Source organism: Cygnus atratus, chromosome Z, assembly GCF_013377495.2.
Source record: "Cygnus atratus isolate AKBS03 ecotype Queensland, Australia chromosome Z, CAtr_DNAZoo_HiC_assembly, whole genome shotgun sequence".
NCBI lineage: Eukaryota > Metazoa > Chordata > Aves > Anseriformes > Anatidae > Cygnus > Cygnus atratus.
In genome coordinates this window covers 17,949,572-18,237,929 of record NC_066396.1, presented here as the reverse complement: position 1 = coordinate 18,237,929, position 288,358 = coordinate 17,949,572, and the positions used below count along the sequence as shown (strand labels likewise).

At 38.0% G+C, this 288,358-nt stretch overlaps 3 protein-coding genes across 8 annotated transcripts in view; 1 reads left to right on the top strand and 2 right to left on the bottom strand.

The window, feature by feature from the left end:
* Positions 1-18,461, bottom strand: part of SNX18 (sorting nexin 18) — a 21,070-nt gene extending 2,609 nt beyond the window's left edge. The window contains exons 1-2 of one of the 2 annotated variants that reach the window (XM_035553714.2): positions 16,623-18,340; positions 10,933-14,923 (exon numbers count right to left, since the gene is read on the bottom strand). In XM_035553714.2, the coding sequence (XP_035409607.1) occupies positions 14,862-14,923; positions 16,623-18,237 (1,677 nt within the window). In that variant the 5' untranslated portion in view covers positions 18,238-18,340 and the 3' untranslated portion in view covers positions 10,933-14,861. Of the gene's footprint in view, positions 1-10,932; positions 14,924-16,622 lie in introns of those variants that run through there. The other variant, XM_035553713.2, reaches the window with a different exon arrangement.
* A 14,520-nt stretch (positions 18,462-32,981) lies between these two features.
* Positions 32,982-33,431, bottom strand: HSPB3 (heat shock protein family B (small) member 3). Its single transcript, XM_035553715.1, has one exon. It carries the CDS (start codon positions 33,429-33,431, stop codon positions 32,982-32,984), a length of 450 nt encoding a protein of 149 aa, XP_035409608.1.
* Positions 33,432-58,603: 25,172 nt separating this feature from the next.
* ARL15 (ADP ribosylation factor like GTPase 15) lies at positions 58,604-275,169 on the top strand. 5 transcript variants are annotated; one of them, XM_035553717.2, is made up of 7 exons: positions 58,785-58,897; positions 70,222-70,309; positions 70,947-71,003; positions 137,321-137,465; positions 140,175-140,234; positions 146,965-147,173; positions 271,136-275,150. In XM_035553717.2, the coding sequence occupies exons 3-7, from the start codon at positions 70,950-70,952 to the stop codon at positions 271,286-271,288; spliced, it is 621 nt and encodes a 206-aa protein (XP_035409610.1). In that variant the 5' UTR covers positions 58,785-58,897; positions 70,222-70,309; positions 70,947-70,949; the 3' UTR covers positions 271,289-275,150. The 5 variants fall into 5 exon arrangements, with proteins under 5 accessions (XP_035409615.1, XP_035409610.1, XP_035409612.1 ...); XM_035553719.2 differs by lacking the exons at positions 58,785-58,897; positions 70,222-70,309; positions 70,947-71,003 and adding exons at positions 122,720-122,795; positions 126,567-126,652; XM_035553718.2 differs by lacking the exons at positions 58,785-58,897; positions 70,222-70,309; positions 70,947-71,003 and adding exons at positions 124,829-125,068; positions 126,567-126,652.
* Positions 275,170-288,358: the final 13,189 nt, after the last annotated feature.

Below are 288,358 nucleotides of genomic sequence, written 5' to 3'. Positions count from 1 at the left end.
GCTAAAAAAAAGCAATTTTTAAGGCTGTAGCTTGCAACAGTCAGTAAGAGAAAAACATGCCTATTTCATAATCTTAAGAAATCAGACGGTGTCCTTCAGAGAATAACTGATAAATATACCGGCAGTGGAGAAAAGCACTACAAAACGAGTCAGATTTAAGCCTACATAAACACCAGAAGAGTAACATCATTCAGAAACCTTTGTGAAACACCATACACTTTCACAATCTTTGTGAAACATCAAAAGGAGATCCGAATACACAAAATAACAGTATACCATTCTGCTTCTACACTACAGAAACCCCAAAATACACTGAGTACTAGAGAATCTAAGAGTTTATTTCAAAGTGGTAGACTCCAGATAGAGATAACACAATTTTGGAAGAGCCTGAAGAAAAACAAAGCAAAAAGGTTGATAGCCTTCCTCCTCCAAACAGCTGATTAAAGCGCACACGCTACAAAAACACAACATCACCAAAACAGGCTCATATAGTGATGCAGAACACCGAGAAGCATCTTGAACATTCATTTTCATGAGCTCAGTTTCCCATAGAAGCAACTTCTTTGCCTTAGATATCACACATATATCTTCATAGAATATCCAAGCTGGAAGGGTCTCATTGAGTCCAACTCCTGGGTCCCCAAAGGACCACCCAATAAATAAATAAATAAATAAATAAACAAAATCAGACCAATCAGATCATGTGTCTGAGAGCACTGACCAAATACTTCTTCAACTCTGGCAGGCTTGGTGCCGTGACCACTGCTGCCCTGGGAATGTATCTTATTCATATACATAAGAACAGTCAGATCAATACATCTTTATCTTCTCAAAAAAATTATAGTGATACATTTGTCAAAACTCTTATGATCACACAAGTTTCTTGTTCCTTCAGCTACTTGTAATGTCTCAAATGACTCTCTTCTTTCATATTACGCTTTACATCATACAAGTGCCTACAGTTCATGAACAGGACTCCCTTTACGTTGCCTTGAAGAAATGCATTTCTGTACTCCCTACAGCAAGCTTACAGAGGAACCAAGCTAACAGAGGAGACTCTCTACCTCTGTCTTTAAGGCGGAGGACCTCCAATTTGTCCGTTGGAGGACTAATTTCATCTTGTCAGCCTGAATCTCTGTTTGTAGTGAACATTATTCACCAGCAAAAAGAGTTCAGCAACAGTCACATCACCTTCCATCTTTTCCTTGCCTGTTTAGTTGAACACCCGTCACCCTGGCATTTCTCACAGCCTGGTGTAGTTGTCCCTTGTCTCAACTCTAAGGTCACAGAATCATTAAGGTTGGAAAAGACCTTCAGGATGACCATGTCCAACTGTGCACCTGAGCTGCTGAGCCCCTCTACTAAACCATATGTCACTTAAATACCTGCAGGGGTGGGGACTCCGCCACTTCTCCGTGCAGCCTGTTCCAATGCCTAACCACTGTGTCAGAGTGTGCTCTTACTAGAGGCAAGTGAGAATACCAGAGGATTTAGAGAGGACCTGGGGAAAAAGAGTTTGTTTCAGACCCAGTATGTGCTCTCCATCAGGAGCTTCAGAAAATCCTCTCTGGTCTGCAGGAACCATATGGACTGTTCCTGCTAGGGCAGCAGGAAAGTCATGAGCACGACAAGTTTAGACCAAAGACTGCTTCACAGAAAGCGCAGGTATTTGAGCGATGGTCCCCAGGACAGTGTGGGGTGGTTAGTGCAGCCTGGCCCCTCCACACCTTTCCCGATGCTACAGCCCTCAGGCGTGAGGGCCAAAAGCTTGGCACCAGATGCTACAGCTGACTGACATCATCCCCAGCCTGTCCCAAAAAAACAGAACTGAAAATCACAGGCAGTGCTGCAAGCGGCAGGCCGCGCCAGAAGATCTGTGCTTTCCCCTTCAAAGACTAAGGAATCTGGGAGGCAGGATACGATGTAAAAAAATAGTCAATCTATTCTACAGAAAGGACATTGCTTTCAGGAAACAAAACCTAACTCGGCTTTTTTTTTCTTCTCTGCATTCTGTTTGCATTGCAGGAATCTGTACAGGGCTGTGAAAAAATATGAAATTTGTGACTTAACTGGGAGCCAGATGGAGCTGGTTAAATAAACATGACAACTCTTTGGTTGTGATGTGTGGAAATAGCTTTAGATGTTATTTCTAGAATGACCAAACTGGAAGAAAAAATACCGAAATTTTACAGCATCAGCAGCTGAATGTATAACTAGATTCTGGAGCGTGCATAATCTTCGAATTATTTTACATCAGTACAACCATACATTACCAAACACTAAACCCCTTGAGACTACAAATATTATACATTGTGACTTTTTTTTTCTGGAAAAAAAAAAGGTAAAAAAAGATTTCTAATTAGAGAAAGGAATCCAAGGGGAAAACTTCCAACCGTTAACACTGTTCTCATAATGCATGTGTTTTCATGCTGGTACTATAGTGGAATTTCCTTTAAAGTCTAGGCAGACTACAACTGGAAGTCAGCGATGTATAACAAGAGCTTATACATATACTTATACACAAAATTCTTATTATTTCTTTTCAAGTACCTTAAATGAAGTACTGAATTAACAGTGAAAGAATAAACCTTGAAATAACTTCATACAGGGAAACACTTAGGTTATTTTCGGACAATCAACAAACCTTCCCCAAACACAGAGAAAAAAAAACAACAACCCACATGCTTTATATTAAAAAGTAAGCAATCATTTGTTCTAAAACACCATTTTTAATTTGTTCATCATCTACTGAAGCTCGCAAGCCTTAGTTTAGTAAACCTTCAGGAAAAAAAAGCACTCTTAGCTTGCACTGCTTTGCAAGCACCTTCACTAACAGCAACACACCATGTTTCATCTCCCATTTTCTCAAAACATTCTCCTAGCTGCTGCTGCACCCCTCTCCTCTGCCTGCCTGGCACCTCTGCACCTTCCCTTCCGCCCCACACCCTGCGGAGGCTGAGCGAGCCCCCTCTGGCCGGGCACACCTGCAGCTGGATGCAGCTCCCTCCACCTGGACTGCTCTGCTCCGTTCCCCCAGCTCCTGGATTCAAAGGTCCAAACGTCAAGCATTGGTTTGGACAATCCAAAAAAGCAAGGCGTATTTAAAAGCAAACAAACAGAACAACAGTAGCAATCACAGAATTCTGGCAGCCCTAGAAAAGAATACCACATGTTTTAGGGAGGAGGAAAAGGCACAGAAAGAGGCACCTCCCAATGCATGTTAGCTCAAAGAAATCTCCTGCTGAATATGTCTGGGATAAGTATCTGCAAAGGCACGGCTCCAAGAGGGATGGAACACATTCAAAAATATATATATATATATATGTATATATATATTTTCTGTTTAGCTCCATTTCTAAAGATTCCCTTACAACTTGTCAGTGAATTTAAAGCTTCTGGTCTGATGAAAAGCCCTTCTGTTAGGAGAGCAGGTTCCAGTGGTCAGGGATAGCTTTCAATCAACAACAAAGGCCTGGGTCACAGACACTGCAAAAAGCTGTGCTACATCTATTTCTGTTCTTAAAGGTGGGGAAAAGCAGATGTGAATGCTATTTTTCATCACCCAAAGACTGAAGTTAAACAGACAGGGGTGCTCAATGAATGCTGTTTAAGGGCTTTTAGAAACTCACAGTTTTCAGTACTTGTTTTGAAGTCTGTGATTAGACAACCCTAGGTTACATGAACACATTTAATAAGGGACATTTATAGTAATACTAGCAGCCAAGAATATATGGACAACATAAAATTCCTGCTAGAAACAAATACTTGCAAGCTGTGAAACATGCTGTATAAACAGCAACTTAAATTGGAGCTGAGGAGTTACCAGGAAAAAATGAAGTGTATTTAGTCAGGAAGCTCCCATGCAAGCATGAGGTTGCAATGAGGTAGAAAGAATCAAATACATTCAGGAAAGTAAAACCAAAAAAAAAAAGTCCTGAACCTGAGAGCACTCAAGTTTGGGTCAAGCAATATATTTTCCTATCACCTGCAGTTTTATTATGTTCAGAAATGCTTTGAGCATGTGTGAACAATGAACCAAGGGTGGGTTTGCGCCTATACGTGAGCTTGTACTCACTTCCCCTCACCCTGTAAGTATGTGTACAGAGACGTGTAAGTGGATCACATCATGTGGATGCATATGTGTCTACAAGCTCCTGTTCATGCATGGGGAATGGATCACAACCGACTGCATGTGATCGGCCTGCCAGCAGCCAGCTCTGCCCGGGTTCTTGGCGCTGAGGGTGCACGACAGCAGCCCAGACTGCAGCCTGCAACGTGACCAGAAAGCAGAAGTCTTGGGGCTCAGCTCATGAAGACCAACTTCCCACTGCCCACCTCCTCTTCTAGAAGTAGCACCTGGACGTCAGCTTTGGAGTTCTGCATGCAGTAGTCAGGAGTGAAATTTCAGCTGCATACGAAGTTATGAGTCCACATGAAGACAAAGCGAGAGAAAGGGAAACCTCTGGGGCAGCAGCCCTTCTTTGCTCTGCTTTTGTACAGTGCTTAGTACAGCAGACATCTGCCCCATGGCTGGGCTTGCTCGATTCTTAAAAAATATGAGCAGTCCTTACTGATGCTGTTCAGAAAGGTATTCCTCTTTTCTGAAAAAGAGCTAAAAAATTGCTGTAACAGCAATGACTTAACTTCATACAGCAGTACTGCACAGGGGCTTGCAATATGGGATTAAACACGAAGGCCTGTCAGCTCGGTGTCACTAACACGTGGCACTTGCAGCAGCAGCGAGGATCGGTGGAGGTCAGGGGGTCTGCAATTCACTGTCGCTCTCAGGAATGTGTATCATCCACTAAGTCACCTATATATCACTGTCTGCAGTATCTGAGCACAAAATACCGAACTGGAAAACTCACCTAGCACGTAGAAGTTTTAGATAGCTTTTTAGATCCTGTATTTGTAATGCCTTTATGACTACAGATACTCAAATATGTACTTCATTTTAGTGATGAATTATGCTAAACCAGAGCAAATAGCTTTCTCCCACTAGTAGTGAGATAACTGACACATACGTAAACTGTTATGATAGTGTAAGACTTCCTTTCAAATACACCCATTCCTGTTATTCTTTACACCTCGAGTTAAGGAATTATTGCAAAATAACTGCAGAAGATACGTGAGACAAAGAAAGAAAAGTTATTCCTCTGGTTGTCCTTGATACATTAAACAGAAAGCTACTTTCTGGAATAGGTCCTTAATGTGGGAGGGAGGCGTTAGCCTTGCGCCTGCCCTGCTCTGCTCTGCTCTGCCCCTGGCGTGAGGGCTGCTGGTGCCGCAGGTGGGAAGCAGCGGTGGCTCCACGGGACAGGAACACGGCACGTGGCCACCAGCCGCCCCGGACGTAAATCCGTACCCACTCTGCTCAAAAACGATACCCGAAAAGACAATAGATGGCAGAGCAGAAGAGGTCTGGGGAGGGCGATTGTTCTGGCCTTTGTATCAGTGGTAAGCGTGGCAAAAACAAAGAGCACCAGATTCCTGAATGCCTCCTTTGAGAAGTCCCCTGGCCAATAAGCTTCGGTACACCAGCCTCCCTGAAGAATTTGTGTCAAAGTACAAAGGTTCCTCTGAAAAACGGCTCCCTCGTGAGGGAAGAAAGCTAGTCAGAAAACATTGTGTTCTTTACAGAAACTCGGAAGATTAACAAAGAAAACTGTTCAGCAGTTTCATCTGATAGATCTTGTGAAAATGATAAGACCTGTGTGATACATACATACATACAATTTATTTTGTCTTCCTACTGTCTGCAAACTACAAAATCAGATTTGGTGCATCACTTACTGGAAAGAAAAATAACTTGTGTTTCCGTGCCATCCAGCTGCCCTTCATACTAAATTGCCTAACAGTAGGCATCAATGATGTCTCCTTTCAAGTGTGCTACTCGATACTGAAGGGAGAACTTTGAATGCAAACAATTCCCTTTGCTTTACTTCTATTACGAGACACCACCTCTAAAAACAAGTGAGAAAACAATACTCATCACATTGCTTTTAGCAGCTTTCATAAAAGGATGCAAAAGCATAAAAAGTAACTAGAAATGATAATTACACTTTTCTTACCACTGACCTGATGATGTTTATTCATGTTATTTATTTGTTATTTAATTACAGCTCTTTGCCTAAAGATTTGAAAAGGCAAACGCCGGGCAGCCCACGTGCACGTAGCCACAGTTTTGATTTACCCCGTGGAAGACAGAGCCGTCTCCGTAACCCATCTGACTGCTGCCAAGCGAAGCCATCTACGTGGCCGTCCCGCTTACAACGCAGCTAGCAGAGATGTTACAGGATGACTCAGATGACTAACCCAATTAAACACTGCTCTGGGCCTGGAGGGCTTGGCTTTACCGATGGCTTAGCAATTCCATCCAGCTCAGCCCACGGCTATGCAATTGCTCGCTCCAACACAAGGGAAGGATCAGAAGCACCGCGCAAGATTACACCTAACGTGAAATCCTGCTCTGAAGCAAACCCCTACACTTCCCCTCTCTCGATTCGAAGAGAAACGACGAAACTGTGTGTAGTAGAATAGAGATTGTACTACGTTGATGGATTATTTGCTTAAGAATACTGTGAGCACAGATTAACAAAAGAAGCCTACATTAAGTTAAGATTCTGCAAATTCTTTACATTTTCTGGCTGAGATTTAGAAGGGAGAGCAGCATAATGGGAATTTGCCTGAAATTAAAAACAGAAGGCTTCTCCAGTAGAGACTTAACTGCATAAAAGAATGTCACAGGGAAAATGTAGCATTACTGAAACTAATGAAGGAACGGCTCACTACTTTGAAATCTGATTTTAGTGTTTCAAACATAACAAAGCAAGCAATCTTCAACATCAAAGGCAAAAGGATGAAGTCACTTGTATTTTCTAAAAGTGTCAACACAGTTTTCAAAACCAAGCTTTCTAATTTAATGATGATATTTTTCTTGATGGTGCAAAACTATTTTAAGAAAGTTCTGCTTTTCATAATGAAAGTGATTTAAAAATGCAAAAATAAAATTACAATTACTTTAGTATTGCAGGTTTTTGTATACATATGGGAACACGGCTGTAATGCTTTTAGAATATGCATCCTAACAACAACTATAAAAACCTCAGATTTTTCATTATTTTTTGCTCATTGCTCAAAAAATATCAGAGTAAGATAGTACTATCCTATAAATCTAGGCTCACAAATTATAGGTCTCTGCTAACATCCAGGTTAACGTTGACTGACTGTGGCATTATTAGACAGAATTATTTGTTCTTCCAGCTACCCTGTTACAAAGCTCATCAAAAGCTGTCACTCAGAGATTCATTCTTCAGTTCAAAATAAAGTCACCCTCTAATCTGCACAATGCAGATATCATGCAAAAATAGAAGTCTTTGCCAGAGATTTCAGAAACATGACAAATTCTGATCTTATCTGGTGGTTTTAAATATAGACATTGATTTAATTCCTATATAACTGATTAATGATGGAGATAGAATGCACAGCGTCAAATGCCACTCAATTTTCAAGAATTAGTGCTGTTAATGGATACTATACATGTCTAACTGCTATCTTTTTTTTTATTTTTAAATAATGCTATAGTTAAGGTCTGATTAAATCGTTGTAGATCACTGTGTATACAAAGGCAAGTTGGTGTACACACACATAAGAAGAGTATACACGACTCATTTTTTTATCCAGAGAAACAAGGTCTGTAATCATACCTAGGCATGTTCAGAATCTCCAAAATGTTTATGCTACTGAAAAATACTTCCATTATCACATTGGCAATGCACACTTCAGCTCTAGAGTCCTCCAGATAAATCCAGCAGCTCCAGCAAGAACGTTTCACTGAGCCAAGCTACAGCGCGCTGCTATACAAGCTACAAGCCACACTTTGCCCTTAAAACAGCTGACAACAGGAGGTGTGAGTAAGGTGGCAAAATAAATGAAAGAAACACTACGGAACAACAGGTCTGCCACACCTACCACTCTGCATAACCCCATTAAAAAAAGGAAACCCATACTGCTACGTTACCAAAGGCAAAAATTATGCAAAATCAGTTGAAAGGTGCTTGTTTTTTTTTCCTCCTGAATGCTGAATGTAGCAATTTTAAAAGAAATATATTTTAGATGTATTGTATGCAGACAATGTTTTCTGCAAATGAACAAGCTTATTGTAGCCACTGCAGCATGTGTTTACAAGTATTTCTACTGACTGTTTATGTACCTATAGTGATGTCTGAAAGAAAGCCCGTAAGATCAATGATTTAATTTTAAAATCCAGCTGAACTGTGTACACGGCTTTCCATTATTACAAACATAGCATTGTGCATCACAGCCCGAGAGGCAAACATTCAGTAACACAGATTTTGCCCAATTCTAAGACAGCCTGCACTTTTCAGCACTCCTATCTACAAGTTAAGGAGGTTTGACAGCACTTCAGCTGATGCTACAGACTGGGCTATAGAAAGGAGTGACCCCACAGATCAGGCTGGTTGTTAGAAATGCATAACATCCGCCCCTCGAAAAGCAGCTCACGCTGAACAATTTCAGGGTGGACACTTGAAAATGTAAGCGATCACAACTGGCAGGAGTGCCAAGACGAAAACTTACAGTGATTTTAAGTACATCTTACGAGCCTGCATTTAAGAGTGGCACCAAGCAGGCTTTTAATATAAATGTTTGTTCTTCCAAAAATTTAAGTTGCCTTTTACAATTTAATCATCACAGTTTCTGAACATGGGTTTCTCCCATTCAGCGCGTTCAGAACAGGTACTTTTCTGCCAGAAGAATGCCACTAAATCTTAACAGCTTTTATAAATGCCATGTTCATAATGCCTAAGTCAAGAAAACAACCTCAATCAGAAATGATGTTGTGCATGCATGAGAAATTAATTTTCAGTACAACTGGTACAATTAATTTTCAGTACAATTGGCAGCATATGAGCAGAAATGTCTCCTCTAAATGTATAGAAGACAAATACAAGTTATTATCAAAATGGATGTAGGCGTCATAATACTAAATGGCAACCTCAAAAATTTCTTGAGATTTATGGGATGTGGGTGGACAGGAGAATACAGGCTACACAGCATAGCAATATCCATATGACATTGTCAAGAAAAGCCAGCATAAATGCAGGTTTCACCTACTCTCATAACCCTGCTTTACTGGGGTCCTATGCAAGTCCTGCTTTTGGATGCTGGTCTCCATAAAGGCTGAAGAGATGCAAAAGGTGAGCACAGTTTATGGTATTTGACTGTTCACCATCATCTGCATAGTTCCACGACTGTCCTAGGATCAGCAAATACAACACGCAGAGCCACTTTACATTAAGTGCAAATTAAGTGCAGATCCTTCTCCACTTTTTCCCTAGTGCACCTTAAATGCTCTCTCTTAGAAACATGAATGCTGCAGCATCTCTGTGAGGACAGAAAGGACATTCCTTGTTGCAGTATAAACAGCCAAAGTAAACCAACACTAATGCAACTGATCGAAATATAACATAAAAGCAGAACTTTACAATTGCATAGTATAATGCTATATACACATCATATACAAAAATGCTGTAACAGATACTATTGTATTATATGTTAACTAAAATTGTAAGTAAATATATTTATATATTCTAATGTACAGACAGTATTATAGAATTACTGAGGCAGAAGAGAATTGTCTGCCTTTTTGGAGGATGTGATCTACTCCTCTGAGTACCTTGACTTACCTAAACTCCAAGCAATTTGAAAATGTGGTAAAATGGATTTTTCTTCAGTATATTGTCACTTGGCTGGAACAGCTATTCATGCCTATGATTTGAAATGGTAGCTCTGAAAAAAACTAGACTAGTAAGTTGGTTTTTATCACAGGGCGAAAATGCAGTGTAAACTCCCAATGACAGCATTAACCTGCTTTCACATTGCTCTGAAAGAATCGCATGCAGGCATAAAAAGGGTGGTTCAGTCCATCACTATTACAGAAGTTATTTATATGTGATGCGTGCCTACCCAAAGCATAGGCTGAACAGCCCAAGACAAGGCCTAAGCATAGTCAAGACCTGAGCAGACTTTTAACACACATATATATATATAGTTACTAATTTCATGAAATACCAACTCAAAAGTTTTAAATGCATTTTTAACTTTTTTAATTTTTTTTTGTTTTATTCAAATCCTTGTGGCCTTCATGAAAGATATAAACAAGACTATAGAAAGCATTTGCTATTTGCTCAAATCTGTTGATAAAGCTAATATCTTGGGGGCTCAGCCAAATGTGATTTCATTTCTTTAATTAAAATTTCAGTTTCCGTGCTATTTGAATCAGGCAATTCAAAATAAGTAAGGTACCAGCTGGATGAGTTTATACAGTCTGCACACATTAACTTGGCATTTTAACTGTTCAAACAAAGTCTAACAATGAAGTCATGGAAAAGATGTTGGAAAGGCTGAAACGTGTCCTTGTTTCAAAGGTGACTTGCAAAAATAGAAAATTCGGCCAGCTTGTTTGTTTTTGATAATGTGCTTACAAAGACTTGGAAGAGCTCTAGCAGTAGCTTTCTGTTTTCAGTCTACCAATTCTGGCCATCCCTGTTTTGACAGAAGTCCTTCTAGCATGACCTGCATTTCCCTAGCCGTAAGAGGACAAGGAACCCTTTCTCAGCATATAGATTCTTCAGAAACTTCAACCCGAAAAGCTATTGCATAGTCTTTGAAATAAAACTGCTTCCTCCTTCTACAAAATAATTTCTACTTCTTTAATATCTGCACTCTTATCTTGTAGTCTTGTGGCTTTTTTTCCCTTTTTGAAATTAGTTGGAAACGGAAGTGCTGAGATACTAAAAAGCCAGCTCCAGTTCTTACCTCTGCCATCAGAGTGGTTCCCAAGAGTGCGTATCAATATGGTGACAGGCGTTTTATATATATATATACATATATATATATATATCCTGCTACCCTCTTCTCTCTGCCGTTCATGAGGTCTTCCCAGTACACAGAGCCTTAATTCTTGTGGTAAGCAAGAACACAAGAGCTGGGAGTCTACTACCTGTGGTCAAAAATGCAAGTGTGAGCTCTGGTCAAAACTTCTCCAGCCTGCTGGTAGTAAATGCCTGCTGGATACAGGCTTGCTGGTGTGCAGCAGTGCATGCAGTCCTTCCCACAGGTGGAACAGCGATCTTCTTCCTCCGCTACCAGCTGTTTGCTGAAAAACTATCATTGGGATTTTACCACCTACGAAATGTCTTGCCATCGTCAGATTTGTGTGATATCACGCTAAGAGAGGTTCCAAAAGGTACCAGGAAAGAGAAACATCATACCTGCATGAATCTTGCTCACTTAGAAAGATAAGGTACGAAGAGACTGGGGAGTGGGAGGAAAAAGAAAAGAACAATCCATGCAAGATCCATGCATCTTTTTGGCAGACAAGACACACAAGTTATTTTTTTCTTTCTTTCTTTCTGTTTAATCCCCTTCAAGTAAGGGCATTGCTCAATTTTAGTCTTGCTTATTGTTGTCCTCTGTGTGATTTACACAGACCAAGGAAGCTGTAATTTTATACTGTTGCTAAAAGTGAGGATTCCTTCACGGTTTAGCCATCTAGAAGTCTGTTTCCCTCAGGCTTCTTTCAAACACTACCAGGTTCAAACTGGGTGATTCATGAGCAAGTAGACAAATACTACATCACTGCTGTAACAGCAGTGCAAAAGCTGAGAGGGGTGACAACAGTCATCCTAAGGAAATCCACCCTTTTTCATCAAAGTCCTTAAATAGATGGAAGATGGGTACCCACCTCTTTTTACTATTATAGAAGGCATCTGGCAAGGATTACAAGAGAATACAAGTCTGTGCAATGAACTTAAGAGGCTAGAAAGCAAGCAAGGGAGAAGGGCACTGATTTTACACTGTTATAAAATATTAGGTGTGAATTCTGACCAGTTTCATTCGTTCAAGGACACACAGAGACTCCTTCCTTCTCCCATCCCTGCAAAAACTGCTGAAAATGTTACACAGACCTCCAGATTTCTGTCTGTTTTTTTTCCATGCTTGAAATTCCAATGCATTACTATCTGGAATGTTTTTTCACCTATAATTTTGTTATTCTAAAAGCACACCCAGTACATTTTTATAGCCAATGTCTAGGATGACGTTTGCTCCAGATAAATAAGGACAATTTATTTTTCACAAACTTATCGAGAAGTAAATGGGTAGGGTCACTCAGATCTTTTTAAATAATTCTTTTAGATCTTGGTGTGCTGAGGAAATGAATTGCTGCCTACATCTCAGAAAACATTTAGAAAACACTTTCCTAAGTCTGTTTTGCAAAAATCATACCAGAAGTTAACAACATCATGGTAAGATAAAGAAACAATTTTGGAAAGCAGAGATGAAACATCAAGTTAGCCAGTGTTTCTTCCTCTTTCAGAAAACAAGAGGCCAATTATAGTAATTCCTCAAGGAAGACTTCAAAAAAAGAAAGAAACAAAGAAAAAAAAAAAACTAAATTCTGTACTCTCACTAAGCAAGTATCAAGATGAGATAGCCAGACAAGCATGAACTACAGCACTAGCATACACTCACACACTATCTCAAATTCTCACATGTGCACAAAGTTCCCAAACCTGAACTTGCATGGGCCTGCAGCAAACATTTAGGTTGAAGATTATGGAAGTCAGAAGATTTCATCACTTGAGTGAAGCTCTAGCAATTAATATGTAGGAATTATTTTGCCAAGAATGCCTAGGGAATTTCCATGACTAGACCTTAAAAAGCACAGAAACGAAGATGTGAGTGTGCTTTTCTTCTCAAGCTTAAAGCAACTGAATCTAGCATTTCTTGAAAGGTACATCAGTTCTGCAAAAAGAAAATGACAAGGTGCAGTTTTGGTTTTAAGCCTCGTGAACTAAACACTCCTCTTCTACCTATGTTTTGCCAGAGGCTAAAGAAAACTAAGTACAAGTATAGCTGTCTAACACACTTGGATCCTCTATTCCGAAACACACTGGTATGCACAGGAAAACTTTAACGTAAGCATGTTAGATGCACTTCCCTGTGGATGAGGGCTAGATTTGTAAAAGTATTTGGGTGCTGAGAGTCTCAGAGACACTTCTCTGCCATCATCTACCCCTCCAAATGTCAGTTTTCCCCTAAGTGCTCAGCGTTATTTTGAAAACATCTAAAAGAGCAACCATTTGTAAGGAAACCATGTCTTGGGACTGAAATGGTCTGTTGCCAGTCCCAGTGGGACTCTCACGCCAAGCACTTCCAAATGGAAACGTGGGATTTCCACCTCGGTGTGCTCTTCACTGTAGGGCTTGTTTCAGTGAACCTTCAGACCTGGACGGGTGCACACACAAAACCAAGTAAGGTTTCTCACAAAGCACTGCCAAGCTGGTCCTCAACCGGACTGTGAGAGAAAAGCACTTCGAACCCCTCCTCTGTCTCTTTTGGAGCATGAACCTGAACTCCTCCTTCCCTCACAGAAAATTCCTTAAACACTGAGTGCTCAACATCAAGGAGGCAGAGAGACAGGAATCTTTAAATCTCCTATTGAAGTTATTGCCATTCCATCACGTGCTTACCCTATTAAACACGTTGAACATATTCCCATGGCTTTCCACCTTTACCTAAGTGACCGAAATGACAATCACTCTCTGCACACCACAGATCACGTATGATGCCCTCAACATGGGAGGCAGAAAGACCGGGATCCCTGAGCAGTAACAAGCACAATGTTTAACCCATTCCCCTGCTGATACACAGAAAAAGCAACAGTGTGCTTTTGTGTCTTTGGTTCATAACTTTAGACAAACAGATAAAGGCCAAATGGAAGAAAATTCTTGCCTCTAGTTCAGATTCTTTGGCTTTCTTTTGGCAGAAAAAACTTTGCAGAAATTATTCAAAAACCTCAGACACGCAGACTTCTCAGTCCACTGCACAAAACACGCTTCCAATCACATTAAGCAGCTGTTCAACTATCTGCAGTAGATCAAACCCTTAATAAGACAAGGCAGTCTAAGGTTCTACCAGCACATATATGTTTGGGGCACAGCTGCCTTTATTTTTTTGGTCCTTCTCAGGTCTAGAGGGATACAGAGATGGAGTCTAGAAAAGGCTTCGCTTTTTACCCCAAGTGGACAATCCATCTGCACTATGTAGAGAAAAATGGAGGAAGCACTCGTAAGAGTAGAGTTCATCTTTTTAAAGCCAAGCCCATGTTGGCAATGTATCAAAAGGCTGCTGTTTCTGCCACCTCTAAAGGCACTTTTGGGTTATTTTACTGCACAAAGTTGTACACTAGAAAATAAAACACTGAAAGAAAGACACGTCGACTCTGTTTTCAGATGATCTATTATCACCAACAGATTTTTGTTTGGTCTGTACAGACAATAATAATCCTTACATACTGGCAACTATCCCAGACTGTAAATTTAAAAGAAAGGTCTTATGTTGTAAGAACACCAAACAGTTCATGTTTTCATCTGAAGTTTACAATTTGGAATTGAAGAGTTATACCCTGTTAGAAATAACTGTTAAGAGCAATAAAACAGCCATAAAATGGAGAGAAAAAAAAAAAAAAAAAAAGCTTTCTTCTAGTTTGTCTCTTTTCTACAGGGAACAAAAGCAACAAATGCATAACCCAGCCCTAACCCTGTTCCTGTGATGAATATGGACACTCAGGAGACCAAACTCTCAAACCCATGCCATTTTCTGATTGCAAATATGCACCAGGGATAATAATTGTGTTAGCTCAGAGGTGCTGGAGCATTAGCATGTGAAGGCAGGCTGGCTGTACGTTTCTCCATCCGGCTCCAGCACAGTCTTCTGGCACCAAATCAGCTCTATGCATGTCATCATACTTCTGCACTGCTATGGTGGAAGCTCGTTTAGATGAATTTTCCCCAGTTCAAGAAGGTAAACCTTCTTGTAAGTGCAAATTCAAACACAACTGAAAGAGAAACAGAGATGTGCAAGCTAAAGGAAATATGGGTTGAATCAAGCACATATCCTACTATTCCCAATCCTCTCCTCAAAGTAAACTCTATAATATATCTTAAAGTTTTAAGACTATATTTAAATAGTGTATATCATCTGCTGTTTTATTGCACCTGATAAAAAAATCTTTCCCCTTCCCAAGTGTGAGACATTGCCAAGGTCACGCTTTTCTCCAAATTTAAAATACTTGAGAGTTGTTATCAGAACACAATGCCACACCAGCTAGCGGAGCAAATTCTCAAAGGTCAGACTGCACTTTTCAGTTTTCTCTTCAAAATAATATCAGGATTATTTAAGTTTCCACCCACAATTTTCAAGATTCAGCAGGAGAATGAAAATCTGAACTTGATGCATCTACTTGAAACGAAACTCTTGCTTTCTTAAACAAGTTGTGGACTTTATATCAACTCTGCCTCCTCAGAATTTCCTAGCAATAGTGTGCACCTCCAGAAAGCCTGCCTTTTTTGATCTGTTGTAAAAACTCTTCCAACCATTTCATCAAAAATCTCAAGATTTCAAGGCCTTGAAAAAGGCAGATAATGGCATGAAAGACTGAATCACTGTGGGTCACAGTTAAGGCTCTGCCTCTCTGGATACAGACCACCACTTATAAATCTCGAAAATAATTTCCAGTGAAGAAGCTCTCGTATTTTGTTGTACAACTCTTACACACACAAATTTCTGTACAGCCTAGGTGGTGTTTTCCTAGGTCTCTTTACTTCTAATCTTTGAGTTGAAAGCCATAGGTCAGCAATATAACAGGAAAAAGGATGAATGATGGGCTATTCTTCTCACAACAGTGATGAACGCATGAATAGCATTAACTTCAGAGCAGGAAAATCATCTACACTTATTCAATGCTACAAACCTGTATTTATCTGAATGCGTATCCCTAGTTATATAGCAGATGATTCTTTCATTTTCTGAGTTTCCTTCCCCCTAATGGATCACAAAGTGCCAAACAAGCAGCAATGTGAACCTCAGAAGCATGTTTCAGGTAGAAAGATGCTGAAAGGGTACCACATGAGCAACATCTCTTCAGGGTAATAAGGGCAAGGGATGATAAACCCCAACTAGGAACACTGTGGCAGACCACTGTCCTCACAAAGGTGCAAAGGGAATTTAATGTACGGCCAAACTGACAAACACCAACGCTTTTAAACTTCTCATCTGAATGTCCACCACTGCAAAACGCATGTAACGCTTCCAACAATAAGGTCAGTTGGTGTATCTGCATCTTCAGATTACTTATCTATTACCTGCTAGATCAGAGATTTAAGATACCTGACATACGTCAAAGAGTAATAGATGTTTTCATACCAGTTGATCTCTGGGGGTTGTAAACAAGCTCATTAATCTTTAATGTATCAGCCGCACAGGTAGATGTGGTTTCTTTCAGAGGCACACAGTCACGCTCAGTAACCTCTGACAAACAGAAATCCCAACAAAGTCTAGACCTTTGGCACAGAATGAAAGCTGTCACTGATGTGTTTTGGGTATTTTTAGCAACAGACTACCTGAGTAAACACTGAAAAGTTTAACCCAAGGCCAAGAAGCCATACATGGAGAAAGTTTAGCTCCTGGTTCCTACCTCTGTCTGCATGGCACCAATACATTAAACTATAATTTCAGCAAATAAGTAAGGGTGTTACCTTTCTGGACGTGGATGATGTCCGGAAAGTTGGCCAAATGCCCCTGATACAGCGCTAACAAATCCATCACGGGATCTAGGTCCTGTCGGGGCTGATCTGCAAAGAGGTCCCCGATGGCATCGTAGGCTTCCGCAGTGAAGGCTATGGCTTGGTTGAGGCCAGCTGAAAAGGCCTGCTGGTCCAGCTCAAACGCCTGGCTGAGGCACTTGAAGGAGTGCCCCACCTTCTGGTATTCCTTCTTGAAGCCAGTGACTTGTTTGCGGGCGAACTCGTTGGCGGTGTGATTGAGCTGCAGGGCGCTCTCGTCCATCTTCTTCGTGAAGGCTTTGAAGCCGTCCACCTGGCTTTCCACCTCCTGCAAGTCCAGGCCGGCCCCAGGGCCAGTGGGGACACTGATGGTCAGGAAGAAGTTGGCACCCACCATCTCGTCTTTCTCAGCCTTGCGCTTGCCCTGCTTCCAGGCCTTCTCATCCGTGCTGGGACAGGTGAGGAAGTGCTGGAAGGCATCGCACTGCGCCAGCACGGGGTGGCTGCACATGTGGTCCATCCACCAGGCCAGACCTTTGCGACGTTTGGAGATGAAGTCCTCCTCGAAGCGGCCGGTGGCCTGCTTCTCGGGCAAGTGGGGCACAGAGATGACGGGGAACTTCTCGGCCAGGCGCCCGTAGAGCCAGTCGAAGTGCTTGTAGCGGCGGTGCACCTGCTGCCCGGTGTGGCTGGGCACCAGCTTGTAGGCAATGTAGCTCTTCATGCCCTTGAACTTGGTCTGCTTGGTGGGGTCCTCGATGGAGCACTGGAAGGGGTAGGGGTTCTCCTGCCACTCGGGGCCGCGCGGGCCCAGCACCACGCACAGCTTGTCCCCATCCTTCACGAAGCCCGACGCCTCGCCCAGCACGAAGGCCTCCCCGCCAGACTTGACGAAGGTGGAGAACCGGTTGAGGTTGCGGCTCACCGTGGCCGAGCTCTTGGCTCCTCCACCGGCCGGGTGCGGGTGTCCGGCTACGTGCCCACCACCGCCTCCACCACCTCCGCCACCACCGCGGGATCCCAGGGACAGCTCGGACCGCGTGGACAGCCGGTAGCGCCCCGCTGCCCCGCCGCCCCCCGCCGCCTCGTAGTCGGGGTAGGAGCTTCCCAGCGCTCCCGGCTCGTCCGCCACCGTCGAGCTGTCGTCCCAGTCGTCGTCCCAGTCGTCGTCGCTGCCCTGGCTGGGCTGGTAGGGGCCGCCGTAGGGCGCCATAGGGAAGGGGTACCCGGCGGCGGGCGGCACCGGGAAGGGCTCGGGGGGCTGCTGCGCCGCCGGGGGCTGCTGCTGCTGCTGCTGCTGCTGCTGCTGCGCCGCCGGCTTGAAGGCGGCGGGCGGCGGCAGCGGCTCGAAGCCGGCGGCGGGGACGTTGGCGTAGCGGGCGGGCGGCGGCGGCTCGGCGGCGGGGGCGCGGATCACCTGCACGTAGGAGGCCGGGAAGAGGCCGCGGTCGCCGCGGCTGTTGACGCCCTCCAGCCAGCCCTCGATGTCCTGCTCGCTGCACAGGCTCAGCACCTCGTGCTCCCGCAGCGAGATCTCGCCGGGGTTCTCCGACCTGAAGTCGTACAGCGCCCGGGCCCGCAGCGCCATGGCCACGGCGCGCTGCCGGCGGTGCGGTGCTGCGGTGCGGAGCGGAGCCGCGGAGCCCCGGCGCGGCGCGGTGCCGGCGGGCGGCGAGTCCCGGCTTCACCCCGCGGGGCGCGGCGGGGCCGGCCCGGTCCCACGTCGCCAGTTTCGCTAATCCAGAGCCGAGAGGCAGGGCGGAGGAGCCGAGCGCAGAGCGGCCGCCCCCATCGATGGGCCCGGCCCGCACCGACCCTCGCCTCCCGCCCCCTGGCGGCCTCCGGGTCTGGCCGGACCGGCCCAGCCGCGGGGCGTCCGCGGGGCGTCCGCGGGGCTGGGGCTGGGGCTGCCCCCGGCGGAGGTGGAGGGGTCTGGGTGCTGCGCCAGGCTTGGCAGGCCTGCCTCGCCTCCCGGAGGCTCCGTTTCATGGCCAGAGGGAGGAATTTGAACCCCGGGTCCTGCGCGGTGTAGTGCAGAGGTGCTGGGTGAGGTGGCACGGTGTGGGTGAGGGGGCCGTGCCTGCCCGTCACACACATTCCTCTGGGTCACCCCTGACCTGGCTGCCCTCGCTTACAGTCAGGAAAGCCCGTGTTTTAGTCGGGGATAATGTGTATTCTGTCCCTCTTCAAAAATTCGATCATCCTGCCCGCATTCGCTTTCTGCAGAGCAGCCTCAGTCCCATCCCTACGCTTCTTTTCCTACCCTGGCCATTTCCCCTCATAACTCCTGTGGCACCTGGCCCTGTGTTGTCCACTCACACACACCCCATCCATGGCCTTTTAGCTGTCCTGTATCCCAGGACATGCATTTCCCTCACGACTTCTACCTGGTGGAAGAAAGGCAGGGCAGCAAATGCTGACTGCACTCCCCTTTCTGCCTGCTGTCTTCCTCCCAGGTGTGCCACTGCCTTTGCCGTGCCTTGCTGACCGTTCTTGACTCTGCTGGGAAAGCAGTGTGTGCCTGGTTGGTTTCCAGTTCTTCGTGTTTTCCCTTCAACACCCTGCTAGGTACTAAGCTCTAGCTCATTTCTCTGACTTAGTTCAAAGTCTATGTCACCTCTCAAAGGTCTTTGTGTCAAATAATTTCTGTGAATTTGGGAGCAATTTATTGGAATGCTACAAGACCCGCTCCTTGCTTTCATTAGATGTAAATGTAGAACTGAGCAGCATGGTTTAGTGGTGGACTTGTCAGTGCTAGGTTAAAGGTTGGACGAGATGATCTTAGAGATCTTTTGCAACGTAAATGATTCTGCGAGTCTATGATCGCTGTTCTTAATGTTGTTTGATACCTGAGTTTTGCTTTTGCTCACTTTTTTTTTCTGACATCCATTTTTCCCATTTGACGTATTATCACAGCACTTTTATGTAGTGTTGCTTAATGTTTTTTGAATGCATCAGTTCACCCCAGACTAATATGTCACTCCCAGTACTCCACATCTGCCTAGCTCTGGAGGAAGTCTGTTTTAATTAGGCAATACCAATAGTGCCCAAAGAGCCTCAGAGTTCACAGCATAAGCAGTTCCTGCATGGCCAGCCCAGGGGCATATGTTCACATTATATCGCTTGTGCCTTCGTCTCCAAACCTGAGCACAGAATGTGGAGCAGCCATTTACTCAGAGCAGTATTGAGTATCCGCATCAGTGATAAAGCAAGAATCATCAGTCTCCTTCCAAGGGACAGCTGGCAGTTGCTCAGGGCTGTGCAGCTGAAGACCTTGACTTCAGACAGCTCCCTGTCAAGGCTGCTGGATTTTCCCCATCAGCATGCTGACCTAGCCTCGTTATCATTGACCCACCCAGCAGGACCAGAGGTGTTCCTCAGGCTCTGCGTCAGCATTTGTCAGCGCCCTTGGAACCACCACAGCTCTTTTTCCACTAGGGCTAGTGGTCGTTATCTTTTGGCCACTGCAGTCAGTGCCTGCCATCCATGCAGACAGGATTTTCTTCTCCTGAACACAGGAACTTCTGTGGTATGTAGTCCAGGCTCCAGCACGCTGCCCTCAGCCCGTGTGGCCAGCTTAGAGTGAGGACTAAAACCCCAATGGGAGGTACTTAAGGATCAGTTTAACCTCTGTCACAGATTTTATCCCTAATTCTCACTACTGCAAGAAACAAAGATAAGCGATCTAGGTTTTATATTCCTTCAAAGTTACTCCTAATACTGATCACAGTTTAATCTGAGCAGGCTTTGCATTCACATGAATCCTCACAGGTTAAACTACAGGAAAATTACTTCCCATTCAGCCTTTTCTGTACTACTTATTGTTTTATATGTGTTTTATTGCATCTTATTCTGCTCGTTTCCCAAACTTTTCGGTCCCTATTCATCTTAATTTTCAATTCCTTTAATCATTACTGCTGTTTTCTCTGAAACAGTTTTTTTTTTTTTTTTTTCATGAGTTGATCAGTACTGTAAATAATGCTGACCTGCTAGAGTTGTATAGGCAGATGATTTAAATTTTTTCTTCATTGAACACCCAGGAGTGACCAAGAGATGTCATTCTCAGCTACAAAAGCAGCTCAGGAACTGGATTTTGCTGCCCCAAGTGGTGAGAAGTTGTGTTTTTAGTGCCTGGCAGGCTGCCTCTGTCCCAGGAAGGGAAGGAAGGAGCGACAGAGCTGAGCTGGGGGCCTGCTGTACTTCACAGGGTCTAGTGCTGGAGAGGACAGCTGCCCTACTTTCTGCCTTTACCCCCCTTAGTGTTTTCTTAATAATTTCTAGCTCATTATTTGTATCTAAAACAGACACAAGCAAAGGTGTCAACTTCAAAAGGTGCAAAAACTGCTACAATGAGGATTTTGAGTCATAAAATCTGTAAAACTAATAAAAACATTTTTTTTTTTTACGTAAGTGTAAACTAGTTAAGTGGTTACTCTCTAAAATGTTCCATCTTTGAGACCTTAACAAAAATTAAATAACATGAAATTAAATTATGGCTTTTCAGGCACTATATTAGGCAAACATATGAAGGGAAAAAGTATGTTATATTATTTCCCTAGTGGACAAAACTGCAAAGAGAACTTGGAACAATAACTAGCTTGAAATTACATTTTCCATTTGTCTCCCATCAGTGAGCCAGCTCTGATGACCCTTGTGTGCAAAGACTGTTGTGGGTTTTAAAATGAACTTTTTTTTTTTTTTTTTTTAATCAAGAAAACTGACCTGCAAAATTAGAAACCACCCTAAAAAAAAAGATTTTTGAAAGTTTTGAAAACACCAACTTCTTAGGCCCTCAGTAACCATCTATAGTGCGAAGTGGAAAGGCTGGATTGATTAAGCCTTACTTTTTTGTTCAGACTACCAGAGGCAAGGGTTTTAAAATCAGAATAGCACATATTGATTTCTGTCATTTTATCTGCATGAAACATGTATCTGAGTGCTTTCTTTGGTAGCGAATCTCTACCATCTTCATTGGGAATCAAATTTTCAGAGTCAAAGTGAATGTTATTCTGATTCTGTTGAGCTCAGAACCTGTAACTCAGTGAAAAGGATTAATGTTTAATGTGTTCCTAGATATTTGTAATTTAGGGGTGGAAAAGAAAGCCAAACTAAAGCAAAAAGGGTGCAGATGCCTAAGTACAGGATGCCTCATTGTTTTCATTTGGAGTTTGCTATCTCAAGACTCCTGAGAATCTATGCTGAAAGAGTTGTTTGAAAGCATTGTGATTTATTTTTCTGCTCAGGTGCAGAAGCTTATAGTAAAAAATTTGGGAACATGAAGGAAAAGGTAAGGATTTTGAGCTATCTTTCCTAAGAAAGCGAGTTAGTAGAGGCCCAGCAAACAAAGATAATAAAATTGTGTATCAACCCAGATTTAATTTTCCTTGAAGTCCTCAAATATTTCCTTCTTTCTTTTGTGGATTTTCCTCTGTGCTATAACTTTGTTGCTTTAGTAAGGAAAAGAAAGCGATTTTTCCAGGAGGGAAGATGAAGCTCAGGTGGGATTTAGCCTTTTCACTGTCACCATTATGAAGGTATCAACTTCGAAAAACTGTAATCCAGGATGTTGGACAGTGTCCTAGTAGGAAACAACCAGAATGGTGCTTTGTGCAAGGAAATGTTCATCAATACCATTTCTGAGAGCAAACTCAGTCAAACACTGAGTATGTGCTTTTTATTGTTGCTATTTATGTTGTAACCCAAGATTGTTTAGCTTTGTTGTCAGTAATATCTCATCATAACTAGAAACCGATGTAATTTATTTTTTTTTAAACTGTAAAGATGGATAGAAATTTCACTTTAAAGGTAAATGAAGCGGCTTTATTCCATTTCAACATTATCTGTAACTGTAATGTCTAATTCTGAACGGTATGAGGACTTGCCAGAGCAGCAGTTACCATGCCTAACAAATCTGCCACTAGAGGGCACGAAATGATTTTAAAAATAAATTATCATTCTGAAAGATTAAAGATTTCAAACTAGCAAAGCAGTGAAGTAAATACAATGAATGTGACAAATAATTATAGTTTCTTTTTCATTTTCAGCTTTAAAAAGATCAAATAGTATTAGCTTTTAAATGTTCTGTAAAATCATACTTGAAAATATATATCTATTTTCAGGTATCAGAAATGGAGATACTTTATATTGTGCTATTGAATTTAGGGAAAGATGCAGTGGAGTTTAGGAGAAAACAAAATCTTTTTTTTTTTTTTTTTTCCAACCAGGAACATAAATTCATCAGAAGTTGCATAACGTTTTTGAAACTAGGTTGTGTAAAATAAGAGATAACTGAGCAGAAAGACAGAGGTTCTTTTTGACCTTTGCAATACGTTAGTTACCTCAGCCCCTGTCCGCTTAATAGGTGGCTGGTACTCAGAAATTCTCAACCCTGCATTTAATATTACTGGGAATGCATGTCTGTCTCTGTTCCCTGTCTGAAGAGATATCATTTCACAGCTATGCAAGGATGGCCATTAAGATAAATCCGCTGTGGATGCTGTCCTTCTATGCTGTGTAATGGAGGCATGCACTAGACAGATATTCAGGTGGTGCTGAGAGTCTTTCAAGGTCACAGAGAAACAGGCACAGGTCAACTGCCAGTCCTTGTCATACACACAGTCTGAATTTACCTCCAGAATTTAAAGACTGAGATACATTAGCAAAAGCAAACATATGAGCCAGATGTGCTTTAGCCCAAGCTGCACAAGTCTTTGAGGAGTAATATCAGTCCTAATAGATTGCAATCTAATACCTGTCATGGCAATCCCAAGCACAAACAGGCTGGGCGGAGAATGGATTGAAAACACTTGACCAATTTATGGAGGGTTGTGATGGGTTTTCCATGAAATGAAGTCTTTAAGTACATGTTCTTTCTCAAACATACTACAGGTTTCACAAGGAAATTAGCAGGTGGGATGACATGTAGTCTTTTGTCGAGGGGATCACAGTGGAGATCATCATTGATCTTCTAACCTTTAGACCTATGAATCTGGAAACCTTGACTGTCTCCATGCTGTAACCAGTTCAGGCTGAAGTTTCTAGGTGGTCTCAGCTAATGCCTTTTGAAAACAAGATTAGGTAAAAAATCCTTTTTTTTTTTTTTCCTCCACAGATTCATGTGTGTGTGTATAAAATCTCTCTTTGTGTTCACATACACAGGAGGAAGCTGGTGTAAATGGTAGAAGGACCAGTGATCAGTATCAGAAAGTACTATTAGACTGAAATCAAGACACTTCTTAGGTTAAATCTTAAGTTGCTGAGATGGTTTCACTTTGACATTTTCAAAATGAAAATTTCAGTTTTACAGAAAGTAGATTTTTGAGATAGCTAATAAAAGTTTAAGACAACTATTCATCTCTGATCCTGAATATTTGAAATTACTGAAATCGTGTGTCTTATCAACAAAATAGACTTCCTCCATCTTTGGGTTTTTGTCTGCATGTTTCACTTATTCAGGACAGATATCTCAGGTTTCTGTCAATTGGGAGAAATTGTTCTCCTCCTACCTTTCCCATTTACTAGGTTACAGCAAGCACTGATAAATTACAAGCATCTACCAAATTTGCCTCAGTTCCCTTCATGCATCTAGAAATCACAAGCCCTATGCTGTCTGTATACACAGTTCTTGAACTGCATGCTGTACATGTCATTTTGTGACACTTCATTTTTTATTATTTCCCATATGTCAAAGGAAGTGACTGGGATTTTTGCTTCAAGCTGAGCTCTGTCTGACTTTTGACAAGCAAGGGCGGCAAAGGATGTCTTTAGATGCATTCAGCTAACAGCTAAGAGTTAAAAAATTTTAGCTCTTCTGGCCATGCTTAGTGCTCGGAAGATGTTTCATGATGGTCAGATACAGTTAATGAAAGATAAATAAATAAATAAATACAACTGTATTTATAGAAACCTCAGTCAGAGATTTCAACATTATTCTAACCAGAAGTGGCCCTATCAACAGCAGGTTGTTTGATAAGCTGTGAGATTCTGCAAGTTCAGCGTACAGCGAAATGGCACACACACGAATATAAGTTTTTGATTCTCCCTGTACAGTTTTTCTCTCTCTTTCCTGCTTGTTTCCCCTTTTCCCCCTTTGTTAAGCTGTACAGCTTGTGCATCTCCTTTCTTGAACATTTGAATTATAAATTGTTTCATGACTGGTGTCTGTGTCGAGGATGCCAAGAGCAATTCTTCTACCTGATTATTTGAGAGGTGTTGGTGGAAGTTTCATTTCTTCTTACAACGTCTTCCATTGAAGCATAACCCCCTTTTTTTTTTTCATTAGCTTTAATCTCCAAAATTTGAAAATATGGTTTCTTGTAAAAGTTGTTTTCTAGCACTGAGTTGTACTCAGTTGAATTGTACTCAGTTGAATTGTACTGAGTAACTTATTTCTGAAATGCAGATCTCTCCAGTCTCTTTGACTTGATGACCCCCATGATCAAGTACAAATTTTTCTTGATCAGACTCTCTTGATCTGGATTAAATCAATATTTTAAAATCTAATTTAGGGGTTAGAATGCATAAGAATTCCCTCGTGGTAAGAAAGTTACGGAGAAGAACAAAGTGACCACCTAAAATATCTCCTTTTAAGTAAAATCTTTACCGCAAGATGTGACATTTTGATTTACAAAGATAGCCTCAGTGATCAATAAACTCACTTGAAAGAGTAAGGAATTGAACAGTTCATGCGCTGTGTTCCTTGGATCCTGTACTGGATTTAGCTCACCAAAATGTGTTTTTCTTGGCCTTTATTGTAAATATTTAGGCAGCAGTTCCCCAACAAACTCTTACAGAGGCTGTGGTTTGCAAACATGGGCTGGATTAACAATCTTCATGTAGATATCTTTGCTTTAGAATTCCAGACTTGAGTCTCTACTTTCTCTGCTAGTAACAAAAATCTTCATTTAGCCACAATTGTCAAAATTCTTCTGCTTCCCCAGTAGTTAAAAATGTTCTATAACAAACAAACAAAAAAAAAAACAGACTGTAAAGGTGCATGTGAAACTGTTGGCATTGCATACTGCTGGTTACTGGACCTATTCCACCTATATATAATTTAGCGAAGTAAAATATATCATTTACATACTCTAATCTGCTTCTTTTCCTTGTCCTATCCAACGTGAACATTGCTCATGGCAGATCTTTTTGTGCCTACAGGGACGCAAATCTGGAGTCATGGCACTGTGTCCCAGTCCCAGCCCCTTCACCCTACTGGAAAAGCACAAAGGGGTTCCTGTATGGTAATTAAGTGGTAATGAAATGGTGTGAATTGAGATGCCCGGGAATCAGAGGTGGCCTGTTGAAGGAAGGATGGTGTGCGACTGAGTAGTCTGAACACAGCTGTAAAGTCTCTTGAAATCACAGTGTAGGTCAATGTAATCTGATTTTCCTTTTATTTTAATTAACATAAATCATAATCACTGCCATGGCAACAAAGTGTGGAAACTAGTAAAAAGAAGAAGGACGCTCTCTTTAGGCTAATTTCTCATTTCTCTCTGTCTGTTTCCCCCCACCTTGCATCACAGAAAAGTGATTTTGCAGGGGCAGGATTAAATCACAGCAAAATAAGCTTGCCTTAACCTTTGAGTTTGGATCCTCTGCTGTTTTTGAGGGTGGAGACCCCTCCAAGTGAGCATTTCAGGCACAGAATGATGCTGGAATGGGGCATACAGGTTACAGCCCTTTTGATCACTTCTTCCCACTACTTTTTTGAAAGTCTGACTTTGTCCCCCTGCGCTAAGTTATTTACTGCTAATATATTTTATTGAGAGATCCTTAAGATCTTAAGAGATTCACCAAAACCACCACGGATTTGTGGATAAAGTATAAAATCAGAATGCTTTCTGTTTATATAGGAGCCATCTAATCAACTTCCTGCAAAATATTGCTAATTTGCTAAACTTTTTTGTTGATTTTGGTATTTCAGTTCCACATTACACTGAAAAATAAGAAAAATAAACACACCTTTTAAGTTTGTGCTGACTGCCTTGCAGAAATGTCCAAGATAAATATTGATATATATGGCACAATAAAATGAGACTCAGAATTCGTATTACTGCTTATGTTTGCTTCAAAAGCCTCCTAATCCGCATTGAGTCCTTACCAGTTTCTTTCTGGTATCAAGCCTTCAGGCTTCACATATGCATCAAGGCAAGGACTGCCTTTATGGTGCATCTTTTACAGTGTATTTTGATCATGACATCAGGACTTGGAAAATTATGACAGTTACACAAAATATATATTTAAAGTACTATTAAAATACGTATGGCTTTCACCACTGCAGGTAGATCATGGGTTTCTGGCAATCTTGTAATATAGAGCATTGTCAAACCATGCACTGCAAATCATTACACTTGATTAATTTTTCAGTGTAGTTCTGATGTAATGCTATCACTTTTATTTAAGACTTGGATTTATTTAAACCCAGCATCCGAATTCAAAATCAGTTCATCCACACCAAAATGCTTCACCTACTTTTACTGCTTGCACCGCTGCACTGCTGCAGCATTTTTGGAGCACTGCACTCTAGCTTCCAGGCTAAGAGGAGAGCAAGATCTCCCAGAAAATGAGGACTGGAACAAATATTAAAGGAATTGTTGGCAGTGGACCCTGTGAACGTCTTCTGATCCCATCTTGCTGCTCAGGCAGCATCACGTAAGTGCAGAGAACCCCTTACACTGAACCGTCACGCTGTGCCACCCGGCAACATGTGGCACCAGCTGGCTGCTTCCACACTGTGTTTCCCAAGCTCCTCCGTCAGCAGGAGCCCCGTTTGGACATCTCAATTATCTGCACAAACTGCCAGCTGAGCTCCGTGCCGCATCGATACTGTGGTATGAGACAGCTGGGTGCCAGATGGCCCTGGAGGCTGCAGAGTGGCACCTGCATCAGTAAGTCTTGATGGATCAAAGCAATTCCAAGCAGAGCTGAGAGGGGCGGCTTCACCTGTTGATTAGTTTACTGTGAATCAGTACACCAGCTTGAGGAAAGGAGGATTTGGACTGTGGAGTGGCTAGTTTAGATAGGGCTCACACTCTAACCCTTACGCCATCCGGCTGTGCTAGGAGTTTGTGAACTTTGGAGACTGTGTGGTGGTATCCATCCTTACCTGATGGGAGTGTAGAACTAGTGGGTGGGAAAATTAACGGGATGTGCAATTGGAAAGAAATTGTCCTGGTTTCAGGTAGGACAGAGTTAATTTTCCTCCTAGTAGCTGGCAGGGTGCTATGTTTTGGATTAGGATGAGAAGAGCGCTGATAACATGCTGATGTTTTAATTGTTGTAGAGCAATGCTTACACCAAGCCAAGGACTTTTCAGCTTCTCGCTCTGTCCTGCTAGCGAGCAGGCTGGGGGTGCAGCAGGAGCTGGGAGGGGACAGACCCAGGACAGCTGACCCAAACTGGTCAAAGGGGTATTCCATACCATCTGACGTCATGCTGAACAATATATAGGGGTGGCTAGCCGGGGTGGGGGGGCCGGCTGCTCGGGGATAGGCTGGGCATCGGTCAACGGGTGGTGAGCAATTGCATTGTGCATCACTTTGTACACATTATTACTATTATTATTATTATTATTATTATTATTATTGTTATTATTTTCCCTGTCTTAATAAACTGTCCTTATCTCAACTCACAGGCTTCACTTTCCCGTTTCTCTCCCCCATCCCGGAGAGGGAGGGGGGAGGGTGAGCGAACGGCTGTGTGGTGTTTGGCTGCCAGCCGGGCTAAACCACAACAGAAATGTAGCTGAAGATTATATGTGACTTATTCTCTCATTCCTTTTCTATTAACAACCTAAATTTGTCAGTTAAGGTTATTTTGAAATGTCTTTCTTAGCCCTTTAAAGATGACCATCTTATACAAAAGTAAATTCTTTCTAATAAGAGATTGAGTATTATACCTCAAAATATTGAAATATGTAAGTATATATTCCAAATCAGTTGGAGAGTTTTTCCTGTTCCCCATCCTTGCTGGAGCCCACCTCTGGTGGACATCCTCATGTGCCCAGGCCCACCATGGTGCTACAATTTTCTGTCTCCTCTTTGTGCACAGAGCTCTGCATGCTGCTGCTTCTGTATTAGCTTGCAGGGCTGGGGAGTGACATGGTTCATCAGCAGAACAGTGCTACTCACTGGCATCAGGGTCAGCCAAAAGCACTGAAACAAGCTGAAGAACACGGGGGAAAATGAAAATGATTCTGTCCTTGCATCAGTCCTGCTTGTGCAAGCAGCTACTGGAAATACTTCCCCCTGAAAATATGGTCATCAGAGTTATTAACATGTGGTTAAAGAGTGTGTGAGAAATACTTGACTTCTTTATAAAAAGTGCATTTTTAAGGGCTGAGAAAGACATTCCAAAGATTGATGGGGCTTGTGAGGCTATAACCCACAGTGGAACAGAGAGCCGAGGCCCCCAGTCTAGCACCAAACTGAATGGGGGTCCTGAGCTGCAGTGCCTCGTTTCTCCTGTCTCTCCATCCATAAAAGTATTTTTAATAAGGGATGATTTTTTATCTTGCACACAGCAATGGACGCTCCAGGCTTTCTGGACCTGAAGTGGCAAAGGGGGATGATACTTCTGGCTCGAGCATGAGCAGGTCCACCTCAGGTATCTCTGATGCAATGCGCAGGTGGATCTAATCCCTTAGGCTTAACCCCTGCCTTCAGTGTAGGGCCATGGAGATGCTGTCCTCTGGATGATCGGGGCCAGCTGTTGTCTCTGGCAGTCAGCAAGTCTAAGGCCAGCATCTCTCTCAAATGAGAAAGCACACCCAGTATTTTCAGAAATATTCCTACTCCCATTAGAAGCCAAATCTCATAGTGTTAGTCAGATAAAAATGCATATTTTGATTTCCAGCTATGAACTGTATAAGGAATGAAAGACGTGCCCTTCTTAATGGGAATTTTGCTGTCATGATTACCTCAGCGGTTTCTTTTCCTCTCTTCCAATATCCATAGCTGTAGCTGAGTGGTTACGCAGTGAGTGATGAGTGCTGTGTCAGCCTCAGTTCCCTTTACTGCAAGTATCAGATTGTGTTGAGACATCTCAAATGCCCTGGATACAGCAGATACTATAAAAAGACAAGGCAATGTCTCAAAGTTCAAGGCATTTGTAGGCTTTCTGCCCACAGGGGTCACACAGATACATGTTTGTGACCTTGCTTTTGGCAACCTGTTCTGATACTGAGACATTTTCTTCTATGAAAGCATTTTTTACAGTGCTTAGATCCATGCATGAAATCATCTTTACCCAATTTGGAGGAGCAGCCTGATCAATTACAAAGGTAATCCTTCACGGACAGATACTGAGAAAGTTCAATAACTTGCTCTGCAGTGCTTGCAGCAGCATATATTGTTTATTCTGGGACAGGATTTTGTGGCCAGCCAATATCAGGGTTCTTAATTTAATCAAATCAGTGTGTATTAAACCTGCCTTAAGCTGTAACTGTTCAAAAATTCTTTGCTGTTTACAGATGTCTCATTGTGCTGTTCGTGAGCAATATTAACAGCTCTCTCCTTGATGTTCAAATTCGGTTCTAATTGAATTACGAAGTCAAACATCACATACAAATGAAAACAGCTCCTTACAGAAAATTCAGAAGTGCTCTGCCACATACTTCGAGGCTGTTCTGGTTAACATATAAAAAGCATTCATCCCAAAACTTTCAATAAGCTGCCACTAAACAGATGACAGAAACACTTCCCTGTGCAGTACCTGGAGCTAAAAGAGGGGGAGCGAGTGGCACATCCATATTCCAGCACGGTCTCACTTATCCACCACACTGGTGTGGGGCTGGGGCACGTGGCCATTCATGAAGGAGCATGGGCTTAGGCCTCTGTACTGGGTTCCTCTGGGTGCTAGGGAAGAAGAAACCTGGCCGCGTGCATCCCTGACGTACTTTCTGCTGGTTTATGACAGACAGTGTCATCAGCAAGTACACAATCGGGCGCAGAGATGCCAAACCCCTTATCCAGTTTTGTGAGGCAGGCCTGTACACGTAGGAAGGGCTCTGTGTAAACGTGGTATTTACATATATAGAACAGACGATGTGATTTTGGCTGTCTGATCTAATTCCTTGCCAAGTTTCCAGTAATTTAATCATCATCTAATTTAGAATAATTAAGTCAGGTGTTTTTTTGTTTTGTTTTTTTGTTTTGTTTTTTTTAACTGCTTTTTCATCTCTAGAGCTATAAATACCATCACCACATACAGAGGTAAAATCATTTTTATAACAACTTGTAATTTTAAATGGTCAGATGTACAAAATTCTCTGTAAAGAGAAAGTCAGCAGAGGTCAGCAAAGCAGGTTACTCACTGGTGACTCTGAGCTATATCCCAGCAGTTGTGCCATAAAATGATATGGAAACCAAGGGTATAAACGTGAGTTTTTATAAAGTTGGCATGCAAAGTTTAAATCTAGACCTGTATCTAGACTTCACAGTTTTTAATCCATGTTACATGTTCCATCAGATTCCTGGCTGAGAAAGCTCCTTGACCTAGAAGTGTATAAAATCTAGACCTAATTTTCTAGTGTGATTGATCTCTCATTACCTTAAACCAATATACAAATTAGACACAGGCAATATAAGGTGGAAGTGTGAGTTAAATGGAAATGTAGGGACATATGTTTTTTATTTAGCTTGGTTTGTTAAAAAATAGCAGTTTCTTGACTTATGCTCTATTCCAAAAAAAAAATAAGAATAATAATTAGTACATTATGGAAATTTACAATCCAGGTCTTATTCTGCACTTCTTGTACAAATTTCTTGTTAGTACAAATAATAAATAAAATGCAAGAATGCAACTCTCCAGTTTTCTAAAGTGAACTGCTTTCAAATGCCTTCAAGTCTAAACAATCACAACAAAAGTCTTTCTGATGAATGGACATGTGCAGAAGTGCAAGCTTCAGGCTTTCATTTCAGAGTTAAAGAACTCTCTGGCTTCAGCTGGTGAGTGCCAGGGTTTTGTTCATCAGATTTTTTCATAGTCTTAAAATTGTATTTGTATTCAATTTCATTTGAATATGTTTTTAATTTGGGCAACCGGCAGATGGCTATTGTAAAGAGTCTGTATTTAACTTGGCACTTTCCATCCCACATTCCTCTACTATTCATAGCAGAGCAGTCAAACTTATCTCCAGTGTGCATGAAAGGAGGCATTTTCATTTGCAGCTGCAGATCTCAAATTTTTGAGCACTTGCAAACTCGTGTAGAGCATTTTTTTGTTAAAATGTTGAGAAGACCAATTACAAGGTATAGTGGGCAGATGTTATTTTCATCTCTACTACGCTTTTTTAAATCAGAGAAACTGAGAGAGAAATTAGACTTGTGTCTGTAGTAAGGAACCCCCACACTAAAATTGGATCCATATTGGTACAGAAAGAGTGGGAGAAAAAAACAGCAGAAAAATTTGATCTTGAAAGTACAGTTGGAGGATGTCAGCCTAAACTGTCAAGCAACGTGGAGAATTAAGTATTCAGCTTATTGATCTACAAGACAGTGAATAATAATAAAGGCATCCATACTAGAGTAATGCCTTTTTATTAGCAGGGGTTCACAAAGAAGAACTTGATGCTTTTGAGTATTTGTAAGCAATATATTTCTTCTTTAGTTGCAAATAGATAGCAGAATGTGTTAAGCAACAACAAATTTCTAAATCTCTTGCAGTATTTTATTTCTGTCATTGATAGAAAGTTTCATTTCTATGTATTGTATTTTCAAACATATATAGTCAGTGAATATTCTGGTTTTCTATATTTTCAAACATGTAACACACTTCTAAAAAGTGCTTTTTCAAGGCTATTTTATATATAAACATTAACTGTGGATTTTTTTTCTTGATAGTATCCTTCAGTTTGTGTGCTTCTCCAGAGCCTAGGAAGAAGAACTGAATCTAAAAAACTAGAAAACAACATTTTTGTTATGTAAATTAAATTTCAAAAAAAACTCACAACCTGTCTATTGCTTCTTTAATGATTACGAATATATATTACAAGTGCTTATTGCAAGAAATACAATTCCTTCTTCACTGAACTCTTAAATGTGTTTTATTTTCAATAATATCAAATAGATTTTTTTCTCTTGCTGTGATAAGCGTAAATTTTCTACTGTTCAAAAAGCCTAGCTTTCCAGGATACACGTAGCCTGAGACAAGTAGTCTAACATTTCACATCAAACAATAAATTCAGCATACTGAAAAATATATACAGAGATTTTCCTTTCCTGTAATATAAATATAGCCACATGCTTTCTACACTCTACAGCATTACTTGAATGATATTGTCTTGTTATATTAAGAATAATTTTATCTCACCAATAAACTATGGACAAGGTTCTAATTCATTTCCACCGAGTTCTTCATTTCAACAACCAAAATGCCATCATGGCAGAAGAGCGCAGACAAATCTTTGTTCTCCACTCCGTCAGGCAATTTGTACTGTCTGGTAAAGCTTCTCGATATGAAACCATGTTCATCCATCCTGGGTCCATGCTGAGCTTTGATCAGGAGCCAGCCTTCAAAAGTCTGAATGATGATATCTTCAGGGCGGAACTGCACAACATCCAGCAAGACCTGAAAGCCTTTGTTTCCCTGCTCCTGGCCACTGGTCTCGGCCCCAGCTGTACTTTCCACCATTCGCCTTCTGTTGCTCAGTGCTGCTGTAGAAGGGCCCGGCAAAGCATACAGAGAATGATCCAGTTTGTGTGCTTCCAGCTCCTGGGCAGCAAACTCCTCTTGATAGCGTACAGGAGTTTCCACCCAGTGTCTTATAACAGCTTCTGCCATTGCTGAGGCAGAAAGATATGTTGCTGCGTTTGTGTTGCCTGAGGGAAGCTATGGAGTCAGACCGAACTCTTCCCAGGCATGTGCCTTACCCTCAGGCTCGTTGATCACTTGATGTAGCCTCTCACTTTTAGCAGGGAGAGCTTAACGCTTAATCGGACATGCCATGCTCAGTGAGGCTCGTTTCATCTCCTATCTGCTAACAATAGAGCACTATTTATAGTGCTAGGGTCTTCAGTGGCTGTAACAGTTTTCACATGTGCAGCTTCCATGCGTAAGTAGTAAAAGCAAAAGTGTAAGGCACTGCTGTTTATTGCAATACTGTGCTGTTTGTTCTTGTGAATAATGAGCAGACATATAATGTGAAAGACTCATTTATTTAAATGGACATTTAATGATTCAATTTTTCCAAGGTATACATTGCAATAGATACAAACTGTATTTCTTCTAATTGAAATACAAAGTTATTGTACTGTACAAAGGGAAAAAGTTTAAGTAGCTTGACAGTAGGAATAGAGTAAATTTTAGGTTAGGTGAATTATAAAATCAAATGCATTAGATGTTGTTGCTTAGGTTGTTCATAGGTGAAATATGGGCTTTGTGAACAGCCTTACTGGAGGGAGGAAGGAAACACAATCATCCCTGCCTAGAAAGGGGGTGGCTAATGGCTGACCCTGCAGTCTTAGTGACCTACAAACGCAGCAGAGTCTTCTGCAGTGTGTCAGGGAGTCGGACTCAAGAGCACAGGGGAAATTAAAGGGAAAGTTCATGTTTCACAGCTTCCAGCAGAGCACAGAGTTATTTTTCCCTAGGAGAATAGTAAAGAAAACTCCAAATCCTTAATGGTATCCCGCTGTCCCAGCAGCCTTCATCTTCTGGGGTTTAACAGCGTGAACCTATGATCCCATCTACCACATGTTTGGGGAGCAGGAATGAGGACCTCAAAGACTTTCTATGGTGTAATCTTGCAACTGTGTGATCTCAGGGCAAATAATGCCTAGAAGTATTAATAGTTTGATTAACAAGACTAAAGATGGAAGTGCAGTGAAAAGGGAAAAGCATTTCCTGTTTGCTGGAAAATGGTTTGTTTTCCCATGTTGCACTGATGCTTGAAATAATCAGACAAGATACCTTAATTCCTTTTTATTTGGCTTTTGTTCTTCTGAGCTCTCTCTCTTGCCCTTACATCTTTCATTATCCTGAAAATGGCAAGCCAGTTCATATGGCATTTTTGGTTGCTAATGGACTGTAGACTCATACAGAATGAGGTAGCTGAATTTCAACAGTAATCAGAAATGAACTTCTGTATTGAATCGATAACAGAGAAGGATTGCTGGACATATCTATAATTAAGGTTCTAAGGTTGCAATTTTATTTTAGACTCATGAAGGCTACATTGCAAGGTAAGGAGATTTTCAAAGATAGATCAAAGGTTCAAGATAACTTAGATTAATGGCCTCTTGTTTAATCGAGTATTGAGGGGCAGGAGAATTATGCTACTTTATTTAACTATTGGCTCTTCTCTTGTCAAACTGTCCTCCAGAAATCATTTTAAAATGCAATTCCAAACGTATGGTTTGCTAAAATAGGGATAAAAATAACCTGGGACGTTGCCCGTTATCTGCTCAGCAGCTGTTTTCTGTTTCACAAGCCACTGATTCACTTGATGAGGAAAACTTAACCCTGAAGTGCAGCAGTATGCATGGCTGTTTGTTATATGCTTTTAGAAACTGCTGAAAGTTATTGCTCTCCCTACTGAATTCTCTGATGATAGACTCAATTCATTTTACTTCAGTTTCACACTTCATTAATAAATGCGTTATGCAGGAATACCACATTTTCTCTCTTTCTCTCCCTGTCTAATTATTCCCATCTTCTCCAGGGGAGGGAAAAAAAAAAAAAAAAAAAAGTAAACTTGCATATACTTACCCTTTACATGCAAACAGAAACAACCCCAGTATAGCTCACTGTTCCAGAAACAGTTGTGTTAGTATTTCAAATGTCTGTGTTAAGCACACTTGGAACTAAGTGTGGTCTAATTAGCATGAAAGATGCTCTGAATGCCCTTTAAATTCATATATATTATGCAGAGCTCTTCAAATGTTTATAGGATCCCTTTCTACTCCGCAGGACTGGGGAAGATTTTGGTAATGCAGCCATGTAGTCTCACCTCTTTCTGCTCTCTCATCCTGGTCTCTCCTAGGTCCCAGTCCCCTTTTCTCTCTCTTTTCCACCCAGAGACTCAGGAATTAGCTCCATCTCTTTGTTGCTAAAAAGGAGGATACATCAACCACAAAAGAAAAACCCTCTCCAAACACAAACATCACATCAATTTGGAATGTACTTCCAGGCTTTCAAATTTAAATATGCACACAGTGCTGCAACACTGAGGGACTTCAGCATGTTTAGGCCATGGTCTTCAAATACACATCACACACCAGCGATGCATTTTTATAACAGGTGACTCCTGAGGTGATTTTGGAGAGGGACTTTTTATAAGGGCATGTAGCAATAGGACAAAGGGAAATGGCTTTAAACTAATAGAGGGTAGATTTACATTAGATATAAGGAGGAAATTCTTTACTGTGAGGATGGTGAGGCCCTGGCACAGATTGCCCAGAGAAGCTGTGGATGCCCCATCCCTGGAGGTGCTCAAGGCCAGGCTGGATGGGGCTTTGGGCAACCTGGTCTGGTGGGAGGTGTCCCTGCCCTTGGATGGGGCTTGGAACTGGGTGGTCTTTAAGGTCCCTTCCAACCCAAACCATTCTGTGATTCTAGGATTTTATGATTTTAAATCTTCAGCCTAAAAAGGGTGTTCCTACCCTCTGGTGTGTGAGGCTGGTACTGCATGCTCGGCCTGTCGATGCCTTCAGCTCCCCAGCGAGGGATCCCATCTCGTTCACGTCCCCGCCAGGGCACTGAGAGGCCTCCCTGGGCTGGGGGTGCTCCCCCAGGCACCAGGCACCACGCTGGGGACGGGGACAGGCCACAACATGGGCCCGTGGATGGGCCTGGGCCTGCAGGGCCCATGGCAGGGCAAGGACATGCTGTGGGGGCTGGACGTGTCACTGGTGCCAGGGAGATGGCCGTGAAATGGGGCTGCAGGGAGGATAAAGCACACTTCTCTTGGAAACAGCAGGTGCACAAAAGCAAGGGGAAAAATAAATAAATAAAATCACCGAGCTGTTGCATGGATTGAGTGGTTATGATGGGAATAGGATGGATGTCCTTAATTGCCAGCTCAGCAACTCGAATCTTTCTGGTTTTCTTTTCCAGGTGTTGCAGGCAGCACAGAATTGCATCCGAACAACTTGCCCCGTGTCACACACCGTGTTGAGCACAGAGGCTGCATCATGCGTGATTTACAGCACACACAGGAAACCACCAATTAATTTGGGAAGTATTGCAGAGCTGCTCTGTGCAAAATTGGTTTGAAGTGAGGCAACTAGTTATAGTTGCCTTGTACTTGTCAACCCTTGCTTTCTTTTGCCGTTATGGTTTCAATATATATATATATATATTTGCATTGTTTCGTTTTGTTTTTAAAGAAAAAAAAATAGATCCATTGGCAACAGCTATGTATGAGAGTGCTAGTATAAACGTGTTACACTGACATCTTGTGGTGAGGCAGGAAAATAGCAGCTAAAAGAAAATTAATTTTACAAGCCCCTACTGTGTGTACAGTGCATACAGATATCATTACCAGTCTGTGAAATACTTGTATGGAGAGACAAAGGGGAAAAAACACACACACACACACACAATTTTTTAACTTACAACAGGCTTTTTATGAGCTAATATAATCTTCTTTCTCAGTAATTTGGAGGGGAGTATAAATACTCAATTCATGTTGAACACCTGGAAAATACATAAAGCAGCCATTCTGTTAAAGCTGTATTGTAAACTGCAAAAATGTAATGTGCTTGAACTCACTAGAACAACAAATTTTTGATGCATATCTAAAAGAAATACAGGCATTGTGCCTGACACAACTTTAAAATAATAGATTGCTTTGTTGCAATTCTCTGAACGCCTGATTTCCCAAAGAGATATATTTCAACTACCATTGAAATTCAATAACTGCTGGAAGGGGAAAAAGGTGAAAATCCTTGCAGGATGAAGTGAACAAAAATGCTTCCAGCAAAAGCCGACAGGCTAAATTCAAATGAAAACCATGTAATTACCCAAATGAATTTAGGCAGAGTATTGCAATTTATTTTTCCAAATGTATCTAAGGATGCCACTCATGATCTACTTCACATGTCATGCAGAAGGGATGCTGTCAATTCAAACTTGGCATTGCATAAGAAATGTAAGGAAGAGTAGGACTGTACAGGTTTTAATATTGTTGGCTCTGTTATACTCAATAAAGGAGATTAAGCTTTGTGGTGATACTGACAAGGTACATAGCAAAATAAAATGTATGTGAGAAAGGCACTTGGAGTGACACATATGGAAACTGGAGGATAAACACCAGTTTTCTACAAGGTAATTAATATATTTTTTTTTAGATTGAGAAAATTACTGTCTGCTATTTGTGTTACTTTGGGTCCATTACTTCTCAGACCTGTGAGTTGTCCTTTTCACCAGATTGTTGGATCTGGATGTGTGTTTGAAACATTCAGAAGCTTAACTACAACTATTGCAATTGTCTAGTCATCAGGCATCAGGTGGTTTGTTTTCAATAAATACTGAGGGATTCTTTTCAATAATGTTTCATTCCAACCATGTAATATTTGCATTGAGCAGTGACTTACAAACAAATTCTTCCCACAGCATACTCTGTTATAAAACTACTTGCAGGTTATAAGGACTATGTTTTTACACAGCCAACTTAACTGAAAGAAGTCTGTGGGTCATGTCCTTCAAAACCTGGAAAAGGCCGGGTCTGCCCAACCTCTTGGAAAATCTCTTCAGGGCACTGATGTCACTTTTAACTGTAAATTTCATCTCCTGATTTTAGAGGCCTCTTAAGAAATGGAAAGCTAATATCAGTTTTTGCACTAAGAATTGAGGTTTGCTTGTTTGTTAGGAAACTATGTAAGAAATATAACTAATACGGAAAGGGCTATCATTTTGACACATTGCATCCACTATCATAAGACTTCTGTTTGATGTGTTGAGATAAAAGAGAGCCAGATGAAGAATGAGGATGAGGAACAATAGGAACACAGCAGCTTCTGTTGGAGCAGATTCTGTATAGAAAGATGAAGGAATGAAAATGCAACTTGTATAATAAAGGTTTTTGAATTTCAAGTTACTATAAAATTTATATATTTTTTTTTTAAAGATTCATGGAACTCTTTACAAAAGTATTTGTTTTGCTATTCACATGGCTTGTTTTCTATAAATTTTTATGCTTGTTAGGGGAAATGCATCTGCATGTCACAAATTCTTGAGGAAGTGTGATAAAAAACAAACTATTTTATTTAGAATGATACTAATCTGTTAACTTCTTGCACACAGAAAAACAGCAGAGAAGAAAAGAACAATTAAAAGAGAATAATGTGCCAAAGGACTTGAATGTTCTGTTTTGCCACTGATAGGTGGGATCTAATGCACGCTTGCTGTAGAAACAATCTTGTTTTTCATCAGTTAAAAATTAACTAGTGTTCCAAGAAGAATGTTACTTTTCAGATTTCCTGCTCCTCTCCCTCACTGAAGTCTTGCCTTGAGACTTGGTAGGAATAACTCAAAGCAGTTGAGTGCAATAATGCTGGTTTATTTATTTTGGATCTGTTTAAATTTCACAGCAAGTGCTCACTTGCTTCATTAGAATGTGAAATTCCTATTCCAGGGATCAGATCTTCAGCTTTTTATGTTTTGAAGTTGACCACTTAATTAAAAGCAATACGAGTACTGAAAATCTTACCTATTAAATCCTGGCAGTAGGAACATTTCTGCTGTTTATAGTTAGGTACTAACTATAGTACCTATACTATGTATAATATAATATATTATATATATATATATATATTAATTATAATTAATTATATATAATATTATATAATATATATAATATAATATATAATATAGACCTGTACTAGGTCTAAGAATTCCGCAGATAAGGGCTGGAAAATCTACAACCTCTATTACACACAGAACATGTTAACCAATAATTAGCACAGAGAAAATCTGATCTCACTTTTTACAATTTTCCTTAGAACAAAGTTACTGCTAAAGTTAAATAGCTACAGTAAATTGAACATCTATGGTACACTGAAGCTCTGGACTTGTTTGTCAAAACATTTATTTGAAAGAATATAACTCAACTTGCTAACTGAATTTTGAGATTGAAAATTTTCACTATGTTGAGGTGTATGAGGGAACCAAAGGTATAACTGAACACACTTCATTCAACACCTACCATGAAAATATTGTATTAAGACATGACTTTAGGAGTGAAAACTGAAGAGCTATGATATAGAATACAAATTCCCATGTATGCAGGAAATTTTAGAGTTAAAAGCAATACTTTCTGAGTATTTGCTAGCAATGAGATACCAGCTGAATAGCCCTTGATCTTGTGGCTATAACTAATGTCTGCAACTTTGGCACTGGATGCTAAGTGAAGCCACTGATTTAAGGCATTGTGCATTGCTGCATCCGGCATCCTTTGTGACTGTGTCTTATAGGTGTAACTCAAATCAGTTCATTGTTTTTCTTCTTTAACATCAAGATTCCATTAAAATTTCTCCAAATGCTATGAGTCTTCCACCACCATGTGTCACCAAGATGGGTGATGGTTCTGTGGCCAAGCTAGAATCCCAAAGCCCAAAACTCATTGAGTCTGAGAGCTGAAATGTTGGTCTGGAAAGTGGCCAGCTATGGATTCCAAGGTAGAGGTGCCTTAAAGAGTAACTGCTGTGATTTGTGAGGGATTTACAGGACGAGTTTGCTGTGGTTAGTGAACAATTCCTTTCTGAAGTGACATAAATAAGTTGTTTGCTGTCAATTTACCTTGGGAATTAACTTGTATTATAAGCATCTATAACTGACAAGGACGAGCAGGAGACTGAGAATGGGGGAAGTGTGAGTGGAAGGCTTACCCCAAACACACAAAATCACAGGAGTGACTGATATTGAATTGATGGTGAACCAACACTGTTGTCTTCATATGCTGACTCAGTGGATGATGTGAAATACGTTGGTAGTCAAGTCTCAATTCTATGGACCACCTATTTTTATCACAGTCAGCCCCCCACAAGTTTCCAGTCTTAGAAGGAGAGCCAGTAATTCATTGGCAAAAATACTACTTCCCTTTGCCCATCCACATGGAAAAAAGACAAATAGAATTTGGCTTCTATGTCAATTGTTACTTCTTTCGGTGTTGGAATTATAACAATATTCTCAGACTTTCTTAATTTTCTGACTTCAGTGATGTCTGGAAGGCTGCAGAGGTTGCAAAATCTCAGATGCTACAAATACTTTTTTTACAGATAGAATTTCAGTTAAGTCTGAGGACCAAATTCTGGTATATGAACCTCCTTTTGTCTTTACTGGACTTGTACATAGTGGATATAAATGCAGAATTTACATTGTTAATTGTAAATTTATCATCCATACTAGTTCTGAAATTGCATGTTCTTTAATAGTACAGGTTCAGCTCAGAAGACAGCATTTGGCCACGCTTCTCTTCAATACCACAGAAAAAATTACACAGACAAGAGTAGCAAACACTTTAATAAATTGTTTATTAAAAACTGATGGGAGACTTGCTTTTCTCAGAAAAATCTTCATATCATGTAACAACAATACTGGCAGAATCTCACTCAGTGTTTGCCACACCCTCTAAGCAATGATCTGTATACATGTAAACATTTATAAAGTATAACCACATACCTCATAAACACGTATGGTAACACACTTTCTCTCCATTACTAAAATATTTTCCTTCCAAAAAATATTTATAAATACAGCTATTTTTATAATATTCTTGAGCAAAAAAAAAAATGTTTTGCAAGATCTACTGCTTGTATGTTATTTTTACTGAAAGTCAGAAGACCCTTAATTAAACTTTATTGTGCCAAGGTTTATGTTTAGATAGTATGTTGTGCAAGAAATAAAATATTTGTAGTGAGATCATGAGAGCACTCTACTGTTTATAAAGGCAGATTTAACTCCCGTGTTATAGAAACTCTTCTATTTTCACAGTAGAAGCTCTTTTTTTCATATTAGTCTTTGCTGTACTGAAGGTAAATAAGGTCTGTGCAGACTAATAGCCAGTTCAGTAGTCAGATTTGTAATACCGGATTTTTAAATGATTACCTATTCTTGGAGACAAGTTTTCAAAATAATTCTGATCTTTGCTGGGCTTTTTAAAGTATGTTAGATATTTCATATACACTGTAGTGTTTTTTTGTGGCTTGTCAAAACTGCTTACAGATGGCCAAAAAGTACAGAGTCTGTTGTTTATGAAGTGAGGTGGGGCTTCTCTGTGCGAGGCATGAACAAAGCCACAGGAAGACCATTCAGAGAGCTAACCATAAGCAGAATCCCAAGCCATAGAGAGGGCTCTAATACAGGGTCAAATTAGTTAGTGTTGTTGGCATTTTGTTTCAATTCAAAACATATTAAAAAGTTAGAAGTTAGAGGTAGAGGATGAGAGTGAAATATGTGATGGATAGAGAGAAATGTTCTAAAACAGAGGAAATGTGATTTGTAGTGCGCAAGCAAGCTTTCACTCAGCAAAATATACTGGGTGATAGCAGCCGAAGGCAGCTGGATGTTGAATAATGAGTGACTGACTGTCCAGTTTGCCAACTCGCTACTCACATCGCTGTTCCCATAGTATTCAGTGGAGATACCAGAGAAGTGAAGGTTGAAGGAATAAACATTATTCTAGCAACAAACTAGGACAGAAAGAACCACCAGGCAGTTTTGGATGGGCTCCACCGTCTCTCATTGCTATTCCTATTCTATCACTGCTGGAATTTTGCTGTGGAAACAAATAGCAAAGAAAACAATAACAGGATTAAGAACAATGAGAGACTATTAAGTCACATGCTAGTGGTTTACAGCCTATGACATTTTTTTCCACTGGTGCAATGTTAGATTTCTTTTTGGCAATGTTTTTTGTGCTTTTTATGTATAACACTTCAGGGTTAAGCACATGACCTAAATGAGGAGGCGATGATTCTTAGTTCTTCCCTGGGAGGTAAAGTAGCAGGGTCCACTTTGTTACTGTCCATCTGCTTATTATTTTTGATTTAGTTCTCCTGCCTGAATCTGCGTAATTTGGAGAGAGGCCCCTTTTCTGCTCAGGAACAAGAATTAGTGCCTCAGTTGCCAAACCATGCTTCATACTTCCTGGGTATACAAACCCATAGAGAGCAGTTAGTAATCAGTGAGCAAACAACAGTAATGAGCTGATCTCTTTCATGAGCTGCAACTCTGTGAAGGCTAATGTGCAAAGACTACATAGCAATAGACGTTTGGGACCAACTTGCAAATGACTGGTAATCCTGTAACCCAGAGACTGTTCTAGCAGTTTAGAAAAGCAGCGGTCTCTAAGGTTAGCTACTTAAATTGTGCTGGAGGACACTGCTATTGCCAGAGATCAGATTCAGTTTCCTGTTCTTAATTTACTTTTTCCCAGAGCCACTGATATATCCTGACTGTACTATAGTAAGACACTGAATTACTCTGTAAACTGGAAAGGTGTTTTATTCTACTACTGCAGTTCTACACTCTGATTACACAAAAACTAGAAGTTAGTATTTCTTCTCAGCAGAAGTCCAACTTATTTTAGTCTTTGATGTCATCTTGATACTCTGATTTTAATTTCCTGATCTAAAAAGTCCCGTTTTATTTTCACGTATTTTAAACTTGTTTTTATCCGTGTCTAAGTGTGAAGTAACCATTTAGATACCCAGGTACTGTGGTTACAAAAGATGCTTGTGACACACCAGTTACATGTCATGTGCCTGACCACTTGCAAAACTCAGCTTCATTTGAGCATGTTAAAGGCATTAGTGGTTTCCAAAATGTAGCCGCTGCAGTTGCTTGTCTTCCAGAACTTGTTACTTATAATGTCCAAATCTCACACCTGGGTCAGTTTATTAAGGGGTGGCTTTCTGCCTCTGAAGTGACTGCTATAGCCAATTGCATGGCACGCTACATGTCAACTATGCCTTTTGCACAAATTAATGGGGAGTTAATTGCCTGCATTTGTAGAACGACTGGACTGATGCCTTATGTTACCAGATGCAACTCCCCTCCAGATGTGGGGAGAAAGGCTAGCAGAAATACCTGGCTCCATTAGCCCAGTCTTTGACTACAACGAGTCTGACCTAGAAGGCCTGGTCTGCAGCAGCAGTGGGCACTCAGACAGTACTTGAAGATAATATTAAAAGCAGTCTGGCTGGACATGATACTCGATGCTAAATATTGCAGAATCCTGTCTGTCTTGTATTAGGTACCCAAAATCAATACACTTTGACATTTAACTTTCTGTGTCTTGTTCCTACTTCTGAAAGGAAGTGATGATAATATTCTCTCATCTTAAAGGATTGTTACGAAAATGAACTAATTAATAACTGTGAACATTTTGATAGTATCGTACTGCATGCCAAAACAATAAATAATTCTGTCCTCAAACAGGATTTGACAAGTAGTGAGTAAATGATACATGGGGCCACACACATCAATAATAGTAGTAAAGAAAAAGGAAAACTGAATACTGAATAAGATAATAGACAAATGGAAAATACACAGTGGTTATGTAATTAGACATTAAGTCTAATTATAGATAGGCGCATGCAGACCGAATTACAGCTGCACAGTAAATCTTAAATCCAGCATTGTCTTTTTAAGTGTCTGATTTCAACAGCATTTTTAATGTTGTGTTTTGAGCATTTACTGTACTATAGCCACAACTGTTATGTATCTATTACTTTTGTGGTTTTTCGGCATGATACCTAATTAGCTATGAGGATGTGGGATGTGTAAACAGATAACATCTCATTTGGAAAATAATTCAGATAGTAATGTAAAGTTATCTGAAATGAAATTAGAACTGACCACACTGCAGCTCCCATCTACCCCTGCTCCAAGAGAATTATGAGTCAGTTGGTGTAGTATATTGAAACCTCTTGACAGTTCCCTGTCTAGAGCCTGAATCCACTGTCCATTTTCTGCCCATTGTCACAGCTGAGATAAACCAGAACTTCCTGATCTGTAGCAGGAATGATATCAGGAATGATAGATGGGACCTGGTAGGATCTAAGTTAAAGTATCACTACCAGAATTTTCCATTTGCATCCCACTGACATTATTGTGAATTTTACCAATATCTGTTTGTATGTAGAAAATATGTCTTGGATCTCTGAAAGATAAATATTGAAAAAGGAACACGTGAAAAGCTTTAATTTTGCCCAAGTCTTACTCAGTTCTGAGACAGTAAATTAATACGTGTGTCAAACAGATGAACAGGGTAGAAATGAAGAATTAGTGATCAACACTAATAAGGATCATTTGCTCTAAACACAAAAATACTGTGCTTTTTGCTCACAATATACGTAGCTTTACTTGAAATGATTCCCCCAGTCTCTGGTTATTTTAGTATCATTACTTATGATTTTTCATGTGTTCAGAGTAATGTTAATCCTTAACCTTAATTTCTTCAGAAAGTATTAACAGTTTCATGTCGAGGAATTAAAATACTCACCTTCCTTTTCTTAAACCCTACATATAGAAGCAAGTGACCAAATTCATGTTACTTATATAGAAAGCCTTAATTTATTACTTAATCAAGACTGCAAAAATAGATATGAACCAAATCTGTCCTTCATATTGAGTAAAACAGAAAGAAAATAAAGCTGGTATTCCTTCCACGTATTCTTCATATAGGTTAAAAACATGAAGCCTATACTCGTCCTACCCCCCTAAGGAAAAAACAAAAGCACTTTAGTGAGAGTCAAAGGACTCTGTAAAGCATGCTTTGGATGTGTGCACATAGCCAGAATCTATGGAGCTACCACGTAAAGTACCTAGCTCTTACGGAGAGCTTTTTAAAAAAACCTGACCTGTTTATCTGATCTGAGATTCACTTTGACTGCGAGGTCTCTCAAAGACTTTTAAATTATGACTCTCTTATGATTCTCTTCGTAATTCTCTTCTTTATTGGCCAGCTAATTGCTGGTGGTTGTTGTTGTTTTTACCATCCTCAAAAATAAATGGAGGATGATCAAAGGAGAAATGTAGTTTATTCCTAACCAAGAATTCTTCGAGATGGACTCAGTATATTCACACCCTTGCCCTGCTTTTCCTTTAGAGCTGTAGTTACCTGTACAATAGAAAAAGGAATGTACTAAAGAGGCTGAATTCACATGCTCTCTTTAGATCCTCATCCTTAAAACACTTTGGAACAGTGTGAAAGGGTGAACAGTGTTAGTTTAAAATTTCCACCCATACAGTAAATTGCTTGAGTGGAAACACATTTTGAAGCATTCATGACTCTCTGTCATGTTTACTCCTATATTCTTGACTGTCATGCAGCTGAGAATCTCGTAAGTCTACTGCCTAGCATGTCTGCAGTGTCACCGCGTTTGTGCTGTTTAGCCAATGGTCATTAACTGGTTTTGTTACTCACAAACTAGGTTTATAACCGAGCTGCCAAGACATAAGCAAGAAAGGATGGCTGGACATGTTGTTAGGGCACTGACTTGGTAGTTAAGAAATACAGCCCTGGTTCTCCTGCAGGCTTTTCTCTATGACATCTGGCAAACCACAGTCTTTCTGTTCCACTTTCAAAGAGTGGGAAAGAGGTATCAGGATCCTAGTACTATTTATATTATCAAGCTTTTCAAGAGAGTCACTATTTTCTAACGCATATATGCAGAAACTCTTACACGCAGACATGATAACATATCAGGTCTTCAGAGGAAAGAGGCAAACCGGAATCATAATTCTAAGTATGAAGGTGCCTCCCTAATAACAAAGATTAAATTAACTTTAGCAAGAATACACCTTTAATATTCTTAGTGAAACCAAAGAACAGATTGTTGACTTAGGTATCAGAGGCAGACTTCCTGGAAGGGATAAGCACTCCCCTCTCCTCTAATATGTCACTAAGTATGTCGCTTGCTTCATGAGACGTGACAGTGTAGTATCAGTTTATGCGTCCAGTGCTAGTCCTGGTCATCATCATAACGCACCTGAAAATACAGGGTATAGCAAGTATTCAGAGTATACAGACAATAAGAAAGCATGTAGTAACTAACCCAGGTTTGTCAAATGGATACATATTCAGTAGAAGCAAAGATGGTTTCAGCAGATTTAGCTTTTGCTGCTAATAATAAAGTAAATTTAATTGTGTTGTTGTCCTGTCTGTATGGCTGATAATTTTGCTTTTGTTTTATTCACCATATATTGGTTTGCAAACAAAAAATAAACGAATGCCCATTCTGGACTTAGCACAGTATAATACTGGTATCTACTAAAAAGCTTTGTGGGATGAAATTGCTTGAGTTCAATTTAAAGTTAACAATTATAGGCTCACCTTTCAGGCCTCTCTTGAGCAAAGTTCATTGAAACACTTTTTCATGCATGAGGACTGAAAAGGAGCAAAAGGACAAAAGGATTAAATATTTATATACTCTATACTCTAGAAAGGATAAAAAACATAAGCCTCAGAGACCTGTTAGACATCACTATGAAAAAGTGTTGCTGTGGTATTAAGTGAGATATGTGGCTGTAATTTTGAATGTGCTAAATTTCATATGTGAAAATTTTTGAGAATATTTGTGGATAATTGCCAACACACAAGCACAACAGCAAATTTACTGATGGAGTTTATTTTTGTTTAAACTATCTCAGAATGTCACATGTTAGGTTTAACCCTAAACGACTTGTGCAGTTGAGGTACAATAAATACTGTCAGAAGCAATCACATCTCTTTTAGTGCATATTATACACAGTGATTACTCTATAGATATTACAACTCACACTTCTGTAGTACCTGCTAATAAGATAGACAATGAAGATTTACATAAATTGCAAAAATGAGACTGAGTAGAGACTGAAAGAAAATTCAGATCTATTTGTATGAAATGTGCCCAGGTGTATGTGTATGATTATTAGCACTCAAGTATTAAAAAAGGAGCTTTGCTGTAGTTTCACTCAAAACCTCTCAAAAGATGTTTCACTCAAAACCTCTCAAAAGATGTATTTCAGGTAAGCAATCCTGGCCAAGCAAAACCCATGTTGGTAAGTAAGTACTGGCCAGATCTTGCATCCCTTTTCCTTATACCCATATATTTATCTTTTTCTTAAGTCTGTTCTTTGTTGGCCGGCTTTCTGTCACAGGAGATAGAAAGTTATTCATGTACTACTCTAGTTGTTTCCATTGCACTTGAAAGTGGGAGATGCTTGGAAGCCCTGATTGTCTCCCAAAACATTCTTGGTGTTTCTAAGAATTCCTTCATTGCTTTTTTTTTTTCTTTAATATATTTTTTTCAAGTTTTATCTGGAAAGATAAGGATTTTTAAAACATCGTTTATTTATGAGTTGCTGAAAATTATAGTTCAAAGCATAGGTTCTCTCTCTTGGTTTAAAGATGTTCTTACACTTAAAACAGACTGTAGGTACTGGAAAATCCCTAACTCCACCTCATTAGCTACAGTAGTTCAGGACTTAACCCGACGTTAATTAACGTCAATAGGAGTCTATTTATGTCTGTCCTGGTTTCAGGTAGGACAGAGTTAATTTTCCTCCTAGTAGCTGGCAGGGTGCTATGTTTTGGATTAGGATGAGAAGAGCGCTGATAACATGCTGATGTTTTAATTGTTGTAGAGCAATGCTTAAACCAAGCCAAGGACTTTTCAGCTTCTCGCTCTGTCCTGCTAGCGAGCAGGCTGGGGGTGCAGCAGGAGCTGGGAGGGGACAGACCCAGGACAGCTGACCCAAACTGGCCAAAGGGGTATTCCATACCATCTGACGTCATGCTGAACAATATATAGGGGTGGCTAGCCGGGGTGGGGGGCCGGCTGCTCAGGGATAGGCTGGGCATCGGTCAACGGGTGGTGAGCAATTGCATTGTGCATCACTTTGTACACATTATTACTATTATTATTATTATTATTATTATTATTGTTATTATTTTCCCTGTCTTAATAAACTGTCCTTATCTCAACTCACAGGCTTCACTTTCCCGTTTCTCTCCCCCATCCCGGAGAGGGAGGGGGGAGGGTGAGCGAACGGCTGTGTGGTGTTTGGCTGCCAGCTGGGCTAAACCACAACAATGTCTTTGGATCAAATGGTCAAAAATTTACTACCTTGTCAGATTGCAATCTCTCTGAGGAGTATGCATAAAAAAAAAAAGGTTCCTTCATACCTTCTTGTAACTTTTCAGGTTACCTTGATGTTTTTCTGGGTAACATGCAAGGGAGTGAAAACAGCTGACTGGTACTACAAAATTTCCACACTCATTGAAGTCAAAACTCATATAATGTTTCCTTTGGCAGGCAATGGTGGCTCTGTAGCATTAGCTCCTAGACAGATGTTTTTGTACTCATCATCACCTAAAGAGATTTGTGTTATATGATATCAGACCAGGTAAAGATAACAAAAGTGTATGAAACATTGAGATCTATAATTTTAATTATTTTTTCTTAAAAAATCAAAACGTAGGTATTTGTATTTAAGAGCAACTGGATACAGAAAAATAGCCCTGAAACCAACTGTTAGCAAAATGCTTTCTTTGGTCAGTTTCTAACCAACAAACAAGCAAACAAACAAAAAGCAGAAGCACAACCATGGTAATTAAGTACAATTTAATTTATATCTGGTTTATAAGGAACTTTCAAACTAAGAGAGACAGTGACCACAATATGAAAAGTGTACAATAAAGTTTTATCCAGGATTACAGCAGGTATAGCTGACGTAGAATCATAGAATCATAGAAGTGTTTGGTTTGGAAGAGACTTTAAACATCATCTAATTCCAACCCCCCTGCCATGGGCAGGGACACCTCCCACCAGACCAGGTTGCCCAAAGCCCCATCCAGCCTGGCCTTGAGCACCTCCAGGGATGGGGCATCCACAGCTTCTCTGGGCAGCCTGTGCCAGTGCCTCACCAGCTTCAGAGTAAAGAATTTTCTCCTAACATCTCATCTAAATCTCCCCTCTATTAGTTTAAAGCCATTCCCCCTTGTCCTGTCATTATCTGCCTGAGCAAAAGTTGCTCTCCATCTTTTTTATAAGCCCTCTTTAAGTACTGAGAAGTTGCAATAAGGTCTCCCTGGAGCCTTCTCTTTTCCAGGCTGAACATCCCCAGCTCTCTCAGCCCTTCTTTGTAGGAGAGGTGCTCCAGCCCTCTGATCATGTCTGGGGCCCTTCTCTGGACCCCCTCTAACAGCCCCACATCCTTCTTGTGCTGGGGGCCCCAGACCAGGACGCAGCAGAGGGGCACAATCCCCTCCCTCCACCTGCTGCCCACCCCTCTGTTGGTGCAGCCCAGGACGCAGTTGGCCTTCTGGGCTGCAAGCACACGCTGCTGGCTCATGTTGAGCTTTTGTCCACCGGAGCCCCCAAGTCCTTCTCTGCAGGGCTGCTCTCAATGGGTTCTCCCAGTCTGTGCTCATGTCTGGGATTGCCCCAACCCAGGTGCAGCACCTTGCACTTGGACTTGTTGAACTTCACTAGTTCCACATGGGCCCACTTCTCCAGCTTGTCCAGGTCCCTCTGGGTGGCATCCCTGGCATCCCTTCCTTCTGGTGTATCGACTGCACCACTCAGCTTGGTGTCATCTGCAAACTTGCTGAGGGTGCACTCGATCCCACTGTCTGTGTCATTGATGAAGATATTAAACAGCACTGGTCCCAGGACAGACCCCTGAGGGACGCCACTCGTCACGAGCCTCCACCTGGACACAGAACCATTGACCACCACTCTCTGGGTGCAACCTTCAAGCCAACTCCTTATCCACTGAATGGCCCACCCATCAAATCCGTATCTGTCCAATTTGGAGACCAGGATGTTGTGTGGGACCATGTCAAAGGTCTTGCAGAAGTCCATGTAGATGACATTGATCAGTCTTCCCTTGTCAACTGATACAGTCACTCCATCACAGAAGGCCACCAGACTGGTCAGGCACAATTTGCCCTTGGTGAAGCCTTGCTGGCTGTCTCAGATCACCTTTTTGTCTTGCATATGCCTTGACATTGCTTCCAGGAGGATCTTTTCCATGATCTTCCTAGGCACAGAGGTGATTTTATCTGCTAACTATATACTTGCAATTTCCTCTAAATAATAATATAGAATAGTAGATAATCATTTATGGTTTATATAAAATAAACAGATTATAAATGAGATGATCATTCTCTCTATTCTTTGTTTGTAATTACATTTTACTATAAAGTCTATAAAATTGGTTTCATGCCTGAGTGTCTGCAAGTGTAAATGCATACTTAATGGTACAGACATATTGCAGAAAGTCTGTCAGAAGGGAGCATTATCCTGACACAAAAAAAAATCCCTAGTGAAAAAACTAGTTACATGTTTCTACATCTTAATTCCCAAAGCAGGTTAACAGAGCCTGAAAAGTAAAAGGCAGTGATGAGGAATGCTAAGAGATGCCTTGATTCGAGACAACTTGCTTGTGCCCTCCAACAGAACGGCTTTTTTAGGATCCCCTGCTGATATTTAAAATCAGCTATTTGGCATTCCCTTTGCCCGTTTGAATCCCTCTGGTTGGAAAACATTAAATTAACTGACCCTTTAAGGTAGTAAGACACCATGATTTTAAATATGGTGCCTAATTGTAATAATATCAGATAAAAGCAGTTAACACAGATCTGCCCTTGCCCACAGTAAGGACAAATTCACCATTTAGTATAATAGTCTATTAACTTCTGTATTGGTTTGGCATGTCTTCCCAATACAAACAAGCCATTGACAGCAGAGCACACACTGTTCTTCCCAGACCGAATGCTTCCCTGCCAGTGAACTGTTCTTTGGGGCAAAGAAATTGTTGTCCCTTTGAAAAATGGCAATAAGCCTTAGTTCATGATTTCATATGAGGAATTAATTATATATGTTTTACACCCTTAAAAAATCTAGATGTCATAGTTAATAAGCTACAGGGTTACAACTGGCTTTGCCTCTAGCTGTTTTCTACACCTAATTTTGGGCAGCACGCATATGCAGGATGAAATTGTTTGAATAGCATAATGCTGCCCAGCTGGTTCAGTCAATAATGTCCTTAACTCTTGTTACACCAGATTTTTTCCCAAAGGTTTATGTGCGGTTTACCCTAATTATAATTATGTCTCGCTTGAGAGGGGAAGAAAAATTTCTCAAAGATGTTGTTCTGCAGGGAGCAATAAAGAAGAACATAAACAATGTACATTGCTGTATGTTCTAGCTGCTGATGGAGGCATCTTAAAACTGCTGTATAAATACCACCAACATCTAAACAGTTTTGCAAAAAAAATGTGGTAATGAATGCTTCCTTGACCTTCCTTTAAACACCCAAGGAAAAGGGAAATTATTCAAGTTTTACTCATTGAAATAAGATTAAATCAGTGGAAGCTTTCTCACTAATACCAGTGGCAACAGGCAAGTTTAACTCCTAGGCACAGCCAAAGTAAACAACAGTATGTGACCTTGCTACCTGTTTTGCAAGATCTCAGGGAACTGAATTTGCTAGGGGAGGCAGATGGAGTGTGTGAAGTGTGGGCTGTTTGTGTGAGAACAGGCAACAAGCTGCATGTTTATTTCTGGCCATCCCTTCCCTACCTGGTCTGTACAGAACCAGGTAAATGCTTCTTGCAAGGATGAAAGCAGACAAGCATTGAATTGGAGAAAGCAGAAGGAAGTTGCAAAGAAGCCTCTAGATCTTTAGACAGTGGATTGAGTGGATTATGGAAGGACAAGAGGCCACTGGGAAGTGGGAGAAGGCTTCCAGTTCCTCTTTCCCTGCTTTCAATCGGTTCTAAATAACAAGACCCTCAAGTACACTTGCCAAGCACTTCTTTTCTTCATCACTGCAGAACTGGACATTGATTTTTTCATTTATTACTGATCAATCCTAAGCTTCTGAGACTTCAGAAAATTCTTTTCCTGACTCCCTCTGGGTGCCTACTCTGACCTGAGAACTAAAATATTATTTATATTACTCTTGAAGAATTCTGTCAGTCAATGGATTAAACCAAGCATGTTTTCCCCAATACCTACTTGTTGCCATATTCCTATGTATAAAAGATACGGGGTACCCCACTTGGTACTGTTATAATCTTGTCTCACTCTTGGATATTGGCCTCCAGTCATTCTGGAATAATATTAGTGGAAGGATCTTCTAGGTAACGAACAAGATATAGTACAGAGAGCTGTCAGAGTGACTGTTTCAGTCATCTTGTAATGTTAACTTAGCCTAAATCCAAAGGTAAAATATGTATTCCAAAAATATGTAGGCTATATGGTCAGTGCAAAACACGTTTTTTGATTGGTCTGTTAGCTATGTGACACATAAATATGTCACCTTGGTTTCATTTTGGCTGTTTAGTTTTGATTGGACCAACATATCTAAGCTACTTCAGTTGTTTGCTTTGCATTTCCCCATTGGCCATGGATAAGCTCTGTAACTATCAAGTGGTGCACATGCATGACAGAGCATGGCTAAGAGTACATGAATTCTGGACAGTCAGGAATTCAGGAACAGCATTTCTCTCTGGTGATAGTCTGCCTAGCTGTAAAAATGAGCATGTGCGGCCTATAGAAAGTCCAGTTCAATTACTGGGAAGACCTCTGAAGGAAACACAAAGGTCAGGTAGCCAATGTTGCTCCTACTGGGGGTAGAAGCAACGAAGCCATTATTTTTATTGGGAACATGATTTGGGTGTTCAAGTACCTGGACCTTTGCAAACAGGGGGATAGGCTTTTCTGCCCTTCCTGAGACAGAGGTTCCAGCCTTGCAATAAGAAGGATAAATGGAATATGTTTGTTCTCACTATTGCTATAATATACAAAGACTATGATACGGATGCAAATATTGTTTATACTTTTAAGTAGCTTTTTGCATGGGATTTCAGAATGGGCACCCATTCTCTTTTATGAAGATCACCCGTTTTGCATGGGGATCCTTTCCCACTTGCACTCACACTATCAGAATAATTTCTTAAAAAACTGTGATCCAAAACAGTGAGAATCTGACCTGTGGCTTTTCAAAAGGAAAATCAATTGAGAAAAAAAAAAAAAAACAAAAACAGAACCAATTTAACTTTCTAATTCTACAAGCATTTGAACCAAGACCCTACTTATTGGTAACTGAAGCACTTAAATAAGCATCTCTTGAATCAACTTTTATTATGCAGTATGTTTAACAGCCTGCTTCATTCAACATTAGTTACTCATCATAACTTTAGAAAAGACAATAGGAAAACTTGCTTCAACATAAAACATTCTACCTTTTGTTGGGCCTACATAAGTGCACCCAGTACTGAAACCACTCTATATAAAATATAGCTTTTGTAGAGCAGCCAGCAGTCAACCAAACTGCTTTATGGAAAAAAACAATGTAATTGGAACTGAATATCTCCAGTGTTATATTCCACAGGTATTAACCTTGCATGAGCAGTTCGTGTGAAGGCCGAGGTAGTTATACAGGTATTTAATTGGAAGCTCTCAAACCTAGAAGGCATGGTGCTTAAAAACATTTACATAACCTTCAATTCACATTATTTCTACAATACAGATGCCATTCAGATTTCTGTATGTGAGCTGGAAGTCAAGGAGACAGATACGTAATTTATAAATGCGATTTTTAAATAGGCTACTTTTTCAATATCCCCAGTACAGAGATAATAGTGAAGCTGAAAAGGAAACAACACTTTCTGTTACTCACATTTGCTCTCCTGTTTAGTGGCATATTTTCTGGTGTAGCACTATCTCCCTAGTTTTTCAGTTTAAAATTACATCTGCTGTCCTACTAGGGAAGCATGAGGTTGATTTATCAGGATTCTTTTGGACTGTCACCGCTTCAGACTTTGGTTACCTCGGGTGTATAGAACCTTACATACAAAAACATCCCCAAATACCTTAGGAACAGTTACAACTGAAACAAAAAAAAAATTGAGAGATATGATTCATTTCCAAGACTTCCTAATTAACTTGTCGATTACTGTTCACAGTATCTTCTTTCTTGCTACATCTGTTTTTTCCTCAAGAATTTGTACGTTGGCCCATATTTCCTCCTTTTAAAATAAATGGGAATCCTTTCAGATGATCTGCAGTTGATATAATCTTTTCCATATTCCTTGTCTTCAAAAGTGGCTAAACTACAATCATTTTCATAAACACATCTGACCAACACAAAATTCTCCTTCTGGACTGATATTGTTCAAGATGTTTTTTTTCTTGAGGGTCTGATATCTATATCTCAGATTTGCTTCTAGATTCTGCTTTTTAATCCTATTTCAGTTGTATGTTGATACGTGTGCCTTATCACTAATTGCATACTTTAATTCACCAGAAATATGCAGTAAAGTGTTTAAAAACTTTAATCAGTGGGACTTCAGGATGTGCTTTAAAGGAAAAAAAAAAAAAAAAAAAAGAGCTCCTAAGGATATGCTACATGGCAAAATGCAGGTTTAATTATAACTTGTGTTCACATGTCTGCATAGCTTAAATTAGCTAACATGAATAAAATAATGAAAGAATTACTTCTGTGTGAACTTGTTACTGGAGTTCAAACTCTAAGGTGTGTGTTACTAAATCAACATTTCTCTTCTAGCATATGTTACCTAGAGTAGGCTAAAACACTGTTCTATCTTCCTTTCTTCCATAAAGATACATCTATACCAACAAATTATTTCTTACTTGCTTGATTTTCATTTAAGATTCCAAAAATATTTCAACCACCTAGCTTTGTATCTGATGTTCATTATTTCTAGGCAGAGATGAAATGGTCATTCCCACTGATAGGCGCAACGCTTTGCTGAGCATATTCTCAATATATGTTATAATTTGACTACAGGGAAAATTTAGTTGTACAGGTTTGTATTCACACTGATTAATCTGGAAGATGCGACTGTTAAGGAACATATAAAGCTAGAATATATTCAGTAAATTAACCTACCTTATATGACATACAAGGTCATAAGCAAAGTGCAATTACTTTTGTTTCTGAATTGCTGTTCTTTCAATTGCTTTGACACTCCATATTTCTTCTCACCAATTCATATGTGCCATTATTGAATCTTGTTCTTTTGCAGTGAAGGGCTCTGTTCCAAGTCATGGTACAGCTTAAGTCGAAGTACTGCACTGCTATCCTTCAGACAGGCAGACCTACAGGATGGTCACTGTTATTACATATTATTATATTATACCCACAGGTATTATGTACATCATAAAATGTCTTTTACTATTGTAATGGCATTTCTTCACACCTTCACAAGACTATGGTTTGAGAAGTTCTGACAATATGATTTTTCCAACACCAAGTGGAAAGATGAAAGGCTTTTAACAACTGGATCCCAAAACAGCCCACGTTATAGTTTGAGACACATAGAATATTTTCTCTCTAGGTGTCTTCTTCTTAGGGGTAAATCTGGAACATAACTGTAGTTCTGGCCTAACAGAATTCTCATCCTGTGGTCAAAGCCAAGGGAGAAGGCCACTGATGAAAACATGTATTTGAATGTAAATACTACAGTAAAGACCATAGTGTCATTGTATTGCTTCCGTTTATTTATTCATTACAAAAGGCAAAAACAATCTCAACATAAAGACAGAAATATTTGAATGCTTTGTAAACACTACTTGTACTAGAAAGATGTATTGCAAACCTTAATCAGAATTGTAATCCTCATAACATGTACCGCACAGATGTTGCAAAAGTCCAAATGCTTAGCTCATCCAAGAAAGTCAGGTGGAACAGGACTGGAATTCTTAGTGTTTGCCTCCTCGTTGTTTTTCAACAGGGATGTGAAAGTACAACTTCTAATCCATCTCTTGAAGGTATTTACACAGTGGCCCAAGCAGTATCAGGTTTGAACTGCTAGCAACCATGATTTTTGTTTTTTAACTTCAGAAGACCTTGCTATTGAAAATGCTATTTTCTTCATCTCAAAAACAAAACAAAAAAAAACAACAACAACAAAAAAAAACACACAAGCGCAGAAGAGTCAATTGTTTTGTCGAGTGTGTGTGAGAAGAAACTGAACAAAGTAGTAAATCTAGGACTCCAAATTTCCACAGTTTCTTAAAGACAGAACCCCTGCTACCAAAGGGAGATTCCCTGTCTATGCTCATTTGGTCCTCAAACTCTGTTAATAATTCAAAGGATGGGTGTCAGTTTAAGGCTGGGACACTTAGCTATTTTTCTTCCTTGCTGTTGGACTGTTTCATGACCTTCCCTTGAAGAGTCATGAAATGAAAAATGAGTCCACAACACTAACAGCATGGGTGGCAGTGACTTAGAAAGGTAAGTGCCCGTCTGCTTAGCAACACAATCTATTGACTAATCTATTCAAAAATTTTCATGCAAATCTTCTTGCATTGCTTTATCAACAGTACATTTTTGTGGTACAAAGGAAGAATAAATAATAATCTATATAAAATCAGATGTAATATTGCAATTACTTTATATCCCACGGGCTAAAATTCTTCAGCCTTCATTGAAATTATGATATATTTGCATCAGTGTAACTGTAGTTGGAACTTGTTTTCTCCTTTTGACCTTTTTTCACCACTAGCCTTTCCTTTTATACTTCTTGTGTTATTTTGCTAGTAAGATTACCTGAAGGACCTTACAACTATTCCAGAAAGCAAGAATGGCAGGGGAACAAGGGAAAACCCTTTCCAAAATCTGCTTGCTTGCTTTCATAACTATGCATCTCTCTTTGTACGGAAAAACATCTTAGCCTGACAGACAGAGTGATCTCTACTGCCAGGACGTAACAAAGCATTAGAGCACAGAAAAATGAAGGGAAGATTTTTGATTGAGAGGTCTTGCTTCTCCCATCGCAGTCATTCATCTTTGTTTGTAGTATCTCTGCATGTTGACATTTGTCAATATTTCAGATAAGAGCTGCAAATTGCTTCAAGTTTTATTTACTCAGAGCAGTCTCTCCCAGTCCCTGGTAACAGTTACATGAGTTTGCTCAACAGCAGGCTCCAAGTTACCCACTGAGATCAGAGCTGCAAATACAGCTGCTGACTGTTCTTGGCTCCCAGTGCTCAAATTCTCCTCATGAAAAATCCATTCTGCGTCCGGTCCTTTTTCCATTTCCATACCCTTCTGGATCTTTCTAGGAAATAATTTTGGTGACGGTTAATACGTGACCACGGATATTTACGGTTCAAGTTTATACTTTGAAATCTATTATCATCAGACCTTTTGTATTTTCTCTCTGCCAGTTTTCAACCTGCTGAACCTCAGAATTCCTTTAACTGGTCTCACTTCTTAGTTCTAGCTTCTTGTGTGTACTGCCACTGCAAGGCAGGAGCTGTTTTATTGCATGGGTAAGTCCTTCCTGAACTGACTAGAATTTGTGTCTCGTAGGGCATCTGATTCCAAACGTCTATCCCCAATAAAGGCGCGTGGTAGCATTTTCATTGCCTCGGGTCTTCACGCCAGAAAGCGCTCCGTATTTTTATGAGGACTTTTTTTTTTTTTTTTTTTTCCTTTTACAGGACCCGTATTCCTGAGTAAGGGATACGGCATTAAGCAGGGGCGCTGCGGGACGCTTGTAACGCATTGAGTAAGGTCGGCTTTCAGTGTTACGCTCACATTGCGCACCGGCTGCTTGAGCGGGGCTTCTCAAGCTTTCATGGTGAGAAGCGTGACATACCACCGGAGTGACCATATGTTCTTCTTTTCAGGTTCCTGGGCAGCCGCAGTCCGGGCCCCGCGCTGAGTGGCCTCGGACCCCGCCCCCACCGAGGCGCCCCAGCCACTGCTCCCGCCCCTCCCCTACTCCGGCCGCCGCCACCCCCCCCCCCCTCCGCGCCTTCCCCTTTAAGCGCGCCCCCCCCCCTCCGCGCCCCACGTGTGCGATCAGCTGACGCTGACGCCGCGCGGGGGGGGGGCGGGGCCGCTCGGTGCTGCGGGCCGGGGTTGGCTGCGCCGCTCCCGCCCCTCCCTCCCCGCTCCCCCCTCCTCTCCCTGCCCGCTTCCACCCCCCCCCCCCCCCCCCCCACCTCCGCTTCCCCGCCCCTCCCGCGCCCGCCCGCGCGCAGGCAGGGCCGGGCCGGGCCAGGCCGGTGCGGCGCGAGCAGCGGCGGCAGCAGCGGGAGCGGCGGTGACAGCGCCCGCGCAGCCCCCGCCCCGCTGCACCTTGCGGCGCCGCCAGCCCCGCTCCGCTCCCTTCCCCGCCGGCGGCAGGAAGCGGAGCCGCCGCTCAGCCCCCCCCCCCCAACCTCCACACACACGCACACGCACACACGCACACACACAGACACAGACGCCACACGGGGCGGCCCGGCGGAGCTCGGCGCGGCGCGGCGCAGGCTCGGTACATGGATTACCTGGTAGGTGCCGCCGAGGCGCGCGCGCGTTCCCCCGTGGGCGGCCACCCCCCCTTACTGGCGGCTAATGAGGGACGGCCCCGCCGCCCGTGACCCTGAACGGCCGCGCGCGGGGCACGCTCCCCCGAGGGGAATTTCATGCGCTCCGTAATGACGGCCGGCACAGCGATGCTATTCGCGGCGGCGACCGGGCGGCACCCGCCGCACCTGCTCGCCGGGCGCGGCCGTTGCGGCCGTTGGGGTCCGCCATGCCCGCCGCCCCCCAGCCCCGCCGAGCGGTCCGGGGGCACCCTCGGCGCTCCCTCACGCCCCCCCTCGGGGTACCCCGCTGGTGCCAGCGCCTCCCCGGGCTTCCCTCCCCGGGCTTCCCTTCCCTGCGCGGCCGGCGGGCTGCTCCCAGGACCCGGTTAACGAAACTCGCCGGCTGGCTTCGTGGGAGCCCCGAGCTGCTCCTTGCGTCTCTCTCCCTTAGGAACTCACGCCCAGGTGAGGCTGGGCGCCTCTCGCAGCGCCTGGCGTTAACCTCCGTGACTGCCGCAGGCTGCTGCGCAGAAGGCCGGCGGCTCGGAGGACGATAGATTTAACAAGCCCTGATAACTGTGAGCGTGCTTCTGTGCCAGCTCAGTGGGGGCTAAATACCTCTGCATCGTTTCTCCTACGCTTTTTGTCCAGTTCATCCTTTTACTTTTTTTTTTCTTTTTTTTTTTTTCTTCCTGTTTTGCAGGCTTACACTAAAAATAAAATAAAAATCTTCAGCGTAGCGATAACCTGAGTGACCGTGCAGTTCTTGCTTACCGTTCCTGTGGTATCAGGAGTATCTTGGATGACAGAATTTCTCCAGGCCTAATCTATCTCACTGGGCATGGTATAGTCCCGCATGAAACCTAGAGGATTCCTTTGCTGTAGAAGTTGCTACAGATCACCCAGGCTATTTTTTGTAGGTGGTGAAAGCAAGGGTCTGGGAATAATAGCTTAAACAGGATGCTGATCCACTGAAGCTCTGGGACGATCCAAGATGCCATCATCCATCGCTGACCACCCCTTGTCACTAGGGTTAGCACCGCTTCCTACGCAGCAGAAGGAATCCTTTGGATCTTTGGGATACTTGTTGCAACTGGCATCAACCCTTTGAACCAAAGGTGCAAAAATCTAAAAGGCCTTAATTTTTTGAGTCTGTGTTTCACTTGGAAGGAAAACAAATTCTGCTTGGCGGTTCAAATATTTTATCATGCATTTGTGCAGAGCCCCTTTCAACTCTCATCTTTGTTGCATGCAGGAGATTGGTCCTCTTTCCTCTTCCTCTGCTAATGGTGGTGAATGGAGAGGCTTTTTGGTGCTGTGCAGGAGGTTCAGGCACCTCGGGAAGTCTGCTCGGGTAGGAAGAATTGGTGGAAGAGAGTTAGGCAAGCACTTTTCTGCGGCGCACTGTCAGCCTGGAGGACCAAGCTGTTGCTGCAGACTGCCCCAGCGTACCGACAGGCCTACGCTTTATTTATGCAAGACCTGCAGTTACAGTAAGATATTAATCTGCGGGTGTAGAAGCGCCATCTTTTTGTTACGTTCATAAAAGCAAGAGCTGCATATGTTCAGAAAGTTTTACACTCTCAAGCTTTATGCGTTTATGTTGGTGTCTTTCACCTTCAGCACTTAAGCAGAAGGTCCCTCCCGTACTGATTCCTTGTGCTGAGCAACTGCGTGGAAGCCTGGAGGCACAGGGGTTTTCTCCTTGGCCTTGAGTGTGAAGCACCCAGCAGGGCCAAGGATACAGCTGTTTCTGACTGCAGCAGCCCCCTGACGGAGCATTGCACAAAGTTTTGGTTGGAGGTGGGGTGGAATGAAGGAGCTTGGTGGAAGGAGGCTCCGATAGCCGAGGTCAGGTTTGCTGCAGCATGGACTCAGGAGCAGTACTTTCTTGACGCGGGGTCTGCCTTCAGCGTTGTCTTCCCAGGCTTGCACAGGAAGCATCTTTTCCTGATGTTCCTTGATGAGGCTGACTTTGACAGAGACTTTGATCTCCTTTAAGGAGCTGAACCCCCAAAATACCAAACAGATAAAGTTAGTATTAGGCACGTATCTTCTGTGGTGCTCTGGTCTGGTTTTGTGTTGTAACAGAACAGTGGGACTAGTCTCTATCTTAATAGCTAGTAGAGCTGTTGCCTGTTTTATTTTTGTATTGATATAATTACAGTGTTAGGAGTGTTTTTTTTTTTTTCTGTGTGTTTTTATTCTAATCAGCATAGCTGAGCAAGGTTCAACCTCTAAAAGAAAATCCATCCTCACTCAGTTAAGGGCACCTTTTATGCATACAGTTTATTGTGCTTGTATTGCAGTGAACTACTTTAAAACAGACTGCGCTAACAGAGCTGCATCGATATAGAGTAGTATGTTTTTTGGGGCTGCGTAATCCTCTAGTGTATCTGCAACCATCTTCTTCTTCGTTCTTGCTGCGTTATGTCTGGAAGGATTATAGTGCATACAGAGACTTGTGTTGGCTGGCCTGCGTTCAGTAGACTGTGCTTAATTTAAGAAATTATGGCATGATGCATCTTGTGAAGAGTATGGCTTGTGACCAACCTTACAATATTTGCTTGGAGAACCTGTGGGGAAACAATGGCAGTGCTTCAGTTTTCATAAGTGAGACTTGGAATGCAAATTTTAAGCTGCTGAGTAGACTTTCACAATACACTTCTTCGGTGGCATCCTCTGCGCTAGACAATGATCTTGCACTAAACAAGTGCATTTATCAGCCTGATCTGTGTACAGCCTTTAGACGCAACTTCAGAGCATGATACAGAAATTTGAATGTGACTGAAACAACACCAAAAGAACTAGCCTTAGTACTTTTAATATGAAAACTGAAATTGAGTCCTATACTACGTAGTATCTCATTCACATATATGAGAGTTCCTTGGGCAGATCATGAAGAGTCTTCTCCAACCTGAGACTAAAGAGAACACTTCTTGCATGAGCAATTGCTTCGAGTTCAGTGGCTTCTTCATCCTTAAAGTTAAGCATGAATATTGAAAAAGGCACACGCATTACTTTTAGCGCAGTGCAATCTTGTTGCTTTGATTGGGACTGTTTTCTTTAACTGTTCTAACAGAGAACCAAAAGGACTTTTTTGGTTCTCTGTACATTTGCTAGCTATACTGATCAATTTTAATTCTGTATGTGTGCACAGATGGTTTTGCATAAATAGAACTAAATTTTAGATGAATAGGCCTTGAAGTAACTTCAGAATTTTTATTATTTTTTTAATGACTGGGGAAAGCAGCATATAAAGAGCTGGTGTTTTTAAAAATGCTAGCAGGTAGACAGATTTGATTTGGGAAGTGGGAATACAGGATGGATTGTGACCTCTTAATAGTTCTGGGCAACTTCGTATCAGGTCTTACCATTGCTGTTACATTGTTTAGTACTGGCAGGCCTTGAGAAACATTTTTGTGTTTACTACAAATGCCTTAATGGAACCATCTGTTTGAAGGTCAGGGTGTTCATCCACTGAAACATTGTCAGCCAGTAGCTGCTGTTCTTTGAATAAGCCAAGATGGGGAAAGGTCTATGCTGTGTGCTCTGGGCCTTTCCTCCGAGGTACATACAGGTGTTTTACATGTCACCTGCAGCATGAGCAGCAAAGGTCAGCGTGGCCTTGCTGCAACTCTTACCATATGCTGAACTTCCCTCTCATGATATGAATTCTGTCTTTTGTCATGTAGTTTTAAAGATTCTTGGTCTGTCTTCTGACTCCTCTATCAGGTATATCATCCTTGAAATTTCTACCCTCTGTAGAGCGCAATGACTTGTATCGTAAGATATTATCCCTCCTTCAGTTTGTAAGGCTGACTGGGCACGACTGTGAGGGGTCTGACCGTTTTTTCAAGATTAAGAAATCGCTTAATGCAGAAAAGAAGCCAACTACCATATAGAAGATCAACTAGCATACAGGGTGTGTTCAGCTGTGTTAGTGTTTGGATCATGTCTGAACTTTTGAAGTGAACCTTAGTCATCCCAACTTGGTGTATATAGGTTTGCATTGCAGAGTGATCACAGGTACCTGATTTTTTTCAGATGAAACCAGATTGGAAGATGCACTCAACTAATAAGTTTTCAGTCCACAGGACCAGGTCAGAACTAGTCTGAAGTAAAATGCCTGAAGTACTCAGTACTTGTCTTCAGTACAAGCTCTTGCTCTGCTGCACTACTTGCTATTATATGCATAGCCCAGGTCACTTAATCTGGAAGTGAGATTGCTGCTGCTTCTGATTGTTTCCTGTATCAGCATAGCAATATAGAAAGAAACCTCAAACAAATATGGAGACCCTAACTCAAAGCAGTTGTTTTGGCTAGGTTCCCATTGGCATTTCAGCTCTGTGAAGCATAGTATTCAAATCTAAATCAACTGGGAGTGGCAAATGGAATTAATTCTGGTAGACAACCTTCCCTGAATGAGCATGCTTCTGATTTAACTGAGCTTGGAAGTTCAAGAACCTGATTTGGCTGATGACCTGGAAGAGGTGCTCTGGAAAAGCAAATCTTCCTCCTTGGTAGACTCTACATAGGCAGTATCGCGAGCACTTTCTCCTGAATGAAAGATGTTGTCAGCTATATAGAAAGGGCAACAAAAATATTGGTGACTTAACTCAGTTTAATCACCTGGCTGAAGACAGATGAGTGAGCAGAAGAGGTGCAGGATTTCTTTGTAGAAGATGGTAAAAGTGAAATGTTGCATTGGCTCATCCTGCAGGAGGAAGCATTCCTCAGGTAAACTTTTGATTCAAAGGTGGCTGTTACAAAAACTGAAACTTGACACAGCTACCTAGGGAACCCAAAAGAATGCTTTAATGTGTTTATAATTTTGACTGCAAGATGCTGTGAATTAATGGAGGTATTGCAGCTCAGAAATTTCATTCTCCTTAGATAACACATGCTGAACAAACAAGTGAATTGGAAGTTTAAAATCAAATTACTTTACCATTTTGCCTTTTCCTTGATGAGGATTGCATTCAAGCAGTAGGTGCTATTACATCCAAAAGTGTGTCTCAGTTTCTGAGAATGTGCTGGTCCATTTAGTACAAATAGCCCTGTCCTGGACTTGTGAATTTTTCCCAAGGTTCAATATGGGCCGGACCCCATATTGTTCTGCAGAATGCTGCTCCTAAATTCTTCAGTCAGAGCTCCTAGTTTGAGGCAGAATGGTGATGAATTTCACAAAAGGTTAGAAACACAAGCTTTTAATAAGTGAGAAAAATCTGCATTTTAGTAAGGACAGAATATTCTTCCTAATACCTCATGCTGATTACCATTTTTGGCTCGTTGTCAGTATCGTCAGTTCATATTTTTTAATACTGACAGCCTGTGATGTTTCTTCTCTTAAAGCCTGAGTTCTGAAGTTTTGTGATTATGTGAGGGTATCAGCTTTCCATCAACAAAGGAAACATTTAATGTTTCAAACTTAAAAGCTTGAATGTGGGCCCATTCAACTGTAAAGCTATAAGGAAAAAAATATATGCAGTACTGAATCTTGTGATTGTTTCATTTACCTTATAGTATTTTGGAGTATGTTGGTTTTGCCTTTTTTTTTTTTTTTTTTTTTCCACTTTTCGTGCAGCAAAGCTTTCTGAAGGGCAAGCTGTCTTACTGTCCAAAAGTTCCTGGGGACATAAATAGGGTATTTGCAATTGAATGACTGGCTCGTCTCATACTGGGGCTTTTCAGAGCACAGAACTTTTCTTTTGGCTGTCTGGCAGCCTGGTAAGGTGACTATTAGTTGCCAACACGAGGATGTAAGTAGCTTCCTGCTAGCTGAGGAAGAGGCACAAGGCAGGAAACCTAGCTGACAAGTCCTCTTGTGTTCAGACACGGTCCTGCCCTGTGGCTTTGTTGCTTACAAGGACAAACAACAGGAAGAACATGAATCTTTGTGCAATGTTTTGTATTTATGATGCATGTTTTGGTGGAGTAGTAGAAGAAAAACTTATTCACAGGACCAAGTTTGCTTTTGGCATGGAAGAGTCAGAAGAAGCAAGGTGGCATCCAAGAGCTAGTAGGAATTTTTCATGTGTGAGAAGTGAGTTTGCAGATCTTGTTTTTATTTTTTATTTTTTTTTCCTCCTGGTTATGACTTGGAGCTTTTTAATGGAAGAAGCATCTGTTTTCTACATTCTTATTAGCTTTTACAGTAACTATTGCCTAGTTTTCCATTATATGGCTTTGCACCTAACAGAGATACAAAACTTTGAAGCAATTAAATGAAGTAATCGTTCTGTACACTGTCAGTAGTAAGTTTCATAAACGAGAGTTAATAACGCTGTCCTGGCAGTGAGTAAGAGGGAGAGGAGAATGCAGGGGTTATAAGGGAATTTCGTGTTCATGTTAAGGTGTATGAACTGCGTGTGCTTTGAACGGGTTGATGCAGAGGCAAATATTAGGCGTGCATATTGTATCTGGGAAAGGAAAAAAACATAGTGCTCCTTTTGTTATTGGTAATAAATTGGCATGTGAAATTTGGTGTAGATAAATGCAAAGTTATATATATTTATAGTAGAGGGAATAAATCAGACAATACAGATGAATGGGTAGGCTCTGAAATACCATCAGTGCTCAGGATGGGGAAAGAGGATCTTTAAAATGTCATTTCAAACCCTGACAGCTGTCAACAAATTAGCTACAGAATTAAGAAAGAAAAAGAAAGAAAATGCCATTTTGACACTACTTAAATGCAAGGTTTGCTATTGTCTTAAATGCTGCATTTCTGGTTGCATCATCTCAGAAAGAATATTGTAAAACCAAAGAGGATATGGAGAAGGATGACAGGGTACTGAAAAGAAAACAATTGCTACCTTACAAAGAGGGATTAAGTACTTATAGGCTTTCAGCCTGAAGAAGAGGCAGCTGGATGGTGTGGGGAAGCAATGCTATGGATGTCTCTGAAAACATAAAGAGAGTCAATAGGCAATAAGTCATTCCTCCCAGTACAACAACTTGATGACAATTATAATCCAGGACTTGCTTTTTCCCATGAGTATAGTTGAATTCTGGACCTCGCTTTGCAGTAGCGGTAAAGAGACCAAAAAAATCTGACTTTGTACAGTTTCTTGGAAGATGGATCCATTGGGGAATATTAAGCTTGAGGTTCAGGTGTGATGGTAGGCGTGTGGAGATCCTGAAGGTGTGTTTGCTGGATCCTGAGAAGGACGTATCAATGAAAGATGGTTCCCTGCGTGCTTACACTACGTGCTAAACATCTCCATGTCCCCTCTCTGAGGGGAGAGCTAGATCTAGTTCCAGAATAGGAAATTGCTCTCAGAAAATGGAAATGTTCTGGATCGTGTCCAGGAATGCTCCCCAGTGTAAGCAGAGTTGTGCACAGGAGGTGAGACTTTTTATTGAGCAGGATTTATGAAGATACTTAATCTGCTCCAGGGACGTGTAGCTAAAGGATTCCTTCTGCTTGGAGGTGCTGCTTTGACATACGAGCAGAGGCTGTTGGACTTCCAACATTTGTATCCGAGCCAATTTATGACTTTATATATAAAGGCCCACAATGCTGAGTGAACCTGAAACTGCCTGACAGCTTGTACAGAGTGCAGAGTGATGATGAACGTTAATGAGTGATCTCTTCCCTCAGTGCTTTATTCTTGCCTAGAAACTTACATAATTTCAGGTTTCAGCAAGACTGGAAAAAAGGTCCAGGATTCTTGAGAAATGTTTGTGCTGTTCTTGCAGCTATTAATTGTGTGTTGGCTAATCTGCATCTTTCACTGTCTGAACCATTGCAGTCCTGGAAACAGTCATGGAAAACTGTTCTAGTGAGAATATTGCCTAAAAGAGGGGGGAGCATTGTTCTCTAGTTCATCCATTTGATTACTTTTTATGATGACAAGAGCGTTCTTGGAACCAATCCTATTTCCTGTTCACATATCACTGGCTTTCCATCAGCATCAGGTTTCTTCTAGTCCCTAAACTCAGATTTATCTAACGATTGTATGCAAAAACGTTGGTATTCCAAAAATCTATTCATGCAGCATTAAAGGAGAAAGTGAAAATATTTGGTGTCTTTTTTCCCCTACGAACAGTATTAAAAAATTGGGAGTTTAATTTGGAAATGTTATTAATGGAATGTGCTGAAGGGCTGTGTCATCTTGTGCAGAAAGGGAAGCCTTCAGGTTACTGCTTGGAGGTCAGTGTACAAGCTTAGCAAACAGCAGTTCTGGTCAAAGTTCCTGCCACCTGTACTGTAGCGTAGTTGCGTGTGCTTTTTGGTGTATACAAGTTCTTTAAGACACGTGAGCTCTGAGAATTTGTTTCAGGCTGCCTCCAGAGAGGTACCTTAAATTCTGGGTGTTTACAGTTGTGTTGCTGATTTTCATATATCTTATTAACTGAAAAAGATACAGAGAGGAGTGGAGGGGGAAGAGACTTTTACCTGGAAGGTCCAGTAATTACACGTGATTCCTGTGTTAGATCATTTATTTGTAAATGAGCAAGTAGACACAACAATCTTCATTTTAATAAAGAAACATATCACCAGAAAAAAAAAAAAGAAAAAAACCCCAACAATACAACAACGTCACATTGCTTTCTGGTTTTGTGACCTTGGAACTACACTTGGTGCTGTAATTTATTAAGGATTATGGCAAAGCAAGCTGATGTCAAGATAAGTATTTCTGTTTGTTGGCAGAATGAGGATGACAGCTCCTGCAGTTGTTAGGTGTTGAGCCTTTTGCTTCCTTTCCAAGAAGCTGGTTAGGGTCCCCCCTTGGCCCACCAAAGCTGCCAAAACAAGTGTTATGAATGCTTTCAACCTAGTTATTTCAGCTTCAGGTGATCAACTGTAAAACATGCTCTAATTAGTCTCTTTAAAATTTGCTGTCCTGTTAATAGAAGTAGAAGCTTCATTTTTGTTTTTGGTGAAGATGTAGATATGAAATCAGTGAATTCATTCAGTTGCAGACTGATGTGTGCATGTATTAGACTTGTACAAGTTTTTTGGTTTTAAATAACAAATACAGAAACTATTTTGTACTATTACTTATACTGGTAGCTGAGTGTTTGGAAAAAAAATGGGCAGAACACATGCTTGTGGTGAATGAAAGGTTGTATAGTTGCAAGGCAGATGTCTTTCTAAGTCATTTTGAAGAGTGACGTTTTTAGAACACATGATTAAACTAGCAAAGCTTTGGGAAAATATGTATTTATTCTCTTAGCCATAAGTTGAGTTGCCAGCTGGAGAAATAATTTAATGTTTGTGAGATGACCCTTTTTCTAAGCAAAATGGTGCATGTTGACAGAAGTGTGTTTATTTTATTTGACATACTCAACCTGAAGACTCCTGTTCTTGCTTTAGACATTTTAAATGACTTCTGTTAAGAGTAAGTCCTTTCAGAGTTGTATCAAATAAGGTATCTTTCTTTGCAATATTTGTAGTTATATTTTAAAATTATTTTTTTCTTTTACTTTCATGCTTACCATGTAAAATCCTTTCAGAAAGCAACAATAAACTGTAAGTAAACAAAATGCAAATTGTCCAACAATTGTTTTGTTGCTCAATTGTATGGTGCAAAATGAGTTGCAAAACCAAAGTAATGAAAGATTACAAGTATCAAGAATAAATTCCCCATTGTAGCAGTAGATTATCATATATATTGCAATTTTGTGATCTGAGTGATAGTCTGTAGTTTAGTATCACTAGATATGTGATTATTCAAATTAATTCATTTGAGTTATCTGGTGATTAAATGGAAATAATATTTGGAGAAGAATGTTAATTTTCTGGGAGGGGGGAGGGATGAATCTAAAAGTCTAAAAACAGCATTGGAATTAATGATTTTTTTTTAATGCTATATGTTGCAGATCAGAAGTGTTATCTTGGAGACTTGGGGAAGGGATTTGATTAATATTTAATAGGGGAAAGGTTCACTGGTACTGTACATGACAGTAGGAAGAGGAGATAATTTTAGAGTTCATGGCCTGTAATAGCTGGTTGATTTCAAAACATTCACAATAGCAAGCCCCGTGATAAGCCCCGGTAAGGTAACTGAGATGTAGCCTTCTCTCTTCTGCTGAAGCTAGGGTTCACAGGCACTTGTGGGATTTGAGCTGCACTTTAATTCTCCTAACAATGTAAAGTCTGGAAGTACTGAACAAAAATAAAAAAGGAAAATAATTTGTAATACGGCACTTCTTTAGAAAAGAGCAATCTATATACACTGACAAGCTGCAATGTTATGCTGCTGCTGCACGTTTACTTCCTTTGCAAACAGAAGCACACTTTTACGTCGTGTGTAACAATGGGACTGCCATCGACATAGAGTCTGTCATGATACTGAGAAGAGAAATCAATATATGCATCATCCTGTGTTTAAGTAGCAGTTTAAGTTGCAGCAGACTCAGGTTAAACATTAAGAAACTTTCTAGCAGTGAGGATAATGAAGCACTGGACTAGATTGCTTGGGGAAATCATCACTGGAACCTTTACAGCAAGGTAGGTGGATTTTGTCAGGAGCGACCTGGGTACAGTTCGTTCCCCCACACAGTGTGTAACATGGGATCTCTCAAAATCAGTTCTACTATTTTTCTGTGATTTTTTTTTTCTATGGGAAACTCAGAGTGTGAGTAATAGAACTTTGTTTGTTCTGAAAGCTGAAAACGACAACAAAAAAGCATCTTGGCAATTTAAATAACATTTGGAAGCAGCATCCCTTGTCAGCAATAATCCTGTAGCCTGAAATATAGAAAACAAAATCAACCATGCTGTTGATGTTTGCTTTCAGGTTGTGCTGCATGTTTTGACTTTCACACAGTTTAATGAAATATTACTTGTTTAAAATTTAAATATAACAGTTATAGCAAAAGAAAAATGATGCTATGTATTTTTTTCTCATAATTCATGAGATGTTTATATATAAATTTCACTCATAGATCTGATTAAATTGCTTATTCAGTTGTAGTTTGAAGGTGAGTTGAAAGCAGAGGCAGAATGTTTTTTTTTCACTGAAAATGTTTGTAGTCTGTAGCATCCAGCACTTCACCTTCTACATGTTAAAATATATGCGGATGGTGTGTGAAATTCGGAAACATCGAGTAAAAATGTTCTATGTGGTTGCTTTAATTTTTGCCTGCAGTGAGAAGAGATTTCATACCTTATATAAAGGAATTCCTCAATTACTGTTTTGAACAGATCATTGTAAGCCTGGTTTATTGTGCTTGCCCATCTATCAAAATGGCAAACCAACAATAGATTTTTGCTCTGGTGAGGGGAGAAGATGCGTGTATTTTCTGTCTTTGTTATGCTTTTTACAGAAGATGTTTTTCATCTGTTTTATCAGAAATTCATAGCCCATCAGCATCTCTGGGTGACTGCAGATGACATAGAATTGTGGCATCACAACAGGCTGGAAGTTGAGCAAGTGGAGGGTAAAAACTTTTAATGTGATTATTGACAACTGTGACAGATTACATAAAATATTTATTCAAAACAGTAGAGAGTTCTATTTTAAACATGAAAATGTCAGAAAATTAAAGGAGTGTGACTTCAGAAATGTAGAAAGTTAAAGGTATATACGCTACTTTGGCGTATGGAAGAAGAGGGTTTGAATGATGATACATTATCATGATCGATGATATCATGATGATACACTCTTACATACCACTAAAAATCTATAAAATGCATTACCCTGTTAAAATGTCTCCTGTAGGATCTTTTTAAGCCAGAAGAGATAAAAATAAATGAGACTCGAAACTTGCATGAAAATGTTAATGCTGTGTTTGAGCATTTGGGGAGCATTGGGTAATTTGAAGCCTATAATGAAATACCGAGTAAATGCAATAGTGTTGGCAGTTGCTGCTTTGTGAAAGGTAATAAGTGTTTGAATAATCTGAATTTTTTTTTATGGCATTTTTCTCAGTCTGTTTAGTACAGTCTTAGAGGAGAAACATCAAGTAGTATACCATCAGATATTTCTTTCGGGGAGAGGGGAGAGATGTCAGAGAAAAAAAGATTAATTTTTAATAAATGGAATTCTTAGTAATGTCTTTATTTTAATTTCTTTAGACTATGTCTGAATGTATCCAGCTCTCATTTGCTGTTTGTAGAATTGGCATTTACACGGTAAGGCAATGTTCTAACTGAATAAATAACTTTTGTTAGTGTTAATGCCATTTTACTGAAAAGAAGTTACACAGTATTTTGGGATCAGGATTAAGTAATGCAGTTAGCAAAACGGATTTGTCATATTAGTTTACATAAGCAGAATACAGCATGGTTTATCCTATCTAGCTTTATTAATACCAGGACAGAAAGTGTTCTCCACTTTAATTAAAAAGTAATGAAAAATCCAGCCAACCTCTTAAGGTAAGAAAATTTGGAATTCTTATGTGTGAGTTACTGAGAATTCACGCATAATATAATGGCTGAAGGGTTTGTATACATTTGCTTTTAAGTATCCATTATGCTTGATTAATGTGTTGTATTAAAACATATTAGGTAAATGTACTTGTTGTTGTAAGCTTTGCCTGGAGTGCCTTAATATTTTCCAAATACCGTTAAGTCAAGTCTCCTGAACCTTAATTGAAAGAAACTTGAAAGAAATACAAGGTTTATTTCAAACATGAATGTCCCAAAGATGCTAAGAACTCTTTAAAATTTCACCTTCCTCCTACTTGCTGCTTGTATTAATGATGAGAACAGATAGAAATTCATGAAGTAAGCACGTTTCAAATCTTGGAGCTTTCGGAGTGGGGTTGCTGCTCCCACTGTTAGTGCTTTCCAGCAGGAAACCTGGCACACACCACTTTCCATTTTATTAGGTTCTACAGTCAAAGGGTATGTGCCTTGTGAACAGCTGTAATGAGGCCTGTGTAGCACCAGTGACCCTTACCTGGGGGACCAAATCGCAAAGCTTAAGATTTTTTTATTCCTAGAATTTAGTTTCAGTTATGGCTCCATGTCTGCATGTCTGTGCTCCCCCCACCCCTGACATTTGCCTGTGTTCGGTTTTCATAATCTAAAAGACTCTTTTCTAAATGGTAGAACGTAACAGATTTGGGTAATATGTACAAAATCCTCATGGAGGAAACTACCACTTGCAGTTAAAAGCATGCTTTCCTGTGGTATTTAAGATCAAGAAGCAAGACCTTCTTTCTCCAAATTCCTGTGTGATAAGAGAATGCTTATCTTGAAGGATCGGAGTGGGCTACGGTATGAGGTTTTAATGGCTGTGAAGTATGCAGACCATCTGCCAGCTCTTTAGAAGGCTGTATTAAGCTGTCCAAATTAATTTGAGAAGATGTCCAAGTATAATTTTGTGTGTATTGCAGAATTGGGTATAAGCAGTTGTAATGTATAGCAGAATACACCCTCTGATAATAACTGATTCTGTTTAGGTTTAAAATTCATAAGTGTAGTGGGTCTGCTGCAGTTCACTGCTAAGTCGTGGTAGCTGCAGTTATAGTGGTAGTTGGATAATTGATATTTTATTGTGAAATTTGATAAGCATAATTTTTAATTTCATCAAGTATTTTAAATTACAAAGATAGCTTAATTTAGGAAAATGCTGAGAGAAACTGGTTTCCCTGACTGCTGGGACCTCAAGCAAGGAGTGTGGTGAGTAGGCTTGAGAGCATCCAGAGATGCACTGCTGTGGCCACAGTATAGAGCAAAGGTATGTCACATATAAAGTGTATGTGAAGGCTAAAACCGCTGTTTTAGGAAACTGCTAGGTGCCTGGAGTACTTGCTTGTATAGAATGCCTGTCATCAGAAAGGTGAGTTTCAGATGATCTGCTTGGTGAGTGGGTTTGAACTGTTTTTGTGTCAGAGATAAGGGAGAGACCTGCCGAAGTGAATGCTATGCGGAAATGAAGTGTGGTTGTTCCTCTCTCCACTCTTTGCCTTGTTCTTGCTCAGTCATGTAACTCAGTCTCTGGATTTGTTGCTCAGGTACGCAAGCAATCTGGCAGCTAGCAAGTATAGTGCTCTGTACAGATGGTCAAGAAGCAAAACACAAAACTCCAGTTCATATTTCCCATTTAATCAATTCATTATAACTTGTATTGTGTGCTTTCTACTGCATGCTGTTTTGCAGATTTAATAGATTTTTTTTTAAAAAAAAAAAAAAGATTGATTATTACCCAAAAGCTAAGCAGTCTGTGAAGTGCCAGTCCTTAGCAGTGGCATGTGTTCAGTTTGTCCTGTATTTGGGCACTTCCTGTTCTGCATGTCCTCGTTGTACAGCGCCATAAGTATCTCACGAAGACTTGTAGTCCTTTGGACTAAAGACATCTCAATTGTTAGTCTGTTATCAAGCTGCTTATCAGTAACACTCTTTGAGTGCCCATTACTTCAGCTGTACTACTGCATTAAATAGGCTTCCTGTTTTTCAGGCCTGCACAGATTACGAGAAGGAGGAAGGGTTTATATAGATATCTATAGCAAAAGAGTCTGTTTTGCCTTCGGTTGACATGATTAGGAGGATAAAGCTTTGTTCTCTCAAGCTAGGAAGAACATAGGTCCTTGGAAGACTTCAGAAAGATGTGACGCTCATTTTGGGAGATTAAACCAGATGAGATTTAGAGGTATGCACCTAGTCCAAGGGGGAAGTACAAAAGCAGAGGTGGTTAATATGAAAACTGCATAGGTATTTGTAAGGAACTGAAGCTGAAAGATGCGTATCCTGAAATGAAAACATTATCATGTGCTTAAATGAAAACTTTTGGAATAGAAACCAACCAAAGTAAAACTCCATATCTTCTGTGTGCCTTACACAGCTAGTACCTTCTGGCAGAAATTCCAGCCTTTTCAGACTTCTTGTTTCATGGGAACAGGTAGATAAGTTACTTCTTGACTCTCTGTGGTTGTGGAGATTGTACACGTATGACAGCTTGTAGCAAAGCTTGACAGAAATGTGTGTCGTCATTGTTAATGTCTTTTCTGCTTCTATTTTATTTTTCTTAAGCAGGTGAAAATAGTATTGAAATAACTGTGGAGACCTCAACCTACATAAACTTAAGAGGGAAAATACATTGAATTTTGTTGTCTTTCTTGTAAGATAGTTTTTATGGTGGTATGTTTGCTACCTTTATAGCTACCTAGGTCTCCACATGAGAAAGTGTGGAAACATGATTGTATGCCTATACGTGAGCTCCAGAAGGTTCTCTGATATGCTTTACTGGGCTTTGAGGCTTTGTTCCCCTAAACTGTTTGTATATAATAGTAATCTTTTTTGAACATGGGTTATAGGATATTCTTCTTCATCTTCCTCTTCTCCCCTCTTACCCAGGTGACCTCAGGAATAAACAAAAGACTACTAACATTCCTATTGCTTGTTGTTCTGGATGACATAACAAGGAAAGAAGCCTCTGCAGGCTTCTGATGAGAACCATGCAGAAAAAAACTAAGGAAGCTTCGTGGAAGTGTGATTCTTGGCTGATATGCATTAGGAATAAAGAGTGTAGAAAATAACATTTTATGTTCTTGGAAAATCAGAGCTTAAGAATTTTCCCTGATTGCAGAATATGGCATCAGCAGATAAACAATTAGAAAACACTCACTTAAAACCAAAACAATATGGATAACAACAAAGCCTCTGTAGAGCTTTCTGGATCTCAGATGCTGGGTATAGCAAAAACAGTGCACTTTAGCAGCATTGCATCAATACTGGCAACTTCCTGAAAATGGTGAGCCATGGATATTTTGGTATTAGTAGCCTCTTGACTTGAATTTGCGCAGTGAGATGTGGAAATAAATGATGCATTTATAAAGCTGTGCTTACTATAGTTTATGTATGGTAAGCGTAGTAAATGATTCAAATGTTGTGCTTTTTGTTCTCTAGTTTACTTTGGATTAATTTACATTTGTCTTTGTTTATAATGATAAATTCATGTCCTGAAAATGGTTTGACTAGAAACAGCTGGTATGCTAAAGAATTTTTCTGACGTTAAGACAAAACAGAATTAACATTTATTCGTGAAGTGGTGGAGGGGAAGCTCTTAAGAGAAGCCAACTGTGGTGGTAACTAAAGGCAGTAGTGGAGTAGGAGGTAATCATGGGAGCATGTTTGGAACGGTTCATGAGCCAGCCTGTGACTTACAGTATAGAAGGCTTCCTCTGAGACTCTTTCCCTCCCTGATGAGGTTTCCCATTGGAAAATGCAAAGTTAAAGTAATAACAGAGCTTATATAGCATATCCTGTCTACTCCTCCCTTTCCCATGTTGTGTCCTTGACATGAGCAGCAAAACAAAGGCACAAAAAGGGAGCAGGAAAAAATCCTTTTATGTTCTACCCTTTGGGAAATGCAGACAGTTCCATTCACGTTCACTATTGATATTCTATGGGTAGACTGCTGGAAAGGAAAGGTATAAATATTTTCAACTTCCAGCCATAAATAAAAGGTATTTACTATGACCAGAGTATTTATTGGCAGTGACTTGTGTTTGATGAGATGGTGGTGTGTTTGAGAGTATGTCCAGTTTGTTGTTGCAAATGTATAGTCAAGCTGCTTTAATCATGTTTGTTTATCTTCTGATAATTTTTTTCTTTGCTACCAATATAAATAGTATAAAGGGAGAATGATACGATGCATGTGTTATCCTGTACGTGTAAATGTTAGATATATTAAGGATTATTATTTTTTTGATAAAAGCTGTTAGAGGTTTCCTTCTACTTTTCTGAAATGAAGAAAGAATTTTAACTTTTTTTTTTTTAATCACATGGGGAAAGCTCAGACAGGTTGAATGGGAAATTACCCATGCTGGGCCAGGGGTGAGGATAAGAACACAATTCTCTCTCCTTCCCCTATGCAGAGTTCATTTGTTAAATTAAATTTATTTGAATTGCTGAGTAGCTGCTTCTTGAGGCCAGAGCTCACGTTATCTGTTCAAAGAGCTCAGCAGCTTGGTCCAACCAATGCTCGTGTGACAGCATTGCTTCCCTGAGATATTAATTGACACAGTCTGTATTTACAGCCCTTTGACAACCTCTGACAACTAGTAATTGATTTGATTGGGAAATGCATGGTTTACCGAATTAGCCTGTTAATTTTTATTGGAATTAGATATCTGACAAACTTGCAGACTGGAATGGAGTTTTTTTCTGAACTAGAGAAATGATGAACTCAGACTGAACAGTAAGGGTCCAAAAAGCAGACCATCTAGATGAAACTGTCTCCTTGCTTTAGGAAAAAAAAACAGATGTAGCACAGACAATTAACATGAAGGAGGACTAGAAAAAAAGCCTAGATCCTTATTACAAGAGTCTCATGTCTTTGCTATTGAGTCAAGTTGCCATTCAGTTTGTATGTATCAAAGCTATGTGGTTAGTTATCCTGTACATAAACACTGTTTTGTCTTCCTTTTGGAAATCAGGATTCCTGATCTGCAATGTTGCGCTCTTTCCAGAAAACAGTTGTGTAATATACTGGCAAAATGTCATGTTTTGCCTTCAGTAGCTGGTCCACATGGAACATAAACTATTCCTTTAGGCTCAAGTGGTTCAGGGGTTTATTGTGTGAGCATGGAAATTTCCTGATGACTTCTGCTGAGCATCCCTTTATGGTGCAGTATGGTGTAGAATAGTGTTCTTAATTACAAAAATGAAAAATAACTATTTGAAATGATTAATAGGTTTAAAGTAGAAATTGCAAATACATAGCAAAGTACAGGTATTCAATATCCTGACAGACTCTTTATTAGCGATGTCACATGCTTGAAATTCGAGTTTCCCTATGACTGTGGACTTGGAAAGACAGTAGTGGGGCATGTTGAATTACTAAGTGTCAAGTGTACAAATCCAGAAGTTAGCTGTGTCCTTTGGATTATTAAGGGGATATAAAGACAAGAAATGGCTTTTCAGTGAAAGTGAAGCTTTTCTTTCATGTTCTGTAATCTAAAAATAGGGATTGTGCATAGCCATGATTTTTGCAACAAAGCAAATTAATTTTCAGGGTGTCTGGAGTCTGTCTGGGCAGTTTGAAATTGTGGCAAAAGATTGCCTTATGAATATGCTAAAAATTGCACGCACTGCTCTGTGTGTGTGCAGTCACATCCTCTACTTCGTACAGTTGCATAAATAAGAATCAAACAGGTGATTTGTAAATGGAAATGGTATTAGCAATATATACTATTCTTAGTAATAGCATACAGCTGTTATTACTCTATTATTTTCTTGAAAGTGATGTAGATTGTTTCTGGTTTGTCTGCAGTTTGCCTTTACTAGCAGCTGGACATCTACGCTGTATTAGAAATTACATTTCTTTTTGCAGGATAATTATCTTTTTCACAAGATGACATGTTAGAGCAGAAGGGGGATCAGTCTGTTCATCAGGTCTTAGACTTGTTTCATTACTGTGAGGTCAAAAGCTTGTCTGTTTTTCGTAGACTGATAAAATATTGCTTTTGCCTATGAACACGCTTGCACTGTAGCCTGAGGGTATTACAGATATAATAGTGTTACTATTATGATTGCTATTGTAAATAGTTCAAGTCTGTTTTCTAAAGACATCCTCCATTTGTTTAAGAATAGGTATTATATAAGGGAAGAGGTCATACAAGCAGGTAGCAGATCAAATAAATTCAAGGAAATGCATCAACTGCCACAAAACTTGATCTGTTATGAGTTAGCTTTATGACGGTGAAGGACCTTTATAATTTTCTCCATGAATATGTGTCTTTGTTTTTATGTTTCTCCGTACTGTAAAGTTGAAAATTTTTGCTCAGGTATTGAAGTTAAAGTGGCTTGCTGAATTCCATGCTGCTACAGCTTCTGTATAATTATAGGCTAGTGTTTTCAACATGCTTTGAGATTCTTTATTGATCTGCATAAAACTGTAGATGTTGGGAAAAGTTGTTCTACAGCATCCTGTACATCCTTTTAAATAAATAGCCCTTTTTAGATCATTTTTACTTTATTGCAATGTTTGTATTTGTATCACTTTGATTATATTTCACACAAATCTTGAAACTATATTCTGTAATGTGTAGGCCTTTAAAGAACGCCACTTCATTTTTATTAGCAAGGATTTCTATAGCACGAAACTGGACTACATTTTAATGGTCTTATATGGCTAGGTATTATGTTATCAAAGAGGAGAAATAACTGTAGTGTTTAAAAGATACTGTAACTTAGCACAATGGTACATTGGTATTAATGTGTATAAATTCACATATTTCTAAAGGTAGCTTTCAAGTAACTACATGTATTAGTATCTTAAAAGCCATTCTGGGACATAATCTTTTAGGGATCATTAAGATGTGAGAAATGTCTCGGATGCCTTGCATCCTGGAAAGTAGAGGTTACTTATAGTGTGTTGTAACTAAGATTTTAAAATTCCGTTTCTTGTATTGTTGCAGCTGCCTGTGTGAGTGTTGGCAAATCTCTTGTACCTCTCTTTGCAGCAGTATTTATTCCAAGGCTTCCCAAACTTGCAACTTCCGTTTCTTAGCTAGATTCAATACTGTCAGTTAAAGCTGCTGGCCCACTTTGTTTCATTCAATCCTTTTAATGTCCTCTTTCAGAGCACACAAAAACTAATTCAAATCATCACAACTTACCATGTAGTTATTTTACTAAATGTTGTATTTCAGGCCAAAACATGACCTACCCTTTTTTTCTTACCTTGTCTCTCTGAGGAGCAGTACACCTGTCTGCTTTCAGTATTGTGGCTTCTTGTTGAAGGCAAGCTTGTAGTTCAGTGCTTGGGTCTTCCTAAGTCTAAGCTGTGTGAAATGTATCTGCATGTCCTTTTTGAGATAACTAGACATGGCAGAAGAGGGGTGCAAGGCTTCACAGAAGTGATTTCATTTGCAGCTGTTTCAGCTAGCACAGGGAGACAACTGAAGGACAATGTGGCCATTGGTCATGGCCAACACAGGTTCACGAGGGGAAGGTCCTGCTTGACAAATTTAATTTCCTTTTATGACAAGGTTACCCACCTAATTTACTAAGGGAAGCCAGCTGATCTAATCTTTTTCGATTCCCCAAGCTTTCCATACAGTTTCTCACAGTATCCTTCTGAACAAAATGTCCATCACACAGCTTGACAAATACATAATGTGATGGTTGAACAATTGGCTGACAGGTTGGCTTCAAAGGGTTGTAGTAAATAGGGTTACATCAGGCTGGCGGCCAGTCACTAATGGGGTTCCATAGGTCTCCATTGTAGGGCCAGTTCTCTTCAATGTTTTCATAAATGACTTGGATGTAGGACTAGAAGGTGTTTTGAGAAAGTTTGCAGGTGACACTAAATTGGGAGGAGCTGTTAAATCCCTTGGGAGTAGAGAGGCCTTGCAGAGAGATCTTGATGAATTAGGGAGCTGGGCAATTCCCAGTAATAAGAAATTTAACAAGAGCAAGTGATGGATTCTGCACCTGGAACAGGGCAATCCTGGATATTTGTACAGAATGGAGGAACCCTGCGGAAATGGATCTGGGGGTTTTGGTTGATAGCAAGCTGAACATGAGCCAGCAGTGTGCCCTAGCAGCCAGGAGCGCCAACCATACTCTGGGATGCATCAAGCACGGCATTGGTAGTTGGTCAAGGGAAGTGATTGTCCTGCTCTGCTCTGCACTGGTGTGGCCTCACCTTCAGCACTGGGTGCAGATTTGGACACCACAATGCCAGAAGGACATAAAACCATTAGAGAGCCTCCAAAGGAGGGCTACAGAGATGGTGAAAGGTCTAGAGGGGAAGCTGTCTGAGGAGAAGCTCATGTCCCTTGGTTTGTTCAGAGCAGAGCAGGCTGAGGGGAGGCCTCATAGCGGCCTGCAGCTCCCTCACAAGAGGAGTGGAGAGGCAGGTGCTGAGCTCTGCTCCCTGGGGCCAGTGACAGGACCCGAGGGAATGGCATGGAGCTGGGACAGGGGAGGGTCAGGCTGGGGGTTAGGGAAAGGTTCTGCACCCAGAGGGTGGTCGGACACTGGGGCAGGCTCCCCAGGGCAGTGGTCACAGCAACAAGCTGTTGGAGTTCAAGAAGCTGTTTTGGACACAGCTGGTTTGATTTTTGGGTGGTCCTATGTGGAGCCAGGAGTTGGACTTGATGATCCTTGCAGGTCCCTTCCATTGCAAGTTATTCTGTGGTTCTGTAATTCTATACGCTCTGGCTCTAGCCACTGTGTGGCAGCATGTCTGTTCCCCTCATTTGGAAAATTTCCGTAAGACTCCTGGCACCTCTTCAAAACTCTTCAACATCAACCAATTAGCGTTGTTCTGCATGTTAAATTTTTCTCCAGTTCAGCCATTTTTGGAATTGCCTTAATGTAAGCTGCTACTCTTTGTCACTGTTTTTTTGTCACTCTTTCTTTTTTTTTTTTTCCTGCTACAAAAAGGACAGGGATCTCCTGGAAAGAATCCAGCAGAGGGCCACAAAGATGATATGGGGCCTGGAGCATCCTGTCTATGAGGAAAGGCTGAGAGGCCTGGGTCTGTTCAGCCTTGAGAAAAGAAGACTGAGAGGGGATTTTATCAATGTTTACAAATATCTTAAGTGTGGGAGACAGAGGGATTTGGCCAACCTCTTTTCAGTGGTTTGTGGGCACAGGACAAGGGGCAATGGCCACAAAGTGGATCACAGGAAGTTCTGCACCAACATGTGAAAGAACTTCTTCATGGTGAAGGTGACGGAGCACTGGAACAGGCTGCCCAGGAAGGTTGTGGAGTCTCCTTCTCTGGAGATATTCAAGGCCCGTCTGGACGCCTACCTGGGCAGCCTGCTGTAGGGAACCTGCTTTGGCAGGGGGGTTGGACCCGATGATCTCTTGAGGTCCCTTCCAACTCCTACAATTCTGTGATTCTGTGATTCCAGGATTCATTATTTATTATAAAATATAACTTATTCATTATTTTACCTATTTTCTGTGCTCCCTTAACTGTCAGATATGCTTTCCTCACCTCTCTGATGTCATTCTGCTTCATCCTGGCCATCTTAGTCACTTATGTCATGACAAAAATAATACTTTTTATTCTCCTCAGTTCACTTTCCTTGTACCTTGTACTTGTTTCTTACTGTTGCTTTGTTCATTTCCTCCAGTTTTAGCACAGAGTATTTTAACTTCTGTAGTTGTTTGTTGGGGTGGGTGTGGTAGTGGAAAAGTGCATGTGCACAGATAAAATGTTTTGAGGTAAGTTGTATGCTAGAATCTTTCTCTCAAATTCCCTTAGTAACTACTTTTTAAAGTACTGTTCACACTGTAGTGACTTTTTATGTCAGCAAACATATGCTTCAGCTTACAAATGATGATTTGCTGTTCCCTGGTAACCTGGCTATTGTAGTCTTGAATTCTTTCTCATTTTGTCGTACTGTGAATTTTTGTGAAGTATGTTAGTCTTGTAGCTTAGAAGTGTAGAAGGTTGGTAGCATATCACCACTGTTGATAGTTTAGGATAGTTTGCCTTTATGGAACTCGGCTGTTCAGAGCATGGATCTTTCCCAGAATCCAGGGTGGATTGCTGGCAGAATTTTTGCTTTTATTTTTTTTCCTTCCTTTTTTTATCCATTCCTACCCCAGTTACTACTGCTTAAGAAGCCTAGAACTTGTTTGATTATGGACAAAAGTCAGTCTTTATAACTGCATGCATTTTCCAAATGTGGGAGGTTTTGTTTTTCAGCCAGGCCTGTGTTGTGTTAGAGTTCTCTTGATGATCTGCTTACTTCATTTTGTTGTCATCTTGGATTATTATATGGAAGATACGCCAGTGCATTTGTCTGGATTATATAGTCTTAAATAATAACCTCCATGGTATATGATTGTACCTAGAGGCCTGACAGAAGGTGATAGTTCGATTCCTAGCGTAGTCTCTGTTATGACAATCAGACTACGTGTAGAAGGGGAATGTGTCAAACACAGCAGTGTTGTGGGAATCATGAAAGTTCTGTGCCATGTTCACTTCTCGTCTGTATGTGGGAAAACAAGGTGGGATCTGTTGTGAAGGTGAATCAACAGAGATAGACGATCATGGAACGATGAAAGGAGAGTGGAATGAGAATATATAGAGTAAAAGTTGGCAAAACCTTTTGATAATTGATATCAAGGTTTGTGTTTTAGATGTTTTGCCTTGCTGTTGTATAACAATTGTTTTATTTTTTTCTTGGTTATTTTCTCTTCTTAAATTTATTGGCTATGGAAGACAACAAATACAGTAAGAAAGAGGGTCCTAGGTGCGGATTGGATCAGTGCTTTTGTAAGATGCTAGATGGAGGTGAGTCTTGGTTTCAAAGGTTCTTAAAGTGCTTTTTTACTCTAACATCTCTGAAGTTTGAACAGGAAGGTAACTCTGAAAGGAACCAAATGGGAAAATCTACATCTCTACACATCAGATCAAAAAGCAGAGCCTATGGTAGGATGAGAATTCTAAATTTCTGGCAGTGGCTGCTACAGGCTAGAATACTGTGAAGGTCATGAAAGGGAGTTCTAAACTAAACACCTCAAGAAAAAGAAAGTTAAAATGTGTCCCCAAAAGAAAAAGTTGCTCTGGACTGAGCTGTGCTGAGCTAGTGGAAATATGAAGCTCCGAGACTATGAGCAAGAAAACCACAATAAAAAAAACTGAGGTTTTAGGTGTGTGCCCTACTGAAGCTGTAATGTAATGTGAATTAATGTTAAATAAGCTTCTACCCACTAATAATCTAGTGGATGGTAAATCAGCTTCAGGTAGAGAAAAGGAGTAAAGCCCCTAGTAAATATGAAACCTGAATGTATTTGGAAATGTCTCTGAATCTATTCGTCATAATGCTTGTATTATCCTGTCTGCTAATGTTCCTGAATCTTGCAGCTAGTGGCATAGTTTTCAAACTTTGTATGAGATGTAAGCTAATTTTTTTTCGCAGGGTGAACTAAGGTGTAAAACACACAGAGCTAACATTCCCTAGCAAGTTCTAGACAAGTAATCTAGTAGTTCTGAATCACGATGCCTTGCGTTATGACCTGCTACATGCTCTCAACTCATTGACGTGTGCGTTTTAATTATGACATTTAATTAGCCTTCTGCTATCTTTACTGTTGAAATTCTCTTTTCAAATTCTGTACTCCAGTGCAGGAAACTGTTCCCCAAAAAGGGAAGATGTCAGCAATTTGCTCTATTTCTTGAATAACATTGCAAAGAATGCTGTTTGTTTTCATGTTGTGACTACTCTGTCACTTTTCTGACCTTCAAGCTTTCCTTTCAAGGGTTCTTTAGGTGAAGTATGCCAAGTGAGCTGACACCTGTCCTCTCTTACCACACAGTTTTAACCATGGGATTCTGTATTTTTAATCTCCCATTCTCTCTGTGCTAGAATATTTTTGATAAAAACCACTTCGGTTATATTTCAGTTTGTGTATTGCCTACTTACTGTAACAACTACTGCTGAGAGGGTCTTCTGCTCTTAATAAGGAAAAAGAATTCAGTGCAGAACTGAAAAGGGAGAGTGCATAGCAAATGCTGTGCCAAAACTTGTATTTATGTATGAAAGTTGTATGTATGTTTTTTAGTTTTGTATACTCAGTATGTTGAACTACTACAGGCCTTTGCGTTGCTGTGTAGGCACCAGACACTGTAGTCCATAGCTCTTAAATGGACTTCAGTTACTTTTTGATGGTTAAATCATTGTTTTGAACTGAAAACAGATTAGTTATTTGAAGAATTATCCTTTGATTCTTGGTGGAGCTTTTCAAAAATTATTTTGGATACAAAAAAGAAGCATGTCTGTAAGAGGGCTTTTCAGGGACTGCTTAGGGTTTGTCAATGTTTAAATACTGCCTTTTTAAAGAAGGCCTTAATTGAGAAAAGTGCTTTATCGACAGATGAATTAATGGATTAATGTGTTGCTTATGCAAGATTTCATGGCTCAGATTGGTAAGGTGTAAGAAGCCTCAAACATTCTGCCTTTCTGCACAAATGATTGTGGTTTTCATGTTCACATGACAGAATCATAGCAAATAGGGCTGAAAGGAGTGAGAGTCATCTAATGCATCCCTGGCTCAGAAGAAGCAGGATGAGCTATGGCCAAACCAGCTCTGACCAGACTGGTTCTCAGAAAAAGCCTTAGCAGATTCCATAATCTTCTCCTTTAATCTCTTCCCTAGCTCAACTGGCCTTACTCTTCTACATGCTGTTTTTCTAAGATGTAGCCTAAATCTCCTGTTAATCTCTCTTGCTGCAGTTTAAGCTCTTCTTTGTTGTACACACAGCAAACAAGGACAAAAGTCTGTTCCTTTGTTGTTTGAAAGTAATCACATACTTTTTCAGCTTTCTGAAAAGTTAACAGATTGGTCATGTGGTACAGAATCCCAAAGTTACAAATAGAGTGAGGAGTTATGTCTTGTGGCAGTTTACAATTGAAAGATGCAGCCATGTAGCTCCCATTTCTTCTTTTGCTTTATTTGCGTCACTAAAACAGGGATCAGAGGCAGCTTATTAATTTCATGCTGAACATACTGAATTACTTGCTGAGGATCGTTTACTGGGTATTCATTCTCCTGTCAAGGACACCTGGAAAAGACTCTTAGAAGATGAATTAACCAAGCTTTTGCTTGGTTAAGCTCTATCTTATTGAACAATAGAAACAACATAGGTATACCATTATGTTCCTAAAGCAGCAGGAGAAACTATGAAACAGATGCAATGTTTTTTTTCTTTTATCTTACCAGTTATGACTCAGCAACTCTTTTGTGGAAGATGCAATTTTTTCATGACAGGATTCTCTCCCATGAAGATTAGTATGCTTTGAACAAAAGAGCATTGTAAAGGTTTCCATCATATGGTCTTTGCTTGACAACGAGCCTGAATTGCCAAGAAATCCACAGACTGAGAGAGATCTGAGACTTTAACATCTTGTATTACTTTTAGAACAGCTAACTCCAGTGCAGCTGTTAGCTGTCGTCCTTTGTGCCACTGTACAACCCCAATATACAGATTTCCAGGTTTTAATGTGATTTTTATGGAATGTGATGCTGTTTCTGTATATAGGTTAAAAAAAAAAAAGGTAAATTTAAACAAATTTTAACTTGATTCATGTTTTGTTTGCATGCAACCGAAGGACAGCAGCTGTTAGCTCTAGGACTCTTGTCAGTTGATTGAGGACAACCTAGCTAGCTGGAAAGGTAGTCTACTAGAACTATTTCTTACTTGGTTGAGCTTTTAGGAAGAGGCAAGAACTATGGGGCTTTCACTGAAAGTATGCTTTGTTACTTCTTTTAGAGAAGTTAATTCACTTTCTGTGCAGAAGCATTAATACAGTTATGGTGATTAGACTGTAATACTAAATAATTGGTGTTTGTTCAAGTGTTTGTTGCTTCATATAAAATAAACAGTTATTCACCTTGCTGTATTCAAAGGAGTAAACAAAGTACAGATTTCAAACCAATTAAGGTGGCTGCTTTTCTACTTACTGTTATTTGCAAGGTTCTGTTTAGACTAATCTGCAAGCTAAGAAGTTTCTCTTCTGTCTCAGTTGTTTGCTTTGGAGTTTATCCAAAATGCACTTGCTGAAGTAGTTTCTCATAGCTTTCAGAAGTCTACGTTCCAGTTGAAAAAAAAATATATTAATTTGTTTATATTAATCTAGGTACATCATTTGTAATAGAATTCTGTGCTCTGTCAATCTAGGTTCATGTAATAAGTGATGAATAATGTCTATTTTAAATTTTCACAGATGCCTTCAGTAACCATGGAATGTACAGTCAGAAACAGACACTGCTGTCAGAACACCAAAAAATACTGAGAAAACATATTTCCAAGACACGGATTTTTTCTTAAAGAACAAGAAGCTGCATAGTTCAAAGGACACGCTGAGTTAGATCATCCTCAGAACTCTGAATTATGCTTAGCTTCAGCTTTCAGTAAATCTGTGTTCTAATAAACTCTAATAAAGTTGAGGGGTGGCAGTCAAAAAGTGTGTTAGATAGACCAGCTAATAAAATGGATGTTTTAACACCTGTTGAACAGATAGCTCTGGGATACTTACAAGTTCATCATATTTTAAGTGATCTTATTGAAAAATAAGAAGTTGATGTCACACACAGGTTCTGATGGTGCTAGTAAAACTTTCAGCCATACATCACGGGTATATGCAAATGTAAAAGGTTTTCTACTGGAAGAGCAAGCATTAATATTTAGGGGTCATGCTCCCCGTGTTACTTGATCAGACATTTCTTGTTGTCTTTCATAACTGAATGTTGGCATAATGTTAATTTACAAAATTATTAGCAGTTTTCTAGGTTTCCCTTTAAGTAAGACTGTTGTTAAACTACAAGTTATTATCTGTGTTTAAATAATCTATTTGAAGTTTAAATAGTAATTTTTTTTGGAGGGCAGTTTCTTAATGTCTCACTGATTTTTGAATTGTCCCTGTGCGCTGAAGAGAATCAGATATTAATACTCATCAGAGAATATGATTTTCATCAGAGAATATGATTTTCAGTGCTTTCCATTATAATGGAAAATCTGACTGAACCATCTGGATTTGAGCTGGATAGCTGTGTTTAGGAGACAAGAGATTGTGCAGCTGGATTTAGAATCTCCTGAAGTGGAAATGCCTATGTACAGCCTCTGAACAGCAGTTCCAAAATATTTTATGTGGTGGAATTAATGTCTGATTGCTGTATTTTTGCAGAGAAGTTAATGTTAATTCCCTTGTTTAAAAAAAAAATAAAAATCCCAAATAAACAAGCAGAAGTGGAATGAAGTTCAGAGCAAAGAGAAACAGCAGCAATATGTTCACAAAGGGGAAGAAAATAATTCTTTTTTTTGCCTGCATCATGGAATTGTAGAATGTTCAGAACAGGGTAAAACCAAACTCAGAAAACTGAAAACCACATCAATGAACGCTAATTTCCAAATAATAAATTTGTTGGCATCTTTTTTGAACAGCTTTTGTAAATAACTTTTTTGGGGGTAGCAGGTTGTGGCTTCCTGTACAGTAGAATTAAAATAGAGATTGATTGTATTGTTATGGATTCAACTGTCTTCTATATTTAATTTTGAATGGCATCTTTATTTAAAATTAATACAGAGTATACAAGAGTCAGCTTCTTTTGTGTGGTGCCAGGTGAGAGGATTATGCAATCTGAGCGGATTGCTATATGAAGTTTTAGGCAGAAGTACATCAGTAAATGTAGAAAAAAGTTAAATTTTTAGAACTCAGTGTCATAGAAAAGCTTTTTCATAAAGCCTGAAAGCAGAATGCAAATTTCAGAATGGTAGTTAAATAAAATGAAATACATTTTACAGTGATTATGCCACTGAAGTAATTTAAGAAAAAAAATATTGTGTGTGCTGAGGAGTTAACTGTTTTGATTGTGTGCTCTTCAGTCTTTTTTTTTTTTTTTTTCATTTTTATGAGTTGATATTTTTTTTCTTTAATTCCTTTTGCCCTGCCAGATAAGGCTTGTTCCGGTCTTTTCTTATATAGTATGTAAGTTGTACTTCAAGTCATATTTATTGTGGTGAAATACAGGATTATTCTAGTGTCTGACCTTGTACTTGGTCAGCCAACGGTACTGATTAATGAAATTAAAAGCAGTAATATATGAGACTATAAAGATACCATGCTAGTAGGTAAATACAGTCTGTGTATGTGGTGAATATCTGTGCCTGTAGTACCTGCCTTCTGTGCAATAAAAGTGCTTTAGGACTTTTAGGACCTGGCTTCTTAGGCAGGGTTTTCAGAATGTAATACGAAACAAAATTGGTTAGCTTTAATAGTTTGTCCTCAGGTTTCAGAAAATAGGAGTAAATCTGTACTGGTTAGTTTCTTTGCTGACTAATTTAATTGCTGGCCATTGTCTCTTGTGCTCACTTAGTGTGGATGAGGGGTTTCCACTGGTTCTTCTATCTCCTGCTCTGCTTTGCATGAACTGTGGCTATTTCATTTTTGACAGCAACCTAACTGCCCTTGCATGCAGAAGGATGCAGATAAAGGGAAAGCATGCAGTCTCATTAAAGAATAACTTGAGTTATTAGCTTGCTTCAAGCTCTAAAATACCTAATACCTAGTTTAGGGACACCACACATGTGTATGCTGGGACATCCTTGTAAGGCAGCGCGAGAAGGTGTACTTTCCTTGCAACACTGGTTTGAAGATTATGAGCACATCAATGTAAGCCATAACTTCTTGAAGCAGCCTGACCCCTTTTGCCAGTGTGTATAGGTGTCCAAAGTGCAACTAAAGTTCAATTATATGGCAATGCACTGCTGCTATGATTAAGCCAGAAAAGAGCACGGTTGTCTCTGTTGCCCAGTCCTATCTCTTTCAGAAGCTGAGTCTTAGAAACATGCAGAAAGCCCTAAAAAGCACTTTTGCAGAGCTGTTGCTTGATGAACATAGCCTTCTCTGGCAAAGCTTGTTTTTGGCTTAGTCAAAATATTTTGATGAAGTTATGTAGAACTCTAAACAATAACATGACTATTTTTTTTCTATAGTTCAACATCCCTTTTATATTTCTTTGTTTAAAGCTTGAAACCAACCACTTCATGAGGAAATGATAAGGATGGCTTTATTTTTGCCGTGGAAATCCAGGTTGAAGGTTCTGATTTGCTGTACAGTGTGAATTGGAGGATATAAGTACTGGGGCCCTCCCTCTTTCAGCAGAATCCTTTTTAAAGCTTTACACAAAGGGGTCTACAGAACATGAACTAAACTTTTTTTCCTAAATGGCTAAACAGGATGTAGATATAAATAATAATTCAATACAAACTTATTTTGATGGAGTTTTCTCACACACAACTTCTTGTATGTTGAGAAATGTAGTTTCCTTTTAGAAATAGTTCTTTCATTAGTTTCCGGACAGTGCTTAAGATGAATTCATAAAATTAATAAAATAAAGAAAAATTAAAGTAATGTTCCAAGGTGGTATAATTTCTCTATGTCAGCAGTAGCATTTCAGGTTTTTAATAACAGTGAAGTACATGCTACGTTACATAAAATTAGATTTTCACCTTTGCCTTATGTAGTTTTTCTGAGGCAGTAATAGGCCATACTTTTCTAAACATGAAAACCAAAATCATCCCTTGTGTCTGGATTTATGAATGATTTTGTAATTTGATGTGTTTAAAATGCATTATTCGTAATCAAAAATTAAGATTTTTCTTAACTCTGTCTGGAATATTCCGAATGGTTGAGCAAAGAGGTGATAATGTGCTTGAGTAGTGACTTCTTGCGTATGCAGATTTAATAAAACAACTCTGTAGATTCTCTTTTTAGATCACTCCTATTCAACAGTTGGACACAAAACCACTGACTGTGGTGCCCCCAAAATGTCATGCGTGTCTGTTTTGACAAATACCACTTTTTTGACCTGAAATCTATTTATTTTTGTTTCATTTAAATGTACCTGTTTAGTTTTACAGTGATCTGTTCCATACAGCCAGTTTCTCTTGCTGACCTGCACGTTCAAGGTAGCAACGGGGAAATACTTTTTGAACCTACCACTGACAGAGTTTCAAGGGCAGTGGCAGAACGTGAAACCACAAATAATTCTTGGTTATAAGCTTGACTCTTTGTTTAATCTTTATCTTGGAGAGGCTGTCCTAACTTGAGGGCAAGCCATGGTTGATAAAACCTTCTGAAGGAAATAGTAAAACCCAAGGTTGCCTGTCACAGGGCAGTTGGGAAATACCTTCATATGAAGGCAGGAAAGAAATCCTTGTTAATCTTGCTGATACTAGGTTATTGTTACCTCTTGTTCAGACAGGCTGGCTCTGAATCACTGGTGTGTCTTCAGACTTAACATACACTGGAAATGAACTTGAACTTGTTTTTTTCTAAATAGCCTTTCTAGTTAAGAACTTGGCTTTATGTGTGTTGGTATAGAAATTTCTTTGACAAGTGGCAGTCCCATTCAGCTATTTTATTCATTCTGTTTCAAGTGTGAGCCTCTGTAAATCCCTTTTGTCAGCGGAGTAGTTTGTACTGTTTCTTGTTTTGAGTGGTGTTACAACACAATAGGCTTTGTTTATTTTTATTCTTTTATATTCTTCCATAAATTCGTGTTCTCAAATTCTGTAAAGGTAACTAACTGCCTTTCCTTTGAAATGTTTCTTTTGCCACGTGTTTGCCTTTCCCAGTTAAAATTGAGATCATTCGCACAGCAATAGTATGCTTGGCTAACCATATAGGTGTGCTAATTTCCTGTCTAATTCTTTCACCTGTGGACCATGTGATCTCAGCAGAATTGATTTCTGCATCTAGTTTGGACTAGTTTTTAGCACCTGTTTCTTTCATGTGAATATCTGAATCAGTGAGTGGAGGCAGGATCACCTTTTTTGTCAGTGCTGATAAGGGCTTTGTGCTTTGCACTCTGTTTGCTTTGCTTGGTATAATAGATTGATGTATCTATTTACTTTTGCATGTCAAAGCTTTTGCTTCACTCAGTCTTCTGGTTTGACATAATATATTTCAGCCTTCTACTTGTCGGACTGTGTCTAAATGGCAGGTCTGTTGTGGTACTCAAGCTAAAGTGTTTTGTCTGTGGGCCAAAATCATTGTGCATTACTTCACCTCTGGCACCAAAGGATGTATGCATGCAATATGCACCCTCGTTCCCCCCCTGCCTTTGCCTTTTCTTTGATTGCTTCTTTTTAACTTTTGTGACTCTAGTGCTTGCTTTTTTTTTTTTTTTTAAGTGCCTACCTTTTTTTCTTCTTTGAAGTCAGTTTCTTGTCTAGGCTCTGAATTGTGAGGCCATACATTCTGCAAGCTACTGACTGCTAGAAGTTCTCTGTGGCTCTCTACCTGATTATCTTTTTTTTTTTTCCTACCATGTTTCTTGACTGTTTTGAGAAAGAAGTTGTTCATCAAAGAGTTGTTCTAGTATTGGCAAGCTCAAAACATTGGCAATTACTTCTTTTTATTTTCTGGACAAATGCTGTTTTTCTGTCTTTGGAATTTTAATACTGGCAATCTTTATTCTGTGATGGGGAACTGGGAGGTGATTTGTAGTGCAGTGTTTGCCAAGGGATGGGAGAACATGAAGTGAATGTTCAGTTGTCCCTCTCAAATCTTTATGTGGATATCTGCTATTGCAGAAGGTGGAAATTAGTGACTCACTAATTTAGTCCTGTGTTCCCAACGGAAAGTGGGAAGTGTCAACATGATGCTTAATCTTGAATTTACAAACAGTGTTTTTTACCTTGTTCTTAAGTTGTGCGGAATGTCTCTGAAGTTTCTGTCCTTATTCACAGCCTTTCAAATGTGCAATGTTGTTAGGTTTTCTTCCATTAATACTGAGTAAAAACTTTCTGAAGGGCTATGGCTCTCAGAAATTGGTAACTGAAGTCATCAAGGAATGAATGCTGATATGCCTCATATCCATGAATGCTGATAATTGTTGTAGTTTATATATATACACACAAAATTACACAAAAGTAATTTAAATATATATATATGTTTTAAATAACTTTTGTGTTTTGGCATTTTATCTTGTCATCTGTAGGGTTTGGGGAAGACACTCTTCTAAGCAATTGTTTGTGGTTTTTTTCGTTATCCTTTTCTGACGTGCTGGGAGAAGAACATTGAGAATGGTGGACAATGATCTCTGTATTCTTGGATGCTTGCCTGGACTCTGGTTCATGTGGCTGGAATTGACTTGACTGGTAGATTTGAGATCAAGATGTTTTTTCTGAGGTCAGACTGTCAGGTACTTGTTACTTCTTCCATTCCCAGTATGTTGGGAAGTAATTTGCTTACTGGGTAGCATATTTCACCTACTTGGCTCCCTGAACATAGAGCTCAGGCATTGATGACACCCTGCACATTTTCATTTTGTGGTATTTGATCTCGTCTCCTGATGACTGAAGTATATTAGTCCAACTGAAGCCCTGGGATCTGCTTTATAGCCATGTTTGAGTAAAATTAATGGCCTACAGGTTAATGCACTGAATATTCTGGTGATCATTTCCATCTTGCAGCTACAGCATAATTGTACTTTGTTTGGAAAATTAGTACCAGAAGCAGTGACGATACTTGTAAGCAAATTACTCGGCTGAACATGATTCGTTTTTCTGCTTGAGCTCCAGTCATTATTTTGCCTAATGCTTGTGCATTGCTAATTTGACTGTTTCATACCGTGTATTGTTAAATCACTGTCTGCTTCAGTTGTCTTGCTGCTCACTGTCTGTGCTGCATGACTGGTCACAAAAAATGCATCCTGCAGAGCTTTTCCATGAAGATTGCATGCTTCTTTAACATGAAGATGTTGACTGATGGCTGTGTGACACGCTATGGTGGCAAAGCAGTCTTTGTTAAACCTCAGAAGAGACCGGCACTGGCAGTATGTGTGGTTTCATGTAAAATTACTAAGAAAAATCCCATGAAATTTGAGAGCGATTATAAAGCACTAATTTTGTGCATGAGGAATGCCGATGATTGTGCTATCCCTTCCAGGAGCACGGGTTGGATATTGAGATATTGTGTGGTCCTTCTCTGCATTTGGTTTTCAACTGCACGTATAGCTATTAAATATTGGTAGTTTCTTTTTCCTAAGCCCTCCAGGCCTTTTCAGAAATTTATAGAGAATTTAGAAAAAAAAAAAAAAAAGCATTACTTTTTCTCCTTAAACTTAGACCAGTGGTTCTCAAATAAAATTAAATAAAATTTGGATTCATTTGGTGGTCTGTATGACTGTATCTTTAAATAATCCTATCTGTTCCCCACCTCTGTCTAATGAGAACTTACATTAGTGAGAAACAGCTGCAATTTCTCGATGTAGGTGTAAAAGTTCATTACCTTGTCATGAAGTGGCTGAGCTATCACCAGCAAATGTATTTAGTTAATTATTCCCTGGATAATGTAAGTACTTCAGTAAGTGTGTTTTAAGTTTTAAACTGTGTGTTTTAAGTCTTGTTTAATATTTTTGTTTCTGCTGACTGACAGACTCTGGACATAAAAATTAATACTAAAATGCTATTTCAACTTTCATGAGTTTAAATGAGTGGGTGTACGGAAATTTGAAAGACTGTGACATATGCTATGATACCAATATAGTATTTGAAAGGTGTAATTCAGTGCAGGAGTTGGGCTCTTATTGATGACATTGAATTGAGTGTTATACAGAATATGTCAGACCATGCTTTTATATATAGATAAGTTTAGTTATTTAAACAGCTCACAAATAGATTTTCTAGATACCAGTTCAATGCAGAAGGTTAACAAAGCCCATAGATTGGATATGTTGCTATTAAAAATAGATTATCTGTGTTTAAAGAAGAAACATGCACCCACTCAAAAATTAAATCCTTTGGGTTTTAGTAAATTTTAAATAAATGACCACTGCAGCATGAATGCATGCTAAATAAAATGCCTCCAAGTGCAGGTCAGAACCATACTAGAGGGTGTGTGTTTTGTTGAGTTACACAAATATTTCAAGGATGTTAGCCTGACATGCAAACTGAGAACCTGCAAAGCTGTGACTGTTCAGAAAAACAGTCTTGTATCATTGGGCAAAGCTTCCTAGCCCCGTTTTTTAGCAGAAACCAGAGATGGAGGCAAAAAATGTAATAATGATGAAGTTAGATAAATAAGTGCTGTTCCTTTGTGTACAACTACTGCAAAATCTGGGACCCTTGTCTTAGAAGGGTGACATGAGAGAGGAAAAATAATAATTCGCTCAGAAGTGATAAATCAGATGCTCCTGGATGACCTTCTTTAAAGCCAAGGAGACATAACATTTCAGTTTATATATATTTTTCCTTTAAGAAATGTTGCTTTTTCATAGTATGTAACTAAATTATGGGACGTTTTTCTACAAAATAGTTGTGGAGTTAAGAAGTTAATAGCATTTGAAGGATTAATTTTTTTTAAGAGTAATGTTGGCACCGAACAGCAAACATTTTCAGAGAAGATGTTAAATCTCAGGTTTTAAAAATATAACCTAGAAACAGTATTTCATATTCCTGTACGTGTATGATCATGTATAATTCACCTCTACTTTGTACATTTTCTCTTAGCAGCCACCATCAAACATTAGAAACTTCTATGTAAATTAGCTTTTTGTCGCTCCTGTTAAAACAAAATCCCTAAATGCTATCCCTAAAAGCAATCAACTTTTGTGAAGTTGTAATCTACGTGTACTTACTCAGCCCCATTTAACATTTGCTACTCTCTCCTGAAGGTTTTGTCTTATAAAAGACCCCAGGATTGAAAAACAAAACAAAACATATATATATATACATATATTTTAATACATGTATTTTAATATATATAACATACATGTTATATAACATTCAATATAATGTATATATTATATGTGTATATATATATAACATATGTTTATATGACACTTGATTCCTTCTTGTTCAATAATACCTCTGTGTAGGGTCATATGAACTTTGGATCTGTCTGAAATGGATGGAGCAATGTACGGATGCCCAGCTTAGCTGCTAGAATGCAGTTTGAATGCTCCTTCATCTACTTCATACAAGGTCAGCCATTTTAGCATAAAGCACCATCTTTGATAGTTTAGCCAGTAGTCTCTTTCCAGTGAAGCACGTAAGATTCTTGGCATATTCCATTCCATTGATTCTGATATGTGAATAACATCCTTCATAAGAAGACCCATGTATCAAGCTGTTCCAGGCCAGTGGAAACTTATCTAAGCCATTTTAGAGGCACAGGACCTTTACACAGATGTTAGAACTGTGGTGGCAAAGCCAAGCTGTCATAGATTGGGAAACGTTACAAGCAAGTTAATCCTGCCTAATTTGCCTTCTGTGTTTCATGTGTGTTTTGGTGTAGTGTTTAATTACTTACATTGCTTTGTTTTCCTTCTTCCTTTTCCCCATAGGACCCATGAGTCATTCATTACACAGGATGGGTGGTGGTAATTTAATTAGCTTCTGTTAAGTATGTTTTTCTCCACAATTGTTAGATGTCTTTGCTTCATGTTCTGTCTGCTATCTGAACGCTATTCTGAAGACAGAATTAGAACACAGAAATGGACATACTGGGTCAGACCAAATACATCCCTTGAACAGTAACCTGTTTTTTTACAATAAGCATAAACAAGTGTCTGTGAAGGAGTAAGGACAGGAAAAGCATGTGTGCTACTGTTACCTGACCTCTGACAAGTTTCTCACTTGTTCAGTGCAGGCAATTTCAGAGTTAGATGTGGCTTATGCTCTTACATCTGTGGATGTCAATGCTCTGAATGTTATCTATTATGATGTTCTAGATCTGAGTATTTCTAGTTTCTTTGTGAAGTCAGGCAGAATCCACAGTTGCATTTGGCAATGAACTGGTGGTTTTGCAGGTCAACAACCAATGACATGTAAAAATACTTCTTGTCCTTTTGAAGCTGCCTCTGATTAACTCAATTCAATGGCACTTAATCCTTGCACTTGAAGAGACAGTGTACAGTTACTTGATATCACCACCGCGTAGAACCTACTTGCAACTTTTAAAATTTGTCATGTTGCTCCAAAGTTGTCTTTTCAGACTGGAAAATCTAAGATTGCATTGATTGTGTCTTGAAGAGAAAGCTGTTTCATATTTTGGTCATCTTTTTTGTCCTTTCAAGGAACCTCTTCCAGTTGCCTTACCCTTTCAGAGATAAAAATGAAAATAAAAAATACAGTGATACATTTAAAGTGGCAACATGGATGTACACAATTACTCTATAGCATTTCCTTTCCTTATTTCTAACACTTGATTTATTTTTTTGAGATCTAGAAACAAGCTCCTGTTTTTATGGGGCTCTCAGAACTCAAAATTTCATTCCTGAGTCATATAATGGGGAGCTCAGATGCCATCAGCTTTTTAGGACTGCAGGCTTTTTCCCTCCATGTAGATCAGTTTTTTGATTGTCACCTGCCATTCCACTGTCTACTCAGTGAAAGCAGAATGTGCTCACTCATTGTGAATGTCCCTCCATGTATCCTTAGTCTGTACTGTTTTGAATAACTAGATATTACCAGCAATTTCTGTCATCTTACAGCTCACCTTTTTCACAGCAGATCCATCACACCACATGTGTGGCCTCCTTCCATTCCAGGAATTGATAATTTACTCTCATCCTCTGTTTTCCATTTCTTAACCAATTACTTGTCCATGCAAGGCTTTTCCCTCTTTTGTCATGACTACTTGGTTGAGTATGTTTTTAAAGTGCTTGAAGAACTTTGTAGAAAGCTTTCTGAAAATTCATTTTGACTATTCTTTTATGGGTCTTTCTGTGACGGTCAAGGCTGCTGCTATCTGGGCAGATCACAAATGCTGGATTTTATTTTACCGTGTCTGAGGTAATAACATTTCTTCAGTTATAGAACAGTGTGAAGAACTAACTGAAGCCTGAACTGTGTCCTAACGTAGTATTTGCTTTGACTCATTCTTTTTTTTTTTTCAGAATACATTTTTTTTCCCCCCAGAATTCTCAACCTCATAGAACATGCCATCCACGCACTGTATGGTTCTATAGCAATGAGTAATTTTTCTCTAAATCACACTCCAGCTTAGCATGTTGAGTATCAAAAATAGCATCCATCTTTTAAATATGTAAGTGTTACAACAGAGCCACTCCGTGGCAGATGCAGTCATAGAATTATATTTACCAAGCTGGCATTCTTCTGTTACTGATGAGAAAATCCCTTGCCTTGTTCAAATTTCTGCAACAAATGATGTTGCAGAGTCTACAGATTTGTATGACAGATGAATTTGCTGTGATTTGCCCTGTGTGAGTCAAGGATTGTTGCACTACCATTGTCTTTGCTGTCAAAAAACTTTAAAAGGACAAGTTTACGTCATTAGCATAGATGTTTCCTTGTCACTTCAAATCTGAGGTTAGTGTTTATGACACCAGCGGGTTGTTTGGCACCATCCAGCAGAGTATGTTGTGTGAAGAGTTCAGCAAAGGACTAATGCACATATTGATCTAAGTAATCAAATAGTGTCACACTGCTACACTTCAGCTGAAGTGTTTTAAAATTTTATGCACTGACTGTGCTCTTTTACTTTGGCCAGGATTTGTGTAAAAACATTGGTGTGCTGTAAATTATTTGTGCTCTTGTATTATGAACTACACATGCTCTTCTGAGAGAATTTGAGAAAAATAAAGTTGAAATATTATGTTGACGTTGCTGGAGAACAGAAAATAAAATAGAATGTATAATGGGAAATAACATGGCCAATTCTCATTTTCCCACTGTTTTAGTGCAGTGGAAAAATGGCTTGGAAAGAGAGGTGTGGTATGCACATGTTTTGTTTTTTTTTTTTGTTTTTTTTTTTTTTAGATGCATATCCGGCGTAGAACTGAATTTGATGGCTGTGTCCTGACATCCTGAAGCGAGGTCTTCTGGTCCCCAATGGTCTTTGGTAGCCAGCAAATGCTGGGGTGTGCATGGAAGGTCATGGTAGCCCAGCCAGTCAAAAGGTTCTGCCTGATTCAATCTTGCAGTTATAGGAGAGCAGTAAATTAAGGCTGAATATAGAATATATAATTGTCAATAGATAATAAAATACAGTAGATAGATAGATATCTGATTTACTGCTTCTGTGCTGCAGCAGGGAGTAGGCACAGAATAAGGGAAAAGGAATGGGCAGAAGAAAGGAAGGGAAACTGAGATGTCATCCAGTAGCATCCCCTCATGCTTCTGCTCATCGTGGCATTTATCCAGGGGACATCTAAAAAAATAATTTGTAAGATTTCTATTAACATTGTTAGAGTGTATTAAGACCTGTACTGTTCCAGTATTACCTTGTGTAAAGCTGTTTTACCACATGCAGTGATGGTGTTCTTCACTGATATGTTTTGAATACTTGAAAACTTACTGTAATTAGCAAAGAGAATAGAAAAGCAAGAAAAGTAGAGGAGGTTAAGAAAGGGAAGAACTGATAGGTAAAAATCTAGGGAGCAAATGTGAATACCCTGATTTGTAGGAATGATCACATTCGACCATGTACATATTTTTGTACAAATCTTTTTTTTTCCATGTCTGTGGCAATGATTTTTGCCTTGGCAAGGGAGAACGTCCTACTAAGGGTGGCTTTTTAGGATCTTTTTAGTATAGGACAAATAACTGGCAGTACAATAGGAGAAACAGGGAAGCGTAGACTTGGTGCAGCTGTGGAGGAAAGACAACCTTTTTGTTTGGTTTTAATGTGTTGACTTGTTGCAATTTTTTTATATGTAGTCATTAATTTGTCTGAGTGGAATTTTAAGTTCATGTGTGGATAGACTATATCTAAGTAAAGAACAGGAAGGTCAAACACTAAGTCTTCCTTCCTCCCGTGGTCATTCTCATTTTCACGGTAACATCCATTTTTGCCCAGGCTGTGATGGATATATGTCAGATACTGTACCTTAGCTTGGATGAAGCGCAAGATGATGACTCACAAGTAGGGCTGATAAATGCAGTTACTATTGCTCTGCTTCTGGATCTTGGACACTCTGGAGTCTGGAGGCAGATAACCAGCAGTGATTGATGCAGATGTTTGGAATCTGATGACTTCTATTGTAGTTTGAAAACATAATGTCCAATAAATTGTAAATCTAAAAAAAAACCCTTTTAGTTATCAGGAATTATATTGATTTTGTGTTATTTGTTCCCCTTTGTGAGCCAGCCTCAAACTGTTGAGGACTTGTATGTTGTGTTAATGCTGGGTTGGGGTTTTCAAGGTTACTCTTAAGGGTTGGTATTTATGCAGTCCCTTCCACTTTTCTTTAAAATAAAAGACTCCTGTAAATTGCAGCTGTCTCAGAGTCCTGCGAACTGTTTCTTACATCTTTTCATCTGACTGCTGTAGAGCTTGTTAGCTGACTGCACTCTCTCAACCTTCCCTCCCTCCTGAGGAGATTGGAGGATTAATGGCTCTTTCATATGCTACTTTTCATCCAAAAAACTTCATACACGCTACCAAGTCTTAATCAGTTTACTTGTACAAGAATCAAGTCCTCCATTTCTGAAGTTCAGTAATCTCTGGCACGAGGACTACACACAGCAAACCTTTTTAAAAGCAAATGTCATGGTTCTACTAATGAGTTGGGTGGTTTGAGGAAACTCTCTCAGGCCTGCATTGTTATTTAAGAGTTGTGATGTACTTCTTGCTGCTGCTGCTGTGACAATTTAATTTTCTAATACAGGGGCTCTGTTATCGCTCTACATGCCAGCAGCACATCTGCTTCCTGTTTTCTCTGATCTAGATGAATGTAGGCCTTTTCATTTATACTCCACCTGTGTTAAAGGTTCTGCGATCTGTGGACTTACTGTTATTATTTTTAATTTTTTTTGGCCATATATTTAAGAGATTGAGTCTAGGTTTAGATCCAAAAAGCAAATGTGTTTTGTGTCCAGTACAGATTTTATTTGTATTTTACACTGCCTTCAGGTGAAACAGAACTGAGCTCTGGAAGATGAACTCTGTAACTGAGCTCTGGTGACTTTGTCTCATTGTTAGTCTATTATCTGCTTGAAGAGTCATGCAGTTCTCTTCATACTTGTGGTGAAAATAAGTAACAGGCAGTGTGATGCTACTTATGAAGGCCTCTCTTCCCCGGTCTCAAAGAGAATGGAAGGTGATAGCATTCAGGCTTGTGGATCCAAATTAATAGGCTGATCAAATTTTCCTGTGTTTTATTTTCATGCCAATGGCTTTGCAAAAATACTGTCAACTTAGAAATCGTATTTGTTGTAGAATTCTTGTCACATACTGAATTAACAAGTAAGACTTCTGTAAATGAAATGTTCAAGAGGAGTTTGCTAGATTTGCAGTTTTGTCTTGAAGCTTGGCAGGTAGACTCAGTCACAGAACAGTTAAAGCTGGAGAGAATCATGGGGTTCTCTAGGCTGTCTTCACACAAAAAGCAATGAGGAGACCAGAAAGTGCAGTTTCTTTATGCAGTCTATCTTGAGAACCTTCAAGAATAGAGACCATACAGATCTTTTAGGCATCCTGCACCACTGTTGCCATCTGTGGGGCAGAAGGCTTCCCTTTATGTCTGGTCTGGACTTCTCTTGTTTCAGCTTATGCCTCATGTCTGTCATCCAGCCATCATGCATGACTGTGGAGAGCGTGGCTCTATCTTCTCTGTGACTGTCCTATAGGCAGGGGAAGGCTGCTTGGAGGTGCCTCCAAACCCTACTTTTCCACAGGCAGAAGCAGCCCCATCCTTCAGGCTCCCCTCACAGGGTAGGTGCTCCAGCCCCTTAGCATCTGGTGGGCCTCTGCTGGGCTGCCTCTGGCTTGACAAAGTCTCTCCTGGACTGGGGAGCCGAAACCAGAGGACTCAGTATCTAGGTGTGGTCTAAGAAGTGCTGAGTTGAGGCGGGATCATCACATCCCTCCATCTCCTGGTTGTGCCACATGCTGCTGGCCTTTGCTGCTGCTGGCCCCAGGTGGCTCCTGTGCACCTCACTGTCCCCCAGGGCCCTGGAGACTTCTCCACAAAGCTGCTGCCCAGGCCCACAGTGCCCAGCCTGGAAAACTGCCCGGGGCTATGCCTTCCCAGGGGCAGGGCTTGGTGTTTCTCTGGGCTGAGCTGCACGAGTGCTATTCCTCCAGCCTGCCCAGCTCCCTCTGTGCTTGAGTAAATTAGCTGGTTCCCCCAGCTTGGGGTCACCTGTAGACATGACAGGAGTGGCTCCTCCTAGGTCACTGATGTGAAGCAGAACAGGTCACAGGTGGGATCCTTTTGGTACTCCACATTGTCACTGGGGTGCAGGTAGCGTACAACCAAAACTGATGCTTCCAAGCCCAGTTGTGTAACCAGTTTTGCCCATTTAAGTTGTCTGCTTGCCTGGACTGTAATGTTTTTCCTCGTTCATAGATCTTGCCCCATGACTTTCTCAGGAACCAAAATTAGACTTAATCAGCTTGCAGACATTTGGACAATCCTTTTGGCTTTTTGTGAAGATGGGCATGGCATTTGCATTTTTTCACTTGCCGGGGACCTCTTCCACCTCAGTCACCATCAAGATGAGCCAGCACCACCTTCAGGTGCAGCCCATCTGGTCCTCGGAGCTTCTGTGGTTAGGTTTCCTCACCTAACCCCCTGACTATGGTCTCATGTGATGCTGCAAGTTCTCATGTATAGTCTGTGGGCAGTCATTTTGGCAGAGCAGTTGTTTTAGAATCATAGAATATCCCGAGTTGGAAGGGACCCATTAGGATCATCGAGTCCAACTCCTGGCACCGCACAGGTCTGCCCAAAAGTTTAGACCATGTGACTAAGTGCACAGTCCAATCGCTTCTTAAATTGAGACAGGCTTGGTGCAGTGACTACTTCCCTGGGGAGCCTGTTCCAGTGTGCAACCACCCTCTCGGTGAAGAACCTCCTCCTGATGTCCAGCCTAAACTTCCCCTGCCTCAGCTTAACACCGTTCCCGCGGGTCCTGTCACTGGTGATAACGGAGAATAGGTCACCTGCCTTTCCACTCCCCCTCGCGAGGAGTTGTAGACTGCGATGAGGTCCCCCCTCAGCCTCCTCTTCTCCAGGCTGAACAGGCCCAGTGACCTCAGCCGCTCCTCGTACGTCTTCCCCTCTAGTCCCTTCACCATCTTCGTCGCCCTCCTCTGGACACTCTCCAACAGTTTAATGTCCTTTTTGTACTGTGGGGCCCAGAACTGCACACGAGGTGAGGCCGCACCAGCGCAGAGTAGAGCGGGACAATCACTTCCCTCGACCGACTAGCGATGCCGTGCTTGATGCACCCCAGGATATGGTTGGCCCTCCTGGCTGCCAGGGCACACTGCTGGCTCATATTCAGCTTGCTGTCAACCACAACCCCCAGATCCCTCTCTGTGGGGCTGCTCTCCAGCGTCTCGTCGCCCAGTCTGTACGTATAGCCAGGGTTGCCCCGTCCCAGGTGCAGGAAGGGAAAAGGGATTAAGTTTCTTAAATGTGCAGGGCAGCAGAAGAAACTAAGGCATAGCAAAGATGTGAACTGCAAGTAACTTCTATAACATAAACATTTCAAGTTTGTTTTCTGACCGCTTATCATATTCCCTTAACATTGTTGTAGTCTTTAATAACATTCCTGAAATTCTAGAACACTAAATATAACTAAGGTTTGTAACAGGTACAGATACTTAGGATACCTCATTGCTGGGTTTAAATATGTGAAAGCCAAGGTAGTTATTCAATCATCCAGACTGCTTTCACTTCTTCTTGTGAAGAAATCTTTAAGCTGTCTTAACTTTTCTGTTGTCTGATACTGACAGGTGAGACCCAAGAGTTCAGTCAAGAATTTTTAGAAGCCATGTTAGTAAAAACTGCCTACTTTCTTTTTGTGTGACTGGAGTGCGAAGTGCTTCCAGTGGTATATATGTTATATAGGTTTGCATGCTCGTCTTGAGTTCACCTGGAGGTCCCACTAGGTTGAACTGACTTTCTGTAGTTGGCTTTACAATTCACTGTTTTGTATGGGACTTCCAGTTGTGGATCTGTTCTGTTAGGAAGTGCTTAGGAAACAACAGCACTAAGAAACCACTTCAGAACTTAATTAGCAAACTTTTATTTTGTAAATTAAAATGTTGTACACGGGCAAATGCAACGGTACAAACAGTATTCATCAAGCCAAGTCCCCTAAGTAGGCTGTGCAGACACCAGCTGCATCTTCTAAAATGCCAGTTGCTTATCATTAGTAGGCCACTAAGGCTGCAATTTGTAAATCTTCTCGGTTCAGTGTGTTTCTGGGGAGCTTTTATGAGCCTGCAAATAAACAAAGAAAGGTTTTGCTTCTGAGCCCGAATTTTCGTCGCGTACCGTGTCTCGCAGAAAGAGCGGAGCCCGTGCCCCGCCCCAGCGCTGTAGCGTGCCCGGGGGGGTCCCCAGCTGCCGGGGGGTCCCCAGCTGCCGGTGGTGCCGCCGCCTGCGCTCCCTGCCGGCTGCTGCGGGCCGTGCAGGCGGGCGCCGTTCTGCAGTGCGCCGCCAGAGGGTGCGGGCAGCCCGGCGTGGGGAGTGTGCCGCGGGTGTTCGGTGCCTTAGTGCAGTCTAGTTCATTACTAGTTCATTCTAGTTCATTACTATCATGGCAGAGGGACATAGAATCTAGGAACAGCAAGGCAACCTTTGTACCTGCAGTCCACAAAATTCCTAAGTTTTTCTCGTGTGGTAAGCCAAGAGAGCTGCCCTCTACTGTGCTGTTGCTTATGACATCCTGCAACAGCCTTCCCCACTGTCAAAAATCGGATGAAAAAGGAGGAAGGAGAGTGCTAGGGAGAGTCTGTCGTTCCTCCCACAGTGATCTGTTCATTTGCTGTTGCTTTGCAAATCTGTACAGCTGTTAAGCTCTATATGCTTTGACTTGGTTTTATTGTTTGTTTTCTCTAATGTGATTTTTATAGAACTAAACTGCCTGTGTCATGTGGGTAATGCATAGTAGAGCTGTAATTCCCTGTAGCACTTACACAGGTGATAAGAACATAAAAACTGTCATACTCTGAATTTGTCCAGCTGAGAGCATTGTCTCCAGTATTCAGTAAAAACAAAATAAAAAACAAACAAAACAAAACAACAACAAAAAACAACAACACCAAAACCAACTCCTGTAGCGAACAAACATTGGAATAATCTGCTTGTTTATGAAGATTTTATGTAATGCCTAATGGTTAAAGGTTGGTTTTAAACATTTTGTTTTCTTTGTAATCTGTTTCAGAGAGCTGCAACACTAGAAAGAATGTGCTTGCTGATATGTAAATGCCTACAACCTGATTGATTCTGTCAAATTAGTGCCCTCTAAAGTATCTGACAACAGATACTTTTGCTGTCTTAGTTATATTTTGCTGGGGAGGGATGGGACATTTTGTTTATTTTTTGAAGTAGCTACCTTTTACACCTACTTCAGTAATATTCACTAAAGTAAATACTTCTGACTGTTTTCAGAACAGCTTAATTTTGGGTTCATTGTGCAATTTTACTTAGAAGGTAACCTTATGCATCTTTTATTCTCTGATTATAGAGCATTTACAGGAGAGAGCAAAGTGGTCACTGTGACTTTTCAGGATAGGATTGTACTATCACAAGCACATAGCTAATTATTTGAAGTACGTACAGGATTTTTGAGATGAGAAAATGTTGACCATGACACCTTTACTCCTTTGTTTGCCTTTCTGCCATTTCCATTGCCTTGACTGAGCTATTAGGCACTCCAGAAAAAGATGTGCCAGGAAAAGATAGATTTGTCTGGTTTGGAAACAGGAGCAATGTAAATCCCTTCCAGTTAGAGTTGTGTCCTTGGGGGGCCCAGTTCTGAATTGTCTCACCTTAGGTCTTGTATTATGCAGTTCATGAAGATATGGTGCTGATGACTGCCAAGGACTACATAGGAGAAAGATCCCAGATATATTTGAAAACAAATGGGAAACCTCAGGATGCAAGCAAACAAATTAGGCCAGCACTGAAATCCAGCAGTGGCTCCAAATGAGATAGAATGGGTTTTATCTGGAAAAAAAAATAAACAACTGAAAACCAGGAGTACTAAACTCTTACGTTAACACTTTGTTGTTCAACAGTAAATGTGTTTTCACACTTGTGGGAATGAGAATTAAGGGAAAAACATCTAGGCAGTTCTGGATAGAGCTTGGAGAGCTTCCTGATTCACTGAAACACCTATTTATTTCATGCTGTTACTGACAGCTGTCTCATGACTTTTTTTTTCCCCTTGCCTTGGCATCAGGGATGAAGTGTGTGTGTATGGTGGTCGTTTTCTTCATGACCTGTCAAGTCATAGAATCACAGAGTCAGAGAATATTTGAGTTGGAAGGGACCCACAAGGATCATCAAGTCCAATTCCTGGGTTCCCAAAGGACCGACCAAAAATCAGACCATATGTCTGATGGAAGCATTGTTGTCCAAACACTTTGTGAACTCCAGCATCTCGGTGCCATGACCATTGCCCTGGGGAGCCTGTCCCAGTGCCCGACCACCCTCTGGGTGCAGAACCTTTCCCTAACACCCAGCCTGACCCTCCCCTGTCCCAGCTCCATGCCGTTCCCTCGGGTCCTGTCGCTGTCCCCAGAGAGCAGAGCTCAGCGCCTGCCCCTCTGCTCCCCTCGTGAGGGAGCTGCAGGCTGCCATGAGGCCTCCCCTCAGCCTGCTCTGCTCTGGGCTGAACAAACCAAGGGACCTCAGCTGCTCCTCAGACATCTTGCCCTCCAGACCCTTCACCATCTTTGTAGCCCTTCTTTGGACACTCCAACAGCTTTATGTCTTTCTTATACTATGGCACCCAAAACTGCACACAGTGCTGGAGGTGAGGCTGCACCTCCAGAGCAGAGCAGAACAACCCCTTCCCTCAACCAACTAGACTGATGCACCCCAGGGTATGGTTGGCCATTTTGGCTGCCAGGGCACACTGCTGGCTCATGTTCACATTGCTTTCAATCAAAACCCCTAGATTCTTTTCTGTGGGGCTTCTCTCCAGCATCTCATCCCCCAGTCTGTACATATAATCAGGGCTGCCCTGTACCAGGTGCAGAATCCATCACTTGTTCTTGTTAAACTTCATATTGCTGGGGATTGCCCAGCTCTCTAATTTGTCCACATCTCTCTGCAAGGTTTCACCTCGACAGAGTCAACAGCTCCACCCAGTTTGGTATCATCTGCGAACTTGCTCAAGAAACCTTCAAGTCCTTCATCTAAATCGTTTATGAAAACATTGAAGAGGACTGGTCCTAAAATGGAGCCCTGGGGAACCCCGCTAGTGACAGGTCATCAGCTTGATGTAATGCCATTTACAAAAATTTGACCAATGACTGCATTGTCCTTTAGGTGTTTTCAGTAACTTCTAGAATAATCTTCTCCATAATTTTACCAGACACTGAAGTGAGACTTAAAGTGTCTTAAAGTGATTTAAAGAGTCCTCTTAAAACTATTTGTATATTACTTTTTTATGAAAGTGGGTCAGTCTTCGTAAGGCTTTCATGAATGCTTTTGTATTCTGGCATTTTCCAAATACTTGTTGCCTATGTGTTGAAAGATTTTTCCTTGTTTGTGTGAGGTTGCTTCACTGTTGATGTTAAACCTACAAGCATCTGGTCCAAATCAGGATGTTAACCAAACCAGCATTCCAGTGCCAACTTTGCATCACCTGGTTCAGTATAAATTGCTGAGAAATTCTCATGGGCTTTTCTTTCATTCTTTTTGGTTTCACACTTAAAGGAGAAGCCTTGTCTCAAATTGGGCTGTTGTGTCTAGGAATCCTTTATAATCAGTCATCAAGGCACACATTTGGTAAGGAATATATGCCAATGTATGTTCTCAGATGTCTTTTATCATCTGTCTGGGCATTACTGTTTGGGTTTTTCCAGATCATGAATTAGTCTCGGTCTTTTCAGAGTAGTAAGTGACAAATGCCATACTCCAAACTGGAATTGTTTGCTACATATGGGAACTGAAGATCATCCCATGGGATTAATGTGTGCTAAATAATCCGTAAATACTGAAATAAAACAGAGCAAGGTAGAAGCATGTGTCTTCTTGTCTGCAAACTATTTCAAGTATGATAACTTGTATTTCAGCCTGATGATAAATTGTTCTAGGTAGCACGTTTAAGCTTCCTTATGGAAAAAGTGTGGCTTCCACATTTATATGCAAATTTTTAAATGTGAAATGAATTTTCAGAGGGTATTTCCTTAGGATACTATGTTGTCCATCTCTCTCTTTTTTTATTTTACTACATAGAGTACTGACAACATCTGTGTTGTGGCCCGCTGAGAGTTTCATGCCAGAGAGTTTTGTTGCTTTCTGCATTTATTTTTTTTAATCCACATTGGTTCAACCTATAGTAGCCTCTGTAACCTCAGATTAATCTCATATTTAAAATTCTCTTTTGTTTATGCCTGTTTGGCTCATGAGAACATCCCCCAAACTCCTGTAGTTCAGGATCATTCGAGGCTTTTCTAACTAAACTGTTCTGAATTTGACCTGATTATCTTTACGAATGACTTTGTGTATTTTTCACTATTTTTCTATTCCCACACTGTGCTTGGTACAAACTTGATATTAAATAGCATAACAAACTAGAAAGCTGTTGACATCTTATGTTTTCGTTGTTAGCAAGTATTGTTTGCATAAGATTTATCTCCTGAGAGGAGAAGGGATTGCTTTAGAGAAACATGCTTGCCTTCACTAGTCTAACAATTGGTAATCTGTTCCAATGTGGGTGTGTATATGCACTCTTCTCTGAAATGTTTTCTCAATCGTGAGGTTTCCCTGTAATAAGTTCCCAGCTGGGAAAAGGAAATGTGTTTTCAGCAGGAACTGATCTTGTCATATTTCTGAATGACAGTTTGGTGACTCTTCTTCCTTGCATACTTACTGCATTTAAGGTAAATTTACTCTGCTGTGTTGGTTTGAATAAAAGCTTTCTAAACTGTTACCTAATAATAGTCACATACAAACAGCTTTTCGTTTCAATTCCTGAGTTAGTGCAGGCCCTCTAGACCTGTTTGTGTGTGTGCATAGGTTATTTTTGGATCTAAACTACAAATTTATAGTTTAGTGCTTCTCTTCTGAGAATGGACTAGGTAAAAGCTTTTACTGTTTAAGACAAACTGCCTGCTCTCTATGTGTTTGTAGTTGGTTCTGCTTGCTTCCCGGACTAAAGTACTGCAATTGTTGGAGCTCTGTGCATTTCTGGGTGCTCCCAGGGCAGTTTACTGAACTCCAGTATAAGTTGGCCAAATCCATTAAAATCATAGGGATTTCATGCATGTGACCAGCGGGATAAGTTAGCCTGGAGAACCTTTTACTATTTGACGTAAGAGGGGTGAACAGCACATCTTTACTCTTGGATCTGAAGTCCTTTGGAGTGATGCCTGCAAGTAATGCTGAATTTCTTCCACAGAAATCTGTATGCATTTTCTGTGTAGTTGGTGAGATGCGGAAAATTTGGACAAAGAATTTCATGCTTATAAAAAGGTTTCTGCAGTGGACAGCTAGATGAAGTACACTGAAGTCAGTGTGGTCTATCCTTTGGTAGGCAGGCCTTTTCTGTCCTACAGGTTTATCCGATGTCCCACAGGAGGAGAAGAACAAAATGCTTCCTCGCTTGTATTCAGCTGTGGGGATAAAGGACTGTGCTGTGGCTTCTAAGCAGCAGCAGGAGTAGCAAGCAAACATCTCACTCAAGACACCTGCAGATCTCTTTCCTTTCCTTAAACAGCTCCTGCTGCTGGCTTCATGGCTGGAGAAGGGAAAGAGAGGGAAAATTACAAGACAGTGTTCCTAAGCCTCCCCCCCTTCTTTCTTGCTTCTTCCTCTTGCAGTAGTGATTACTGCTTCTGCATGTTTCGCAGTCCCTGTCACAGACCAGGTAAGCAGGAAGCTTTCTCTGCTGCTGTGTCCCTGAGGAAATGCCATTGCCTGTGTGGAAGATTTGTGTTTCCTCATGGCAGACATGCATTGGTGTCCCGAAAGAGGTATTTCTCTCAGCATTGAAAAGACTGGGCTGCTGTGTTGTAAATGGGAAATAGCATATATTCTGTGCTGTTTGCTGTGTCTGAACGGCCTTAAGCACAAGGAGCCAAATGCAGCCTATAGTAGCTGCAATGTAGTGAACTCTATATTATTTGAGTTAGAGTTACTTCTGCTCTGAATGTAAGTTGATCTCACGTCTGGGATGCTTCAGCATAATACAGGGCCACACCATGAGATGTTGAGCAGCATGCAGTGGCACTTGTGGAACCAAGCACAGGAAATACACATCTCAGGGACATCCTCCGACTTCTGTCAAATTTAGTAAAGCTGCATTTGTTGGTTACTCAGTATAAGTGAGTATATGTAAATCCAGAAGGTTTTGTTTTGATTACCTTGTCTGTCTTCATTCATGATAAAATTTAAACGTATCTTCTAAGCTGTTTCAGAGGAGAGATCAGAACATCTATTTATGATCTGAATATTTTCAGTAGTAGAGACTCCACTACAATCTGGGAAAGATGTTCTAATGTTTAACTTCATCCAATTTAATGGTTGCCTATTGCATTTTTTATCCCATTCTGTATGCTTCAAGGGAGTTTTTTGTTGCTTTTTTTTTTAATATGATAAATATTAGAAGTTTCTCAAGCCTTGGCATTATCAGAGATTTTTTCTTCTCGTCCTTCACTCAGTCTACTGACTCTTCGCTGACCTCTTTGATTCTATTTTTCTACACATTTGAACACTCTTCTTTGGGGACATCAGGACAGACAACAGTAGTGTGATGGGAATTATTCTTGTGTCAACTACAGACATCATAAAATCTTTCTTCTCCAACTTGGTAATTCCCTAATCTCCAAAGCAGACATCAGTCCTTTGAGGCTATGACTGATCCTCACAGATGCACCATGAAAATTTACCAACCATGCCCCAAAGCATTTTCACAGGCATTTTTTTTTTCCTTGGGGTAGAAACCACCACCTTCTCTCTTGTAGCTAGGTGCAAATATGTATACCCTTGGGTGTCTTGTAATCACCACCATTACCTATGTTCAGTTTATTAAATCAAACCTCATGCCTGAATAGTCAACGTGGCCTCTAATTTGCTTTCTGCTCCCTTCTTTCCAGGAAACACTTTGCACATCCAGTCACTTGAAACAGTACTATTTTTCTGTAGATTTGAACAAGAATTTTTTCTTGTTCAGGGAGCATCTATTCCAAATTACATGGCTTTACTGGCAGTCACCCAGTAATATATCAGTGACTTTTTTCATTACTTATCAGTATTCTTTCACTGTTGTTGATAATTTTGGGTTTCTTTGGGACAGGTACTGTTAACTGACAAATAGCATGGGCAGGTCCCATGGGATGGTACCAGAAATGTATCACTGGATGAAAACTCCATATTTACATGTATATCCTGGAGCCCATAAATCAAATACATTTATACAGTTTTGGAAGTGCTTTACTGATACTGGATCGTTTTTATGGATTAAGCCAAGTATCCTACGCTGCAAAACAGTATCTTGCAGAAGACTGAGAATATTACATAAAATCATACTTCTAAAACCCAGATTGAAAACTGTAAGTCTGTTGTATACAGATCTGTTGATTGGCATTCATTGTATAACTTAGCTTAATTGTTCATAATCAATCTCTCATCAATCCCTAATCAGTTTTTCTACTACCTAAAAATTATTTTTGCTTCACGAAATCTACTTCTGGCTGACAGGCCTATAATTCTTTAGGGCATCTAATTTGTCTTTTGTAAATATTGACATAGCATTTGTGTTCTTTCTGTTCTTTTGAACTTTTCCAGTTCCATTTTTCCAAACCATAATGACGATAAGCATTACCAATCCAGCCAGTACCTATGCCATCTCTTTCAACACACTTGGATAGAAGTTATCCAACTTTGCTGATGTAAAAATGTCCAATTAGTAGCTGCTGTTTAACATCTTCTTGAGTTACTGTTGGAATGGAAACTATTTCATCATCATAATATGAATGTTATTTGCTTTTTCTCAGACAGATGTGTGTATTAAACTCCTCCTGCTTTTCTTTGTTACTGCTGCCAATCCTACAATTTCCATCCAATACTGGAAATCTTTTTTAAAAATGACCTTTTTGGAGGTGTGGGGGATTTTGTCTAACAGCTCAAGCCACTCATTTGTGTCCAGGTCTGGGTTCCCCAGTACAAGAGGGACTTGGAGCTACTGGGGCGAGTCCAGAGGAGGGCTACGAAGATGATGAGGGGACTGAAGCACCTGTTGTACGAGGACAGGCTGAGAGAGTTGGGCCTGTTTAGCCTGGAAAAGAGAAGACTGAGGGGAGACCTCATCAATGTGTATAAATATCTGAGGGGAGGGTGTCGAGAGGATGGAGCCGGTCTCTTTTCAGTTGTGCCCAGCACAACAGGACGAGAGGCAACGGGCACAAACTGAAGCACAGAAGGTTCTGGCTGAATATGAGGGGGCACTTCTTTACTGTGAGGGTGACAGAGCACTGGGACGGGTTGCCCAGAGAGCCTGTGGAGTCTCCTTCTCTGGAGATATTCAAAACCCGCCTGCATGCCATCCTGTGCAATGTGCTGTAGGTGATCCTGCATGGCAGGGGGGTTGGACTAGATGATCTTCAGAGGTCCCTTCCAACCTCAGCCATTCTGTGATTCTGCTATCTGTTGTTTTGTAAGTTTTTTATTTTTATTTTTTTATACACCCCCCCCAGTAGTTCTCAATCAGAAATCCTAACCTGTTGAGGGGGCAACTGATAGCCTGCTAATGAAGAGAGATTTCTGTCAGGCTGCCATGGATGAATTCACATCTTTTGCCAAAGAAAAATGAAATACCCTATCTCACCTCATCTAAGTATCCTGCTGACAACTGTTTCTGTACTGTAGTGGCTATATAGGTGGGATTGATTTCCACTAAATCTAAACATAGAAGAGGTAGAGCTGTGTCTTTAGCTGTCCATTGTAGAATGAGGGGAGGCTTGCTTTCATGCTGCCTGCCTATATTTACTGGCTCTAAAGGGCACCTCGACAACCAGATTTCTGGTTCTTAGATGACTTAGGGCAGGTGTACAGCTGATCAGCTGTCTGTAGACATTAAACCCCAAAAAGGGGGGTGGGAGGAGGGAACTATCAAGAGAAACATCATCAAGATTTCAGTTCCCAAATTTTGCTTTCTTTAAATCAAAATTTAAAAAGTACCTCCTTACAGATAGTGTTTGCCTTGGCTATTGTTCATTGGTGATTACAAGTCAAAAACTGAATGTGTCATTTAAGAAAGCCACTAATTTATATATACCAACCTGACATCTGAAGTTAATTTCTTTGTTCCTGATGGATTCTGAAGGCTGAATTTGATAGTCTAGCTGCTTGCAAATTAAAACCTGTTCCCAGATCTGTTGTTCATGAGAGAGACTGATTAATGTGGTCAGCACTTTCTGATCAGAACTGTATAAAAATTGGTTCTTTTTTATTTCCCAATTCAGTTGTATTTTCATTTAACAGGTATAGAATATAGATAGAAAACTATAACTTTTGTGTGTTATACAAAGTAAGTTTTTACAAGTAAGAGGAATAGAGTGACTACAGAGGTCTTCTTATCTTCTTATCTTCTTCTGTTATCACTGAAAGAGAAATATGCAAAAGAAGCTACAGGTTCAACAATAAAGGAAAAGAGAGGGAAAGATCTTAAGGTGATCTTTGCATTGTTTCACAAAGCCAGAATTAATGTTTATATTTTAGCTTTGTTTTGATAACAGATTGTTTTGTTTAAGAAGTTTCAAGACCACCATACCTATAACATCTCTGCAGATCTCTAGGTGAAAGCTGCACCTGTGCTTTCTGAAAGGTCATTCACATTTTGATAGTGAGCTTTAAAAAAAAGACATAACAGAAACAAACAACCAAGAAAATCCTCTGAGTATGTAGCTTTACAATATTGCAATTACAGATTTCACACAGTTATTCTGACCTTATAAAAATTGTCTTCAACATCTGCCAGCTGTCACTGTCAACTGCAAATTACTACATATGGTAACAGGTAACCTGTTTTTATTGCCATGTAATCTGTGAGACGTAAATAGCTTTGTACTGTAATTACATGGCACTTACCTTATGATTGAAGTAATTACATGGCTGCTTGTACCCTGTAAAATAGTGATAACTTTTTTGTTTTTCGTGTTGGAGTTGTTCAATTTGTCCTCAGCACATTTACATATTAAGTTTCAGTAGTCTCAGCATTATGATTATAATGTACAGTCCATTAACGAGACACTCATCCCTCTCTCTTTTTTTTTTTTAAAGGAGGTGCATGAATGATTTCTAGGGGATCCAAGTTTGTTGTTAATTGTCAGAACACTTTTGGAGTGGAATTCTGAAATATAACCCTTAAAGCAAACAATTTTCTTTTATTTCTGTGAGAAAGTCAGCAGCACAAATAAATACTTGTGCTTTTTTAAAAAACTAAATTCGTTCTCATATCAAAATTTTGATTGAAATGAATTAGGCATATCAGTAACTTGCTGGCAGCTCTTTGAGGCAGCAAAATGATGTATCTTTTTATTAGCTGACGCATGGTTTTATCTGCCAGCTATATTTTAAATGGAGCTACAATCTGAGTCTGTAGCATTTGGTAGAAATAAATTTGCTATGTTAAAATTGGAAACATTAATGGTTGTGCTTTCAGCAGTGGGTATGTAATTTGGGTGGCCATGTAATGTTTGTATGTGGGGAAATTGATAGCTTCTCAGGATACGAACATTTATGGTTGACATACTTCAATGTCTATACCCTGAAAAGGACAGAAAAAATGGAAATGCTGCAAAGGACTGAAGCATGGAAGACTGCGTATCCAGACGGGGTACAGCAATGTTGTGGGAAAGCAGAAGAGGGCACTCTACAGCTGTCTGGTGACCCGGAGTGCTATGTGCCACTGGAAGAACTGCTCGTGGGAGCAGTTACAGCTCTTTTAGCCCTGCTCTTCGCTTCTGTGCTTCTGTGCATTACATTAAAAAACCCTTCCCTTTTATTCCCTTTTTTTTTTTTTTTTTTTTTTTGTAGAATTATAGAATTACCCGAAGAGTTTACTGATGCGGGTGCATCTCTTGATATTGTCTTTTCAAGGTTCAGTCTTCGATCCTTCCCTGTCTCGTGTGCTGGTTAGGAGAGGTGGTGTTTTCAAGTCAGAGACTTTGTAGGGTAGGTCAGATTGTGAAAGGTTTCTGGTGTGGCAGTGAACGGTAGATGGCAGTGCTGTCCTGTTGCACTGCTTGAATGTGTATTATCAGAAATGTTAAATCCTGTGTAACATGCCCTTCACTACACGTCTGCTGTTGAAATATGAATAGTTAGGTTAAATATCGCTCTATCTAGAAGTAGGTCAGTTCCCTAAAGACTATGATCCGTGTTGAAATTTGGAGCGAGGGGATGGATGGTATAGGTATTTTATAAATAGATGCTAAGTGCATTTGTATTCTTTGGTTACCTGTTCTGGATGTAATTCATAGATGAAAAAAACTAATGTTAGTGTAACGCCACTTAATGCCATTCCAAATGTAATCAGAAGCCACTGCAGTATATATGTTCCTAACTTTTATTTTTTTTTCCCTCTAGGGGAATTTGCTTTTTGCAGAAATAACTTGGTTAGTGATACATGGTGCATTCCTGTAAATTTCCCATTTCCCCATACTGAAACATCTCTACAGTCTGAAAACTTGATGACTCATAGTTTATCAGTCTTTTGAGTCTTAAATCGGAGCCAGTCCCTCTTGACTTTTCTAGTACCGGAAACTGGAGATTTTTTTGCTGTCTGCCCATGAGCACACTTTGAGGGGAAAGGCTAATTGATCAATTTTTTTGCCCTAAAATCATCTGATTGAAAAAAATAAATAAATAAAAATTCCTCCTGGAGTTAGTCCACTAGAGAAAAAAAAATAGTATTTAATCCACATCATTAAAAAAAAAAGTTATTAGAATTGGCCCTTCTGATAGCACATTAGCAGAAAGTTCCTCAGTGTGTGTAATCTCTGTAAAAGTCCAAACTTATTTCTCTCCTGAAGTTTTTATTAAGAATCGTGTAGAGAACTTAGACCTTTAAATTTTAATTAATTTAATTTAATTTTTAATTTCCATGGAAGTACTGAATCAGAATATGTGAGGAATGTAGAGGGTACTTCTGCACAATTGTATTTGTGATGCACCAGAGTAGAACTGTTATGACTTAATAACTGTACTCATAAAAGTATCTGTTTTTCAAGTTAGACTGAGTGTTTTATTAAATAATTTGTTTAGATGTTGTTTCTTTAACTTTTTTTCTTCGTGCATGCGTGTGTAGACTTACAGGATCTTTCCAGGTTCTGTGAAGGAACTGAGGAGCTTATTTTTCTAGATTCATTTTATGAAACATTAGGAATGCAGTATTTTATAGCAAGCTCTTCTTGCTAATGTGTAACTTCTGTTTCTGCGAATATGGAAGTTGCTGGCATTACATTACTGTAAACACTTAAAATGGGGTTTTAGTAGTTTTTTAACTCGCATTGAACTGCTTATGATGGCAGAAATAAATTTTGCCAGTTGTTATTTTAAAATTTACAAAGAAAAGTATCTGAGGAGGTAGAATTGTGGTCTTGCCGTAATGTTTTCTATATGAAATACTTGCATATTAATATTTCGATTGCTTTGAAAAGATTAGAGAAAAGGGCTTTCAAATCATAGGTTGCAAATTTTTACAGCTTGTATCAAACTTTTACCATAACCTGCCTTTGCTGATAGTGAAGATGATCAGGACGAAAAGCGAAACTAGCTTCATAATATATTTTTTTCCAAAATTCTTAAAGACTGCTTGCCATAAACTTTTACAAATTGATTTGTGAAAAAAAACGTAACAAAGTTAAATGAGAGATAGCACATACAGTTTCAATGGTCAAAAGGCTGCGAAGAAATTTTTACAGGAAGTTTAGTATTAGCAGATACTTTACGGGAGGGGGGTGGAGATGAAAAGGTGGATATTATTAAAAAGCCAAATGTCTTGTGGGTTGTTTAATTTGTTACACAATGCATTACATTAAACAAAAATTAAAAGATCTCTTGACTGGCAGTACTTTAAAAGCACCCTGCAGAAATTCTTGGTTAGCTATAGAGGAAAAAAAAAATCGGTAGCTTTTTTTTCTTTTTGGAGTGGATGAAGTTTTGTCAATCTAAGTTTGCAGTATAGCTATATAGTACTTTCTCTACAGTTCTTAAGCTGTATCATGGGAAGCCATGTTTTATTTTTTGGAGGCAGAATTAAAATTGGCTTTACATTTAGTTTCTGCATAGCCAGACTTGCTCTTATGTTTGTAATATTTAGAGAAGTTCAATAGGGGGCCCTTGGTGCTTTGATCTAGTGCCACAGTGCAGTTTAATGAGAGGGGTTCTCAATATTGTCTGCAATATTAAAAATTCTGCTAGTTCTGTCTTCAATAATAAAATGCGAGATTTACACCTTGGAAACCTTCTTGTATTTCTGGGCGCTCTTTCTGTTTGAAACAGGTAATTACAAAAACCTCCGGATCAATTTTTGTAAAGGGGCACCCTGATGGGTGCCATGACTGAAGTGTGACATGAGCCTTTTCCAATACAATGGGTGGCCTAACATTCCTCGGGAAGGCCAAGCTCATTAAATATTCTCTTCTTTTTTTCCACCCTCTCCCCCTCTTCATGCACTTAGCTTGAGTTGCGCTAAGTCTGAGGTTTCCTCACTGAGGACTTAGGAAAATTGCATAGAGTTCTCAGATTGAATTTTTTATGTGTATGACTTCATGATGGCATTAGCATGTGCTTTGATCCATGTGTGAATGGCACTGGGTCGGCTCTTATTGCCATATCCAGATGGTGTTACAGGGAACAAACAGTTGTGTTTTAGGATTTCTCAATAGACTGTCTAGACTGGTCTTGCAGCAGACAGATACAGCCACCCATCAAATTAGCGTTTGTCAGATTTATGGTAATGGTTCACCAAAGCCTTCCTGTCATTGACATTAAGATTTACGCCTCCGAAGTTATTTTGCCTTCCGCAGAGTGTAAAGTCTGATCGTGTGTATGTGTGTGATTATCTACATGTAGATGTATATTTGCATAAATAAATTTTTAACTAAAAGAAAAAAAAAGTAATTACTATCGTAAGAGGCAGAATTTTTAAAGGATTTTTTTAAGAGTCTGGTTCGTACAGCTGGATTGATTAAGGAAACTTTCCCTTTCCTGTCCATCCCCTCCCTTCAAATGATAATACGGATGTTCTGTTCCAGTCAGTGTCTCCCATATGCCCCTTTTGGAAAGAAAAACATGTATGTGGATTACTATGGCTAGATTTTGCACTTTCATGTTACACTGCAGTAATATGAGCTGCTCCCCGTACACAGTGGGAATAACCTTTTGACAGGCAGTATGTCCATTCTCAGTGGAAATGTTTTTCCAAGTCTGGCCAGGGCTCCTTTGATCATGCCACCTCAAATGTAGGGGTCATAGCTACTATGCAATGTAAGAACCACTGATGGTTGACCAGGGGAGAGATAATTTTGAGAAGAGCATATTTAAAATAAGCCGAATGTGGTGTATTTTTTGTTTGCTTCTTTTGTTTTTTAATTATTTTTAAGTGCATGAAGAATTTGTGTTGTGGTGGCAAGGCTAAGCAGGAGTGTTGTGGAAGTTTGTAGAGGTAGCTGAACATGCATATACACTTGATGGTGGAAATGAGATTGTGGAAATTTCAAACAGCTGAACTGCAGTGGTGACCTATGGGCTTGAACATGCCAGAGCATGTTCTGAAAATGTTTGCTTGTTATAAGGATATTTCAGAAATAGCAAAGGGAGTAATGGGCTGATGAAACAATCCAGATGTTATAGTAAACTGTATATTTGGGGAATGCTACCACTTAATTAACAACCAATTTTACAAAACACTTGTATTGATTTGCAAGTCTTTCTATGGTACGTGCTTTGGAAAGTCTCCCCCCTGTTTGCTATTAATGAGAATAATTACCACTGATCATGAATAAGAACAAGAATTTGATCAAATATAAAGCCATTTTCTAGACAGCTTAATTCTCTGCTCTTGCTGTTTCCCTTGTTTGAAGGGAGCTTTGTGACATTGGAAGAAAGTAAATATGTCTGATACATTCATTGACAAGAGGCAGCTCCAGGAAGTCAGAGCCGGTTCTCCAGAAGGCAGTTCACGATCCTTGAGAAGCACACACGTGATCCCTGTGCCATCTTTTTTAGGGGCTCACAACCTCCCTGTTACACAGCGGCAGCATACCCCTGTATCTTGCAAAAATCGGCTAGTTTGTTCTTCACAAATCTGTGATCAGAGATTGTGATGGTGTAACCTTTGTTTATTGGATAGATTTCTGTGATTTATGTGTGCTGAACATCTTTCGCTGTTACACAACTTTCCTCTGTGCAAGTATTTCAGTGAAAGGAACTCAAGATATCAGAGAAGTAAATCTTGAACAGCAGAATAAGAACTCATTTCCTTTATGAGGAGAGTGTGGAGAGCTGTTCTTGTTTTTTCTCTTTTTAAAAAATAAAAATCTTAGGGATGTTATCTATGACTGCTGGGAAGAACAGTTTGTCAAACTTTGTCTCCACACAGTATCTTTTCATACCTCAGTGGAGGGAGGATACAGCATTGTTTTCTTTCTTTAGGTAGAGCAAGACAGACTTTGGTTTTGATTTTTCTTCTTGTAGTCTGACTTTATCAGAATAAGCATATGATACACTGAGATATTTTAGTTGGTAAATTTTCTATATACAGTTAAAATTAATACAGCATTTTAACAGTTGAGTAGGCATTTTAACTTCACTATAGTGCTGTTCTGGTTTTAACCAGACATTGTGAAATGTGTACCTATATACACTAGATACAGATGGTATTTCTTTCAAGACTGTTATACGTGGTTACTTCTTATTTCTTACTCGAGCAGCATTAGAAAACCTTACCTGGCCTTGGAGGCTTTACATGAGATATTTTTCTTTGAAGTTTGAGAATTGAGACTTTCCTTTTAGCATACTTCTGGTTTTAGTTTGATACGGTGAAAACCTGGGATGAAGTCTTTCTTTCTTTATGCTGTCTTAACTTGTCTCAATCAACTAAAAGATACTATATGGCCAGTTTTAAGTTTTTGAGAATCATTACTTCTCCAGGAGGACAATAGATTATTTATAGAAACATTACTACCTCAGTGGATATGACTTACTGATATGAACAAAACTTTCTTGCTTATTAGAAATGAATTTATAAGAGATGAGCTAAAAGGTGCATGCTTTGTTTTCCTTATTTCCCTAAAGTACGTTTTTAGGGTAGCCTAAACTTACGGAAGGTAGTAGAGGGGGTAATAACACACTTGGCCTAGCTAAGACCCAGACGAGGACTGTATGTTGCACTGTCTGCATCCATGTAAGTGCTGTAGGTTGGTGCGTTACAAAACATCATTAGTTCTGCGAGTGAAAGACCCATGGTGCCATGGTGGCAGAGGATCTGCACCATGAGCACGCAGCTGACGCAGAGAGGAAAAGCTGAGGAGCTGCTGGCTGTGTGTTGCTGTAATGGCCAGAGGCATGCAGCGGGATGAGGCTCTGTTGGGCATCTCCTCTACAGTGTGTTCTTTGGGATGGAGATGGCCACCAGCGTGGCCTGCCGCAGGAGGTGTGCAAGTAGCACACATTAGGATGTTTTGATGGGCTTTGTGTTTGGGGGAGTCACTATCATCTGTTTGTCTTTTTGGGGGGAGATTTTGATGACAGGTGATGAGCTAAGAATGAACATGGTGTCATCTCCCCTTTCTTCCCAAAGCAAAGAGTGTAAGTCGTGACTTGGGAGGGGAAAACAATCTGTGGAAACTGCATGAGGAATGGAGGCAGAGGAGTGTGGTAAGTGGTGAACAGCAGACAGGCAGCTGAGAGGTGGATCTGATTTTTAAAAATCAGAAGAACAGCCTGACCCTGCCAGCACAAAGATGCTCACAGGACCTTGCCCTCTGTGGTCCTAGCAGGGAGCATGGAGCTGGGGCATCCCCGCCCTGAGCACTTCCACCACCACCTCTCTCGGCAGGCTGGCGCTGCTGCCCCAGCCCCTCGCTGCTCTTCTCTGCCCTCACTCAGGGGAAAACAGGGTGAGAGGGACAGTGGAGCTGCCTGAGTGGATGCTGAATTGAAAGAAGAGTTCTCTAGTATCATGGCCTAATTCCCTTGTCAACGCACACAGCCCTCACACCCAAATTTACAAGTGTTTTAAATCCTAGCTAGTTGGCCCAGCTGGGAATATAAACTAGACCTCAGGTATTGTTTTAACTTGGGCTGGCAACCTGCCTACCCTGCAAACGAGGATACAGAATAAATCTGGCAATCCTTCAGAGCTGTCCCACAGCTCCCCCAGAAGCACAGACAGATGCTTGATGATTCCTTTCCAGTTAGTGTGGGAGGCTTCTCTTTCCCCCTTACCGTAAAAACAAAGAAGAAAAAAAAAAACACACCATTGTGATACATCTCTAGAAATGCTTTCACTGGTAAAGGAACAGTAACTTGGGCAGTGGCTACTCACCCTGTGACTAAGCTGATGTGGGTGCTTAGGTTTGAGCACCTGGGCAAAACTGGCAGTGAATAAACATGCCTACACTGGAGCCAGTAGACTGTGGGAGTCTGCCCAAATCAATAAGCTGCTCAACCTCCTTTGATTTTATTTTATATTTTATTTTTCTTCAGCAATGGTAGCTTTGTAAGGACACTATCAATAACAAACTGTATTTGTTGGAAAATGTTGTCACATAGATGTCTTGCATAGATGAAAGATCAGAGGAGAGCTCTGTAGAATTTGTACTGTGTTCACAGGACAGTTGAGGTTGGAAGGGATCTTGGAAGATCTATAGCCCAGCCTCATAGTCAAAATAGTGGGGTGTGTGTGTGTGTGTCAGCTTGAGGTCTGACCAGGTTGCTCAAGGTTTTATCCAGTTCAGTTCTGGTTTTGAAAACCAAGGGGAAAAAACCTCAAAAGATAAGGACTGCAGAGCCTCTGGGCAACATGTTCCACTGCTGGACTGTTTTTCCCTCGGGGAAAAAGTATTTTCTTATATCCAGTCTGAACCTCTCGGGTTTCAATTTGTCCATTGTTTCTTGTCCTCGCTGCATTTACAGCTGCAAGTATCTCTTCTGAAAGTTCCCACTACATTTATCCGGATATCTCAATAGCTTTAGATTGTCTGGAAGATTATTCTGTGTTTGTACTGCTGTGGTCTTGTTAGATTTTATAAATGAGATTTCTCTTAGCAGAGGGTGCAGCTTAGGCTGCAGTATGATTTTTGAGATTTGGCACTTTCTTTACGCCACATGCGGTATAAGTACAAAATACATTTGAACAAACAGAAATATGTACTTTTGGCAATATTGTAGTCTGAAACATAAGGCGAAAGTGTGATGCCTGATGCATTTGCATTAACAAATGCCTGTTCTGAAAGCGGGGAATGGTAGTGCTTTTGTAAGTAACAAAGGGAAATCAAGATATTTATTTTTTTTTAATGTGCTGCTGCATTTAGGGCTCTGAGTTGTGAGACTGACTGATCTTAATTTCACATTTCAAATAGGAAACTTCAGGGCATCAACAAAGACACTAAAAAGCCTACAGAACCAGAAGACAGCAACATGTTAGTATGCTGCTATCTTCACATAGCCGGGCAGCCTCAATTTCATGGTAAAATAATCAACTGTATGAAAATAGATGTCTTAATTCCTTCTGCTCTCCAGGTAGATTTTTCTCTAATTGCTATCAAGTGGATAAGTGGTGTTTTCAAGATCTTCATAGATTTCTGTTTTGTTTCCTTATGCTTTTTTTTTTTGGTAGTAAGTACGTGCTGAGCTACAGCCTAGTCTGAGCACATGTTACAGCTTAATTAAAATTGATTTAAAAGCAGTTTAGGTAAATAAGCACTCAGTGAATTTTCAAACGTAGGTTAGTTAATTTAGGCTGACTTGCATCACGCATTTGTGTAATGTATGGGAGTAGTAAGAATCCACTTCCTAATTCATATTTGCTTCTTTTTGTGTGTTATCGAAAGGGCTCAAGTATCACTTGTTGTTAGTGTGTAGCTTGGCATTTTCAGTTAAGCTGTCTAGGCCCACCGTGGCTGTGTAATGTACATGACTTGTTTTATTTCTAAAACAGTAAAATCCAGCTTTTGAAAAGGTACAACATTGCATTCTCTTCCTGTGCCTGGTCCAGATGCACTCGAGTTTTTGAAATATTGCACAGGATCTACAATGACTGTTTTCTAAAACCTGTGCAAGGTAGTTGTTTTTCTGCAGTGGTACAATAGCGTTCTTCGTGTCTAGAGTTGCATATGAATTGCAAGTACTACAAATCTGGTATCAAGGCTGAAAAATAAATCTTAATACAAGACTTGATTAACAAAAGTGCAGATTAGTGAAGTGAGTAGCTTCTCTAATAAAGCAGAAAACTAGAACCAGCTGGAGATGGGGGGGGAGGTGAAGAGGGGTGAAGGGACATGGGGAATGTAAATTGTGGAATGGTCTCTGCTTTGATTTTTTTTTTTTTAACCTGTGTTGTATTAGCTACTTTCCAACCGGCAAATTGTAGAAATGGGCAAAAGAAATCTTTTACCTTTTTTTGGCCCCTCCATGCTCTTCTATACGAGGAAGCATTTTTTGTGTGTTTCATAAGCTTTCTACACAACTTCTTAAATACCATTTTTCATTCAGACAAAAATGTTGCAGGCATACATGCTCAAAATATGCAGTAACGTGATACGAATGCCTAGTGAAACTGGGTATAGTACTCTGAGATGGTGATTTCCATTCTTCTCTTTGTAGGCATTGAAACTATTCCTATAATCACAATGCTATCGCAAATGAAATTTTGCTGAACTAATAATTGTTTTGTGGTTGAGAGAACACCACAAGAATTTCATTGCTGAAGTCAGCTGCTGTGGAAATGAGACTCACTCCCCTGACTTGGCCCATACCAGTGATCTCTCAACTGCCATCATCACAGAAATTCATGGAGAAATGGATCCACTCCCATTCATTAGCATGAAATCAAGAAGCAGATCTTGGAAAGAATCTGGTAGTAGACCAGAAGCCAGCCTGGCGCGGATGAGCAATCTCCACGCGCTGTTTAGCTGAGTGCTCTGCCTGTTGATTCAGTTGAAACGTCTCATCCCCGGGGTGTAGCGCGTGGTGATACTCGGCCTGGAGGTGATGAATACATGGATAACTATGCTTGAATCCACATTCCTTGAGAAGGGGTGCAGTCTCTAGGACAGCCAAAGATGGCAAGGGTTTTTAGCTACTGTTACTATGTAAGCATCCAGGAGTACTACAAATAGTTCCCAATTAAACAAAACAAAACAAAAAAAAACCCTCCTCCGCTTTTGAGGGTGTGGCAGTCCTTTCAGTAGTCTGATCTGGAAGCCTCAGCGTACCAGTGTCTAAAATTGGCTATTGCGAAATAAAATTAAAAAAAAAAGACCCTGCCAACAGCAAAGCAACACCACCACCACCAGCCCCCTGCCTGCCCAAAGGAATGAGGCTACACCATAGGTAAGGGTCTCCTCTGCCTCACACGTACAGTTGGTTTTGGTTGGCCCCGTTTACGTGTAGGTGCTGAAAAGGAACACTTGGTCCTTACCATGCAGTACAGCTTAAAATGGCATAATGTGACTGCAGGATAACCACAACAGGGAAATAGCAGTCTTGCAATAGTGAAACATTTTTCTTGGGGTATTCAGATTGAAGCTTTGACTCAGGTGAAGGAAGCACAATTTCCCATGTTATTATGCGATATATATGTTTAGAAAAAATGGTGGGAACTTGCTGCAGTGTTTTAAAATCTTTTTTTTTTTTTTAAACAGAATTTAAAATTCTGTAATTGCCTCAGCTGGTACAGAGAAAAGTATAATTTCTAGATTATGTATCGAAAACCCCTGAAGTAGTGTAGAAGACCTCACCCTCATGACACCGAATATTTCCTAAGCTTGCTCAGTTTTCTGAGTGAAACTTTTACATCGTTCAACAGGTCCCTAGTTCCATGTGTTGAGGATGGGCAAAGTTACATGTCAAAGAGTAAGATTCGTGATGCGGAGAATGCCTAACCCAATGAGTATGAAATGCTAAAGGGTATATCCAAAGCTTCTGCCACATGATAAACAATGTAAAATAGCCCAAACCTGCACGATTTTTCATGTTTTTAAGTTTCGACTTTTAATGGCAAAAACTAAGTCAAGAAATTCTTTAAAAAGAAATCCATGCAGTCTGTATTTCGTTTTAACTGTCCTAAGATATCAGTAATGAAGACATTTTAATGAGCAGCTAATGAGTCTCTGAAATAGTTGCATTTGCTGAGATTCTTTCTGGGAAGATCGACTAAATCCCTCTATATTCTACAGTATCAAAGTAGATCTATAGTACATCCAACACAGGAAACGTTACAAGACAATCAGTCTTTTGCTTATGATGCTTCTTACAATGGAACTAATGAATATTGCAGAAATTTAAAATACAGAGTGAGACTAGTATTAGTTTTTAAATATGGTTAGCATTTGTGGAATTTTAAGTGTTGGAGATCTTGCTTGTTTTTTGCTCTATTGTCACTGGCAAAGAATTTCTTTTAAAATTTTCTTTAGCTCTTACTGTGCTGACCAGATACAAAGCACAAAACCAAGCATATGGAGACAGTCTTACTCTGCTTTAGAAGGATTAATAGTTTCAAATTAAGACCAAAAGAATGTCCAGTATGTGTAACATATAATGCATATTAATTTACCTTAAGCAAATACCACATTGTCCTTCACTTGGCATGCTAGCAATGCACAAAAAAAAAAAAAAGTTTAGATTGTGTCTGAGCTACAAGGTAGCGTTAATTCCAGTTAAAATAAGTCTTCTATAATAAGCACTTAGGGGAAATTCAAAGCTACTACCGAGGATGGCCTGCCAAAAATCTTAACTCATTGATGACAAATAAATAAGTCAAATAATGTTAAATTCTTTGAACATGTGTAAAGATGGGAAAACGGGCAGGTCTAATTCCTGAAAATATGGGCAACACAGAATGAGCACGCTGATCAATGAGTTGCTCTGAAATTTTTAATTTAAATGGAGTGTTTAATCGTTGATGGATGAAAGTATAGTAGCTTCTCAAAGAAAGAATATGTCTTTATTTACCCTGAATAGAATTGTGTGTGTCACTTGCACGGTAAAGTTTTTGTCACTGTTTTTTTCTGGTCAGGTACCACTGAATGATTTTAACTAGAAAATAATGAAAAGGACTCCACTCTTCTACAATTCCACTTAAAAGTTGGCTTTTTTTTTTTTTCAATTGAAACATACGTGATCATGTAGTAGTGCAATTCCATACTGCTTTTTGTGTATAGACTTTTTCAGTTTATTTTATTACAGTCGGCCTTTCACACAGCATGACTTTTCTGCTCCTTCTGAATCAATTATTTAAAATTATGGAGTGAAATTCAAGTTGCATGCTTGGTAGAATTGAGTTTTGCTGAAATGCCTATGGTTTTACCCCATTTTTTGTGCTGGTGGGTTTACTAAGGAAATTCTTAATTTCTTGTTTCAGTATTATTTCAACTGGAATCTGTGGTATATCAAGCTGTCCCTGAAGGATTTTCTTCTCTATTTATCTGACAGAAGAAATTTTTTTCTAGGAAATACCACTGAATAGTATGGTTGATTGGAGTAGAAAATATGTTGCTATTAGGCTGGAATGTAAGTCTTAAGCAGAAGAGAAAAGTGGTAGACAGCAGGAAGAAGACTCATGATACATTTGTCATTAAAATACTTAAGTTTGCCTGGAAGTCCAAGTAGGTTTTAGTGTTTATACTATGGACTTCATATGGATGCTTAGTGAAAAAATATTTACCTGGTTTTATACTGTTTTTTTTACACTTTGCTTGCTGCTGTCAATATGTTTTTTTCAGTGAATGTTTTCAAGTCAATTTACGGTCTCGTAGAACTTTATCTTCATTTTATTTGTAAAGGTTATTTTTCTAGGATTTTTAATGGGAGATGGCTTAACTGCTTTTACTGTTTAAGGGTGCAAAATGTCCCCAGCTGAAAAATCTTCAAATATTTAAACTGCAGCTAAATAGTACATTTTGATTCCTGCTTATGGATAAGAGTCAAATATGAGACCTCTCAGCTTACTTGTGTACTTGAACAACAAGCTATTTTAAATGACTGTAGTTTATTTGTTCTAGATGGACATCTCAGTCATGCTAGAAAACAAGCACTGAAATTATTATTATTAGACCATGTTGCTATGCCAAGGAACTTCTTTTCTTTTGAACAAAGAAGGTTGAATCTGTACCAAAACCAAATTCCAGGTCTGAACAAAAAAATAATGATAAAAATGCTGTGTAGTTGTTACTTCTCTGTAGCTTATGGGACTTGGTCTTTGCTGCTTTGCTCACAGTGTGGTGTGGTTTGGATCACACTGCACTTCAGTGGTATTTCACTAGAAGTAATACATTAATAACAACTGTGTTTTTCCCTTTCCTGCACCTACTCCTATTATTTTTTTTCAGCTTTTGGCTGACATTTACATCCTATTCAGAATTACATTATCCTCAGCTTTGTAAGGATAGCTAGATGTAAAAATAGTTGTAATAAAATCTGCTGGCTTGTTTCTAAGAATAAAGTGTTTTTTTTTTTTTTAAAGCCAATTCATTGTAGTTTCTCAATTTAAAGAATTGGGTAATGGCTCATTAATTTTGGAATGCACAATTTGCAACATAATAATCAAAGGCCTTTCACGTTTTTTTAGGAAAATGTATTTAGATTTGTGAACTTCAATAAACATATGCTCCCATGAATTACGTATGTTTTGCTGGATGTTGAAATGTCTGCCTGAGTATTCTGTTCTTTTCCATCAAAATATCAAAATGTTTAGAGAGTACACTTGATTACTTAAAAGATCTGAGTTTTTTTAATTTCCTTTACTAAGGATCTTAGGAAGTTCAACAGGAAAACAGAAGCTGTTGAGGTAAAGTTTACGATTTAAGCAGCATAGTTAGGAGTGGGAGGAGAATTTCTGCTTCAGCATTGTGCCTGACTGGATGAGGTTTGTGCAGTGGTCAGGCTTGCACTTTTTAAATGTATATATATATTTTGCTCTATGTTTTTTAGTTTGATTTCCATGGCATTTTAAAGGTGAAGGTAGTGCTATGTAATAAGTTGCACGTGCATCAGTTCTGTTTCGGGAGACAGAAACGACCAAGGCTCATACTTTACATCAGGCACCAGAAATTTTCTCTCTTGCCAGAGAACAGTGAACAGCATGCTTTTTCTTGTTTATTTCAGCTTTATAACTAACTGCAGAAAATGAGTAGGAAACAAGAACAAGTGAAGGTTCACCTGTGTGCACAATGATGCTACGTAGGTGCCAGGTGAGGATCTTGTACAGCCCACTAGGAAGCAACGGTTAATGTCTCTTAATTTTATGAATGCTTTTGATAGGACATTTTTCCTGAAATATTTTTTTTTATGTCTTTCCCTGCTTTTATAGCTTGTCATTTCTTCCTGATTAAGCACTGATCTCTATAGGGTGTAATTTGTGATTGTATGCTTTTGTAGCAATAAACTCGATGATGCAAGCTTAAAAATTTGTTGCAAGGATGAAAAAACGTGACTACTCAAATATTGATTCAAATAAAGAAGACTGTGTTATTATTATTTAGGAAAGTAAAATACTTCCGGTGTTTTTTATCAGTATTAGGATCTGTGTTTGATGTTTTACTGCAGTTTGTTTCTTTTTAAATCTTACACTTCTGCATTTTATTACTGAATAACATAATCAGACTGTTCTGCACTCCTTGTGTAAAGTGGTATAATATGTTCTGTACCTTATCATCTTTCTTCATTGTTATAAATTGCTTTGGAGAAATACTTCTGAGCTATAAATGCTTCCTCTTAAGTGAAAAATCCCTATGGCATGAGAAGAACTATGTGCATCTCTTCTCATACTCTGTATGCAATCCTTACATTTCAAAAATACTGATCTTATGGTATGTAGGTGACTGGCCGTTACCTAAGCCTGGCTGTAAAAGCTGTTATATGTCATATGTTTGATATATGTGATATATCAAACTTCCTTTTAAAACAAACAAACAAACAAACAAAAATCACAAACCTATTCTATCAGTCTTTAATTAGGGAAGCGAGTGTAAAAGAAAGGAAAAAAAAAACAACAACCAACTTTAAACAAAAAAAGGTTGAGTTAAATTCTGCTTTTACAACTGATCATATGTCTTAGTCTTAAAACCAGCCATCTTCCATTTCTTAAGCCTGTTTTTATTCATTGTCTTAATCTGAATTATGCCACCAACTCCAGATTGCTTATGTTTCACTGATAGAATCTCATCATTATTGCAGTTCTCCCTGGTTGTTGGTGAAATTTTCTCTCTAGCCAGTGGAAGGAGGAGTTTCCCATCTTGGCAAGATTTACACTGATCTAGATTAAATGGTAAAATTTTTGTTCCAGTAAGCAGCAGTGAGTCAGTTTTTACTGAGGTGTCTGCAGGTTCCTTAAAATAAATATTAAATCTCTTACAGCTGTGCATTAAAGCAGACAAGGGACTGAGCACCCCAGAGCTGTGCTCAGTTATCTGAATTACATGTTGAGTTTATTTCTGGTTGGATTTGTGATTATATTTCACCAACATGAGATATTCTTAAGCAGCAACCTGTTGCCTTTTTAACTTAAGAGAATTTTTATAGAAGTACTGTGTAATTATTACCTGAAAAACAGACACCCAACAACTTGTCAGTAAAAGCAATAGCATTGGGAAAGTGGTGGCACAGGAATGTTTCAGGCTGGGGACATTTGCTCCCTGTGAAAGTGCTTGCTATAATGCAAAGTACTTGCACGTACGCAAAGATGAAAGATTCTGAATCAACCCAGGAGATTTGCAGTAGCTCTGAGACTAAAAGCAGATTTTTTTCCACAAAAATAAAAATAAAAATCTGGCATAGTAATACCTTTGTGTGGCTTGAAGTATCTCATGCCTCTTAACTGATAAGGAGTGGTTATAGTTACACTAGCAGAAACTTGTTGGTTTGGGTTGTCTGTGCTGCAAAGAGGGTATGCTGACGTACCTGTGAGTAGGCATAGATGTGTGGCAGGCTGTCTCATGAGTAAGGCCTTGATAGTCTGTTTTTTAATGAAAAATAAACCTTTTTCTTGCCAGCTCCCATTTTTCTCCCCTGCAAAAGTTAAAATCCAGTTGTGGCCTCTGAGAGGCAGCTTAACCTTTAAGAGTGTCCAGAATTTATCTACAAAACATTCTTTACCCTTTTCTTTCTTTTCCTTTTTTTTTTTTTTTTTTAACCTGACTCAAATAGATGAAGAGGTTTTGGTCAATATTTATTAAACAAATTCTTGTTTGAACAAGAATGGTATTTTTTGTTTGTTTTGTTTTTGTTTTAATGGTGCAAGCCTGTGAGCACAGCATATATTTACTGTTGTCTTGCCTCCATATGGTCCATTCTCCTTCCTGTCAACTGAGAATCCCCATCTCAAATTGTGTTCCCCAGATATTCAAGGACTACAAGCAGAGCTCCTGTTTGGTTTCTGTTTGAGACAGTTTAAAGGCTGTAGTCCTTGATCCATGTATGATCAGCAGTGACAAATCGGACAGTTCTGATTTTACAGTACTAGAAGTACAAAACAACCAATAAATAGAGAGGTCTTCATTAGAAAACAGATTGGTGACAATTGAGAAACTTGGTGGGAGATAGAGATACTTAACCAGGAAAACAAAATAAAACAAAAACCAAAACCAACCAAGCAAAAACAACCCCAAAACCTTGCAGCTGGAGAGATTAAAAGTGCAAAATGCCTGTGTTGGAGCATGAGATGTTCTAAATAGCTGAAGTTTTTCAAATCTAACTTCCTCAGAGTTTGGTCAAGGCAAAAACTTTTACGTTCAAAGAAGCTGTCATTGATTAAAATTTGAAGAATTTTTAATGGTACTTCAGATTTGTATGCCTTCTTCCAATTGTATATTTTGGATTAATGGTTTTTGTTTAGGTTGGTCTTCTGTTTCCTCCCACAGTAGTAATGTGCTGTGCTAGCCAAGTAAAACTTCTGCTATATAGGGGAGGAAGAGAGGTTCCTGTATATGTTACTACATATTTCCTATTCCCTAGGTCTTTTGGTCAAAATACATACCTTCTTAGAGGTTCTTATTTTTGTAAATATAGTATGCTGTGATAGTTGTATATTGCGATAGTAAATTGAAAAATGCATGTAAGAATGAAAGCATGCAAAGAGAGCCTAAAGAATAAGAGATACCCATTGCTTGTGACTATGTAGTACTTCAAATCCAAGTATGCCATGAATTGATAGTAGAGCATATCCCTTAGATCTCCCATTTGTGCCTCTGCCAACATCAGTGTAATTTTTACTTCATTTTGTAGAGCTGGAAGGCAGTCTGGTTTTAAATGTTCCAGGCAGCAGAATTCTTTGGCTGTAAAACTTGCGCCGCCTGCAAAATCAAGCTATCGTTATTCTCTGGTCCACTTCTTCCTTTTATCTAAATCCTCCCATTAATTCCTGTTAGACTGTATATACATTTGTAAAGCGTACTCCTTATATTTCAATGTTAACTGCATAGACTGTTTCTAATTTAGTAACATTTTTATTTTTTTTACATCAGTCTTAACTAGTATCTTCTTTCCTTTGCCTCCTGTTAATTTTTAGAGCAACCAAACATTCATCAGTTTGCTAACTTCTTGGTTGGTCAGTACCTAAATTTGTGTCCTGGTTTTGGCTGGTATAGTTACGCTATATTTCTTTTATGATATGAGCAAAGAGAGAATTATTATCTGAGCAGATAGATTTAAAAATGACAGTAGAAACTATACTTTTATTTTTAACGTACTGTCACACTATCCCAATTCTGTTTAATTTTGCTCTCTGGTAGTTTCCCAAGTAATTCTAGTATTCCTTATCAATGGGATATTTGGGTCCTTCTCCACTATTTTGTTCTGTACAGTTTTTCTTTGACTGGTATCCACAATCTCCTTTTACTTGCCTTTCTACCTAGCTATGTACGTGTTCAGTAGGACCGGACTTCAGAGGAAATAGGCTGGTCTCTTGTCTCTAGAGATTTGTCCTCTTTGCTTTCAGATTTGATGGCAAATGTTAGTTTTGAATTCTTTCATAAGAAAGAACAAGACATATCCTGGGGATAAATCTCAGAGGAAACATTGCCTCAGGTAAACATGAAATATTTCTTCTTTTTCCCTCAAAACTCATTTGGAATTTCTTGAGGTTTCTTTTTTTAAAATTATGTATATATATATATATATATATATATATTTATATATATACACTCAGACTCGCACACAACCTATGAGTTGTTTATTTTTAATTTTGTTTATGATGCCCAACAATTCTGGAAGCGTGGGCTGAAGCTTGATAGAAAAAAAATCTCTGGCGTTTGCCTATTTCTATAATGTTACTGAAATTTCATATATTGTATTCTTTCGTATACCTCAGTATATGAAAATTCAGATCTTGTTACTTTTCTCAGGTATGTATTAAATGTTATCACCTATGCCTTCACTGAGACACTTCTGCACACTTCTCACTTGTCATCCTGGGTCATTTCTTGGCCATCTCCTTTTCTGCTTTTTCCAACTACATTTCAAATGAATTTATTTGTGTTTATTTTACCATAGTTGAAATTTCTTCAGACCCTCTTGCTGCATAAGTCCCAGTGTGATCCCATAAATCTCACTTCATGTATGATGAGGGAGCTTTTACCATGAGGACTGAGACTCCTATTGCAGTTTGAATTAGGGCAGCAGCAGGTTTGTTTTTTTTTTCTTTTAAATAAGTAATACAATGCAAGTTTTAATTTTTTGCACCTGAAGTATTTCTCTAATTTTTGTTTCTTTTAGGTTCCTATACCCATTTGGAAATGGGATTTGAATTGTACTATTACCATAAATTCTTTCTTACAGTATTACAGAAGTAATACCGTGTCTAGTGTGTGTATAAAGTAAGGCTGTCTAGGGTCTTGGGTACCAAATATTTTTTCTGGGCGAAGAAAGAAAAAACAGTGTGCTGTTGACATTTAGTCAGCGTTACTTAGAGAAATTAAAAGATACCAGGTGGTCAATATGATTTTTTCTGGATTTTGTGATCCAGTATGGAACACAAATAATTCCTGCTTTGCTGAACAAAAGAAAACACAGTTCTGTAACACACCTTGTAACATAAGTGAATCATGGAAAAGCTTTTTTTTTTTTTTTTTTTTTTTTTGTGACTGGGAACCTGTAAAGAGATGGCTTTTAGCAAGCCTGATACCTCTAGGCTATTTTTTTTTTGGGGGGGGATGGGGTCTGTATGTATTTTTTATCTTTACTAGAAATTAGAAATGACGGGTAGTGTTACATCCTTAACTTTGTCCATTTTTGTGTTGTAGCTACTGCCTTTTGTGCAATGATTTTTAGGGCTTTTTCAATATTTCCTTAGGTTGTGAAACTGCAAAGGCTTTTTTTCATCAGGCTTTTGTTCATCTTTTTTGTTACTTTTGTCTCTTGCTGTTAGATTTGAATGGACTGAAGGGTTGAAATGTGAGTTATTCCTGTGCAGGGAAATAAATGGAAAGCAAACTGTCAGAAAGGAGGAAACAACTTGAGCAATAGTTCTACACTTGATGAAACTTAGAAGTGTTGGAGAACCCCCTTGGAGCTTGATCTGTCACTGCCGTGAAGTCTCCTGTTCAGAGTAGCACCTGTGCCTATGTTCAGATCTTTTGTTGACTCAGCATGACCTGTGCATATGCTGTTTTATTTTGGTAGGCTTTTACATCATACTTCTACAGTGAATATCTAACCACATCCAGAACCTGATGTTTGTTTTTCTCAGTGCTTTCTTTGAGGACAGTATGAATGGAGTGGAGGGTCGTAATTTTGTTCCTGCTCTTCTGTTATTTATGGGGAAGTGCCTGAGAGGTTAAGGTCAGAGAGTTACATTTTCCACTTTGAGCATGAGGTTTAGTGATTTGTTTTGGCTTATAGTTTCAAGGAGAAGGACTACCATTGCCTTACAGTTTTTTTTCCAGGATTATTATGTTTTTGTAGCACACAAACTTGACCGCATTCAAAGAATTTTCCTTGTAGCTAAAACCCTGAACTTCTAGATGAAGCCTTTATCACGGAGCAGTCCCTCTCACTGGAAGATAAGGGCAAAAGATCCTGTACCTTCTGCCCAAATGCAAAGATACTATCCTTCATGCTTGTGCAATGTGGCGTTGAGGATCTTGATCGTAAAATATAACTGACTTGAAACCTTTATTTTATCCTTAAGCTAGTGAGGACTTTATTTGCTTGAGAAATCAGTAAGTTCTATGTTTTGGACAGAATTCTACCAACTGTGATTGTATCATCTTCACCCAAAGGAAGACTGCATCATGACCAGGAAGTCTTTGAAATGATGTACTCTGAATAGCACTGTCATATCTGGCTTGTCAGAAGCCATCCAGTTCATTTTTCTTGATCTTATTTGCTACAAGACTCCTCTGCTGGTAGCAGAGTTGTCAAACATTTTGTAGAGCTACATCATTTGGTTTTGGTACTTAAGCCTTATGTCTAGTTCAGCAGGTGACTACATATAGATATTGAAAGTGTTTTGAAATGTGGTTGCTTTTTTTGAGAATCTAGGATTGTAGTTCCTCTGAAATACTGAGAAGTGTTGGACAGTGGATGTTGAATAATTTCAGTGAATGAACCCAAACGTATTTCTTTCCTATTGGTCTGCGGGAAGAATTCGAGCTACTCCTCCAAACAGTATGTTGCTATTTTATGGTCCTGCAACATTTCTGTAAGGTAGGATGTTACTAGGACTATGTTTGTTCTATAAAATTGCCTTCCTTTTTTTTGAGAATTTGTCCTGGTTTATGGTAGCTTGTCCTTATTGCCATATACCTGTCCATCTTTCTGTGGCATAAGCCAATATAAAATTGAAATTGTGTTTAGGCCCTGAAGAGGGAGGGTGCCTTTGGGTTCAACCAGTCAGCTTACCACATGCACATGAAGATTAGGCAGGTTAAACAAGAAGACTACTTTGTCAGTAGGCTTTGAGCTGAGGTCCCTCTACTGGATTTGGATCATTAGTCCATACTGTGATGGAGGAGCCTGAGCATAGTGATCATTGTTAAATCAGGTTGTGGTCTGTCAAAGAAGGCTACTGATTACAGTTTTAGTATTTTTATCTGTGCTGAAGGTCGCTTCTGGATGGCAGTGCCTATGTGAGTATTACTTTCTGGTGGTAGCCACAAATGAGTAGTGACCTGGTCAGTTTTGCCGTCATCATTGTTATGTAGATGAAGATGGGCCTTATCATCCTGTTGATTAGAAAACACAAAAGCATTTTCACTGTTTGTGTGCCTTAAAGGAGGTAGCTTTTTCCTCTTCCCATCATTTTTTTTTCCAGTAGTTAATACCACCTGTGCAGCAGTATGGAAACTGAAATGTCTATGGCTGTAACTGACACAGTCAAATGCACAGATCCCAGTGTACTGTTTTAACACCAAGGCATTCATAGAATCATTGAATCATTTAGGTTGGAAAAGGCCTCTAAGATCACTGAGTCCAATCTTTAACCTAGCACTGGTTAACTATGCATGTATTCACACAGTTTAAATGTAGTTTATTATATATCCCTTTTTCCTCTCTCCTAGCTGTGCATAACTTTATTCAAGTGCCTTGAATGTTTCATTATTTGCATTCAATTACTCTGCTGCTTTCTCCAGTTGTTTCCTATCTTTAGTATTGTAATTGTCCACTTTTTTTCTCCCTATCTTTTATATCATCTCTTGTTTTGAGATTCCTTTGTGCTTATGTGATCTCGTACAATATCAGAATTATGGAGCCTAATATGTGTAAGCTTTACTTTTTTTTTTTCTCCTTGGTATTTTGGTAGCAACTTCAGATGATTAACCAGTCCTCTGAATAGAAATGCATGCTGGGTACTAAAAGTCTATTTGTTCAATAACGTCTTAATTGAAAAATAAAAAGTGAAGGGAGGCTATATTCATAAATACAGGCAAGAGGAGGAGGGGAGCAGAGCAGAATTATGGTTGAGTTTTACAGCCTTAATTCTGGATTTCAAGAACCCTGGACGTTTGGTTTGTTAGCATTAGATGTTGCACTAACTTAGGGTATTTTTGCGTGAATGTGAGTGTGTTTAACCAACTAAGCATGAAATCCCTTGCTTCTGTTTGTCCCTATTAAATAGTGGCAACAAAAGAAACAGACAGGAGATGGGTCCAGAACAAAACAGAAGTAATAGAGTATTTCACCCCAAAATGGAGAGTGAAACGAGAAGTACAATGAGTAGGCGAAGACAGACTCAATGACTGGAGGCAGTGTAATGTGTTGGAGAGAGTAGTAATTCAGGAATGTTCGCTGCCCAAAGCTTCAATCTCTGAGCGGCACATATGTCAGAAGGGTTTGGCCACCCATGCTATAGATGCAATATTTAATGCTTTTCTCAGAAGAAACCTCTGTGGGGCTTTAAAGGGCCACTGTCTAGGATTGTCAGCTCAAATGCTGATCAACCTAAAACTGGAATAATCCGGTTGGGATAGAAATCCCTAAGCAAGAGGAAGACTGGCTGACTTCTTCCCTTACCTCTTACATATCATTAAACTTGCGCGCGCAGCATGTGCACACATGCTAGTAAAATGAAAGTAACAGTGGGACTGAATATTGTACATTTTCCTGCAGACTGCAGCACCTAATTGCTCCCAGTTTCCTGGGTTAATAGATGCTTTTTTCCAAAACTGGCTAAACACACACATTTTTGCAAGATACTGTATTGTTCTATTTTAAGTACTTTCAAATCCACTCTTTCCTTTTTTTTTTTTCTTTTTTCTCCAGAAACAATTAACTCTTACCTCTCTTTTCTTGTTTCTTCTCCCATCCAGTAGCTATAGTTGTTGAACATATCAGGTTTGGGTATTTATGAAAGAGAACTGCAGTTCCTATACGAGAAGTATCTGAAGACCAGTTAGGCTATTAATACGCGTTTCTCTTACATCCTTTGTATTGTTCAAATGGAGCACCCTGGTTTTGGAAACAACTGAGAGCTAATAGTGGATTGAACAACTCTAAATTTTTTATATGTTTGTGCTTTGGGTTTTAGGAATGGCTTCTTTACACCTTACACGATACTTGCAACGCTGTGCATTTCTGACTGTACTGTAATATATGATGACATCTTAAATAATAGTGTAGCTTTAGTCCATGCTTCAGGAAATATCTCCGGATGCACTTTCTGTTCATAACCAAAAATAGAATATAGGATGTAATTTTATTTCTTGGTCTGTGACCACTGAATTTTCTCCTCTTCCACAGTTCTTGTGGAACTGCTGGATGCAGCTGCCAAAGTGCTTAAATATCCCTCGTTTTGTTTGGGGCCATGCAACTTTAAGCTGCTGAGAAAACAGGACTGCAGTTACCGCTCTGTTTGTATAGTGATGTTTTTGATGGTAGAGTTGTTCATTGAGCTTGAGCAGGAGGACTGTGAAACAAGTTTATAAAATTAAAATATATTATTAAAAGTATCCATTAAAATGTGACACGTTGCACATTAAGAATTCTCTTGAAAAAAAGCCTCAGTCATGCTGCTGGTATGGCTACAATACATATATAATAATTTAACATCTGTGCAGAAGGAAACCAATAAAACTTCTGTAATCATAATGAACTATCTCTTCATAATCACGTTATCTTTAGATGACCTGCTTATGGTCCCAGAACCTGCTATTTGATGCAGTGTCTTACTAACTTCTCTTCAGTTTCTTGTTTCCTGCAGTTGTCATCAGTGAAAGGGGATGGATAGTCACAAAGACAAGTACTAGAATGTGTTTGTAAAGACTGGGCTTCTTTACCCAGTGCTGTCATTAGTTGTGGTTAAGATGGTAAAAATGAATTAAATCTAGTAATCGGCCGCACCCTCAGCATAGTTGTGGAGATTCAGATATCTGTTGCTGGAGGTTCAAAAGGTAGGACTATGTAAAGACAAAAGGCATGAGAGAGAGGAGGAACGGCTGCACAAACACATTTTCGGATACTTGTTATAGTAGATGTATTCTTATGTGAAGATAGCAGATATTGGGGAAAAGTACTTACATATTTTGGGGTGGAGAGGATATATCTTGGACTTACACCTTAAATACAGAATTGCTAGCTATCCCACAATGGTATGATTTTAGTTTTTTATGTAAAAGTTTTCCATACAATGTATAAAGAAGTATATAATGAGCCTTACTGAGGGCTTAAGAGACCTGTTGGATGGGTCTGGCCTATTTTGGCAATATTATTTAAGAGACGTGAGCAGAACTCTAAAGTAGGCTTTGTGTAAGTGATTTATATTCTTTGTTCTGATTAATTCACTTCTCCAGGGAACAGTGAGAGATCTGCATTTTTATGGCCAGAACTATGTCCAGCAAAATATATTTCTCTCAAGCTATATTCTTTAACAGCTTAAATTATTGGGTAGGACAAGTACTTTCCTCCTTCTACACACATGACAAAGCAAGCCCAGGAAGGAAATCAGTAGAGCAATGCTCTCTGATTCTTTCTTGTGACAACAGGGTAAGCCTGGTCAGCAGTTGTTCAGAAGCTGCTTTGATGTTCACAGCAGGTACTGCATTAAGTTAGCACAGGAGTTTTCTACCAGTTTCCTTCTGGAAGAAAACTCTTGAATACCCAACTGTAGAGTAAAGTAGAGCCCATACATTTCACTGTATGTGCACTGTTCATGCTATTCAAGAAATTCAAGTCACTTTCTTCAATCCAGCTCCATGAGGTTTAGGTGAAAAGTTAACAGGTATATTTAAATTTTGTTGTAAAGCTGTTCTAGATTTTAGTTGAGCTGATCTCACTCTATTAACTGCTGATTTTGCCAATACAGTAAGTTAGAATAATATTTTGCTTCTGTCTAGCACCTTTCAACTTATAAATCTGATTTTAAAATCTTGTTGAATAAATAGTTGCAAAAAAAAGTAACTTCTTCCTCTTGTGTTTCCTCCTGGCAGTGTTTTAGAGCACTTTGCTGCAAGGGACCACCACCACCACGACCTGAATATGACTTGGTTTGCATAGGCCTCACTGGTTCCGGCAAGACAAGTCTTCTGTCACAGCTTTGCAGCGAAAGCCCAGAGAATATAGTGTCTACCACAGGTAGGATGCTGCCTTTATTCCATGGTGTATACTTTTGGTGTTGCCAGAAGTTAACTTCTGAAACACACAGCAATGGCAGTAGAGAACTTCAGCTTAATCTTGCTTTTGAAGATAAATAATGTATTGTTTTGAAGCTAACCCAACTTTACTCTCCATGTTTGGCTGTACATTGGGAAATATCCATGAAAGCATACAACTTGGAATATGTCAAAAGTCAGAGCAGACATTGTGGTCTAATAAAATAGAACCTTATGAAACAGACAATAGCAGTTTACTGGAGACAGACATTAAAAGGTTTCTTTCTTCTCTTTAGTTTTGGCTTTTGAGCAGTCTTGTTATACAATCAGAATAGAGAACATAATATAAATTAGAATGGGGTAGTGAAGCTCTGAAAATTACATCATACTTAATTTCTTATAATTGGTCAGTTCTTCTTTGTGGTATATGCTAGCATACAAAAGACTAACATAATGGGAATTATTTCTGGTGATAATCCTTCCTTTTAGATCAGCAAAGAGAGTTGTTTATGCAGTAAGAGCAGATTATTTACAAAAAGTTTGAGTGGTATTGAAAAGATGCATAGAAACAGGCACAACAACAGCTAAAAGGCATCTTAGCTGCAAAAATTTGAATATGAATGCTGATGTAAAAGAACCAGAAGGACTTAATATTGCAAAGGCAAAAAAAAAAAGCCCAAGACAAAACAAACAAACAAAAACCCTTGTAGAATAAGAAAAAGGAATAAAAGGAATATCTGCCTGCCAAGTTCAAAAAGAAGACAGATTAGGACCATTGAGATGGAAGAAATCTGGATGTGTGGCTACAGGAGTTTATTAAGGTTGAATTGCAGAGGGAACAGATAGTGAGTGTTGTGGGAGTAACTTGTGTGTATAGTTAGTTTTATGGCTTTATAATGAAGCTGTGCTTCATGGACTTGAATTTTACATGACCATCCCTTAGCAACCCTAGCTGGTTTTCAGCGTGTCTTTGCTTAAATTACAAGAACATAAGGTTATTTAATAAAACAGTAAGTAAACAAAGTAAAACATGTACAAGAAAATACCTTTTTTTTTTTTTCTGTGATGCATAATTAACCCATTATCTTGGTGTAATTAGGAATGCTAAAAAGATCTGACACCTCATTGTGTGGAGAAGATGTCAATGCCTAATTCAAAAGGTTAGAAGGAAATTGTTGAGCAATTTAGTCTTTTTTTCTCTTTATCTTTGGAGTTCACCTGAAATTAGTGCAAATTAAATATTAACACTTTGGACGCTGAAAGAAATAGTAACAGCAATGTAAACAGCAATATAGGTCTATCAAAGGAAATAATGAAAATACAACTCATTTTAAAATTAAGTTTCTTACGTGTTTCTAGATAGTAGCATCAAAATTCTATCATGTAGTTAGGCAACTTGAGCAATGCAAATGGACTCCAGTGAAAACTGGGTAGCATCCAAATCAAAATGATAATTAGCTAGGATACTCAGCTTATAATAAATGTATCTATTTGTAACCTTTGCTATATTAGAAAATATGATTGAGAATCAGTAAATACGTGACAGCTTCTCCATTTGGTTTTCAAACTATACCCTGTATTTTTTTATTTTCTCATCAAGTCCATTCATGTCCATTCCAGTTTTTAGTTTTCTAGGAAGAGTTTAGGAATTATTTTAAGACAACAAGCCATTACAAAATTATTCCCTTCAGAATTTCTTGCACTTTCCTGTACTGCACCTTACACTGATCAGGGTTGGAGTTAGGGCACGAGAATAGCTTATTGGTCTGATCTGGGAGAACAAATTCCTTGTGTCTGTTAAATGATAGCTAATGAACCCAGAGTGACACACATTCTTCAAAACTGGTTAACTTAGTTTGTAGGTATGTAATCATCTTGAAACTGCTTGTGATAGATGGAAATAAATTCAATGTCTACTGATAGTTTATGCTGAAAGAACAGATGTAGTTTTTCTTATATACACGTACATGTCCGTATGTATCTACAGTTTAGGATGTAGTACATTGATGGTTTGCCGCAAGCCTTGCTAATTCCCTTTCTTTTGGCTGTCTTCATTTTTAGGTAGAAGAAAACATCAATTACTATTTATTTTTTTAAGCATTTAACAGGCTAGTAGAAGATTCACAGATATTAGAGTGGGCTTGGAACCTCTTTAGTAGATACCACTCAGGTCTGCAAAAGGATCTTTCTGTTAATAATATTTATAGACAGGATTAATACTCTAAGTGTAACTAAAACCTGTGAAGTTTAAACGTAAGACAAAGTGATTTAAATAACACATTGTCTTCCACGTTTCCTAAAAAATTGTTAAAGAGTCACTTCATATTATTGGTAATATGAAATCTAAGCTTCTGTTACAGATACATTAAAAGATTATTTTATAAAAATGTATTTCATTCCATCTACCTACCAAATGGTAGATGACCTGGGTGGAAATTTTGTGCTGTATTTAATGTATGCCAGCTATTAAATTGTATCTCTGTAAATGTCTTAGCTCTTGCTGATTTGTCTCCCTGCACCCTGCAACTGATATTTTTAAAACATCATATTTAAACAGAATTTCATATGCAAAATATTGTTTTTTGTTTGTTTGTTTGTTTTTGGTGAAAAATGTAGTCTTTTCTAAATGTATGGAATTGATTTCAAATGGCCTCATTGATAAATCACATTTTAATCTCTTTTCTGTTTTCAGGTTTTAGCATAAAAGCAGTGCCATTCCAGAATGCCATTTTGAATGTAAAAGAACTTGGAGGTATAGCATTTATTCTTTTGATTATAAAAAGATACAGTGTCTAAATCTCATCATACCAAAATATTAGCTATTTTAAATTTAAAAATGATAAATCATTGGGGCTGGAATTTAAAATCCGTTTTTCACAACAGTACATAAAGTTGAGAAAGATTGAAAAGAAAGTAAAAAGTAGTAGTTTCTGCCTTTGGTGTTGTCAAAGAGAAGCCTATGTTTTTTTCTTATTCATTTGTTAAGGCATCGTTATCTAAGTTCCCTTTAGTTTGAAGGTCTAGTCCAGGCATTTGATCTTGGAAACCTGGAGGAAGACAGAGGGGCATCTGTTTCTAACAATCACTGTCCATTCTTGCATGCTATTCAAAGCATGAAATTCAATATAGTTTTAATTTTTGATACTCTATTTTAAAATTACCTTTTAGGTTTAGGTAACTGAAAATTGAAAGCTTCATATATGTTTGTACAGCAAAGTAGTAACAGCTAATATTTAAGGAACTTAGAGCAAAAGTCATACTGTTTAAGGTTCTTGGATTCAGCAGCCAAGAAGTTATGTGAAACAGATGCTGACTGTGTAGTATCCTTTTTGTTTGGCTGAACCAATATCCTTCCTCGAGGTCGAAAATGGTGCTAGTTTTGAGTGTGCTGGTTGACTGCTGGAGCTGCTAATGAAGCCAGATTTTGTTTCTTCATTTCTGTAGGTATTGTAAAACTTCATGCAAAGCATATAGAAAACAGTTGTCTTCTTTCATCTGTTATGGTTTGATTATTTCTTCATCGGTCTTCAAGGTTTGGGACATGGAACAAAGTTTGCTGTGCTTTTTGCATTTTTTTTAAGAACACGGTACTAGAATATTAAAACAAAACAAAAATCCTCATTTTGCTTTTTTATTTATTTATTTTTTTTAAGCTAGACTGCCTCCCTATCAGAAATCAGTGTTTTTATCCAATTCCATAAATATTAAATGCTTAATTTATAAACATTTGATTCTGATTAAGAATATATAGCTTTCAAATCAAACTTAGGCCTGCTTGAATTACTTGGAAAGGAACTCTTCCTTTATTTGCTTGAATTATTTGAAAAAGAAATCTTCCTCTAGGTACTGACCAAGCTGAACTTTCCATTCTGTAACTTTTTATTTTGATACACCACAATTCCTTCCTGCTTTTTGTGAAATTAAAGTACCACTTTCTTCCAAAAACTTTGTCCATAAAATACTGTCTGTAGTTTGAATTGCTGTGAAGATGTGGTGTGCCCCAAACCATGTTCTTTCAGAATGCACTCTTACCGTGGTAACTTGAAACATCTCTCTGAATTACACAACTTTACTGAGTAATGGTGCAAAAAGAAATTACAGATTTGATGATTTTCTGCTGTGGTGCAGTAATCTCTGGTGAAAACTCTGAATGAAATTGTGTTTGATGAACATAAGGAAGAATGGGGAAAGAATGGAAAAATAAAGCATGCTAATGTATTGTTTGAAATTTTTTAACACTGTTTTAATAGAAGAAATTTGGGATACTGAATGCTGAAATTTATTCTCAAGACAGATAATGAAGATGCAAAGGCACTAAGAAGCTTTTAATTTTTTTTTTTGGCTCTAAGAAGTTTATTTCCAGCCTTGAGACCCAGCACCTGCAGCCACCATTTATTCAGTATGTTTATTCAGTCATTCACTGCTGTAATGCTGTCAGAGCAGAATATAAAATTAGAGCAGTTGTCATGATGTGGATACTTAGGCCTATGTCAAGATTATAGGCCCAAACTGGAGGCCACCTAATAATTTACAGTTGTGGGTGTTTTTTTTGTTTGTTTGTTTGTTTTTGTTTAGTTTTGTTTTTTGAATAAGCCTATTTGAACCTGGTCAAATTTAAATGAATAATTTTGGAAGAGAATAGCTCTTTATATTCTTACTGATTCCAAAAAATACTAACAACATGTTATAGGATTTATTAACTTTCTCTGTTTTATGTACTAAGATGCATTGTCACGTGTTTGTGTTAGGTTTTTGTAAGCTACCTAAAGGCTTTTTGCATGAGCATAGATAACCAACATGTTGTGTAATCGTCTTTTAAATTCCATTTAAGACAAAACGTATTAACCAGTTAGCAAAAGTGGAGTGCTTAGTATCAGGGATACTTGAAGTTCCATGCAGTTGAGCAAGCCCAGGATAAGAGAACTGTCCTCCCCACTGCTGTTTCTCCTTAAGCTTCATGACCAAAGTAATAAATTCACACCCTTAAACCAGCCAAATTAATTGTGTAGGTGAGAGCTCGAGAACCAATAACTTTTAAACAGGATTGGTTAAACAAAGCATGCGTATTTTGTCCTAATTTGGAAGTAAAGAGCCAGAGAGTAGTCATACTGTCATGCAAACCACGTTGAATGGAAAATGTAAACACCTGGAGAAGATGGCAGTAGCTGTCAGGTAGTAAAGAAAAAGATGAGGTAGGAGGGGAGTATGTTGACCTGTTAATTAGCATTTAATTTTTAAATAGGTATGGGCAAACCACCTTCCTTTGTTCTGTGGAGAAAGGGGGGAAGACTGAACGCTCTTTTAACATAGGCTGGTAGAGCAGCTAAATTTCATCTATTTAGTCATCAGAAAACTGATCCCACAAGTAAATGCCAGCCTAAGTAATCCTCACAGGGACATACTAAAACAAAGCAATAAAATCTCATTACTGTATTTGACTAAAAGGCAGTTGACACCTCTACAAAATCTGGTCATGGGGTGTATGTAATGCCATCTGTGACATATCTGCATCTAACAGTTTACAGAACATCTTAGCAGATGACATTTTTAGATGACCCTGATGAGCTGTCCAAGCTGTGAGTTGCACAGAGATGTTCAGCTTCTGAAAGCATTAAAGATGGATCTGTTTGCTATCAATCATACTCAAGACTTCTGTTCAAATGGTGCCTAAGCTCTTTCACATAGTTTCCTCATTTCATAGATAAGAGATCATTTACACCTGTTTACTGACTTTGTTAACTTGAGTCCTGATGAAGTTCAGACAAGGATTGAGCAGTAGTGATCTTTCCACTGTTCTGGGAAAATATTCTTCTACAATTAGCTTTCTACAGTGTGAATAGAAATTTACTATTTAACTCAAAGCAAATTGGAGTCATGTAAGCACTGCCTGCCTATCTACAATAGGATAAGCAAAAAAAACCCACAAATTTTCTAGTTTCACTTTCTGCAGAGTAGGGGCTGTTTTTTATTGAGTAGGATTTTTGTGAAAAGTAGAAATTTCTTGGTTTGCTTAAAAACAAAACAAACAAACAAAAAACCTCTGTCTCCTGATGGATTTGCTACTCGGTTTTCTTCAGGCTGAATCAAAGGGCGGAGTACAGATAGCATCCTAGTTTATCATCATAAACTACACCTACATTTTATGAACAATGCCCACCCGCCCCTTCAACCCCCCCCCCAAAAAAAAAAAAAAAAAAGAAAAAAAAGTTTTGAGTTTTTGATTCTAGCCAGAAACAGCTTTGAAAGGCTAAAGCTGATTCAAAGTTTTGTGAGCCAGTCAGCAGAAGGGCTAGACAGACAGAAATAACACAGCTGTGGTAGACTTCCTGCATTCTTTATACGCTTGCTGGTGTCAAGTGCCGTAGAGACAGATGCATAAAGAGCTTTCCATAGGAGATTATCTGTGGTGTAGCTGAAGGTGTGACTCCAGTTAAGATGAGGTTGCATCTGAGACGCTGGGCACTGGTAGCACTCTTCAGTCTGGGAAGTTGTGTTGCTTCATCTGTGATCCCAGCTGCTGTGGAGTCTACAGGACAGGTGGAGGGAGAGTAGATATGGCATAGTGGGTAGAGAAGAAACTGGTGGATGCTTTTCTAGTTGCCAACTTTTCTTTCCTTGCTCTAGAGGACTTACTGTGTGTTTAGATAGAGGGGAAAAAAGGTGGGGGGGAAGGGAGAGGGAAGGCTGAGAACAATTGTCATCTATAAAGTCCAGTTTACTGTGGTGTGTCACCTACTGCAGGCTATTAAAGCTTCAGGCTTAAGGCTTTAATAAATGTTAGAGCATATTGCAGGACACGTGTTTTCTTTTCATCCTTTTCTCTGACTAGAGCGGGAGATTTTTATTTTAAATTCCACATTTTAAGATGGCAGTATAACATACCTAAGGAGATGCTTAAGGAGATCGAACTGCCTCTTCACAGACAAGTGTATATATGGTGTTTTTAAAACTTGCACGTACTTGCAACCTAAATGTTGTTCTAAAAGTTTTAAATATCAGAATAGCTGGAAATTCAAAGCTGGAGACGGCACCTGTGTTAGCTAATAGGGAAAATACTGAAGGCCTGACTTCTCAGTGGGGGAAGCATGGAAGGCAGAGAAGAGGTGAGAGAGATGTTTTTTATAAACTTGAGTTTAATGGAAGCTTTCATGCACAGGCTAGATTATCTTGATGCAAAGGCTGTGTGGCATTTATGCTATCAATGCAGACTTGCTGCAAGTTTGACAGTTAACAAATTTGACACCTTCAAGTTCTTTTCAGTGAAATTCTTCTGTGATGCTATGTTCTGTTCTCTTACAAGCACTGAAAAGGAGGGAAATAAAGGTAGCCTCATATTGCCATGAATGAAGCACAGCGTTTTTTTTCCTTAGAAATAGTCAGTATTCTTACTAAGATAATACTCTGGGTTTGGCAGCAACATGTGGTTGAAAAGAAGCTGGCTGAATCTTAGGGTAGGTGAGAGTTGTTATATTACTACGACAAAAAAAAAAAAAAAGGCACAAAAAGCACCTTCAAAGAACTGGTCATGGTGTTGGCCTTTTAGTTCCCTGAAAATTATAATCTTTTTTTTTTTTTTTTTTAAAGTAATGTGATACTCAGATGGCTGTGGCTGACACTGCTGTGCATTGCTGTGTTAAGTAGAGTCTCTCAGGCTGAAAACTCCTGTGGCCGCTAGTTCTCCTTGGTTCTGATACAGTGAGTTGTTTGGAAGGACTGGTGTATATAATAGGTGCTATGAAATTCTTTCATTTCTGTACAAATACAATCGATAGATATTACAGTGGTAAGGAAACATACAATTAACTTCCAATGCAATCCCTCTCCTGTATAAGTAATGTTGATCTTCAGAAGTTGACAATAAAATAAAAGAAATACATGTCCTGTTTGTACAGCATTACTTCATGAGCCTGGTTAAATTAGTAAAGAAATTAAGCAAGGTCTTGGCTAAATCCCATGACTGTCAAGTAACCAATCCTTTAGGTCTTTTGCAGAAAGCCAGCGTTCAGATCTGAATCCAGTATTCTCTATAGGAAAAAGTGTGTATTCACGATGTTAATTAGCCACCTAGATTGTGCTGGGTGCAAGACAGAGACTGAGTGCTTCAGGTTCCAGTGTCATCAGAATAGTGAAGGGAGTAACTCCATGGAGTGAGATTTGAATACTCAGTGTTGGATGCGTAAAGCATAATGGTGTGAATTCCTTCTTAAATTTTGATTTCTTCACCTGTTTTTTAGTGTCTCTTCTCAGTTGTACAATGCACAAATTAACTTAATATTTTAAGTGTCATAGCAAAGTTATAGTAATTGTATTGCATTAAATTCTCATTTTATGACTACATGTTGGTCAAAAACTTTGTAGTCAGTTGTTTTGTTCCATCGGAAAATGGAGTTTTCTTATTATCAGAACTTGGTATCCATGTCTACCTTATAGTTCACTTTTCCCTATCTCAACGTAAGAATAGCGTATGTAAAGTGTATGCATCCAAAAAAATTCAGCACATTTCTTCAAATCACTGTCTTGCAGACATGTCAAGTTTTCTCCTACCGTATTGCTGTTGTTGTTCACTTTTTAATGATAGTCCCCATGAGTGTAGTGCCAGATTCAGACATTCAAAGAATAGCCCATGTCCAAATTGTTGTTTAGATAGTTTGACAGCTGTCAAATAATTTTTTTTTTCCTACCTCAATGTTACAACATATGCTGCTCTCCAGGGGAGACAAAAGCTTTCTATAGATAACCTTGTTGCTTGGCTTCTGTTGTGTTGGCTGAGTGCCACTGAACTGTGTCCTAAAATTTACTGTGGCACATAAGCCTGTACAGTCAGTCACGTGTCTAGTGTTGGGCTCTTCCAGAATCTGTCATGTGGCTGAGATAGTAAAAGTAGTTGAAATTAATACCTTTGCAAACTGTCATCCTATCGCCTCATTCCCTGTTCAACTCACTATTGTATCACGATTTTCCTCATTAAATGTGTAATTGCAACTTTAGTAGGTTTTCCTGACACCTCTTTTCACTGATTATGAAGTATTTGATGGTTTGGAGGTGAACTGAAAGACCTTACCATACTTAATAATGAACAACTGACATAACAGGAACCACAGGTTAAGCTACATGGCTAAGGAATAAAGAATGGACAAAGGATGTCCAGTTTACTTGTTATTATCAGGATATTTCAGTGAGAAAGTACGGGATTAGCCTAGCCAACGTTAAAAATGTAGTAGTTCTGCCAGTAATTGTTTATGGAGCAGAAACTTTCAATGCCTTGAGTCACATTCTTTCCTTATTTAAACGATGTTAGTTTCTATGTTTGTGTTTGTGTACGTGTGTCCCGGATTTATGGTTGCTTTTTTTAATGTACGTTTATGAGAGAAAATTTAGTAGATTGCTTTGATTGTTCTAAGTAGAAGGATTATTTTTGGTTATAAGTGTTAAGACTGTTTAATTATATTTATTTTAATTAGCTCTTATTATTGTCTTGAAAGGGGCTGACAATATCAGGAAATACTGGAGTCGTTATTACCAAGGATCCCAAGGGGTAATATTTGTATTAGACAGTGCCTCCTCTGAAGATGACCTAGAAACTGCTAGGAATGAACTGCATTCAGCTCTCCAGCACCCTCAGTTATGTACTTTGCCGTTTTTAATACTGGCCAATCATCAAGACAAGCCAGCAGCTCGCTCCGTACAAGAGGTATGTTAACGTGGCAGCATCTTGCCTGTTTGTATTTACTGTCTGCACACCACTGACCCATTATTACTTATTACCCAGACATCCTAGTTATGAACTGGCCTCAGTTAGCCTTCGTTGTAAGTACACAAACCAAGAACAGCCCCTGCCCCTAAGAATTTAGTCCAATGCACTCTATACAGGCTTAGTTGCTCTGGAAAACAAACAAGTAATACTTGGATACAAATACAGTTCTGCTTTTTCGCTGTATTTTGCTGAAGGGAGAAAAGACATTTTAACTACTCTTATCAAAAGCTGCTGGGATGGTGTTTTTTGTTGTTGTTTTGCTTTTTTTTTCCTATTACTTTTAATCTTCTAGTATCTCATTATTCTATGCAACTGCTTAAAGCAATAGATTGTTTGCAGCCATGGGTAGCCTTTATATAAAAGCTTTTTTTGTGAGTTTTATGTAATGAAGTGAGGGCAGAGTTGCAATTCCTGTTGTGAAGTTCTTGAACTGTTCTGATTTTCTGCGTTTAAGCAGTAATGTTTTTGTCTAATTTCTAGCTATCACATGGTAAATTACATAATTCTTCTTTTCAGTGTACTGAAAAGTGCTCTTAAGTTTCTTAAGTTTACAGTGCTCTTAAGTTTCTGAAAAATTCTTCTCTCACACATTCTAACGAATTTGAGGAAATGCTGAAAGTTACTTAGTCTTCTTGAAAAACTTTTCTTCTGAAGTTGTAGGAAGAAATTAAAATCCTGTTGTGTCATTCTGTTCATAACTGTGTCATTTAAAGAACTCTTCATATTAAAGATTGTACGTGAAATCTTGTTTGTTCTGTGAGTGGTGTTTTTCATACATCAGAGTCAAAACTGTTTCAGCACTTTACTGTGTTGCTGATTGGTATTTGAAATTCTTCCTTTCTTAGGTGTACATCTTTGTCTAAAATACGATATTTCTGAAGAATGCATATTTAATTCAATGCAAAACTTAATCATCTGTAGGATAACTGCTATTTGTGCAGTATATTTGCATGTACTTTCTCTGCTGCTTTATGCTTTCTATGCCAAAAGAGACAATATAGTTAAGTTTATTATGTAGGAGAAATGTAGGAGAAATGTAAATAGTGATGTTTTTAGTATGAGAGGAAGAAAGTAAGTGAAAATTGTGTAAATTGAAATGTAAAAGTCTGTATTAAATCACTGATACTTTCCTCCAAGATTCTGTGTTTAAAAGAGAAAAAGAAAAAAAAAATGGATTTGGATTTTAAGTTGCATAAAAAAGTAAGCTGAAATGATGCAGGGATTGAATCTACAATTCTAGGTCTTGTTCACCTAAAAATAGATGTAGGAAGAAGTAATGAATATTTGGAGGAAATGTAATGTGTATTTTAATATATCAAGCTATTAATTTATTCTAGTTTATTGTGCAAGGTAAAAACAAACCATATATTCCTCAGCCTTTCACTTGAAAAATGACATTATCCGAAAACATGACTGGTTTCATTTAGTTCTTCAAATATGCCCAAGGTATTTTGATTTTACCCTTTTTTTTTCATAGAGTAACACAGATTAGTTTCCATCAATGGATTTTTTTTTCATGATTTAACTATTTTCAAGCATTTATTGTTTTACTATTTTTTTCCTTTTTGAAATGGCCATATTGGGTTTAACGATAATTGAAAGTTTGGTTATAAATCTTGTTTAAGAAATGTTCCTTCTCTGGTTTCATATGAAAAGTGAATATAGGAGAGGAATGATGTCTTTGTGCCATGTGCTATATTCCAGTTGGTTTGCTTCATGGCAAGTTATAGATGTAACTCTTCATTTTGCAGTTGAGCCCATTTGGGTAGACTTTTGGGCATATACCAAATCCTTTCTGTATTTAGAGGTAATGTTTCTTCTCTTTTATTGACAGTACCCTCTTTCTCTCCTTATCCCTCCACATCATTACCAATTGTTTGATATCTTAGTGGAGTAACAGATCTTTATATGCTTACAGCAGTATTTAAATACATTTCTACTGAATGCTTTTAAAAAAATCTTGGTTTATACTTATAGCAAACAAGTCTTGATTGCTACTTTGAGTCTGTATGAAATGCTGAATACAATAATTTTGTTGAATGCACACAGCTAATGCATATCTTCAGAACAAAAATCCTGTATCGTGGGGTGTATGTCTGTGAATTTTTTACTTAAGAACACTGGAGAAAAAAAAAAAGTATTTTGAACTGAAGGGGGCTGTCACAAAGTTATTCCTGGTATTTCATCCCTGAAAAAAAGTGATGTCATGTGCTTGCTGTGAATGCAAAGTGGGAGTCTTACTTAATTTTGCAGATGTTGAAATAGAAATTTCTTGCTTTCTTAGAGGTTTTGCTGTGCTTTTGTCCTCATCAGTGAGGTCTGACGTGAAAGGAAAATGCTGACTCATCATATCACCATTTCTTATTCCTAAAAAGAGCATTTTTAAAAATTTAATAAAGAAAATCTGTTAAGCATTGGCAGCTTTATTAGACTTTTTTTGCAGAACTACATGAAGTTTAGGTAGTTTCATGCTTTTTTTTGTGTCATAAGATAAATGAAACACAGTTGAAATTTAAAATTATGTATGCCTTCTTTTAGACAACAAGTGGCCTTTCTTTAATGGATATGATAGGACCCCTTGGAGTATAATTAAAGAAAATGTCTGAGTTGAGTTGTGTGTAATAGGAATTGTAGAAAAATATTTATCTACAACAAAAATCCTTCACAAAACTGTAAAACTGCCAAGCACTTTCTGCAACAGATGTTAGTTATATTTATTGTTGGGAAGTGCAGTTGCTTTAGCTTTTCAGAATTTTATATTTTATTTTAAGTCTTTTTTCTATGCATTGCATAGGTTAAAACAATATCATAGAAGCTATATACTTTAAGTATTAAACAATATCATGAATAGCTCAATTCGAAGTTACAATAGCTTTTTGGAAGTATATCCAGTCAGTTTGTTTAATCATGAAATGTAATTGAACATTTTCAGTCATGATTGGAGAATATACTTCATGTTACTGAAGTGATCAGGAGAAACTAAACTGAAATACTGATCAGAAATGTGATCTTATCTTCCTCTATTCAGTTGCTGGTTGGGTTTCCTTTTTTATTTTTTTTTTATTTTTTGAATCATAGAATCACAGAATGGTTTGGGTTGGAAAGAACCTTAAAGATCATCCAGTTTCAATCCCTTGTCATGGGCAGGGACACTTCCCACTAGAAGGACAGTAAACCAAAAAAAGTACATTTGACATTTCATTCTAGAAGCTGTGAATGAAGATGTACCTCTTAATTCTGTTATGTCAACTTGCATGGTATTTATTCCATCTTCCCATATTAAAGATATTTGTAAGTTGTTTTGATGTTTGTTGTAGCATTAGCGCATATTTAAATGATCTCAAATAGCTGCTAAGTGCATTAACTGGAGCATAAAACTGAGGCAATAATATTTAAGTTAATAGGTATATTGCAAAATAACCTTATTTTAGTTTAAAATTACAGTATTGAAGAATTAATCATGTGGAAGTCTGTTCTTACTGCTGTATTGGAACCCTCCTGTATTAAAAAATTTAGAGTTGCAAACAAAACAAAAATTAGTTACTCAACAGATGGGGAAGATCGTGTGAGAGTGGCATAGCAGTTTGGCCACTGTTTCCAAAATACTGGGTGCAATTCTAGAACAGTGTACCTAATTATATATGTGTATATTACATAAATGCATAAAATTAAATACATTATATATATATAAACCATAATATATAGATAGATATTTTTCTGATGGAGTGTATTTCTGGTGTTCCATCAAAAGTTGCTTTTGGTTATAGACAAGTGGTTTTGATTAGTCAAATTTCTTTAAAGGCTTAAAATATAACAGGAGGTTTTTGGTGTTAAGAGTATTGTAAATTGCTTTGCAAGTGAACCTGTTCACTTGTTGATTTTTATTTTGGAATCTGTGTTGCTTTGTGTGCTAATACTGGAAGCTGGATTTTTCAGTACATTCCTATGATTTGAACCAGTATGGAAACTGTGAGTCACTTACCTCCAAAGTCGCAAAAATATTTAGGAGTCACAGGTAGGATGAGTTGGAAGTTGTTCGCGGCCATCGTGCTTCAGGAACAGGCAAACACTTATCTGAATGTGTTGAAGAATTGTAGAAGCCCCATCAGACTGATGAAAGCAGAAACTGTATTGGACCGTGAAGCTTTGCCAGTTCAGTAGTGAAGCTACATATTTGGTGGTGGAATGTTGATTTTGAGGAGTTTCTGGTTTTGGGTTTTGTGGTGTGTTTTTTTGTTGTTTGTTTGTTTTGTTTGTTTGTTTCAAGATATAAGGCTGTTTGCAAGATCACGTATGTGAAGACATCCATAGAGTTTAATTTTTGTTGTGTTTTCTTTTAGTTATCCAAAAGTGCACGTAATTAACACATTTCTTTCATATCTTTAGATTTTTGACCACTTGTTCCAGGGGAAATCATTGAAGAAGTCTTCTAAATTTCCTTTTTTAGAAATGCCAGCACATTTAATATGCAATGAGACTAGCAGACAGTCTTCTCAGTCTGTTTTAAGATTATCTTTCTTTGTTATCTTTCTAAATATTTTCAGGAAAAAAGGTGAAAAAATATTATGTGAGCTGATCACACGTGCTTTTTTCTCTTGTGTAGGAGGTCTTGCTTTAAAGTTGAAGTACTGATGGGTGTGTGAAACTCCTGAGGAAAGTCTTCCCAGTTTTCTTTTTTCTTCATTAGAGCATGATTAAAAATGTCTTTGAATTACGAACAGTATTTTCAAAATAAAATGTGAAAGATTGGTTCCTTGATTGCATGAATTGTGGTGTTTTTATTTATTTGACAGTATTTTAAGGTGTTTGGGTTTTCAGTCGTGGATGGTGTCCAGTTTGGTTTTCTGCTAGTGGAAAAGCAGAGGGTGGCTCTCCTTGCTAAGTGAACAACTACAGTGATGTAGGGACTGTTACACTGCAAGCTTTTCCTCTCTTGTTTAAGTCTGGAACTAATTGTGTAGATAAACAATGTTGTCTTGATGCCTTAAGTTTCTTTAAACTAAATTGTTGCAGTGCAATGGCCAGGTTTATCAGGGGCTGTGCAGGGGATCTGGAGAGCTATAGAAACTGTTCTTTCTGGGCCTGACGCTTTATAGTCCAAGCTGGCTGCACATGACACACTTAATTCCAGGACTTAATTACTTCTTCTTATTGTGTGTAAGGTAGATCAGTGTCCTAGTGCTATTTTGCCATAGTTTTTCTTGTATGTTCTGTTAGTTAGGTAAAAATAGTTTCTTTTTGGAAAACCTTTCAACTTACCGATGTGTGAATATTATTATAGATGTCACTACTAACAGTCTGAAAAATTGCATTGGTAAGTTGGTAAGAGGTTAAGTTTCAGAGAGAGTTCAGTATCTCAGCTAACAGCTTTGAAAAGGTAGTGCCTCCAGAAATAGAAAATAATAATAATAAAATAAACAAACAAACAAACAAAAAAACCAGCCTGAAGCCAAGAGCAAAAATGGAAGTACTGGCTGCACTCAGTCCCATTCTTGCCCTGCTCAAACCTTGCAAATTAGTTCACCTACCCGAACTCTTAAAGACCAGCTGTTGCAAATCTGTGTACTTTGACCGGGACGACATCTATAGCAAAGTTAAATTGCGGGCAGATTTTTAGTTCCTCAAAAAACTATTTGCAAAATAATTTATCTTCAAATTACTGCAGCAAATAGCCAAAATATGGATTCCTACCCTGTTTTGAGATCACAGTGACCTAAATGACCTTAATATTTGCAATCCCTTCACAGCAAATACTTCTCGTCCAAGGTGTATCCCTTGATATTTGAAGATTGTTTTGGAACTGGACTCTGCTATTTTAAGTATTGGCTGTTTCCTTCACAACTGTGGCCTCTGCAAGAACTGTGGAGTTATTTGTCAGGCTTCAGTTATGAATACATTTGCAGGAGAGGACAACATTTATAAACTGATGTTTAGGAAATACTAATTTTGCCATGCTTAGAACAATGCTGAAATGATTCCTATTTACACATCTCATAGGAAATCTCCCTTTCTGATAAAAGAATTTCTTCAGAACAGTTAGAGCACTTACGTATAAAAAGATCCTAAAATAAAGTAATATAAACAAAATATAATACAGGAATATAAAAATCAGTATAAAATAATCTGTAAGTAGATCCATGCCCTAGCTGGATGTGAACAACAAAACAGGTTTATAGGGTTGCAAGTCTGTGTCCAATGTAAATATTTAGGAGGTAGAGTATGCTTTAATCATTGCATTGTTAGAATAATTATACTAATAGCAAGTTGGATAATAAATATTTACTGCTGCAAAATGCAAGTGACCTTTTAAAGAAATTGAAATAAGAAATTGCAAATCTGGAAGAAGCTGTATTTTTTCTGTTCTCTTTGAATCACTAGCATGGTAGGAAATAATGGTGAGCAAAGGAAAAATTAAGATGAGCCGAAAAGGAATTGTAAAGGCTGTTTAAGGATTTGTAAATAAATAAATCTGTCCAGGAGGTCTCTTTGTATGAAAATCCCTTTATAAAAAGGTGAAGAATGACATGGAGGATCCAAACAGTAAGCACCGTTTTCTTTAGATGGATTTGTCTCAATTACTGTTTTATAATAAACGAGGCCATGGCAGATACCTCCTACTCCCCTCCTCCCCTCCCACCATATTTTCATAAGATCAGATGGTAATTTGGAGTTGTTGATAACAGGTGAATAATATAGCTTACAAGTAACCAAACTGTACAAATGTGCGTGTCTGTTTTAACAAAGTATAAATCTCTGAATGGTAAATTCCTTGATGAATACATCTGCAAGGAACTGAGCTGCTTTCACATACAAAAAAACATTTGCTAAAAGATGAATACAGATTTTTATATATATTTGTATATTTCTGAATGCTTATGTGGTATTCATTAAGTAAGGACTGTGGGAGCTGAGAAAAGCACAGCTTCCTGGAGTTCTGTCTGAAACCTTTTTTGTTTGGTCAAAAGTTGCTGAGATTTAGTTGAGAATTATTAAATGAAATCCTGAGGCCCGTTCGATACAAATCTGACTACATGATCATAATGATCCTTTTGGGCCTCTAAGTCTGTGAAACTGCTCTTCAGAGGAATTCCTGAGTGCTCAGAAATTTAATTACTGTATGAGACATCTTGCATGAGCAAGAGAAGTTGTATTTCCTTCAGAGTAAATAACTATTTCAAATGGAACTCACTAGTGGCTGTACAAATGATCTCTAAATCGAACTCTACATGTTTTATAAAAAAAAAAAAAAAAAAAAAAAAAAAAAAAAAAGTTTCTCGATCAGATGAAAAAAACGGAAAAGTATTTAGTAATGCACTGGATCAAGTTTGTGAAAGCTCTGCAATTGTGTAAGTGATTTAGGATGTGTTTTCCTTTCAGACATCCTTATTTTTAGTAGAATTAATTCTTAAGCACAACAATATAAGCTTCTGCTGCTTAAAAGATGAAGACATGCCCTTCCTCCCTTAATGCCTTTTTTTTTTTTTTAAGTGAAAGTAATAAAATGTCTTTAGTACTAAAATATATTTGGTAATAAAATATATCATGAATCTTTTATTTACTGCATAGTTAAACTCTTTTCTGTATCATTTATATTTGGTACTCAGTGTAACAGAAGAATTTTTAAAAAAGCTTGATTATGATCACATAATAATTGTTTTATTTGAATAGGTACACAGTGTATGAAATGAATTTCTGGTCTCTTTGCATTCCATGAAAATTAGATGCTTACCCTTCATGGAGGGTCATGATGTGAGCATCTTTATTGGTCATTCCAGAATGGGAAGGAGGTTGAGTATGGGATTCTTTTGGTGCCTCTGAACACTCAGCATTTCTTAAGATGCTTGATGGGAGTTACTCCTGAGAATAAGGGGTATGTACCGTAAGGGAAAGAAGAACCGAAAATTGATGCACCATTGGCCCATCAGAGTTGAAGTGCATTAAGTGGGCAAGCATAAAATTCCTATGATTATGAGAGGGAAAGAACCATGCTGCTCTGGAAGTGGAGATGGTAGCATGTGTTTGAGACATTGCAAAGCAATGGCGTGTTCCAAGTGACAGGGTGGGGAAAGGATCATTTTATATCAGCATTCTGGATGCGTCTGACTGGGACGACACTGCATTTGTCAAGGACCAAGAAAGAATGATGTATCATTATAAAGCGAGATTAGATCCTTTCCTATTCCTTAATGTTGCTGAATTCTATTTTTTTTTTTTTTTTTTTTTTTTTTTTTAATTTCTCTTCCTGGGTTGTCTTCAAGCCATTGTGCTTCTGGAAGAAAATCTGAGATGTTCAGGGGGTATGAGTTAAACCAAAATCAGAGATTGTTGCCAGGTTATGAGCTTGCATGTCAGACAGGATATTGTGGCTTTTGAAAATGAAATAATCCAGAGAGAAGGGATAGCAGGAGGAATAGAAAGAGGGACCACTGTCAAACTTCGTGCACCTCCCTCTCATCCATTCCCATAAACTTTGCTGGCAGTAAAGCAAAAGAGATGAGTAGAGAGCAGCTGGGGATGAAACAGAAAGGAAGAATGGAAGGGAGTTCAGCAGGTTCAAAAGTGGTTAAGTGACAGGTCAAGGAGGCTGAGGATGAAATACTATGGTGTTTTTGGTTTTCCCTGGAGGCATTCTTCTACAGGGATGTATATTGAGAACAGTGTCCATTACTTCTTCAGAATCTGTCCAATATATAATGTCATTTGATTCAAAAAGTGGACCCATTCTCCCATCCCCTTCTTCCAGTGACTCAGCAGACATACCCTGAAAGAAAGATGAATTATCCGCTCTCTAGCATCTGGGAACAATCTTCTTCATAAGACTAGAAGCAGAGTTTTGAATATAATGACATTATTCTAATGATGATTTGTTGATACTACATCATATCATTAGTCATGCTGGAATCTTTATAATCATAAATGTTTTCTCAAAATAGTTTAGAAAATCTGCAGCAGTCTGACATGAAACAGTAACTTGTTCCACTGGAATCTGTACAGCTCAAAATTTTGAGTTAGTATAGCAAAGGATCTTATTAGAATCTTATTCTTCATTTATTAGTGAAGAATAAACTAGAAGACATTAAAATACATGATGAAATTATTTTTTCTTGAAAACTTATTAGTGCATTATTTAGATTTACTCAGGTAATCCTTGAAATTGTCCACCCCCCATGTGCTGGTTAGAAAAATAGAATATTAGCAGTGCACAGAATACTTAATGACAATGCACGCACACAACTTCTCAACATCTTTACTTTTCCCGTGTTTTCTGTTGTCTTTGGTTGTTGAAAATCTGCTCACATATAGAGTTGAAAGGGTCAGAAATACTGTCTTAAAAATAAAACCTCAATGTACATGCACATACACCTTTTTAAAGTTAATGCAGGCTGAAATTCCTTATTCAATATGCACTGTAAGACATCTAGGAAACTTAAAAACAAAAAAAATTGCATTAGTTGATGAGCTTTTCTTATGAAGACCATTATCTCATACACATGTATGTAAAGAGGAGGATAATTGGGATTACTGCATATATTATTAAATATTTGCTACAGTTACATTATTTACTTAAAATTAAGTTGTCCCATCTGTCTCTGTCAATGCAAGCTTGTTCTCTAATCTTTTTCCAAGACTTGTTCATAATGTATTATCATACCACTTGTATTGTCATTTTTGTTTTTGTTATTGTGGTAATAATGGCTAGGTAATAAAGGCTAATAAATTTTTATTGACATTCTGTGAAACATTCAAATATTTATAGGATTTGTATTTCCTTTGCGTCCCTATTGCTTTTGTTATATTGCAGCAAGACCTTCGGAGCAGACCATATAGTAACTAAAAACTTAACATAGATTCTATTCCAAATTAGATACCTTCGTGCCTCTATCCTAATTCTGCCTTTACTTGCAGCAGAGGATAAAGGAAATAAGAGTGAAATTTTAGTTACTCTTTAGGACAGAAAACTAAAGCTCTTCAGAGCTGTAAATGAAAAGATGTTCTGTCACCAATATTGCAGGAAACATTGGGATCTCTTTAGCTGCAGCACTGTCTTCATTCATGGCACAATGTATGTGTGTCATTTGTGAAAACACATAGTTCATATTGATTAAGCACAATTATCTGTGATTTTTAAATACACTGTTTAGATTCTTTTTTGTTTGTTTGTTTTTCATTCATCTCGGGGTAAGTAAAGACTATCCAATGTTGTTTTCAAAAATGTGTGTGCACAGAACTTTATCATATAGGCAATACTCTTCAAGTAATTTCATCTGTTCTGTGTATACAGACTCATTAGTTACAGATAAAATTGTTGTTATTTCATTGTAAGATTATTTTCTTTGTTTCTTACTTTATGGTGGTTTTCTTAGTTGTCCATAGTGAATTGCTGTATGTTCTTTAAAGCGGAACAGAGGCTATAGAAATGGTGCTGCACATTCTTCAAGTATTTGGTATGGCTGTACGTCTGTCATGTAATAGAATCGTTGTAATGTAATTATTAATGTAATGTAACTGTGTAATTCTGGTTGACTACTTTTTCTGCTGATGTACCACCTATATCATTTTTCATGAAGTTCAGAATGTATCAGCTGTTTAAATTAAAATCATAGTTGAGTTTAAATCGATTTAAATTACATTTTTGAATAATTAAATATATAATGAAGAGGAAATCCTTAATATTTTCCATGATTATTTCTCTTGTTAATTTTGTTAAGGTAATTTTGAGTTTTATTGAAATCTCAGTTGTAATACTTAAAATAATCTTATATTTAGAAAATCTTTTGAAAATCAAGGTATTCTATTTTAAAGTGAAAATAGGGTGTTGTTAAGGGGGAGAAAAAGCTTAGTATCTTTGTATTCTGATTTATTATATGGAAGGCTGTTTTTAACAAAAAAAAAGGGCTTTTTTTTTTTTTTTTTCCTTTTTTCCCCTCCACTATTCTCAGTCTCTTTTGATCATTGATCTGGGTGACCCCACGCTCAGGGGTTTTTTCTTCATTTGACATGGACAGATTTTTGAAGTATAGCTCTCCTTTGGGAACCTCGGGCAGTTCCACTTGACTAACCTGTGATCTAATGAGCAGTAATGCAGGGTTACAGTGACCATTTTGTTTGCTTTGAGGGAGGATGGCTAGACAGAGAGTGGGAGAGAGGCGTTGTCTGCGGAGAAAAAAAGATGCAGGGTGATCGAACAGTGTGAAAAAGACTTGTTAGCCCACATTAGTGTGCCTGATTTACTTCACAACAGGTCAGGAAAGGCCAAAGGCAGGGTTGTCATTAAATTGCAAAGTTGAAAATCCCAGTATTCTAAAGCATTCAGATTTCTGAAAGTTGTAAATTAGAAAGTTTGTGGTTCATGATGAATTTGCCAGGAAGATATACAGGAGTACCAGCTTCTTTTAAACATTATAAGGTACCTTACATACTCATGCTGTAAATATTAAAAGAAAACCAGCTTTCTAAAGTACTTTCATGGTTGACTGTTTTACAATGAGACTGGGTGCCAAAGAAAGGCCAAACACTAACAAGGTCGTTGCACTTTCTTTATGAGCCCTGGGGACCCCTTAATTATGTGCCCGTGCTGCTTATTTTGGGATCTGTGGAGAGTATGTATGCGTGTGTTTGCATAATATATAATTTTTATTTGTATTTATTGTTTATATACATACATAGACATAGATATATTAAAAAAAAAAAAATCTAGCACCAGTTGCCCGGGAATGTAGATTTCTAGGATTCTGCAGCACATTATGATTCTTTTCTCCTGTCATTTATTGTTTCTCATAAGAGTGAACATTAAACACAGATCATGCCATTGGTGACCAAATGAATATAATTTTATCTTTAATTTACGTTTAATATTGCAGGGACCAAAAGAACCTATTGTCTTTATGTTCCGAAGAATTGTTTCTCCTAGTGGTAAATGGTGCTTTTCGACACTTGAATTGGACTTGACAGCCTGTCTTAAAGACAGGCTAATATCTTTCATCTTCTTTGGCTAATATTTGCAGATGTTTTATGGCTGCTTTGCAATTTCAAAAATAAAAATTTGGAACTACATATTTCTGAATTTGTATTTGCCCTTTTGCTTCATTTGCTTATTGCTAATTGGCAATGGCCTGAATCTCTGATTTTAAGGGTACAGCTATCAGGCAGAATGTCCTTTCACATTGTTCTATAGACAGTCTTTAACTCATAGCAAACTCTTGTTATTTCGTTTTCTAATCTGTCTGGCTTTAGTAAAAACCAAAATTCAGCCTTTTAGTTATATTATCATTGTGCATTGAAGCAGTGGATAATAAAACAAATGGGTGGTCTTAGTGGTGAGGTACTTTTTCTCTGTGTGCTACCAGAAGTTTCGCTAATTGATTCTTACTCCTGCTGGCTGTCAAAAATCAGTTTTCCACAATTGGCATACAACTGTGTTAACTTTTAGGTTGTGCTGCAGGGACGGTTTTTGTTGTCTTGATCTTGTTGAATCTTATTACAGCTAGTAAATATACAAAATTGTATTTTTGAGAACAGCTGACCATAATTAAGAGAATTTTTATTATCTGACTCTAGGAACTGTGCTCCCCTTGATCATTCAAATGATCTTGATGTTAAGGGGGTGTCTTGGTTAAAAGTAACAGAAAACAATAGGATGTCAGGCTAATCATGCTGAACACTAGCTTTTGTTTTTTACTTGCGTTGGATTCATACATGGTGCCAGATTATTTTAGTTTATCTTAGTCCTTTTTTTTGTTGGCAGTGGACATATGGTGTACTTTTACATCCTTATAAACTGAAGTTGAATGTGGGAAACAAAGTACATTTTTTTATCTACAATGCTGCATTTCACAGTGACTTTCTCAATGTCAGTCCTGTTTTTACCACATTGTAAAATTTGCTGAAGATGAGAATTTTGATATTGAAGTAATTCATTTCCAAGCAGTGCAGTGTCCAAAGGTGCTTAGGGATTTCTGCAAACTAGACTGGAAAAATTTCACCCAGGTATATTTTCATTTACAGGTTATTTTAACATATGTTTAGTTGCAGCAACTTGGTAGAGATGCAGTCTAAGAAACTCTGCACTTGACTAGCTTTTTCTGTAGCTTTAGGTCATGTTAGTCAATGGAAACTTATTAGGGCATAAAATGATGGGAAAATGCTAAAGAAATCAGAATGCTGAATCAAAATACACTTAAGCTTTGCAATTATTCTTTTTCCATTGACTTCATCCATTGCCTAAATTACATTGTCTGTGCAGTCTGTATGCACTCTTTATTAGCTCTTCTGTTTGATTTAATTATTCAGTTACTCAGTGTGTCTGAATTAAGTCATCTCTGCCAATCTGCTTATTACAAAGTGTTTGGTCAGTGAGTAGAGACTAATGCCATCTCACTGGATTAATTTTTGAAGGTGTTTGTTTAGGAAGCAAGACATTGGAACACTATTTCAAAATTGGCCTATAAATAAGTCAACCAAGACCCTGCCAATCACAGGCAGTGAAAGGGCAAGCGTTACTTAACCATCTGAAGAACATGATAAATTTTCACTTATTCTTGTTGGCTGCCTTTAAATCGTGAGTAGATTTTGCAGCTTGGTTTCTGGACATTCTGTTTAAAACCAACTAACCAAATAAACCACCACCACCAGCAATAAAACAAACACAAAAAAAAATACAAGTTTGCTGCCATGTAAGTTGTTTTTACATAAGCTTTCTATGTATTTTATGAAAAAAAAGATTAAAAACATTTGTGATGGTAATGTTGGTGGTTTGTTCAGGAGACTTCTTCAAAAATGGGGGGTTACTGCCAAATACAGGCTTTTGGAAAACTATACTTCCACTTCATAATTGCCTCTTTAATAAAGCATTTATTTTAAGATAGGGATGTTTAACTTTTTATGTAGGTACTAAACTGCAACTTAAAAGATTTTACTGTTTATCTGTATGTTGTGATATATAACCTGCAGCAAAACTTTATACTCTGCTTCAGGTTAAGATATCATTCCTGTAAGTTATCTGCTATAAAACCTCTAATGGTGTAACATTGTGATTCAATCCACATCACAGACAGGATGCAACCAGTAATGTTTAGCAAAATAGGAGAAACAAAATATAAAGTTAATTGCAGGTGCTCTTTCACTAAAGAAAATGGGTGTGTCTTTTTGCAATTCTCTTAAGTAATTTTTCATGTCTTCAGGCTATATTTGAGAAATATACCTCTAAAAATGTTCTAAACTGGGAACGCAGTAGCTAATACCTTACATAAAAATAAATGTCTTGCTATGTCAATGGACTCTGACAATTCAGATTTCAGTAACTGTAAAATGGGCTTAAAACGCTCCCCAGGTGTATCTGTCCTTTTGGAAATCATTCTTTCTGTGCAATAGGAAAAAATTCTTGCTTAACTAAGAAAATGAATTCAATAATGCCACCCTTCCCCTGCATAAATAAGAAGGTGGGGGTGGTAATACTATGTCTGGGAAAGGAAGCAAAAATGTATGCTTAGATATCCCATTGCCTGCTGTTATAGGGGTTGTGCTTGCCAGCAGTTTCTGGCAAGCGCGTTCCTTCCAAACCCTCTCCAAACTCTCCAGGCATATAAAAAAGTCTTGTGCATGTGTTAGTCAACTTTCACTTACTTGAAGTATAGAAGGAATGTTTATTGACTGACAAACTGCCTGTTTTGAAATTAGGAAACTTGAATTAAGTTTTTGTTTAGGTACATGTTAGTTTGTTGTTGTTTAATTGACAATGCAATTGAGTTAGGAAGATGGCTGCTAGTGTCCAAACTGGGTGAGAGCTTATAAAGTCTGCTCTTGTGGGCAGTAAGGCCTGGGATTTGGTTGATGTTTTTCTGGATGCAGAAAGCAGCAGATCATCAAGTCTCTGACCAACGTGCAGGAGTTTGGATGCTCCAATTGTAATCTATGTTCAAAGGGTAGGTCAGCAAAGTGACATCTTCATTTTTGGTAGAACCTAGCCATAAAGCCGTTTAAAAGTCTAGTGTGTCTGACAGTGGGGCACCATGCAGGGGTGCAGACCGGAGAGCTAAGGACAGTGCCTTAGAATGGAGTTGTCTTCGACAACAGTAGTACCATTAAAGGTACTACTTAAGTAGTAGTAGGAGGAACTAAACTATGTCCTAGAAAGAACCATGACTGAAGGGAGACTAGAAATCTAGCTTATTGAATACAACATATTTTTGTACACCTTTCTCAGGAAAGTTCAAACCCACGTTCTTTCCACTCTGTTTTGTTCTTGAACACATAAAGAAATAAATTTAAAAGATGCCTTGATTATAAACTGTCATCCAACAGACAGCTGGAGTTACATCTGGACACTGGCCCTTCCTGGTTTTTAGGCAGAAGGTTGTCTGGATCTTTTCATGTGTCTTGCTCCCAGTACTTGTGTCTTTAACTGAAATAGCTACCATTGTAGTATTAGAACATACCAGTCTTTTGATGTATTTGCTTGTCACCTTTGAGGTGAAGAAAGAGTCTCATATTCAGTGTACAGGATTTAAGAATAGGCAGACTATCATCTACAACCTCAAAGATAATGGCCATCTAATTATTGGTGATTCCAATGAGAGTGTGAATTTAAAGCAGGAATTAAGAGCTTAACAGAAGAGGAAAAAAGGCTGTTGTCTCCCAACTGGTGTTATCACCTTTCTCACTGAGTATTTCCATTTTTCTTCTTTTCCAAGATGCCTCTGATTCAGTCAACATTACAGTGCTTTTATATGCATAGACCCTGCCATACTCAATTTAAAGAAGTGTGATACCAATCCTAACAATTGTGGTCATTAGGAATCCTGCACTTGTACATACGTTACTGCTACTGTGTTGTGGTATTGGCTTAGCTGACTGGAGAAGTTACACAAATCATTTTATCAATAAACTAGGATGGCAGTTTTCTCGTTCTTGGCCTTCACAATTATTTCAACCTCTGTATTCTGAAAAGTACAATTTTAAGTATTCTTAGAGTCTGCAAACAATTAAAAATTCTTCAGAATACAATGTGTGTTATCTGAGCATTGTGATCAAACAGTGAAAGAAGGATGATTTACACTGCTCAGGATTATCATTCAGGGACTGACTGTGTTATGAAGTGACTAAAATATGTCAAATGCTAGAATGTGTCAAAGCTGCCCATGGACAACATTAGTTTAGTGTGACTGAAAAATAATTTTGATTTTTGAATTAAGATTAGAATTACATTTTGAAGATATATAACCTGTCAGTTTGTAACCTGTTTCACAACAATAGCTGCAAATTATTTTAAAGGGGTGGAATTGCTTTGACACTTGAGCATTGTGTCATTCCAAACCTTTTTTGACCCTTTGAAAAAGACTTTGATATCAGTTTGGGTTCTCTTATATTATGATAATTGGAAATAAATACAGCACTTGAAGTTCTGAAATGGCAATCCAGAGCTATCTAATATATAGATAATATACATTAATTCTTAGTTATTTGCTATAAATATATATGTATGTACATATACATGTATATATGTTCTGCATCCTACATCCATTTCCATAAGTAGAATGAGTTTTATTATCATCTTTCTCTGGCTGTCTGATCCAGAAACAGCTGAGTCTTTCTGAGATTTGTGTGATTTTGAGATTCATGGTGATTTAGCATTGTCTTTGTGTGATTGTTCTTCCACTGTAACTCAGTGATGAGGTATGAGCATTCTTAAAAAAATAATTTAAACCCTAAAAACTTCTTGCACTGAGATGTCAGGGTAATATACTACTTTGTTCTCTTAATATTCATAATATTTTGTGTTAATCCACATATGGTGTTAAGTAATGCAGAAATAGTATTGCTATAAGATATATTCTTAAGTATGTTAAGAGCCCATTCTGAAGTGGTTATTTTGTTAGTATACCCACTGAAGACCATAATTTTTTCTATCTTGCAGGATTAAAATTCTTTTACTGTTTAGATTATTTCAGTTGCTTTAAATTTCTTTTTCTTGATTGCATTCTCCTAATAGAATTTTAATTAATCTTTTTTTATGCAAAAAAATTTCTCTTTAGAAGTATAATTCAGACTTAAGTCAGAATATAGATGTTGACATAACATTCAGAGTATGTGTTAATATTTTGAACCTAAGTGCTAAGAGATAAATATTCATTAAGTTTGTATTAAAAGTGATCTTGGCTAGTTTACATAGTGGAATTGTTTGCAAGCTTTGATTCAATTCTGCGTTTTTCCAGAGATGAAAAAAAAGATTTAAATCTGATTCCCCATTCTTTTATTAGACCTTAATTGTTGCTTCATCGGTAATTTCTTTCTTAATTTAAACCAATGAGGCTCTTCAGAATTCAAGTTTATGGGAGTTTTGTGAAGATTGGTATAAAGTACTACTGCTGAAAAGTGTGGCAGTCCTGTACCTATTAAAGGAATTTGCAGCTTGAGCTCCACAAAAGGCTCAGCAAGAAATCGATGTAGTTCTATAGAAATGCAGGAAAACTCTGCCAGAAATCCTGCAAAACACCACAGGATTCCACAAATTTAGCATTTTTCAGCTGACTGCATTCTGGACAACTGCCCTCCCTCTACAACAGAGACAGATCTAGGCTGGATCATCAGTCTCACAACCTCTATCAAACTGTTCTCTGTTGCATCTTGAGACTGCTTAGATGGCTGTTTTGTGCGGTGGTTGGAAATAGAGAAATGTTTTCTTATCTGCAGGTTTTGTTGCTGGGACAGATGCAAACAGTTACTCATCACCATAATAATGAGAAGGGAAGAGTTATACATACCACCATCATAGTCTTCCTGTTCAGGAGCTTTGAGGTGCCAGGAATAATTTTCAACATAGAGCTTCGGTTCACATTATTTTCTCTTTTAGTTGTGGGTCAGTACCAGAAACCTTCCAAAAACCCCATTCTACTTCTCCTTTAAATTCTGTGCTGCAAGCACGTTTTGGATCCTGCAAACTTTGTCTGTGCTATGGTACAATATTTTAGGGCTATATCAGCTCTTTAGTATTTCATAGTACTAGGCAAAAATTATTTACACATAGTATCTAAAGTTTTGGCTTGGAAGGGCCAAGCCACATGTTTCTTATACTCCGTCTCTGAGGCTGGCAGGCTATTGTTAGAAAAGACAAGCTTTGTTTTTGTCATGCAGTAATAATCTGCTGCTTGTCTTTGCAGACCTGCATATTTCATCTTAAATTTTACAGGAAAACAACAAGGGAGAAGAGATGAAGAGAAGAAAAGCAAACTAGAGTCCTAGAAAATTCCTTTTCTTTTTTGTCCATGAAACTTGTTCCGCAGCAAAAGGAGTGCTTACAGACAGAGCGTGCCAGCTGATGTCACCCAGCATTGAGTGGGGAAGTAGAATGCTAAAAAGCAAAAAATGAGAGTTGTACTTGCCTGTTTGCTCCCCAAAAAGAATTTAAATTCAGTGCTTGCTACTTGTCAGATGCCCAGAGCCTCACCTGTCTTTGGTGCTTGCAAATCTGCTCCAGTGATCATTGCCCCTCACAAATGTCTGCCTGAGAGCAATTAAAATTTTACCAAAGAATACTGGGGAAAAAAAAAGTAATTGTGTGTCATGTAGTTACTGAATTCTTTAAAGGTAAAAACAAAGGCCATCACAGAAGCAAATTAAAGCCCCTGGGAGCTGACATGGTTATTGAAAGCTTTAACAGAGCTGCCCTACCATAGAAACCTGCTTTCTATTGTCGTTCATTTTGGTCTTTGAAAAGGAATTTATGATCAAAGTTTTGTTTGAGTGCAACACAATGGCACTGTTAAACATTCTGCTTATATTTTGGCAAAGTTAGTCCAAGATTTGGGCTTTTTTTTAATTTTTTTTTATGTTTTTTAACATGGCACTCATCCTGCCAAGAAAAGCATTTTACTGGTTATAATGTTTACCTCTTAAAATAGCAAGCTTTACTTGGGTTGGGTGTTGGGTGTTTAAGGATGCTTTTAATCTTAGCTCCATTAAAAAAAAAAAACAAACAAAAAAACCACAACACTTTAAAAATGTATTCATCTTTAATTATACTGGATCTGTGTTTCTTATTTTATATCTGTTCCTACTATCTTGTGATAAACACTGATCTAGAGCACTTTTGTGGGTGACATCTCACAAAATGAATGAAAGAAAAACTGTGTAGTTAAAATATTTAAGATTGTACGCTGCTTTTATACCTAAAGTTTCCAACTTGATGACTATCAAGCAAAATCATTGAAGCCTACTATCCAATATTTCAATTGCTGTCTACAGAAAGATGTTAGGTTTTTGTCAATTAATATGCCATAATATGATTCTTTTCCATCTTAAAAGCTAATTATCAGTTACTTCATTTGATGACACATACAGCCTGCTTTAATCCAAGCGGGGGGAGGAGGGAGGATAGGGTTGGAAATAGATGATACTTACAGTTGAAGAAGTAATTACAGTTATTTAGATGTTGGAAAATATGGGTTCATTTCTTGTCTTTGCTGTGGACTTGCTGCACAAGTCCTCAGCTAGCTTTGTGGAAGTCAGGTATTTCTGCTCTTCATCTTATGTCCATAGAGAAAAGTCTTGTAAGTGCTCTAGGGTTGTAATGGCAATCTGTAGTTTTGAGTACTTGGAGACCTAAGTGCAGCTGGAAAAAAAACACGTTGATCTCTGTGATAGACAAACAAAGCTCCTAAGACTGTGATGATGAAATGGGTTATATAAGCTGATAAGAGGTCATTTAAATTAATGGTGAAGAAAAATCTATGTATGCATGGTTCCCTTAACATACAGTTTTGCAGGTGTTCGTCGGACTTTTAGAAGCAGCTTTAGAAATGCTGTCTTGTGGTGTGATCTTGATGTGATCAAAGCAAAATGAACACTCAGCCAATTTAAGTTTTCCATCTTTAATGTCTGTGGGAAATAGACATATTTGCTTAGTCCTGTATATGAGGTTTGTAAGAAGAACGCATTGAAGTTAACTAATGGGTTTAGAAGAGTTTCTTTCGAGTGGGTTGAAAGAAAGATATCACAATAGAGGTCCCCCTCTGCTGGTGGAGAGTTTAATGTTCGTCTTGAACATTGAAATGTATCTGGACACCAGTGTAAAGTCAATTGACTCTGAATGTATTTATGCAATAAAAAACCACTGTTACACAGTGAAAACTATAAGGAATCTACTGAAAACATTTTGAAGTGAAATACCATACTACTGCAGTTATCAAGTTCCCTGTCTACTCATCTTAGCTCTGAAAGACAATTCATGTCGTGTCCAATAGAAAGTGTATGCTGTATTGTCAGTTTGTATTATACCTAGCCTTTGGCACTGTTAAGCTTGTTGTTGAACCCCTTCCAGAACTGTTTAAGAATTTTGTGCTGGTAAGCAACAGATTCCACTTCTCATTTTTAAGAGATTTCTTTTTACTCAGTTTAATAAACTGCTTCAAATATGTTTGTATGCATACCTGTCAGGAGAATTTGTCTTCTTTGGTAGGAAATGTATGTACCGAATTTTGCATGTATACTAAGTATTCATAAAGAAGAGTGAAAATTGTAGGGCTACGAGAATTGTTTACAGTGATCCACTAAGAAATGAACCAGCAGGAAAATACAAATGAACAAACAAAAAGCCATCCTAAGTAAATGTCTAGAGAAGACTACTTTGAATTCCTTCAGCCTAGTGTGTTTGTCTAGTGCAACTTCTGTTTTCCTGATTGCTGCAGGGCGGTACTTTTTCCTGTAACAGAGAAGATTGCCCATCAGGATGGGAAATAATTCTGCTGTCTCTTTGCTTGCTTCTTCCATCTTTTCTCTTTCATGTTTGACCAGATGGGTTAAAACTCACTCATAGCTGTTCATTTAGTGTTCAGTAAGATGGTGAATTAATTCCTGATTTTAAAATCTAGAACATTGTGGCTGGTTATTTACTTGTATGTTTGTGTGTGTGTGAAATAAAATGTAAGTGGTGACTGCTTTTATAAAACAGATGCAAATGGAAAAGGGTTCTAAAATGTATTACAGAATTGTTTAATTTCAGTATGGCAAATATTAAAGTAACTTGGATTAAACACTTGAAATAAATACCGTAATCTATTTCAAGTAGTTTCCATTTCTTATGAATATAAATAAGGATCTATTAACAACTGTAAATCAAAACCTTTCTATATTTCATGAATTCATATACAAATACAAGGGTGTGAGAATGAGTGTATCACTGTATGATGCATACAAAACACAATTACTTTTTTTATGAAGTTGGGATTTTAATGTTAGGCTTAGAAGTACTTACACGGGCATAATGTTTTCTCTCTGTATATCTAGCTAGTGTAAATGAAACAGAATAAGAGAATGAAGTTTTCTTCTCCTTGGAAATATAAATCACAAGAGGAGCGTGAATGAGTTTAGTATGATCATTCAGTTAAACCTGAATGGAATTTCCTATAGCAAAGAAACAGCACCATCAGCCAAAGGGGTTTTCACCTTCTCTTAAGCAACAGGAAGTTTTGGCATTCTAACAAATTCTTTTTGTAGATTTCATTAAATGATAGGCAATGCTAATGCTGTCCCTCTGCTTCCCCTGACCCCCTCCATTTTCAGTATGAGTTGAATAATTTTAATATCTAAAAAAAAAAAGCAAATAGTCTTTTTGCCACAAATTTTTTTTTTTTTTTTTTTTAGTACTTAGAGATTTATAAAGATCTTTTTGGTCGTACTGTTGTTTTGAGAAAAATAGCTCTGGCTTTTTAATCACTTGATTCAATTTTATAAAAGTTGGTGTTGGCTATGTCTATCCATACCTATAGAGTCTGTTCGTTTGCTTGTATTAGATTTAAATTCAGAGCAAGCATGACTTCTCAATTGACAGCTTTATGCTTACCTTTTAAGATGGTGTAAGCCGTGTCAGGCACTAATCTGTTGTTTTGTTTTGGCCTAAAAAGTTAGATATGAGATCCTATAGTTTCTCATTAAACTATCACTAAAAATAAACAACTGCAGTAAACAAATTAGGTTGTAATTGTAACTTTTCTGATGATTTCATTTTGTTTTGTTTTCTTGGAATTACCACGTTGTTTTAACAACTTGTAGTTAAGTTTTGAGGCTGGCCTTGTCGGTATACTAGATTTTAGTATAAACTAATGAAAAATAGAGTTGACTTGAAAAATTTGGCTACTCTTATATGCATGGTGAGTTCAAAATTATCCCTGTTTATACAGCCTGTGGCAATTTAAGCAATGTGTTTTGTCACCTGCTTTGCTGTCTCATGAAGCGCTGGAACATTTATGAAGAAATAGAAAATATGACTTTGAATCCTTGACGTCTTTTAAATAAATGCACATATTGATAGTGACAGATTGCTAAACTTGGCTTTAGACACTTAGCTGTGTTTCTTGCCAAAAGTAATCCAGATGTGCATAATTTATCCGCCTGCCATATGTGCACTGACATGTCTTTCTATAATCAACTGTCTGTTGAGTATTGTTAAACAGTTAAATGTTCTTTATCAACTATATCTTTTTGAATAATGCTAATAAGTTCTTTAAGGAGTTAAGGAGCAGCAAGACCATAAAAACAACTTTTATAAACTGAAGAAACCAACTTCAGATTTTTAATTGTCGAGAAGGCATGCATATTTAGGAAAAAAAAAAAGCATTGGTAAAAGAAGCTTATGTAAAGACCATCTTAAGTGGTGTTATACAACTAAGGAGGATGCGTATTTTATGTAATCTCATTAGAATGGGACAGATCTTTGTTGTGGCAATGTAAAGGAAGTTGCTATGGAATAATAACATTAATTAATAAGGATATTTTTTGTATGAGCTGCTTGTTGAAAGGAGAAAATGAATTTAACTTGACAAGCAGTAACCAAACATGTCCTGGCATTAAGTTCAGAAAGAGTTGTAGGAGGACATTTGTGTCATTTGGAATATTTCCTCACATCATCACAAGAAACAACCCCATTATACAGTGTCTGTTGCACTGGGTATTTGTGCTTCAGCTGTCCTCAGAAAGTTATTTCTTGATTTGTATTATTGCATTACCTGGAAAAAATCCTGTTTTAAAAAGTGTTCTGTCCAAGGAGTTTGCTATCAACAAGTTTTGTTTTCAAAGGAAACAGCAATCCATAGAAATATTCCATTTGTTTCCTATATGCCTTTCCTTTCACCCCATTGACACAAAGTTATCAGAATATTAACATGGATAATCTGGTTTTCATTGATCTGTGAGGTATATATATTGATCTTTGAGGTGTGTGGTGGTCATTAGACCAAAATGCAGTGTCTCATGGCTCTGAGTTTTCCCTGAGGAGAAGGGTGTCTGGCTCTGTCTGATGTTCCTGTGTATACAGGTAAGTATTTATCCCTACAGTTATATAGATATCTATCTGTTGTACATAGGCCTGTCTTTGTAGCAATCTGCTTTTGTTTTTGAACTCCCCCCCAGCAGTTGCATAACTTGTGGCATGATTAGTAGCTCTTCATCATCCTGGGAGGTCTCAGTCATGACCTCTCCAACTGCTGATCTTTGTCATTAAGATGAGAATAGGTGTACATAAGCTGTTGAGAGCACCAACTCTATGATGCTTATTTCCATCAGGTCATTCAGATTTGAGCAACTCATTTTGGTTTATACAAGGGATGACATAGAACTCCAATATAATGTGCTGAAATAAGGTTACAGTGGGAGACACAGTAATGCAGCAAACAGTCCTTACTACCTACCATCCTATTAGAACCCATCATTGCTGGAATGGTAGAAAGAAGCTGCATGCTCCTAGTTTCTAGACTTTGATGTTTAAAATTTAAGATTTCATCTTGTCTCTCTGACCAGCACGTGATCTAAATGGTTAGCAGTGTTCCAAGATGTTATACTGCTGTAGTTACCAAAGTTAGTGGCTGTGTGGATATGGTCTCACAGAGTACCCTCACACAAACCCTGGCAGAAAGTTGGGAGGTTTCTTAAGGAAAGTGGGTTGATTGTTGGTGAATTGCCTAGAGTTGCTAGGGTCGATCATGGATTGACAGTGATCCATGCTACTTGAACTTCTGTGCTTGCTGAACCGTGCTGCAGCTACTATATTAGGATCTCTGCTCTTTCAAAACAAACTAACCCCCAAAATCAAAGGTCTGTGGTGGTGTGAGTTTAGCTGCTTTTGGGAACCGATCATATAAGCTGTTTCCTGAAGTATACAATTCACCTCTCTCTCTCTTTCTCTCTCTCTGTCTCCCTCTCTTGAGTCACTTAACGTTTACTTGTCTAATTCAAAACTAGTTGCATGCAAAATATGGGGAAGCATGTTTTCTGAAGACTTTCTTCTTGATGAACATACAGTTTCTTGCACGTGAGAACAACTATGGAATCTCAGTATTCCATAACCAACCAGAAATTTGCTCCACTCTCTGCCCACCTCGGGAAACCCAAACGTACTTCAACAATTACTCCTTGTAATGTAAGTTTTCTTAAATAGAGTAAATACGTATTGTTGAAAACACAGAGATTTTGTGGTCTTCTGATGATCTCAGAATTTTCAGCATATTTTTTCGTCATTGATTCTTTGTGTTTTGCCTTCCCTTAGTCATTAGTAAAACAATGGGTGTAATTTTTCCCCTTACTTTAAAAACAAAACACAAAAACTACCAAATCTCATTATAATTTGTGATACTCCTTCAGGCAACATATTTTACAGATTTATTCACTCTTATTAATCTATGTTCAGCATAGTATCCTACCTCTTATTTAAAATAATTTAATAAGATACATTATTAGATTACTTCAGTTACTAAGAGAATAGCATCTTTGTAAGAATTTCAGGTGAGAAAGTACATTTTTTCATTTTAGTCAGATGCTATGTGAATCTTAAAATATACACTGTTGCTTGTGCTTTGTGAAATACTGTAATATTTTTTGTTACTCATTTCTTAGCTGGATTTATAAGTCTCTGAGAAGCTTTCAGCCTCCACAAGCTATTGACATAACATGGCTTTTATGAAAAACCTTTTATGCTCTGATTACTTGTATCCAGAGTTTGTTAGGGCTGTCATTGTTTGCCACAGAATTATGCTTCAGAATCTTGGCTTTTAATTTTCTTTCTTAAACTGTTTTTGTCTCAGTTCTGGAAGTCATAAACTCTTAAAAAGTACAAATGGAGTTTAATAAATGTTACTACATTACTACATTACATGACCTTCTTAAAATTAAGGATTGTAGCAATTTTAAACTCTGTCACTGATCATTTCATCAATATCAGTGACATCTTTGCCAATTGTAACATAGCAGTTTTGTCATTCCAGGTGTTTTCTGGTGGGCAGATGAAAATGGGGAGAGGAGAAGGGAGAGGTGATTCAAAATTAACCTGGATGTGTGCATGCATGCTTGCATACATCTTACAGACAGTGCTGCAGTGAATATCAGCTGAAATACAGTATATCTGTATACTGTCCTTTTCCTGCCCAGAAGCATTTACTTATTTTAGTTTCTCCTGTTACATTTATGAAAAGACTAATTAACATAATAGAAAAATGTTTTGGCCAAAGAAGAGCTAGTCTGACAACTGAACTCTCTCATTACATTTCCATCTATCTATCTTGCTAGAGTAGACAGGACCCTGGATTAACTACAATTTGAAAGGTTAGTTGAAAAGATTAAAGGTGACTTGTAAATGGAAAATGGCAACTTTGCTCTTTTGGATTCTAAGCACATCTGGTCTAGTGTTCCTCATGTTGAGTGGTAGGTTTGCCAAGACTTGTTGCAGACTTTGTAGAGTAGTAATAATAAACCTGTTCAGAGAGTTTAAAAGAACTTGGCATGCCATATGACAGGTTCTCGAGTAGTTCCGTCAGGAGCCAAGTGTACTGTAATAGACCCCTTTTAAATTGTTGGCTTACAGGAAAACTGGAGATGTCTGCATTTTCTCCTTTTCTCCTCCCTTCCCCTGAAGTACAAAAGGCAGATGAATTTATTAAAATGCTTCTTTAGTGTATGTTATTGAGCTGCGAAAGAGACCAATAGATAAACATTATTGTAAGTTTGCAGATGTGCTCTCATTTATGCCTGTAGGCAAGATAAATTTATCTACTTATGTAAGAGGAGCCTTTAATCAGATAATCTGTTATTGCAAGTAGTTTAGATCATGAGGTGAGTAGTTTTTAAACAGGCCTTTTCAGTGTGTGTTGACTTTACTGGTCCTGTTCTTCATCATGAGAAACATAAAAACACAATCAGGTATAAAGAAAATAAGCTGTATCCTTTTCTCTCGTATCTTCAATATAGTATATGTAACTGCAGACATATGCAATATTTCTATATGAATATACAGCCCATAAAATATTGCTCATTAGATTATAGAGAAAAGAACAGATCCAGATGTTTCGATAATAGCATCCTTCAAGACAAGTGAAAAAGTGGCAGAAGGATCGAAATATATATAAATAACATGGTATGAAAAATCTGTCCTCCTATACGTAGGGGTAAAAGAAATAGAGATTATAATGGAGGCCTAAGCTTGTTATGTCCAGCATGAATTTTCATGCCCTGTAAAAATCTATGCTTTTATGAACAGTAAGTTGTCTGACTTCAATGTACATTTTCGTGTTGCTCTTCAGGTCTGGTCTTTATACTACTCTTAGAGAACTTCTACTTCATGTGAGAAAAGGTATTGTTTAATACGGAAACATTGACCACCTTTGACATTTACATCTTCTACTGCTGTACTAGAAAGGGTCTGCTTTTCTGAAAGCATCTTCATCTTATTCAAGACGTGACAGGAAGTGACTGACATACAGAGATGCATTAAGTGGTTGGGTACAAATTAACTTTGAGAAGAAATCCTGTGTTCCTGCCTCTTCCTTGCATACAGGCCAAGCATTTAATGGGTTGCAGTGCAGGGTTGTATAGTTGAGCCAAAAACGTCAGGGGCCGAATCACTTCAGCCTCATACTGATTCATCTTGCTTTTGATCTTGTCTGCTTTCCTTTCTGAGTGAGGGAGAGGTCACTAACAAGGGGATAGCTCAGAAGCCACCAGAGAAATCCCAGACCTCATTTATCTCTGAGAATCAGTATTGTATTTTTTTTCACTTTATTTGCAGTGGTTACTGCTTGCAGTAAACTTAACTATCTTAATTTTCCCAATATTTTCAACCAAGTGATATCACCGTAATGCTTCCAAGAAAGTATTTAGTGGTGTTTTTTTGGGGGGCGGCTGGGGTCGGTATTGGGTTATTTGTTTGTTTTGCATATGCTTTTTTTTTTTTTCTTTAAAGCCATTGGAAACTCAGCTATTGACAGGAAAAATACCATTGTCATCCCAATAATGATTGTTTAACATAATGGTGTCTTGAAGGAAACTGCCTACTAGCTTGGCACGGAAGGAGGACAAGACAGCTCGTAAAGGAGAGAGGATTTGAAAAGCATAGGAGACTTTAGAGGATTAGGAGAATGCTTGAGGACTGATCAGCTAATCAGCTCTTCCCAGATAATATAAAAGAGAAAACAAGAGGAGACCTAGCAGGAGTACTGTTTTATAGCAATTCCGTGTAAGGGAAAAACTATTCATGTGTCCCTTCTCAGAGACTTCCAGTGATCTGGTAATTAATAGTGATTTTAATTACAGTAGAAAAAAAAATCTACAATCGGTTTCCCTTTGGTCACCTAGAAGAACTCTCTTATCAAAATATTTGGGAAAAGGAAGACCATTTAACAGTCCGTGCATCTCTGCAACCCCAAAACCTCAGAATCCTCATCATCTCAGTGAAATGTAGAGTACAGCGGACTTTGGGCAAAAGAGCAAGATTTAGCACAAAGGCAGAACTGATGGATATGAATGATGAAAGCTCAGTCATGAGTTCCAAGCTGGTGAATGGAGTGCACTCCATTCAAGAAGTTTTTAGAGGAAGGTGAAACACTTCTTGCAGTACAAATTGCACCTGAATTACAATGGTATTACGTTCTCTTAACATTACTCAGAATGGAAATCTGCTCTTTTAAGAAAGGTTTTCAGAAACATTCTAAAGGTTCTGAAACTGAAGTAAAATACACAAGTCTTCGCCTCAGGCTGTAGAAAATGGTGGGGAGAAAAGTTGTTGTGTGTTTTGCAGGGATCAGTCAATCACATTTGTTGCAGCTATAGAGCTGTTTTGCTTCCATGCTCTGCCAGGTGCTGATGAGAAGTGAAACATCTGACTGGCTGTGAGAAGGCGTCTCTGCATCAGTTCCCTTGCAAGAATGAGAATAGGATACAAAACTGTTGGATTTAGGTCCAGTGATCAAGACCCAGAACAAATGTTTCAGGAAACTAATAGTTTAATTGCTGTGTATCTTTGACTTCATTCATAGTGCAGCTGAATTGAAAAAGCCTTCAAAAACAGTCTTTTTCTTCTGACTTCTATTTAGTAGTGTGTCTGTGATGGTACATACAGACAGGAAGCAGGATTTTCTGGCTGTGTTTCTGACCCTGTGGTTCTTTACCCAGATTCATATTCCTTCTCTTTTCTCCCTCATCCTATTAATAATATTCCCATTTCATTGTTTTTTACTTGGTATTCTTTATTTTCAGGAGGAGTAATCTGTGTTCAGCGAAGGTCAGCATCAGCACCAAAGTAGTACCACTTTTCCAAGAAGAAGTTTCACTTAGTAGCCTGGTTATTTTTCTTCTGACTATCTCCTTGTACAAGAACCTGTTACAGTGCTGCTTTGACTGGTTTTATGGAGATGCACTGTGTCAAAGCAGGAAGTGGGCAGAGCTGTTTCTGAAGTACAGAGCACAGGCTTGTCATTTGCTAAATACAAACATTTTAGTGAATCTTACAAATTCTTCATATTTATAAAGAACTTTACAAATGTCATGCAATCTTCGTTATTGTAAAAAGCAGGTGTTTGTAGTTAGTACTTTTTGCTTCAGCTGTATCATTGTGAAAAGTAAGCTATGAAAGTGGACTGTGAAGAAAATGCTACTGTAAGCTACTAAACTCTCCAAAGAGTATTAAGAAACAGTCTAGTTTCCCTACCCTCATGAAGCTGGTGGTCTATTTTTAGAGCTTGTTAAGGTGCCATGTTTAATTGAAATTACTCCTTTCAGAAGCCATGCATGCGCGGTTACTGTGACTCGAATGTATCTTAGGTCATGTTGCCCCTTGTAGACTTTGGCTAGATCCCTCTGAATTGCCGTTCAGATCTTTGTACTCCTTCCTAACATTTGTCTTTAGGTGCACAATTTTCCATTTCAGCACTCCTATTACTAAGTATTGCTTGGAATAAGAATAATTTCTAAGTATTACTTAGTAATACTTATTTAGGTGTAGCTAAAATATTTGTATTCAATCTGCATCATGATCAATGTTGCTTGACTTACTATTTTTACATATGTGTTTATTTGTTAATGCAATATTCATATTTAACATCATTATTCATACATACACAAATTATTATCCGCAGAAAATTATTTTACTCTAATATCTTAACCAAAAATATGTAAGTTCTTCACATCCATGTGATGCTGAGTACCAGTTCTGTGAACACAGTCTCATTGTTGAAGGACTGGTTTCGTGACATCTTAAAGTTTTTCTGTTAAATTTCAGTTTATCCTATTTTTAAGAGAGATCGAGGTGGCATTTAAAGTACAGAGATAGCTTCCTTTCAGTATGATGTAATACTGAGAAAATAAAAAGCAGTCAAACTTTTCATATGGTAGCCAGTTAGGTCCTTCCAGTCCTTTTCAGGGAGGTGCAGGCAGACTCTGGGTGCAGAAGTTACAGAGTCATGTTAGTGTCACGCTGAGCTCGGGGTGTCCTGGCAGTCTGCACAATACTGCAGGCACCCTCCTCTTGGACTGAAGTCATGACTCAGCTCCATGTGGTTGAGGTCCAGGCGAACGAAGATCAGGTCTGCCTTCAAGAAAAAATTTTGGATATACCTGTAATAGTGATCACTGTGATGTATTGGCACAAAATACATAGTAATAAAAATAATTTGGGATTATATTTCTGTGCATATTGTCATGGTGCAGAATTGAGATCAAATTAATTTAGGTATCTCCTGGTTCAACTGAAAGATGGAGCCTCTGGATTCATTAACGTCATTAGTTTTTTACATACTGTGTAGAGACTTTTTCTGCTACTGGTTGCTGAGCCTGTAATTAATAGAGAACAGAAGATTATACTGTATTCAAAGAAACAAGTGTTCTGCAAAGTATAGAACTGGCAGATGAATGGCAATGCTGCCTCAGCACTTACAGTGCAGTCACTTGCAAAGTGAAACTCTTCTATGGTCTGAATGCAGTTTGGTACTGTGCCCACTATTGCTGCCCAGCCTGGTTTCAAGATGAAGATGCATTTTAGAGAGAGGTTGCAAGATAATTGTGGTGTGAAAACATCAATTATTTTATTATTTACTTCTCCTAAATGCCTTCTGGAGGGGAGTTAAGAGAAAAAAAAAAAAAAAAAAAAGCTGTGCAGGAAGCTTGATCGTTAGTTAAAAGAACACTAAGGGGATTTTATTATTATTATTATTATTGGTGTTTTTTTTTAATTTGTCGTTAGGACTAGAAAATAATTTTTAAAAGTACTTCCTATTTTTTAAGAGCTTTAAAGTTGCTTGGCTTTTACTGGGTTTAGCAGCCTTGAAAATATTTGCCTAGAGGTGACCAAAATCTGGAGGTAAAGGGAAGAAACTTAGTCTTGTGTTATATTAATCAATCTAGTTTTCTGTCATGCAGCATCACTGCAAACGGAGATGCCTTGTGATGCGATGGGCAGCCTACAAATAGCTAATTGAGCCTGATCTCTCTTAATTAGTGCAAGCAAATCTTGTAATGAAGCTTTGAAGAGATCGTCTGAACCAGATGAAAGCTGAGGCTTTACTCAGTGTCAGGGCCTTGATGTTAATTATTGAGTCCTGTGACCCAGCAAAAGGAAGATTCACTGATAACGTCTTATAGAAAGTTTTATTGTTCTAGTATTTTGCAATTCATGTGAATTGTATCATCGGCTCTGTTTCACCATACCTGTACTTCAACACACAATATAAAATAATTAAAACCTGAGGAATGGGACTTGTATTTTATACTTAAGTCACAGTTTAAATACATAAATCAGCTTGTCTAGCATAAAGAAAAATTAAAATCTTAGAATAGTGTATTTATATTAAAATAGCATATTTTGAACACACACACACACACACGCACACAAAAATTAGTCTTCTGTTACTGAAAAAGCCCTTGTCTTCTTTTCCTCTAAGATTTGAGATGAGTCTCTAACAGTCAGGCAGTAGATGGATCATATTTTCATTTCATCAGCCTAACCTTCTAGGTATAGACGGTAATACTTTGTAAGCTAAGTTCTCAGGTAATTTTCATTCTTTTTCTTGCTATATAATTTGCTTATTCTATAAAAGTACACATTCCAAGTTTTATAAATGAGTAACATTTTTATTTTTTTTAATTGCTATAAGCTGTTTTCAGGTGTCAGATTTCAGTGATCAGAATGGTTAAAATGAAAGTGGAACACTCTCAATCCCAAATAGTCATTGTGATGGAAAATATTCATATGCTTTGAATCTAAAGGGGTTAGATATTTCCCAGAAATATCAAGTAGTAAGGTTGAGAAAGACTAAGCATTATAATACAAATGGGAAAGACTGCAGGTCATCTTTCCTGGAAACTCCTGATGATATGTTGTTTGCTCTCTGCAACCTGGTGATTTGAAATGGGATTTTTTTTTTTATCTAGCTATGTCTTCTGTATAAGGGCTTAATTGGTGCATGCTAGACAGCAAAAGATTAGTCTTGCATCTCTGAAGTTGAACACTTTTTGATAGTGTCTGTCTGATCAGGCTTGTTGCATTCTTTCACTTAAATAGACTGACTTTGTTAAATTGGAGGTGGCCACATGAGATACTTTTGGAATTTCTTTTTTTTTTTTTTTTTTTCAGGATTTTATATTCACTGCAGATGTCAAAGAAGAAAGTTGTTCCAGAAGAGTTAGGGAGTAAGAACAATTTTAATGGACTCTGATTTTTGAAAGCTGGTTTTGAAAACTTTTTTTTTTTTTAATCTATTTAGAGTAATATCATGATGTAAATTATTAAATTGCATTTCTGTGTAGAAATGGCCTCTGCAAATAAGTTCTCAATACTCATTCATAGGAGCTGGGGTAAAGAACCCAGCTGACAGCTAAGGAATTGGTCCTCATTTTCAGGTGTAATAAAACGTGAACTGCTAATATTGTTAGTCTGGGAAAAATGCCATAAAATTAATGCTTGCATCAAGATAACTTTAATATGCAGAAGTTGTTTATTCATCTAGGACCTACAGAAGATAAGGGTTTTATTTTCCAAATAACTATTATAAACAATTTTACTGTAATATATATACGATATAGATATACTGTAATATATATATGTGTGTTTTTATGTTTATTAATGAGCATTACCTCCTAGTAGTAAGGTGGCTGGCCATAGCAGAGCACCTGGATAGAATAATTTATAAATAAGTATTTGTAGTTAGAATGCTTTTTCCACACTATAATTTCTAGCAATTTTCATAGCAAAAGGACACAACTGTAAGAGATTTTTATATTTTAACAAAATCTAGAGAAATCTGCCTTACAAACATACAAAATACGCTAAAGGAAACTGTGTTTATTTAAGTTAATTAAGTTAGTGTGTATAAAATAGATTATAACCAATGTCAAAGCAGGGATTTCCCAAATTACAGCAGTGGAATTTCAGAGTATAGTAGAAAAGAGGCTGGAAACTCTGGTGTGTATTCTGCTCAGTCATAAACTGGATTATATATGAGAATAGTGCAACCTTAAAGAATGTTGTAGAATGTGGCTGAAATAGCATTCCACAGCTAGATGCAGAAAGACAGAGAAATGTGCCTGGCAAAAATATGGTTTCATGAAACGTGTACTTTATATGACTGAGACATGGTTTTGAGTATTTCCTTTTACTGTTAGCACAAGGAGTTGAGATGCACCATGCACTGAAGCTGTGGTTTGGTCAGATCTAGGAGCTCACATGGTGAAGGTCGTGCTTATTTCCTAATTGTTCCTGACTGGTTAATCTGGCATCACTTGTCGTTGGCTTGTTCCTGACACCTGTTTGCCAGGCTGAGGGAACAGAGGATGATGCACAACTCCCCCTTCAGTTGGATAAGTATGTTATCTTAGTACATCAAATGACAAGAATGGGGTCATTTTTCTGTCTCTGTGCTTTAGATGGAAAATTACCAGTTTTTAACCAGGTGATTGTCTCCTGGCTATGGCTTACAACGGCTACATGTCTAATTTGTGCTTTTCCTGTCCTCAGAGTTATGGACAGTTTTTAATATGCTATGCCTTACCTGCCTTCTTACCACAACAACAAAGTAGTATCTGTCTCCTCAGCTTTGGTCTCCAATTTTGCCTGGTTTGAATTAACATGGCATTGAACTATTTCCCCCTGTACCAGCTGAAGATGGTTTGATGGGTTACAGTTTCTCTCTGTGTGGATGCTGGCTGGACTTGGAAACTTTTTGCGTTTCCTTAGCTGTGTCCAAGCTAAAAGTTTTACAGAAAAATGTCCTGATTAACTTGATGCCAAAACCAGTGAGCTAATTCCTGGACACTGTTTGGTAGTCAGTGTTCCAGAGATCATTCCCCAAAGGCAGTTTCTCTGAGGCCACTCTGTTTTGCAGACTAGGGAAGTTTACCAACCTAGACATGTGTCATTTTGTACCAGTTGGCCTCAGTTCCCCAGAATACTCATGAACAAATTTAATTTGCTGCTACAGAAGGAATTATGAATTGAAACTCATCTACACTTGGTGTTAGTGAACAGGTAGTCTCTAGTAATTTCATCTAGTTACTCTATAAACAGCATGGATGAAACTGCTCATGTATACAGAACTGCATATATGGGGTGGCTTTTCTAACCTACATGATGCTTGCATAAATATTATTGTTCCCTTCATTTTATTTTCTTCTTCTTTTGGAAGTCAAAATGTCTGTTGTGTTTTCCTTTGCTCATTTTAGTTCAAATTTTACCCTCTTGATTTCAGCTGGTTATCAGAATTCATGCGTCCCAATTCAAGTCAGCATAGAAATACCAGTTTCTAACAAAACTTCACACAAATGTTTGCATTTTAATTAAGCAATGAAAGATCTGTATCAGATATTTTGACTCAGGTATAAATATTATTAAAAAAAAAAACACTCTAAGGTGATTTTAAAAAAATAATTAAACTTCTGACCATTCTAAACAACTTCTAAAGCAAAAAGAGTGGACATGCATAGACATTTGCTTATTTCTTATTTACAGGAATACAAGTAGCACTAGTGCTTGATCTCCTCTGTACTTTTGTATGAAAGCTGGAGTTCTGTCCAAATATTTTCACTGACTTGGCTGTAGAAGGAAATGCTGGCTTGGATTCTAAACTCTAAATAGGACCACTGTGAGTAAATTGGTCTTGTGCACATTTTATATACGCAAGAGTTAAGTCTTTGGTGTAATATAGCACCAGTTATAAGTAAACAGGCTATGATTTCAGTGCTAGACACTGCCTTAAGGCAGAAGAAATTACACTGTCATGCAGAGGATATGTAGCTGCTGCTATTTTGGTGTTTGATTTCTTCACTGTCACATAGTTGAAAGCTCTCCAGGAGAGGAAAAAGTATAAACCTTTAAGGGAAGAAAATGACCATCTTATAGAGGATATAGAAGTGAGGAATAGCATATATACTTTAGTACTTGTAACTCACTTCTATATATCTATTAATTCTTAGTGAAAGCATTTGCTCCCAAGCACAATATGCTTCCAAAACCTGCAGATATACTGGTTAAATATTTTAATCAATTACAGGGCTAGTTATCATCTGACCAATGGAAGTGCTCTTCACGCTCTTAAAAATGCATGTTTTAATCATAGGTATGGCTTTTAATGTACAAATACAGTTGTCACACGTTTTGAAGAAAATTCCTGGAAGTACCCAGTGTTGAAAAATGTTTGTAATAGCATATGTAAATATATAAACATCACCTGTGTCATTGTATATTTCTCCAAAAGAGTTAGGGGTTTTAGTCCTAAATTTATAAGTTGGAGATGTGAATTACTAGGTTGTTTTAAATATAGTGCTGCTACTAATGAGTGAATGAATCACTGACAAACTTCTGGGAAAATATCCTTAAAAAGTTCTAAAACACCTGGGAGGTACAAGGCATATGTAACAGAAGCCTTCAGAAAGTATTACAGAATCTAGAGTTAGCTGCCAGTAAATCTCACTCAGGAACTAAAACATCTCTGACCTACCTGAGGATGAAGTATAATTGTAAGCAACAATACCCAAGATCACTTTGCATGTCTTGCCCAGGCACTTTCAAACATCTTGATGCCAGAATGATAACTGCCTGCATTCTTGCATAGAAATTGACCCCACTTTAGAGAGGATGCTGGGACCGATTTGTGAGGAATGAGTAACAGGGCTTAATATATACAGTTTAGCTGCGTGTAGACTAAGAAGGAAACAGCTGTCTGTAAATATTTGAAGAATATTAAGAAAGGAAAAGGGACTGTTCTGATATGTATCGTGATTGAAAAGAATATTGATGACATTAAACAAAAGGAAGATGTTCATGTATGGGGTATTGTAACTATGCTGATGGATTCTTCTCTCAAATACTAAGGAATCTCAAGAGAAATGTTATAAAGCCCGAGAATTATAAACTTTAAAATTAGAGCAGGAAAAGTATTAGAGTTTTATTGTAAGAAGTTGTCTAGCATTAGGAAGGTGACAAAAAAAATGTTCCTCAAAATACTTTGCTACATTTTTATTGCCTTTTCTTCAGTGTTTCCAAAATACAGATAGGAATGACTCCCAGTAGCTTTGAAAGGGAACTGAAAACTCTTCTTTTCAAAATGGGGTGGAAAGCTAAGAAGCTGACTGGGGGAAGAGGAAGAGGAGGTATGCTGACAAACTTCTGAAATTTTGTTTTCACATGGAAACAAGAGGTTTCCTAACACAAACAAGTTGTTCAGAATCAATGGTAACTGCTGGTGGAAAAATACCTGTGCTGCTTTCACAATATATTCAACTATATAGGGAGTGAAATATTGAGATAAACATAGTTTTCCATCACCCTGTAGTGTTTGATTTTTATATTACCAGGAAACCTTGTTATTAGCAATGAGAATGTATTCCTAAAAAGTAGATTTCAGCCTCTGATTTCTTTAAGGGAGATTTTTTTGGAACGAAGTATTTTGTTGAATTTAAAGGAACTGGACTGAGCAAATCCATTCTGTCTGGGGAAGTAGTGTTAAAACTAGAGCAAAAGAAATCTGCAGAAAATCTTGCTTGAGCAAAAATAGCTATATAGACAAATATATCTGTCAGGTATGCCTGAGACTTTTCATTTTTAATTGTAATATCACATAAAACTGTTTCTTTATAATGTGGGAAATAGCAGAGTATGTGTTTTGTAGTCTTTCAAAATTATGACAGGAAGAGCATTACTTTATGACAAGGGATATGCAGAGTGCCACAGAACACATCTAAATGCTTTTTCTCTGAATTAACAAATTAATCCCAATACTTTAATTTTGGAGTGTACTTGGTGGTCATCTTGGTAGAATAAAGTCCAACCGCCTGATGAGTTCAGGGCTAACCAAAAAATTAACTATATTACTGAGGGCATTATCCAAATGCCCCTTGAACACAGACAGGCATGGGGCATCAGGCACCTCTCTAGGAAGCCTGTTCCAGTGTTTGACCACCCTCACGGTAAAGAAATTTTTTCAGAATATGCAGTCTGAACCTCCCCCAGTGCTGCTTTGTGCTGTTCCCTCACGTCTGTGATCAGGAAGTTGCAGAGAGCAGTGAGGCTGCCTCTGAGCCTTCTTTTCTCCACTATTCACAGTACACTATAAATTTCCATCAGTAAAAAGAATTAGGGGAAAAAATGCAATCGGAAGTATGTTTTGTGTGGAGGCTTAAATTTTCACCGTAGTTGCTGGGACCAGTTAGTTGCAGGGAATAAATAGTAACGGTTCTGTTCTCAGTTCTCCCTCATCAGTTGTTATTAATGCTGTAACTTGGGTTATTAGCTTAGTCTTGTCCAAAACCTTTTCATTCACTTAATCATATCATAGGCTTACATTCCCCACTTCCTTGCCACTTTGTTTCTACCAACTTTTTGTCATAATATATCTTAAGAGTGATAGACAGATATCTCATGTAATGAAAAAGGTTTAGCCCGAGTGAATGAATCCTGCTCTAATATTTTCAGTGACTGTATTTTTTAATACAACAAAAACAGTTCCATATTTGTCTTTTAAATCTCGTGCTAATTTCAAATGGGGTAAAGGTATCTCCTTCTGCATTGTGAATGACAGACATGTTGTATCATTCTGATAATTTTACAAAGGATGCTAAATTCCTTCACTGTGGCTCAGAAGATACTTTGCAGCAAACTGATGTGATTCTGATCTTGTGTTGTATGGTTATTGTTTTTAAGCCATAAAAAGAATGGATTTTATCTTCCAGTCATGCCAATGTATCCTCTAACTCCCCAGCTCTCTGGAAGGAGTTAAAATAGAAGATGGCTTCCTTATCCTGTCAGATTTGGACCATATTTTTTTGTTATTTCACTTTTCCATCTTGTGCTGTCTGTTGAACTGAGAGAATGTTTTTATCCACAGTTTGATCACAATTTCATGAAGAAGTAAATGTTGTATAGAATAATGGTTTCTCCCCAATGTCTGCGAATACTGTTTTTCTAATATTTAGAAATAACTTGTTTCTATATAGTTATATTTCTATTTAACCAAAATTTTAATGAGGCAGTATATTTCTGCTATAGAAGAATAAACTCTGAAATATTTATTGACTTGTCTGGAAAAAGTGTGTGCATATCTGAGTTGTGTGTGTGTATATGTATGTATACACTTTTTTAAATCACAGTTAAAGTCATCAACATGAACTTGAAACAGATTACATCAGTCTAGCTATTAGTATTGTCAAGCACTATCCTTCATAATAATGTAATGTATTATACATTTCAGGATACTGGTGATATATCCAGGCTAATGTTTTTCTCCTCTATTTTCCATCATTATTCTGTCATTTAAATGAAGTCAGTATTTCATATGTAACTTTGAGCTGACAAATGCAGACTTTAAGCTTTGGCTTGAAGCAAAAATTAATAAATACTTCTGTACCAAATTGTGTTCGTTATGTGTATCAAAGTGTCACTGAGCTGCATTCAGTTTGCTAAAAAAGGGAAGGCAAAGAGAAGATGGTAGACAGATTTTGTAACAGATAAATAAATAGGTGCATAGTGTTATGGTGTATTTAGGTTATGCCAAGCTTTGTGGAGTAGATTGGATTAGCCCATTTTCTTTCCAAACAAAAGCATGTGTAAAAATTGCATGGATACCTGTTTTAATGCCCTTGTTTCTTCACAAATGGAGATACGCTGTTACAGATGTACTCTTTGTTCCAGCAGCTGCTGTTTTAGGCTGAGAAACCATGCTAGAGCATCAACAGAGTTGCTGAGATAACCACTCAATTGCTGACCTTTATTTTTCAAACCTATTTACAGTTTTAAACTGACATTTAAATAAGACAAGTACTTCTAGTGTTATTAGAAAAACTGAAGTCTTACTATGTGTTAGTATGAAATAGCATTGGGAAATTCCTCAGCTTGTACAGAATACGCTGTACAAATTCTCACGCCTCTCCATCAGCCCCCATTTTACAGACAACTTGAAAGTATTTTTCACTTGGCGTAATTATTAGGGTGGAGTCCTTTTAAAATGCATTCAGCTGTTGTTTTGGGAATTTAGTGATCGGTCTGTTTCAGCATCCAGAAATGGAACAACCTATATAATGACTGAGTGAAACTATTTCTTTTGCAATGCTGAGGTGAGGTCTGAGTTCTCAATTTCAGTCAGGATGTGTCGAGGGAACTGTCAGGGCTGGAGGGGGGAGAGGGGGAAGCTTTGAATAAGGACACGTTGTTTTAAGTAAATTTCAGGACAAATTGAACTTGAACAGTCCACTCAGATCTGAATCCATAAGAGAATGAAGCATTTCAGATTAAAAGTCAATTCTCCCAGAGTAAAATTTCTCTTACATGAAACTTTGTGGAGTTTATAGATTTCAAGATCCAAGCTAAGGGTTGTATCTACTCCTGTATCTGTGTTCTATAATGATCACACTTAAGGAGGATAGTTGATGATATGACACATTCATAGTACCTTGAGAAAACTATAAGGCATCTGCAAAACATAGTCAAATAACAATATTTCTGGCCCATACTGGGTGGAAGAAGGACTTTCAGTGTGTCTCAAGATGCATATTCTCAGCATATGTGTTGTTTTCAGGTACTGTTAAAGTACAAGTTCCTCAGTAGTACTGAAAGATCTGTCAAAGCTGATTATTTCACTGTTTTTCAGTACTAGTTTAGAGGATTGCAAGCTTTTTCTGTTGCATTGACTTATTGAGATTTGTTTCTTTTTATGTATGCGGAACCGAATGTGTAACAGACGTCTGGGTCACTGTGCTGTTACAACTTTGTGATGCTCTACACATTACATGAAAGAAGCAAGACCTTTCTATATATGTAGGTAAACAGTGTCTTTTAAAGAAGTATAATCATGTTGGTACTTAGTTTTTTAGCTCTTCCATAGAAATATCCAGCTAGCAGTATTCTGGTGTCATATCTGGAGGTTACAGAGAAAACTACCACTCTTCTCCAATGTTTTCAGTCATCCTAGGAAAAACTACTGGAAGGAAGACCATGCAGCTCCCCACCACATCCCTTTTTTCCCCCACTATGTTTTGTATTAAAGATGATAGCTAACATCTTTACTGTCTCAAGTACTGTCTATTTTAAGATAAATGCAAATTGATAAGAAGGGGCGAAGTTCTGGAAAAAAAAAAAAAAAGGAAGTAAAAGATCTTAGATTTTATGTCTTTGAGTAGGATTTTGTCTGGAATATGTTTGCATGAACCTGAGAAAACTGCATGTAGTATCAGGATGGCCAGGTACAATGCTGTCGTTATCGAGGTAAAAGCAAATGAATTGAGAAGAGGAGTCTGCAGTCTGTGCATGGGCTGCTGTTGGCATGTGACAAAATCACTTGTCAGTATACATCCCTCTTACCTGTGGTTAGTTTGAGCTTTTATTTGAACCTGAACTCTTAAAACCATTTGGCTAGTTTATGCTGAAGATCCTGATGGCAGTATCTGTGAGATAATTAAGCTCCTGCATGTGTAGAAATAGGTGGTCGGGTGGAGATGAGCCTACGAAGTGTCCTAGACAAGGGGACAATGCAGCATGGATGCCAGTGGTCATAGCTGTACAGAAAGTCTCAGCCTGTGCCCAGGAGAGATGCTACAGAAAATCTGGCCTTGTGTCAGTGATTTGGGTTTAATTTTTTTTCTTAAATAACTCTCACACAAATACCCTATTGACTTGGTTGTTTAAGGATGGTTTGAAATACACATATACACACACCCCTCTGAATTCATCCCCTAAAAAGTAGCTTGTTCCAGCTTGTTTTCCTGTCTTTATTTCCCCATCAAGCGTATTTGGCCTGGTCTTGTAGTTAAAAATGAAAAAAACAAAACAAAACAAAAAAAAACAGGGCAGTCTCTCTAAAAGCCTGGATTGTTGCTCCTATTGACCTTGGCAAAAAGAAAATGCTTTGAACTTAGTAACATGAGGTTTTTTTTATTAACCTTTTAGTTGCACATTACACGTGTTCCCAGATGCAGCCCGTGAAAGTACCTGGTACACAAGCAATGACAATCTGTGTAACAGGAGGGCGCTGTGCTCCCCAGATACCTGTCTGGGTGAGCTGTGTCAGGTCAGCTGCCTGGCTGTGTCTCTCCCCTTAATTTTGGGGCTTGCCTGCCTTTTTCAAAAGTCCCTTACTCCTGTTGATTTCTTCACAGTTTTAATAAACTGTGACATGCTACAGGAATTAATCCCAAATACTCGTTGTTGTACAAGTCTACATCTAAAACACCTTGTGGAAACCTAAGCTTGATCTTGGCAAATGTGAGGAGGTTTCCTCAGGAAAAACAAAGATAAAAACTTAAATATTGTAATTAAAATGAACTGGGTAAAAGGTGAAAACAGTCTATAAAAAAATCCACAGTCTCGCATTAAAACAAACGAGTAAATACAAAGGCTCCATATACAATCTTTCTTGGCTTTGCAGGTTGCTTATAGAAGTTTGAAGGTCATCCAGTGAAAAGTGGTTGATTTTGGATTTAACTTATTACTTTATTGTGCAATTACTTTTACTGGCTCTACTGCTTGGACTGTACTGGTTGGTTGGTGTCTGCTGCTTCCAATTTGCAAAAGGCAATGGAGGTATTTCCAAGGTTTGCGGGTTTTTTCACAGCAAGCTGGGACATACTGTAGCTGTCACAGTGAGAATAGATGCAAAATTAAAGCATATTTAATACAGGAATTGGGTGACGAAAGCTTCCTCTGTGCGTGCTTAAAAATGAAATGTAGTGTGTTCTAATAGCCATTTGACAATTTGATTTATTACCAATTTATAAGTTCTAAAAGGTTTTGGCTATTAGAATAACATCTGTATATTTTGTGTTACATTATCCTGAAGAATTTGATGTTCATGGATAATGTTAACTGTTTCTGGACCTTCTCCTGGAGAAGGGCAGGGATCGGTTATTTTCTTCATCTGGTCACCCCATCAGTTATTACAGGTGCCTTTCTCTGTAGTTACAGTGTTGAAGCAGAATCATATTGTTAACCTTTTGCTCACCCTCGTAGTTCCTTTTTCAACTTGGGTAAACAGTGAGCAGGTTCTTGCTTTTTGATCTATATAGAGCCTCCCCTCTTAGACCTTGACAGTTAGGCTATAAAATTAGCACAGGAGCTGGGAAAAATACTGCTGTTAGCAGTTTGTTTGTTCATATATACAAGTGAGAGGCAAGACAACTCTATAGAGATTAAATATTACTTTGTTTTTTCCTCCTGACCCCTTATCTATCTGTTTTCATGTGGATTCACATCACAGGGGGCTTCGGAATAACACTTTTTCCCATTAGCTAAATGAAAGAACATGAATTTTATTGTTACCCTGTCTTTATCAAATACAATTCTGAATTGATCAGTTGATACATTATATTGAAATGCCATTATTAGCACCAGGTCCCTGTGAGTCTTACAGTCAAGAAGGTCTATAGGAAGGCAAGGTTTATAGAGAGAGATCAGCTTTGGGTGGATCAGGAATACAGAGGCTCTTCTCCATGTTAATAATACTGTAAGTTTTAAAATACGTCAGTTATTGCTTCAGTCAGGCTTCCCTGCAAACATAGTCTGTGTAATAGGAAATATTCAAAATACGGACTTTTAGTAGAATTATAAATGTAGATGTAGCACATAACTTGTAGCTTTCCTCTACCTAAAGGACTTTTGTTTAAATTATATTTCAATGTCAAATTAGATTTTCTACATCAAGACCAGTACATTGAAGTTATTTTATCTTCTCTCTTCATCTGTGGCTTTTTCTGCTCTGTTCATTTAAGAAAATCCTCCACCACTACCTCCTTCACAGTGGTGCATCTTAGAATCAGGTAAGAGGATTTAATTTGGAGTATTTAAGAAAGAATAATAAACATACCTAGGTGATGAAAGAAGTGAAAACTATGTTTCATTTTGTCAGTAAATGAAGGCTTAAGAATGTATAGGTTGAGCTAATGTAATCAAGCATTTTCAACACTGATTCTTCTGTGTTTTGTTTTTTTTATTTTCCCCTACCATTTTAAACCTTTTAAAATCTGGGTATGTAGAGGAATACAGAGTGGGACTACAGTGATTTCTTTATCTCAGGCAGTTACATTACTGATTAGTTGCATTTAGATTTGCATTAGGTTTTACAGTGCCTGGGTAAGAAAACAGTAAGCTGAATAAGAGAACCTGGAAAAGCTCTAGGTTGTAGGTATTTAGAGATCACGTACCTTTTTTCTTGGCATTGAGTTTGCATGCAGAAACACCTGCCTTAACTGATTCTGTAGGTGTCTTGTTTGTACTTTTTGTCAGTCAGTTTGTAACTTTCTCTCTAAAGAATGACTTTTTTGCTTTAACAGTAATATTTCAATATTTTTAGGATTTCAGAAGTGTGAAAGTGAAACATCAGCTATTTTTGAGGCTATTTGTCTGAAATGTGCAGCACAGGTATAACATGTTCCTGAAGCCAAAGAAGGGAAGGGCTACTCTTAATAACATCCATTCAGAGCATTACATTTAAAGCTATTCCTCCATTATTTTCCTGTAGTCTATATTTGTACTTTTGTTACTTACACACATGCTCTGGCTAGCAACAAATAGCAGTCTCAGACCCCATGGACTACTAGAATGCTCTGAGTACTGCATACATTATGGTCCCAAGTGGGAGAGGATGGATTGACAGGCTGAAAGTATTAAAAAAGAAAAAAAAAAAAAAAGTGAAAACAAGCTACTGGGAAATATGTGTTGCTCAAAAGAGATAAAGGGCAGTTATGCCTCTCTGCTTCATACCTAACCTAGGCTGCATGAAAAATATTGAAGGAACATAACCTTACCAAAATGGTATTCCTGGATATGGCTTTCTCTTCAGGAAAAGGAAGAAGGAGAGAGCAAATTGAGCCAAATGTTGGTTGGGCTCCATTGTGTGCTGGTGGAAAACCTCTGTGGATCAAACCACAGACTGTGTTGTGGCAATACTGGAGAAGAATCAAGCCTTTTGTTTCCCATAAGTATGTATCTTCTTTATCAGTGAGTTGATCAGAGGGGTTTATGCTTCGCATTTGCTATAGATAATCTTAGAAAACTTTTGATACATCAAGTATAGAACAGAGCAAGAGCGGGTGTTCATACTATAATCGACCTTACTAAAATTCACACTAATGAAACTGAAGTCTTTCTAATCTTAAATACATTTCCCAATGTATTTTATAAATTGTTTATATTTTCTTCCTTGGTGAATTTTAAGTTGAGTGTATTTTTTTAAATGTGTTTTAAATAGTGGCTCTAGACTTGTTGGTATTCATAGTAGACACATCTAAACATAATAAATCCCCTTTTGGCAAATACCATATTCTGTAGTTGAGCGAAAGATACTCTTTGCTATAGAGCCTTAGGGATTACACCTGAATTTCATTAAGGAAGTCTAAGTAATATCCAGAGGAATCTCCCCATGTAGAATTGCTTCGGACTGGTTAGGACAAGATGGGATGCAGCTACCAGCACCGCACCGCACCGCACGCCTTGCCCCCCCCCCAAGGAGTTGTATTGTTTGCTTTTGGTAAGAATAAAAATTGTATTGAGATGAGCAGGATATTGTCTGTGAATAATTTGGAGAGTGAAGACAGATCTATTGTGCTGGAGTCACATTTTCAAGGAACCATATGTTTTATACATATTTTTGGAAATAAAACGGTCAGATTTTAACTGAATACAAAGAGTTGATGTACAATACAGGATATTGGGAAATAGGTTTGCTATAAGAACACCAGTTAAACTCAGTCTGTGTAGGAGAGTGAAAATCCGGGAACTTTATTCATTGATCATATTATGGTCCATTTATCTCCAGAAGTGTTGATGCTAGAGGCTGTTCACCATAGATCATTTGTTTACTCTCTGAATGCTCAGGAAGGGTCCCTGGTTCTTTCATCATCTGTTTACCTTTTCAGGAAAAAGATGCAAAAATGATTAAGGCCTTTACTCTATGATTTTGTTTTGTTTATTTATTTAGGAAGTCCTAGTCATGGTAGTCTTAGGTGGAGAAAGGAAAAAGGGAAGACTAATTTACCTGCTGCTATGCATAACAGAGCCCACTTTTAGAACTGAATTATGTACGACAGGTGTTAAGGGTATTGCCTGTGCTTAATCTCCTGCCAATTTAGAAACATGAGAGGAAATTTTCATCTTGTCTGAAACAAAGTGCTTGACACGGAGTTCGAGATATTCATTATTAATCTTATGTGCTGAGTTTTCACTGTGCACCATATATAATCTCTATCCTGGGATTTTACATTTTAAATCTGGAGAGCTGTTGAAGACCAATAGATCAGTCTACTGGACTCTGTTGGAGATCAGTCCAAAGCTTGAAGTCTCTTGATGCTTCCTTTCTCACAACCTCCTTTTGCATGCTGTAGAAAAATTCTTTGTCACAGTTTTCTGTAGAGAATTCAGTTCTGAAACTGAACATTCAACTACCTGGATTGGAAATTTATAAACAGATTTCTTTTCTGGGAACACTTACTTTCAATGTTTGTCAATTTTTTATAGCTTGGACTAGACACAACTCTGTGATGATGATATCGGTTGTGCAAATGTATTCCTGCAGGGAAGACCTTTAAAAGTTTACAGAAGAATTCTGTACAGAAGGTCTGTTTAAGATTCTAACTAGGTCAAATCAAGGCTTATAGACAGAAAACTTTTTTTTTTTTTTGAGGGGGGGGGGGGGAGTCTTCGTTTTCTGCTTGTTTGGCCAACAATTCCAGGTTGTCATGCAATAATGAATTGCCTTTCATCAAGCTGATTGCTTCTGTAACTAAATAGATACGTTTTTCTCCATCTGAGAAAATGCATTGAAAAAGTATAAAGTGACAAGTAATGAAAGTTAATGTAATTAATAGCTCTATTGTATATAAAGTTGGATAGTGATAATGTGCTGAAGACTCAGGTAAGCCCGGTTTATTCTACATGATATTTCATAGTTAATGAGCAGCTCTATTTAATTAGTTGTTAGAAGTTGTAATCTTAATAGATTTATTACCTCTAAATCACATTCACATTTGAAGTCCTTTGTGTTTAAACAACTTATGGCGTTTTTACAAATGTATCATCAGAACCATAGATTTGGTTGTGTAGCAAGATGAAGATTCATGAGAAAAATGACCCTGAGAAGTCAGGGTTTGCTATTTTATCATGAAGATGATTTCCAGCTTTTCAGGAAGAAGCACAGATTTGCTGTACTTCTGGTAATCAATGGTAGTGCTTTCTGCTTTGAAAAGCTCTTAGTTACTTCCAGTTACTTCTATTTACTTCCTTTTCATCAAAAGAAAGGTAGAAAGTAGGAGGGAATCTTGTGCTGGCCCCTTCAAAAGTTTTGGAGATTTGAGCAAGTTATAAGCTGTTGAAAATTGTCATAGTCTGTCTAGCTTTTCTTTTGTACAGTGTGTTCCTGGCTTACTGCCAAAATCACTAAGCATTATTAGCACAACACTTGAACGATCTTAGTGCCTTACGTCAGTATGACACACAAAATTTAAACTCCAGACAGAACGCAGATAAAATAGTGGTGGCTACGACTGCAGCTGCTTTCCTCCTTCTAAATACCCTTTGGCCCAGACAAAGGTGTCCTGGGGCAGGTAATCAGAAAAGCATGAGATCAAGTGTCATGTCTGCTGACTGATGTTAATAATCTGTGCTTTCATAATCACTTGTTACTGAAAAAGGAATTCTGACCTACCCAAGGCTGTTCTGCTCACCCTGCTGTAAATCCTGCTCCTCTTCCTCTGAAGGTACCTAAACACCTTTCAAAGCCTAGCCCATAAACTGGGAATAAAGCCCTAGGGAGGGGTTTTGCTGAGCATCGAGCGTTGTTCCCACTGAAGTCAGATGCGTTCTTGTAATTGTGAATTTTAGTGTAGGATAATTAAACTAACACTGAGAACTTCACGCTTTCTAGATGGTTGACAGAAAAGAAGATCCCTGCTGGTTAGCCACAGAGTGTCAGGCAAATTACGTGATTAGACTTTCTTAATTTGGTCTAGCCTGTACATATAAATGAAGAAATCATTCTTTGCCAGAGGCTGGCCAGTTGCATGGAATCAAGGAGACAACTTTATAGAAAATAGTGTTTGATGTATATTATTTTACTATCTTATTGGCAATTAGGAAAGCAAAACACAGATTACATAAGCAGCTGTCATTTTTGTCACTTTGAGTCCTTGTTTCTACAACCTTGCTGAAATTTCAGGAGAAGATGATAACTGGTACAGAGTCTTCAGGTCAATTTGTGAGATTTAACTGCTGATTCTTGCAGATTTGCTTTTAGAGAAAGACCTTTATATTTGTTTCAAACGGTGAGACAGATGGAGGATTTTGGCAACTGGTTTGATCCACATTCAATAATTTTTATTAAAGTATGAATGGCAAAAGAATGATGTTAAAGCCGGCTTGAACCGACATGCAGCAAAAGGCTTTTTGGAAAGACTTGTTAGGTTAGATAAAGAAGGAGTGAACCTGACAATGCTGCTTCTGATTCTGACGTGTTGCATTCATTCATGGAGCATGTGCCAGTTTACTAGTTTGAGTTTGTGGCTTTGTGTTGTACTTTTTTTTTCTTATGTCTACAAATTCATAGAAATCTTGTAGGCCAGATGAAATCATTTAGTGGGGTAGGTGTGACCAACAGGCTGTATGCTTGTCATACCTGCTTTAGAAGAGAAATCTTCAATGATAACGCCTGGGAGTTAGGACTGCTCTGGTCATATTTCCATTTTAACAATCAGGTTGTATCTTACAGAAAACAACCATTAGAAAAACACTAGAAGCCTTTTAAGAATATGGCATGGAATGAAGGAAACAGGAGACTGGAGTGTAAAATATCTAGATGTCAAATTTATCTATTTATCACAAAATGTAGATGAGAGGATGAAGATGAAGAGAATGAATAAACAGCAGATGGAAATCATGTGGACTGGAGCAGGCTAGGAAAATAATTACTTTCTCATTAAGTATGACTCCTTGCATTTGTTTTTTCAAGATTCCCCATGCCTTTTTGAGCATCTTCTCTAACCAAGTCATGAAGAGCCTCATGATGATGTCCAGAACATGTCTTTTGTTTTCTGCAGTGCCCCATTTCTTGTCATGTTGGGAACATTTTTCTAATAAATGGTTTTAGTATTTTGGCCTTACCGTCCTCTGGGTGTGAATAATTCATTTCCAGCAGACCTGCTTTTTGTGTGCTCAAACTTAGGTTAACATGTGCCAAAATAACTATGATGTGCCAATGTCTCTTGAATTTGTTTATGAGCAAAGAGAAACATTGGCTGTGATGCTTTTTTTTTAAGTGTATGTGGCAATATATTTCATAGTATATCTGAAACGGAAGTAAACATTGCAATTCCAGGTTAACAGTTTCAAACTTATAATTAAGTAAAATAAGTTCATTTTAATGTAATGATAATGCTGGCAGATAAGATACAGTTTTCTATGACAAATTAGGTCTTTTCACTGATATGTTCTGTTACTTTGGCTGAAGTTGGCTGCCTGGACAAATTTTTTCCCCTTTTGAAAAGGGAAAGACATCTTGCTTACCTATTCTCCAGTTCACCATTTGATAAAGTATGTTATTACAGTTTGTGGTGTTTTTTCTTCCCTGTAAGTCTAGAGTTTGCTGTTCTCAATCTAAAAATTATTGGATACCTTTCTCCTGATGGATGTGTCTGTGCTGTTGCACATGGTTTGTGTCAGCATAGACTAGATTTAATGCACAGAGTTAAGTTTTGGATTAGCAATGTAACTACCACATCAAAATCAATAATTTCCTCTTACAGAGGTGAGGAAGAATAATAATTGCAAGTCAAGGCCTAAGTTTATGCAAATGCCTCTGAAATTCTAAACACATCATGTCCTAAATCAAAATAGTGAGTTTATTCTGATAGTTGTCTTAAAAAACAAACACACGCACACACACACACAAAAAAAAAAAAAACTTGGAAATTTCCTTTTTAATCTGAGTGGAAAATTTCCTTGTATGAAAGAAAGATAATAGGGAAAACCTTCAGAATAGGACAGGAATGGTCAGTTTTCACATTTCATGTTCAAATGCTTGATGAAAACCCACGTGCATACACCAGACCTTCTATAAATTAAAAATGTAGAAGAGTTTAAAGGTTCTAGAATGCAGAATACCTGGATCTATCCACAAAGTTGTTTCCAAATGACAGTGAAGCATCATGGTGGATGATGTAACCTTAGGAAGTATGCCAGTAAAGCTATCATTTAAGGCTTGTCTACATAGAGAAATAACCCAAAATAGATACCAAGGAATAGCTCTTCTACAGTAGCTCTCTGAAAAGATGTCAAGAATGCTTTTTTTAGTCCACTTTGAAAGTGGATTAAGCTAAACTACAGAAAGACTTTTAGTAGGGTTGTCTGTGGGGGAGTTAGAGTGGAATAGCTGTGGTACTTCCATGTTTTTACAATCACTTCCCCACCTACACATGTCTGCAGAACAGTTTTGAACATTTTATACCTGTTCTTATTTGAATTTGTCATTTTAGTACTTAGGAGAATTTTTCTTTTGAGTTTGTGACAGTGTACTACTTCCAAAAACATTTCAACTGTATTTATGAAGTAATTAAGAGACATATGAAGGCTCTGAGTGGATACTATTGTAATTTAATGCTGGTCATTAGTAGTTAAGTAAGCCACATAAAAACATTGATTCTAAATTTCTACCTCATATCTGACAGCAGAATACAGGGAACCCACTTCAACATGTATAATTTTCAGAATGTTAATAAAGCCCTTGTATTCTTGGCACAGAGGAAGACAAAACCTTTACAAATAAGCCATGAATCGGGTTCTGAACTTCTTCATCCTTAAGGCTGAATCCAGGTAGCAAAGCAAAATATGTGTCATGAACATGGGTTCAGGAACAGTAGCCTAATACATTTTAACACCAGCCTAAGAAAAGTATCATTACATATTTAATGGACAAACAGAAGGAAAAAAGATGATGCTCAGCATCATCACACTAGAAGAACTGAAACTGTGAACAGGATTCAACTCAGTTTATCATCCTTGTGGTTAAAATCCCAAGAGATCCTCCCAATACTCAAAAGTGTAATTTTGTAAGTGCATCAAAAACAATGTTTACCATTTCCATCAAAGATGCCTTGTAGGTGGATATATTATTCTAATGTATCATTTTGCATATTCTCAATAAGATTAACTTGCTTCATAGTAAAATGCCATGTTCAAAAGCTTTCAACTGTACATATTATATTAGGGTTCAAAATATGATTCATAAACAGAAGAGAGCCTATTTCATAATGAATCCTTTTCAAAAAGTGGATTAAATATGTTCTTCTGTGCATAAAGGAAATTCCTTGTTATTCCAGTAGCACTTCCTCATATTGTCCTTCAAATTGGATGCTTCAACCTCTTCAGCAGAAGAGATCTCATGTGCCAGTAAGTGTTCAGGACAAACAGAATCTAAATAACACTAGAAAGGCACATCATCCCATTGGGAAACTACAAACTGTTTTCTATGTTCCTTTGCAAAGACACAGACCCCAACCCATAAGTCGGGTACTGTGTGAAAAATACTGGTGGAGACTCAGCAATGGGGAAGATGCCCATAAAATTCCTAGATGGGTCCCATCTAGGAATGAGACTTTTAAACCTGGACAAATGTTGGCTGCATTGTTCTTATGCTGCCAAATTCCAAAACCTTTGGTGCAAAGGCGCTCCAAGCGCTGGTTGAGAACTGACAGATTTTGGTGTTTGCAGCTTTGGACCTGCACTGACCACAGCAGCCTGCTGCAGCCAGGGCTCTGCAGTGATCCAAGTGCACAAGGCGACATGGCTGCAGGGTCTTTCAGGCTTTCCCTCCATGAAAACCCTGCTGCTGTACAGTTCTTCCTGACGTTCTTTTTAGATGGTAAAATCTTCATCCTTCATTTTTGTTTGCAAAATAATTCTGCAAAATACATCATTTGTATATAACAGGCAGTCTCAGTCTTAGTGATAGGATACAAATGGCTATTAATGATGAGGAAATTGTCAAAGAACAAAGTTTAGTAAAGCCAAAATAGTAAAGAAATTGATCCTACTCTATGGCCAGTTTAGTCTGCACATATTATCTGAATGTGATGCCGTTCATAGTCAAAACAACACAGGCAGCTATAATAGATTAAAACTGCTTTTCCTCTTTTTCTTCTTGAAAGACCATACTTTTACTGTGTTTGTTACTTTGCTTCAAGAACATAGGGGTAGACTTTACGGTTTGTTTAGCTATGAAGGGATGACAGACTAGGGGGGTGGTAAGGGGAGCTTAGTTTTGGAATGTAAATACATGTAGAGCTCTTCTCCTTTTGTTTAGCATCTCTTTAAACTAAGACAAAAAAAATCAGTGAATGAATGAATAGCAGCATGGTGAAATACCTAAATGTTTGAGTTAAAATTTTTGGATGTTTGAAATCCTATTTGGATCCTTTTCCCAGATCGCAGTGCATTCATATGCACTCAGCAGGAAACTTCATGGAGATGCACATTTGGGCAGAAGGTCTTTGGCGGTGCCTTTTTCTTAACTTGTGTCTTTTCTTCTTTTGAAGAAAGTAATGGCTTAAGTCTGACTGAAGAACAATCTTTTTTTGTATGTTCCTTATAAGAATTTACTTATGGTTCACAGATTTTACCCACCGTCTATGTCTGCAATCCTTTGGATTTAAAACAGCATATATCCCACTGCAGACAACAGGAAACGCCAAATTAAAGACTTAATGACATACTGCTGAAAGAAGACAAAAGGTGACAAATTATAAAACAGCCAGCTAAACTTTTAAAGAAAACGCTGAAAAAACCCTACATTCCAACAGCTTGAAAAGGATAAGGATATTGTTACACTTGCAGACATATTAACAGAAATTAGAATGAACCATGCTGAATATAAATTTAAGCATTTTTTTGAAAAAGTTAATGTGTTTCATTAAAAATAGTAATTTCCTAGGATAGTGAAAACAGAGTTCTGAGCTTAAAAAAAAAAAGAAAGAAAGAAAAAGAAGAAAACTGAATATATTTTAACCTTGTTCTTATTGGCTACTAAATCACAGACTTCATTTTTGTAATTGTGAAACCAGTGAATGTGTGACTTCTGCCCTTTAGAAATGATTAACCTCTGCTGCTGCTGCAACTGCAGTAGTGTCAGCTTTCTCCGCGATGGCACGGTGGCTGTGTGCTCTGGCCTTCCACCCTCTGGCTTGATTTACAATGGGTGGTGCGTTCTTTGATCTGTTGGAGTTGTGCAGAGATGGTGGAAGAGGAGGAGTGAAATGAGTGGCAAAGAGAAAAGAGGGGTCATATACAGATGAAAAAGCAAGGTGGCAGACCTTTCCAATCCCAGTGATGGTCTTGATCCTGTCATTTATTTAACCACTTAAATATTTGCACTCTGATGATAGATACTCTGTATTAATATCCTTGATGTCATTAATTTAGTTTTGGACCATAGCTCTTTGTTGGTAGCTTGGGATGTACTGCTTCTGTTTGGGAAACAGCAAGAGGAGTTCAACTAGTAGTTACGAGAACAGCAGTGTTGCATTTGCTTTAGATACTGCTCCCAGTTCACGGTAAGGGTTCATACTTAGAGGTTACCTGCTCAGCAGTTTATCAGCACTACTCTGAAATCAGATCAGAGGGAATCTGTCACGATCTTCAGCATGAACTATAATCATGGTGGGATTGTGGTGAATCTTCTTATTCATATGCTCCAAAAATTATTTGTATATTCCCATCACTGCGGCTGACATATTTAGAAATGCACAGCACCCATTTGGTTGATAAGCACTACTGATGTTTTACTTTGGAAATTTTTCTTACCTTTCGGAAAAACAGAGGAATGATTACTTGAGGGTTTGCTAGTGGAATCAGATTACATACTAGAGAAAGAGCTCTGTATTCATGATCCCATTTCTTGTGAAATGTTTAAATAGGAACACTTACAGGCCTTTGTGAAGTGTAATATTTACCTAGTTCAACTTGTGATGCTAAATTTCATTGCTCACCTAATAATAAAACAAGCTTTTTTGTCCTCCATGTATGCCTCTAGACTCAAGAAGAACTTGCCATGTACGTATAAACATACGTATAAACACCTATCTATATTTATAAACAGTCATCTGTCAACATGCTGGGAATACTCTGACCAGTTTTATCTCCTTTTATGTATTGTCTGCATCCATCTGGTGCTTGTGTTCTTAGGTGCATTGTAAGCTTGGGGCTGGGCCGTCTTGTATAGGCAGCACCTACTGCAATGGATGCAAGTCAACAGCTGCACATGGGGCAATGCACTAAAACAAAATAATGAGTGACTGACTGTGTCAGACGAACCACTGTCACTGTGAGTGTGCAGCTCTGACTGAGAAATATCAGCACTGCGCACTGATGGGATGAGTGAAATAGAGAAGAGCTATTGAGTTATTTTATTTGGCGCTGCTCTGGATAATATGAGACGCCAATTTTATTTCTTTGGTTTAAAGCTGGACTGAAACTTTTACCTCCTCATATATGGAAAAAAAATTTGCCATTGCAAAATTGCTGCTTTTTGACTGCTGCTATTAAGCAGCTTGGTTTTTCAGTAAGGCTTGGTTTTATAAAGTGTCAAAGTCCATTCGATGTTCTTGTTTTAACATAGTGTTCCTCATAATTTTTTAAGCCAAAGTGCTACTAGTCTTTTTAATAAATACATGGATAGTCGAACTCAAAAGTATAGACGTTGCTCGACGGTCTGTGTTCTCAAGGCTGTTATGCAGGCTAGTTCTGAAGAACTGAACAGCCACTCTATATTTATGTGCATCGTAAGAGAAACATGGATTTTTGAGCTCTCATGGGGTGGAGCTGAGTTCTTAAGAGTTGTCTGTACAGTGTACCATACAATGGGGCCCCAGCCTTTAGTGGGGTTTGTAAATTCTGTCATGATAAAAATTAATAAAGGAGAATATTGTTGAAAAGATAATTTAGCCTTAGAGTATTGCCTTTTAGTGCATATATATATATGCACATATATACATATATATATATATAAAATAAACCCAGCTATTTAGCTATTAGTTCAGCCAAATTTTTTGTTTTAATACATATAGAACCATTAATTTGTCATTTAAAATAAAGGAAATGTTCAAATTGAGAAAAATATTCCAAATTTAATTTACAAAAAGTGAAAAGCAAAGATGAAGCATGGGAACTGATTATGAAAAAAAGTTTGTTTCTCTTATTCATATGACAAAAATTATTAATCAGAGTATTCCCTAATGATTTGCAGCATCTGGTAGAAATGGAGCAGCAGCTAAAGCCTGCAATATGATAATCTTGTGGAAGAAATGAGTAACCATGAACAGTATTTAGTAAGAGAATTTAAGTTTAAAAATATAGGCTTTCTTCTTGTGTAGTTCTGCCAGAAAGCAAAAACAAACAGAAAAATCAGTAATCTGAGACAGTAGCTACAGTGAAGGAAGCTTCCTCTTGATGAGCACGTCTTGCAGCAGCAAGGAAAGGGGCAGTAATGCCTTTAGAGGGAGACAGTGAATGTAATTGGGTTTGAGGTGGTTGGCTTGGAGTGGTAGAAGGGGAAAAGAGATGCAGAGGAACAGGAGTAACAAGATTAGGGCCCTTTCTTCTTTAGGACTTTCCACCTTTCCATTTGTGGTTGGAGGAAGATGAGAGCTGGCTGTTGTCTCACCTGGGTTTTGGGAGCCAGAGGCTCCTAAAATTAAACTTCATGGGTGTGGAGAACATTTGTTGTTGTTGTTACGTTTATGTACTAGTAAAAATAAATAGTTTGTAGGTTCTGCTGAAATACAAATAATAGTTACACCCAGAGCTAATTTTGTGTTAAAGGAAGGTATATACTTTCTGAGCAAGTTCAGGTACAATATTCCAACCATATTTGCATAAAAATAGCCCTGTTTACACCTATAGTTTCAGTTGATGCAAATATTGTTTTAAACTTAGGTTAGAGTCTGTGGAGAGTGCTTGGTGGTTAGTTCTAAAAACTGTCTTCTGTTTATGCCCAGAAGTTGTCAGTGCAGGCAGCATTCAGTACAGGCTTCCTTCTGTTGGCTGCCCAGCATGTTACAGGCTTGACTTCAAAAGCCAATCTGCAGGAGGGAGAAACTTTTTATTCCTGTGCCACCTCAGCCTTGGGTCTGAACTGTGAGGCTGCAAAAATTGCTGCTGATCATGGTAGTGTGAATCAGGGTTTTGCTTTCTGTATTACTGAGAATACCAGCTAATCCAGAAATTAAGCAAGACCCTTGATTAAATTTGAATGGGCTATCAAACTATCATCAAATGGCATCAACTTTTAGTAAGATATGGTCAGAATTATCTTCTGCAGTGAAATCCCTACAGGCACCGAAGGAATGGTGCCGCGAAGAACAGACCTGCCACTGGCAACTCTCCAGTCCTGCAGATGTGAGGCGGAGGAGGTTCTGCAGGATTAGGGGAGTGGAGAATAAGCTGTGTTCAGCTTGATAACTCTACCCTGGTTTAAAATCTTAGATTGCTCAATATGGGTGGAAGGTGGCAGAAGTTAAGATTGTTTCATAAAGATGTTTATGCAAAAAGTGAAAGCAAAAGGTGAAAAACAAAACAAAAGTTGAACCATGTTTGCAGTAATGTAGAAAGTAATCATATGTTTAGTTGACATACAAAAGGGCTTGTGATTTCTCAAAAATGCTTAAATAAATTTTAAACATGTCCATGATCTTGGCTGACCACATGAAAACTGCCAAATTTGTTTTAAATGAGCGATTTTAATGGTTAGTTTGCCATATCTTTTTGATGTCAAAACCAACTCTCTCGCAGTGTAATGGACATTTTAAAGTGGTATTATCGCTATTATCTTGGCCACCAGTGCTATACTATGCTGAGCCACTGGGACCCTTCACTGCTACACTGAAGTTTTCTAGCCACCAAAATGCAGAGTAACACAAAGCCTAACCAAACATAAAATAAATTACCATAAGCATTTCTGAAAAAGTAGAGCCGGGGTCCTTACTGCCTTGTCTGAATCTTGAAAGCCATAAGTGATTTTTCGCTTTTGTTTTGTCTTGGTGTTGCTTCAATGGCATCCTAAATGCAGCAAAGTAAACATTAAAAAAAAAAAAAGCAGCAAACACACACACACACACAAACAAACAAACAAAAAACAAACAAACAAAAACCAGCACCACCACAACAAAGATTTTTATTAACTGGAAAATGCAAGGTGTGTATTTTGAAATTAAGACTTGCATATCTTGTTTTGTAATTAAGAAGCTCTCACCTCGCTTTTAACCAGATTGCTTGCTCTCACATATGAGACTTACTGCGTTTTCTTACAGTACCTTTGCCCTGTGATGGCCTCTTGTTTAGTGATATTCAATTCGGCTGCCATTCGCTGGAAGTTCACCCCCTGGTCCCTGACTGTTGGTTCTTGAAATTTGCCAGCAATGCAGATAGAGACATAAAGTAGCCATTTGTTACTTGGCTGGTGTCTACTTCCTCTCTTTTCCTCCCACATGAGATGTTTTCCTCTTGTGTTTTCACTCTTTAATATGTTTGTGTAGCACTTATCAAAACAGACCCAAACAATGTAATGGGTGTTATGTGTCGATGATAATCAAAGCCATGGTGCGTAAACCACTTTACAAAGGTTTAGGTTTCATCAGTATTCTGAGGTGTATTTGGAAACAATTAGGTCTGTTCTTAGAAAAGACATCCTTCTGACTCTGAACAGTTTTTCTTACTCCAGGCAGAAAAATTCCAACAAAAACAAGTCTTCTCTTGAGTGGTTTAAATAGTTCTGGGAATGACAATCTAGATTAATTTTCTATACTCCAAGTTTGCTGCAAAATCATCTGAAAGATACTGTACCTCAACACTAATTAAATGTGTAATATTAGACTCCTCAGACAAATTCTGAGTTTTATAGGCAAGTTTGTATCTTCACTGTGTCTCTGCGAGGACACAGGTTTCAATCAGGGTTTGGAGATGTGGGGGGAGTCTTGTCATGTGTAGTATGTATGTTTTGCTGAAATCATTTGCAAATAACCACATCTGTTAGCTATCGGTGTCCTTGCTTAATAGGCAAGTTTAAAATAACTGCTTATACTTGTGTGCTTCTGATTCTTTCTTTTGCAAAACAGATGAACCTCTGTATTCCAAGAATTGTTCCAAATCATATTTTCTGGCACTGTTCTTACTTTTAGTCATTGTATGAATTAAAATGTGCTTTCCAGCTCTTGCCTAAGTTGTCAAAAAAAGTCTCTATAGAATTAACATGCATACAGTTTTTGCAATCTTTTTTTTTTTTTAAAGCAATGTTAAATTTGCTTGAGCAACATTTCTTGTTTTGACTAGTGGGAGATCTAAAAATACGCTACTGTATTGACTGAACTAATTACATTTCAGTTCTAGCCACTACCATCTGGATCTCTGTCTTTCTGGTTACATTTTCATTGCACAGATTGCACACGAGCGATTAGCACCAAGAGCTGATTGTCCAAATTTTGTTCTGGGTATTAGCAGCAGCTCTGCAGAACCACATTCAAGTTACTGTGCCCTTCATTTTCCTCGATGGGTGCTGTGGTCTGGTCTGGGGGTCGCCAGTTCAGCAGGGATGTGGAGAAGGTGGGGACAGTCCAGTAGCGAGCTGCTGAGTTGGCCAGAGGCCTGTAGCCACCTGGCTTACCAAGAGAGGCTTTGAGGGAGCTGGACTTCTCTAGTCTGGCAAAGAGAGGGCTAAAATGCAATCAAAATAGATGCTTACTTGAAGAGCACTTAGTCAACCTCTTCTTGGTAGAGCCAGGTGACATGACATAAGGAGTAGCCAGAAGTAGTAGCTTGGATGGCTCATGCTAGACATCAGGAAGGAAATCTTGTGAATTAGAGGCAGAATTTTCTGCTCGAGTCAAGTGATCTACCAGGCCATGGGTTTCAGAGTTGGTAAAAAGCGAGTATGTAATCGATACTTTCTTCCTCAACCTTTTCATTCCATGAATCAACTAAATCGAGATTTTTTTTGTGCCTTGCTTTAGTATAGCAAAGGAGTATGCTACCTGAAGGAAGAAGAGCTGAAGCTATCAAGTTGAGTTCAGGCTGAAGGCACTCCTGGGCATGGTGAAAAGTTCACTCAGGTGGATGTGGATCAGGCAGCAGGGCTTGCATAAGTCTTAGGTTAACACTCCACAACACCCTGTGCTTTCTCTGTTCGTTCAGCTGCTCCGAAGGTCTTCTGTGCCATCTCCCTCTGGCATGATGGTATGTTTTATCCTGGAGTATGATCAGTTTTACCTAGTCTTTATCTCAGCGTTGTAGCACATAGTTTTCTGCTGTTAGCAGAATGTCTCAGGGAATAGCTTATTGATAAAACATTGAGAGAAAGTGGGATGTCATGACAGTGAAAAGCAAAGGGCTTTTATTTAGGTGCCTAATAAGGATTTAGATAGCAAGCTTTGCCTCTGAAAGGTCTATTGAAAGCTTTCAAAACACAGGAGAAGATTAAATTGTACCAAACCAAGTCACAGAATTAGATGTAGTAAGTGTTCGAAAAGCAGCAAAAGTGTATTTTAAGATCCAAGATATTGCCGATCATCGCTGTTAGTATAAATGATGGCATTCTCCCAAGTAACTTGTAGAAAAATGATTGACATTATGACCTAGGACTCTGTCTGTTCTATAATACAAACTAATTCTTTCAAAGACATCTCAACATACAAGCTTATCTAATCATAGTGTTTGGACAGCCGTCTTTCCTCCTCCTAACTCTTCTTTTAAGTTCTCACCTGATTTTAGAGACTAACTTCTCAGATATGGATGCTGTCACATACATAAAGTTTGTCCAGTTTATTCAGCCTTATTGACTGTCTTTTGTCCATATGTTCATGTACACTATACTGGTACTATATTTGATACTGTGGTACAGATAATAGGAATGGTCTTATTCACTGCAGAAATCTTGGTGGGGTTTTCTTGGTGTTTTTTTTGGTTTTTTGTTTGTTTGTTTGTTTTCTTAACCAGCCAGTAATTTAGAAATGAGCACATTTTAGGGGAGGCTGTCAACAGCAAATAAGGTATGAAGCAGTGCTGATCAGCTGGGAACTATGTACTACTGCAAGGAGTGAAAAATGCTCCAACAATTTCAGTGTTGCATAGTTTGAAAAGCTTGACAGAGAAAGGTTCAGTTACCTACTGGATTTAATAAGTTAACTTGATTTTTATTCTTTATTTCAATTTCTGTCCCCCCTCCCTCTCTGCCCACCCTGTCCTTGATAGCTGTTTCCTCACTCCATAACTGAAAATTTGCATTCCCAATAGCTGTATTAACACTGCAGAATTTTCAGTAATTCTGTTTTAAGCACCTTTTGGTGTGCTCTCCTCTCTTTTCAGGGAGAGGTGTTTGTTCTAGGGTGCCACTATGATCCATTTTATAGTGCAGCCACACAGCATCGTCACACAGGAAGGTTGGGAACTTCTTCCAGTTGCTGCTGCAGAAATTGGCAAGTTGGATACCTCCTGAGAAGTGAAAATTTTAATTCTGCTTCCACATTGTAAACTGTGTTCTGTCTCATTATACTACCCAGCTGTTTGCCAGGCAATACTGCATTAACATTTAATACTCTTTTTTCCATCTGATTATTTTTTTTTGTTGTTTACAAAGGAGGACTAAAGCTTTTTTTTTTTTTTTTTCGTTTGTATAGGTCTGTTTTCTGTAGCTAGTCATTGGACCAAAGCAGCTTCTCTTCAAGAGGGATAAAAAACAGTTTGTCAGTGATAGCACAAGGTTTATGACCTGTTCCATGGGGCATAATTAAAAATGGAATTCAGCCCCTTTTTGCAGAATAACTTTGACACATCTGGTTTAAACAGTTTTAGTGCAGAGAGGAGATAAATAGAAGTTTCTTTACACAGTAGATTAGTTTCAGATGAGATATAGGATCCCCTCAAATTCAGGTTCATATAAAAAGTACACCAATGGGATAGCCACCCATGAAATGTGCGTAGTCATCCACTGAATATGTGAAAATAAATGGTAGGCCTTATAGCACTAAATAAATAAATAATAATAATAAAAAAATCTTGTCACAGCCCCAGAAGAAAATGTAAGGTAATCACGCAGAAAAGGAGGAGGACCAGGGCTGAATTCCTTTACAAAATCCCTATTCTTTCCCTGCTCTCTCTGCCAGAGCACCTCTGATCCAGTTTTATTCCATGTTCCCCATCAGAATGTTCATGTTTTTACAGATATAGCACATTTTATGACACCCACTAAAGTTATCTGCTGTGAAATTCAATTGTTTAAATACTTTGTCCTTTTGTTACCCTTTTCTAATGGATTGCCAATACATATTGCTTTCTCATCAGATGCTGATAGTCCCTTTAGTAGACATTACTATTCTGTGAAATGGTGATGAACACACAATACTGGCTTATAGATAGTGAAGTACAAAGTAGTTGTTTCAGCACTTTGCTCTTGAATAGAAAAATACAGTCTGTGTCTGTTTAATATTCACTAGGATACCCTGTTTTTTAAGGAATGTTGCTGGTAGATACCACTCTAAACATTCAGGTACATTGTTGCTATATGCATTTTAGTAAATTATTTTTATGCATTTTGAGAGAATTAAGATATGGAGGAGAGGTTTAGTCATATACACTTAAATTAAGGCATTTGTGAAGGCCGTATGAAGTTTTAACAAGAAGTGTGCTTTGCTGCATTGACAGGTGGGAGACCTGATCTGAATCGGGAGCTAGATTACTGGAGCAGTTTAATTTGATGTAAATTATTTCTAACTTACAACAGGGCATCAATTAATTAGTAAAATGTATGTTTTCTCAAAGTAGTGTGGTTGTGAATCTGAGATACCAGGTTTTAATGTCTTCAGAATATCCCAAGAATTATCTCACTTCTACCACAGACTGCAGTAATACAGTAGTTCTTGACCAATTTGCATGGGGAAATTGAAATGATATAAAATAACAGTTGAAAGAATACAAGTATTTTTAACTTTAGCTGGAAGTACATACAGTTTAAGTCACTGTAGGTGGTCTCAGCAAAGCCATTTCAGATGCAGAAAAGGGGTAGTGTTTTCATTCCCTTGTGTTATATGTACATTATCATGGTTCAAGTTAAACTATTTCCAAAATAATTGGAACATGAGGAAATTGGTTACTAGCAAAGTTAATTCAACCCACCTCCTGCTGTAAACCTTTTACTCTCTAGAGAGGATACATTTTGTTGGGAAGAAAAGAGAGAGAGAGAGAAGTAGAAATGTGTTGCTCTATCATGTAATTAAGTAACTGACATCTTTTTATGATAATACATTTGGGTGGTCTGTTCTTGAAACACTTGATTTGTTAGGAAACATAACCATTTCCGCAAGTAATCTCTAAGTCCTAAATATTTTGAAAAAAATTTGCATTGCGGTATTGCATCAGTGCATTACTCACCAGTTAAACTCTCTAAACTGCTGTCGCTTGGCATTGGAGAGGGCTTCCAGGTTTTTTTATATCAGCAAAAACTTCTGTAAATTATAATATTGTTTGGCAGAGCATAAGGAGTAAATACTGGAAAACTAGATGATTTAAGAGAAAACAAATGGAAAAAGTTGAATCTCATTTTGCTTTTCCTTGGGAAAAAAAAAATAAAAATCCTAGTAGTTTACAAAACATAGAAAGTTTGAAATTGACTTCAGTCACAGTGTTTGTTTAGGTGTTGTGACCCTTTTGTATCCTTGTTGTAGTTTCCTCCCAATCAGCACAATTCTGATTGTCCCCACTGGACACTGTGGAGATTTAGAGACTTGCTTGCTGCAGTGAACCTCAATGATTTTGAGGTTAGGCGTGCTGCCACCGAGTCTAGGATCATTTTAACTGCCAGTGGTAATGAGCTGCTGAGTTTTTCAGATTAAAAGAAAACCAGCTTGAATACATTTAAATATTATGCTAATATACATAAACACTAATATATTGAATAAAGTTCCTGTAACCAGAGCAATCTACCCCAAACTAATTTTTGTAGACTCAGCTGACTGTCAGGTTAGTGATTCCATGCACAAATGTTTAAACTTTAGGTACCAGCAGGAAATAGCTAATGCACTCTATAGTTTACAGTTGATGAAGGGTCAATATGAAAATATTTCTGTGTTGCAGTTGGTGAATAGAGTCTATGATGGTTTTTCCCAAGCCTGGTTTGAAACACTATTACTTTTCTAAAATCATAAGCATCTAGAATCACCTTTTGAAAAAGCAAATGTACTTATGGAAACCCAACTGACCTTTTTAAAAATGTGAGAGAAACACAAATAAAAATAAAATCAAGTTATACCTATTTGGTTAAAGATTTTAAAGATAACATTCTTCTCAGTTTATTTTCCATGTGGTTCCACAGCTATTAACTTGCAGATTTTTGTTGTAAAACAAAAATGACAATTTGAATTGAAGTAATCTGATGCTTGAGTTATTAGGAAATATGGGACACTATTAGCTTTCCTTCTTAAGGACATTCAGGAACCATTATGTCGTTATTCCCTTATTCGGAATAAGAGCAAAGGTAGGACGTGAAACTAGAACCCTCTGCTTCCCTCTCTTGTGCTCTGCGCATGCTGTTGTAACTGCAGCCAAACTACTGGCCCTGAGTAGTTAAATGCTGTGGCCGTGCCTTCAGAATAGGGATTTGGTCGCTCACAGGCAGGGCCATAGCTCGCACAGTAGGCAGGACCTGTCAAGAGAGCTTAGGAGGTTGTGAAGTGATTATGCATTTTGTTCATAGGTGGGAACTCTGCTCAAGAGAGGAGTCTCTCTAGGGAAAGGGCAAAATCCTCTCTTGTCATAGCTCAGAGGCATGCTGATGCCTCCTGCTAATGCTCAAGTTTCTGCTGACTGTCTAGACAGTTCCCATTCTGTAACTCTTCTTTTGTTTCTTACGATGCTCTGTGTCTGCAAAGACCACGCTCATCAAGAACATTCTCTATGGCTTGATTAAGTCAAAGTGATCAAAATCTGTAGAGGCAGATTTTCCCTATAAGGTTTGTCTCAAATCCTTAGTCATATGCCTTTGGCAAGCTGTTTGTCATTCTCCAAGTTAGGAGTAAAGGTTTAGATTTAAATAAGAAGATCAGACAGTGCACAGTTCCTACTATTCTGCAGTAATTTTGCCTCTTCTGAGGGGAAAAATGCCAGTGCTGGAAACTCTTAACTATATTATTTCTCAAGCCAGTAGAATTTAATTGTGTCTACTATGTGTACACTTACTACTGTAGAGCCTGACTTAACGGTGACTATACAACAGAAAACCACTGCACATTCTGAATGATTCTTGACAGGTATCTCTGGAAACTGTTAATACCAGCAGTTCAAGAAAGTATAATTCTGTATCAGAGGTGGGAAAAAATAGACAAATATTGATGTATTTTGATACAAAGTTATTGCTTTAGTTTCTAGGCTTGAGCTACAGACTCTTAACTGTATTTTTCTAAAATCCTAGACTCAGAAGATTCCTGATATAGGTGCTGATTAGAACCTCCTTTGGGAGTGGTACTGTTCGTTTTCCTTTGAAAGATTGAATTTCTGACAATAGCAGCTGTATCTTCATAGCTTTGTCTGCTAATACCAAGAATATAAAATAGTGGGCTTGCTGTAGCAAAAGTGGGCCATCTTTCTTACTGTCTACAACTGTAAATATAATTGCAACAACCAGAAGGAAAATGGGGCCAAATCAGATTCTGTGTGGAACAGCCACAAGCTGTTTCAGAAGTTGCCCCACAAAACATTTATGGCTGGCCCTGAACAGAGGTGGCATAGCCAGCAATATAAGTTCACCTCATTGTTATCTGAGCCAAGTACAATGTGTTAGTGAAACCTATGGATGAAGACAGTTTAAACTAACCTTTTCTTTGAGCTAGAAAGTACTGGAGCTTGCACAATTAACTATTCCATCTTGCTCAAAGTTTGTGTAGGGGGGAATGACAGTAGAAACATCTGCAGCACAGTAACTTTATATCCTGCTACAGCTGTTAAGCAAGAAGATATCTCATTCCCCTTGGATCCATTTATATCTGAGATTTGAAGAAGGAAGCCACTTGTAACTACATCAAATGCTATGTAAGAGTTGGGATATGCCACATTCAAGCATTATGATGCTGCATGCTTCAAAGGCAGCTTGAAAGCAATGCATCTTGCACAGCAAGACTGTTTAATCTTGCTGTGGTATTTTGCTCTGTATAAAATAAAGTCACTTGTGCAAAAACAGGATCCCTTGTCCTGTTTTGTATCATGTGAAGTAATTTACTTTTTTAATTCTAAAAGGAGGATTATTATTTTAAGTATGTTTGAATTCGTTCATATGTTTTAGTGACAGTTCATGTAATTACACCTGAAATACTCTATAAATGCCATTTTCTTTCTGTGCACTAGGTGTTTTCTCAGAATATGCAACTAAAGAGAATTTTTGAAATTCAGTCTCCTCATTGGGTCACTTACATTTGTACCGCATAGAAGTACTTATATTTGGATCAGATGGTTTTCATGTTTTCACAGAAATGTCTAAACAGGCATAGGTGCAGAACAAAGCTGTCCCCCGCATCTCTGAACCTTATGGGCAGTGTTGCTTCCTCAATGGGTGGTTTTGCAACGTGCCGAGCTGGAGCAGCGACAGCTCTAGTGACCTGAACGTGTACAATAACGTATAGCAGAGATCTGCAATGCTGAAGCTCAGCATCCATTTTTACTCAGCACTTCTTTGGCTCTGTCAGTCACTAGGATTGCTCGAGACAGGAAAACAGCCCTCCAGATAAGCACTGCCCAGCTTGTGGATGTGTGAGCACTGCTAGGGAGCCTGCTAGGCTGAGGGTCTACAGAAACAGCACGGGGGGAGGGAAGGAGATTCACCACTAACTGGAAATGCATTGCAGCTGCAATGTCATACTCTCCCTCCCTCTGACAACTTTTCAAAGTGAAATACTGAACAGAGGGGAAGAAATGGGGCCTCTTGTGTCCTTAGACCAGAATGTCTTCAAGTCCACATGCTTACTGACAGACTGCTTGGAAATTGGGTTGAGTCATGCTGTATGCAGCTCATATATATCAGCAAGGAGGCAAGCGTATCAAACGTACAATTAGTAATGTTTTGTTTGCTTCCCTACCCCCACCCACCATAACTCAAATGAAATGCAGTTTCAGACAAATTTTGTTTACTTACTTTGAACTTAGCTTATTGCAATAAGCACTGACCTGCTTTTCTTTATTGCTTAGAGAGTGTGCTCTTAAGGCTTTGTCAGGTAGTTCAGTGGATGTTTGCCTTTTTTTTTCTTTTTCAGAAAATGATGGAAAAATTACTTTTATTTGGGTTGAAATATGTTCATCAATTGTAAAACTTCAACTGCAGGCTAGTTTCTGGATACAGTACATGAAACAAGGCTGTCCTGTATCTCTTAAGGATAGCATGTATACCCAGGCATGCAGCAGAGGATTAAACAGACATGCAGCTAAATCTCTCCCATAAAAAAGATATTGTGTTATATTGTATATGACCTGTAGCCCAAGACACTTTTATGAACTGCTTATCCACTGCCATCCCAACCCCTACTCCCCTATCTGGTACCAGCACTCATTATAAATCATCGGTGTTTCTCTCTTTCTCTTAATATCTTCCTGCTCAAGTTGCATTCTATTTTTTTTGTAATCCTTGAGATTAACATTTAGAAAAAAGATTTAAAAAATATTTTCCTGGGTTTTGCCTTTAGGTTATGCTTTGTCCAAGTGATTACCCTAATTTTAAGGATAGCCGGGGTAAGAGAACTGCTGCAAGAACCATCTGTCCGGACTTACTAAATGACCGAGAGGGTGTCTGTCTGGGTGATCTGCATTTAAATTGTATCATCTTATCCTCATTATCTTTTTGTGTGATTCTCTGGGGATTTTTCTGAAAGATTCCTTTAGCATAAATCACAATGCATGATTTCTGATACCTCATTTTTGTCTGTGTGGCTTAAACCAGAAATATATTAAATTTGGTCCTTAGAGTCCTCTTGGGTCATTCTTTTTTGTGCCTTTATGAATTAAATCCCTTTCTCCTTTTTTTTTTTTTTTTTTTTCATCCCTGGATTATTGTTTGTCCACTGGAAATAGCTGATGTCTGAAATTTACAGGGTGTGTGTGTTCCACAAGCTTTCAGTGTATATTTGCGTACAGCTTGTTTTAACATGTTAATGTTTTTTTTTCTCATATAATCTAATGATGGTGGCATTTTAATCAGTTTTGAAGGACCACTCTGAAATAGCCTGTGAAATCTGAAAAATACTCCAAAAGGAGCTGACTAGGTCTGAGATACTCATTAACAAACATCCATAAATTCATAATTGCAGACTTGCTTCCTTGTTTACCATTTTTCTTTCATAACGACGATGAGACATGACAGCTAGTCCCAGGGGATTCCTGCACTTCTCGGCTGGTTGATGTCACACTGCCTTTAGACCTGCATCTCGCGAAGTAACCAAGGGACTCACTGATCTCCCACAATTGTGCTACCTGTCACGTCTGATTGTCTTAAAACAGATGCATCTTAGTACTGAAATGGAGAAATATTTGTGCATAAGGGTTTGAACTCTTCTTACAAAGACTGCCTCATTTTCTGCAATGGATCCAAAACTGGGATATGGTTTAAATTGAGAACATAGTAAAAACATTTTGGTTTTAATTGTAAAGATTTTGTTTGTGGATCAGTGTACCTTTGTTTTGGTGTCAGGGAAAAAAAACAACAGTGACTTTCAAATAGATTGAGGTCTTTCACCGTACCAAAAGTATTTTAATTACATGCTTGATACTGAATTTCTACTCAGAATTACAATTCTCCTGTTCAGTTGGTAATTTCTCAAGGTGCAGTGAAAGCTCAGTTCCAGGCTTTTTCTAATTTAACTGTCTGCTGCAGAATTTGGTCAGAATTCTGTATCTTGGTAAATAGAATGTCTTTTTTGGGCCTTTATATTAACATGCTTTTGTACATTTATTATGATTATTAAGTAAATGCTGTTTTTGTGTTATAAATTCTTTGGACTGATCTAGATGTCCCAGGATACTTCTCTGTTGGCTGCTGTGCTCTGGATTTTGGACTGAATTTTAAACTGGTGTTTGGATCTGCTCAACTCTGCCGCTTAAACTCTAATTGTCATATTTGGACTAAAAGAGCAAGCAAAATTTTTCCCTGAAGGTTTGGATGTGTTCATCATTCAGCCTTAAAACTGTTAAGCTTGCAAACAATTTGAACTTGATTGCTCTTCTGCAGAGTTGCATCCTGCTCCAAACAAAATTAACAGCAAGAACACTTTTGAAATTTCCTGGGAACAGAATTGGACTCTGACAACCTTGTCCAATGTGCTCGTCTTGCCTAAATTTTCTCAGAATTGGTATGACCAGTGTATTTGCACTGATGCTTCGGCTTTCATGCCCAGTGGCTGGTGAGTCCATCAGTTTGGCTGTATCATATTAATCAATCCTAGTGCATTTGATCTCAGTGCCGCTTGCCGTCACATTGTCATGGTCTCTTTTGCTCTCTGGAGCTCCCGTCAGGCTGAACATGGTTGTTTGGTCAATGGTTTAATTTCCTTGTCAGCTCCGTTGGCATGTGGGTCTGTGATACCAGTACAGTGTGGAAGCACAGCTTGGGGTGGGGGGTGTTGTGTCACCCCAGGGCTCTGTGTCTGGGGACACTGCTGGGGCATGGTGTCCCGCACCAAGCCCGTCTGCACCCCTTCCTGCCTGGGTGGGCTTCACCAGACACATTCCTTCTTGCAGGGAAGTGACTGTCACTGGCTCCTGTCAATCAGCTGTTCCTGCCAGAAGCACCCGGTATGGTCTTTTTCCCCCTCACCGAATATGAAATGTTGGGTGACTTAAATAGAAGTAAAAACTCTGCACCTTATCGCTCTAACAAGAGGTAATAGTTTGTGAGTAGTTTCCAAATATTTACCTTTATTAATAAATTTTCCAGACACACAGCACGCATTCTAGTTTGACACCTCTCAAAACTGAGCGCCGTTTTTAAGGGAAGACTGTAACTTTTGCCTGGAAAAGTGATGTAGTGAGCCATTCTAGCCACATCTATAATTATGTAAAGCTGGCATCTAAGATGACAACATGTAATTGCAGAAAGAAACAAAATATCTACATAATTACCAGTTTCATAAAGTACTAGAAAATGATGAGAGAGAGCATATTGCAAATCTCCAAAAATAAATAATTTTTAAAGTCATAATCATTATAAAACAGATTTACTTGTGAAGACAGTATTACACATGTTGTAGGTGGCAGACTACCCTTAACGTGTAGCACATATGTGGCTTGAAAAAAATGTCAATGTGAGCTGTATTAATAATGAATTTTATTTCTCTTCTATCATCTTAATGGATGTAAGTGGACTGATTGTGAAAATTAGGAAGGAATGGATATTCTTTTTTTTTTTTTTTTTAAATTGATTTGATTTTAAAAACATTTTTTGAAAGGAAACCTGGGTTTTGAAAACACGGCCTTACATGTATTTGGTGAAGCCAAAGCAAAAGAATACCCTTCATTAGTAGATAAGCTCTCATTTTGACCACTCCATCAATTATTTTCTTTTTCTTTCCCTTTTCCTCTTTTCTTTCCCTTTTCCTCTTTTCTTTCCCTTTCTCTCTTTTTCTTTTCTTCTTTTTCTTTTTTCTTTATTCTATTGCTGGCTATCTTGGAAAACTAGTAAAATACTATCATTTTCCAGATAATGTTCTTAACTTCTTGGCATATGTTCCTCCTTTCAAACCCCTCAGGATAATCCACAGCTCCACAAAAACATGAGTCAAATACATTACAAAGTTCCCTCAGAGAATCAACATCTTTTCCAGCTGTTTGGATACTCTGTCTAAAACCTGACCAGACCTCTCATCTCCCAGTATTGTTTTGAGCTTTTATTTTTCAACTTTGATTTGTTCAATGTTATAATTTCTAAACTGAGCCAATAATTTTGAGTCTCTTCGGTTTTCTTTACAATACTTACACTGGACAATAAAATGATCTATTATCCAAAGAACATTGCATTGTTTTCAACTATTTCTATTCACTAGTGCAAAATTTCTTACCCATGTCAACAAAACCCTTTTTAAAATCCTCCCTAGGCAGTTTCATATATTATTTATGGATTAAAGTGTCTCCCAACCATATTCCTAAATAGACTTCTAGTTGTTTTGATTGGTTTCAGATAGGTGTACAGCAATTATGGGGGCCATATAAAACTCTTGGTAGATGTTCTTATTTTAAATATAGTTCTGGCAACTGGATAAGTTACATTTTTATTTATTTATTTTTAAAGAATGCATTTGTGACCATTCCAGTTAATTCCTTGTGCATTTTGTCTGGCAAAGTAGTATAAATCTAGTTGTAACAGCTTTGAAGATTGGCAAGTTACCTAGTAAGCAGCCTAAGGTGGGAATTGGGCCTCAAAAGTTTTCCATCTCAATTAGCAAAAATAAGCTTATCCCCTGCCCTATCTACATAGAACCATTTATTTTCTTCTAACCTTTAATAAACCTGCATTGACTATGGAGAGAGAGAGTGTTATGTTAAGAGAATCCAGTGCTGGACCTCTTAATATCCGTGAACAGTATGATCTCCCGCTCTATTTTTCATTTGTTGCCTGCAAAGGGAACAAAGCAGAGGAGCCTATAACCATAGTAACACAACGTCCCAAATCTCACAATATATTAGATCATACTTTTAAAATAAAGTGCTCTATAAAATATTATAGCCAGAGATTGTGAAAGTGTTTGTCACTAGAGTTGCCCGGGTGCAGCAGAGGTGCTAATTGTGTGTTTTTGTGCTTGCTGGTGGAACTTTGTAGCTGAAGGTGGAGAGGAACGTGATGAAGGCACTTTGACATGATCAGCTGCGAGCTCCTCTGATGCTCAGCAAGCTGGCAGGTGGCTTGTAGCTCTGGGACGTGGTGCTGCTCCACTGGCACCCCGGCTGAAGATCCCAGTCCTGTGCCTGGCCCAGTGTGGATGACCCTGAGCAGTCGTGCCAGCAGTCAGTCCTGGGACTCTGTGCTAGTGGGCTTCAGCCTCCACCTTCCCTCCTCTTCCTCCCTCCTCTCTCTGGCTGCTGACCCTCTTCTGTATCAGCTGAGTGGGAGGCTTGCATGGTATCCACAGCTCCATCCTTGCCTCCCTGTACCTGATGCAGCTCACCACCATGGCATAACCCAGTTCAGTCTGTAGGCTTAAAAAGAATAACAATAATAATTAAGAAAAAGAATCCTACTGATGTTGAAGCTATCCCAGATCATTCTAACTGAACTAAGTTAGCAAACAATTACACAAGCAGTTATGCCAGCAGACTGTGGGGAGAGGAAACCTCTGGCACGCTGAGGGAAGGAGCTGACAGGCAGTGATGACAGCAGGGCTAAGGAATCAGTCATCTTCTCACAGCGCTCAGCTGCAGGCAGCACCGGCCCCGCGGTCACTGGGCTGCCTCCCGCAGCTGGCTGGCCATCCCTCCCTCCCTCACCCTGGCAGGGACACGGCGCTCGCCGGCAGCTGAGGACACCCTGCAATCCTGCACCGCAGTGTTCAACCGCAATTTGCCACGCTTGCAAGTTCAGCAGCTTCCAGTTTTACTGTTGTCTTCCAGCAATGTTTAAAAAGTTGGCACCTGTGCACTTGCCTCAAAAAAAAAAAAAGGCAACAAAACATTCTGCAGAAAAAAAAAACTTGGCTAACTGTAGTGAATCCTTTCCCTTGCCTCCCTCATCTGCACATAATCACACTTGCTTCTGCTTCACCTGTGGGCGACTCAGCAAAATCTGGGAGAGTGAGTTTAAGAGCCATCCAGATGACTCTCTGTAGTGCCTAGCTTCTCTGAGATAGTGTACGTACTATGTCTTAAATGTGCTACACGTTGGGCTTTTGTATATGTATAAATGAGCAGAGAGAGTTCTTCAGAGGAGAACTTTTTGCTTTGCTAGTGAGTCTGAGACGAGCACAGTTAGAAGGCCCAAGCGCACTCTACATATCTGCATTAATACTTGCCAGTTGCTAAAATGCAATGTGCAAATATCGTCATGACAACGTTTGAGTGTAGGTAGAATTAAGTGTGGATCTGATGTAGTGTGTGTTTCTGAAATGTAATAAATAATGGGTTTTCCATGTAGTAAAAATTTGAACTTCCTTGTCAATCTAGACACCCTGAATTGTGTCAGTGACTATATCGTGAATTTAGGAGGCCCAATAAAATTTTACTCAGTGCTATTCATTTGGGAATTAAGGCTTTACTGTTATTTATGGTGTCCTTTAAAAATAGTCTTACTTGGTGCTGTTTCAAAGGAGTGCAAAAATCCTCAGGGCTCGAGGTCCTGTAGTCAGGAGATGATTTGGTTAAGCTGAAGAGGTTGTAGTATTGACCTATTAGTAAGAAAGTGAACACTTGCTATTTGATCAGACTTCAAATTAGGAAAAAAAAAAAAAGAGGTTTTATAGAATAGGTATTCTCTGGCTTTTGGGAATGTGAGTGGCTATTTGATAAAGGCTTTAGCATTTGTGACTCTGATTGAGGAAACTTCCTAATTTCGTGAATCTAGATGATTTAGTTTGGCAAAACTTAATATTAATCTCTCTCATTATAAAGACTGTGTTTAGCTTCTGACAGTGTGCAGAAGTCATTATTGTCACATGGTTCTAATTTCTGAAAATTAATCTTTTAAAGATAAACACGGAAAGAAAAAACTCTGGACACTTCATTAACAGGAAAGTAGTTGAAGTTCTGCCATAAACGCATATGAAAAACGGTATAAAACTGTTTGGCCCCATATAATTTCCTGGGGAATTGAAATCCTTGAACAAGTAATAGTAGTTTTATAATATTCTGTGACAGACAGAGCATGCTTGTTATGTAAACATAGTTACTAAAGATACTAGGATACATGTGTTTAATACTATAAATTGAGATTACTTGAGCATGAGTGACTGAAGTCCTTTCGAATATTTTCTAATACACCTAATGCTTATGCCAAAAGTGCAGAATTTATCTGAATCTTTGACCTTTGTTAAGCCTTTGTCATGAGTATACAGTTCTAAGCTTAGTGTCTCAAGTTGCAAACTGCTTGCTTTAGAAAATCAGCCCACAAACTTTTCCTAATGTGTAATTGGATCTCATTTCCTATGCAGAAGAAAAATAATACTAGGTGAGCATTAAGATACTAAACATTTTAGATGGTTCCTCTTCCTATGTTGTCTTATAAGAAACATGAATTCTCTCACATTTTTGCTCTGAGTTCCTTGGATTTATAAAATATGTGTGTGAAGCATGTTCTGAAAGAATTTGCTGATATGACTAACTGCACTTGCCATGAGGAGAAAGAAAAATTAAAGCTGAGACTACACAGTCAAACCTCCAATAAAATTCTTCATGTTAGTCTAGCTCACACTGATAAGTGACACCCTCCTCTCCTCCATTAGTAGGATGGTGATGCTGTCTAGGGGTCAATGTCATTTTCTCATTTTTTTCCCCCAGATTTCAGATTGTGACTTCTGGATAGTTCTTTTATTTGTTTCTGTATTTTGGAGTTTCTTATTACTACAGTAGTAGTAATTGAGCTTGCCTCTGTTTATGTAGATGCATCCTCTTGTCTTATGGCTATTATCCTTACCAATAGCAGCTGACTGATTTTTTTTTTAAGACAAAAAATAAATATCTAAAATTTGTGATTCTAGCACTTTTTTTTTTTTTAATTCTTTTGAGGTAGAAGGGAATAGATTAAACCTTAAACAATACTAAATATTTCCAGTTATTAATAATTACAATCAATGACAATCTGTATTTTAGCAGTCTTAATGTGATACTTTCATGTGTTAACTATTTAGTTGTTGACACTTTTTAAAAGATTAATTGGGCAACTATACTGAACCTCGCCTAAACATGTCACTGTCTGCTCCAAGAACTGTGTCTGCTGCTTCTGGATTCATAGCAGTTGTAACCATGCTACTGGCAGATGTGTTTTTAGTTAGGATGTTGTACCTACTGTGTACTGTTTCTTCTTACTTCATTACCCCCGTATGGGGGTTTTGGTGGTCAAGAAACTTGGACTACTTTGGTGTTGGACTAAGTCGATGAAGTCACCCAAATAATTATGCTGGAATAGTTCTTTGTTTAAAAACAAACAAACAAACAAAACTTTTGCAGTTATGAGTTGTGGAAACCAGTGCAGCTACTGAAAACTTGATATTTTGTTTTATTTTATATTCATAGAATCATGGAATCATAGAATATCCCGAGTTGGAAGGGACCCATAGGGATCATCAAGTCCAACTCCTAATATTGGAAAGATTGTTCTAGTGTTCTCTGCAGTAAGATAATATTGAAGATGAAAAAATGTTATATTTTGAAACCTAAAACCAGTGCTAGCATTTTTTTTCAAAACAGCTGGGAATGAGAATTTTGTGGCAGAGACTACCACAATCTCAGTTCTTGAATTATCTTTTATTAAATTTCCAAGTATTGGAGTTAAGTCAAGAAAGAAGTAGTTCTAGCTCTTGATTATAGTATTGTGAGCTCTTCATATTCCTACAGTTGTCCAGTAAATAAAACGTGATCATTATGGTGTAAAATATATTCAGTGATTGATACAATTTTGCTTTCCTCTGTGCACCTGAAGGTCACCATATGACTGAAGATTTAATTACAGGATGTTTGATAAGGGAGTTCTCAGATTCTGTAAAGAATTATTTCAATCAGTTAATTAACAGAGGGCCAGGAAGAACCTTTTTGTTTGTTTGTTTGTTTAAAATTTCTGTTTCTCCATGTAATCCTTTGTAACTGAGTGCAGAGAGGAGATGGGGATTCAGATAATTTTGGGACTTGGGTTCTGGGATACCAAAACAATTAGGAATTTTAATGATTCCTCTATTTCTGAAATTAAATACTTCAGGCCCCAGAAAATCAGAAAAAGTTCTTTTGTTTTTGGTTTTTACTTCAAATTTACTAATCCCTAAAATTTGCTTTTAGTTTTTTGTCCCAGGAATGTGATGGGAACTTGTTATTAAAGAAATAACTCGTGTTATGAAAGAAGTACAGAAGTGGTATTTCTTTATCATTATGTTTTAAAATAAGTATCCTTTGAGGAATTGTTTTTAAACATGGTTTCCTAAGAAAACAAAGCTCATGTAATCGTGCTTTCTGCATGTGTATACTTGTCTGGGTGCCCTACTAACGATGACCTCTGAAACCTTCAACATCACTAAACTCTCCTGAAAAAACTTCTAGCATCTGCTAGAAATTCTGTAAATTTAGCAAGGACCTTGATAATGCAAAGACTGTGGCAGAGGAGGATGCATAAATTCACCCTATGCTAGATACCAACAAATCAGTGCAAAGTACAAATCTGTACTTTGCAGAAAAACGAGTTTTACTCATTCAGCAGCTTATGGAACCACTAGTTTCTTGTAAAGCATATGGATTTAATTTGTTTCACTTCCAAGTTGGTGAAAGACTATTCTTTTTAAACCAGTTTTTGCGTGACTTTGTATTGGTCCAGGCTGGATAGTTTAGGTAGTAAGTTGTGAGATGACAGATACAGTTCTCATATAGGTGTGCAAGCCAGGAGATCTGGCTTTTTTTATATATAGACTTTGTGTTACTGATATTCCCGATTTTCCTACACAATACTTTCTGAAAGTGTGGATGCTTGTCTGATATTAATGGCTATATCACCTGTCCTTCGGTCTTTTGATTTTAAAAATATATTTTAGATTTTCTGTAATCAGTTTTAAGATGTGTTGATATCATGAGCATGATTCACAAGCTGTTGATATATACATCCTTGCAAGCCCTACCTATTCAGTTATACCGGCTTTGGAGTTTCAACTGAAAACTAAGGGAGGAGACTTACATTTCTCCTTTCAATCACATTTACGTTCCACTTTTAAATCCAGTGTACCACCCACATCGGTCCTGAGGAAGCTAAGGGAGTTCTGCCGCTCTCTGGTTATTCTACATAATTGCTACTTACTGTTTTTGTCTCCTTTTTGTAACAGTTTTACCCCAGACATTCTGTTCTTCCATCCCCGTAAGGGTAATATTTTCCATTTGCCTTTGCCTTCCCAGAAAGGCTGCGTGCAGCGGGCATGCAGCCGGGGGGGCGGGCACACTGCCTCCAGCGTGGGGGCACTGCTTCTCCCCATTGCACTTTTATAACCTATATTTTGTGTGGTTTTTTGCTGCAGCCAATGGACTTTCCTTAAAAAGGAATCACTTGTATCATTATGTGGACAGTATTTTAATCCACTACCTAAAATATAAAGACATGATTGTTTGAAGTTGTTTTTTTTTAGTCTTCCCAAAAATAAGTTGTCTGTCTTTGAAAACCAAAGAATATTTATTTAATTAAAAATACATAGTTTTAAAATTTGTTACACTGCTATTGTGTGTCAATAAAAATAGGACTTTTAAACTGCATCTGGTAATGTTGTGAAATTGTTATTCAACAAATTATCGAATAATAGATCTCCCTCTCTCTCTCTCTCTTTTTTTTTTTTTTTAATTAAAATACCATAACATGGAAACTATCACTATCTGTGAGGAGAGGTAACATTTCTTTCTTACTACTCATACTGCAGTAATGCAAAGAGCTCATCAGGTACTTTTGTCCCTAGGGACACAGTTTTTGCTTCTGTTCATTTAATTTGTAATTAGCTAACGTTTTTGAGTTATCCACTGTCTTAAGAAGATGGGTAAATGCTTTCTAATAAAATTTTACCATTTGACTATAATTTTGAGGAAGTGTTTCCAAAATGCTATTGTTCAGAGGAAAGTATGCTCTTTTAAATGCTGTCCTCTTACAGTTGAGACTCTCAGTCAAGTCTGTGCTGAGTACCTTGATCTCAGGCTTGTTCTGTTTTGTTTGGTTTTGTTAATTTTCCGCCACAGCTACAATGCCAATGTTTTGTCTAGTAGGAAGAGTGCTATGAGCTCCTGCATGGAAAAGTATGTCTTATTTTATTTATGCAGAGAGGTTTCATGGATTATTTCCTTCTTTATCTACCATCTGTTGTTCACTCTCATTCTTTCTGGAGGTTCTTCCCCTCCACCCCTTCCAAGTATTTCCTTTTTTAGCAAATCCATCCTGCAGCTCTTTTTTTGTGTGACCCTGATGAATCTTCAGTAGTTTGTTCAATGTATTTGCCACTCGGTTAAAAAAATGTTTGAATAACAATGACCGGAGTTTTCAAAATTAAGTGCATTGCTTTAGAAACCTGGCCAATAGAAATAAAATTTATGAGTGCCTAATATCTTCTGCTGAAACTGAAAATATTTTTTGTTTTCAAGAATCAAAATAAGGTGTCCATGGAGGCAGGTGGGACGCATCTTGTATTCATTAACAAGAGGCAAGTTGCTGATACATAAACTCACTTTTGAAATCCATAAAATCAGGTCTTAATTCATCTAGCTTTGTTTATTTAACTTAATGTATAAGCTACGTATTTTGAAGGCAGAAGTATAAATTAGAAAAAGTAAGGAATCTGCATGGCATGACCATTTCAGTTTTTTATTTCCCTGCTTTTTGCATTCTGTCATATAAAATTGGTGTATTTTTTATGTAGTGTAGTATTAAGCATAAATCAATATAATTAGTTCATGCTATTGCAAAAAATGTAGTTTTGAGAAGTAATCTGTTGTTAAAGAAAACTAAGTTGACCATTTGAATGTCAATTCATTATAATATGTTGCATTAAAACACAAAAAACACACCCAAATGTTGTTTGTGATGAACATTTTCTCTTATTGGTAGGTCTGGCATAACCAGGAGTAGAATATATCTGAAACCTAAGTTTTTAATTCTTGTATCTGGGATCTCTTATTTTGTTACAGGTATATTGTTTGCAGTAATGTTAGTACAATAGTAATAAATGTATTGATTTGCATGAGGATTAAATACTGCTCTTGGAATAAATACACTACAAGTTACATTTGACATTATATTTCAGCAGTAGAGAGGTTGAGTGTGGCTTCAGTTATTCTTAACACTAAGTGATGAATGACCATATTCTTGGTCAAAGGAGCGTAATTATCAGAGAAATGAGTCTTAAATTGTGATGGTGAAGTAGTTTTATCAAATTACAATCAACCAATGTAACAGACGATTGTTTTGTGAATTGACAGTGTTGTCCTCTAACACCTATGGCAAGATATATGATGGATCAAAAACCATTTTGATCTGCTGTCTTTATCAGAGAAGAATGGATTTCTCTGTGAGGCTTTGTAATTGATTTCAATTAAATTATAGCTCTGGTGACAAAATTCTTCATTTTAGTGCTTTTAGGTCAGATGAGTGTGTGCCTTTGAATGCTGGAGTGATGCAGAAAGCATTGTGCCAAAGTAACTGAGACTCATGTGTCCAAACTGGCAGGAAATTTTCAAATATCATGCAAAAGTCAGTGCAGAATTAAGTTGCCATCAGTGTACAAAGCTAAACTCAGAGGTCTGACATTTGTTCAGTGGTTAATGGGCATCTGCGAATCCCTCTTTTGGGAGTATGCTGGTGGACAAGTGCCTGGTGTGGGGTGGTTGCTCCTTTGAGCAGGTTCAAGAACCAAATGTGCCCAGTGCTGGCCATAACACCAGGGTGGTCTTACCACCGTCCTGCCACTATGCCAGAGCTGTGGCATGTGCATCCACACTCATCAAATACTGCAGTTTGCCAAAAACATTTAAACTGGCCTGCAAAAAATGAACCCCAGATCAGTAAAGGCAAGCAGCAACTAAGAATACAAGGAATCTGAATGGGTGTGTAACGTTACAGGAATTTCTCTTATTTTTAAGCTACGCTATGAGGTTTTGAGTGCTCAGGTGTTTAAAAATAGCAGTCCAGAGAGCTTTGCTACTCTTAACAGGCCAGCATAAACAACTTTTTTATGATTAACACTTCATTTGTTGGCATATTATCTTTTCAACGTGCTAGTTCAGTGTCTACAATTACTAAGGATTATTTGGGGGAATTTTCTGTTTCTTACAGAAACGAAGGTGTGTAAACATGACTGGCCAATTTGGACCAGCTACTAGTTGTTTTGCATCCCCTGAGGCCTTCCAGTGAAAACAAACAAACAGACAACAAAACACTCCATGGACTACCACTTCATTTTGTCCATGTGTCTTCGATCAGGTTTAGACAAGCTTAATCATTTATTTCCCCTCAAATTCATTCTTCTAGTGAGGCAAGCAGAGGCAAGCAGAATTACTGAGTTGGAGGACTCTTAAACTGTCTTTGCAAGATACCCCCTACTCACTGAAAGAGTTTAATTAAAATAAATTAATTCCTTTCACATAATGGAAAAGTTATTTAAAAAAGCAGGACCCTCCTCCTCTCCCCTCAGAAAATCATTAAAACAGATTGAGCAGGTGTAATCAATCAGCGGTGATTGTCCAAAAGTGGAGACTAGGCAGGTGGTTTTTGTTTTGTTTTGTTTTGTTTTTTTACTTTTCCTGTGAAAACTGGGGCAATTCCCTTAAAGCAACAAAAGAATTTGCATTAATTCTTTCAGACAGTTGCTGCAGAAGAGATATTGGAAAAAATGTACAAATCAAAGTCATTAGAGAAGATCAGAAGCATCTGACCATACTTCAGAGAAAATATTCAGATAATGGAGATGTGGCACAATGAGACCTCAGAGAAAAGAATACGTTTCTTTAGCATCATTCCCTTTATATTAGGAGCAATTAAACACTCAGTGAGTATATTTGTACTTATTTTTGCAAAAGAGCTTGCTACTGTGGTAGCAGATTAGAAGTCACACCCAAACAAATGATAGGAGTTAGACAAAGAGCTGCTCTTTCTAGAAGTGATGTTGATCATTCAGTTGTCCTGAAGTGACTGTTACAGCTGTAAAATCTTAAAAGTATTTCCCCAAAACTTTCCATTAACTCTTCTCTCTCATTCCCTCCTGATGAGTCTTACATCAGTTTGGTATTTTATCAGTTATCAAAAAGTAATCCAAATAAGCAAAAGAGGCCTGCTTGGAAACTAGCATGCCTTTAGAAGCAACATTGTAAAATTTGTTGTTTAGTGTTATATCAACCTCCATGGTTTATTGCTGTGGGACCTACAAAAGTAGCTGTAAAACAGTAGCTGTGCTGGGAGCTCCACAATTCAGGAATTCCCAGAATTTTTGATGCTGAGCTAAGTACAATAATTTAAAGTTAGCATGAACACCGCTTTTAGGTAGTTAAGTGGCAGGGTATGCTGTTGCAGAACTATGTCTATTGTTAGGTTTATGTAAGGGCCCACCAACTATTCCCATCCTATGGCTTGCTTTCTTGATTTCTTTTTTAAATCATTTTCATTTATTTATTTATTTAAAGATACTATATAATACAGTGGTCAGATAACACAAATGAAATTTCCTAAGGGATGTCTAATTGCTTGTTAGGGTAACTTAGAGGTCTAGCACTGAAACAAACAGGCAAGCTTTTGTGCCTGAAGCCCACTTTGCCAAGAAATGTGAAATCGTAGTGCTTCCCCAGATGAGTATGCAGCTTTGGTTCCCTGATTACTATATCCAAATCTGACATACTGGTCTTATTCTTTTGCTCGATTACGCTCATGTCATTAACATATTACTAAATAGGGTAGCTGGAAAGAACTTCAGACTAGCAGTCATCAAATACATTGCATTACATAATTTTATTATATATAATGATATTTGAAGATGAAATATTTTTCAAACATAACTTCTATTAAAGAATAATGTGGCACGTGATATTCTATTAGTTTTACAGTGTGACCATATAAACCCTGTGCGTTAAATGAACACTAACACTTCCACCTAACACTTTGTCTGCAAGTTAGGCAGCTGTTTTTCTAAGGTACGATATGGGAAGAGGTGTCTGCTTCAGTATTTTGCCTTATTGCTTAATGTCGTTGCTTTTATAGGTTTAAACCAGACCCTTTATATTGCTTTAATGTATTTTTTGCATGTATTAAAACACACCCACACATGCATCAGTTCAACATTCCAGCAAGGCAGCTGATTTAAAAAAAATGTTGTTAAACAAGCTGAAACTGGTTGGCACATATCTGAAGACAGAAATCAAATAAAACTGGCAACTAAAGAGAAAGGGAAGTTGATATTGGCACTTCATCACAGAGGTCTCTAGGTAAAACATATGCAAAAGCCCTTAAAATGTAGTTCTACTTTGAAAAGTGACTATGTAAAAATGTCACCTTACTCAACAAATCTATTCCATATATGTACTCAGTGTTGCATCTGCTTGCCCCTGTAATAAAATACACAGCTTTTCTTTGTTTGCTTCTCCTGTTAACTGTACAGGATCAACACAAATCTGACTTCCATTTTGACATTTGTACTACCAAAGGTCAGTCACTTGACACAGATTGCCACAGATCTTAGGGAATATGACTGATGGACGGCAAGAAAAAATAATACTGAAGCTGTCAAATTCCAGCCTCAGTTGGAATTCCTGTTACCTTAAACTTAATGTCTCCTTCTTTACCTTTTTGAATTGAAGTAACCCCAGCTGCTTTTAGAGTAATGCTCAGACTGAATTTTTAGCTTCAGTTTTTCATGACATAGCATAGAGAATGAATCCTTGGAATTTAAGCTCATGAGTGCAAACTTAATACATTGGATCTAGAGAGTATGGTATAGAAACAAGGACCTTCTCTCAGCTATTTCTAGAATTACTTTATACAGCATGAAAATACTTTAAGGTACAACTTGTATAGATCTTGCTCAAATTACATGCACAGTTACTGGTTTGGGTTTTTAAACGTTTGGTAATATAGTATTGAGAGTAAATCTTCAGTCTCTTTTCCTTAAGTACAAAGTTTTTCCGAACAGTTTTTTATTACTAGTTATCATTTTGAAGAATTAGTTTTGTTAAGGTAAGTTTTTTTATCCTTTATCATGATAGACACTTTGTTAGGCATGCTGGAAATATGATTATGTTTGGTCACATATTTCTTACACCCCTGAACTGATCTTGCCATTGCATGGATATTCATTTGTGTATCCACTTAACCTGTCTGTATGCTGACTTAAGTTTATTACCCTTATACCATATGTAAAGTAAGACTGAAACATGCAAATAAATGAGAGGTATCTAACTAGATTAGTCAGCACTATTAAAATCTAATTATCAGTGTTATTTGTAAATAAGATTGCCTATCTTCCAGTGTCTTTGTATCATAGTGCTTCCCTTTTCAATTACATGAAGAAAAACAAAACAAAACAAAACAAAAAAAACTGTCCAGAACTGTCTTTGAATGAATTAAAAAAGTAATAATACTGACAAAACAAAGTAAAGAATTTCGTGCTGGACAATTGACAATATAGTTGTTACAGCACTTTTATAAGCTTTAAGTACAAAACTTGAGGTTATAGTAATGCATAAGTACAAATGTTGTTTTCAGTTCTTTTTTGGAAGTGAGATGTTCCAGGAATTTTGAATTATCTGAAATGAGTAAATAAGGCAAAGATAGGTAAGTTAAGTGCTTGTTTGGGGTATCTTTTCACAGAGAAAAATTGCTGAGTAGTGTTAGGTTCTCTAGACATTGACATATCGGCTAGCACAGTGCAAACACTCCTAGACGATGCTTTTGCTCCTGATGGGAACATAAAAGGGCTCAAAATTGCCTGTAGAGTGTTAGAAAAGGCTTTAAAAATGTTTTATGGTATTGTTAAAAAAAAAAAAAAAGAACAAAAAAAAACATAGAACATAACCAAAATGACTATTTTTCTCTTGGCATTTTAAATATGGAAGTTAGGGTGGTGTGAAAAACACTTCTGTTCATGTCTGTCTTTAATGTTGTGACCCTGGAAGTCATCCCTTGTATATGGTTCCTCAGGTGTGATCTAATGAGCTAAAAAGCCGTGCACTTTCACAAAGTTTGAGAAACACTGCAGTGAAGCAATTGTATGCTTGTAGAGAACGTTGGCCTAGGCACCTTTACTTCTTTTCTTTTACTGACATGCTCATAGTCAACAGTTGACTGCTGATAAAAGCCATCACTTTGGTTCATGGAGGGGAACCACATACATGCAGAATGCTTTTCTCAGCTATGCCTTTTGTCCTGGTCCATTTTTCTTACAGCTCTAGGAAGGTTTTCTAGGTGATGAATGTGCTCTGAAAGAGGCCCCTATGTGCTCATATCTTTCGTGTCTACACTTATGAAACAATAGCAGTTTGTTTGTGAAACTAAACAGCAATTTTTAAGGGTCAGGCAAAGTACTTTGGGATGAAGATTTGGATTATTCACATGCACATACACACAGCCCAAACTTTAAACATGTTTTCTGACCTGGCTTTCTGTTTATGTGATATAGAAAATACACCAGGGAATTCATGACAGTCATGATTTTTTTTTTCTTTCAAACAAAAAACTAAATCTGGTGAAAATTTCTTAATCTGGTGCCCGTTACCATGGCAACCTAAAGTATGGCTGTGTGTGTGTTTGTACAATAAGCTGACATGAGATGCTAACGTTAGTCAAAGTATGTTAAATTATTTTGCTTCCGTTCTCCCTGCTGTTTCTCTTCCAGCCTTCCTATGCCTAACACTTACTTTTGGATAGTATCTGATTGTACCCCTGAGAAATAGAAGTGTTGCACGTATCTTCTAGCATCAATTTTCTGAATCCTAAGAGGATGTGGTCCATGATTTACCAGTTACAAGTATGTTGTGCAGACTGTGAAATCAGACAATCTGATGATCCCACTGAATCTTAAATCTTTGGTCTGTAATCTTACTAGACCTTTCAAGACTTTGGGGTTTTTAATGCATTCAATTCAGTAATACTGAAAATCGGAGATGTCGTATCTTTGACACACTGGACTTTTATTGGTCTCAAAAAGAAAATGTCACACATGGTTTTTGGGGGATTTTTTTTCATTGTAATGTGGGATCTGTCATGGCTATGCCAAAAATCTGTTGATGCAGTTTCTGTTGCCAGTGCTTTGAGTCAAGGAGGGGGAAAAACTCAAAATAAAAACATATGTCATAGAATTTAGGATTTAGATCTAAATGCCAGCTTCTCATGATGTCCATATAGACATTATCTGTCTGTGGAAAAAAATCTACGCCCACCAACTTGAGTTATTGTGACGTGCATATTTTTCAAACAAGATACGGTTTTAGCAGATGGAAGGGCATTGTCTACTTCTCTTGTCCACTTTAGAGCCACAGAAAGACACTTTGCAAAACAGTCCCCTATGAAGACTGAAGAGCGATGTTTATGTTCCTTCTGTTCATAATAAATGCATTGTAGTATTTTCCTAGCTACTTACAGCTCTTCAGAAACAACCAAAACTGATAGCAGTTAGTTTTCTTGAGCTGCACTAGAGTAATTCTAATAATAATTACTGCAGATCATTTTCTTCTTGTTTGATATTTGGCAACCGTTTTCTTCTGTAGCTTTGAATTGAAATTGGCTTGAGGAGAAGGAGAGTTCTGCATTGGGTCCAAGTGTGTAGAAATTTAAGGAAAATGTACAAAGGTCTAAAGTAATTGCCAGGTTGTTCAATTGGAAAATACCTATTAGATGCCTAAAAATACAGGTATGTAGTACTCCGCAGCTCCTGAAAACATGCACAATTCTGAACTATTTGTCTTTTCTATTAGTGCTGCTATTGATGGCATAAGTTTTTGTTCTTTCTAGTTTATTTCTGTCCATTATTTTCACCATGATAATCAGTAATAGTTTGTTACCATTCAAGACTAACTCCAAAAGCATCTGGAGAAAGTCAGTTATCCATTTAGATTCTATCTGTATTTCCATATGGTAGAGAGCCCAAATGATGAACTGACTAGTATACTTGGCAATTTTTCGTTGGGGGACTTCAGATGCCTTAAAAAATACATGAAAATTATCTAAACTAAATAAAGCTTTGAATCTTGAAAAGCAGCCACTGGGAGTCACCCCCTAATTCAAACGAAATTCAAAGTGCAGTAGCAATATTCAGAGCTACAAGGACTTGCATGCCAGCCATGTTTTATGTCCTGAAACTGCTTTTGATTGATATTATTGGCAGGCAAGCTCTTTCAATGTCTGAACACTCTTATTTATGCTTATTTATCTGCAGCTTCCTTCCTTCCTGTATTCCCAGTTGGTTCCCTTTAAACCATGGGAACTTGACATCTCACTGCCAGCTGTGTTAACATACAGGGCTCTTTGCTCCCTTCTTGCTTAAGTGCCCTCATAGAGCTGCAGATGAGGGATCTCAGGTTTTATACTTGTTGATCACATAAGTAACCTCCACATAAATTGATCCCACCATTTTTTTTTCTTCTAGAGTCAGGCAACAGATTTCATATTTGTCATGTATTAAATGGCTTATTTTTTAGAGAGAAATTAGGAGTACTGTTGTAGTTTCACTTTGCAACTTCAGATTTGAAAACCCAGTCTTCCTTATGGAAGAAATTATTCTTATAAAGGGCTGTGCTTTTGCAGACACATCAAATTCTGTGAACAGAACTGGTATTGAATATAGTCTTGTTTTCTAGTATGATGTTGGTAAATCTTCTTCTTGCAATGTTTTAATTTAAATGATTATTCATTATAGTCTGAGATAAATACTGTGGCTCTCTGCTACGTTCAGTTATTTTTCTATATTCCTAATTATTACAAAAATACATTAAAAAATCACATTGAGTTTTGTAGTCCATATTTTGTTGACTACTTTACCAATACTGCTGTGGTGGGACTTTGAACATTTTCCCAGTTTTTCTTCTCATCACATCCTTTACAATTCAAATACCTTTGCAGTTTTGATCAAATGTATGTTTTTATAGAAGGTTAGAGACTTAGTGTTTTGCATGCCACTGCTCCGTCTCCTGTCTTCTTTGTGTTGATAGGAGACATTTTGGTTTTGTCAGTTTATTCTGTGTGTTTGTTTGTGCAGTTTATTTTTTAAACTGACTTCATAAAGATTGACTCTCTGAAAGTATGTGGTAAACTTCTAGAAATTTGAGGATAATCATGTATGAGGATAACACAAAACTTGAGGGCTTCTTTTCCTATATTTATACTCAGATGTTACTATTGACTGAGTGTAAATGATTTAGGTTTTCTTATGGATTTCAGTTGATTGTGTTCAGAAATTTGCTCAGATTTACACCTCTGCCTTCATTATTTGAGTTGTAGACATTATTTGTAGACATTATTTGTAGACACTATTTTTTAAAATACCTTGTCACCCCATTCACTTCACTAGAATAATTTGTATCTTGGATACAGTATTGGATTGAGGTTGAGCTTTTTTTTCTTAACAGGAATGGGACATGTCTTGTTAGTTTTATTTACTGATAGTGTCTGAATTTTTAGCTGAAAAAGTTAGTAAGGAGAACATGTGAAATGTAAAGAGGAAATAACTCTACGCAGAGGCCCAAGAAAGAAGAAAGAGATGACTAAAACTGAAGGGAGGAGGATTGCACAATTAACATGTGGTAAGCTTGTACTTTTAAGTAAGTAGAAATAACAATGTCATGAAAGTGAGTAATCCCTTTACAGGCTGTCCAAAAGATGTTGACAATATATGGAGATAACGGAAGAGTGGGAAGGATCAAATAGAAAGAATAATCTAGAAGAAAAAAATGATGGGCTCTCTGGGACATGTACAGATAGATTTTAAATCTGGTAAATGTAATTGGGAAGTATGAAAATGTAGATAAAACAGAAGTCTGAACTTGTGGGGAGTTTGGGGGAGAAGGATATAAAGAGATCTGGCAGATATCATCAAAAGGATAAAACAAGCAGAAAGAAAACTGATTATAAACTTGATTGAGGTTTTACTGCTTAGTGATGGAAGGAGAGACATACAGAAGGGTAACTGGCTTCATGGGTACTCAAATCATAGAAAATAAACTTTCAAATTGTTCAACAGTATAGATAGGCAGACAGAAAGGATGGAAACAAAAAAGGCGATGAGCAATCCTCAGATGCTACATTAACATTGAGAAGATGAGACAGACTCTGGAAGGAAGTGTTCCATAAGGTACGGACTTCTAATGGACTTGAGTCTTACAGTTGATCTGAGGATTATCTGAGGCTTTTCCGTAGCTAAAGCATGTACACTGTTACATTCCTCTGTGGGTTCTCCAGTTACTAATGAGGATTGGATCTGGGCTGCATTCTTTTAGAGCGTGGGTCCATTAATGGGATTACGATCCTCTGCACACTCGTTCATTTTCATGAAACTCAGAGGTTTAATATATTGGAGGACATGTCTCCTCTGCCAAATTACTTGGGGGATAGAGTCAGACAGATGAAGTCTCTTTTCAGCTGGAGAGAGAGAGAGGGAAAAGGAGGGAGGGAGACAACTAATTTGCCTTAGATCCTTATCACAGAATCTTTTTTAAGTGTTCAGGGATTGGCATTTCAAAGTAACTATTGGTTGATGTAAATTGTGAAATGAGGCCGTGAGAATGTTGGATTGTATACCCCAAACCACAAGTACCCAGTCCAAGTCCATTTTATGTGTTAGAAAGTGGGAAAATATATGAAGTTTTTTAGGAACTATGGTAAAAAGGTGTGTTTGACTGAGAAAGTCAAAATGTATGATAATGGGTGTTACAAAACTACCAAGTTCTTAGACATCTAGGTTAAATGTTTATTTATGTTCATGCAACAGAGAACTGACTCTAAAAAGTAAACATACACATTGTAAAATTTCCAGCCGTGACAGTGCATGGAAAAGTTAAGATGAAACATGCAGAAGTTTTCTACTCTTATACCATGGAGTCATACACACATAGTAAGCAAAAAATATGATGCGAGAGAGGAAGGGAGGTGTGTATATTTCATTGTATTAAAGCAAATGTACACAATGATATAGTTAATATCATGGAAGGACATAAAATATGCCTTGTAAGTGAAATAAAAGAACATCCACACACACAAAAAAATGTAATTGTTGGCAAAACAGATGTATATTTATGGTAAATATAGTAGTCAGGTAGTTCTTGGATAGAATAAAAGGTAGGCAATTAAAACAAGTAGAACAGGATATACATTAAAGACAAACAGACAGCAATGCGAATAACTGCTCATATAAAGCTTCGGGACCAAAAATTTGGGCAGCATGCTTTGAGCTAGTGAAGGATTACGTTCTTAGTTCAATGGTCTAGACAGCTGGAGGCCATCCTAGACATCAGCCAATTAAACAAATTAAGTATGAGACATAGGATGCAAAGATTACAGTTAATTATGAAAAGAAATGGATGAAGCAGATTGTATAGACAGAACTTCATTGCATCTCATTCGCTGAGCCTTGTAACATGGTTGTTACTTCCAGGAAGCCATTCTGTGGTTATTTTGCTTAAATGGCACATCTAGTTTGATCTGTCATCTGACAGATACAGGCTGCCCTTCTCAAGTGTCTGGAAAGCAGCTACTACATTGAAGGTGTGAAGCGGATGCGTAAATATTAGCAGTGTGCAGAATAGGATCCAGCCTTGCACAGCTAGTTTGTGTATTATTCTAGAAATGCACAGGTTTGCTTTCCTTCCAAGGAGCTGTCTTTGAGAAAATCTGCAAGGTATCTTTTCAGCAGTTCTGGTAATTACATAGGTGAAGCATCTATAGCAGAAGCTGAGAGAGCAAATTATGTTCTACATCTAATCAGAACAACAATATTGACTAGAGTAACTTAAGAAGAAGAAAAGGATCACAAAATAATATCCCAAAGCAATCACTCTAAATATTCTACAACCTTACATATTAACTTTCTTGATCAGATGTGGCAGTGTCTTAAGATCTAATCCTATCACACAGTACTTTGTATACGAAGTATTGTAAAGGATATACTCATTTTTCCTGTCTTTATTTGCTACATCAAGGACTTTTATTGTATGTCTGAACAGCCTATTTTAATTGAAAGTTTAATTTAAAATATAATGTGATATTGTCACTTAAATGAAATATAGCAATTGAGGATTAGTGTTAGATGAAAGGGAATTTCAAGGGAAAGAATCTAACTGGATGAAATTCAAACATTTTAAAAGGAAAAAGTTAATTAGGGACAACCAACATGAATTTGTGTGAAGGCCAGCCTGCTTAGGATGTTGAGATGGCAAACAAAGAAAATTGAGTAGATGTTTATTTTGACTTCCAAAAGAATGTTAGAAATTAATCACATCCAATACCGTTGGCTAAGGTAAGAAATCTTGTTGCCAATGTAATACAGTTTGTTAAATAGAAAACTGGCTTGCAATATTAAGCAAATCACAGCAATAGAATATAACAATTATTTGAATAGTCAGAAATTACTAGTGCTTACTGTAGGGAACGATTGTGGGTCATCTAACTTATAAACACAGAAAAGTTTCCATTATTGCATCACTGTGGTTATGAATTCAGGAAATGAAAACGATATGATTTATAAAGTAAAGTTACTTGGCTGTGCTGTACTTCATGTGTTTCTTACAGTGTTCGAACAGACTTTTTAACTGTTGATTCAGTGGACAAATCTGATTTTAAATGTTTCTTTCCTGCAAAACATTCCCCCAGGGAGTTTAAAGAAGTTCTTCTTCCTTAGGGGAACTCTTCTGGCATCAAAAATCCATCAGGAATAGAGAGCTACAGGCTTGTTGCTGTCAGAATCCTATCAACATGAGGTTTTTTTTGAGATGGTCTGAGCAGTCTGTCACTATATTTTTGAGAGCTGGTTGATGCACAAAAGTAAGTTGTCTGGCAGAAGCTCAGTCAAAAGAAAAGAAAGAAAATAGTGGTTCTAGTTTAAGGAAAACTACCAGAAAATTTGGTGAAGTATTCATGAGTTAAGAATCCTGCTAGATTCCTAGCTGTTGGCAAAGATCAAGTAGCAGCAATGGCCAAAAAACATTTTTCCATCTGTATTTTTGTAGGAGACTGAGAGTTGAGCACTGTTTAGTGCAGATCTCTTTTGTCTACTTGTGGTTAGATATTTGTATCATGCGTTGTATTGATCTGAATTTTAATACCTTTCATAACCCAAAGCTGTTGAGGAATATGGTAGCCTGATTATTTAGCTGGCTGCATCTCCAACAGCCCTTTTCATTTAATATAACAGGTGAGTTTTTCTTGTCATCGCATGACTCTGGAAACTGGGGTGTGAAAAGAAAAGTCTTGAAACTCATGATAAAATCATAAGTTAATAACACAGTTAGTGTTTTTTTTGCAGCAATACTTAAAATATTGTCTTTGGCCTGTAGAACACCTGAAGGATTCGAACTTGTCTAGGCAGTTTATTCTAGCAGTGAGCAACAGGGGAGCTTGAACAACTTAAAGGAGAGGAGCTACTGGCAATGTTCCATCAATATTGCATTTCAGTTTTCTCATTGTCCCTATTTTTATCTTCCTGAATTTATTGCTGGAATGAGAAGAACTTGTAGAGATTATGTGGACCTCAGTTTTTTTGTTTGTTTGTTTGTTTTTCTTACAACAAAACTGAGAATTGTACACCGTTAACAATCCTGAATCTGCCTTCTTGTCAGATCTGCAGAGTGTTTCTTGCAAACTTTTAATACTTATTTGCTCATATTCATGGTTTGTCATAGATTTATTTTGCAAATAAAATTAAGGATCTTAACTTTAGTCCAGGTAGCAGTAAAAATGGTTTTTCTTTAATGCATTTTGGTGAACTACAGGGAACACTGAGTGTTGAATGGAAGCGTAGCTCAGGAGCTTCATGCTTATTACTAAGCTGTATAATTAGTATTTAATAATACACCTAATGAGAAGCATTTGAACTCTCAAATGTCATTCTTGATTTCAGATCAAAAATAATATCCATTACCTGATAGAACTTTCAGAAAGGACAAGAAAACTAATAGTTTAAAAATATAATCTCTTGCTGTGTTATAGCTGAGACACACCTACGACTTTGAAAGAAATTATCAAAAATAATTACCTTAGTTATAAATAGTCCCAATTTATGTGGATAGCTGACATTGCACTTCCCTCATAGACTCTTTTGGACAGAAAGAGGTGCATAACGATTGATAAATCCTCTCAAAGACATAGTATGTGTCATCCAAGCCCTGTATCCACATTCTTAGGTATGTTCTGCAAGTCTTTGAGATCTGAAAAGTCCTTTCACCCATGTATCAGAGGAGGGTACTGACTTCAGGCCCAAAAAATGGTGTGTGAAAGAGAAAAGCCAACTTGATTAGCCTTGGTCATGGTGTGTCACAAGTATACTACAAATTGCTAATAACAAACAACTGTAGATTTAGCAAACAAGAAACAGTTCAACTGTATTATGTCAAGTGATCTAGATATCCAGGCCAGTGTAAAGAAATTGAAGCTTCATTAGACATTCATTATGTAAAGGCTTGCGGTGTAAAGCAAAAGAGCTGTAAGGTGTGGTTAAGTTACACTTAAAGGGTACAGGCTTGTTTGTGGTGGTATTTAATCTGCCGACTGCTCATAGTCAGACAGAATTTTGCTTATTGCTTCTACTTGGCAATAAATTAAATATTGAAATCAACAACTTGTTACTACTTATCTCTCTCATGAGCAGCTATCTAAGTGACAAGCAGACTTTGCTTCTGGGTGAGAGTGGGAGGACGGAAAATAGCTCACTGTTGCAGTATGTGGAAAAGGAATCCAAAAGAGATTTGAAGGTCTACTATATGCCAGCAACACTTTTTTCCTTTTTTTTTCTTTCTTTTTCTTTTTTTTTTTTTCCCCTAACAGAGAAGTTAGATAGAAAATGAAGAATACCACTTAAGCTTATAATGTCACTTGATATGCAATCACGGTAAGATGAAACATAGCACAGAAAAAGTGAGATGAGGTTTGTAACTTTGGCATATTTATCTTCTCTCTGACACTTCGGCTTTGCCTTAAGACAGCAGACTTCCTTGGGCAATGACGACAGCAGGGCTTACTTTGAATACCAAAGCTTGTACTGCCATTCTTATTTCAGCTAAAGAAAGCATTGTCTTCTTAGGTCCAAATACTTTCTAGTGTTTTTTGTCCCCATTACTAACAGATCTTTAGCCAGCTTTTTAGAGTCAAGTGTTAGAGTAACTGATTTGAGGTATAGTAAAATCCCTAGATATTAAGTAAGATAAGAAGCTGTCTCTTGCTTAGTCAAATAAAACATCTAGAAGTGACTGTACTGTCATCTGTAAGTACATGGAAGATTTTGAATAGAAGAGGAATCTTCAACATGATGGTGAGGGTGTTAATGACAGATATAATTTCCCAAGCTCCAGTTAGGGCTTGGGAAAAAATCAAGTTGCAATGGAATAGGAACTTACTACATGTCAGTTCATTCATGCTGATAGTCCATGCCCACTTAGCCTTCAGCAAACACAAAGTAATTTGAATGAGCTTAGTTCTCAGAGGATGTAAACTATCCTGAATTTGTCATGGGCCAGGATAAGTGCATGGATTGTCGGCATGATGCTCTGATGCATAGTAACTCTTTGTTCCACTGTAACTTGTTCCCATGTCAAAGCTTCTGCAATTTTTAAAACTAGACCAGATATCTTGCTTAAAGTTTGGTCCTAATTCAAACAGTAATAGATGAGATTTGTACAGAAACTCTGTGGATTGTGTGTAAGACCTGAGAATGTTATAATTGACGTAACTGTCAGTCTGTCAAATCAGTGATTGACATAACTGTCCTTTCTAGCTCAGTTACTTTTCCTGCAGAAAGGATTTTAAGGCCAAATCTAGTTAACATTCTAAGTGGAAGTTTTTTATGTGATTTTACTGTGGACTATGCAAGACATATTCACTCCACATATGTTTACATTATAAATATGAGCTTCATTATATACCCTTTCTCTGGGTATTGATTTGTAAATATGTCCCTTTTCAAACATAGAGCTAGATATTAGAAGAAAAAAAAACCAACCAATTCATTTGTAAGAAATTAATTTCTGCATAATTACATGTCCCAGTGTTTTTAACCCTGAAGCAATACAAATTTTTAAATTGAAATTGAAGCAGTAAATCTTTCCTTAGAAAGATGCATATTGTACTGTGAGCGTCATTACTGAAACCGTTTTACTTTGAAGCACAGAAGGAACACTTAATTTTTATTTACTATTATGAAGGAAACCCTTTGATTACAGGAAAAAAAACTGACAAATATGAAAATATGACTGTGATTTGGGCAAAGTTCCAGAGATGGGAGAGAGTGATGCTTTTATCTTCAGAGGGTCTTTGACTGCTGTATTTATTCCATTAATAGCTCTAGTATGGCTAATGTCATACTTTGTGCATTTGCCTCTGTGTCTGGCCTTTGTATAAACTGCAGGGGAAGGTGTTTTGATGTTCAGCTCTGCTGGGAAATATGGTGGACGAATATGCTGTTTCTTATTTTCTTGGATTGCATGGAACACCATAGTAAAGTTTGTTTTCATAAGTTTGCTTCAAATTTTATTCTTCCCAATTTGAATATTAAAGCCAATACGTTAAGAAAATAATTGAACAAAATGCATTGCAAGATATGTATACTTATGAATACTTTCAAAACTTCACGCGAAAAGGCTGTAGTGAAATTATTTGACCAGACATACTTAAACAGTGCTGGCCAGTCTGAAGGAAAGGACAGATCCTACCCTTATATAGAGAGGGAACTGAGGAATGAAAGCACGTAACTGTGAGCTTCAGTAAAGACTATGTGCTTTAAAATCAAACATGCCCTCATTCTATTCTCATTCAGTATTTATTATGTACAGTTTTGCCTGCTGAACACAGAGATTTAATAAGCAAATGCACTATAGTTCCTATTCAGCTGTTTCCTGTCTTAATTTCTGCCAAATATATGAGTAGAGAATGTCTATGGATGTATATACAGATTTAATGCTGAATAAAATCATAATAACTTGTAAATTAATTTTAAAAAACAGGTGAAGAAAAAAATCTGTCAGCTAAAGTTATTTTCCATTTTATACTTTAGTTCAAGTGACAGAATTCCATCTACGCATACTAATTTATGTGTACTGGAGGAGGATAAATCACAAGACCTGGAACTTATATGTCATTGGCTATGCCAGGATTTTGGAATGCTCTGCAGATGTTATTATGAAAATATAACCTACCTAACCTTGTCTTCCAAAATCAACGATCAATGAGATCACTGTATAACTCAATGAACTTCAGTCTGATCTCATTGCATTGAGTCTTAGCCATATGCTTCATGGTGATACAAAGGCTTTAGAAAGTGTATTGCTGAAACAATGCCACCATCTCTTGCAAGTACCTGAAAAGCTATTCTGCTTAGCTGAAGACTAAATATTTAGTATTTTGCTATACCATACCACTTTCATCAAAGGCGTGTTTTTCAAAAGTTCTAATAAGGTTGTTTTGGATGCTTTCGATTTTAAGTCTTTTTCTGAAAGTAAGGTAGCCATACCTCTGAAAGGTAGGTCAAAATAAGCATCATTTATGCATTACAGACAGGCAAATAGTATTTCCATTCCTCTTTGCTGAGGATTGGATAACCAAGCAAAATGAATTCATCCAAAACAATTCACGGTGGCACAAGAAGGGTTAGCGCTACAGAACTAATAATCAGTCTTTTTAAATAGAGTACTCACTAATTCCATATCCTGAAGGGTGCTCCTGAAAAAGGTGGTCATTTCTAATGATTCCGTTCTGAGCTTTTCAATTCAAAATTGTATTTTGTAAAAGTATCTCTTCATGATGTGATTTGGAAAAGTCATTCTGCACAGGAAAAAAAAAATCAAATAACAACTTGTAAATCACAAAATCTATGATGTGAAACTGTGCTCAAATAGCCATGTGATTATTATGGGTAATGGGTTAAAAAACATGAAAATACATGAGAGAAAATACATGGACTATTAACACCATTTTAATCATCCCTAAACATCTCTGGCAGCCATGGATTTTCAGTCTTAATTTTTTCATATTTTTTTCTGCCCATGCACCAACCACAATGAGAAAAAAATCAGAATGTGGGGGACATATGGCCAAGGAATGTCGTGAACAAATCCACATCATGTTCTGGTGATGATACCTCCAGCAAAGCAATCCTTTGCAGCAAAGCAAAACATTTGCCTCTTACAGAGACCCGAAGTAAGATCACATGGGCTTATTTTATACCTTAGTATTTCTAATCTGTTTGATTCCCAAGCCTGTTGTTGGTGAAAACAATGTAAGATTTAGTCTCACTTCATACATAATGCTTTACATAAATTCAGTTTAGTTCTGTTATCCATCATATGAAAATAATCTCCATATAACTGACCCAGGGCTGACTGCTAAGAAAGCCGGTCTGTAAATTTGAAACATTTTCCTTTGTTTTCCTTTTTTTCCTTATACCCAAAGTGAGGGAAAAAACAACCAGGAAGTTTGGCAGGTCTGAGCTTTGTTTGCTGCAAAGGGTGTGCTGTGAATGTGAGTTCTTCCACTTTGGTTTGTATCTCAGTGTGGATATCTTTTGGTAGCTCTGCGTGATGCTTAAACTATTTATGACCACTCACACTGTGTTGAGTAGCCTGCATTCAGAAATCCTCTGAAAGTCACGTCCAACAGCCAGCTAGCTGAAGTACAAGTTTAAAGCACATATTACTATTGTTTTTAAGCAATATAACATTAATAATATGAGGCGGAATGGTATGTGATAGAAACCTAGAAGCTGCCATGCTCATCATATAGCAACCTAGTTACTGATGTTTTATACCTGAAGAATGTTCCCTTCTTCCGTGCAAGGGCACTCTAACTACACCCTATCACAATATCATTTATTCAGGCTCAACATCACCATCTTCCCCTGAAGCACAGGGATTTATACCCCTTAATGTTTTAACCTACCAGTCCTGCTTTTTATAATTTATTTGTGTTGGTAGAAACCTGCACTTGGCTTCCAGAGATTAATATTTTCCCTAATGATTTTTAATCTTGTTTAATTTTTATTTCATAACATCATGTAGTTGGTTTGCTTCCTCGTTCAAAAAGAAAAAGGAAAACTTTGAATATCATTCAATTCTTTCAGGTTCTACCTTATTTTTCCCCTTAAGAGGTTGAAAACCAACGTCATAAATTCTGATTCTTAACTCTGCTTCATTACAATGATTTTAGTTCTTAGTGCATGAGAGGAGTGGAGCCCCACGCAAACATTTGGTATGAGTTGTTGGTTTGATTGCATTTTTGCTCTTTTAAAATAATTACATTTTAATGATAATCAAATCTGTACTCCATTCTTATCATTTAGTGTAATCTTCTTGTTCAGAAATAATTGGATTTTTTGAATCTGATTTTATAAGGGTTGCTTTTTATTTATATTCAAATACTACTTAGGAAATGATAGCTCTATTTTCTTTCTTATGGGAGATGATGCCTGATGCAGTTGTGTAATTGGAATTACTCATACTCCAAGGTGCTCTGTTCTCTGACAATTTTTGTGTATTGCCATGTTCAGAGACTGCCTTCCTTCCTGTGATCATCTCAGATATTTCAGCATCACTTCCTGTACTCAGGAAGAATGAGAAATTTTTGTGTTTATAAAATGTCTCATTATGGACTTGCATTGTGGCCAAAATGACTTCTAATTATTAAAAGGACCTTATAAATTATTCTTAAAAAAAAATAGGTTTTGGAAGATAATTAACATTATTACATTTTATGAATATGAGTACAGAATGGGCATTTTGATATGCAAAACAATATAATGTGTTTAATGGGGGGGTTGCATTTGTTTAAAGTCTTGTTTGTTGATAAAATTTAGACCAACTTTCTTAATTTTGTAATATTATTCCTAGTAAACTTCCATTAACTCTTGTTTAGTTTCACCCAGATCTTATTTGTAGTCCTATACTGTATTAGTATAGGTGCAGTTTGTAGGTGAACAATACCTTACACAGAGTTGTTAGTGGTGAAGCTACACAGAGTGACTGTGAGGTTCACTCAGTCATCTGAATAGTGGCTTCACTACTTATTTCATCATTCTAATTAGCATTACATTTTGGCTAATGTATAAGATACAATATGTAACATACATAAATATGTATGATGTACAAGTTAAAATGGCATAAAGTGCATTACATCTCAGATATAAACTTTAATTTGGAACTGAAAGACTAGAAATGTCATTCACATAAGGAACCTAAGAGCTGCTGCACTGGGCTTATTTTCCAAGGGCTTATTTTCTCAGTGTCCCCTTTCTGACAATGGTCTTGGACCCAACATATGAGTGTAAGAACATGCTAGGTATGCAGTGGTGCTTCACCTGTTATCCTCTCCCAGCATCCAGTACTCTTCAGGGATTTCCTGAACATGAAGGTTAAATTCACAACTTTCTGTCTAGTAGGATGTTTCTTCCATGGACTTGCCAAATTAATTAATGAATGTGTTTATGCATCTGGCATTGATAATATTCTGTGGCACTGAGTTTCACAGGTTGATTTTACTCTGGGGGGGGACGACACTACACTTCCTTTAAAGAACAGATATTCATGGATAGGTAGATAATTTGACCGAGGGAAACATAGACACTGAAAGCCCTAGCTGGAAAAAAAAATGTTTACAGCATGAAGTCTGATTTTTCTAGATCAGTCTGATGTGTCTGTATTTGTTTTTAGATATCTAATTTTCCTTCACTGAGCTTTGGTCCTTTTGACATATTATTTACTCTTTGTGTAAGAGAAAACAGATGTGGTGAAAAACACTGAAAATTTACTTCACTCCAAAACTTTATATTTTAAAGTGTATTTTGTCTTCAAAAAAAGGTTTGTTAATTCCAGTTACAAATAAGAATCAAGAAATAATGCTAGGCACCAAAAATTCATCATATTACATTTTTTTTGGCAGATGGAAGGGAAGCAAATGTTCAAGTATGTGGGCTATCCTAAAATTCGCAATTTATTAGAAATATTGCAAACATTCCAGGTGTCTTCTGATACAACAGTATATGAAGTCATTTATTTCTCTATAGATGTGTGTAAATTGTTATTATGTATAATGTGACATTTGAATTGTGGGAGGGAGAGAATTTTCGCTCTTAACTCCATGAGAAGCTGTTTTTATGCAGATAGATGTGTACTTCTGCATAAAGGATTAAAAATAATAATCTAATCTAAAGTAATAGTTTATCTTTTGAGTATGTAGATAAATGTATAGAAAAAACATGGGAGAACATGCGTACATTAGCTCCATTAATACTGTTTTTAAGGTATTTTTTTTCTCACCTCTATTACCTATCATTCTGCTGCCACGTAATGTGATTACAGATTCACCCTGATATCGCATTAGGAACAGATGATTGTTGGTGGATGATTTTTGATGGTCAGTATTGCCACGTTAAGAATAGTCTTCCTGTTTCATAGACATTCATTCTACAGCTACTGATTGTTCAATAAATTAATTTCAAAAATAGTTAATTTGCTTTTTGGAACCTGTGCTAAAGTTCTGCCCTGACTTCTAGGAGTACACTAGATAGGATCTTGGTGGTATGTGAGAGAGAGGGCTTATGCTTCTGGCGAATTTCTATCGGTCATGGTCTGCTTCTCTGCTAATGTTTTGCATCAACGCAAATGACAGTGACTAGTTGTAGTGAAGTCTTGCGTGGACGTGTCTAGGGGGGTTCTGTATAATCATGTTTTGTAGTTATAGCCATTGCTCTTACGTTATCAGTTGGTAGCATGTAGGATGGTGTGGTCTCCCTTTCAAGCATGCTATGGTTTGTGTTCACTGTAAGCTGCATTCTTTTTGCTCTTTGTAACAGATAACACTTACATTAGTTGGATGCATAATTCCTGTTTTATTTTTAGTTTTTGTGTGGATGCATTTCATCTGTGGGGTGATTTGGCCATCTTTGGAAATGTTTTCTTTGCCTGAATGATTTACAATCATATTTCCAAAAAAACTCAATTGAGAGAGGAAAAAATGATTCAAAATCGTGTACAACAAAGAATGTCAGTACTTTTTTTTTCTGTTTTCCATGTTAAAAATTAACTGTATCCAAGATCAACAAAATACTGTTGAAAGTAGCTTTCTAGATACTGAAATTTGGTTTCAGGTAGATACAGTGTTCGGGCAGTGTACTGCTATAAAATGGGAAGTCGACGCATGGTTTTGGATACTCCTGTTAGCCATTCCATTGGAATAAAGTACTCACATATGAATTTTATTATCATAAAAATATTAAAACAAAGCATTTGTCGGTCTAGCCTAAAGTTATGTTACATAATTTATATTTAGGCACTTTAACAAATGGCGTGATGTTTCAGTGATGTTGAAGTCCTGAAACCCTAATCTTTGCAAGTTCTCAACACCTCTGAAAACTGGCCAGTGCTCAAGGATCTGGTTTAGGAACCTAACTGTAGGGATCTCATTTGAATAAACTGGCCTAAATTCATTGCTGATAATTTTTGGCATTACATATTTGTGAAATGTGTCAATCATGACATTGTGCTTTTGACATTCCAGGATATCAGCTTCCTTCTGCAGCTTCTTCTGCAGTGTCTGTGAAAGACATTCTTCATGGAACTTAATACCAAACATGGAGGGCAAAAAATGGGCTGTCAGGAGGCCAGTGCATGCAGATACTTGTGGGATAAGGGAAAAGAGCAAGATTCAGCAAGGATTCTTTCGGGAAGCAGCAGTTTATATTTCTTAAGGCATGTCCTGTGAGGAGATGCCTTAAATGGATGATGATTCTTCCTTCCATTTTAAGTTTGGTACAATAAAGCTCTTTTTAGAAATGATAATGGTCCCGTAAATGATAATGGTCCTACCTCTGTTCCGTAAAGCTCTTCAATGTGTTTTTAAATACTCAATAGTTAGTAATTTGATCTCCTTCTATGATAAGGTCACCCTCTTGGTGGATGAAGGGAAGGTGGTGGATGTAATCCTTCTGAGTTTTAGTAAGGCCTTTGATACTGTCCCTCACAGCATTCTTCTGGACAACCATGAGATAAGCAGGTTTACTCTGTGCTGGGTGATGAACTGGTTCAACAGCAGAGCTCAAAGAGTTGTAGTGAGTGGGGCTACATCTGGTTGGTGGCCCATCACTGTCTGTTGCCCAGGGCTCAATTCTAGGGCCAGTCCTGTTCATTTTTATCGATAATCTGGATGCAGCAGCTGAATACATCATCATCAGGTTTGGTGATGGTACTAAACTAGGAAGTGCTGTTGGCTGTCTGGAGGGATAAGAGAGATCCATTGTAGAGGGATATAGGTACCCTGAATGCCGGACACGGGCACAGTCTGGGAGACGAGTGGCTGGGGAGCAGCTCAGAGGAAAGGGACCTGCAGATACTGGTCAACAGCAGGCTCCACGTGAGCCAGCAGCATGCCCTGGCAGACAAAGGGGGCAAATTGCATTTTGGGGTTCATTAACCACAGCATAGCCCGCCGGTCAGAAGAGGTGATTCTCCCAGTGTATTTGGTGCTGGTGCGGCCTCACCTTGAATATGGTGTGCAGCTCTGGGCTCCACAATATAGTGAGGATGACAGGGTCCTTGAAAGCATCCAGGGGAGGGCAACAAACGTGGTAACAGGGCTGGAAGGCATGTCCTGTGAGGAGAGGCTGAGGACACTTGGGTTGTCCAGTATGGAGAAGAGGAAGCTCAGCAGCAGCCTCATTGCTCGCTGCGACTTCCTGAGGAGGGGACGTGGAGAGGGAGGTGCTGGTCTCTGCTCCCTGGGAACTGATCACAGGATGCTACAGAATGGCACAAAGCTACACCAGGAGAGGTGCAGACTGGATATTGTGAAAAATTTCTTTACTGTGAGGGTGGTCAAACACGGAAACAGGCTTCCAAGAGAGGTGGCTGACGCCCCATGCCTGTCAGTGTTCAAGGGGCACCAATATGCTTTAACTTCTAGTTAGCCCTGAAGTGGTCAGGAGGTCGGACTTGATGATTTTCATAGGACTTTTCCAACTGAACTCTTCTATAGGACTATTTAAATACTTGAAATTCAGTATGCGCTTAGAAGTCATACTGAATGTGGGAATTTTACATAATGTTTTATTTAATCCTGGTCTTTGCTGATGCTCCTTGGTGTAATGGGAAACGTAAGATCTTTGGAGGAAGGAGAAGCAAGGATGTGTGAGGCAGAGCACAAAGAATATGGTTAAAGTGAACTAATGCTTCTGTATTTGAGTGCTTTTGCTGTAGAATCTTTGTTTAATGCTTAATAAATCTGTGAAATCTGATGTTTTGTTTTGCTTTTGTGGTTCTTTATTCTGTGTTTTTCCAGTTCTCTTTTCTTGATACCTAACTGGAGAGAACTTTTTTATGCTAAATGTTGCCAGCCAAAGACTCCATATAGGCACTTCGTTTGAATCTGGAAAGTGCTATAAAATGCTAACAACTTCAACAAATCAGACAATTAATGTCTGGAGCTTGGCATAAGTATGAAATTTTGGCTTTCATGTCTGTAGCACAGTTTTTTAAGATAGTTGCTTTGTTCATTTCACAGGTGGTACTCTTTCCATAGTTTCTTTGTGTGTTTATCTGTTTCTTTTCCATACAAAAAAAAAAAAAACAAAAAACAAAAAACAAGCAAACAAACAAACAAAAAATACAAGTCAACTGAACTCTTAATTAAAAAAAAAAAAAAAGTCTCACATAACAATATTTGGGAGAGTTTCCACCAGGATACTCCCATCAGAAAATCCCAGTCTTTTCAGGTAGACATTTCTTTCTTTTCATGTGAAAGCACTCCCTCCTCAGCTAGGAGCTCTTGCACTCAGCCATTTTGTCATTGCACAAGGAGTTTGTAAGCAAGCCTAACCCGGCAGAGCTTCCTGAATGAATGGTTGCAGTTGAACTTGCAGCTGGTCTCAGAGGGAGAAAGGGAGGACGCAATCTGTGAAAAATTCTTCCTTCATTTTTACAGCAACTTATGGTAGTTGATGTGAAAAAGAGAAAAAGAACAAGTGAAGAAGAGTGAAAGAGACTCAGTACTCTTTTTTTGGAGTTTTTACTTTGGGCCTTCAAAAGAGAAAATAAACTCCTCTGAGCTTGAGTTATATGACTGCAGAAAGTCATGGATGGCCTATATGCAGAAATAGTTGCTTGGGCAGCACAGTAGTTGTCCAGTTTCATTCTGCTGGTTGTGTTGTACTCTTCCTTCCTGTGTTCCTCAGTAGTCCTAGGGTGGACAAGGTCCCTTATCCCTAGCAGGAGAAACAGGAATAGCCACCAGTTGCAGCCAACAGATTAGTAAAACTAATGTCTTGCTTGGCGCCCATTACCTGAAAGTTTCTCACTTTGTGACCCATGCTGTTTATCTCATTCGTAAATGCAGTTATTAAACTTCTGTTGTCATTAGCACCAAAGCATTTTTACCTTTGAAATAGGAAGACTGCTGTAGTTCAACAGCCAGGTACCTTGCAGTGTTAAAGGAAAAACAAGCCTCTACATTGGAGCAAGAACTTTGTTCTCTGAGATATGACCTCCACTGTACCAGACGAAGAGTTTTTCCCATATTTCCTGACACTCATGTTCAGGTCAGCTAGCAATGCTTCAAGTCTTCATCTTGTTTTTTTTAGTTTACAGATCAGCTTTATGGTATTGCTTTTAAGGAAACACCTGTCAACAGCAAAAGACTGACTAACAGCCAGCAACTTTCAGAGTTTCTGTAAGTACTTCTGTGTTTGGAACTGCTGGAATCCCTTTTAAGAGTTAAAAAGCACTGCTGACAGTAATTTGTCATTTGCTATGGAGTTGTACAGTGTCTTCCCAGACTCCAATTGATTGTTTTTCCTTGATGCAACTGGTCACTTTCCTTCAGTCATTTAGCAGACTTTGCTAACTCTCAGGGAAATAGTGCCCTTGTTTGTTTGTTTCTTTGTTTTTCTAGCCTTCTTTTTCTGATTCTACAGTTAACATTAGTGATGTTTTATTGAAATAAATTTGGTTGTTGCTGCCTTGCTCTGGTGTTCCAAAATTTCTTACTGGCTTTTAAAATAGTTTTGAAAGTAGAGCAACAAAACTTTTATATGCTCCTGTACTTCAATGCATGTATCTCCAACTTGTCTTAATATATGAACTGTAATACAATTAAAGTTTTAATGCAACTGTTGGTCATATTTTTAATTGGAAAAATAAACCATGTTTGTGAGACTACTTAGGTATTCATGGTATTGCTTTATATCAGATGCTCTGGATGCATTTTTGATACTGCCATGGTTAGAATAGTAGCAGATGGAGGCTGTGGTGAACCTCTTAAGTTATAGAACATAAAGAACACCAAAGAGAAAGGCATAGTTATTTTACTCGCTTATTACAGCTGTCTTTCTATGTGAATATTTCATATCTAAGTTCCTTCTGTGTAAAATATCAATAGCAAAGTATCTCTGTCAACTTCAGCTGGTACCTAGCTCTTTTTCAAGAAAATGGTTTTGAAAATATTTGGGGAGTTGTTAGGCTTTTTTACTGTTCGGTTGATTTCGGTGTTGTCTTTATGTGTGTATTTAGGTAGAGGATGAGGAGAGCATAAGGGAAGTTCAGTATATAGGCATCTTTTTTGCAATATTCTTTTGCTAGTTGTCAATAATTTCTACTACATAGTAAGTAGGAAACAAAAAGGAAGCATACGTTATAATTTCATTTAAGTTCTTCTGCTTTGGAGTCTATTCATTTTTATTATTTAAAGATGTTGTCTAGCAGTTGCCACTCCTGTTATCTGTATCATTCTTATTATCTGCTTCTGAGGTCAACATAAATATGTGGATGCTTTTCTGACCTAGAATTACTTGATCAACTTGCTAAATAATCATTGCTTTAGCACAGCAAGGTGCTAGAACTCCAGGTTTTGGAAATACATTTGTTTTAAGAGGTACTCAAGAAATGCAAAGAAAATATGTTTATGTGATACGACTAGTTTGTTTAGTGTAGCTTGATGAAGCATCATTTAAAGAAACATTAACAAAAAACATTACTCTCTCCCAGTTGTCCATAGTTAAACTGAATTAACATCTGTTTTCATTGAACATCCCAAAGTTTCATTTTCGGCTGCTAAAAAGCATTTGTTTTTCATAGCTGCCTGTCAGAACATACTTAAATGCTTTGAAAATAGGATTTGTAGGGTGGCCTGAAGATGGGTGCATTGATTCTGTGTATGGAAGAAGCAGGTTGGCCCGGCTGACTTCTTTTGACCCATAAGGATCCTGAGTCACCACAATCTGTTCTGTGGGAGATGGAAGGCAGTATGACCTGGCTCTTGGACACGTTTTCAGCAGTCGTGAAAAAACAGCCTGTGGGCTAAGTGATGCTATGGTTCTCCATGCTATTCCTGTTCTTGTGGGCTGCAGTGCTGCAGCAGATGGTTCTTGTCCAGTTGGGTGGATTTGAAAGATCAGAGCAAGGTAAGCACAGGACAGGCACTTGGTTGAGGGGGAGAGGGAAGGGATGAAGAGGGGTAAACAGGCCATGTTTATTTTCTCCTTTTTCTTTGATTTTTTGCCTTTCTATCTTTAAATTCTGTATAAGTATATATAAATATCTTAACAAGTAAACAGTAAGGCCACTTTGGTGGGGGAAGTGGACAACAAAAACTTAGTGTCAATGTTTCCAATACTCAACGAATGTTCTGATGCTCTGTTTGTATTTATTTGGAGAATTTTCAGCTATTTTCATAAACTCTTTGTCTACGAGCTTCTCAAATGCATTAATAGCTAAAATGAATTAATATTAGCTTTTTAATATCACAAAAGGTAAATGGGAAAGCCAGAAAAAGAGCCTGGACCTAAAACATCCTTGATTTTTTCCTGTATTTAAATACAAGATTTTCTACATCCATAAAATCTGACTTCTCAGTACTGAAGTGTTTGAGGAAGTATAAAACTTACAAGATATTCTATACTCATTTTATAATATGTTATGAAAAAAGTAGTAATTTTATTCCTGAAACTTGCTGTCATATTCTTGACTAATGGTCCAGACATACTTAGAAATATTACTTTTCGCAACCACTGACATAGCTTACAGAGTCATAGCTCTCGCTTACAGCATTCATCTCGTGGACAGGGCACATTTCTATGCAAGGAACAGCTATTTTTACCTTGTTTAGACAGAGTCTGGGGAGGGTCAGGGTGTTGCGTTTTGAGCTTTGTAGATAGTTTGGGACTTAAAAGTGAGAATTCCAGTTTCCCAGTAGCGTTTGCTATTTAATTATTGTCATTGATAGCCTGGAAGCATTCTGCAATGTTTTGATTCCTTTAGAGAATCTCCAGATTTCAGAGAATATCAACTTGAGAAGTACAGAGAAAAACTATGTTAAGTCTAGTCAGGTTCTTTTTTTTTTATTAGCTATAAATACTTGACTGTCTGCAGACTTTTTCACTGCTATGCATCTGACACGAGTCAGTTATATTGTTGTACACATTTAAATAGTCTATTACTAGTCTGCTGCCAGGCACTAATAAAAATATATTAACCCTCTGATCAAATTTTATTATTTTTCTCATTTTCTTTGTAGACAGTTTATGGTTCCACAGGATTCTTTAATTCACAGTCATGATGCACTGTTAATAGGTTTTAGTATCTTGTCTTCCTGGCTCTGTGCCAAGGAGAAGTTTCAGCTATCCTTTGAATAGCTATTTGTGTAGCAAATAAATAGCAATGTGACTCCTAACACAGCTGTAAATGTGGGGTAATAGGACAAAATTTGTTCACCACATTGCAGTTCTTTATATTAAACTTACCCATGAGAATAAGAAATATATTTGCCAACAAAACATCATTTATATAAATTCGGTCTTACTCTATTTTAACTCCCTTGAAATTTGCATATTCAATCTGATCTGGAAGAGAAAAGAAAATTATCACTCTGTATGTCACAGAGGTGTGAAGAAGTTGAGAGACATAGATAAGAAGGAGTATTTTGTTTATAAATGATATAATTCAATATATATTGGGGAAAAGAGTCAAAAATTCTAAATTTCCATAATTCCAAATTATTGTAATTTAATGTTTCCCAATATTTGATCTAAAGAGAGACAGGTTATGTTTGTCTTAGGAACAAGCCAGCCTTCTACACCCTTTTTCTGTTGTTACCTCCCTTGTCAGTCTAACTTGGCAAGTTAACTGAGAGTCTGGATGTATTCACTCCTTTACAAGGAATTTACTGAATAGCTAGATGATAAGCCCTTATAATTCCCAATATTTTCCCAAAAAAGGGCATAAGGAAGGCCAAAAAATAGTCACAGGTCCTTACCAACTCAGCGATCTCATTCCTTTTCTGGTGTCACAAGATGTGGCAAATACAGGTGCTGCCAGAGTCAATTCGTAACTGAATCTATTTTAGGTTCTTTATGGAGGAGATTATTTCTGTGTAGAAATGACAAGTTTCCTGAACTTCTCCAAGGCACAGACTCAGAAAACAAGAACAAGTCTGAGCTGGTGTCAGTTCCTAAAAAGAAGTTTTGTTTCTCTTATGGCTAGCCATTGCCTAGCTTATTTCAAAAGGCTTGGAATGAGGATGGGAGGGAAGAAGTGGAAAAATTGCATTGCAGTCAGAAGTATGTACTCACCTGAGTGGGACTGCTCACAGCTGACAATCAAACACTTGGTGAAGTAACTTGCCAGTTTGAAGATGTTAATCTTAAACTTCAGCTTTCCTTCTGTGAAACTGGGAAAATACTTTTTAGTTCATACGGATATATGATGTTTCTTTCATTACTCTCTCTAATGTCAAATGGGATTCTTTCAAAAGCCTTGTAGAATCCAACAGTTCTGTTTGAGAATGTTCTTGTGTCTCTATCATAATTTGTATCATTCCAGAGATGATTTATGCCTGCTTAAGTGCAGTCTGAAATATGAAAGGAAGATAGGCCCTTAAATACCAAAGGAAGCAATGTAGCAGCAAATAAACCAATTTTGCTGAACTCATAGTGCTCTCTGGTTGTGTTTTTGTTTGTTCGTTTGTTTCTTTAAAAAAAAAAAAAAAGAAAGAAAAAAAGAAATTCCAAGATCTGAAATTTAATGTCAGTGAAGCCATGCCTTGAATGTTTTACCTTCTTTTTGATTATGGTATATGATTATAGATATGCTGTTGGCTGAATATTAGATCCTGTAATTGGGTATGACAATGGTAAATGTTACCATATGGTTTTATTAGCCATGTTTTCATATGGTTTTATTAGCCATGTTTTTAAGGCCTGTCATGATGTTGATTTGCAATTGGTAGTGGTATTATTGAAGTAGCATGAATAATATAGTGATTTGCAGTTGGTAGCAGCATTCTTGATCTAGCGTGAATAATGTCTCTGCTCACTTTAAAGCCTTTTTTAGGCTAAGGTGGATCTGAAATAATAGTATGGTGTTATTTTAACACCTTGGTACAATTTGCAAAAAATATTTTTTTTGCAGGTCTGGCTTGTGTGTCAAAACAGGCTTTAGGGAATGAGACCTTTCAGGTGACTTCTGAAATGACTAGGAAGCAGCAGAGATGCAAGAGTAGCTCTGAGGGAAGCTGCAGATACAACATCACCTGCTATCAACCTTTTGCAACTAGCAGTAAAAACAAAACTAATAATGATCGAAACTCTTTCTACTTTTAAGTTCTGTGTCTTTCTGTCTATCTTGGTATGTTCCTAATGAAGCATTTATGTATGTATTTATTTATTTATTTATTTTTACTGCTTATTGCCTTTGTCCTTCACTGTTTTTTTCTCCTGTTCCTGCCACCTGTGGTCTCTATTTTAGAGACTTTATTTTTTTCAGATTTTTTTTGTTTACCACTTTATTTTCTTCTGAATTAGGTGAAGAGAAAAATTAAAAGACGAATAAAAACACACAACTGTGTAGTTCCCTTAGCCCTTTTTCCTTACATTTCATCTATCCATATCTGACTTCTTTTTGATATATGCCCACAACTGGTTCTCCAGGCACCGTGAGTTGTGATGGCTTAGTCCTGCAGTGTTCACCTTTCTCCAAGAGCAGATGATTCTACTGGTGCAGTAAAGTCTGCATAGCAAATGAAGCTGACTAAGCTTATAGACAGCGAATGTTAAAAAAAATAAAATAAAATTGCCCCCTTTACTCCAGCTGGACAGTCACAGTAAAGCAGGTGATCCTTTATCTTTGACTTTGAACTTAAATCAGGAGGGAAGCAACAAGGCTTTCTGGGAAAACCTGATCAAGAAACTGGGCATAACTGTACAGATGCAAGACAGCAATTGTGTGCATGCTATTTAATTATCATACGTAGCAACAACATCTCTGTGCATTTTTTTTTGTTCTTTGAAAGCTAATGTTGAAAAATTGGTTTCTTGGTCACTAGGACAGAACAAATCAGACTTTCAAAAAGCCAGAATATAGCGGCATTATTTCAAATTAATTGTCACATCATTACATGTGGGGTGCTTTTGCACTGCAGACAAGTCTGAAAAATGGAGCACTCCTAAAGATGCAGATGCACAGTCACATTAGCGCTCTGTCAAGCATCTGAGATATACATGACTATGGGATGAGTTTCAGAAGCACAGGCTCCACTCGGGTGCCTGGTTCCTGTTGCAGGTTGGCAGTAATTATCAGCTGGCCTAACTGCTAACCTGCCATTACGATCTATGCCTTTGTTGTTAATTTTGAATGAAGTCAATAAAAGCATAGGTTTGTCTGATCACCTCAGCACCTGAGTCCACTGAGAAGGTTGGTTGGGTCTGCCAGGTAATATTCTACTCTTAGCAGTAGTATCATAGAGTACTTAATGAACTGGAGTGTCCTAAACGTCATGGGAGAGCACTGCTGTCCAGAATCTTTCCCATCTGCTAACTTGGAAATCAGTTGTAGAGAACAACCCACTGCTAGTTGGTCCAGAGGGACCAATTTCTTGTCTACGGTTCTATAGTTTCAAAAAACATTCTCTTTGTGCTGGCCTAATGAATTTGATAAATTGTCTCTATTACACGGATTTTTAATAGCAAATTTGCTCTAATAGTTTTTTGATCAGTTGATGAAAATTAAATGATCAATTTGAGATTGATTTTATTTTGCTAAACAGACTGTTTGCTAACCAGAAATTCAGCATATACCTAATACAGGTAGGTATATGATGAATTTCTTATGCTTTTTGCTTTTTTTTCAAATGTATTAATTTTAAATTCTTTTTCTACATAGTGGTATCAGGATTATGCTGATGAAGTGATTGTTGGAAGTAATAAAAATCTGACTAGCCTCTAACCATCAGCAAAACCACAATTTAATCATATAATGGTGAAAAGCTGTTATGACTACGGTAAAAAATAAAAATAAAAAATGAAGCAGTGGCATTTCAGAATGCATGCTATCATACTATTACCATTGAAGTTTAGTAGATAATTCTGATATTGTTGTGCTGTAAATCATCTGCTCTGTGAAAGTTGCTCAGGGACAGAGATAGTCTATGCTGTTTTGAAACAGATATTTACCCCCATAATTACTGTAATTGGAAGCAGTACTTAGGGGAGCAGCTTAAGCATAAAGCTGTTGGTTAGTTTTCCAAAGCAAGTCTCATCTTTCTCCTTTGAACCGTGTTTTTTAGAATTAGTGGAAACCTCCTTGCCAACACTGAATTAACACACTCGTGCAAAATGCTTGTTCCATATCTTTTTAACTGTGGTCCTGCCTTCAGGAGTAGATATGTTTTAATTGCCTTACTTGTATACGGAAACACAGTAGTTCAGGATTTTTTTAATGTACAACTGATATTAGAACTCTATGAAATTGAGTAGCTTACGGTGGGTTGTAATCTCTTTTATAGTACAAGGTTAGCAGCAAATACCCTTTTATTGTAAACAGTGACAACGGATTTTAGTTTTCAGTTTGCCACCTTGTTGATTCTGTTTGCTTTCACCCTGACTTTTCTGCTGTTAGTAGTTGGCTGTCAGCGTGGTTCTATGTTGCTGATGGTTTTCAAATCATCTGAGGAAAGACAGCATGTTTTGCTTCATTTAGATGTGAGGAATCATAGTATATGCACATTGACAATGAATTCAAGATATTAAAGTCTGTATGACAAATACAAATCTTTTTGCCTGTGCAGAAAGTTACCTGCTGTCAGGTAGGACAGACATGTAAAAAACATTCAAATATGACCAACCTGGCTAAACCAATGACAGAGAATTTAAAGTGTTTTCTGAAATTAAAACTGTTGTACTGGATAGCCAGTGAGCTTGAGGCATCCCCAGGTGGACTTGGAAGCATCCAAACCAAATATGAAAAGGAGAGTTAGTTTCCAAAATAAATTATTAAGAGTAGACATTTGTAGTAGACAAAGCCAAATATGTTTTCCCTCTTCTGCTTTTATATCAAGAGATGATGGAAGTTACTTAGTTTATACTGAAAATATTGGAATGTGATAGTCGGGCAGAGTTGTCACACCTGTGTTATGCTTTCCTGGTAGTCTAGACATTCCAGCCTCTGTTCATTCCTGTGGATCTGAATCCATCACCTGTACTTAATACTTACGTCTGTTGAAAAAAGTAAATACTCCAAATGGTGTGTCATGTACATGCTCTTCTAACTTCAAACAGGCCCTTAATTCTCTTGGGTTATATGAAGTATATTGGTGTCAAGATAGAAAGATTACTTACAAGGAACCAGGTGTTCATTTTCTGAGATTTTTTTTCAGACCTACCCTTACCTCTCCTGCTGTTTTAGCTATACTGGAGTGAGGAAGTGTGTATTTATAACTATGGTACTGCAACCTTTTTGAACATATCTGCAAAAGATGCTATCCAACTTGCTTTAATGAACATCCATTTTTATGTCCTTGCTTTTTGCAATATGGTTTGGAATAGCTGACTCAATTTTCTTCTCTTGAAAATGGATCTCAACATCATCTTCAGAATGATAAATTTATTCTTTGTACTGGAGATACTGTTACCATAGTCCACTCCTCTTTTCAGTACCTCTGTCATCTGTCATCTTTCCAAAGCTTCAAATCCCCCAAGATAGTACAATTCGCATTGGATGTGAGAAGAGTGCAGTTCACTGAGATTGACCTGATCAGGAAAATTCCTGTCTTCTTTTCTTCTCTTCCCCTTTCACCCAAAATGACTCCTTCAGGAAACATCCAATCCTTCTGTAGCCCAGTGGATCAAAGTGCTGTATTGTTGGGTCTTAATCACATATGAATGGTTCCAGAAGGAATCAGAGCTCTCTTTGTTCATTAGAGGCTTCTAGGCCAAAACCAGTGCCAGCAGCCATAAAGGAAATATGTAAACCTCTATTTGGTCATTCAGTGAACCATGTCACTCTAGGCTTGACCTCCACTTCTTTGCACAAACTTCCTCCTGCAGGAAGGTGGCCTAGATCATGCTCCTAAAATATATTAATGGTAGCAATTGTATGGGAAGGCATTTTTTTTTCCTTCTGTTTGATGTCCTTCTACTAATTTTTCTCCCCACAGTTTCCTGATTCAGAATATCTCCAGCTGGAAGTACAAACTAGGACTCAAAATGTTCCACGTTTATCTGTACCAGAAACAGTCATTGCCTATATCACTGCAGTACCACATAGTCTTGCAATTTGTAGTGTTTAAATAAAATAAAATTAATCCCATAAACTGTTGTTAGCTGGGAGATGTGGTGTCACCCTCTTCTCTCCCTTCTGGTTTTGGAAGAGTGCCTGCTGTGAAGTTAGTAGTGTGTAGCCAAGCACAGTCCACTACAGGGATATCTGAACAGTAGCTATTTCTACCAGTAAAAAAAATAAAATAAAATAAAATAAAAAATAAAAAATAAAAAAAGCCTTAAAATATGTTTGAATGGGCAATGAGGAGTAAAGTATTACTGTTCACCCACAAAGAATACTTAGTACTTATTTAGAAAGACTCTAAAAACTTTTTGAATCATGCACTTCCCAAACAATTTTATTATTTCTAGCAGACAGCTCCTGATTTACTCTCTCTTCCTTATCCTTAATTTTCCATGCAATCTTATTGTTGTACTTATTGTTCAGGTTGTACAAGTGATTACAAATGAACTTGAGTCTTCTACACACAAGTATGTGCCAATATCAAAGTATAAGACCCCGGATATTTTTATCTTCCTTTAAAATGAGTTTCTGTTGAACTGGATGCATATGTATCTCCACTAATTGGGATCGGTGATAGGAAGGTGAACTGTTTGTGATTTGAAATTTACTTGATCAAGTGTTTTTACTTCTTTATAGCCCATCAAGTTGTTGGGAGTGCTTAATGAGGCGAAGCAATACTGGAAATTACATTAACAAGACATGCCTCTGTATTTCTCCTTCAGCGGACATTTTTGTTCAACCATTTTAATGATAATGTCCCTTTTCCTTTCTATATGATATAAATTGAGATGTTCTTCTTGCCTGTATATTAACATGGGTAGTTAGATGTATCCAGTATAGCTGAAGTGCAATTCTGCATCTTTCTCATACTTTTGTATCAAGCATGCGTGAAATGCATAATTGATATTAAACTTACTGCTATCTCTGGAAGTAGTGAAAGGAACATAAAGAATGAGAAGTTCACATGTTAACCTCTGATATAAATGGAAAATACAAATCCTACTGGAAATGTTAAGATGTTGCATGTGTTTTGTATGAAATAAGCAGAAGTGCCCTTGCTTCCCCAAGAAAAGCTGTAGATCCAATTAGACCCCTAACCTCTGGAGTTTTTGGTAGGATCCAGTTGTACTTGTTTGTCCTGCATTTGCCTTTAATTTAAACACAGTTGATACCTTATTTTTACTGATAGCCTGTTAATGCATAATAACTCTTTTCAAGGGAACAAATGAGCCATTTTTTGTTTCCTGAGATGAATGTCCCTGTTTCACCTTGATTTTCTGACTGTTGTCATCCCAAGTCAACTTGCAGGTTTCTAGCTGGCAAATATCAATCTGATACACTAGCAGTTGGATTGGTTTGTTTGTTGGTTTTTTTTCTTTTAATAAAATCATTTTTACTGTGATGCTTCAGACTTCCATAGAAACAGGATGTCTTATTTCATGTAAGCCATCTGAAGCCATTTTACGAGGTTGATGTCTTCACACCTCTCTTTATTTCCCCTCTCCAATTCCTTCCACACTGCCTGTGGTCTGACTGACATGTTGATGACACTGTCCTTTCTATTAATCTGTCTACAACTGGGCTTATAAAACAGCATGGCTGGTGGCACTCTTTGCTGGATATTGAGTAAACTGCTGTATGATGTGCAAATACTTTATTCAGTCTGAGAATTTGATTCTTCTCCAAAACTGCTGTTCAGTAGGCAGCATAGTATCTTTTCCAGTTTTTCTGGGCCAATGTATAAAACACTACATTTGTTGTACTGATTTTCAAAAAACTATTCTTACCGTTTTATCTCATAACAAGGTCATTTCTTGTTTTGAGAGGACAATTGGAAATGTTCCTTTAGCAAGATTTCAAATTTTAACTAGTACCAAGTAGACTTTCCTTTTTGGTTTTAAGTGACCAAGCATCTGTGAACTATTAGCAACATACCATTGGCACGTTAATTCATAATAAACCAATAGTAACATTTTTTGGTTATGGGAGCAAACATAAGACACTACTTTGCAAACTCTAATCTGTTCAGTAACCCTGGCGTGCTATGTCTGTATTTATATGGCCATGCTAAATATTCAGATCTAAAAAATGTTATTGAAGAACATATTGTTAGCAGTGTTTTTTATTTGTCTGTTTATACATATAAATATAAATATATATATATATGTGTATATATACATATATATATATATATATATATTCAGCTCCAGGACCTTCTTGCAGTGGTTTGTTCTTTTTCTTTGAAATCTGGATCACTGAAAAGTTGAGCAGCTGAGTGCCTGAGCTGGAGATTGAGGAATATTCAGTGGTCTGTTGCTAGTTATCCACTTTTTATGCCACCTGCTGCCGAAAGGCATAACAGAATTGTAATACTAAAACCAGTTGTAAAACCACAATATAGTACTACTTTCAGAAAAATAGCAATTCAGATGTATTTTTGCTGCTTATAGCTGAAAGATGTTCTATCTGTTGTGGGATAACACTAGATACTGTACCATACATCTTAGCATTGAAATGGCAGAATAGTTTAATTGCATTAAACCTTTCAATTACCTCCCTACAAATGACTGTTTGTTCTTGATGAATTTCTCATTCAAGTGACACTCAACCTCATAAAGTAGTAAACTCATACTAAAACATATGCTTTATAATGCTAGATTTTTTCCCCTTTTTCAGTTCACACAGTTAACTTGCATCAAGTTTAAAAATAATGCTTTAAAAGAATCAATTTCATGGTGAATGCATCTAGTCAAACAAGTCATTTAAACAACATCTTACTCGTGTGTAGCAGACCGTTTTACAAGTAACTGAGAGTTTTACAAGCCTGTGTTTCAGACGGGATAATTGGTTGTTTCTTATATGTGAGTTTAGCATTTAAACTCATTAACTTAAATATACAGAACCTTTCTTGGTTGGTATGGAAGTGCTTTGCTACATTCTTTTTAGCTGTATTCATATCAATAGTTCATTATTAGGAAGTGGTGAAATGGTACAAATTTCAAGTACGTTCTCAAAAAGCCAATAATGCATTATGAGCCTTTGCATTGCTGCTACTGGTCAGCAATCATCATATGGTGATATCTAATGTAAAGGAAACTCAGTAATTGTAAACATGCAGTATTGAGACTTTGAGTGAGCACCAACACCTCCAAATTTAAAGAATTGATTATACCTTCATTAGACAACAGTTTTGAATAGGTAAGGTATTTTGTCAGGGGAATGGAAGGGAGAGTGCTTAGAAAAATCTGTTGCTTGAAAATATTTTAATCAACTGGCATTAATCTTCCCATCTGCTTAAAAATTTATGTCATCCATATATTTGCTTTATACAATTTTGTTTACAGTGAGAAACTTACCCAAGTATAATGCTAGGACCTGTTGACAAAACTGGACATCAAATTCAGAGGCAGAGGGAAGAAGCTGATTTGTCAGCCCACAGAATCTGTGCTTTCCTCCTCTTTTCCCACTCTGCTGGAATCACTTGACATGTGCCTGCTTTTTTTTTTTTTTTGTATCTTTTATACTATCATGAAAATTGAGGCATCACCATGACTAATCTTCCGGCCTTCAGATGCTTTTCTTTGGAAGAAACTTGGCTGTTTAGTGACACTACAGAGGAAACTTCATAGTCACAGGCATACAAGGGCAATCCTTAATTCACTTCATCACAATAACAATAGCTTTATTGATCCCATTTTAAGTATCATCAATTTTATTATCAGTAGCCATCATTCAAGAAGGCCATAAGTTTTATGTATGTTGTGTGTCTGCCCTAGAATTTGAGCATTCATTGGAGAGCAATGTGGTTATGTAGTTTCTCTGGGTATGTTTTTTTGTTGCTGCTTTGTTTGTTTGTTTTTAATGTAAGGGTTGATACTCGGCCTGAGATATCAATGTATCTTTCTTTTATGTGTATGAAAATCTTGATCGACTGCCTATTATTTCTTCTTTTTCCTTGAAGTGTGGGTCAGGATAAGGTAGGGCAAGTGGTGTCTTGATGCACTTAGTGAAGAATATTAATTACTCTTTTTTTTGTCCCTTCCCATGGGACCTTTTCACCAATAGACTTCTCAAACAGGTAGAACTCCCTACTACAACCTACGATGATGGAAGGAGAGATTACCTGTCACCTTAAAGTTTGAAAGCCAGAAGGAAGCTGGAGACCTATACAGTTCTTCAGCATCTCTTTGAAAATTCACCCATTTTCTCAAATGCTTTTGGTCATCCCTAGCTTTTCCAGTATCATCTGCAGACCTCCACAGTTGTTCAGTGTTATTGCCTCCCAACACTGGAAACAGCTCCATTATGTGGTTAAAAAAATCCTCTCTCAGTGTAAAGTGCTCATTTTTTGTCCTATCTGTAATTCTTAGTGCACTCACTAACATTTTAGAGGTAGTGGTGAATTGGTTGTGCACATGGGTGTTCTCTATATCCCTGTGTACAGGACTGTTTCTGAATCGAGTCGTGTAATCTTACTCTTTATATCCCTGTGCTTTATGCAGGGATCTGAAAGCTGTGAAAGGCTTTACTCAAGCAAGGCATGAAGTCAGGGCGTGAGAGGGTTTTGCCATATTTCTAAATGGAGAGTCATTTAATATCAAGAAATGGAGATGAGTCTGGAGCAGCTGGAATACCTGGTTTAGAGCAGTGGCTTCATTCCAAAATGGATTTATTTTGCATTTTCTGCTTTTGGACCAGAAATGGTTAGATGCAGGTAGTTATGAGCATGTTAAAACACATGGCACTGTGCGGACTGCATAATAGACACTCTCACCAGCAAAGGACCTGAAAGGAGCTTGAAACTATTCTGCATTTATCCAGTCTGCTCTATAACTGAGAAAGAACAAGTGAAATAGGCAGGACCACTGTCTGAACCTATATGCATGAGTACATATTGTAGAACCACAACCACTGCTGAATAAATGGTTTTTCTTTGTGTTCCCACTGGTTGTTGGCTTGGAATGGTTTCAGCAGTGTGAATGTGGGGAACCAACCACAGAGCCCTTAGAAACTCTGTTCTTTGCTGTTGATACAAGCATACGTGTCCATACAGTGTTTTGGTGCTTTGCAGACATGGGCACAGAATACAGATGTTATTTATTCAAGTACTAGATGTATATACATGTTCAGGCAGACGCAGATGAATCATCACATATGTATCTCTCCAGAAAATACTGTTTAACTGTTATCTGAACAGAAAACATGCCATTTGCAGAAGGGATGTCATAATAAGGACTGATCGTTGGACTTCTGATTATTCTAAAGGGTTTTTTTGACGTTCAATGACACAGGTAAACTTTTTCTTGGGGCGGAGGGAGGGCGTAAAAACTCAGCACTTGAGTACCTGTGGCTCAGGTTTTGTTACTAGTTGAAGCCACAGTCTGTATTTAAAACTAGTATATTTTGCTGCTGAAATCACCACGCTCTGTTGTTAGTGTTATTGTCTGAAGTGAACCGTGAATATCTACAGTCTATTCAAAACAAAATTAAACAAAATCTATAAAATCTGTGAAAGGCTAACAGATATGTGGTTAAAGGTCTTGAGTGTTGAATTTCTACTAGCTATTTGTGTTTCTAGAGTTATTTAACTGACGATGTAATAAAGCTGTGAAGTTAGAGGGGAGATGAGTTGTGATATAGTAAATGCTTTTAATATGTTTGTTTTAAAATTATCTTTGGATATGTTCTGTGTTTTTTAACAGATTTGGGCAGTGTTCTCAATTTAAACCAATTATTTTAAATTTTAATTGATCTTAAATGCAATCAGTTATTTTAGAATATCTTAAGAATGTGTTAGGATATGCTAAGAATACACTTGTATAGAAAATTGTCCATATATATAGAAAATCAACATTTCAGTCACTGTGTAATATGTGAAAATATATATATATATATGTGAATTTTAGATGTCCTCCAAAGATCTGACTTTAACCAGGGCTAATTTACAGCCTTACTCTTTAAGATTTTATATTCTAACAATTCAACTGAGACTTCTTGGTGACAAAAGAACTAATGCTGCGTCTCCATTAATGCTAGGTATTGTACAAGCACATAGCTCCCAGTATCTGCTGCAACCCAAAGTACCGAGTGGGTAGTTGATGAAGTAATAGGATCAGTGACCTACAGGATTAGTTGTGAGGCAAAAACATGCAGTCTGATACAGAGAAATTACACGTTAATAGTGTGTCTGAAAATCTGATACTTGATGTCCCCTTTTCTCCACATTGTCTTTGCAATAAATTAAATAATTTTAGCTGTAGATAATAAAGTAAAATGTTGTTCTACTGTGCTTTCATTGCACATTTTTTTTTTGTACAATCCTTTCTTCTCTGTTCTCATTGTTTCATTCATCACTCAAGAATGGATGTTGTGGTTTGAGTTTGGATGTTGTGTGACCCATTCTTGGTTGCAATCACAGCACTGTTTGTATGAATCTTCATCTAGAATAGTCTGGTTTTCTCGACAGAGATGTGCTGCTCCTATTCTCATGTTATCTGTGTGTCTCCCAGTTGTAGGAAAAGTAGAGGCTTAGATAAACAGAATATGTTGGGTAAATAAAACATGGAAGGCCAAAGTATGGGTGTATCTTTTGCCATTTACCTAATTCTTTCTATTCCTTTTGAACAAATTAATAAAATGTAACCAAAGAAATCTAATAAGCCATTGTGTGTTGTTGCATGGTAAAGAATTGCATGAAAAGATGCAGATGCTGGTAGCTCCGTAAAGCCTATCTTTGCTTTCATCCAAACAAAGTTTCTCATGCAAACCTCAGTAGTGCCTTTGCACCCTCAGCAGTTTTCCGTCCTCATTCTCATCTGCCCTATTGTCATCAACCCATCATACCACAATTATATGCATCTGTATAAAAAACACCTACACATTTAAAAATAAGCTGCCACTCCCTACATCCTGATACATTATACAATATTTTATTTTATTTTTTTCAGTAAGCACCCAACTGTATTCTTCCAGCTTTCAAGCTCACTCCCCTTTCCTTGTCTCGCACTTGCATTTGCCAGTACTTCATGCTCTGTTTGGAACAACATGTCTGTGCTGATTTGCCAGGCATCATATTTCTTCATTCAGAACAGTTAGGAATCTTTTTTTAAAATACATTTCTTTAAGCAATTGTTTGCAATCTGAAAAGGGTAGTGTCTTGTGGACACTAAATATAACAAGGATGGAAAAGAGCATCTGTTCCACAAGCCACTGTGTAAATTATTTTGTGGAATATGTGTAGAAGTGACTGTATTCCTCTCTGTAAAGACTTAGCAGCCAAAATATCAGCCATGTCTATTAAAAAGCTAAGTACAAGGCGCAGCTGGAAGTGTTTCAGATAGTATTTCGTAAAACCAAAATAATAATAATAACAATAATAATAATGGTTTGGAAAGCTGTACAAATTAGAAATAGTAATTTCTAAAGCATCTTCCACTACCTATGAGGATTTGAACAAAAAGTCTTCTGCTGGTTTTGAAATCAAGTCTAGAGAAATTGCGTGCCTTGCCATCACACAGACATGCTGAAGAAGCCAGTCTTGGGTTTTCTTGTGTTGTTGCTTCAGCAAGTCATACTTTAAAAAACAAACAAACAAACAAAAAATAAAACAACACATTAAAAAAAAAACAGTTGCAGAGTGCTGGTTATCATAATACACATTTAATTGATTCATTGCAAATTTTTGACGTTGTACTTACAGACTTTGGATCCAGTGACACATTCAGCTCAGCTGACAATAAGAAATTTAATTTCAAAGAACTAGAATTTAAGAGCATTTTGATGGCTGATAGCGTTGTTCAATGTCAAACTGGCATTCCTAGAAATAACCCCATGCACAGGTTGCTGAGCAGGTCTGTTTTAGATCCCAGCAGCATTGCCACCCCTTCCCATCAGCTGAGGCACTTTCATTCCCATCCCCACTGGGTTAGAGGTGCTCCATATGGAGTCCATAAAGATGAGCTACAGGTGTTTTATGAGGAGTGCTCACTAGACACGGGTGCATTACACAGACCCTTCTAGACGTGGATGAGGTCACTGTTCTGAAGAAGCATACAGCCAGGCACACGTGAAGTATCATTACATGAGAATATGAAGTGTCTCTATAGAAAGAATAAACATTATGAAACTTCTGCTGACAGTTGTGCAGGTTCAAGGAGCTGTTCTGGTCAGACAAGGGGTTGTTGTTTGCCAAATGAGGTGTCAGATAAAAAGGTTACCAGCAGATTTTTAGGGAAAAGCATGCAAGTGTTCACTTGTACAACACTGGATTGAGCTGGTTGATTTAAGATGAAGTGGCTAAAGATCCTTCTACCCACTCTTATAAATCACTGTATTCACAACAGGATCAGCAGGAAAGCATGTATAGCTGCTCAAGAGGCTGTGCAGTTGCAGTCCAGCACACTAACATAACCTAGAGTGGATTTCAATTTACTTTTTAGCATCGGTGGTGATTTAAGCAACGGGTTGCACTCTATGGTTAGGAGGTCAACATTTGTGGTTTCTATTTAATTTGCCAGAATTTCCTTTCTTTTGTTTTCTGTTTTCCTTCTTTAGACATGACTTCTTTTACCTCTAATACCATCCTTTTCCTTATTGCAACTGTTGAAAGCTTTTTTTGTTTCTTTTAAAGTCTTCTGTAGTGATATAAATATACTCTGAGCCTCTAATTATGGTATTTTTTTCTATGCCACCTGCAAGCATTTACCTTTTTAGCTGCACAGTTAATTTTCTTTAAGTTACTCATTTTATGTAGTTTCCCTTTTTAAAACTTAATGCTATGTGATGGGCTTTTTTGGCCTTTTCTCTTCTCCAAAGGTATTGAATTTGAACATGTTTGGTCACTGTTACAGGCAGCTTTTCTGTTGTTCGTGGACCCAGCTCTCAAATTTACCTCTCTCTTGTGGGTTTTCTAAACAGTTGCTCTAAAAGGTAGGCTTTTGTGATGTCTGAAAATGTAACCTAAGCATCACAGCCCAATGAAATATTTACAGTGTCAATATGGGGAGCTCCATGTCCTACTACTGCTACAGTTCTTGTCCATGCAGATTTGAGATTAATGAACCATTCCTTGTGGCTAATATATGGATTCAGCAAGTTAGGTAATTTTAGTTTAATTCAAACCTCCACCAGTTGTAGGAATGCTTGCTTAATCATAATGCTTGCCTGTAAAAGTCTTTGAAAAATTCAGACTAGTGGGGTCACTGACATGACTCTGTAGCTTTTGATTAGTTATAATGTACATACGTTATTACAATCCATTATTCCCAGTACAATTGTTCAATAAAGCAGCAATGGATGAAAAAAAAATTATTAAATTCTCCAAATACAGCCTGATAAGTATAAGTGACTGGCTGCATCTTGCATTTGTTTGCAACAGATTAGAGTGGGTTGGAAGGCTTTTTGTACTGATGAACTTCAGAATTAAAGTTGGGAATTCAGATGAAAAATAATGCTTTCAAGCAGCTTTTTTCATCTTCAGTAATAGATACAAATGACTCTGTATTCATATATTCATACAGTATCTAAGTTTCCCTGGATGTCTTGTGTTGTGAACTGGCTAGATGAGGTTCAGTAATAGAACATATAAAAGCTTTCAGCAGGGACTGGTTAGGCAGCTTACGTAGATCAATTTAGTAACATCAGTTCCACGCTGCTGTGCTAATTTACCCCAGCTGAGGTTTTGGGCATCAATCCTTTTATTGTGTCTTGACTTTTCCAGCACATAGGTTAAGCAACATTTGATAACCATATGCTTAGCGTATTGTGCCAGCAGAATAGGACTTAGAAGGTGGAGTGTGGGAAGAGTGGGAATAATTGCAAACGTGTATTGTTAGATTTTATTGACTTCAGTATGTGGCATAAATACAATGTCAGCTTCTCTATAAAACAAGGCCCCATGTGGAGTCAAGACACAGTGAAATCCTGTAAAATAGTAGTAAAGGAGTCTTGAAATGATGTGGATTTAATTGATTGTATTTTCTTCTAAGGTTATGTCTTAAAAATTTAGCAGTCCCAAAGTAAACACTTAAAAATGCAAAGCCAGTATGTAAATGCATGTCTGATGTGTCAGACATCTGAAGCGTGTCTGAGTCTTAATGTTTTGCTTCGGCATCCACGAGTAGGCAGAAAGCTTTTCATCAGTTATGCAAGAGAGCAAGACAAAAAGCTTCTCTTAATAACTGCCCCCTGTTGTACTTGTGCTCTTGGAGGAGCTGTAAAATAGTTACTGCTGCTTATCTGGTTATGCAGGGGCTACTGAGATGAGTAGTCAGAGAATTTTAACCTCCTTCAGACATTTTGATGATTAGCATGCATCCTCCTAGGAAATCTGGTAGGGAACGAGTGTGAATGATCGCCACCCAGGCAAAAAGCAGCTACAGAGAGAGGACCGAAAGAAAAGTGGATTGAGAGCTGAGAGCGTGGCAGTGGAAAACCCAACAGTGTAAACAGTGTCGGGCATCTGATTGTGCTGGTCTATTTTTGTGTAGTTTTATCTCTTACATGTAACAAAGGGTTCCTTTTCAAGTCTGAAAACAACTTGTTTTTAGAACTGAATGACATCTCCTGAGTGGGGGGAGAAATTGCAGTACATTGCAGGGAAAAATATTTGTGCCTGCAAACTTCTTCCTGGGAGTTTCAAGATAATAGAGCCTGTTTGCAGAGCTCTGGGCTTTAGTAAAAGTTTAAAGGAGGAAATACAGTAACATACCGCAAAATGGTATTCATATATATTGGCTTGTGGAAGATCCTTTTGTGCTACTTTCTGGTTTAGTTACTATTTGTAAGCTGATTGGTGTTATTTTTCTATATTTGCATTAGGGACAAGTCACCTAGCAAATCTTTTGTCTCTGTAGGTGTGAAAAAATAGGTGTTACTTATGAATACAAGCAGTTGTGCCTTTATGCCATTATCAAAACTTCTCATTTCAAAAGCCACCACTCACTAAGCATTTTAATTTAAGCATTCGTTCAGGATCTGTTAATGCAGAGACTCCGAACTGGTCCTAAGGGGTGGAAAATGATGACAGCACACCACTGATTTTGTTACATCTTGATTACACACCAAGAAATAGTAAAAAAAAAGATTTTAGTCAACAGTGGTCATCCAAATCAAAGATGTCTCTTCAAAAATTGTTTTACTAAATCAGTTCCTGCTGTTTTACTACTGCAATAGAAATTATATCTTGGAGTCTGCAGGCATGGAAATATAGCTTGAAGTCATTGTGTTTTTGTTGGCTAGAAGCTGCCTTGGTAAGCAGTGTTGTATTTGCTCATGAACACACAAGATTCAGTGCAAGTCTGCTTACTGCCATCATTTCCTTTTGTATGCATTCCTAGATGCTTTAATGCTTTTAAACCCAAGTACTCTCATTAAAATGTAATTACCTTTTCCTCATCATTTCCTCACATGGCACAGCATTAATTCGAGAGGATATGTAAATAAGATTGCGGACAGACTTCATTGAACTCAAGGGACTGATGGCAATAGTCTTCCAGTAGAGGGGGTGTGGTGGACATCCTCTGGGTTATGGGTCTGAAACATCTCAAGTTACTCAGCCATATTTGTCAGCTTAACACCAGCCGGCTGCTCCATCAGCTAGCCACTCTGACACCTTGCTTTGTTATGTTTCTGTGCCGCTTTTACTTTCTCCCCTTGTTTAGCAGTCAAAGAGGCTGTTACTGAGAGGAGAGAGAGAGCTTTCTTACCCTGCTTCCCCAATACTGTGATTGGTGACATTCAATTAATTTATTAATGAGGGTAGATTCAATTTGGTGTCACTTCACCTGCAGGAAGCATTGCAGTATATCCCTTATAGAGATTACTATTTATATTCTGATCATATGCAACCATACTAACATATCAGTTATTAATATGGCACTATGACAGCAATGCTAAAAAGTTGGTGTTAAAATACCGGTTGTTGCAGACTTGTGTTTTTTTCTGAAATATGTTTGATGTGAAGTAAATGTCTACTACTGTGCTTTATTTTCTACATGTTTGCAGGTTGTTACTGATACAATTTTGCTTTGTTAGAAATAGATTTTTAAAGTTTTCACCTATATCTTAGCTGGAGGAAGCAGAAGTTCTGCTCTCAAAACCAGATCACTCTTTCTTATATTTGTTACTAGAAGCTCTGCTCTAAAATCCTTACTAGAAAATGAGAAACCTTCCTGACACATTGTCACAGTTGAATTCTGATTTATGTGAGTTGATACAACCACACTCAGTTTCTTCTGTTAGAATACATTATTGATAAATAAAACTGTTGTGTAGACACTATACAGAGCTGTATAGAGATGTTGCAGGGTTTTATTCCCCTGCACATGGAGCCTCTCACAGTTTGGCTCCAGTTGCCTGTCTAGGGCCTCAACTGCCTACCAGAATACAAGTAACTGTTCCTGTTGTTGTGCATACTTGTGGCTCAGTCTGTGATAGAAGAGAATTAAGAATATTTGGCAAGAATTATAGAGAACAAGAATGTGCAAACTAAGTCAGGACTAAATATTTCTGCTGGTATGTTGACAATAGCAAGTATTGATGGATATGATTTTGGATTTAAAAACTATTTTGACAAGTCAGAAATGAGTAGACTTTTGGATCAAATACTATTAAAGACTGAAAGTCTGATGAGAACAGCTTAAGGTTAATATATTGACCAACATGACCTTCAAGCTGCTGTCTTTTTCTAACAGGCATTAATAGGATCAAAAATATGTTTTGATACACTACTTGCTGATTTGAAAAGCGAGTAGAGAATACTAGTAAATTCAAATATTTTATTCGACAGTCTTCCTGTGGGTCTGTGTTTCTAACTTGATAGTCAGTGTACTTAGTGTCAGTAACAACTGGTCTTTCCAAGAATCTGCACCTTCCTCAGTACACCTTGTCAAGGCTTGTAATGACCCTAAAAGCTGCAGTTCTATATTGCATCGTAGGCTGCCTCCTTGATGCATGGTTGCTGCAGAAATAAAAATTGAATTAGTCATTATTATGTATTGTTCGTAAGCAGCTGAAGGCTGATGGAACGTGCTGGATTTTGAATGAAGACCATCACAAAAAAACATTGTGTCCCACATTTATTATTATTATTCTAATCACATTAGTATGCTAGTAGTCCATGAAGATGTTGAAATTAAATGTTGAATTTTTAAAAACTAACTGATTTTGGAAGATTTTTTATTTTTCTGAAAGTCATTAAGAAACACTCTTTAGCTTACCTTGAATACAGTGTTTAAATTTTGTATATTTTTAACAGTTCATTTGTGTTGTTATAGTAATTTAATAAAAAAATCTGCATTTTAGGTGTTTACTAATAATGTTCTGACAGAATCTACAGCTTTAGCATTAAAGTTTGAATGTAAACTAGAATTTCTTTATGTTATGTTGGCTGTTTGGACACTTACTTCATCTGCTTTGCTCTTTGCCTTAAGTACATATAATTCTTCCCCAGACCTCCCATGCTGCTAAATGTATGGGTGGAATGGTAGCTTCCAAGCAGGTCACTCACCCCTAAAGAAAACACTTTCAGGTCACAACATATAACCTGTATTATAAGAACAGCTGTGGGTACGATTCTAAAAATTAGCGTCCTGATTTTTTACATGTTGTTTTTCTGATGGTTTTGAATTTATTTATTTATTTATTTTTAGTTGAGAGATAGAGTCAGTTTTCATAGTATTAATACATTTGTCTCTCTCTCTTTTTTTTTTCTTCATAGATCAAAAAATACTTTGAACTTGAGCCACTTGCACGTGGAAAGCGCTGGATTCTTAAACCCTGCTCCTTGGACGATATGGAAGCAGTAAAAGACAGCTTCTCCCTTCTAATAAACTTATTGGAGGAGAGAGACTTCGAACCTTCAAGAATGTGAAACACAAGAGAGAAGAGTGGTTCTCCAGGCATCACTGTACCTGTTCATTCTGCTCACAGCTTAATTATGGTGTGGCATCAAGGCAATGCTGTGATATGTTGTTCATACATAGTTAGTGCAGAATGTACTTTTGTTAAAATAAATACTCTGTGAACCAGGTACATGACTATTTCCAGTAAAGTTGTCTACACTACTGAAATAGGGAGTTCCTCTTTGTTTACCACTAGTTCTGCATACTGCTTGTTGCTTTCTTGCGTTGCCATCATCTTTGACAGGAAATTTTGCACGCACAAGAATAACATAGTCTGTAAAAGAGGAATTCTACCTGCTACTTATTTTTTAAAAATAACTCATGTCTTAAGGATTTGTGAGACTAATTTGTATTAGCTTGTTTACTGACTCCACATTCTGGAAAGCACAGCCACTGAGAACCTAAATATGATACTTTAAAACAAGTAGTTTCATGTTAATGCAAAGGTTACTCTGAAGTTTTACTAAATGAAAACACAATTGACATGTTAGTTGATTCCTCACCTAAAGTCACTGCATAACCTTGTCTAAGGCAGAACCATTACCTTGCTGGAAGTTCCCTGAAAGAGAAATTTTCACACAGATGTGTACGGGTAACAGTATTTGAGAAGAATAGGTTACATAAAAATGTTGGCCTAAGTAACCCTATTCTTACAAAACATACAGAAGTTGGGTAAAGTAATAATTCTCACTGAAAGCATTTTTTCAACAGAGAAACAAAGCAAATGTCTGTTAATTCAGCTTTGGAGGCTTTACTACTAGTTAGAATTGTAACTGATTTTAAATAAGGATTGCCTCCTTTATCACTCACGCATTGCATGCTACTGTTATCGAAACAGTGCCAAGAAGGCATCTATACCAAAATGAAGGGCCTTCCAGTGTTTGTACTATAAGCTTCTCTTTTCAAGGGATTATAACTTGTTCTTTCAAACTTCCTCTGGGCTGCATGTTACTTAGAAGACAAAAAAGTATTCATTGGAAACAACATTTGTAATACATTTGGAAATATCCCATTTGGTTCCAGTAACATAGTGCATATTTCCTCTTTCCAAGTTTTCCCCATTGTGGGTTTGCAGTTTTTTTGGCTGCCTTTTGTTGACTTTTAAAACTGATCTTATCTGTTAAAGAAACATGCCAGGTTGCTGGTTCACCATGAAGTCAGTCACAACAGGGTATGTGCAGATCAGTCACTTGACTGGTGCACACCTTGAATGTTGTGCCTTGTGCGTGAGTGTCTGCAAACATAAACTGTAGTGATGTGTCAGTGGTTCCTCATTGATTCTGCCTATGTTTTGAAACTCTTAGCTTCTTTTTCAGGGCTTTAAACAACATATCTTTCCACTCTGAGCATTTATTTTTTAAGTTTAAAGTTTATTGTAGTTTTTCACTAGTTTATTTGAGAATAAGAAAATAACAAGGATCAGCTTTTAAGGCTTATAAAAGCCATTTCTCTATTGCAGTTATACTCTTTGTTAAACAAAATCTTTTTACAGTTTTTGTTTACTTTTCTATTTCCATGGATTTCTTGCATTGCTCCCTCAGAACTGTTTCTGCTCAAATGCATGGCCTAATGATCACTGTTTTAACTCACTTCCTATTATCAGAATGAAGCTGGGAAAACTGGTAAGCTACTTGTTTTATGTTGTGACAGAATAGGCAGAAAGCTTTGCTCATAAGCCTGAAGGACATCTTGCGTTGTTTTTCTCTTTCATGCCAGGCCAATTGTCTCACTCCTCCTACTCTTAGAAAAACCCAAGAACTGGAACTGTTCATTTCAAAATACAAAGGGGATCCCAATGGTGGTGCCAGCTCTCTCCCCCCATAGAAGTGACCCAGTTGCCCATCAGTTTCTTGTGTGTAGGCAACAGTCTCCTTTCCCTGAATTTGTAGAGGAATGAGATCTGATGTGCAGTTCCACTCTCTCTCTTAGCTTATGCGCGTTTAGAGGTTACAGAGTCCCCAGATTTCCACAAGGTCTCCAGATTTCTTTCCTGGTCAGGCACAATATAAAAATAAGAGATGGTGAAGAGGAGCAAGAGATTATTTCCCAGAGAAGGTAGACAGTTTGGGGAGGCAAAAAGAGGGATTCAGAGCTTTTACTGTTTTTTCATTGAGCATTAGCAGATGAGAAATTAAATCTTGTTACTGTTTCCCCCCTTCTTTCCCATATTAAAGTTATGGACCAAAAAGTACAAAAAGTTAAAATAATCTCAACTGTATTGCATTCTTGGAACTGTACTTATTCGTACCATCAATGTTTCTGGTCCAAAGACTTTAGAGTTCCTGACTTATATTTTGGTCATGATTTCCCAACTATGCACTGTTGGAAGGTGCTACACAAGTAACATCCAAAAGGACCAACTAGTCAATGAGAACATGGCTTTGACATGTGCCAAGGTGCAGTCAGACTAGGACCTTTTGATACTTAATGCTTTTTCTTTAGGAAAATACCAGCTGCACAGGAGCAGTGATTTATTTTTCACAATGATTTTGAATATGTTTTTTCTTACTAATACAGTGATCATTCCTCACCACAGGTTGAAACAATACCTCATAATTGCTTAAGGCTAAGACCAACCCTTAACTTTACTTTGAATGTAGTTCTTCTGTGGTTTTGTGTTGTGGAGGGACTTAATGGATATGTACCTTTTTAACGTCTATAAACCCCTTCACCTTTTTATGGAGGGATTAAAAATGCTCATAGTGGCTCACAACATCACACTTCCTTGTCTAAAGTGTTTTTGAATACTCTGGTTATGGTAGAATATGTAACCACCATGCAATTTTTATTCGGATGACCAATCTTTTTTTTTTTTTTTTTAATCTTTTCACATCTGTTCATCATTTAGATGAAATAAACTTGGGCACTAGGCTCTACTTTCCATGCAAGTTCATTAAGGAGTGAACATTGTCTTTTTAAAAAAGATACTGTGCTTTAATGTTCTTTAGACATCTGTTAAATTACTTTGTGTGTGTATGTGTATGTGTGTGTACGTGTATGTGCCCACATTGGGCTTCTCAGACCTGTGGCTGTCTGCAGCATCTCAGCCGTCAGAATGAAAACATTATCAATCAGTATCCAACAACAGCTGGTTTTGACAAGCCTCTGTCTGCTGCCTAATGCTTTACGACCTGTCAATAAGACTTCTTTGTCTATCCACTCTGAGCTGGTAATCTTACTGCTTCCATGTTGCGTCCTGTACTTGTACTTCTAGCATTTGTATTGGGGAAAAAAAAAAAGTTAGAACTTAGTGCGTTTTGATATTATTTCTTGCTATATAATGTTCCATGTGTATCTTAGCTTGCCTCTGCACAAAAATCTGTGATGTATTATTTCATTTAACTTCTTGCATTTCATTATATTTATAGAGTTGCAGATTTTTGTACCGTATTAGTTAATACAGTTGCCCTTTTGTAATGGCAATTAATTTATATTGCAAAAGTTTGTATCTTTACTGTAGTTGAGAGTATTAGTTAACTGCCATATTTTCTTGACTTTATACTAAAAATACAGTGTCTTTACACAAAAGTTGACCCATTCAGGTGGGCAACTGATATACAAGAGGAACTTGTACTGTTTGTGATTTATACATGATTTCCACTATCCAAAAAAAAAAAAGTATGAAAGAAAAAAGAAAGAAAAAAAAGAAAATAAACACTGTGTAGAATTGAGTTGCTAAGTTTGGATTTCTTGAGTAGTAAACAAGTCTAGGAACATGGTGTATTACCTCAATATTGAATCGTCAAAGTAATTTATTTACTCTTAGATGAAAACAAATGATTACTGCATAATCACTGCTAAGTTATACATACCTACACATTTCTGTGTATATAAAAAATTGAAACTCCTGAAAGCTGGCTGATTTATTTCCAAAGCAAGATGGTGTTACCTGGGAAATATACCTGGAAGATATTGCAGATTTTTTTGCTAGAACAGAAACTGGAATAATATTTATGCAATTATTCCATAATGGTAAACCAAGGAACATGTTTATGTGACTAGAAAATGGTTTTAAATAAAATGGCATGGCATAGTACATACTAAAAAAAGATGCTGCAGAAATTGAGCAAAGTAAAATACTACAGGAAAAACAAAAAGTTACTGAGAAAACTCTATGCTATGCTATCACTGTTTGAGAAGAAAAAACACTTACAGCACTGCTGAGCCGGACTGAAGATTTCTGATACAGCTCCTGAGGTATGTTTTTTTTTTCATTTTATTATTTTAAAATCTGCCTCTTAACCTGATACCGGGACGGAAATGAAAGATTTGTAAACTCAGAATATTTTCTTCATTCTTTTTTGTTATATAAATAGGAACTGAAAATCTGCTAATCATGCCTCATTTGATAGCTCTTTAAAGAATTTTCATTAGCTCATTAGCCCTTTGACCTAATAGTTCAAACAAATAAAAACATCTGTTTCTGTCAGCTGTAGGGTTAGTCATCCAGGGCCTAGGTTAACACAAAGATGAGAGAGTCCCATATCCTACATGAAAACAGAAACCATTCCCTTTTCAGTATCTGCAGTTGAAAAAGAGCCCTGAAATCAAGTAAGGCTGCTGAGATCTGTTAGGGAAAGATATTGAAAAAAATCATTACCCTGCTCAGCTCTCATGGGTGAACTGACTAACGTTATTGTGTGGGTTGGACTGAAGATTGAGGCTAATGGAACTAGTTAGACATTTATGCTTAATGCTAGCTGCTTTTAATATATTTTAGCTTTTATCACAGCTGTATTTATAGAAGCCAAAATATGTTGTCTATACTGCTTGTTCATTCACCAGATTTCATAGGAAAATGGGTTCTAGTGGGTTTTGATGAAATATATTCAGGACAGCCTCATTTATGGAGTGAGTGTTTGTATATCAAACATGCTGAGCACTTCCATTTATGATGTCTCAAATATGCCTTCATTTTTGAATCACTGAAACTGTCTAGAAAAGGCAGACGTTCCAATGTGAATACTGGTGTTAACAGTAGTCTGTGCAGCTCTGATTATCTGTGGCAATAAGGTGGGGAAAACAGAAGGAACACATTTTAATCTTCTGTTTGTCTGGTTTACAGTAAACCCAACAAGAATGCTTAGTGAATGGTCCTACGCTGGTTTGGGATTACTACAGAAAAAGAAGTAGGAACGGAACGTGTGAAAAGGGAGGATGAGTGGTAATCCATGCTCAGCCATTCTAGTATTATGGGAATGGAGGGGCTCACTGCCTGAAAATAGCATGGTTTTGGTAAGGAGAATATTTGTGATGGAAAGCTTATATAGTTAACTTCTAAATACAGAAACATTTCTTCTCATACGAAAACTCTATACATGTATTTGAGAACCTGCCCGAATGCTAGTAAGATAGATGCATGTTGTATCTTTCTATTACACTTGTGTTCAACATGAAAAAAGCAAATCACAATTACTTTTCTCAATTCTCACTATTAGGTTGTGAGCTAAAACTGAGAAAAAATAAAACCAGGAATCACAGCACTCTTTTTATATCTGTCACCATGAAACAGCGAAATGCTGTTGTTCATTTTTATTACTATGCCATGTAACTATAATATATTGCATTTCAGTGTGCCCTGGAAGGAATTTGCATGTATTAAGTAAAACAAGATAAAAATAAATCCTTTTGTGGTTTGGCAGCTTCCATACATGAAGAACTGCCCTCTTTCTAAGGAGACATTTACTGTTGGAGTACAGAAGTCTCATATTATAGCTTTGTTATAAATTATTGCTAACTGAAATGCTAAATCATGGCAATCCCAAACAAAAGATCCAGTACTGGATGCTATTAATATCTTGCACAGTCCCAAAGATACTGTGGAGGAGAGAGCAAAATCATGACTTGCATATACGCGCTGCAAAACCAAACCAAGTTTAATGGCCAATCACACAGCAAAGTATTTGGTATTTTAACAATGTGACAGTCTTGGATTTGGAAGGTTGATAGATTTTTCAAGATCAAAAGGGCATTTCGTAAAAAGTTTAATTTTATGGTAGGTTACATTTTGGGCTTGTCAGCTTTGACACAGACCCTTTAAAGCAACAATTCCTGCTGTGTGTTAAGGCTGTCACTTTAAAAAATTTCTATTATAGAAATGAATACATTCTGCACTCTGTTAGCACATGCTAAAACAGCATTTCCTTTCCAGTGTCACCCTATCTCATTTCCACATTTCACATACCTATTTTCCACTAATACACAGCTTGCTATTTTTTGAAACAAAAGGTCAACATACATCTCATAAAAGACTGTGTGCTACAATGTTTGATAGCATGTCCTCAGAGAAGATTATGCTCCAAATTACAAATAGATTCCATTTTTAAACTTCTATGTAGTACTATTATATAACATTCGTAGACTACATTTCTGTCAACATCAAAATCATGTAGTTTTAATGCTTCTAACAACAAATGTCTATTAGCAGAACTATGTCAGAATTATTTTATTATAGCATTCACATGTGTGGTGTCTTAGGAAGATGTAGAGATTCAGGATGTAAATGAGATTATATCATTTAGAATTAACACTGATTAAATGGCAGTATCTTGGAAATTGCTTTTTTGTTTAACAGTGAAGTGAACAATGCAGCCTCATCATTGCCTCAGTATTTATCTTCCCACAGAAAAGAAATGAGCACTTAATAATGTAAATTATAACAGCTTTAGTCTATCTTTACTAAATTGCTTTCTTGCCAATGAGATAGTTTGAATCCTCCACGGTTTATTTGTATGTCGGTCGAAGTTGAAAGCCTGAAAGCTTTCCTTCAAGTATATGAAACTAACGTTAATAAACAAGCAAAACAAACAAACCAATAAAAATCCCAAAATTCTAATTGCCTTTTCTAAAACTTTTTATTATTTTTATGCATGATTTGCAGGAGTGTGACTGATGTAGAAAAGTTCATTGTTTATCATTAAAATAAAGAGCATGACCTTTTGGTTACAGTAAATACAGTACTGCAAGTCTGGTAAAGTCATCACACATACTAAGGTATTGAGACCATTTACCTCACATTCCTCTCTATTAGCTTCCACAATTAACATGATCCACAGCTGAAAAAATAATTCTAGTTGTCAGTGATAAATGGGGTGAAATCGTCAATCACTGTGGTTGACAGGTTTTTGGTTTTTTTTAAGATATTGCAAACAAATGTTTACCCAAAGATAGCAGCAATATGTTGTTGAGATTTTGTTCCCTGGGGTTCCCTCATTTCATTTACATGGCAAGCTGACTTTAGTGTTCACTTTCAGACTAAAGAAGGTTGGTGGTTGTTGTTGTTTGCTTGTTTTTTCCTTTTTTCCTGTAGAGTCAAGAGTACCTATCATTCAAACACCAAAGTCTTTTGCAGAACCAGGAACATTCCTGGTTGCCCTAGCTCTGAGATCTGAAACAGAACCCTAGCTTTTTGTTTGTTTGTTTTCCTTTCTTATTCTGTTGTTTGGACCTGAGATTTTGGTTCAGCCCTGCCTCCACTGAGAGGTGCTAGTAATATAGGATTCTCCTACTGTGGGCTTTATAAATACATTGGTTATTTTTAGCACTTGCTTTTGATCTCCAAATAATTTTAATATCAAGGTCAAATGCTGTATGATATTTTCATATGTTGATATATTGGTGACAGACATTAAAGAAATGAAAACTGTAGAAAAGAAATTTTTTATTTTTTTTTTCCTTCTTGATGTTGAGAAATCTTCCATAAAACTGCCTTGGAATCATGAATCTTGTTCTGGTTGATTGTGAGTGATTCAGCAGGCAGTTTTGCCTTCAGATTTGGGTCAAATTAAATGGAAGAAAACTGTTTCCTCTTCTAAGTTTGGCATTTTATAATATCAATACTGGTGATTTGCATGTTCTCAAACAGATCATATGTGGGCACCACTTCATGTCTAACCTGTTTAAGACCTAGGAGGTGGTTAAGCTCACTAAGCTCAATGTTTCCAGTTGCTGGTTTGAACCTTAAATTCCTGCCTGCATGTAACATTTAAAAAAATACACTTGATATTAAAAGACTTGTTTTTAAATAGGTATTAAATATACCCTTGATACACCCTTGATATAAATATGCCCTTGATATTAAAATACCTGTTTACACAATTCCCTTCTGTGTCATGTAAGTGTGCCTTCAAAGTGGTAGTTGAGGCAAACATAGAGTTCCCCTTGCACTCAAAAGAATCAGTTATCTCCAGATGAGCCACAGTATTGTGGCCTCTCTCCATCTGAGAGTGCATGAAGACACATTTCTCACCATCTTTTTTTTCTGTATTTGCATTTTTTGTTTGAATCTGTCTACTTTTAAGACAGTGAAGAACTCTAATTCATTCAATAACTTATCTGTGATGATGGGTTCACCTTTTAGTAATGCAGGAGTTGGGATTAAAACTACAGTTTACAACGCAAATAGTAACTAGAATATGTTACAATTAGTGGACTGGCTATCATATCAACTAAAGTGATCAGATATGCTTGAACCCAGCTGACTGATGCTGAAAATTGATTCTCATTTGCTAATATTGGGATTAATCCAGAAAAAGTTGGCTGTACAAGTAACGCAGATAGGAAAGGTGGTTCTACCCCCCAAAATTACTTGACAATTCATTCCATTTTCCATATAGACAAGTGCCACAAATAGACATAGGCTAGTTGAGCAAGAGGGGAGCGGAAGGTTAGCCCAGTGTAATTGGAGACACATACCACAACCAGGCACTGACTTCTCTGGCTCTCTGGTGGGAAGTGGGGATAACCATCTGCCTGAGCCTACGATCTGTAGACCATATGGTTTTTACTACGTACATCACAGCACTGATGGCAGACGCCAGTTTGAGGAGATACTGGTAGTGGTTCCACCTCGCCCGGTCATACTGACAAGCTCTTCCTCCAGAGAGGGGCTCCAAAGTCCATGCTGCTCACCGGCAGCATGCCTCTGCTGCAGAAGCCACACATAAATTGTTGTGAACCTGTGGGGTTCAAGAGGCTCAAGCCAGCCATGCTGGCTTCCCGAGATGAGCCCTTTTCAAAACGATGAAAGAAATACCGAATTGGGAAAAATGGTAACGGTTGAATGCCTCCACACCTGTCACGCTGTGTTACAATTTCAGTCTTTGACTGTTGGTCCCATAAAGGTGTCGTTTTTTTCATGTTATTAAAGCAATTACAGTTATTATACTAAATTTGTCCTTTCTGAAGGGAGCAAGAACAAATGAGGGAGGATTTGCATACAAATTGAGCCTGGGTGTGGGGGGAACTCACAGCAGGCCTGCTCAGCAGACAGGCGAGGCGGTGAGGAGGTATTACAAAGGAGCGGGGCCTGGGGCCACTCTCCCTCATGGCCCTTTGCTGGTGACCCTTTGAGGAATGTCTCCCAGCTGTCTGGTGGATTCATCTGAAGGAGAGGCGGTCTGGTGTACTGTCATCCCATGCAGATCAAAGCCTGTTCCTCTGTCAGAGGAGACAGGAAGACCTTGTGCTGCCCCAGGGGCAAATCCTGTCCTCTGATGGGTGACTCAGGCTTCGGCACTGCTTCTGACAGAGAAGTTCTGCCCTGTATCAGGATTACTGGTACATAACTGTCCCCCTATGTTCTGGGGAGTACCGGCTCACCTCAGTTATGAGAACAGCCGTGTTTGAGCACACAGTGCACCCCAGTGAGTTGCCAAGCCAGGCAGGTCTTCAACATGCGTTGCCTCCTGGGAATTGTGTCAGGAAGGGCGTCAGATCACCCGTGTGAGTGTCTGTGGTTGTGAAATGATGCTTCAAAGCTGTTTTAAATGGAAATGAGTTGGCTTTGGGGCATGGGAAACCATTTGGGATGTCCTGGTTTCCTGCTGTGCTTACCCTTGTGACAGGAGGAGGGTGCTACTAACTCACCCAAATGTTAATGAAAACTTAGGAAACATTTTTATTTTATCCGGGGATGACGTTTTATACGTCAAGTCACTGTTACACAAAGTGTGCTGCCATTAAGATCAGTGGAGCAAATGTAATGCAAGCGCTTGGTCCCCTGCAATGAATTGGTGATCTCAGAGACATGCCGTGAGCATTGTCGCCTACAGCCTTTCTGTTGCTGGAAGGTCCCTGCTTCCTTGACTTGAAAAGCAAGCATTTATAAGGGGGGTGAAATACAGATGTGAATGACATTTTTTAAATATTAGTGCTGTCTCCAGCCATTTCTATAATACTGAATTGCTGCTGCTTTGAACATAGGTAAGGTGCACTAACTTTTGTGAAGTGCTCAAATAGACCAGAATGGGATTTTCTGGTGGCTATGGGCTCATGCCTTTATTAGCGTGTAGAGAGATATGCTATACACTTTTGCTGGCCATCTCCCACCCAGAGTTGGAGAAGTTTTTAAGTACTTTGGATATTCCACAGCTGCTTCTTTACAAGAGCAACAGCTGTGTAACACAGAAACTAAAAGTTTTGCCACTTCAAGCAATTTTTTTTTTTTTGGAAAAGTTTTTGATCTGGTTTAAATTGAACCCATTGTTAGATTTTTACTGTTTTCAGCCCAACAGGCCTGGTAGTAACTAACTGATCTGTAAATTAGCTTTCTGATACCACCAGTAACTGAATAATGTATCTGCAAAATACATAACGTGCAAATAAACCTCTGGATCACTAGGTTTTTCACACTGACACTGCTTGCTGTTTAATGACATACTGTTGTGTTTTAAATAATGTCATTTGGTGCTGAATGAGATGCTTTGACTTCCTATAGACGTAAAAATTGCAGCCTTCCTTTCTTTCTTTCTTTCTTTCTTTCTTTCTTTCTTTCTTTCTTTCTTTTCTTTCTTTCTTTCTCTCTCTCTCTCTCTTTATTTCTCTCTCCTCTATTTTTCTTTCTCTCTTTCTTTTTCTTTTTTTTTTTTCTTCTTAGGAAAAAATGTTTTTACAGGGTTGTTTTGTTTGTTTGTTTGTATTTAAGTGGAAGAAAGTTGTGTCTTTGTTGATCAGCATTTTCAGCTATGTTATAGGGCAAGAAACAAGTTGCCTTCCTGTCTTAATTTTTACAACCCTTAGAATGCCAAAACCGCTAAAGGTATGTTGCATTTATTATTAAAATTAAACTTGCAAAAGTCCATCTGCTAGGAGGTACATACTACTTTTTTAAAAGTATTTAACAGTAATAAATGTAGCAAACACCCTAAATTAAGAACATGCAGGTGATGTCGGATCATCTCCTTAACTATTTTGAAGAGTTCTCTGTGTTTCAATGCTAGATCTGTTTCAGAAATAAGAGTAACTGGTTAGAGTAGGAGTTAAGAGTCATGGCTGTTGCTGAGTACCTGCTCCTTAACCATGATGACCGTTCTGCCTTGCAGTTGTGGTTCGGGATTGACCCAGAAATACTTATTTCCATGAATATATAAATTAATACAGGTTTAGTTAAAGTAAAACCAATAGTATAGAAGTTACTGGCTGAGCATTCAAATGCAGGATTTTTAATATGGGGATACCAGTTTTTACTGAGTTACCTTCCTCCATAGTGAAAGAAAAGAAGAAAGGAAGGAAGAAAGGAAGAAAAAAAGAGAGTAGGAAAGAAAGAAAGAGTACAAAAGGAAGAAAGAGTAAGAAAGGAAGACAAAAAAAAATCCTTCTCTTCACTATGTTATTCACATTTGAGAAAAATAACTAAAAGGGTAAATAGCCAGGAAAGCTAACTTTCCTCTTCCAGGCAATGAAAACAGTTGGCAGGTAAGACATCCTTCTTGAGAAATCTTGCTGGACTCATTGATTTACAAAGATCTATTCAGTTCTCACTATGACTAAACTAGAGGTATTAAGATTTGAAGGCCATTACCAATTGGTCTTAGTCACAGTGCAAGTTATCAGATTTCTCTAACAAACAAACAAACCTTTACTTCTGATCACTCCATGGGTCAGTGACCTAATAATTAAGAAAAAGCTGAGGCTTCTGAATCTCAGAGATGTTTGTGAATATATTTTTCCTTATACAGTATTTGATCTTCTAAGAATGCAGGCATATTTTTCTTTTTTTTGACCAATATTTAAAAATGTTTTACTTGCTATATTCAGTGATAATGTTGCCCAGATAAGGATTTTTTCATAGATCATTCCCATAAATAGCACCAATGCTAATTTTTGGATTGTAACTGTATGAACATATTTGGAAAGCATTTTATGCCACGACCTGTTCCATCAGAAATCTATTTTGTTTCTTTTTGTCTACATCTGTTGCCCAGTACTAACCCTTATATTATACCCACTTAAGTATTCCCCCTCTACACAAGGTTCCACAATGCAAAAACACTTTGAACTATATTCCTGCATTCCTAGTGAAAAAAACATATGTCAGGATGTTCAAATAACATGCAGTACGTTTTCATTTAATGCAAAGAGTGCGATAGAAGGAACAACAACAACAACAAAAAAAAACATGTTGACCTCTCTCCAGTAAGTTTTCTCAAGAACATTGCAAAATACACGTGAACTCCCTTGGCCTATTCAACCTTTCCAGACGCATCGTTCTCCTGGGTAGCTAGACAGATGCAGAGTTAAGTGGGAGTGCAGATAAGCATGTTGGATACCACCACTGTACTGAGACACGTAGGCCTCCATATGGTAAGGTAAATGCCATCATTTTTTCTCAATTGTAGTATCCTTTGATAAAAGTTTGCTGTTTAGCCATACCTGTGTTTACAAAATAAAGGAAATATTTTTTTCTATATGCATTTTATGAAATAACTCTTTCATTTAATCATTTATGGGATATTATAGCTGGAATACATAAAATATCACAATATTTATTTATCCTTCAGATTTTTTTTTCCTCCTCCATGGAAATTATTTGTTCTCGCAGAGCAGTGTCTAACCTACATGTCCATATTCTATGGTTACTTAACACTACAATATATCATATTCAGTTTCTTAAACTAGTAAGTATATGAAATTCAGAGAAAAAAAAATATTACCAGAATATCTTCATTAAAGAATTTTGTAGGGAAGACCAATGTGGAAACTCAAAACGGCACTTGGAGAAAATGTTGTGTTGGAAAACAAAAAATATTACATTGAAGTTTCAGAGGATAAAATTGTGTGATTCTGTATTATCAGAATTGCTTTTGTGTCAGATATACTTACCTACAGTCAATTTTATTTTGAAACTTTGTCATCTATCCTCATTTCTCTATCTGCCTTTGTAATACATCTTTCCCAAACAGTGCCTGGTCAGGATTTCATTCTCAGCGCAATTCTCCATCCTGCTGTAGTTATCCCCAGTGTCAGAGTTAGGACATAGATGGCCCACTGTCATGCTGAAGTGGTTGATGGCCCTCTTATGGGGACTCACAGCTCTTGTTTTTCAGAGCTATGGGGACTGTGGTGCTGATGGTCTCAAAAAACATTGGGATTGCACCTTTTCCTCTGCATCTCTGAATTCTATTTGTCTGCAGCATTTACTGCAGCATGTAATGAGTCTCCGGTGACTTTCAATGGATGAAAAGACAGAGTAGAAATATTTGGAGCAAGGGATCATTTCTGCAGCAGGGAGACAGAGTGTGGGGTGAACTTGGCAAATCCATACAAACTGACTAGAGGGAATGATGGGTTTCACCTTCCCTCACTTAGGGCAGATATGTTTCATAAACAGAGAATTGGTTTCTTGTTCCAGCACTTGCAAAACAACCCTCTGATCCTTGGTCATGGTATCGTGGACTTGTTTCTTGAACCCAAATAGAAGGGGTGAAGTTCTCTCATTGTTGGGCCAGATCTTGCCTCCGCTCCCCTGAGCAGACAGTTCTACTTTTTTTTTTTTTTTTTTTTTTCAGCTTAAGGCCATCGTGCAGTGCCCATCCAGAAACTTGGACAGGTTCAGAACACTGATCCTCATCTCATCTCATTTGTTCAGCTGAAAATGTAGAAACCCAATAAACTGACTTCTTCCCTACTTCCTGGATGCCCTGGCATCCAAAGGACCTTACCCCCTTATCATACAGCCCCAGCAGCTCCGAGGGCTGGGAGTGCCTTGAGCAGTGACCTCTGGGTGGCTGGAGGCAGCAAGTTCTGAATGCAGGGTGTCATCTGTGGCACAGTTCAGTGCAAGGGCTGACTAACATCACAGTTTAACGCACTCCTTTAACAGCATGGCACAATGCCAGCAGCTCTGATCAGACCACTGCTGACAACATCTCAAAATCATTTGGGGAAATGTTAATTTTGTTGGCTGCTTATCTCAGTTTCTCTCTCCCCCTTTCAAGCAATCAGAAAATCTTTCTGGGAAAAAAAAGGGCATTTTTTGAGAATTTGACATCAAACTCAGTATTGGGAGTGTTAATGAAGTGTTGCTGTCTTACAAGGGTGTCAGTTATGTCTGGAGCTTCCACAGAATCTCCATTGCCTGTCTGATAGGAGCCGAGACCCATCACGCTGCTGACATCCAGGCTATCATCACATGAACAATTGTTTACAGGCATATTAACACATTGAAGTATGCATGTTTTTAGAGGGTGACTGCTACATGACCTGTAGCTAAAATATTTTGCCATCCAGACAGAACAATGGTTAAAAAGAGATGAAACCATGTCAATATTTCCCTGTTTTTATCTAGGTTTTATGCAGTGCCCTTGAATGTGCTGTCTGCGCAGTACAAGATGCTAGCTGTCTAGGGAAGAGGTTTTGTCTGATAATTAATCTATTCTGGTAGTTAATCTATTTCCAGCACTTCTCCTCACATCAATACTTAATCAATTATGCCACAGTTTTGTGTGGTTGGAACATCCTGACTTATCATAATTCTCCCACAGCTCATTCTCCTTTGTTATCCAAATAGCTTTACAAGCTCACCAAATTAAGCCTCACAAAATTCTCTCCACAATTGAAGACTTCTTTTCCATTCCAATTTGCAGAGATGGAGTTCAAATGCACAGAAATGTTGGCTTGAAGTTCATCCAGACTATGAAGCAAAGCTGGTGTTTGAATATTGACTCTCACTGTAGTGCTTTCCCTTTGCAACTAAGGCCTTCCAAAGATGAGACCACCAAATCAAGGCTGTAATCCTTTAATATTAAGCTTCCCAAAGCACTTTCACTTTGGTAACCCAGGCAAAGTCATCTGGTAACAAGGGGCTCGATTTCACTAATCTCAAGTAGCACATGGTTTTGTGGTACCCTGTAAACAGTTACAGATCTCTTCTGCAGCAGTTTCAGAGGAGACCTGGTGGAGTCCCGGCATGGCCTGGATTTTATTTTTCTCAGAGACTCCTTTGGGATAAAGGCTAAATTTTGCATCATAGTACTACGGTTTTATGAAGAAAATGTGTGTACAATAGAGTAATTTCACCTGATACAGGAATTGTACACTTACGTCTTGGCTCATACTAAGAAGATGATTGAACAATTGCTTTCATGAAAGACTAATTTTAAAGAGTCTTTTGTCTAAGCATTTCATAGATTTTGGCATTGCCTTTTTGATGTATTCTGTACAAGAAAGGATCTATTGGATGTAGTTCGTTTCTTTCAGCTGTAGCTAAACATTCACACGTATCTTTTGAACAATGTGAACCCAAACCCAGACAGCCACAAAGAAAGGATATCTGTTCACAGTTTAGAGTCTGTTCTACTACATATTTCAAACTCTTGCTATTGGATTAAATTATACTATCAGCTATTTCAGATTTATGGGCAGTTCATGTTGTCATTTAAATGTATTATTCATCTTTACTATAATTCACATCAATTAGTTTCTAATTTTCAGACAATCTGAAGTTCAGATTAGATAAGCTGAGTTGTGTAATTGCATGCTGTAGTTTTCAAAGTTCATATTGATTCTATTTAAACCAAATGGGTCCATGTGGCTATTTCAGCCTCAAATACTTTGTACTGTGTTAAATTTTTTTAGTCTTAGTGAAAAATTAGTGACAGGGATTAAAAGTTTCTTTAACAGTAAGTTATTTAAGACAAAGTAACTTATTTTTAAATGAAAATATACTTGCAAATGAGCCATGCTGCCGTTCTATATCTCTTCTGAATGTGATATATCCATCTGTACAGTTACCCCTGACTCACTAAAGCTGAATAGCAATTGAGCAGTGGTAGGACCAGACAGTGAATCACCATTACCACTTCTTGCAAACCATACTTGGTTTTTCATTAGATCTCTCTCTACCTATTGGTCTTCATAATATGAAAGGTCTGAAAGGCCAGCATTCTAATGCTTGATTTAGGAAAACATGAGGAGTGTATAAGCCTAGTTTCTTTCTGGTTTCCTTCTGGATTCACTTTCTGCATACTACTTCATACAAGATTACTTTCCATCTGTCATATTTTCCCTGTCCTAATCCTTTCCAATGTAATGTTTTGGGATGACTAACACCCAGGTGGACCTTCATGCTCCATCTGGCTTCTTTGATAGGGGCTTACAGGGAGATGTGTATTTCTCCCATATTGCCTTTCCTCATTTCATCTTCAGACCTTGGTGTTTGTACCCATGCTGCAGTTCCCACTTGGTTTCTGCTGTGGCGATGGGGAGCAGTACCAGGAAACAACATTAATTTTGAGTAGTGTATTCCTTTCTCAGAGCAACTCACTCTAAATAACCTACCACACTCTGACGTTTTATAAACTTTTGTCCTTCTTCACAGTTTTCAAGCCAAAATAAACTGGTTGACTGATTAAGTGTAGCTTTATTGTAAATCTTCTAACAGTCATCTGTCTTCTACAGCCTGCACACACCAGGGCAACAGAGCTTCGCCAAAAGCAGATATGTTTGCTGCAGATTCTAAACATATGACACAATTTTTGTGCTGTATCATTTCAATTTTGTGCTGTTATCCTTTCAGTTAAGAGACTGCTGTTTCTTTTGTTCCTGGGGACAAAAGGAGAAAAAGCCAACACATAACAGACAGTCTCTGGTCTGCAGTACTGAAACAGATGAAGCATGTTTCGCTATCTTGACTGTATCACTGCACTCAAGCTGGATAAACGAACTGAAGAGGCCTATGACCCTAAATAATGGTGTTAAAAATGCCTTCTTGAGTTATACTGAATAAGAACCAACTCTATTTTTAAGAGGTTGTATCTACT

Bases quoted from the DNA above. Each gene is read 5' to 3' on its own strand.
- HSPB3 (XM_035553715.1), bottom strand. From the start codon at position 33,431: ATGGCAGAAGCTGTTATAAGACACTGGGTGGAAACTCCTGTACGCTAT.
- ARL15 (XM_035553717.2), top strand. From the start codon at position 70,950: ATGTCTGAATGTATCCAGCTCTCATTTGCTGTTTGTAGAATTGGCATT. The intron at 140,235-146,964 runs GTATAGCATTTA...TTGTCTTGAAAG, and splicing joins GAATGTAAAAGAACTTGGAG to GGGCTGACAATATCAGGAAA. The intron at 147,174-271,135 runs GTATGTTAACGT...TTTTCTTCATAG, and splicing joins CAGCTCGCTCCGTACAAGAG to ATCAAAAAATACTTTGAACT.